This window comes from Chlorocebus sabaeus, chromosome X (genome assembly GCF_047675955.1).
Source record: "Chlorocebus sabaeus isolate Y175 chromosome X, mChlSab1.0.hap1, whole genome shotgun sequence".
Lineage (NCBI taxonomy): Eukaryota > Metazoa > Chordata > Mammalia > Primates > Cercopithecidae > Chlorocebus > Chlorocebus sabaeus.
In genome coordinates this window covers 67,761,634-68,049,991 of record NC_132933.1, presented here as the reverse complement: position 1 = coordinate 68,049,991, position 288,358 = coordinate 67,761,634, and the positions used below count along the sequence as shown (strand labels likewise).

The 288,358-nt window shown below is 38.3% G+C and overlaps 3 protein-coding genes across 8 annotated transcripts; 2 read left to right on the top strand and 1 right to left on the bottom strand.

The window, feature by feature from the left end:
• Nucleotides 1-83,573: 83,573 nt before the first annotated feature.
• On the top strand, nucleotides 83,574-84,313 carry LOC119621110 (uncharacterized). The gene has a single exon (XM_037989454.2). It carries the CDS (start codon nucleotides 83,608-83,610, stop codon nucleotides 84,064-84,066), a length of 459 nt encoding a protein of 152 aa, XP_037845382.1. The 5' UTR covers nucleotides 83,574-83,607; the 3' UTR covers nucleotides 84,067-84,313.
• A 52,550-nt stretch (nucleotides 84,314-136,863) lies between these two features.
• Nucleotides 136,864-224,581, top strand: APOOL (apolipoprotein O like). Of its 5 annotated transcripts, XM_073013541.1 has the most exons (11): nucleotides 136,893-136,970; nucleotides 143,501-143,582; nucleotides 183,523-183,550; nucleotides 186,908-187,012; nucleotides 192,178-192,297; nucleotides 195,186-195,240; nucleotides 196,651-196,749; nucleotides 204,307-204,398; nucleotides 210,838-210,951; nucleotides 211,111-211,228; nucleotides 224,000-224,581. In XM_073013541.1, exons 4-11 carry the CDS (start codon nucleotides 186,908-186,910, stop codon nucleotides 224,086-224,088), a joined length of 792 nt encoding a protein of 263 aa, XP_072869642.1. In that variant the 5' UTR covers nucleotides 136,893-136,970; nucleotides 143,501-143,582; nucleotides 183,523-183,550; the 3' UTR covers nucleotides 224,089-224,581. The 5 variants fall into 5 exon arrangements, with proteins under 5 accessions (XP_007990370.1, XP_072869644.1, XP_072869642.1 ...); XM_037989481.2 differs by lacking the exon at nucleotides 183,523-183,550; XM_007992179.3 differs by lacking the exons at nucleotides 143,501-143,582; nucleotides 183,523-183,550 and having other exon boundaries at nucleotides 136,864-136,970.
• A 4,491-nt stretch (nucleotides 224,582-229,072) lies between these two features.
• Nucleotides 229,073-255,864, bottom strand: SATL1 (spermidine/spermine N1-acetyl transferase like 1). 2 transcript variants are annotated; one of them, XM_007992190.3, is made up of 6 exons: nucleotides 253,813-255,864; nucleotides 250,338-250,389; nucleotides 241,993-242,073; nucleotides 241,184-241,285; nucleotides 229,930-229,970; nucleotides 229,073-229,306 (listed from the first exon to the last, which is right to left on the bottom strand). In XM_007992190.3, exons 1-6 carry the CDS (start codon nucleotides 255,475-255,477, stop codon nucleotides 229,136-229,138), a joined length of 2,112 nt encoding a protein of 703 aa, XP_007990381.3. In that variant the 5' UTR covers nucleotides 255,478-255,864; the 3' UTR covers nucleotides 229,073-229,135. The 2 variants fall into 2 exon arrangements, with proteins under 2 accessions (XP_007990381.3, XP_037845407.2); XM_037989479.2 differs by having other exon boundaries at nucleotides 229,073-229,249.
• Nucleotides 255,865-288,358: the final 32,494 nt, after the last annotated feature.

Here is a 288,358-nt window from a genome sequence, read left to right as displayed (position 1 = left end):
TGATAAATAATTAGGACTGCTTGATGTGTATCAGTCATCCAGGTGTGGATCAAATTTGTGAGAAAATATGCAAATATTTTAACATATTTGTAAAATTTCTATTTTGGTATTTTTAAAATTATAAATGATAAAGAAGGCATGCGACTATTCAAAACCATGGATTAAAGATACCATCTGACATTTTTCAAGCATATGTAAATCAAATCCACTGGAGCTTTACTGTCCTTAGAATCCATGTCCCGAGTTGACAAAAATAGAGGAGACTGCTTCATAATAAGATCCTTTTGATAACTTTATTACCTAAGTTCCTCAAAATGGCATTCCTGATGGCCTAGAATATAGAGAATACCAGTAAACAATGCTTACAGTGAGATTCTAATATGTAAATATGATCTATTCTATGACTATTTTGGAGTCTAAAAAGCTTTTTGAAATACCAAATTATCCATGGAAACACTCAAATACTTTTCACTGACATAAAATTACTCATTGCATCTTATTGAATATCTCTAAAATGTAACATTTTGGAGGTCTTTTCCCCTCCATTTAGTTTCTTTTGTGTTTGCAGTTGAAATCTACACAATTTCTTCCATTCTCTCTCTCTCTATATATATATACACACACACGCACACGTATATATACACACATATGTATATTTGCTTTCTGAGATACAAACTAATCGAAGGCATTTATCTCTTGAAAAAACAGATTAAGAGTAGCAATAGCAGACAAAAATTCAAATAATCACTGGTTACTCAAGTTTTCTCATAATCCTGAAAGCACTGGACAGAGTATTGTTTGTGAAGCTATTCTGAATGCTAAGTTAGTGCACTATTTGGGTTAAAGTAGAAAAAATTTTAAAAACCACAGCATTATCTAGGAATCTAAAGAAATTGGAGGAAGTTTCAGGCCTTGCTCAGATTATCTCTGACCCTACAAACATAGACTCTTTCTCTCTCATATTACAGTAATTCTAACACACATGTGTGTAATTAAAATATAAAAATTTACTCAAGATTCTTTTCAATACATATTTAGCTTATAGGCTGGAGATTGATTTTAAAGAAACCGGATATTATTTCTGTGTGTTGGAGCAATTTGAGAAAATATTGAATTCACTTTATAAGGTTTTAATGCTTTTATATATGACTCAGAATTGGACGGCAAGGTTCCTAGCATTTAAAATTTTCTGTTCTCCTTTGTTTATGCTCCAGTTATTGAAATATTCTTAATTTAGGTTATTTTATATTTCTACTCTCCTTTGTTTATGTTCCAATTATTGAAATATTCTTAATTTATGCCATTTTATATTTAACATTTCCACACTTATATTGCTTTATTGTCACTAATGTGGATGAAAAGAGGCAAAGTGTAAACTATTTGAAGAGATTTATTCTGAACCAAATAAGAGTGACCATGGCCCATGACACAGCCCTCAGGAGGTCCTGAGAACACGTGCCCAAGGTGGTCAGGGTGAAGCTTGGTTTTATACATTTTAGGGAGGCATGAGATGTCAAGCAAGTACATTTAAGAAATACATTGGTTTAGTCCAGAAAGGCAGGACAGCTCAAAGCAGGGGGGCTTCCAGGCTATAGATAAATTTAAACATTTTCTGGTTGACAATTGGCTGAGTTTGTCTAAAGACTTGGTATCAACAGGAAGAAAATATCTTGGTTAAGATAAAAGGTTGTGGAGACCAAAGTTTTGTCGTGCAGATGAAGTGTCTAGGTACCAGGCTTTAGAGAGAATAGGCTGTAAAATGATTTTTATCAGACTTAAAATCTCTGTTGACTTTAATGCCAGAGAGGCATAATAAGGCATGTTCGACCCCTACTTCCCATTATGGCCTAAAACAGTCCCTCAGATTAAATTTTAAGAGTCCTGGTGAGGAGGAAGTCCATTAACATGGTTGGGGGTGGGGGTGGGGGTGGGGGCTTAGAATTTTATTTTTGGTTTACGTCTTCCTCTTTCTGGCCAAGATTTGCTAGAGACAGTATCAAAGGCCAGCAAATTGTTATTGTGTCTCATAGCATTTCCAGGGTGGCATGGCTGCCTGCTCTGAGTCTATCCTGTCCTTTGGTGAGGCTCCCTGTGGCAAAGGGCCTTAAGAGTCAAAAGATTTATTATAGCCAATTAATTGTTCTAGGCCAGATAGGAACAGATGTGGACAGGCATTCATTACCTCTTAAAGTTATTAGTTTAAGTAAAAAGCCAACAACCAAAACAAAAAGGCAAATTTATAAGATTGATTTATTTTTAATTTCCACATGTTGAGATACTGTAAGCTTGGTTTTTGTTACAGGCTTATAGCAATTAGCTATACAAAACAAAAGCATGTGTGGCTCCCTTGCTTGGCTGCCTCATATTCAAACTTTTCATGGGAGGAGAAGCACACAGACAGGCAGGTGCAGGAGCCAGGGCAAGTGCGTTTGGGTCCTGGCAGAAACAAACTCCATGAAGGCCCCATGGCAGCATCTGGGGTGGGGGGGCACCTGCGACTCCCAAAGCCTCAGTGGGCATGTTATAGTGCCCCTTTAACTCTGCTGTCTGTGGATGGCTGAGTGTTAAACCAGCTCAGTGGAGAGTCAATGTGGCAGCCTTGTACTCCTTGCCCTTTTGGTACCCAGGTTCTTGTTTGGCATCCAGGAAGAATCAGGTCACTTGGACATGAAGAGTGCTGAATGTAGGGATTTTATTGAGTGATGGAAAGGGCTCTCAGTGTAATAGATGGAGAACTGGAAAGGGGATGGAGGGGGAAGATGATCCTCCCCTGGAGTTTGGCTGTCCTGCAACCAATCTCCTCCCGAAAGTCCCCAGCTGAACTACTCTCAATGTTCAGATGCTCATTCTCTTCTCTCTTTCTCTGTCACACTGCTCTGCCACGCTGACACTATGCCACTCTTCTGCTCTTCTGCTTGTGGAGCCTTGGGTTTGGGGTTTATATGGGTACAGGATAGGGGGGTGTGGCAGACCAAAAGGCAACATTTGGGCGCTAAAACAGGAATGCCTGTTCCCATTTAGAGTCATAGGCTTTCAGGCTTGAAGGTGTGGCCTTGTCAGGGAACTGTAGTCTTCTACCCAATATTTCCTTGCCTCCTGTCTGTGTCAGTACCTGGGTAATTTCCAATTTAAAAATTATAGAAAAACATTTTTTTAAAAAGAAGTTCTTATTAAAAGGTAAAATATCTTTGTCTAATTCAAAGCTTTTTTTAAGCTGATATATAAAACATGGTAAAGGAATCAGGAAATAAGAGATGTAAAGAAAGTTAAAGATATAAAGAGGTACTTTTGGTAAAGAAGATAGAAAGGAAAGCAGTTTTACATAAGAAAGAATCTTGTGTGGTGAATTTTTGTCCTAAAACAAAATGACTAGGTTATTCAAGAAAGAGGGATATTTAGGACAAAACAGAAATTCTATGCATCTTGCTAATGGTCTATGTAAGTCATAATAAAGATCGTAAAAAGGAATTTTTAAAACAGTTGTATAATTCAGGTGGCTAAGATTAAGAATAAATAAGAGTCTTACTAAAGACGGTTCTTTGATAGTAAAACAATACACTAATACAAAACCAAATAATTGGTTAAAACAATATTTTATTACAAATATTGACTTACTTTTAATACAAGAAGTTTTAAGTTTTTTAAATTCTATAATCTGTTTCTTTAACATTCATCAGATTGGTATCTCAGAGGTTCAACTCTTTCTCTTGAAAAGGTCTTAAAGGACAGGTCTGTCCTTCACCTTTTTTTGGCTCCTGTAAATTTTATTAATTATGTAAAGTAAGGGATATTTTTTTTTTTTCTGAAAACAGGCAAATAAAATATCTTTTCGGCCTGCCTTTTTATTCTGTATGCCTGTTACATCTCTATCTTTATATATGTCATGTGAAACTGATATTTCACCACTAAACTATATGACAGAACTCTAATCAAGTAACTTACTTAAGAAGGTGCTAATCAGATTGGTAGAAGCTAGCTTGGATGCCTTTTAATTCACATGACCTTGGTAATCTTTGGTAAATTTAATTTGGCAAATTTAATCTGGCAAATTTAATCTCAATACTATACAGTAATTTAAAATCTGAAAGTTATGTTAACCCCTAAGGTTTTTTTTTCACTGGAAATTTGGGTTACTTTTGATAACTGGCTTTATGACAACTGGAATCTCCTCCCATCAAATATGCCTGTTACCCAGGTCATGGTACATTTGGGGGCTAAGGGAGTCCCTAACAGATGAGTGCCCCTCCCACAGAATCATAGGACATTTTCAGAAGCCTTACCAAATTTGCTGTTCCTCATAGATCTTACAGATGAAACTCCCTGCTGCGAACCCAAACACTTTTCACCAGAAAAGATAAAATGCTCTGGGGGTAAGAAAGGGTTCCTGGGACTAGAACATATAAACATGCAGGTTAATAGAATTATAGAATGTAAGATGTTGAAACAAGCTTTATGGAAGGCAGTTGTAACTCCTTTACCTAAATATCTTATGAAAATAGGTACTGCATCTGACTGGGGATGTTTCCTCTTTCTAGTACTATGAAACTGAAGGCATGCAAGTCTGCTCTTTCAGGAAATGTTAATTGCACATGCTAAATGGGAACTAGTAAAATCGCCTCAGCCCACAAAGTATAGGGTAGAAGCTGGAGTGCTAATCAGGACAGATTCTCCACTGCACAGTCCTTTGTGTGGAGCATTTATCAGGGTTAATGGCAAAAAAAAACTGTGAGTACTTTTCAATGACAATGACTGAACTGGAGAATTTCCACTACAAGGAGCATTTACTGCCTTGTGATGGAATGTGAATGGAAACTACCCCTAGGCTAATGAAAGAATGTTTCCCAAAAGAGTTTCAAGATAAAATAAAAACGGTTTACATAAAATCTTGCTACCTAATAACTAGAGAGCCTCTTTTCTAGGACTAATTATGAGGAGCTTCTAAATTCTACAATACCTGCTAGTGCTCAGGAGCTGTTTAGTTTGTAAATGGTATTTCCAAGGTAAACAAACATCTTGTTTAATAGCCACTGGTCTGGTTAAAGAAGGGTCAAGAATATCTTTTTCTTAAGTTTTTTTTGGGTAAAGCTTGTCCTTGTAAGCAAATTTGCCTTTCTGAGTTCTCCAAAATTCAGATAGTAATTTTTTGACAATATAACTGTTGGCATAAGTTCAGTAAGAGTTTTAAAACAAACAATTGGAGGCCCTAGTTGTTTTAACAAGATATAGTCTAAAATAGTGTATTTTTAGGTAAATTTCCAGCAAAGCCAACTTAAAAGAAGTCTATGTGACCAATCGATTCTTGCTGCATTTTATGCAAATAATCAGACTTGCCATAATTTCTCTTTAATAGAAAAAAAAAAAAAAAAGCAGCTAGAGAGATTATTTCAAAGGAAAAGTGTGGCACTTAATACTAGATTTCAGCCCTAACTTTTTTTTCTTTGAGTGCAGATTGGATCATTATTTTTTGGCTCCAGTAATCCTCTGGAGAGTACCAGATTATGCTTTTTCATCATATTTTTAGTTGATGCCCTGATGGAATAAGTTTCTTTTTCTGTTCTGACACAAAAATTCCTCCTATGATTGCCAAATAATTGTCAAACATTTGTTATTTATCTCTCCTTGTTTTACTTCCAAGGAAACAAGAATCATGGCATTCTGAAGACCAGAGATATGAATCTCCTTCATCTGGCATCCCACTGGGCTGGAATCTGTTTCACTGTGAAAGCTGGGCTTCTAAAACTATACAAGCACCCTCCCTCTAGGCTCAGGAACTGTTGCAGAAAAGGCAGGCACATAAGATAAGAAGGACCAGTTATGAGGGATAAAATTAGGTCAAGGTCAAAGCCTCCAAATCAAGAAGGGCTACAAAGATGCCTAAACAACTGGTAAAGCACCTTCAGTTGCCTTCTAAATGATTATGTGTCACTTTTGCATCCACCCCAACTATAGCGTGTTTTCTGCTTACTATAGAATTCAAGGAAAATATTTACTAACAGAATATAAATATCTTGTAACAAAACCTCCTGTATATAATACTCCCAGTCATGAGTGGTGAAGATAAATATAGATATATAGATATATATACACATATTTTAAATTATTTTTATAACAATGCTTTTGTTTTGTATAGCTAATTGCTATAAGCCTGTAACAAAAACCAAGCTCAACACGTAGAAGTTAAAAAAAAATCAGTCTTATAAATTTGCCTTTTTGTTTTGGTTGTTGGCTTTTTACTTAAAATAATAACTTTAAGAGGTAATGAATGCCTGTCCACATCTATTGCTATCTGGCCTAGAACAATTAATTGACTATAAGTCTCTCGACTCTTAAGGCCCTTTGCCACAGGGAGCCTCACCAAAGGACAGGATAGACTTAGAGCAGGCAGCCATGCCACCCTGGAAATGCTATGAGACACAATAACAATTTGCTGGCCTTTGATACTGTCTCTAGCAAATCTTGGCCAGAAAGAGGAAGACGTAAACCAAAAATAAAATTCTAAGCCCCCACCCCCACCCCCACCCCCAACCATGTTAATGGACTTCCTCCTCACCAGGACTTTTTTTTTTTTTTTTTTTTTTTGTTTTGAGACGGAGTCTCACTCTGTCACCCAGGCTGGAGTGCAGTGGCCAGATCTCAGCTCACTGCAAGCTCCGCCTCCCGGGTTCACGCCATTCTCCTGCCTCAGCCTCCCGAGTAGCTGGGACTACAGGCGCCCGCCACCTCGCCGGGCTAGTTTTTTTGTATTTTTTTAGTAGAGACGGGGGTTTCACCGTGTTAGCCAGGATGGTCTCGATCTCCTGACCTCGTGATCCGCCCGTCTCGGCCTCCCAAAGTGCTGGGATTACAGGCGTGAGCCACCGCGCCCGGCCTACCAGGACTCTTAAAATTTAATCTGAGGGACTATTTTAGGCCATAATGGGAAGTGGGGGTCGAACATGCCTCGTTATGCCTCTCTGGCATTAAAGTCAACACAGACTATAAGTCTGATAAGAATCATTTTACAGCCTATTCTCTCTAAAGCCTGGTACCTGGACACTTCATCTGCACGACAAAACTTTGGTCTCCACAACCTTTTATCTTAACCAAGACATTTTCTTCTTACTGATACCAGGTCTTTAGACAAACTCAGCCAATTGTCAACCAGAAAATGTTTAAATTTATCTATAGCCTGGAAGCCCCCCTGCTTTGAGCTGTCCTGCCTTTCTGGACTAAACCAATGTATTTCTTAAATGTACTTGCTTGACATCTCATGCCTCCCTAAAATGTATAAAACCAAGCTTCACCCTGACCACCTTGGGCACGTGTTCTCAGGACCTCCTGAGGGCTGTGTCATGGGCCATGGTCACTCTTATTTGGTTCAGAATAAATCTCTTCAAATATTTTACACTTTGCCTCTTTTCATCCACATTAGTGACAATAAAGCAATATAAACATGGAAATGTTAAATATAAAATGACACAAATCAAGAATATTTCAATAAGTGGAACATAAACAAAGGAGAATAGAAATTTTTAAACACTAGGAACCTTGGTGTCCAATTCTGAGTCATATACACAAGCATTAAAGTCTTATAAAATAAACTCAATATTTTCTCAAATTGCTCTAAAATGCAAAAATAATGTCCAGTTTATTTAAAATCAATCTCCAGCCTATAAGCTGAATATAAGTTGAAAAGAATCTTGAGGAAATGTTTATTTTTTAATTATACACATGTGTGTTAGAATTACTGTTTCAATATGTTGGAAAGACTCATTTTAGAACTGGAAAACTGTGCACTTTTTCTTCCCGATACCCCACACCCTACTGGCGTTTCCACTTTATCAGAGTTAATGTCCTCTTTGTCTCCAAGATATGTACGTTCAGGAAGCAATTAGAACTTTCTCTTCTGGCACAGAATTAGCACATTTTTTAACTCCCAATTTCTTCAGTTCCATCCCTAATATACCAGACCATTCATCTGCTTACCATGACTTGGGCAACAAACACCATCCCTTACACTTTGATTCTAGCATTCACACTGCACACCCAGACATTGTCTCAATTTCCTCTTTCTATATTTTCAGTGGAAGTGTATGACATCATTGAAGTGAAAAAAATATTACTTATTTGCCTGAAATTTCTTCCAAAACTTTCCTTAGTTGTGGAAATTTTCAGTCTTAGTTTCAGGGAATGAAGTGATTTGTGAGAGACAATAAACTACTCATAATCATTTATTAAAATTATTTTTATGCTTTACCATCTGCAAATTTGCCTAATTCCGTTAAAAACAAATGAAGACAAAGCTGGGAAGCAAAAACAGAGGAAAAGAGTTTTCGTATGCAAGTTTGTGTCATAGATACACTAGGTTACTTGTGGCCTTGCCTTGCTGGCAAAATAAAATGATCGTTGTTTTATTCACATTGACTTTAGGCTCTTACTGTGCTGCATTAACTTGAATAACCCAGGTAGTCTTCAAAGGAGGGATAATTAGGGTAAAATACATACCATTGGCGATTAGAGTAATACATCTTTAATATTTGCAAGAATCCCTCTAATATTGCTTAGAAATTTTGAATTTTGCATATTAGGGAAATTGATAGCTGGGAATACTTCCAGAAGTGCCTTTTGGTTCTCAGCTATTTCTGTTCTGAATACAACATAAAACCCAATATGTTTTCTTGGTGATATCACATTCTACTTAATGCAACACATCTACCCTGCCAAAAGAACAACCTTGCCAGAGTTAATCATAAGCCAGCACATCACTGATCACTTTTCTACATTTATAAGAGGATCAGAATGGCTCTCCCAAACCAGTGTTATATTGCACTTCTGTTTGAGGGCAAACAATCAACTTTCTTCTGGTAAAGTGACTCTCTTATATGCATTGTGCTAACATTGTTTCTTCAGCATCTATGGATTTCAGTTAACAGTTTATGAGAAATGCTAAAGGGATCCATCTCAAAGAACGTTGAAAATATTTAAAAAAACAAATGTCTTCTGGTGGAAGAGCATTTAATTTTATCTGTTAGAACAAGTTTTAAACTAGTCCTGATGTTTTCTAGACAAGAGACCAGAGTTGGGAGGTTTGGAAATGAACATAGGCATTTTTGTTTGTCTGTTTTTTGCTGTCATCTAGCTTGGAATGGGTATTCATGAATATTCAAAAAATTTAATCAAGATTTCCAGAGAACAGCTGTTTTCAAATGACAGTGTACATAAGAATCACCTGGGATGCTTCTTTAAAATACTCATTGCCAGGCCTTCCCATAGAAATGTGAATGCAGCTGGGCTTGAGTGATGCTTGGTCATCTGTACTTTTTTGTTGTTGTTGTTCGGCGAGGGTGGCGGGTGGTGGGATAGAGTCTCACTCTGTCACCCAGGCTGGAGTGCAGTGGCACGGTCTAGGCTCACTGCAACCTTTACCTCCAGGGTTCAAGCAATTCTCCTGTCTCAGTCTCCCGAGTAACTGGGATTGCAAGCGCACCACCATGCCCGGCTAATTTTTGTATTTTTAGTAGAGACGGGGTTTCACCATGTTGGCCAGGCTGGTCTGGAACTGCTGACTTCAGGTGATCCACCCGCCTCCGCCTCCCAAAGTGCTGGGATTACAGGCGTGAGCCACCATGGCCCAGCCTGTCATTTGTACTTTTTAAGCTTCTTAGTCGATCATCATTTATATAACCAGTTAAAAATCTTGGCTCTAAAATATCTATGTAACAGGGTTGTAGAAAGAAATGAAGACCACCGAAATGACAAGCAAAGGCTATTTTTATTCAGAGCTTGCTATAGCAAGGGAGTCAGCCACTGTCACTTACATTTAGGAGAGAGGCAGAAGAGCAGAAAAACTTTATAGTGAAAAAGTGGAGTGACAAAGTATGCTATGAGTGTAGGTTGAAGGCATGGGGAAGCTAGAGGCAGGCTAGCTAGAAGCAGGACATTCTATGTGATTGGTTTGAGAAACATATTTGGCTCTCTAAGGTTAGTTCTGAGTTGGAAAAGGGGACAAATATTAGAGAAGTTGGCAGTTATTGACTAAGTCTTGACTCATCTGGACTGATTGCTTCAGAGAATGTGATTTGTCTTCCTGGACACGTTGCTGCAGAGGGTGCGGATCAGAGTTCTCTTTTCATATATTGTCTGGCCACTGTTTGTTGGCATATTCAGTCTTTCATGTTTCCAAACTAAAAATGACTGACTTTGTATAGAGGCCGCCCAAAATACCTTCCATATCGGTTTATTGATGCCAAGCTTCTGATTTTGAATTCAAAATTCGTTTCCTTGGTATGAAATTTTGTCTTTCAAGGAAATGCAAATCCCACTGGCAAATGGAATATACTAAATTTTGCCAGTATGTGTGGTAAACCTATAATATTCACTCCTAGGATCTGGTTTTAACCGGTGCAAGAATGTATCATGAGTACTCTCAGTGTACATGAAGAGTGTGGGGAGATAAAGTTTCACCAAGGAATAAAATATTCCAATGCTTAAATTCTAAATATAACCTTACCAACTTCCAAATTTCACTGAGAAAGGACCTGTATCAGAAAAAGCCAAGAAATAAAGGTTTTTCTCTTTAGTAAAACTTCTTAATTTTATTAGTAATTTTTTTTTGAACTTTTATTTTAAGTTCGGGGTACATGTGAAAGTTTATTACACAGGTAAAACCATGTCACAAGGAATTGTTGTACAGATTATTTCATCACCCAGGAATTAAGCCCAATGATTATCTATTCTGTTTCTCTCCCTCTCATTTTCCACCCTCAAGCAGATGCCAATGTACGTTTTTTCCTTCTTTGTGTTCATAAGTTCTTATCATTTAGCTCCCACTTATAAGTGAGAACATGCTGCATTTAGTTTTCTGTTTCTGTGTTAGTTTGCTGAGGACAATAGCCTCCAGCTCCATCCATGTTCCTGCAAAAGACATTATCTTGTTTATAATATTACATGGTGTATATGTACTACATTTTCTTTATCCAATCTGTCATTGATGGGCATTTAGGTCCATTCCATGTCTTTCCTATTGAGAGTAGTGCTGCAGTGAACATTCACACGCATGTATCTTTATGGTAGAATGATTTATATTCCTCTAGGTATATACCCAGTAATATGAATGCTGGGTCAACTGATAGTTCTGATTTTAGCTTTTTGAGGACTCTCCATACTGCTTTTCTCAATGGTTGAACTAATTTACATTTTCACCAAGGGTGTATAAGTGTTCCCTTTTCTCCACAACCTCACCAGCATCTGCTATTTTTTGACTTTTTTATAATAGCCATTTGAGCAGGTGTGAGATGTTATCTCACTGTGGTTTTGATTTGTATTTCTCTAATTTTCAGGATATTGAGCTTTCTCAAACACTTGTTGGCCACTTGAATGTCTTCTTTAGACAAGTTTCTGTTCATGTCTGTCACCCACTTTTTTATAGGGTCACTTTTTTTTTCTTATACATTTGTTTAAGTTCCTTATAGATGCTGGAAATTAGACCTTTATCAGATGCATAGTTTGCAAAAATCTTCCATCACTCTAAAGGTTGTCTGTTTATTCTGTTGACAGTTTCCTTTGCTTTAGAGAAGTTTTTACATTTAATTAGATCAAACTTGTCAATTTTTGCTTTTGTTGTGATTGCTTTTGTTGTCTTTGTTATGAAAAATGTGCCTTTTCCTATGTCGGGGATGGTATTCCCTAGGTTTTCTTTTAAGACTTTTATAGTTTTGGGTTTTACACTTAAGTCTTTAATCCATCTTGAGTTGATTTTTGTGTATGGTGTAAGGAAGGGGTCCAAATTCATTCTTCTGCATGTGGTTAGCCAGTGATCCAAGCACCATTTATTGAATAGGGAGTCTTTTCCTCATTGCTTGATTTTGTCAGCTTTGGCAAAGATTAGGTGGTTGTAGGTGTGCAGCCTTATTTCTGGTCCCTGTATTCTGTTCTGTTGGTCTATGTGCCTGTTTTTGTGCTAGTGCCATGCTGCCTTGGTTACTGTAGCCTTGTAGTATAGTTTGAAGTCAGGTAGTATGATGCCTCCAGCTTTGTTTTCTTTTTCTTAGGATTGCCTTGGCTATTTGGGCTCTTTTTGGTTCCAGATGAATTTTAAATTAGTTTTTTATAGCTCTGTGAAGAGTGTCATTGGTAGTTTGATGGGAATAGCATTGAATCTTTAAATTGCTTTTGGCAGTATATGGCCATTTCTTTGGGCAGTGTTTTGTAATTTTCATTATAGAGATCATTCATCACCTTGGTTAGCTGTATTGTTAAGTATTTTATTCTTTTTGTGGCAATTGTGAATAGGATTCCCTTTCTAATTTGGCCCTTGACTTGGTTGTTGTTGGTGTATAGGACTGCTAGTGATTTTTGTACATTGTGTTTGCATTCTAGAAACTTTGCTGAAGTTGCTTATCAGCTAGAGAAGCTTTTGGGCCAAGACTTTGGGGTTTTCTAGATATAGAATCATGTCATCTGCAAAGAGAGACAGTTTGACTTCTTCCTTTCCTGTTTGGATACCCATTATTTCTTTCTCCTGCCTGATTGCTCTGGCTAGGACTTCCAATACTATGCTGAAAAGGAGTGGCAACAGAAGGCTTCCCTGTCTATTGGTAATTTATCATTCTAACAGTCTTTTAGCAGTTTTTCAAATATTATCCAACAGATGGCTCAAATTCTGCTCCTATTTTAATGTCTTTCAAGAAAAACTCCACACAAATAATCATCTTTATATTCATTTGATATAAAAGAAAAAATGTTCAACCTAATGAGTTTAATATTTGCAGAAATGTTTAGGTAATTCACTTTTTAAACAAAAAACCCCCACAGAATCAAAATAAATACAGTTGCTTTGAAGTCAATTGTGTTGGATGTGTTTGGCTGTCCATAAGTTGTTTTCACATTAGCCTATTCACTTTTTCCTCTCAGCAGTAAAGGGGCCTACAGTGATAGGCCAGAAAGCCTAAAGAAGAACGAAGTCAGTCAATATGTAAAGAAATTTCAAAAGCCAGAAATGAAATTATAAACTTAAAAAAACTAAATACTTGGTATTTTCCACTCAAGTATATAGAAATCCATCTATTTATCATGCAGAATCTTACTAATGACTCTAGAAAATTTAGTCTTATTTTGACTACGGTAAATGATCTGACGTCATTTTTCTTAAAACCTGATTGAATTTGTATAAGGCAACAAAAATAAACTGCAATATATGAAGCTATTGTGAGTTAGAAAGTGTTTGTTCTTTTTATATCAGTTGTCACCTTGATTCCTAGGCAACTTAAGAAACATCTTAGACAACTGGAAAATGTTCAAATATTTTCATTTTTAATTATTAGGAATACATAATAGTTGCATACATTTATGAGGTTGACAAAAGATGGAAGTATATGTACAATATTTTTCAAGAGTGTAGTTGCATAAAAACTGACACATTTTCTTTTTTTTTTTTTCAGGGAAAACTTGCATGCATTTATTTTTTTAAGAATTCCCATTAAGGGTGGTGAAATTCAACATCTTTAAAAGTGTGTTTATTTTTCTAAAAATCACTTGTGTACAAAAATATTTCGTAGTTTTTAATTCTCAAGACAAATACCCCAACCCTCCATCCTCAGCCCACCCTGCTTCAATGGTATTTCCAGTAACCCACCCATTTTCCCCTTACAGGAAGTTAACGGCTCAGAATAGACCCTTCTACAGAATCACTAACAGATTGCTTAAAATAGAGATCTAGAGAAACTAACAAGCAAGGTTCCCTATAGTGGCAGTAGACTTCCAGCAGACACCAAAACAAAGCACCATGAATTACTGAAAGCTAAAACATAGATAGTATTTTCAATAATATTTCATTTTCTATTGGAAACCTTTTTAAAATTACATTAAATAAGTTTCTTTCCCCCCAAAGAAATAGTCTAGCTTTTATTATGATGCCTGTAAAAAGTAGGTAACAGCAAGCAGACAAGGATCATTAACAGCACAGTGTAATGATTTCTATCCACAAATACCTAGAATCAAACTGACAAACTGTGCCACACCTGATTATATATAGCAGCATGGTTGAAATAACCAAGCAAAAGGTGACACATTCAAAACTTCCATTTAGGTGATTGCAAGTTCATGAGGGTAGATCAGTCCAATAAAGCAGTAACAGAACAAATGGGACAAGGGAGATGCTAACACTCCCCTACCCCTATGCCACAAGATATTTGATCTATATTGCAGCAGTGCCAATAGAACATGTGACATAATATGTAGACACTGAAGAAAAGTCACACTTGGGAATAAAGGCAATTTAAATATCTGACAAGCTTTCTAGATCACAGACCATAGACCTCATATATTAACTGAGACATCATTCTGAACAAAAATGAAGGGTAGAAACCAGAAATAAGTCAGTCATGTGTCCATCTTTCATGTTTACCCAACTGCCCCTGAGTATGTGTTTTTTGTTTTTTGTTTTTTTCAATTTATTATTATTATTATACTTTAAGTTCTAGGGTACATGTGCATAACGTGCAGGTTTGTTACATATGTATACTTGTGCCATGTTGCTGTGCTGCACCCATCAACTCGTCAGCACCCATCAACTCGTCATTTACATCAGGTATAACTCCCAATGCCATCCCTCCCCCCTCCCCCCTCCCCATGATAGACCCCAGTGTGTGATGTTCCCCTTCCCGAGTCCAAGTGATCTCATTGTTCATTTCCCACCTATGAGTGAGAACATGCGGTGTTTGGTTTTCTGTTCTTGTGATAGTTTGCTAAGAATGATGGTTTCCAGCTGCATCCATGTCCCTACAAAGGACACAAACTCATCCTTTTTTATGGCTGCATAGTATTCCATGGTGTATATGTGCCACATTTTCTTAATCCAGTTTGTCACTGATGGACATTTGGGTTGATTCCAAGTCTTTGCTATTGTGAATAGTGCCACAATGAACATATGTGTGCATGTGTCTTTATAGCAGCATGATTTGTAATCCTTTGGGTATATACCCAGTAATGGGATGGCTGGGTTATATGGTACATCTAGTTCCAGATCCTTGAGGAATCGCCATACTGTTTTCCATAATGGTTGAACTAGTTTACAGTCCCACCAACAGTGTAAAAGTGTTCCTATTTCTCCACATCCTCTCCAGCACCTGTTGTTTCCTGACTTTTTAATGATTGCCATTCTAACCATTCCTTCTGAAACTATTCCAATCAATAGAAAAAGAGGGAATCCTCCCTAACTCATTTTATGAGGCCAACATCATCCTGATACCAAAGCCTGGCAGAGACACAACAAAAAAAGAGAATTTTAGACCAATATCCCTGATGAACATTGATGCAAAAATCCTCAATAAAATACTGGCAAACTGGATTCAGCAGCACATCAAAAAGCTTATCCACCATGATCAAGTGGGCTTCATCCCTGGGATGCAAGGCTGGTTCAACATTTGCAAATCAATAAACGTAATCCAGCGTATAAACAGAACCAAAGACAAGAACCACATGATTATCTCAATAGATGCAGAAAAGGCTTTTGACAAAATTCAACAGCCCTTCATGCTAAAAACGCTCAATAAATTCGGTATTGATGGAACGTACCTCAAAATAATAAGAGCTATTTATGAGTATGTGGTTTTTAAGGTGTGGATTTTGTATGTGCTCCAAGGTGAGCAAGAGATAAAATGAAGGATGAGGGAAAGGAGAGAAAAAGCACTTGCAGTATTTACTCCTTTGTGGTTAAGGCACTAGATACTTTAAAATGTTTAATTCTGGAAGAGGTAACATACAAAACTATTACCCACCATCAATAATGGAATGTGAATTAGTAGGTTATATTTTCTTTAATGGGCAATTGTGAGAGCAGAATTTGGGAAAATGCCTGCACATGGTACTTCTGATGGAATAGCATTTTGAGTGTTGGTTATGAAGGAGTGAAGATATCCCAGATAGTTTTAATCAGACTATTCCTTACCATTAGAAAGTTCTTTACCATTTTCAATTTGAAGGCTGTTAGCACCAGAGTGTCTAATCTAGGAAGCAGAACATCAGATTAAAACAGTACACATCACTCCCTGAAATCACATATTTATTTATATGCTGATTTTATCTTTATCTTTGTATCTTTATCATTATATCTTTAAATATAAGTAATTGCTTATTGTATCGTTCCTCCTTTATTTTTATTTTATTTTATTTTATTTTATTTATTTATATTTTTGAGACGGAGTCTCGCTCTGTCACCAAGGCTGAGTGCAGTGGCGTGATCTCAGCTCACTGAGAACTTTGCCTCCCGAGTTCACGCCATTCTCCTGCCTCAGTCTCCCGAATAGCTGGGACTACAGGTGCCTGCCACAGCGCCCGGCTAATTTTTTGTATTTTTAGTAGAGACGGGGTTCCACCGTGGTCTCGATCTCCTGACCTCGTGATCTGTCCGCCTCAGCCTCCCAAAGTGCTGGGATTACAGGCGTGAGCCATTGCGCTCAGCTTTCCTCCTTTCAAACTTAAATCTGAGAGCGTAAGATCAGGGACTTTGTCTTGTTTGCTTCTGTGTTTCCAGCACCTAGAGGAGTGTCTGCTACACATATGAATTTGAAAAATATTTTTTGAGTGAATGAATTAAGTCAAATTATGGATCGATTACTCTTTTAATGCAAACTGCTTATAATGATATGGACAATGAAATCCAGGCTGAGATAGTCTCAGGTGGAGAAGAGGAACTTGTTGGTAACTGGAGCAAAGGTGACTCTCATTATGTTTTAGCAAAGAGACTAGCAGCATTTTGCCCTTGCCCTAAAGATTTGTGGAACTTTGAACTTGAGAGAGATGATTCAGGGTATCTGAGGGAAGAAACTTCTAAGCATTAAAGCATTCAAGAGGTGACTTGAGTGCTGTTAAAGGCATTCAATTTTACAAGGGAAGCAGAGCATAATAGTTTGGAAAATTTGCAGCCTGACAATGCCATAGAAAAGAAAATCCCATTTTCTGAGGAGAAATTCAAGTGGGCTACAGAAATCTGCATAAGTAACAAGGAACCAAATAGTAATCCTCAAGACAACGGACAAAATGTCTCCAGGGCATGTCAGAGGTCTTCACAGCAGCCCCTCCCATTACAGGCCTGGAGGCCTAGGAAGAAAAAGTGGTTTCCTGGGCTTGGCCCAGGGACACCATGCTTGCACAGCCTAGGGACTTGGTGCCATGCATCACAGCTGCTCCAGCTGTGGCTGAAAGGAGCAAATGTAGAGCTTGGGTCATGGCTTCACAGGGTGCCAAGCCTTGGCAGCTTCCATGTGTTGTTGAGCCTGCGAGTGCACAGAAGTCAAGAATTGGGGTTTGGGAACCTCTGTCTAGATTTCAGAAGATGTATGGAAATGCCTGGATGACCAGGCAGAAGATTGCTGCAGGGGCAGGCCCTCATGGAGAACCTCTGCTAGGGCAGTGTGGAAGGGAAATATGGGGTTGGAGTCCCTACACAGAGTCTCTATTGGAGTACTGCCTAGTGGAGCTGTGAGAAGAGGACCACCATCCTCCACACCCCAGAATGGTAGATCCACTGACAGCTTGCACCGTGCACCTGGAAAAGCCGCACTCTATGCCAGCCATGAAGGCAGCTGGAGGGAGGCTGTACCCTGCAAAGCTATGCGGACAGAGCTGCCCAAGACCATGGGAACCCACCTCTTGCATCAGCCTGAGAATGGACTAATATAAGAATAATAATTCGTAAATGTAAGATAGCAGGTACTTACATAATTAATCCAGTTTTTACACGTTTAAAATAAAGTATTAAAATTAGAAGACAATAAGAACTAAACAAGCAATTATCCCTTTAAAAAAAAAAAAAAACTTCTTAGCAGTATAGATGGAATGAAAGCAAATCCAAATAACCATTCGGAGCCCAGATCACATTTAGGAACTCTTAGAATTCTTGTTCTGTTGAGTGAAACCCACTCTGTCCATACAGAAGCTGCATTGTATTTTGTTTCACAGTGCATAAAAGATATAATTTGACACCTTAAATGAGGCATTGTTTGACCTTCCTCAAGAGTACTAATAATTTCTTTTAAAATTCAATGCATGCAATAATCGTTGTTGTCCTTTTAGTGTTACTCTCTTGGGTAAGTAGTTACATTGTGCCAGTTCTAAAGCAGTCTTTCAAATAACTCACATGTATTTCTGAAATGTTAAATGGTCATTTCACTTTATAAATAAGAAATTCCAGTACAGATTTATTTAATGATTATCTCTCTTTCATCCAATCATCAATGATACAAGCGTCCCCAATATCATATATATTTTTTAGCAGAGATATAACTATGATGAGTTTGAATAGTTATCAGATGAGCTTTTCTGAAAGCAGTTCTAACAAGCCTATCTAGATGATAATTATTCTGTCAACTGATAAGACTCAAAGTCCATTAAGATATCCCCTGAAAAAATTTATTAAAGGCTGGCTGCAGTGGCTCACTCCTGTAATCCCAGAACTTTGGAAGGCTGAGGTAGAAGGATCTCTTGGACCAGGAGTTCAAGACCAGCCTGGACAAGATGACAAGACCCCATCTCTACAACAATTTTCTTTTTTTAATTGGCCAAATGTTGTGGTGACATGCACCTGTGGTCCCAGCTACTGAAGAGGCTGAGGTGGGAAGATCACCTGCGCCTGAGGAGGTCAAGGCTGCAGTGAGCTATGATTGCGCCACTCCACTCCAGCCTTGGTGACAAAGTGAGACTGTCTCAAAAAGAAAAGGTATTAAAGACTTAAATACCTTTAAAAATGTGGTGAAACTCAGGTGATACAATGATAAACGTTATAAATAAAAAGTGATCTTAGTGATGATATCCATAACTACATTTTCACCATGCTCTGTCCACAATCACTAAATGTGCTGCCTCCCATTAGGTTTGTCAATGTGACTTTGATGAAGATGTACAAAAAAGATGAAAAACAGACATGAAAACACAGACTGTAAGTTTGTATATTCTCTTCTCAACCATGGTGGTCTTTTGTACTGTTCATATTTAGGTGTTTTACAAATACCACTTGTTTTAAATTATTAAACTAAAGACATCTTACTCTGTTGAGACATTTTTCCATAGACTGGGAGGAGGTAGAACATTGCGGGTGGATTCAGACACATTCACATATTTTACATAAACCTTGCATAAGCCCTCCTATAAACGCTCCTATGAATTTTAACTCAAGTAAGCTACTGAATGACAGCTTGATACTTAATAGGTCTTTAGATAAGGTGTAAAATAACCAGGGAAAATAAGTCAGAGATACATGTCTACTTTGTTATATCTAAGCCTAATATCAGGCAGTAGCATGCAAAAGAAAGAAGACCAGCCAGGGTTCAACGGTCACTGGTTCTAGACCTGGTTTTGTTGCTACTGATGTGTATTACTTTGGACATGGTATTGAATCTCTCTGAACCTCAATTTCCAAACAAATGAAATGAGGTGATAAAACTAAATTGTCTTAGACTTCCAAATATCTCAGACTTGGTGAATCTCAGTATAGATATTGGTCAGGTATTTTACAAGCCTTATAAGAGTCAGGATTTTGCCTTATTGGTCTTTGTAACCATTACATGACTTGGCTATAGACAACCAATAACTATTAGTTGACAACTATTGAAGTGATCCTTTAGAAATTAACACTGTTTTCTTTTTAAATTGATACATAATAATTGTACATATTTATGAGGTACATATGGTACTTTAATACACGCATACAATGTATACTGATCAAATCAAGGTACTTAGGATACCTATCACCTCAATCACACATCGTTCCTTTGTAACATAATCTAGCCTTTCATGACTATAAATCTTCTCTCAAATAAATTCAATGCAAGAAACATTGAGTGCCTATTATGTGCATTGAGAAAAAAATGTGTTTACTACACTGTCCATGGGAGAGCCATTAGTGGGAGACAGGAGTGGAGATTGTCAAGAAACCACTAATTGATGTTTAAAATCACACTAATCTCGTTTATATGAAATGGATTCCTATTAAATATCCATTTATTTAGGTAACAGAGCCATAACCTAGGTACTGCCATCCACTTATTGGCATAACAGAAAGAAACCTTCTCCAAGAGTTATATACTTAGAAATCCAGACCTAGGCTGGGTGCAGTGGCTCACGCCTGTAATCCCAGCACTTTGGGAGGCTGAGGCAGGCAGATCACCTAAGGTTGGGAGTTTGAGACCAGCCTGACCAACACGGAGAAACCCCGTCTCTACTAAAAATACAAAATTAGCTGGGCGTGATGGCGCATGCCTGTAATCCCAGCTACTGGGGAGGCTGAGGCAGGAGAATTGCTTAAACCTGGGAGGTGGAGGTCGTGGTGACCCGAGATTGCACCATTGCGCTCCAGCCTGGGCGACAAGGTGAAACTCCATCTAAAAAAAAAAAAAGAGAAAAAAAAAAAAAAAGAAAAAAGAAATCCAGGCCTAAGGTGAAAGTAGATGCTACAGATACCCATATAGATCTGATGCTGAAAAAGGCAAAAAAACAAACAAAATAATAACAGATTTAATTGATTGGGGTAAGAGGCAGTGGCTAGAAGGTTGACTCACTGCATTATAATCAGGGATCTAAGGATGCACAGAAGTAGAAACAAGCATGCTGTAATAGTGTTGGTGACAATAAGTAAACTCACATGATGAGACAGCTAGTTTTCCAATGGGATTTAAAGGAAGCCAGGACTGGCTGGAGAAAGGCAAGATTATAGACGCTTAAGTATGACAGACTGAGGAAAACGGAGGCATAACACAAATTTTAGATACTGTAGCATTTAACTTTTTCAAAGCACTTTAAAATCAATTGAATCTCATTCTTATTGCCATGTGCAATCTATGAAGTAAAAAAATTAATTATCCTTAAAGCAGATGTCTGTTTATGTAGTAGAATTCTAGGGGTGCCAAGAAGTCATCATGCCCTGACCTTAAAATACTATCACCAGAATTTGGGGGTGACTGAAATTTCACAATTGGAGTTTGCAAAATGTCCCAACGTCTACCCCCAAGTCAAGAATAGGGTTTAGAAAAGAGACGACTCCTAGGTCAGACGTAATTGAGTCATGTTAGCTTTGGAAAAATGCCAGGGGAAACTATTACTCTGTGAGAAAGAACATGGATCAAAGGCACAGTGGTACTGCAAACATGATGAAATTTGAAGAGATAGAAAAATAAAGATGTGAGACCATCAACAATGCAAATACAAGAAAGCGTGCTTGGAAGTGGAAGGGAAGCAAAGAATGGAAAGCTGCTTCATGTTTTACGTAGAACTAACACTGGGGGTACGTAAAGCTACTGTTTTCTGTCCTATTTTAGCAATTTTTCTTCAACATTGCTTCAACAAACAATCTACTTTATCAGACATAATTCTAGGTCTAGATACAATGATAAATAGAACTCACTCCTTACAAATGAGCAAACTGCATGCAGCCTAAGAAGGTTATTAGACATATTGAAGCTCAAACAGCAAGTTACAAATAGTACTAGTACTAAAATCAGGATCTCCTATTTCCTGATGAAGCATATTTTCTAAACTGTTGCTCTTAATATTACTATATTAGCAACATTCAAAATATGATTTCTTACTTCTTTGAACCTGGGCTTTTATGGTACTGACGATTGTAGTCACAGAAACTGTAATCTTCCTCAAATTATTTCTTTTTTATCCTAATTGAGATTGTTGTAGAAATGTCATGTATCTGATGAAGGATGAATATCCAAAGTGAAAATTTCAATGAAATTCTGAATCTTTTGGCTCTAAAAAGATAGTTCTTTAGTTTGTCACTGCCTTAGCATAATATATCTAGCCAGTTATAATTTTAAAAAATATACTGAAATGTGAATATAACTCACATTAAATGTGAATTTAATTAAATAATTTTTTTGACCAGGTTCATCTCGAACTCCTGAGCCCAAGCCATCCTCCCACCTTCACCTCCCAAAATGCTGGGATTACAGGCCTGAGTCACCACACCTGGCCTATATCATGTTTCGGTTAAACCATTTTAAAAACATGTTTATAAAATGTCAGTGTGTTCCATTTTAATCTTTAACAGGAAAGTAAAACTCTCTGACTGTCTTCTGAGGAAATTATTTTAAAATAAATGAAACGTTTTGATAAAATAAATGACTTACAGCTCTAAATGAGATTTCTCCATATTTCCTTTTTTTCTGTAATATTTCAGTAGGAATTTCTGCATTCTAAATGTAGAAACTAAGATCAGTATTTCACTCTTGCCTCTGAGGTATTTTGTCATTTCTCAATTCTTTCCTGTCTCTATAATATGTCAAAACAATCAACTCGTATAATAAAAAATTAAATCAACCAATTGTTTTGATATATCTTAGACACAGTCTACAATTTTGAGAGAGAAATATCCATTTTTTATGTATATATATCTTTTATTATACTTTAAGTTCTAAGGTACATATGGACAACATGCAGGTTTGTTACATATGTATACATGTGTCATGTTGGTGTGCTGCACCCATTAACTCGTCATTTACATTAGGTATATCTCTTAATGCTCTCTCTCTCCACTTCCCCCACTCCACAACAGGCCCCGGTGTGTGATGGTCCCCACCCTGTGTCCAAGTGTTTTTATTGTTAAATTCCCACCTATGAGTGAGAACATGCAGTATTTGGTTTTCTGTCCTTGCGACAGTTTGCTCAGAATGATGGTTTCCAGCTTCATCCATGTCCCTGTGAAGGACATGAATTCATCATTTTTTATGGCTGCATAGTATTCCATGGTGTATATGTGCCACATTTTCTTAATCCAGTCTACCATTGATGAACATCTGAGTTGGTTCCAAGTCTTTGCTATTGTGAATAGTGCCACAATAAACATACATGTGCATGTGTCTTTGTAGCAGCATGATTTATAATCTTTTGGGTATACACCCAGTAATGGGATGGCTGAGTCAAATGGTATTTTTAGTTCTAGATCCTTGAGAAATCACCACACTGTCTTCCACAATGGTTGAACTAGTTTACAATCCCACCAACAGTGTAAAAGTGTTCCTATTTCTCCACATCCTGTTGTTTCCTGACTTTTTAATGATCACCATTCTAACTGGTATGACATGGCATCCCATTGTGGTTTTGATTTGCATTTCTCTGATGACCAATGATGATGAGCATTTTTTCATGTGTCTATTGGCTGTATGAATGTCTTCTTTTGAGAAGTGTCTGTTCATATCCTTTGTCCACTTTTTGATGGGGTTGTTTTTTTCTTGTAAATTTGTTTGAGTTCTTTGTAGGTTCTGGATATTAGCCCTTTGTCAGATGAGTAGATTGCAAAAATTTTCTCCCATTCTGTAAGTTGCCTGTTCACTCTGATGGTAGTTTCTTTTGCTGTGCAGAAGCTCTTTAGTTTAATTAGATTCCATTTGTCTATTTTGGCTTTTGTTACTATTGCTTTTGGTGTTTTAGTCATGAAGTCCTTGCCCATGCCTATGTCCTGAATGGTATTGCCTCGGCTTTCTTCTAGGGTTTTTACGGTTTTAGGTCTAACATTTAAGTCTTTAATCCATCTTGAATTAATTTTTGTATATGGTGTAAGGAAGGGATCCAGTTTCAGCTTTCTACATATGGCTAACCAGTTTTCCCAGCACCATGTATTAAATAGGGAATCCTTTCCCCATTTCTTGTTTTTGTCAGGTTTGTCAAAGATCAGATGGTTGTAGATGTGTGACATTATTTCTGAGGGCTCTGTTCTGTTCCATTGGTCTATATCTCTGCTTTGGTACCAGTATCATGCTTTTTTTGGTTACCACAGCCTTGTAGTATAGTTTGAAGTCAAGTAGCGTGATGCCTCCAGCTTTGTTCTTTTGGCTTAGGATTTTCTTGACAATGCAGGCTGTTTTTTGGCTCCATATGAACTTTAAAGTAGTTTTTTCCAATTCTGTGAAGAAAGTCATTGGTAGCTTGATGGGAATGGCATTGAATCTATAAATTACCTTGGGCAGTATGGTCATTTCACAATATTGATTCTTCCTATCCATGAGCATGGAATGTTCTTCCATTTATTTGTTTCCTTTCTTATTTCCTTGAGCAGTGGTTTGTAGTTCTCCTTGAAGAGGTCCTTCACATCCCTTGTAAGTTGGATTCCTAGGTATTTTATTCTATTTGAAGAAATTGTGAATGGAAGTTCATTCATGATTTTGCTCTCTGTTTGTCTGTTACTGGTGTATAAGAATGCTTGTGATTTTTGCACATTTATTTTGTATCCTGAGACTGTGCTGAAGTTGCTCATCAGCTTAAGATTTGGGGCTGAGACAATGGGGTTTTCTGAATATACAATCATGTCATCTGCAAACAGGGAGAATTTGACTTCCTTTTTTCCTAATTGAATACTCTTTATTTCTTTCTCCTGCCTGACTGCCCTGGCCAGAACTTCCAACACTATGTTGAATAGGAGTGGTGAGAGAGGGCATCCCTGTCTTGTGCCAGTTTTCAAAGGGAATGCTTCCAGTTTTTGCCCATTTAGTATGATATTGGCTGTGGGTTTGTCATAAATAGCTCTTATTATTTTGAGATGTGTCCCATCAATAGCTACTTTACTGAGAGTTTTTAGCATGAAGGACTGTTGAATTTTGCCAAAGGCCTTTTCTGCGTCTATTGAGATAATCATGTGGTTTTTGTCATTGGTTCTGTTTATATGCTGAATTATGTTTATTGATTTGTGTATGTTGAACCTGCCTTGCATCCCAGGGATGAAGCCAACTTGATCGTGGTGGATAAGCTTTTTCATGTGCTGCTGGATTCGGTTTGCCAGTATTTTATCGAGGATTACTGCATCGATGTCCATTAGGGATATTGGTCTAAAATTCTCTTTTTTTGTTGTGTCTCTGCAAGGCTTAGGTATCCGGATGATGCTGGCCTCGTAAAATGAGTCAGGAAGGATTCCCTCTTTTTCTGTTGATTGGAATAGTTTCAGAAGGAATGGTACCAGCTCCTCTTTGTACCTCTGGTAGAATTCAGCTGTGAATCCATCTGGTCCTGGACCTTTTTAGGCTGGTAGACTATTAATTATGGCTTCAATTTCAGAGCCTGTTATTGGTCTATTCAGGGATTCAACTTCTTCCTGGTTTAGTCTTGGGAGGGTGTATGTGTTCAGGAATTTATCCTTTTCTTCTAGATTTTCTAATTTATTTGCATAGAGGTGTTTATAGTATTCTCTGATGGTAGTTTATATTTCTGTAGGATCAGTGGTGATAGCCCATTATTATTTTTTATTGCATCTATTTGATTCTTCTCTCTTTTCTTCTTTATTAGTCTTGCTAGGGGTCTATCAATTTTGTTGATCTTTTAAGAAAATCAGCTCCTGGATTCATTGATTTTTTGAAGGTTTTTTTTGTGTCTCTATCTCCTTCAGTTCTGCTCTGCTCTTAGTTATTTCTTGCCTTCTGCTAGCTTTTGAATGTGTTTGCTCTTGCTTCTCTAGTTCTTTTAATTGTGATGTTAGGGTGTTGATTTTAGATCTTTCCTGCTTTCTCTTGTGGGCATTTAGTGCTATAAATTTCCCTCTACACACTGCTTTAAATGTATCCCAGAGATTCTGGTATGTTGTGCCTTTGTTCTCATTGGTTTCCAGGAACATCTTTATTTCTGCCTTCATTTTGTTATTTACCCAGTAGTCATTCAGGAGCAGGTTGTTCAGTTCCCATGTAGTTGAGCAGTTTTGAGTGAGTTTCTTATTCACGAATTCTAGTTTGATTGCACTGTGGTGTGACAGACAGTTTGTTATAATTTCTGTTCTTGTACATTTGCTGAGGAGTGCTTTACTTCCAACTACATGGTCAATTTTGGAATAAGTGTGATGTGGTGCTGAGAAGAATGTATATTCTGTTGATTTGGGTTGGAGAGTTCTCTAGATGTCTATTAGGTCTGCTTGGTGCAAAGCTGAGTTCAATTCCTGAATGTCCTTGTTAATTTTCTGTCTCATTGATCTGTCTAAAGTTGACAGTGGGATGTTAAAGTCCCCATTATTATTGTGTGGGAGTCTAAGTCTCTTTGTAGGTCTCTAAGGACTTTCTTTATGAATCTGGGTGCTCCTCTATTGGGTGCATATATATTGAGGATAGTTAGTTCTTCTTGTTGAATTGATCCCTTTGCCATTATGTAATGGCCTTCTTTGTCTCTTTTGATCTTTGTTGGTTTAAAGTCTGTTTTATCAGAGACTAGGATTGCAATCCCTGCTTTTTTTGTTTGTTTGTTTTCCATTTGCTTGGTAGATCTTCCTCCATCCCTTTATTTTGAGCCTGTGTGTGTCTCTGCATGTGAGATAGTCTCCTGAATACAGCACACTGATTGGTCTTGACTCTTTATCCAATTTGCCCGTCTGTGTCTTTTAATTGGAGCATTTAGCTCATTTATATTTAAGGTTAAAATTGTTATGTTATGGGGCTCAAGGACCCACTTGAGGAAGCAGTCTGTCCGTTCTCAGATCTCAAACTCCCTGCTGGGAGAACCACTACTCTCTTCAAAGCTGTCAGACAGGGATGTTTAAGTCTGCAGAAGTTTCTGTTGCCTTTTGTTCAGCTACGCCCTGCCCCAAGAGGTGGAGTCTACAGAGGCAGGCAGGCCTCCTTGAGCTGCGGTGGGCTCCACCCAGTTCGAGCTTCTTGGCTACTTTGTTTACCTACTCAAGCCTCAGCAATGGCAGATGCCCTTCCCCCAGCCTCACTGCCAACTTGCAGTTTGATCTCAGACTGCTGTGCCAGCAGTGAGTGAGGCTCCGTGGGAGTGGAACCCTCCAAGCCAGGTGAGGGATATAATCTCCTGGTGTGCCATTTGCTAAGACCATTGGAAAAATGCAGTATTAGGGTGGGAGTGTTCCGATTTCCCAGGTACCGTCTGCCACAGCTTCCCTTGGCTAGGAACGGGAATTTCTTGACCCCTTGCACTTACCAGGTGAGGCAATGCCCTGCCCTGCTTTGGCTCATGCTCCGTGGGCTGCACCCACTGTCTGACAAGCTCCAGTGAGATGAACCTGGTACCTCAGTTTGAAATGCAGAAATCACCCGTCTTCTGCATCATTCATGCTAGGAGCTGTAGACTGGAGCTGCTCCTATTCAGCCATCTTGGAACTCCTGCATGATACTTTTTAATCAAGTAAATTCTACACATTCAAAACAGATTAATTGATTAAAATAGAGTACTGGACTTCTCACAGAATAGGGAGAAGAAATAAATGTCTTTATTTTAAACTAATTTTAAAATGGAAAATGGCTATCATTTAGGGTTTGGGTATGGTTTGGCAGCTCTACCAATTCTGGTTTTTTCCTTGACAGTCCTTGACTGTTAGATTTTTCAACCTCAGCACTATTGACATTTCAGACCAGATAATTATTTTTTGTTGGAGGTGTTGTCCTGTGCATTGTAGAGTGTCTTAGTTGCATCCTTGACCTTTATCTATCTGCGAGTAGTATATCCCCAAATTATGACAACCAAACATGTCTTTAGACATTGCCAAATGTCTCCTGGGTGGGCAAAATTACCCCCACTGAGAACTGCTGGACCAAAGAAGATCGATGTACAGAAAAGAAAACTCAAGTTACTTCATTAATAATGGGCAAGTCCTTAAAACATCTCCAACTTCATATCTCTGTTCTCGCTGGTAAACTGTGCTAGAGTACTTGGCTTAGGAAAGGAGGCCTAAATGAGGTTTTTCAGTTCCCTCTTCATGAAATGCTTACTGCACTGGAACCAGAGGATAAAAGAGGTAAGTTGTAAACTTACCCAAAGAATCTAAGACCTCTTTCAGCACCAATCTGATAGTAAAGAGGATGTAGAAGAAAGGAAAGACAGCATGGGTATTTCACTTTAAATCCTTTCAATTGTTCAGCAATCATGTTTTTTTATTTCCAAGAGTTCTTTCTTGATCCCTGGTTGTTTTTTCCATAACAGGAGAAAAATTGTTTAATGTTCTGCATTCCCTGAATATGGCTCTTTTCTCTGAGTCAATTTTTCTCTTTATCTTGTTCTGTCTCTTCCATGTCATTTGTTTTGGCAGGTATGCCTTCTCCTAAAAATTAAAACAAAAAAACAGGTGAGGAAAAAAGCAGGGGCATTTTCTATTTAAAACCAAGAAAATAGAAATAGGAATATTTACTTTGACTGTTGTGTCAATGGGTGGTTCTTGATAACTGGCAGGCTTTGTTTCAGGGCAAGAGTTCACAAACTGGGGTCCACAGATGCTCAAACATGCTATCATGAATACAATTCAGGGGATCTTGTGACCTTGGACAGTTAGAAAATGCATCATATATTCTTTTATCTCTACCTGAAATTTAGTGTTTCTTTCCATTGTGAATGAATAAAGTAATAAACCAAAATAATATTACCAATACTTGTGACTTTTTCTTACCAAAGTTACCAATATTTTCATATTACATTACAGTTATTGAAAATGCTTTAAAATATCATTTAGATTAACAGCTATTTCAAAATTACAGTTATTAGGTTTGCTGGTAGATTTTGTTATTTGATTGCAATTTTTTTGCATTTTGATAGCTATTTCAAGATAAATTATTTCCTTTGTAATCCCACGTATTTTATTTCATGGATTTAAAAATATTATTCTGAAAATGAGTTCATAAACTTTGCTAGACTGTGTGAAGAGTTTCATGGTCCAAAAACCTTGATTTAAGGCATTCAGGGAGAGATGAGGAGCTTCAACATAGTTTGCGAGCTCTCAAAATGTCAGAATAATGGCATAATGAAATATTGCATGTATGTTGTTTAAAAACTTAATCATTTGAAGTAAATATTGTAGTTTTCTAATCATTTGACATATAAATTATATCATTGGGTTTTCCATCTCGATATATTTCTGTTTTGGCTTTTTTTTTTAACATTATCAACTGCTATAATTTTGAGTAATAATATTACTTGACATTATTTATTGAGTACCTTCTATGTGCCAGGCATAATATTAAGTGCATTGAATACTGTTTCCTATACTATGTTAACATGGAAAAGTCACTGGACTAGAGATCAAAACATATTGATAAAATAGCTTTTTCTGTTCTGCCACTGTGATCTTAATTAATTATTAATTAATTAATTTAATTAATTAATATAGACTATGAAACAATGTAAAACAAACTGGTAATGTAATGTAAAAATCTAGTAATGTAAAATAAACTGGTAATGGCCACCGAGCTGAATATCAGTTTCTATAAGTGTTTAATGGTGGTTCATATAATTTTTAATCATCAGCTTGTCCATATATATATATTTACATATGAATATATAAACATGCACAAACACACTACTAGGAAGCAACTCAGAAATTTTATTGTATTTACTATATGACATTGGGAAAAGTGTCTCACTATCCTCAAGTGGTTAAAATTTGTCATAGATTTGGTCTCTAATAATTCCATATTTCTTTTTTCTTTTTTCCTTTTTTTTTTTTTGTGATGGAGTCTTACTCTATCACCCAGGCTGGAGTGCAATGGTGTGATCTTGGCTCACTGCAAGCTCCGCCTCCCGGGTTCATTCTCCTACCTCAGCCTCCGAAGTAGCTGGAACTACAGGCATGTGCCACCATGCCTGGCTAATTTTTGTATTTTTAGTAAAGACAGGGTTTCATCATGCTGGCCAGGCTTGTCTTGAACTCCTGACCTTAAGTGATCTGCCTGCCTCAGCCTCCCAAAGTGCTGGGAGTACAGGCGTGAGCCACTGTGCCCTGCCTATAATTCCATATTTCTTGAGGGTTTTGTTTACTCTGTTTCATTCTTTTTGTCTATTCTTGCCTGCCTGTCTTATTTCAGAAAGTCAGTCTTCAAGCTCTGATATTCTTTCCTCTTTGGTCTACTCTGCTATTAATACTTGTGAATTTATTACGATAGTCTTTTATTCTGTTTTACAGCTCTATCAGGTTGACTACATTCTTCCTTATACTATTTTTTCTCTCAGTTCCTGCAATGCTTTTTCATAACTTTTGCTTCCTTGAATTGTGTTACAATGTGCTCCTTTAGCTCAGTGAACTTTGTTCCTGTCCATATTCTGAATTCTACTTCTGCCCTGTCAACCATCTCCACTTCAGCCCAGTTCCAAACCCTTGCTGGAGAGGTTATGTGGTCATTTCAAGGAAAAAGGGAGCCCTGGCTTTTTGAGATTTTAGCATTCTTGAGCTGATTCTTTCTCATTTTTGTGGGCTTATCTACCTTCAATCTTTGAGGTTGCTGGTCTATAAATCTTTTTTTTTTTTTTTTCTTCTAACATTCTGGTCAATTTTCTGTAGTGCTGCTGCAGTATGTTGGGAGTCCACTCCAGTCCCTAGTTGCCTTATATTTCCCAGTACCTGTAGGTATCACCACTGAAGGCTGCAAAACCACGAAGATGGCAGCTTGCCCCTTCCTCTGGAAGCTCTGTCTCAAGGTGGTACGGACCAGTTTCTGGCCTGAATGCCCCTGTAGGAGGTGGCTGGGGACCCAGGATGGGAGCTCTCATCCAGTTAGGAGAAATAGGATCAGGGACCTGCTTTAAAAAGCAGTCTGGCCACGTTTTCCTAGAGCAGCTGTGCTGTGCTAGTAGTCTACTTCAGCTCCTGATTGCCTCAGATACTCCAAAGCCCAAAAGCTGGAACAGCTAAATTTTCCAAACAGCAAAGATGGCGGTCCACCCTTCTTCCTGAGAGCTCCCTCCCAAAGAGGCCTGAAACCTCTTTCAGCCAGAGAACACCAGTGGGGTAGCCAGAAACCCTGCTTTGGAGGCACTACCTGGTGATGAGGAATAGGGTTGGGTACTAACTTGAAAAAGCAGTCTGGTCATGTTTTCATGGGGCTGCTGTGCTGTGTGGCATACTGCTTCCACCCCAGGTCCACTTAGGCTCTCCAAAGCCTGAAGGAAGGCTGGAACTGCTAAGTCAGGCAAACAGCAAAGATGATGGTTTGCCCCTCCCTCTGGGAGTTCCATCCTAGGGAGTTTTTGAATATCTGTAGGCAGTACAACACTACTGGGTGTGGTTAGAGGCCCCAGTTGGGAGATTCCACTCAGTGAGGAGGAACGGGGGTCAGAGACCTGCGTAAAATTGCAGTGTGTCCGTGCATGCTTTCACAGAGTAGCTGTGCTCTGCTGGGGTACTGCTTCCACCCCAGTTGGTTTGGGCTCTTCAAAGCCCACTGGCTGGAAGGGCTAAGTCACCCAAACAGCGAAGATGGTGGCCTGCCCCTCCCTGTGGGAGCTATGTTCCTGGGAGTTTTCAAATGGCTGTCTTCTGGAGAACATTGGTGGGGGATGACTGGAAGCCCCACTTGGGAGGTTTCACCCAGTGAGGAGGAATAGGAGTGGGGAGCTGCTTAAAGAAGCAGTCTGGCCATGCTTTAATAGAGTAGCTGTGCTGTGCTGGTATACCACTTCTGCTTCAGTCAGCCTGGGCTCTCCAAAACCTGCAGGCTGGAATGGCTAATTTACCCTAACAGGAAATATGGCAGCCCATCCCTCCCTTTGGAAGCTCTGTCACAGGGAATTTTCAAATTACTGTTGGCCAGAAAACATTGGTGGCAGTGGCTGGAGGCCCCACTTGGGAGGTCCAGCCCAGTGAGGAGGAATGGATTGGGGACTCACTTAAAGAACCAGTCTGGCAACGTTTTGGTAGAGTAGCTGTGCTGCGCCGGGGAATCCCGTCTTCCCTCGGTCAGTTTGGACTCTCCAAAGCCCACAGGCTAGAATAGTTAAGTTGCCCAAACAGCAAAGATGGCAGTTCACCACTCCCCCTAGGAGTTCTGTGCCAGGGAAGTGCAACACTTCTACTGGTGGCTGGCTGGAATTCCAAGCCTGTGGGTGTTATCCTGTGAGGTGCCATGAAAGTGGGGCCCCTAGACCATCACTGCTTGACTTGTGGGCTCAGCCTTTTTCCTAGGGGTATGTACATGAGTTTAATCTCCTACCATTGTATTCTCAACGCACCAAGATGTAGCAGTCTCTCATTGTCTGAGATGATACCGAGTTCTTTGTCTCACGTCCAAGATAATAAAGGAACACAGAGACAAGGCTGATTTAGTAAGTGAAAGCAGAAAGCCCTCTGCCAGCAGAGAGGGGAGGCCGAATGAGTTGCCCACTCTGAGGCTGGGGTCCAGTGTTTTATGGACAGGGAAAAGGAAGGAATGTGCTGAGTTTGAAGGCTGTCTTGGAGAATACGTGACTCAGGTTGGTCCGGGGACTTGGCCTGGAACCAATTGGAAAACTTGGCCTGGGGCTAGATGGAGAGACTCACACCTGTAATCCCAGAACTTTGGGAGGCCGAGGCAGATCACGAGGTCAAAAGATCCAGACCATCCTGGCCAACATGATGAAACCCCGTCTCTACTAAAAATACAAAAATTAGCTGGGCGTGGTGGCGTGTGCCTGTAGTCCCAGCTACTCGTGAGGCTGAGACAGAGGTTGCAGTGAGTCGATATTACGCCACTGCACTCCAGCCTGGCGACCGAGCAAGACTCTGTCTCAAAAAATAAAGAAAACTTGGCCCGGGACCAACCAGGGGCTGAAGGGATTATTCATAGAGGCTGCTCAGCTTGGCCCGGCACCTATCAGGAGCTGAAGTGAAAGCTTTGCCCGGGACCTTGACCCAGGACCAATCAGGAACTGAAGTGATGATTCATAGAGGCTGGCCTCACAATCCAAAAAGGAAATGAAAGTGCCCACCAGAACCCACTGGAGCCCACTGTATTCATGCCCACAAAAGGAGAAAAAACATTTTCCTGTGAGCCCACTGATTATACAAGGGACAAAGGCATTTCTATGTCAGGTCTTGTTCCCTTATGTGAGTGAGCTGGAGGTTGGTGCAAGATTTTACCTGAATGGGCTGGAGGTTCTCCTATCTGTGCAGCTGTGAGCATGTCTCCAGGCACAACCCCTTGTGCTAGTTTCCTTATCAGTGCCTGCAGCTTGATTTTTTTCTCAGGCTACTTTTTATGTTATGTGGGGATGAGGCACTGACCTGTGGGTCAGGGGCTCTCCAGGGACCCTTACCTTGTCTATCTAAGGCAAGCTAGCTAAGTCCTGTCACCACTTTGCCAGAGTGGCAGTTACTTTTGCTGGGATGCCCCGAAAGCTGGGGAATCTAAAGCTCCCATGATTACATGTGTGCCTGAGCAACTGCTTGTCTGAGACCCCAGGTAGCTCTGTGTGTCAGACTGAAGGTCCTGATGGAGTGGATTCACGAGGCTATCTCTGGACCTGAGGCTTGCAAAGATCCATAGAAGAAGCATGGTTTCCCAAGGTTGTACATTTATTCACCACTTCCCTGGGTTGTGGAGGTTCCCTTAACTCCATGTCACTCCCAGGTGGGCCATCATCCTGCCTTGCTTTTATCTGTTCTGGGTGGGTCCAGTTGTTTCCTTGATTAGTACCAATGTGAGTACCTGGATGTTTCTGTTGAAGGTATGTATTTACTCACCCCTTCCATTCCTCTCTGTGGAGAGCCATGCACCCCAGCTACTTCTGTTTGACCATCTTTACCACTCACCCTCCAGTAGTGTATTACAAGAACAAGAAAGCATGCCTAAGTAGGATTTACTCCAGAAACTGAAGGTTAATTTAGAAGAAAGCTTATTAGTCTAATTCATTGCATTAAGACTAAAAAAGGAAATCCATGTATTAACAACTCAATAGATACAGAAAAGTTATTTGATACTTTTAATAACAATTCTTGATATAAATAAAAATCTCTTCTATGCACTGTTTAGTTTTTTTTTACTGTGTTTATATATTGCTTCTATAATTTCAAATGAAAGTTAAAGTACTATTACCTAGTCTAACTGGAAAACTAAAGCAAAACATCGACATTTGACTCTCCATCTCAAAAATGTTACAGAATATTTGAAGAGTGATCAGATAAGCAGGTAGTTATTTATATGTGTATATGTCAAATGAAAATTTTCTGATAGCCATAGTTAATCCAAAAGAATGCACACACTCGGGGTCTAAGAATTGAACGTGACTCAAACTTTACTTGAGTGTATATATTTTCCTTTTGTCAGTCATTTTACAAACTACCCCAGTTTCATAAGGTAATTTTATTGGAATTAAAGTTGAACATTTTAAAAATGTATAAGCAGTTACTATCAGCTACAGCTATTAATTTATCCATATCTGCTATTATGGTGTTGCCTAGGTTTTCTTCTAGAGTTTTTATGGTTTTGGGTTTTACATTTAAGTCTTTAATTCATCTTGAGTTAATTTTTGTATAAAGTGTAAGGTAGGGGTCCAGTTTCAGTTTTCTGCATATGGCTAGCCATTTTCCCAGCACCACTTATTAAATAGGAGATTCCTTCCCAGTTGCTCGTTTTGGTCAGGTTTGTTGACAATCAGATGGTTGTAGATGTGTGGTGTTATTTCTGAGGCTGAGACTAAATTTTCATGTCTATTACACTGAGATGCTCTGAAGAGATAAAAAAGCCAATGTCTGATTTCAATCATGTTCTTAATGTTGTTTACCTTGGCACAGTTAAGTGTTTATTTGTGCCAAATAACAGTTATTTTTGCTTAAACGATAACTTATTTAAATTTTGGTTAGAGCTTTACAGTTTTAGGTTCTCTATCTACACATAGAAAATGATATCACAAATTGTTGGAATTAAAACCATTTGTGGCATCCATTATGTAACAATAAAATAATAGCCAGGAAATATACTTTTTTTTCTAAAATAGGAAATACATATTTTTTTTCTAAAATAGCAACAAAAATGATAAAATACACAAGAATAAACAATATAAAATGTGTAAGACAGGTGTGAGAATAAAATGTAAAATTTTCATAGAGGAAATGATAGATAAATGTTCAGTTATATGGCCACATTTCTGGCTTAGAACAGTCAATATAGTTAATATGACAAATCTCGAATATTTCAAATTAACTTTAAATGCAATGCTACTTTAATCAAAATTTTGATGGGATTTTTTTGGAAGTTGACTCTAACTAAAAGTTCATCTGGGAGAATAAAAACTGTGAGAGAAATCCAAGATAAAAATACTAAGGTTAATGAGAAGGTAATCTAACCCCCCCAAAAAATACTAAAATATATTCTAAATATATAATAATTAATACACTGGCAAAATCAAAAGTATATGAATATTTTAATGAAATGAATAAGAAAATGCAGAGACTAAATATGTGAAAAATTCAGTATATACTAAAGGTAATATTTCATATCAATCAGGCAAAGATGGATTGTTCAATGGATAGTTTTGGTTAACTTTCAAAACATTTGGAAAAGAGAAATATACCTAGATCACTATATTATATAAATGATATGATTTGGCTGTGTCCCCATCCAAAATCTCATCTTGCATTGTAATAATCACCACGTGTCAAGGGTGGGACCAGGTGGAGATAACTAAATCATAGGTGTGGTTTCCCCCATACTGTTCTCATGATAGTGAGTTTTCACGAGATCTCATTTTTGTTTGTTTGTTTGTTTGTTTTTTGAGACAGAGCCTTTCTGTCACCCAAGCTGGAGTGCAACAGTGGAACCTTGGGTAACTGTAACCTCTGCCTCCCCCAGATTCAAGCGATTCTCCTGCCTCAGCCTCCTGAGTAGTTGGGATTACAGGTGCCCACCACCATGCTCTGCTAATTTTTGTATTTTTAGTAGAGACGGGGTTTCCACACGTTGGTCAGGCTAGTCTCGAACTCCTGACCTCAAGTGATCTGCCCGCCTTGGCCTCCCAAAGTGCTGGGATTACAGGCGTGAGTCACTGTGCCCAGCCCATCCAATAGTTTTATAAGGGACTTCCCCCCTTACTCAGCTCTCATTCTCTTTCCTTCCACTATGTGAAGAAGGATGTGTTTGCTTCCCCTTCCGCCATGATTGTAAGATTCCTGAGGTCTCTTAGCCATGTGAATCTGTGAATCAATTAAACCTGTTTTCTTTATAAATTACCCAATCTTTGGTATGTCTTTATTAGCAGTGTGAGAACAGACTAATACAATAATGTACACAAAATAACTCTAGATGTATTAATGACTGAATGTAAAAAAAATTACGCACTTCTAAGCATGACACTAAAACAGAAAATAGAAACAATTTATATCTGTAACTACTCAAAAATTGCATACATACAAAATGCCATAAATAAAAGTCAAAGACAAGACATATTGAGGAAAATATTTGCAATGCATATGACAGACAAAAAGTTAATATTCTTAATATATCCATCAGCAAGATAAAGATTAACAGATCAATAAGTAACAAACAAATGGCTAGAGTACAGTTAACAAAATAAGAAATAAAAATGGACTTAAGTAAATAAAAGATAATGTTGCCATTTGTAGTGAGAAAAATTTTTTTTCCAATATTGATGAATTGTGTATTGTAAACTTGTGAAAAAGTTATAATTTAAAATCTACGTTGTTATGGTATCCAAATTAACATTTATTAATATGTTTGTTTTTGCAGTGTCTTGGTTTGGATGGACCTTGCCCTCATATTTATTTGAGGAAGATTAATATTTTTGGTCTAGATGTCGATTTTACACAATGGCCTGTACTGAATTGGGCCATGGGAAATGCAAGAGATGGCTCTGGAAGAAAAGACAGTCTAGAGGAATCCTCCTTTTTAAATGGAAAAGATACTGGTTTATTGTGAAACAGTCAACTCTCTACTAGTTCCCTCACAATGTAAGTGCACCAGGAAGGAAAGAAAGTCTATCTGTTGTCACTGAATTAGAATAGTCCTTAATCTTTGCATTAGTATTAAGGAATTGAATTTCTGACAAATAAAGTAATGCACACAATACCTAATGTTAGGCAATAATCCACTGATGTTACTTCTTGCTAAAAAAAAAAAAATGATTTATAGGAAAGGCATTGTAATTAATGGTTTTGAAAACAAAAATGCCTGGTTTATAATCCCAGCTCTTTTTCTTATTCGTTTCAAGACATTGAACATGTTACATAACTTCTCTGAGACTCATTTTCTTCATTTTCTCAGGGCGAGTAACAATACTTGCCAAGAATTTTCATCCTCTCGTTATTATATGTTGATCCTCTCCCTCTCAACCAGATCCATCTCATAGACTGTTAAAAACTGCTAAAATCTTTCCATTTAAATAAAAGTGAGATGAATGAGGTGCCCCTCACTGATTATAAAAATGCTCAAAGACGACCAGAATTTTTATGTCAGAAGGGACAAGATCACAAGTTTGGTTTTGGACATATTGAGTGTGCAAGGTGCCATTAAAGTTATCCCAGTGGGGAGAGCAAGTCTGGAGCCCGGAAGAAATCTCCAGCTTTTACCTTAACTTTGTCTTTTACAGCCAGAATTATTGATAGTGTTCTTTATACTTACTGTCTTCATTATCTCACTTCTAAGTACTCCTCAATCTCTCTTCCACCCACTTTATTCCATTAGAATGACTTTGATAAGCTTACAATGAGCCCACATGTGGCTAAATCCAACAGACGTTGTCAGACCTTATTTTACTTGACCACTCCTTTTCTCCTACACTTCCTGCCTGCCACTCCTCCTCTGTTACTTTTGCAGGATAATTCTACTCTCCCAGATCATTAAAAGTTGGAGCTCCTCAGGGATCCATTTTAAGCTTTTTTCTTATTCTATATTTTCTAGATTGTTTTATCCATGTCTATTGCTTCAATTTACTATCTATATTCAGAAGTCACATATATTTATATCTACATACCAAAATCCTCTTCTAAGATTGTAGACTCATAAGTTCAAGTGATGGTTCTGCTGGGATATCTCAAGAGCACCACCTATTCAATATATTCAAAACAAAATGTATGATCTCACTATCCTCCAAATGGTATCTCCTTCCTGTGATTGTCCTCTAAGGAGTTACCCTGAAACTTGTCACTCTTTCACCTGCTATAGTTATCCATATCAATGCTGGTCAATATTTTCTCCTAAATATCTTTCAAATTTATCAATTTATCTCCCTTGCCTGTGCCTATACCCTAGTTCAAGCTACCATCATCTTAAACCTGAACAGTTTTTTTTTCAATTTTTTAAAAAACTTTTTTGTAGAAACAGGGTCTTACCATGTTGCCCAGGCTGGTCTCAAACTCCTGGCCTCAATCTATCTTTCAAGCTCCACCTCCCAAAGCACTAAAATTACAGGCCTGAGCCACTGTGCCCAGCCTGAACAATTTCAATAGCCTCTGACCTGTCTCCCCACTTTCACTTTGGCCTCCCTCTAATCTGTTCTACCATTCTAATCGGAGAAACATTTTCTTAAAATATAAATGTGATCATATCACCACTCCTTAACTTCACTCCACTTTTCCATCCATCCCCTTTATTTAAAGCTATCAATAACTTTTCATTATTTTTAGACTAAAAAAAAATCCATAAAAAGAATTACCAGGCAATGCATGGATTATATACCTTTCCAGTCACATCTTATACAAAGCACCACTGTGGTTTTAACATTCCAGCCATGCTGGCCTTCTTTTAGTTTCTCTAATGTATTATGTCCCATCCACCTATGGAACCTCTGCATATGCTTTTCATTTTTCCTATAATACTCCATGACCTGGGTAACTCCTAGTCTTCCTTCAGAGTTCACTTTAGTATATGATTCTTTTAGGAAAGTCTTCCCTAATCCCTCCCTGCCCACCAACTTGATCACTTATTAGCTCTTATAGCATTATGTACCTCTACTTCACAGCATTTAGCACACTAGTAATTTTACTTTTGTTTTGTGACTCTTGTATTAATGTCTGTCTTCCGCTTTCACAAGTACTACCTCTCTGTTCCCATAACTTCTAACCCCAACAGTTCACATGCCTCAATATGTGGCACGATTTATGTGCTCAATTGATATTAATTAAATTAATGAACAGTTGTGATGATTCAATGAATTAATGCATGTAAATTATCTTTGCATAGTGTCTATCACGTAATAAGTCATCAGTAAATATCACCTCTCATCATATTATTCTATACCTTCTCCAACCAATGTGAAAAATCTTCTATTTCAAATGTGAAAATTTTTAAGACTAATTATGAAACATCAAATCATTTTATATTGTATTAATAACCTCACCTGATGAATATCATTCATCTTATTCTTTTCCATATTAAACAGAAAAAATACTAAATTGTACTCACCGTGTTTTCATTTCACTGACAGAGCATTCTTATAATTAATTATCTTAATACAAGCTAAATCAAAGTTCCAGTGCCTTTTTTAATGGATCCGGCTTTGTGAGCGTTTTTCTACATGTAGCCTTTTGTCAGATTATTATTAAATGTATGAGATTTTGATTTTTTAATTCAGTGATTGCTAGGTTTATATTTTTATATAACTTTAATAGGATTTTTCCCTTGGGAATTATAATGCATGCTACAAACATCACAGCATATCAATAATTGGTTCCCCTTTTTTATTCTTGAAGAAATTGTGACTCAGAAAGAATAAGTGACTTGGTAAGCATTGGTATAATTATAACAACCAGATCTTAGTAACCTCTATAAATAAGTTGAGTAATGTCCAATCTTTTGTCATTTCATGACAATTTCTTAGAAAAATTATGGGTTGCTTGTAATACCAGAGAGAGGGAGAGAAAATGGCATGTTAAAAAGACCACATTTCAAATACTGCTCTGTGATGCCCATATGCTAAACAATTTCATGCTTGGCAACTTCTTTTTCGATATTTTTAAAGGGCTTTCAAACTAAAAATAATTGATGTACGTAATAACCATCCTATAATAGGAAACTTAAGGTTTAGAAATATGTTAAATGGTACTATTACCACTCTTTTCTGGCCTTTTGGGATATATTTTTTTCTTCTTTGAATGCCCTATTGACATTGAGAACTATTTGTGTATTTTGAAGTAACTCTGTGTAGTCATTAACTACATGTAACAGTATGCTGTTACCATAGCTGGTTTACTAAATTCATGGCCCATTCACTTTGCAGAAAGCTATTAATATTAGGTTGATGCAAAAGTAATAGTGGTTTTTGCCATTACTTTTTCACCAACCTAATATCTCGAATGCATGGTAAGCAAACTGCATTATTAAATAAACAGTTGTTCATTATTACCCTGGTGACCTGGCTCTTGGCTCTTCCTTTGAAGGGCTAACTCACTCTATTCAGTCTTTTCTTTACATCCTTTTATTCTCTCCCTTTTCCATTTCTTTTGTAGAATATCAAGGCTGAGACAGTTTTATATATCTACCTGAATTCCAAATTGACTTGGCTTCATGTTGCAGAAGAAAGCAGTAAATAGATCCTTAAGTTCAAAGTCCAGATCAGCACTGTACAATAGAAATATAATGTAAGGTACATATATAATTTTAAATTTTCAAATAGATTGTTCAGAGTACCAGTGTTCCAGCATTATGCTGTGATTGGAGTTTATGAATAATAGATTCTATAAGATTAACACAATAGTTTTATTACTTTCAAATTAGCTTACCACTCTAGTTCATTTTTCACCTTTCTTCTTTTTATCTGCAAAATATTAAAATTAACAATTACCTTTCTTTGGGGGAAGAATCATAGAATTTACATATTTTTATCAAGTCTTTTTCTAACTTACTATATTACAATACCTACTAATTTACAATGTTCTTCAAATGATACATTGCTTATCCTATAGCCAGATTACTATAATTAAAGAATGTGTGCATAGAATCATCAGCAAGCTTGGGAGAAGAATCAATCAGCATCAAGTTGTTCTTTTTCCTTTTGTTGACTTAATAAAGTCACATACATTAACTTAGTTCTACAACCAAAGACCTACAGGAAATCAGGCAATGGATCAAAAAGAAATAGAATGACTTCTGCTTCTGCTCTGGGCTAATATTCCAGAATATGTATGATAAATTATGTTAATGGTTGTAACGATTTTTGAAGAAACTCAGTCTAAGAACTTGGAAAAAATCCACCACCATCAAAATAGCAGAAAAAACTTTGGAAGCCACAGCCATTCAGTTTATTATATAAGCACTAAAATTAAGATGTTTGAAGAATGCCGGTATAATACTAGGAGATATTGAAGAGATAAGTATCTATAAGTTACTAGATGTCATACTTTCTGTATTAGGTTATATTCTTACTATTATATATCTTAGTATATAATATATAATTATATTTAATATATAAGAAATATAATAATATATGATATACATTACATATAAGTTATATCATATAGTTTATATATCTTCAGAACAGATGAAATGAAACTTGAGATGATTCAGGGAATAGAAATAAATGCCAATCACAGGGATATAAAAATAGATTCCATGAAGAAAATTTAAATAAATCGGTTAGTTTTAGTGGTAGAGAGAGTTATATAATTATTACAACTTAGTATTTTAAAAAATTATACAAAAAGACAGTCAAAAATTAAAAATAAAATTCTAAAAATACGTGTTTAGTTGAAGCAGGAGAGCTTGAATTATCTATAAAATAAAATATATTACCAGAATTGGCTACTGAGGAAAGTGACATAGTTTCCACCTTTTAATACCTTAAATTGTGTCCTGGAGGCTTTAGGTACTCAAGCCTGAAGTAAGAAGTAGAAACAAATTGCTCTCTTTAAGTAGCTTTCCAACTGTAAGGTTGCATAATTTTTCATTATTGTGGACTAGAGAGTATGTCTAGACAGTACTTACTTGTGTGTAAGATATTGCCCTGGAAGAGCTTGTAACTTCCACATTTGTCCTGTGATGTAGAGGAGTGATTTATCTACCAGTGAAGGAGATGAGAAAGGGCAAAATAAATCCATTCTTATTTTCAAAGTGGAAGAGATTTAGCTACTCAAAAGCCCAGGTCATTTGCCACTAGGGGTAATTCACTAAATAAAAAGAATAAACAGTCACATTAATCGCATCTCTAACTATTTACCCTCAAATTTGTGCATGTTGTTAATAGATAGCTCCCTGAACTGAAAACTTTGGGTTTTCTAGAATGGAAATTCCTAAGAATAAAAGTTGGCCCCTGCCATCTAGTGGACACCATAAGATTAATTTCTTTCTAGTATTTACCTACTATTTTGGTTTTGGAAAACAGAAACCAAATTAATACAGGACTTGGTGAATCATTTTCAGTACTATATTTCTTTATTTTGCTCAGAACGATACCTTTCCTTTTTAATCAGTGTTTCATATGTTGGTCACGCCCCAGGGGTGAAATGAATCCCCCATCCTCAATCTCAACTTTGGTTTAGAGGTCAGGACACCACATACACACCAGGACACTACGAAAATGTTTATTATTTACATTATGATGCTTTCCTGGGAGAGCAAGACAGGCATTCCTGCTGACCCAAATATAACTTCAGATCAGGGTGTGGTGGCTCAGGCCTGTAAACCCAGCACTTCGGGAGGCTCAGACAGGAGGATCTCTTGACCCCAGGAGTTCGAGACCAGTCTGCACAACATAGGGAGAACCTGTCTGCACAAAATCTAAAAAATTAGTAGGACATGGTGGCAGGCACTTGTGGTCCCAGCTGCTTGGTAGGCTGAGGTAGGAGGATCGCTTGAGCCCAGGAGGTTGAAGCTTCAGTGAGCTGTGATTGCACCACTGCACTCCAGCCTGGGTGACAGAATGAGACTCTGTCTCAAAAAAACAAACAAATAAACAAAACAAAAACAAACAAACAAAAAAAGCTTAGTTGTTCTAGTATTAAGGAGTTAAGACTGGAATTAAGGTTCCAGCGTACGAGGGAAAGGGAGGAGGGTAGCGCTTGAAAATTATCAGCAATCAAATATCTAAAGTGGAGTCAGACTCTTTATTACCCTTCTTAAGGGATATTTTGTCCTATTAGATCAAATTTAAGTCTATATAAGGAAAATGAACTACTTAATTTACATTGACTATCCTAATAGACTAAGTGGGTTATTCTGCTGGATTATATAAAGATACTATTGCTGATTCTGTGATACCAATATTATGGAATTGCAGAGAAGAAATATTTCTATTCAAGTTTATAATGTTTTCTAATGTATAAATACTTAACACACTGAAAATTTCAATTTTAAAGCAGATAAATTAAGAATAATTGATAACTCACATTATAAAATAATCACATTACAAAATAATCTTTACTTAATATCTGACTTTTTTTTAAGTAGTGAGATTTTTTTTAGACAAATGATACTTTGCCTATATTATAAAGTAACCATTTTTCAGTGAGAATATATGATTTAGAAACAAATAGGATTGGCACGCATCTCTTGTGAATACATTTATTGCAAGGATCGTGGTATATTTTTAGTTTACTACTTGCACAAACAGTGAGGAACATCCCCATTTTTTATTGTTGCTGCTATTATGTTAGACTTCAATTCTTTTTTTAGGTATAACTTACAGTTTTAACTTAGAATATGTTGAATTATTTATTTTTTAACATCATAATTCCCTTTGCCTTTTGGAAACAACCTGAGTGCCTTAAGCTATAAGAGTAACTTTGAATTTCCACTGCTGGATTATCACTCAATTGTTGAATTTCTTAATTTTAATAGGAACTGTGTTTGGATAAACCTTTTCTCAATTGCAGTAGATTTATACTCACTATAAAAAACAATAGAACAGAAACATAGTGGCTTTAAAATACGCAAAATTAGGGAACGGGAACACTGACACATTGAAGGATCTGACTATGAAAAATGTTGAAACATTGATATATAGGGAAAGAACATTCATTGAATTTGATTTAGATACAGAGTAAAAACAAAAGACTTGAAACCTGAGCAGGGCATATCCTTACTTGAGTCTTATTATTTTAGTTTCAGTAGTAGTATACTCAAACAGAATCATACCAAAGATAATGAATATTGTGCATCAAACGTTGACTTACCGGCAGAGATTGCATATCAAGAAAATTAATGAGTAATAAAAGTCAGCTGTTGTTGATGCAGCAAATCTTTTTTTAAAAAAATTCCAGATCTAGGTAAATTATGGGAGAACGTGTTTATATAGTGACCCAATACATTAGAAGCAAGATTGTTGAGGACATTATTGTTTAATTGTACATTTGCACATAAGATAGCCTTTTATAATATTAATGATATTGTTGTGTTCTATATAAATCTTTTTTTGTGTTTTATGCTGTTTTTAATGGATATCACACAGCTTTAATTGAAAGTGTTTGGTCCTTAGGATAAGGCACATTTTAGAAAAGAAAATTTTAAGTTGTGGGAAATGGGCACTTACTTATTTTTCTTCTCATTTAGATTAAACATGTACATAAGAGCCTGTTAGAGGCTAGAACGGTGGGAATGAAACAAAACAAGTGGATATATACAAGATACCTTTAGGAGGTAAAATCAACAACCTAGCTATAGGAGTTGAGGGAGATTATGCGTCAAGGATGACTTCTAGGCTTCTGGCATATATAACAAGATGGATTTCATTGTGATTTTCAATGAGATATGGAACACTGGAAGAGGACCCGAATTTTAAGGACAAGACTATGAGTTTGGTCTGTGGACATGTAGAACTAGAGCTTTCTGTGAGACATCCTATGGAGTTTCACATAGTTTTCTCTTAGCCTGGAGCTCAGAGAAAAGGACTAAACTGGAGATAATTTGTGATTGATATGGTATTTGAAGCCATAGGCATAGGTGAGAACAGCTAGGAGAGTGGTTCTCAAACATGAACATACATCAAAATAAACTGGAGGGATTATTAAAACACAGATTGCTGGGGCCCATTCCTGAAGTTTCTGATTTAATAAGTCTAGTGTGCGGGCTGAGAATTCACCTATCTAACAAGCTCCTGGGTAATGATGATGCTGGTGATCCTAGGTCTCTAAGAACCACTGACCTAAGGAAAGAGTTTAAAAGTGATAAGAAGACCCTGCAGAATTCCAACATTTAATGGTTGAGTGGATCCTGCAAAGCAAACTGAAAGAATGTCCATAAAGGTGAGCAGAATTGCACTAACATTATAGCATCATTATTTAATATGTTCCTAGGATTCTATAGCAGAGATCTATAAGCGCAGTCAACACACAGTCCTTTGTTCTTAAGGAACAAAAGATGTTGAACTTTCTAAATCAGGGGTTGTTGTTACGCATACAGTTTAGTTGTATATAAGGTGTTTGCTTCAGAGGTAAGAATATTTGTAGAGGTAAGAATATGTGTTGACTAATGTCATCAATGAATCTTTGACTATAACAGGTTCTTATGTTCATGTTTAATCTAAATGAGAAGAAAAATAAATAAGTGCCCATTTCCCATAACTTAAAATTTTCTTTTCTAAAATGTGCCTTTTCCTAAAGACCAAACAATTTTTTTTTTTTTTTAAGACAGAGTCTCACTCTGTCACCCAACCTGGAGTGCAGTGATGCAATCTCTGCTCACTGCAACCTCTGTCTACCGGGTTTAAGCAATTCTTCTGCCTCAGCCTCCCGAGTAGCTGGCACTACAGGTGCGTGCCACCACACCCAGCTAATTTTTTGTATTTTTAGTAAAGACAGGGTTTCACGATGTTGACCAGGCTGGTCTCTATCTCCTGACCTCGTGATCCACCCGCCTTGGCCTCCCAAAGTGCTGGGATTACAGGCCTGAGCCACCACACCAAGTCATGGACCACTTTCAATTAAGGCTATGTAATATCCATTTTATTGTGTTTCTTAAAGTAAAACTAAGAACCGGGATAACTTTGAAACCTGACACAGTGTATCTACTCAGCATTCATCTATAACCACTATGCTTTCACTGATATTTAAGACTATAGAATGAACAAGAATATATTCTATATACCAGTGTTCTGTGTTGTTGGAAAGCATAGGAAATGATTGAAACTAACTGCCTTGATTGAAGTGAATGGTGAACTGTTTTTTACAGGCTGACATTGCTTAGCATGATGATTCAACATATTTTGTTTGATTAGTTTCATGTACATTTACTTGAACTTTAAAAGAACGTGCAATAAAACTTACAAATTGTTTCTTGCTTATCTTGATTATTCTACTGTCCATAAGCTGACTATGGCACAATGCCACAAGTTAGTTTAAAGCTTATCATTCTTTCAAATAGATCATGCTTGATCTGCTTGTATATTAAGCATGATCCCTATGGAAGTTGATAGATGGAGTTCTCCTTTTGTAACAAAAATACCCCATGTGAGTAAAATATGCCCTATAAGGCATTAATTCCAATTAGAGAAAACAACACATTACTGATATTTTAAACTACATCCTACAGATTTTAAAGTGTGTTCACTAATGTCGTCAATGAACCTTTGACCGTAACAGGCTATTACATTCATGTTTAAACTAAATGAAAAGAAAAATAAATTATCTATAATTTCAAAAGGAAAATTGTTTACATTTGTAGTAAACATGCCAGAAGGAAGGGTTGTTCTTCCCTTAGTGAGTTTATAGAGCCCACTCTCAATTTTAATCATGTTGAATTTAATCCTTTCACATTGCTAGTGGCTATAATTTATGCTGCTGAGACCCAAGCACAACAATATTCTGTCTTGAGAAAAAAATAATTTCTATCTTGACAACACTTAAGTAATAACTCATTATAAAAAGAAAAAAATCTGACGATATCAGAGAGGTTGTCAGACTGTTCCCAGAAAAGGGCATAGTGATAAGTGTAGCTAAAAGTCCCCTGGAAAGACTCTGAAGAATATCCTGACATGGAAACAATGTTTTCTATTCTGTCAAGAAGTGTAGTAGGAAGATTGTTTGGCATCTGGGAGAAAAATCAAGATTAAAGGTAGAGTATTGTTTTAAATAAAGAAAAATATATGAAATGTATTTATATCCTAAAAGGAAGGAATCTATTTTACAAAGGATGAGATGAAAGATATAGCAATAAAAGAAATGGTTGAGGAAGCAAATGAGGAAAGAGAGGATGAGATCAAAGACATATATGGGGAATTAGGTTATAAAAATGAATAAATAACTGAGGATAGGTAGGTATGCAGGCAAGGGTGAAATGTGTCATTACACACAAAGTAAATAATACACTAAGCCTGAGACATTGGACTGTTTGCACTAAATAACATCAAAACAGTGTGAATGTTTTAAAGCAAAAGTGATTTAGCCCAGACTCTTCATAGAGATACCTCCTTCTCCTTAACTTTCAAATTGTCAGCAAACCCTAAGGGAATGCATTCCATAGTCAGCAAAGCAGTAGTAAAACTATGATAGATTCAAAGAATCTTAATGTCTGCTTTGTTCTCTCCATCAACATTATTTTTTAATCAGAGAAATGTTAGAATTTTTCTATGATAAACCTTTGTTCGTTGAACTTGAAATATTTAAGTTATTATATTAAAATATAAATGAAGACCTAAAACATTTCTTACCCTTTTCCAGTAATTTTATGTAATTTTAAAGTTTATCAGGTATCATCTAGTTAGAAACAGGTAACTATAGTCTATCATTGTTTTTCTCTGAAAAAGTTGCATGTCTAGTGATGATTTCATTAGAAAAATGAAAGAAGAGGAATATATAATTGTTTTAACTAACATAAACCTTTGTCTACATAGAAATATCATAATTGATTATAAACATACAACTGGAAATGAAAAGAAAATCATTGAGAATAGATTGCTTTATGTTACATGATGTTACATGCTGTTTTTTTCTTTTGAAACTGAGTGAAGGATATTGAATAATTTGAAAACAGTAATAATTGATAAATAAAACTATAGTGAATTTAAAAGATTATTACTAAAATGGCATCTAAATGCAGTTTCTATGATTTAAGTTGTTATGCGATAATATCTAATAGGAAAATTTGTATAAATTTGATTTTACTTTAATTTTAAATTACATACAATATAATTTTCTCTTAAAGAAAATTTAACATATATTTAGATAAAACTTTTCAAAGACTATGCTCCTCTTCATTTTAACAAATGTGAAATCTGAGACACTGATTGAATTCAATTTTGTGCCCCGGATCTGGAAATATCTATTAGAATAGTTAAGACTTTGTATAACCCTGATTCTCCACTCTATGTATATAAGTATTTCTTAATAAAGTGATGCATAATATTTCGGCAAAATATTGTTTCTTACCTTAAAATTATGTAATTCAAAATTATTTCTCTTAACATATTTATACAAGGCCATTTACTCTTAAACTGAAGAAGTAATGCTTGCATACAGTTGACAGGGTTATAGGTTTGTTTCTTTTTTTAATTCCATTAGCTATATAGAAAAGAAAAGAGATCCACACATATAACCACATGGATTGTCATGTTCACATGTTAAGGGTTAGGATGTCTGAAGAAACTTCGTTATTTATCTCACAAATCTAAGTAAATGTTGCTTAAAAAGAGAACAACAGAATTACTTTGTATAATCAGATCAGAAGTACTTGATCTTCTGTATAGCTTTACTTATGAAGACTCAGCAATTGTAGCAGCCCTGTTCAGTCATTACAGAAAGCATGCATGCCCTTTGTGTCTGTTTGAAAAGTCAATCATCATTTTCCTCTCAGTAAAACAGAAAATAGAAAGATATGGATCTCCAAGTACAAGCTACTTTTGCCTGTGAGCAAAGCTTGTTTGGCCAGTGAGACACCCTAAAAACAACTCAGAAAATTCTTCTTACAGGTTTGTAAGAAAGGAAGTGGAAGATAATAGAAACTTCTTTGATCTTTGGTTATTAACACAGGATTATAAATATTCTGGGCAGTAAAATAAAAAGCCAGATATGGTAGAGCAAAATCGTTTAAAACTTAAAGTACTTGCTTCACCTACTAACTAGAATATAAAACAGAGTGCCAAAGTTAAGGAGATAGAGTATCTCAAGGTACAAAATCACAAAATAAACACCATGGATATTTATCTAAAGAAAAACATGAATGCGCAGCCACTAACATTTATGTTTCAGAATTAAATAAAATCTTTGATATACTAAGTACGTCTGTATTAGAACCAAAAATATTTATCTTGGTCTCTATCAATATGTTGTCCAATTTATTTAAATGCACATATCCATTAAAAGTTTATCCGTATGTATTTATATTTCTTAAGTAGGTCTCATTCAACTGTAATCCTTATGAACTTCAACGACTTAACTTTCCCCTGACTTTAAAATTTCAGTTCCTATATTTATATAGAAACTTTTCAAGTTTAGCCTATTTTGATCTCATTTTACATCCTATCTCCGTAAGTATTATATCTGTAACTAAGGCAATATGAACAATTTCAAAGATATTTTTGCTTGATTTCTATATAAAAAGTGAATAGATATGAGTTTCACTTCTAACTAGTATAGAATAATAAATATGATTTACCATCTTAAAATGTTTTAAAATCTGAACAAAATATATGAAAAAAGGACTTTCAAGACAGTGAAGATCAATCAATGAAGGACACTCTGGAAGTAAAGGAGTTGGATCATTACGCCAACTTATATTTTTCAGCACACAGAAAAGGGAAGGAGAACCCTGGTGGAGCAAGGCAGACTCCCTAAGTTGAGGAAACAAAGTTAAGCATTTGCAGAGACCAAGGGGGCTAAAGCTCATAGAGAAAAATCCCAGAGAGTGAAAGACTATGCAAAGAGTGAGCTCTGTAGATCTGTACAGGTTCCCATCCAGTATTCAGTAGAGCACTGTTTAGGTCCTGTCTGGAAGAAAAGTCCTCAATGCTGGTAAAAGAACCACATGAAATGATTAGAGAAAATATATCCAGAGCTCACAATAAGCTTGAAATAGTTCCTGTTCCCACAAACCATGCTGAAAAACTGTGTAATTTATGGAACATTGATAAGAGGGTCTTGCTTCTGTAGAAGGTAATAATTTAGAAAATATTATTCTTGATATTTTGAGACAGAGTCACACTCTGTTGCCCAAGATGAAGTGCAGTGGCAGGCAGGATCTCCCTTTTTTTGCCCAGGCTGGTCTCAAATTCCTGGGCCCAAGCAACCTTCCCACCACAGCCTCCCAATGTGCTGGGATTACAGGAATGAGACACCAGGCCCAGCCAACAAATATTATTCTGATCTCACCTAACAAATATTTTTAAAAAGACCCCAAAAGATCAAGTCATTTCAAAGTAACTTAATTGTGTCCCACAAAAAGGTCAAGAATATTTATAGAAAACAAAATATCTACCACCCAAATGAAGTAAAATGCACAATATCTGGCAACCCATCAAAAATTACAAAGCATGCAAAGAAACAGTAAAATGTGACTTTTACTAAAGAGAAAAATCAATCAAACCCAACCCAGAATTCACACACTAGAATTAGTAGATCTAATTATATGCTGCCTATGAGAAATTCCCTTTAAAGATAAAGACACACTTGGTTTAAACATAAATCAATGGAGTAAGACATCATGCTCAAAAAATTAAAATAAAGTTCACATGGTCAATTTGTGGAAAATGGTCAGTTCATAAGAAGGACATAGCAGTCCCAAACCCTTATGACCATAATAACAAAACTTCAAAACACACAATATATACATTTTTTTCATGAGCACATGGAACTTTTACAAAGATAGATGATATGTTGTGTAACAAAACTAAATTCAATACATTTAAAACAATTCAACTCAGACAAATGTTTATTCACAGTGGAATTAAATTAGAAATCAATAACAAAAAGATATCTGGAAAATATCCAAATATTCAAAAACTGAATAACTTACTTGTAAATAGCCCATAGGCCAAAGGAAAAAAAAGAAAGAAATTGGAAGGTATTTTGAAATAAATGAAATAAAAACAATGTATCAAAATTTATAGGATGCCATTAAAGCAGTACTTAGGCAGAAACTGATAAATTCTTATATTAGAAAAGAAGAAAGGTCTCAAATTAATAACTTCAGCTTCCACATAAAAAAAGAAAAACTAAAAGGGTAAGAGCAAATAAAAACCCAAATTATGCAGAAGAGAGAAAATAATAAAGATAAGAAGAATAAACAATGAAATAAAAACCAAAACAAAACAAAAACACACAATCAATGAAACAAAAACCTGGATCTTTGAGAAGATCAGCAAAATTAATCATCTTCTACACCAAATGATCAGGAAAAAAAACAGTGATGAAATCTCCCAAGATTGAATCAAGAAGAATTAAAACTCTGAACAGACCAATATCTAGTTATGAAATTGAATCAATAATTAACCTACCAACCAAAAAAAAAAATACCCTAACAAGATAAATTCACAGTTGAATTCTACCAGATATTCGAAGAGCTGGTACCAACACTACTGAAACCATTGCAAAAAATAGAGGAGGGACTCCTCCCTAATTCATTATATGAAGGCAACATCACCCTGATACCAAAACCTAAAAAAGAGACAATGGAAAGAAAAAAAAAAAAAAAAAAAAAAAAAACTGGCCAATATCCCTGATGAACAAAGACACAAAAATCCTCATAAAAATGCTAGCAAACCAAATCCAACAGCATATCAAAAAGTTAATTCATCACTTCAAGTAGGCTTTATTCCTGGATGCAGGGTTGGTTCAACATATGCACATCAATAAATGTGATTCACCACATAAACAGAATTAAAAACAAACACCATATGATGATCTCAATAGGTGCAGAAAAAAAAAAACAACTTTCAATAAATCCAACACTTTTCTTTAAAAACTCTCAACAAACTAGGCATTGAAGAAACATACCTCAATATAATAAAAATCATCTATGACACACCCACAGAAAACATCACACTGAATGAGCAAAAGCTGGAAACATTCCCCTTGATAACTGGAAGACAATAAGGATGCCCACTCCCATCATTACTATTCAACATAGTACTGGAAGCCCTAACGAGAGCAATCAGCCAAGAAAAAGAAATAAAAGGCAATCAAATAGAAAAAGAAGTCAAACTGTCTGTCTTCACTGACTATATTATTCTCTACCCAGAAAACCCTAAAGATTCCACCAAAAGCCAAATGGAATGGATAAATAACTTCAGTAAAGTTTCAAGATACAAAATCAATGTACAAAAATCAGTAGCATTTCTATACACCAATAATGTTCAGGCTGAAAGACAAATCAAGAATGAAATCTCATTTAAAATAACTGCAAAAAAGTAAAAGTCCTACAAATACAGTAAACCAAGGAGGTGAAAGATCTCTACAAAAACAACAACAACAAAAAAACACTACAGGCTGGGTGCAATGGCTAACACCTGTAATCCCAGCACTTTGGGAGGCTGAGGTGGGTGTATCACCTGAGGTCAGGAGTTTGAGACCAGCCTGACCAACATGGTGAAACCCCGTCTCTACCAAAAATACAAAACAATAGCTGGGCATGGTGGTATGCACCTATAATTCTAGCTACTCAGGAGGCCGAGGCAGGAGAATTGCTTGGACCCGGGAGATGGAGGTTTCAGTGAACCGCGATCACGCCATCACACTCCAACCTGGGCAACAAGAGTGAAACTTTGTTTGAGAAATAAAAAAACAAAAAACAAAAAAAAAAAAAAAAAAAAAAACTACAAAATACTGCTAACAGAAGTCACAGATGACACAACAAATTAGAAAAACATTCCATGCTCATGGATTGGAAGAATCAATATCACTAAATGACCATACTGCCCAAACCAATCTACATATTTTACACTATTCATATAAAACTACCGGCATCCTTTTTCACAGAATTGGACAAAAGTATTCTACCATTCACACGGAACCAAAAGAGAGCCTGAATAGCCAAAGCAGTTTTAAACAAAAAGAACAAAACTGGAGACATTACATTACCAGACTTCAAACTGTACTGTAAGGCTACACATTAACCAAAACAGTATGTACTGGTACAAAAACACACACATAGACCAAAGGAAGAGAATAGAGAACCCCCAAATAAAGTTGCATACCTACAACCATGTGATCTTTGAAAAAGTTGAAAAAATTTAGCAATAGAGGAAAGGATTCCTTATTCAATAATTGGTGCTGGGATAGCTGGCTAGTCATATGCGGAAGAATAAAACTGGACTCCAACCTTTCACCATATAAAAAAATTAACTGAAGATGAATTAGAGATTAAAATGTAAAACCTCAAACTGTATGAATCCTAGAAGAAAACCTAGAATACACCATTCTGGATATTGGCCTTAAGAAAAAATGTATGACGCCGGGCGCGGTGGCTCAAGCCTGTAATCTCAGCACTTTGGGAGGCCGAGATGGGCGGATCACGAGGTCAGGAGATCGAGACCATCCTGGCTAACCCGGTGAAACCCCGTCTCTACTAAAAAATACAAAAAACTAGCCGGGCGAGGTGGTGGGCGCCTGTAGTCCCAGCTACTCGGGAAGCTGAGGCAGGAGAATGGTGTAACCCGGGAGGCAGAGCTTGCAGTGAGCTAAGATCCGGCCACTGCACTCCAGCCTGGGTGACAGAGCGAGACCCCTTCTCAAAAAAAAAAAAAAGAAAAGAAAAAGAAAAAATATATGACTAAGTCTTCAAAAGTAATTGCAACCAAAAAAAAAAAAAATTGACAAGTAGGACTTAAAGAGCTTCCACACAGAGAAAAAAAAAAAAAAAAAAAAAACTATCAACAAAGTAAACAGACAACCGAAAGAGAAAATATTTGTCAAATATGCATCTGCCAAAGGTCTAATTTGCAGAATCTTTAAGGAACTTAATTGAACAAGCAAAACTGAATTACCGCATTAAAAATGGGCAAAGAACATGAACAGATGTTTCTCAAAAGATGACATACAAGTAGCCAACCAACATATGAAAAAATGATCAACATCACTAATTTTCAGAGGAATGAAAATCAAAACCACAATGAGATACCATCTCACACCAGTCGAAATGGTGATTTTTGAAAAGAAAAAAAAAGATGCTGGTGAGGCTTCAGAGAAAAAGGAATGCTTATACACTGATGGTGAGAAAGTAAATTAATTCAGTCACTGTGGAAAGCAGTTCAGTGATTTCTCAAAGGACTACCATTTGATCCAGCAATTTCTTCCTGGGTATATATGCAAAAGAAAATAAATCGTTCTACTAAAAAGACACATGCACTTGTATGTTTATTGCTGTGCTAGTTACAATAACAAAGATATGGCATCATCATGGTGCCCATCAATGGTGGATTGGATAAAGGAAATTTGGTTTATATATATCATGGAACACTATGCAGCCATAAAAAGAATAAAATCATATCCTTTGCAGCAATGTAGATGCAGCTGAAAGCCATTATTCTAAGCAAAATTATGCAGGAACAGAAAACCAAATATTGCATGTTCTCACTTGTAAATGGGAGCTCAGCATTGGATGCACATGAACATAAAGACAGCAACAATAGAGACTGGAGACTATTAGAAGAGGGAGAGAGGTGCAAATGTCAAAAAACTAACTATTGTGTACTATGTTTAGTACCTGGGTTATGGGATCAATAATACCCCAAACTTCAGCATTACTCAATATACTCAAGTAACAAACCTGCACATGTACCCTCTGAATCTAAAATAAATGTCAAAATTAAAAAATAAAAACTGAGATGGCACTAATTACCAATATAAAAAATGAAGGTTGATGCATGTTCTAAAGATATTTAGAACATAATAATCAATATTTAAAACAACCTATGCTCACAAATTTGAAAACTTAAATGAAATGAAACACTTATTTGAAATATACAAACTACCAAAGGTAATTCAAGAAGAAAGAGAAAATCTGAATAAACTTACATGTATTAAATAATTGGAATTTGTAGCAAAAAACTTTACCAGAATCAAGACGGCAAGTTTAGGTGGCTTCACTAGTGACTTCTACCAAACACTTAAATTAAAAAAAAAAAAAAAAAAATTACCCATTCTAAAGAAACTCTTCAAGAAAATGTTATGAGGTCAATATTTGCTTGATACCAAAACCACACAAAGTCATTACAAAAATTAAAACATGAGACCAATATTCATTATAAATAAAGATGCCAAAATCCTTTTTTAACTTTTATTTTAAGGTCGGGGTACATGTGCAGTTTTGTTATATGTAAACATGTGTCATGGGGGTTTGTTGTACTGATTATTTGATCACCCAGATATTAAGCCTACTATTCATTATTATTTTTCCTGATCCTCTCCCTCCTTCTACCCTCCACCCTTCAATAGGCCCCAGTGTGTATTGTTCCCTGACATGTGTCCATGTGTTCTCATCATTCAGCTCCCACTTATAAGTGAGAATATGCAGTATTTAGTTTTCTGTTCCTGCATTACTTTACTAAGGATAATGCCCTCCATCTCTGTACATGTCCCTGCAAAGGACCTGATGTCTGTATTATTCCATTTTCACACTGCTATAAAGATACTATCAGAGACTGGGTAATTTATAAACAAAGGTTTAATTGACTCAGTTTCACATGGCTGTGGAGGCCTCAGGAAACTCACAATCATGATGGAAAGCAAAGAAGAAGCAAGCATGTTTTACATGGCAGATGGCAAGAGAGTGAAGAAAGCAAAGGGGGAAGAGCACCTTATAAAACCATCAGATTTCCTCAGAACTCACTCAGTATTATGAAACAGCATGGGGGCAACTGCCTTCATGATCCAATCACCTCCTACCAGGTCTCTCCCTCAATACTTGGGAATTGCAATTCAAGATGAGATTTAGGTGAGAACACAAAGCCTAACCATATCAATGTCATTCTGTGTGTGTGTGTGTGTGTGTGTGTGTGTGTGTGTGTGTGTGTGTGTGTGTTTTGAAACAGAGTTTCACTCTTGTTGCCCAGGCTGTAGGGCAATGGCATGATCTCAGCTCACTGCAACCTCCGCCTCCCAGGTTCAAGGTATTCTCCTGTCCTCAGCCTCCCAAGTAGCTGGGATTACAGGGATGCACCACCATGCCCGGCTAGTTTTGTATTTTTAGTAGAGACAGGGTTTTTCCATGTTGCTCAGGCTGGTCTTAAACTCCTGACCTCAGGTGATCCACCTGCCTTGGCCTCCCAAAGTGCTGGGATAACAGGCATGAGCCACTGTGCCCAGCCAATACCATTTTTTTAATTGTTGCATAGTATTCCATGGGGGTATATATATCACATTTTCTTTATGCAGTCTGTCACTGATGGGCATTTGAGTAGATTCCACGTCTTTTCTATTGTGAATAGTGCTGCAATGAACATATGCATCGTTATAATAGAATGATTTACACTCCTTTTGGTATATCAGCAGTAGTGGGATTGCTGTGTGAAATTGGATTTCTGTCTTTAGTTCTTCAAAGAATTGACACAGCCTTCCACAATGGTTGAACTAATGTACATTCCCACCAACAGTGTATAAGCATTCCTTTCTCTCCACAACTTCACTAGCATCTGTTATTTTATGACTTTAATAATAGCCATTCTGACTAGTGTGAGTTGGTAACTCATTGTGATTTTCATTTACATTTCTCTGATGATCAATGATGTTGAGCTTTTTTCATATGCTTATTGGCTGCATATATGTCTCCTTTGAGAAGTGTCCATTCATGTCCTTTGCTCACTTTTTTATGGGGCTGTTTTTTCTTATAAATTTAATTCCTTGTAGATGTTGGATATCAGACCTTTGTCAGATGTGTAGTTTGCAAAAATTTTCTCCCATTCTGTAAGTTGTCTGTGTAATCTGCTGATAGTTTCTTTTGTTGTGCAGAAGCTCTTTAGTTTAATTAAATCCAACTTGTCAATTTTTGCTTTTGTTGCAATTGCCTTTTGCATCTTCATCATGAAATAATTGCCTATTACTTAGTTCAGAATGGTATTGCTTAGGTTGTCTTCCAGGGATTTCATAGGTTTGGATTTTACATTTAAGTCTTTAATCTATCTTGAGTTAATTTGTGTGTGTGGTCTAAGGAAGCGGTTCAACTTGTATCTTCTGCATATAGCTAACCAGTTATCCCAGGACCATTTATTGAATAGTTAGTCTTTTCCCCATTGTTGTTTTGTCAGCTTTGTTGAAGATAAGATGGTCATAGATGTGTGGTCTTATTTCTGGGCTTTCTCTTCTATTTCATTGGTCTATGTGCCAAATTTTTGTACTACTACCATGCTGTTTGGGTTACTGTAGCCATGTAGTGTAGTTTGAAGTTGGGTAATGTGATGTTTCCAGCTTTATTCTTTTTGCTTAGGATTGCCTTGGCTATTCAGGCTACTTTTTGGTTTCACATAAATTTTACAATAGTTCATTATAGTTCTGTGAAGAATGTCATTGATATAATAGTTGGATAGAAATAGCATTGAACCTGTAAATTGCTTTGGACAGTATAACCATTTTAATACTGTTGATTCTTCCTATCCATAAGCATTGGATGTTTTTCTGTTTATTTGTTTCTTCTCTGATTTCTTTGAGCAATATTTTGTAATTCTAATTTTAGAGATCTTACACCTCCCTGGTTATCTGTACTGCTAGGTATTTTATTCTTTTGTGGCAATTGTGAATGGAACTGCCTGTCTGATTTGGCTCTCAGTTTGGCTTTTGTTGGTGTCTAGGAATGCTAGTGATTTTTGTATATTTATTTTTCATCCTGCAACTTTACTGAAGTTGTTTATCAGCTGGAGGAACTTTTGTGCACAGACCATGTTTTTTTGTAAATATAGAATCATGTCATCTGCAAACAGGGAGAGTTTGACTTTCTCTCTTCCTATTTGGATGTACTTTATTTATTTCTCTTGCCTGATTCTACTGTCTAGAACTTCCAATACTATATTGAATAGAAGTGGTGAGAGAGGGCATCATCAGAAGTGCCAGTTTTCAAGTGCCGAGACCAGCTCGGCTGGGGACACTCTAACCCAGCGGCGCTAGAAGAATTAAAGACACATACACAGAAATACAGAGGTGTGAAGTGGGAAATCAGGTGTCTCACAGCCTTCAGAGCTGAGAGCCCCAAACAGAGATTTACCCACATATTTAGTAACAGCAAACCAGTCATTAGCATTGTTTCCATAGATATTAAATTAACTAAAAGTATTCCTTATGGGAAAAGAAGGGATGGGCCGAATTAAAGGAATAGGTTGGGCCAGTTAACTGCAGCAGGAACATGCCCTTAAAGACACAGATTGCTCATGCTTTTGTTTGTGGCTTAAGAATGCCTTTAAGCAGTTTTCCACCCTGGGCCGGCCAGGTGTTCCTTGCCCTCATTCCCGTAAACCCACAACCTTCCAGTTTGGGTGTTAGGGCCATTATGAATATGTTACAGTGCTGCAGAGATTTTGTTTATGGCCAGTTTTGGGGCCAGTTTATGGCCAGATTTTGGGGCACTTGCTCCCAACATGTCTCCCTTCTTTGATTTGCAAAGAGATAAAAGCAAGGGCAGCTTTCTCACAGTGAGGTACTTCTCGCAGGAATCGGAATCCTCATCTGCAGACTGTACAAAGACAAACAACATAGATTAAAAGCACCATGATACTTGAAATCACAGAACTTCCAAGTGTTTTTATCCATTTTAATGGGTTACTAGCTGCTAATTTGTCTGCAACTCCTTTAAGCACTCCAGTTCCTGGCATTAAAGTCAGGTGTGCCTGTGATGCTTTAAATATTTGTTCTTTTAATTTTGCTGTATCCAAAAACAAGTTTGTAGAGTGTCCTTCTAGATGCTTTTTTATTCTTTCCCAAATTTTGATCTTATTAAGAGCATTTAATAGTTTCCACAAATCCTTATGTTTAGCTCCTAGAGTGGGCCATATCATTTGAGGTTGAGGTGCCACTTACCGCCATGGTTCCAGATAATAGGAACTTTTGTTGTACTTCTTATCATTTCTACTATCTGACTGTTTTGTTCAGATCATCTGAACATAGTGTGGCCCTGGCATGCAGACTGAGAGGTGCAATTCAAGCTAAACATCCCCTTAGGGGACCAATTAATAATGATTCCATGGGAATCATTGTGCAGCACCTCTGCCTGTCCTGTAAGGCAATCTTCCTAAACAAGTATGTTCATTTTTTCTAACTGGGTTCAATCCTGTTTACAAAATAGGTTTTTAAGTGCGGTATGTTGGGCATCGCTGGATAATAGCATTAGCTTCTTTCCAGGTAATGCTGTATCTGCGTTTGAGACCAGAGGCATTATTATGGTTTAAATTGTGAAGAGGTGTATGAACCCTAATGTGAGTGATGTAAAAAGGGTACATTCTACTCCTAACTGCTGTTTGCAATTGAGTAAATGAAGTCATCAGTTGTTCATCTGTATGAAATCATAACTGAGCATTTTCAATTAAATGTGTGGAATGAACCACGTATGAAGAATCAGAAATCACATTAATAGGCATATCAAAAGCAATCAATACCTCAATTACAGGTACAAGCTCTGCTTTTTGAGTTGAAGTATAGGACATCTGGACAACTTTACTTTTTGAGCCAGAATAAAAAGCTTTACCATTACTAGACCCCTCTGTAAAAACATTCGCACCACCTTCAATTGGTTTAAATTTAGTTATTTTAGGGAAAATCCAATTAGTTAATTTCAAAAATCGAAACAACTTTGTTTTAGGAAAATGATTATTGAGAATACCCACAAAGTCAGCTAAATGGGTTTGCCAAGTAAGACTATTTATAAAAGCTTGCTATATTTGTGCCTTTGTGAGAGGGACAACATTTTTCCAGGATCATATCCATGTAATTTAACAATCTGTGTTCTCCCAATCCCTATCATAGTAGTGATTTGATCTAAATAAGGAGTTAGAGTCCATGAATTAGTATGTGGAAGAAAAAGTCACTCTACTGAGTCCTGTTCTTGGACAATAACACCAGTAGGTGAATGCTGAGTTGAAAAGATTAGCAAATCTAGAGTCTTCTCTGGATCTATTCTATTTATCTGAGCTTTATGGATTTGCTTCTCAATCAGTTGTAACTGTGCCTCCGCCTCCTTTGTTAATTCTCGAGGGCTAGTGAGACTAGGATTTCCTCTAAGGATAGAAAACAGATTACTCATGGCATAGGTAGGAATGCCTAGAGCAGGTCGTATCCAATTAATATCCCCTAGGAATTTTTGAAAATCATTTAATGTTTTTAATTTATCCCTATGTTTGGTTACTTTCTGTGGCACATTGGTAGTGTCATTTACTAAGGTCCCCAAGTAGGAGTAAGGAGTAAGTAATCTGGAGCTATAATTAAACCAGCACAAGAAATTGAATTTTGCAAGTGACCATAACATTGGAATAATATTTCTCGAGTGGAAACACCACAAAGTGTATTATAATAAGGTTACACTGTGAAAAATTTTTATGAGTAGGTTCAATTGCTTGCCCCACATACATCTGACAAATAGTCGGACTGTTTAACATGCCCTGTGGCAATGCCCTGTGGCAACACTATCCAATGATAATGCTTAGCAGGCTGCAGGTTGTTTACTGCAGGAATTGTAAATGCAAACCCTTCACAGTCTTGCTCAGCTAAAGGGATAGTAAAGAAACAATCTTTTAAATCTATGACTATTAAAGGCCAATTTTTTGGAATTATAGCAGGAGAAGGCAATCCTGGCTGTAATGCTCCCATAGGTTGTATAACTGAATTGATGACTCTTAAGTCAGTTAACATTCTCCGTTTACCTGATTTTTTCTTAATTATGAAAACTGGAGAATTCCAAGGAGAAAATGTTGGAGCTATGTGCCCATTTTCTAATTGTTCAGCAACTAATTTCTCAAAGCCTCCAGTTTCTCTTTACTTAGCGGCCATTGTTCTATCCAAATTGACTTACCTGTTAACCATTTTAAAGGTATAGGTTCTGGAGGCTTAATAATGGCCGCCATCAAAAATTATTTCTTAATCTTTGGTGGGAACTTTGTATTTCCACTTGTTCTGGAATTAGAACTTGTGCTCCCCATTGTTGTAATAAATATCTTCCCCATAAATTTGTAGGTACAGAAGTTATAATTGATTGAATAGTCCCAGGTTGTCCGTCGGGCGCCTCACAATGCAAAATATAACTACTTTGATATACTTCAGCGGTTTTACCAACTCCAACTATATTCAATTGAGGAGGTTGAATTGGCCATGCAGATGGCCAGTGCTGTAGAGAAATGATTGAAATGTCCGCTCCTGTATCTACCAAACCTTTAAATTTCTTTCCTTGAATAGTTATTTCACAGGTAGGACGTTTATCAGTAATTTGATTTATCCAATAAGCTGCTTTGCCTTGTTTATTTGTGCTTCCAAATCCTCCTGTTCATTTAATTTCACTTTTTCCCACTCTCACATATGGTACAATCAGGAGCTGTGCTATGCGCTCTCCTGGTTCTGCTTTCCAGGGAACAGAAGTAGATATAACAATTTGAATTTCCCCGTTGTAATCTGAATCAATGACTCCTGTATGTATCTGTATGCCTTTTAAACCTAAACTAGACCTTCCTAAAATTAATCCTATTGTCCCTGCTGGCAAGGGTCCACAGACTCCTGTTGGGACCTTTTGCAGGGGTTCCCCAGGCAGAAGACTCACAGCTTTTGTGCAGCATAAATCTACTGTGGCACTAGCAGCTGTGGCAGGGGACAGACATTGTACAGGGGTGAGGGAATGGCCTGAGTTGGAAATGCCCTGGTTTAGAATGGGGCTCAGGACAGGCCCCTCATGGCGTTTCCCAAAATTGGGTTCCCATCTTTATCAAACTTAGAGTGACACTGACTAGCCCAGTGTTTTCCTTTTTTACATTTTGGACATATTTCAGGCTCAACAGTTTTCTGTTTTCCCCTATCTGGTGACCTGACTCAATGATTTATTCTACATTCTTTCTTAGTATGACCATGCTTCCCACAGTTAAAACAAGCTCCAGGAAATGGAGTATTTCCTTTATCCAGTCTCAGTCCTGCCATTGCCTGTGCCAACAAGGTTGCTTTATGCAGATTACCTCTGATACCATCACAGACCTTGATATAATCAACTAAATGTGCTTTCCCTCTAATAGGTCACAGAGCAGCCTGACAATCAGTATTAGCATTGTCGAAAGCTAATAACTGCAACACTATATCCTGAGCAGCTGAATCTGCAATCATCTTTTTAAGAGACTCCTGTAACCAAGCTATAAAATCAACATATTGTTCTCCGTGTCCCTGTTTTTTAGCACTAAAGGAAGAGTATTGTTCTCTACCTGAAGTCATTTTTTGCCAAGCTCTAATGCACACTCCTCTAAGCTGTTATATGGTATCATCCTGCATGATCAGTGTGCATATAAACCAGCCCAGTTGCCAACCCCCAAAAGTTGGTCTGCGGTTACATTAATTTGAGTTTGGGCCTGGGCATTGCAAGCAGCCTAAATGGAAGCTTCATCTGCCCATCAAGTTTTAAATTGTAAGAACTGAGCAGGATTTAGACAAGCTCAAGTAAGAGCATCCCAGTCAGTAGGAATCATCTGACTGGAAATAGTAACTTTCTTTAACAGTCCCATTACAAAAGGAGAACTTGGTCCATACTGATTTATTGTTGTTTTAATTCTTTGAGTAATTTAAAAGGAAAAGGCTCAAATGTAGCTATAATATGTCCCTCTTGATCTGGGGAGTGTATTCTAACAGGGAACTGCCAAGCCTCTAAATCACCCTCTCATCTAGCTTGCTGAATTCCTGCTTGAATAGAACTAAGAGCAGTCACTTAAGGTGCTGCTCGAACAGTCACTGGGGCAACTACTTTTTGCCTAGTGTCCTCTGGAAAAGAAAGATCTGGGGGGTCATTTTCTTCAAAATAATAAGGAAGGGGTGCAGAAGGGTAGTGGTGAACCTCTTCCTCCTTTGCTGCTTTAGCTTCAGCTGACAAATAAACATGCTCTGTAACCTCTTCTGTTACTTCGCTATAGTCTTGTTCCTCTTCATTATCAGTGTGAAAAAGTTCCAAGGTGAAACGAACCAGACCCCACACTTGTCCCACTGTTACCCTGATGCTTCTGAGCTCCCCTTCTTACTCACCATGGGGATTGCTTTAAGAGTACGTGGGTGTCCCCCAGCTAGTTTTCTGTTCCAACTGTCGCGCTGGGGACCCTTTGACTGGATTTGAATCCCCACAAATGGATGTCACTTGCTGAGACCAGCTCGGTTGGGGAGACCTTAACCCAGGAGTTCTAGAGGAATTAAAGACACACACACAGAAATATAGAGGTGTGAAGTGGGAAATCAGGGGTCTTCCAGCCTTCAGAGCTGAGAGTCCCGAACAGAAATTTATCCACATATTTAGTAACAGCAAACTAGTCATTAGCATTGCTTCTATAGATGTTAAATTAACTAAAAGTATCCCTTATGGGAAACGAATGGATGGGCCGAATTAAAGGAATAGGTTGGGCTAGTTAACTGCAGCAGGAACATGCCCTTCAAGACACAGATCACTCATGCTTTTGTTTGTGACTTAAGAATATCTTTAAGTGGTTTTCTGCTCTGGGAGGCCAGTTTATGGCTGGATTTGGGGACGCTTGCTCCCAACATCAAGGGGAATGCTTCCAGCCTTTGCCCATTTAGTATAATGTTGGTTGTGAGTTTTTTACATATGATTCTTATAATTTTGAGGTATATTCCTTCAATACTTACTTTTTTGAGAGTTTTTAACATGAAGCACTGTTCAACTTTATCAAAAGTCTTTTCTGCATCTATTGAGATAATTATGTGGTTTTTGTCTTTACTTCTGTTAATGTGATGAATCACATTTATAGATTTGCCTATATTGAACCATCATTGAATCTTGAGGATGAAGCCTACTTAACCATTTCAGGTTAACTTTTTGATGTGCTGCTGGATTTGATTGGCAAGTATTTTGCTAAGGTTTTTTGTATTGTGATTCATCAAGAATACTGACCTGAAGTTTTCTTTTTTTGTTGTGCCTCTGCCACGTTTTTGTATCAAGATTATTCAGGGAAGAGACTCTCTGTTTCAGTTTTTTTTTTTTTTTTGAATAGTTTATGTAGGAATGGTACCAGCTGTTCTTTGTATATCTGGAAGAATTCGGCATGAGTGCATCATGTCCCAAGCTTTGTTTTGGTTCATAGGCTGTTTATTACCGATACAATCTCAGAGGTCATTATGGGTCTGTTTAGGGAATCAATTTCTTTCTGGCTCACTCTTGGGAAGATGTATGTTTCCAAGAATTTATCCTTTTATCTAGGTTTTCTAGCTTGTGTCCATAGTAGTGTTTTTAGTGGTTTCTGCTGGTTTTTTTTTTTTTTTTTTTTTTTTTTTCTGTGGGGTCAGTGGTAACATTCCTTTCAGCATTTCTAATTGTGTTTATTAGTATCTTCTCTCTTTTCTTCATTAGTCTAGGTAGCGGCCTATTTTATTAATTTTTTTGGAAAAAAAACCTCCTGGATTCATCAATCTTTTGAATGATTTTTCATGTCTGAATTTCCTTCAGTTCAGCTCTGATTTTTGTTATTTCTCATCTTCTGCTAGCTTTACGATTGATTTGTTCTTGCTGCTTTATTTCTGTCAGTTGTGAAGTTAGGTTGTTAACTTGAGGTCTTTCTAAGTTTTTGACGTGGGCATTTAGTGTTATAATTTTTTTTTTTTTTTTTTTTTGAGAGAGAGTTTTGCTCTTGTCGCCCAGGCTGGAGTGCAATGGCGCAATCTTGGCTCACTGCAACCTCTGCCTCCCGGGTTCAAGCGATTCTCCTGCCTCAGCCTCCCAAGTAGCTGGAACTACAGGCACACACCACCACGTCTGGCTAATGTTTGTATTTTTACCTCCTGACCTCAAGCGATCTGCCCACCTCTGCCTCCCAAAGTGCTGGGATAACAGGCATGAGCCATCATATCTAGCCTGACTTTTCCTCTTAACACTGCCTTAGCTGTGTCTCAGAGATTCTGGTATATTGTACCTTGGTTTTCATTAGTTTTACAGAACTTCTTGATGTCTGTCTTAATTTCATAATTTACCCAAAAGTCATTCAGGAGAATGTTGTTTAATTTCCATATAATCGCATGATCTTAGGCAATTTTCATAATCTTGACTTCTATTTGTATTGGGCTGTGACCAAAAGTGTGTTTGGTTTGATTTTGGTTATTTTGCATTTGTTGAGCATTGTTTTATGTCTAATTATGTGATCAATGTTGGAGTATGTGCCATATGGCAAAGAGAAGAATGTATATTCTGTTGTTTGGATGTGTAGAATTCTATAAAGGTCTAAAATCCATTTGGTCCAATGTTGAGATTAGGCTCAAAATCTCTTTAATAATTTTCTTCTGCTTGGTGATCTTTTCAGTACTGTCAGTGGAGTGTTGAAGTCTCCCACTATTATTGTGTTGGAGTCTATGTCTCTTTGTAGATCTCTAAGAACTTGATTAGTGAATCTGGGTGCTCCTGTATTGGGTGCATATATATCTAGGATAGATAGGTGTTATTGTTTAATTGAACACTTTTTCATTAGGTAATGTCCTTCTTTGTCTCTTTTGATCTCTGTTGGCTTGAAATCTCCTCTGTCTGAAATTAGAATTTCAACCCATGCCGGGCGCGGTGGCTCAAGCCTGTAATCCCAGCACTTTGGGAGGCCGAGACGGGCGGATCACTAGGTCAGGAGATTGAGACCATCCTGGCTAACACAGTGAAACCCCGTCTCTACTAAAAAATACAAAAAAATAGCCGGGCGAGGTGGCGGGTGCCTGTAGTCCCAGCTACTCGGGAGGCTGAGGCAGGAGAATGGCGCAAACCCGGGAGGTGGAGCTTGCAGTGAGCTGAGATCTGGCCACTGCACTCCAGCCTGGGCGACAGCACGAGACTCCGTCTCAAAAAAAAAAAAAAAAAAGAATTGCAACCCATGCCTTTTTGCTTTCCATTTGCTTGGTTGATTTTCCTCCATCCTTTTATTTTGAGCCCATGATTGTCATTATGTGTGAGATGGGTCTCTCAAAGACAATATAACATTGGGTCTTGCTTTTGTTATCCAGCTTACCACTGTATGCCTTTTAAGTGAGGCATTTAGCCCATTTACATTCAAGGTTACTTTGATATGTGTGGATTTGATCCTGTCATTGTGATGTTAGCTGGTTATAATGTTGGCTTGTTTGTGTAGTTGCTTTACAGTGACACTGGTCTGTGTGTTAGTGTGTTTTTGTATTAGCTGGCAGCAGTCTTTCCTTTTGATATTTAGTGCTCCTTTCAAGATCTCTTTCAAGGCAGGTCTGGTGGTAAGAAATTTTCTCAACATTTGCTTATCTTAAAGGATCTTATTTTTCCTTCACTTAGAAAGTTTATTTTGGCTGGATATAAAATTATTGGTTGAAGATTTTTTTTTTCTCTAAGAATGTTGAATATAGGCCCCCAATCTCTTCTGGCTCGTAGGGTTTTAGCTAAGAGGTGTGCCGTTAGCCTAATGGTGTTCCTTTTGTAATTAACCTGCCCTTTCTCTCCAGCTGCCTTTAATATTCTTTCTTTTTTGACCTTATGAAATGGACAATTATGTGTCTTGAGGATGATCTTCTTGTGTAGAATCTTGCAGGAGTGTTCTGTATTTCCTAAATTTGACTATTGGCCTCTCTAGCAAAGTTGGGGAACTTTTCACGGATGGTATCCTGAAATATATTTCCCAAGTTGTGTGCTTTCTCTGCCTCCATTTCAGGGATGCCAATGATTTGTGGATTTGGCCTCTTCACATAATCTCATACTTTTCAGAGGTTTTGTCCATTCCTTTTTATACTTTGTTCTTTATTTTTGTCTGTGTTATTTCAGAGAACCAGTTCTGAAATTATTTCCTTATCTTGGTTTATTCTGCTGTTAATAACTGTGACTGCATTTTGAAATTCTTGTATTGTGTAATTCAGCTCTGCCAGATTTGTTAGTTTTATTATTTGTTTTGTTTTTTTAACTGGCTATTTCGACCTTCAGTTCCAGTATTACTTTATTGTGATTCTTATTTTCCTTGGATTGGGTTTTGCCAATCAAAGATCTTGATGATCTTTCTTTCTATCCATATTCTGAATTCTGTTATGTAATTCCAGCCAGTTCAGCCTGGTTAAGAACTTTTGTTTGAGAACTGGTGCAGTTGTTTGGATGACATAAGACACTCTGGCCATTTGAGTTACCAGATTTTTTGTGTCGGTTTTTTCTCATCTATATGTGGGTGTTCCATTAATTGCACTGTAGATTGAGTACACTCAATAGACTTCTTTCCTGGATGTTTTCACCAGGCCAAGGCATTGTGTCGGGTCTTTACTTGAGGCTTACTTCTCATCTCTGGTTTTAGATGGGTGTGTATTAGTGAAATATTTTTGGTGTTCGCTCTATGCTGTGTGATCCAGCAGGTGGCACTTAGGCTTATTGGTCAGTTGGTAGACTCTTGAATGGCTGTGTTGCTTCCTTATGTGTCTACACAGTTGCAGCTCTGTTCCCTTTCAACGCTCTGAAAGTGTGAGTTCATCTCCTCTTTGAGTGCTGGCTATAGATCTTGACTTGGCACTCCTGGGCTACCCACTGCAGCTCTGGGGAAATTTCATTGTTTATGTTTCTTCTCCAACTTGGAGGCAGCGGAGGAAGGGATCTAGTAGTCACTGTGGCCAAGGGTCATTTATTTGTCTCCTGAGGGCTCCACCCCAGAGAGATGCAGATCAGCAATTGCTCAGTGCAATCATCCCAGGATGGAGAGTCCATGCTGTGGGCCCAAGCCAAGGGTTCCCTGTCTGATGTGTGTGGGATCCATGGGAGATGGACTGGCCTCTTTATGGGTCAGCTGCAGCTTCTTGGAGGCACTTAGGGTCTTTGCTCCTTTGTTAGTCTAATGATGGCAAGGACAGCTCCACTGCAGAGACAGTGGCAGAGAGGCCTTCAGTTGCTCCTGGAGGCTCTGCACAGGGAGTTACCAAGTTGCTACTGTCTCGATAGTTCTGGTGGAGGATGGCTGGAATCCGAAGCCTGGAGCACCTGCCTGGTGAGGAGATACGGGAATGGGTACCCACATAAGAGTATGACCACTTGTCCATAGGGCTACTGTGGTATGCTTGGGGCCCACTCTAGTCCCTAGTTGCCTTGGATTTTCCAACACCTAGAGGTATCAGCCATGATGTCTATAAAACAGCAAAGTTGCCAACCTGCCCCTCCCTCTGGAAGCTTCATCTCAAGGAGTTAGGGGCCTATTTCTAGCCAAAAGGCATCTGTAGAAGGTGTCTGGAGACTCCGGTTTGGAGGTCCCACCCAGTGAAGAGGAACTGTATCAAGGACATGCTTAAAAAATCAACCTGGCCATGTTTTGGTAGAGCAGTTGTGCTGTGGTAAGGGTCCACTTTAGCCCCTTGTTGCCTCAAACACTCCAAAGCCTGAAGGCTGAAATGGCTAAGTGGCCCAAACAGCAAAGATGGTGACCTGCCCCTCCCTTTAAGAGCTCTGTCCCAGGGAGTTTACAAATCTCTGTTGGCCAAAGGACATGAACAGGGGTAGTTGGAAGCCCAGTTTGGGAGGTCTCATCCAGTGAGTAGGAACGGGAACGGTGACCCACTTAAAGTAGTCTGGCCATGTTTTGGTAGGGCAGTTGTGCTGTGCTGGGAGATCCTTTCCGCCTCAGTTGGCTCAGACTCTCCAATGCCCAAAGGCTGAAACAGCTAAGTTGACCAAACAGCAAAGATGGTAGCCCACCCCTTCTTTGGGAGCACTGTCCCAGGAAGAATTCAACTCTCTCTTGCCTGGAGAACACCAGTGGTGGTGGCTGGAGCTCCTGGTTGGGAGGTCCCACCCAGTGAAGAGAAGTGGGATAAGCAACCTGCTTAAAGAAGTAGTCTGTCTGAAGGCTCTACTTTCACGGCACCTCATAAGACAAGACCCACTGGCTTGCTTAAAGAAGTAGTCTGGCTATGTTTTGGTAGAGCATCTGTGCTGTGCTGAGGGAACCCTCCCACCCCTGGTCAGCTCAGACTCTCCAAAGCCTGAAGGCTGGATCAGCTAAGTTGCCAAAACAGCAAAGATGGTGGCCTACCCCTCCCTCTATGAGCACTGACCAAGGGGGGGATTCAAATCTCTGTCAGCTGCAGAACATGGTGGAGGTGGCTAGAGGCCCCAATTGGGGGGGTCCTGCCCAGTGAGGAAGAATGGAATCAGGCACCTGCTTAAAGAAGTCTGGACATGCTTTGGTAGAGCAACTGTGCTGTGCTGCGGGATCCTTTATGCTCCCTGGTTGGCTTGGACTCTCCATAGCCTGAAGGGTGGAATGGCTAAGGTGCCCAAACAGCAAAGATGGTGGCCCACCCTTCCCCACTAGGAAACTCCTTCTTAGGGAGGTACAATGCCACTACCAGTGACTGGTTGGAATTCCATGCCAGTGGGTCTTACCTTATGAAGTGCCGTGGAAGTAGAGCCTTCAGGCTGTCACTGCTCAGCCCTCTGGATTCAGCCTCTTTCCTAGGGGTATGTATGGGGGTCTACCCTCCTATTTTGCTGGAGCTGCAGCTACGTTTGCCAGAAATCCCTAGTATCTAAGGTTCCAGGGTTTCCACGCATGCCTGAGCAGCTGCTCTGCCAAGACTCCACATAGTTCTGTGTGTCAGACTGAAGGCCTTAGTGGAGTGAGTTCACAAGGCTATCTCCTGACCCAAGGGTTGCAAAGATCCATGGGATAAGCATAGTGTTTCACTGTGGCACATTCACTCACTGTTTACCCAGGCAGGGAAGTTCTCCTGGCTCTGTGTTGCTCCTGGGTGCATTACTGTCCTGTCTTGCTTTTCTTCATTCTTTGTGGGTCAAGTTGTTTCATTGATTAGCTCCAATGTGAGTACCTAAAGGTTTCAGTTGACGGTGTTGTGTTTACTCACCCCTTCCATTCCTCTCCTTGAGAGCCATGCATGCTAGCTGCTTCTAGTCGGCCATCTTGGTCACTCTCTCCATATACAAATGTTAACTCAAAATGGATCCCAGACAAAAATTTAAAACCTAAAAGTATAAAACTCCTAAAACAAAATATAGGAGAAACATTGTGACCTTAGGTTAAGCAAAGATTTAATAGGTAAGATACCAAAATCCCAATCCACAAAAGAAAATATCAACAAATTGGGACTTCATCAAAATCAAATTTTCTGTTCTTTGAATGATAATGTTAAGAGAATGAAAAGACAAGCAACAGAGGAGGAAAAAATATTTGCAAGTCATATATATGATAATGGACTTGCATTCATGATAAAGAACTCTCGAAATTGAATAATTAAAAAATAGTCCCAAAAATCTTTTTGACACAACAACCTCATTAAACTTATATTGATTTTTTATTATTTTTGTGATAGAAACCAAAGACAATTCTGTAATTGTGTCAACTCCTGTTAAGGGCAAAGAGAGGAAAATCAGACATGGGAGATTAAAGAATCAGTTGCTGAGTTTCTATTTGTCTTAGATAACTAGAAGGGACATTTTAGCTATACAGGGTGATGAAAAGTGAAAAACAGGTAATAGTTAATAATTTATTCCACTCCACACATTTTAAGTGAAATGCTAAAGTTTTGACCAGGCGTGGTGGCTCATGCTTATAATTCCAGCTACTCGTGAGGCTGAGGCAGGAGAATCACTTAAACCTGGGAGGCGGAGGTTGCAGTGAGCCGAGATTGTGCCACTGCACTCTAGCCTGGGTGACAGAGCAAGACCCTGTCTCAAGGAAAAAAAAAAAAAAAGTTAAAGTGGCTTTGAACTGTTGTTGAGGGCTTGTCAAATGAAGAAAAATGCAATGTATTCTCACTATATTGCTTTTTATTTTTATTGTGTTATAACATCTTGTGGCCTGTAATGTTTCTGACTTAAATCTTAGGTTAGGTGGAGAAATTTTATATCAATGACTGTGTACAAGTTATATCATTCCTTTTTTTTTTTTTCTTTTTTTTTTTTTTTTTTACAGAGTCTTGCTCTGTCACTGAGGCTGGAGTGCAATGGCATAATCTCGGCTCACTGCAACCTCTCCCTCCCAGGTTCAAGTGATTCTCCTGCCTCAGCCTCCCAAGTAGCTGGGACTACAGGCACATGCCACCACACCTGGCTAATGTTTGTATTTTTAGTAGAGATGGGGTTTCACCATGTTGGCCAGGCTGGTCTCAAACTCCTGACCTCAGGTGACCTGGCCGCCTCGGCCTCCCAAAGTACTGGGATTACAGGCGTGAGCCACTGCACCCAGCCATCATTCATCTTTAATGAATGCATGCACTTATCCAGAAAGTACTGAGTACCTAATATATACTGGGCAGTAAGAGACAAAAATGATCAAGGCCAATCTTCACATCAAAGAGCTATCAGACTGGTTAAGAGGATGAACATTTAAAAAGATAGTGACAATGCAGTATAATACATGCTGTATTAGAGACACACAAAAGATTCTGCGTAGCCTAACAGAGAGAAGTTTAATTCTCCCTGGGGATGACTTAATTGGGCAGCCCTGAAGTTTAGAATTTACCCTTTAGGTGATGGATGGCTATTGAAAGCTTTAAGTATGGATTACGATAGGAATTAATTTATGCTTTAGGGAGATAATTCTACATGGCAGTGTTGAAGGTGGATTTGAGAGTGGCAAGATTAGCAGCACAGATACTTATTAAAAATATATTATTGTAGTCTAGTGATAAATGATTACATCCTAAATTAAGACAGCCACACTGAAGATGAAGTGCAGATGAATGTAAAAGGTATATTCCACAGGATTTTACCACAGAACAGATGTGGGGATCATGACTACACTTTTTCCCAACAGGGAACTTACACAAGATTACATGATCCTTATTCCCAACTCAATCAAAAAGGTTGATGTTAATGGCATCTGGTCTTGCAAAATAATTTTCAAGTCTCATCCCAATGGAAAAAGAAAACTCTGGAAGCTTACTATATAACATTTTGCAATAATATGCTTCCTAAATAAATAATTAGCCCTGGTTTTCTTTTCGAATTTTCTTACAAAATGCTATTATAATTGAAGACTTTAAAGTTTGATATTTCATAATCAGTAGAGTAAACAGATAACCGACAGAATGGAAGAAAATATCTGCACAATAAGTATCCAACAAAGGACTAGTATCCAGAATCTACAAGTAACTCAAATCACCAAGAAAACAATAATAATCACATTAGAAAGTGGGCAAAGGACATGAATAGACATTTCTCAAAAGAAGATACACAAGGCCAGGCACGGTGGCTCACGCCTGTAATCCCAAGAGGCTGAGGCAGGAGAATTGGTTGAACCCGGGAGGTGGAGGTTGCAGTGAGCAGAGATCGCTCCACTGCACTCCAGCCTGGGGACAGTGTGAGACTCTGTCTCAAAACAAAACCAAAAAACAACAACAAAAAAAGATATACAAATGGCCAATAAACATATAAAAAGAGGTTCAACATCACTAATCATCAGGGATATGCAAATTAAAACCACAGTGAGATATCACCCTATCCCAGCCAGAATGGCCATTATTTAACAAGTCAAAAACAATAGTTTTTGGCATGGATGTGGAGAGAAGGGAACCCTTAAGCACTGCTAGTAGAAATGTAAATTAGTACAACCTCTATGGAAACTATTATGGAGATTCCTTAAAGAACTGAAAGTAGATCTATTCAATCCAACAATCACACTACTGGGTATCTACTCAAAGGAAAATAAGTCACATCAAAAAGATACCTGCACTTGCATATTTATTCCACCATAATTTGCAATTACAAAGATGTGGAATAATCCTAAGTGCCCATCAATTAATCAGTGGATAAGGAAAATGTGGCCTATAGACAGCATGGAATACTATCAGCCATTAAAAGGAATGAAATAATGCAACTTGTAGCAACTTGGATAGAGCTGGAGACCACTGTTCTAAGTGATGTAACACAGGATTGGAAAACCAAAAACGGTATGTTCTCACTCATAAGTGGGAGCTAAGATATGAATGTGCAAAGATATACAGAGTGATATAATAAACTTTCAAGGTTCAAAAGTGGGAATATGAGAGAGGGCCCAGTGATAAAAAAAAAAAAAACTACACATCAGGTACAACGTATATTACTCAGGTAATGGATGCACTAAAACCTCAGAATTCACTTATATAATTCTTCCACGCAACAAAATACCACTTGTACACCAAAAGCTATTGAAATAAAAAATATAAACTAAAACCACTAAAAATATAATATGAAATACAAGCACACATGAAGTTGCAGAGACTGTTTTTAATTGATCTCTACCCCTTGTTATTCTCATTGGTCTCCCAGGAAGAATAAACTGTCACACAAGAAAAATAAATAAACAAAAATAAAATTTGATATTTCACCACAGTAACAGCAATAACTCATTTGTTCAGAAGCACACAAACCCTGTTCTTCTGCAGTAATATATAACACAACAGATTGGGGAAAGTTCCTTTCAATTAGTTTGACATTTTAACCTACTATTAGAAGATCCACTCTTCTATATCTACATTCTCACCTTTGTAAAGTACTGTCAAATAATTATCTGGCCTTCACAAGTTAGTTGAATAGGTATGTTAGTTAACTAATTTTGCAGCAAAAAATTTTCATAACTGAAGGATATCCAGTATCTTATAAATGAAACTATGACCTAGTTTATATACTACAATTTCTTACCAAAATTTAAGAACTCCTCATTGAATTATTACTTAATTCATGGAAAGGAACTGATACGGCTGACAGGCCAACCTATTTTGAAGGTACTTATTTGGCTTTACATTCCCACATATAAGTAAGTGAAGGTTTCATGTGAATCAGGATTAGTGCTGGAAAGCCTCAAGAATGAGACATTCTGTTCTGCAGTTATGCTTGTTATTGGAACCATTATTTAAAAAAAAAAAGGATCGTTTTTATAAACAACAACTGAAGTGTTTATATATGCCACATGGACTACTGGTTTCCTTTCTTCCCTCCCTCCCTTTCTTCTTATTGTCAGGAGTTCCTCAACAACTGAAGTGGTTTTAGCTCCAAATTGAATTTTTTGAAGGCCTTAAATCTTCATAAAAAAATAAATTTACCAAAAGATTATCAAAAGTTACTTTAAAAAGTATTATATTGATAGTAAATCTACTAAAGTTATTTATAAAAGAGAATGTCTCTGGAAATACACAAGTGGTGAGAGAAGGGAGGGGAGGAGAAGGCCTCTGAGGTAAACCGTGAAGGAAAGGTGACTGTGGGTAATGGGCAGAGAGGCATTCACTGAACTACTCCTATTTCTTGAGGTCACTCTGGGCGAAGGGCAGTGCCTGGGGTCCTACTTGCCCGCCCAGGCACAGGCACGGAGTGAGACCGTCCTGCCCCGCCCCTCCCCCCAACCTTTCACCTTCCTTTCCAGCCCCACCCCGCTCCCGTGGCCCCAGCCCTTGGCAACGCTGCGCAGCGCGTCAGTCAGCGTCAGAGGGCGTGGAGTGGCTAGAGGCCCCCGTGGCCTCTGATCTCACAGAGCGGTTTTTGGTTCTCTATTATTAATATTACTAGACGCAAAGACTAAATATCAATACAGGCCAAAACGAGCGAAGAAAGTGGCAGCCCTTTTATTTGCAAATATGCACGCACTCTCCGACGAGGTTCACTGGTCCGCGAGAAAGGGCCAGGGAAGTCGCGCCGGCGCTCTCGGGTGATGTTCTCCGGTCCACGAATGCAGGGGGCCGAAGAAGTCACGCCGGCTCCTGCTGGCAGCGGACTTTTATGCCTGGGAGCTGGAAGGGGAGGAGTTTGGGGCGTGTGTGTAGGAGTGGCTTCTTGAATTTCGGTGTCCCCGGCTGGACGTCATTCTGCGCATGCTCAGTTGATTTGGTTCTTTTCCCGGGCGTGGGAAAATCTGTGATGAAGAACCCGGAAACAGTAGGGACTGCTCCATCTTGTTCACCTTCCTCCATCTTGTCCCTTTTCCCTCACCCAAACAGTCCAACCTCTTATTGATTATAAGAATTTAGGGCGCCATGGTCTGTCTGGCTGCTTCCTGCTGTTAAGGGGCGTAGTTAGGGTCTGAGGTTGGCAGTTGGGTGTAGGGATGCAGGAGCATTTGGTTGAAGGTGACTCGGGTGATCTCTTGGACCCTGGCTCGGAGAAATTTTATTAGAATGGGAGCAAGACATAACATAAGACAGAGGATTAGTATGGGAATTAGGAATGGAAGCATCTGCTGTACTACAGGCAGCAGCCATACCGGTGGTCTGGGGTTTAAGGGGGTGTTAAATTGTTGAAGCTCCTTTTTGATTTTGTTTAATGTTTTGACATTGGTGTCAACCAGGCCTGATTCATTTACATAGTAGCAACACTCCTCTCCTAGGAAAAGGCACGTTCCTCCTTTTTCAGCAGTAAGAAGATCTAATGCCCGTCTATTTTCATCTATTTTGTGCTGCTACCTGGGCCACTGAGGTGATTTGACATTGTAAAGAGGCTAAGCTTTCAGCTGAAGCCTCTATGGCTGCCTGAACCTGAGTGGAGAGGGTCTGTGTGGATTGAATCGAGTGGGTGAGGGCCCCTGTTCCAAGTCCTGAGGCTACTAGGGACGATGCTAGGGAAACCCCGATGATTAAGGGAAGAAAAACAGCCCGCTTTTGGATGTTATTGCTGGAGCTGAGCTGGGAAGCTAGTTCAGATAATTCTCCTTCACTATATAGGGTTAAGCTAGGCACTAAAGATACCGGAACACAAAGGGACTGGGTGATGGAGGCATGGTTAAGAGTTTTAGATAGAGTTTGGTTACACCAAAAGTAGCCACCAACGGGGGCCGTCTGGGTCCTGCTGGGAGCTTGTGTGCGATCACACCACGAAGAGTTTGGAGTAGAATAGCAAAAAGGAAGGGTTTGACTCTGTGGATTACGGTATAATGGGACTTGAGGCAAGGATGTTGCTTGAGAAGAGCTGGTAGAGTCAGTGGTGATGTTGAAAGCGGTTGGTAGTGGGACTGCCACTAAGGGAGCTTTTCCGAGTGCAGCACAAAGGAAGCAGTGGGAGAGGTTCCTTACTCCAGCAGCCTGGGTTAAGTTAAGTCCCTGGCGAATAAGTGTTAGCCATGAGAATGGGTCCTCATTGTTAGGGGAGTTTGGGGGGCTTAACAGCTTCTGTATTTTCTGTTCATGAGATTTTACAACTGAGGTTAAATTTTGTAGGGCCTGTACACTCTTAGGAGGATATACTTGTTTACTCTTAGAGGCGGGTACTTGTTGTACGTATACTCTCTTTATTTGGAGGGTTGCGGTGGGATATGAGGACCAAGATGTTGCATATAGTCCACCTTTAACTCCCTGAGCCCACCAGGGATCCCAGGGATCCTTAATAGTAAGAATATATCCTCCTGATGTTCTATTTCTTACAAAAGGTTGATCATTGGGGGTGCAAATGCCATTTGCACACATTAAACCTATCTCATGCATGTTGCAATAGTTGTATGGACACCCCAGGTTGGTTTCTTGCCAGTAGTTCTTACAGTTATACTCTGTTTGGTCGTACAAGAAACATATGACTGAGTGGTCATAGTCGCCGACAGAACTCAGGTGAAAGTTAAGGAGGAGGGCATCTTGACAGCCCTGGGGGGAGCAATCTGCAGTACCTTGCATTTGTGAGTGAGCCTGGTTGCCAGTAGACCAGGTTTCAGTTATAGAAAATCTCCATACAAATTTAGGATTAGTAAGGCTAGCAGGAATAATTAGAGTGAACCATAATAGTGGTAACAAAGGTGTAGAGGGTAGGTCTAACATTGCTGAAATCATAAAGGGCACCTTACCAAGCTAGGTCTTCTATGAGAGTAAAAAGTTGGGAAACCTACTGGTCAGGGGAAGGGTCGGGAAGGAAGGTTTCTAGAGGGTCTATGAGGGGAAATTCAGTTAAGTTGAGATGGAGAATAGTGAGAAAGCGTGAGAATTTCAGAAGAGCGTAGCTCATTTAGTTTGTATTAAGTCTGGTTATTCTCAGACAGGTGGGTGACAGTTCGGTGGACTGCCACTGAGTCTGAGGGGGCGGGGCTCTTTTTAGTTGAGTAAGGTGGACCCAAGAACTGTGGCCTAAGAGTTTGGCTGCTGTGGAAGTGGTAAGGATTACTGTGTATGGACCTTTCCACTTAGGGGTAAGGCCTTTTGCGTGCAGGTCCTTGAGTAAAACCTGGTCGCCTGGTGAAAGGGCTGAGGGGGCTTCCGAATTTCCTTGTGTAGGGTGGGGAAGTGACCTCTCAGCGTGTTCTCTAAGTAATTGTCTTAAGAGAGAAAGGTATGGAAGGTAGGGTGCCAATGGCATGGGGAGGCTAGGGAGTTCTTGTAGTGCGAGGGGGCGCCCGTATACTAGTTCAAAAGGACTGAGGCCTGTGGGGCCTCTAGGTGTAGCTCGTAGCCGGGTAAGTGCAAGGGGAAGCAAGGTTACCCACGATTGACGTGTCTCTATGGAAAGTTTGGTCAGTTGTTGCTTGATGAGTCCATTTGCCCGTTCAACCTTTCCAGATGACTGGGGATGGTATGGAATATGTAGCTTCCAAGTAATGTTGAGAGAATCTGTCACTAGCTGGATCACTCTGGAAATAAAAGCCGGGCCGTTATCAGATTGGATTGACCGGGGAAGCCCAAAACGAGGAATGATTTGTTCTATGAGAACGGAGGCTACAATGGATGCACTTTCTCCTGTGGTGGGGTAGGCTTCTATCCATCCTGAAAAGGTATCTACCAGGGTGAGTAGGTAACGAAGCTTTTTGTGCCTAGGCATGTGGGTGAAATCAATCTGCCAATCCTCTCCGGGTTGATGTCCTCTAAGCTGATGACTTGGATGGGCGTTGCGTATTCCCCCTTGAGCATTTGCTTTTAGGCAGATTAAACACTGTTGGCTAATTCTCTTGAGGTGAGAAAGAAGGGATGGACACTCAATGATGGGGTTTAGAAAGTTGTATAGGGCCCGGTGTCCAATGTGTAAAGAGTTGCGAATATCTCTTAAAATGTGTTGTGTTTGAGCTTCAGGGAGGACGACACGGTTATGGATAAAGATCCATTGGTCGGGGGTAACAGTTGCATGTGGGTTCTGTAAAAGCTTGTTTTTTTCTTCTGAGGAATAAGAAGGGGTGTATTGAGGCGTTAAGAAACATAGGGATTGAGGTTTTTCTGTAGATAGTGCTATGGATTTTGCAGTGGTATCGGCCAAGTTGTTGCCTTGGGCAATGGGGTTGGTAGGTTTTTGATGTCCTCTACAATGAACTATAGCTACCTCTTTAGGGGAGGTTAGAGCTTCTAGCAACCGTTGAATATGTTTCCCATTTATGATAGGGGTTCCTTTTGTGGTAAAAAACCCACGTTCTTGCCAAAGGACGGAGTGTGTGTGTGCTATCATGTATGCATACTTGGAATCAGTATATATATTAACTGTTTTTCCCTCAGAGAGATGGAGTGCCCGGGTTAAGGCAGTGAGTTCTGCCTTTTGTGAGGTGGTGCCTAATGGGAGAGGCTTAGCTTCTATCACCTGTGTGTTGGTGAATACTGCATATCCCGCGTGTCTGTTTCCATGGGGGTCAACGAATGAACTCCCGTCCACAAAGAATGTCAGTTGTGGGTCTGGGAGGGGTTGATCCCGTAAGTGGAGATGGGTTGGGAGAGCTAACTGGATAATCTCTGGGCATGAATGTTCTGGGGTGTGTGAGGTATTTGGAGTAGGCAGGAGAGTAGCAGGATTGAGAGAAGAACAGGTGGCTATTTTAATGTCAGGATTTTCTAAAAATAGGACATGGAATAACTGTATGCGGGAAGGAGTGAGATGACTGATGCATTTGTGGGTGATTAAGTCTTGAAGGCGATGTGTGGAATGGACTGTAAGTGGGCCTCCTAAGGTAAATTTTAAAGCTTCTTTGGTTAGTTCTGCCGCTGCGGCAAGAGCGCGTAGGCAGGGCTGCCATCCCTGTACTGTGGTGTCTAGTTGTTTGGAGAGATAAGCGACCGGTCTGAAGGTTGTGCCTATCGGCTGGGCCAGGAGACCTGTAGCTATCTTATGACGTTCATCAACGAAGAGGTAGAATGGGTACAGGGGGTTGGGTAAGGAGAGAGTGGGGGCAGACAGGAGACATGATTTAAGGCATGTGAAGTGTGTAGCTATTAATTTTGGGTCTGATAGGGGTCCTGTTGGGGATTCCTTGGCAGCTTGGTAGAGGGGTTTGGCCAAGACCCCAAAATTTGGGATCCAATGTCGGAAGAATCCTACAAGGCCTAAGAAAGATAGGATTTCGTCTCCGTTAGATGGGGGGGTGAGACTCTGAATGAGACTTAATCTATCTGTAGTCAGCGATTTGGACACTGAGGTAAGTTCTATGCCTAGGTATATAACCTTGGGAAGGCAAAGTTGGGCCTTTTGTTTGGTAATCCTATAGCCCAGCCTACCTAAGAAGTTAAGTAGGGTGGCAGTATCCTGTAAGGAAATGTCATGTGAGGGGCTGCATAGAAGTAAATCATCAACATACTGGATAATAGTGCTGGAGTGGAATGGGCACTGGGCTAGGTCTTTGGCCAATGCCTGCCCAAAGAAGTGGGGGCTGTCTCGGAAACCTTGGGGAAGAACCGTCCAAGTGAGTTGAGTAGAGACATGGGTTTCGGGATCTTCCCAAGTGAAAGCAAAGATAAAGTAGCAATCGGGATGTAAAGGAATAGAAAAGAATGCATCTTTTAGATCAAGGACAGTGAAGTGGGAGGTCTCAGGAGGTATGCGTGAGAGAAGGGTATAGGGGTTAGGGACTACTGGGTGTGTTGGGATTACTGCCTCATTAATGATACGTAAGTCTTGAACTAGTCTGTAAGCTCCTGAGGGTTTCTTAACAGGGAGGATGGGGGTGTTGCATGGAGAATGGGTGGGGATTAAAATCTGCTGTTGAAGTAAGCGGTCGATGATGGGTTTGATTCCTTGCCGGTGACGCAGTGGGAGAGAGAACTGAGGGCGAGACGGGAAGTGGGTGGAGTCCTTCAGGTGGATAAGGATTGGTAAGTGATGTCGAGCAACAACTGGGGTAGATGTATCCCACACCTGAGGGTCAACCGGCACCGGGAACACCGGGGAAGGTGGATTGGGGCCCTGATTATGGGTACACAAAGGCATTATTAGGGTAATGTTGGAGCTGGGAAGGGGATGAGAGGGCAGATTAATGGAAGCCTTGAGCTTGGTTAAGATGTCTCGTCCTAAGAGGGGGGTGGGACAGGAGGGCATGATGAGGAAAGAGTGGGCAAAATATGCATAATCCAGGCAACAGTTTAACATTGGGGTCTGGCGAGGGTTAGATGGCTTACCATCTACCCCCACTACTGAAATAGTGGAGGGTTGGCTAGGTCCACCATAGGATGGCAAAACTGAGTAGGTAGCCCCCGTATTGATGAGAAAAGAAATTGGCTTACCCGCTACCTGTAGCGTTACCCTGGGCTCGGTGAGGGTGACTGGGGTCTCCGAGTGAGGGCACCGTCAATCGTCGTCGAGGTGTAGGAGCTGGAAGGAGCCTTCCGACCTTTGAGGAGAGGCACCACGTTGAGGCGCAGGGCCCGTCCTGACAGCGGGGCAATCAGACTTCCAATGCCCTTCCTGATGGCATACCGGACATGGCGCGGTAGGCGAGCGAGGATTTGGGCACTTACTGGCCCAATGCCCAGTTGTGCCACACTTGAAACAAGGATTGGACGGTAGACTCCCCTTTGCCTGAGGGCACTTATTAGCCCAATGCTTGGAGTCTCCGCATCTGAAGCAAGCGCCCTTAGGAGACTTGCCCTGTGTCTTCCCTGCCGGCAGAGTGGGCAACGCTGGTTGGAGGGCAGCCACTAGAGCTTGTGCCTGAAGCACAGCCCTTCTTTTCTCCTTGTCTAGCTCTGCGGCCTCAGCTGCTTCTTCTCTGGAGTTAAAAACTTTAAAGGCCAATTTTACTAAGTCCTGTATGGGGGTTTGAGGCCCATCTTCAACCTTTTTTAGCTTTTTTCGAATATCTGAGGCTGACTGGGAGATAAAATAGGAGGCTAGGACAGCTGCTTCGGCTGGGGAGGTGGGGTCTAGCCGAGTAAATTGGGCTAGTGCCTCTGTAAGGCGATTTAGGAAGGAAGCCGGATTCTCATCTGGGTGCTGGATGATTTCCTTTAGTTTATCAAAATTGACCACTTTGTTAGAGGCTGCCTGCATACCGGCCAAGAGACATTGAACCATAATGTCTCTCCTATGGCGGCCGGGCTGCTGTGGTTGGTAATCCCAATCTGGTTCTATGGACGGGACAGCCATCTCTCCTAATGGGACAGTGGCGTCAGTTAAATGCCATTGATCTGCATGTTGCCTGGCGGCTGCAAGAATACGCTCTCTTTCCTCTGGGTTAAGGGAGGAGGACAAAATGACCTGTAAGTCATGCCAGGTTAGATCATATGCCTGACATAGGTATCGAAACTCCTTGGAATATAGGGTGGGGTTAGCAGAGAAATCGCCGAGCCGTTTTTCAATCTTGGAAAGGTCTGTCAAGGAAAAAGGGACATGGACTCTAACTAGTCCTTCAGCTCCGGCGACCTCTCGGAGGGGGGCCAACAAACTAACAGGGGAGGTTGAAACAGACTGACCAGTCGGGTAGGTTGAGGCAGGCTGACTGGTAGAGGGGGTTGGGGCAGGCTAACTGGTAGAGGGCTGACTAGTGGGGGTCGCTACGCGGTCTTGGAGCGAGTGTGGGCGGAAATGGGAGAGGTAAGAGGAGTGGCTGAGGGAGGGGCGGTAGGAGGAGCATAGGGAGGGGATTTGGTAGGTTGGGAGGGAGGTGCCCCGCCGTCAGCCTCGTCTGAGATGGAAGTAGAATCTTCCTCTGCTTGTGGTGTGGAGGCTGAGGGCTGGGTTTTAACTAACAAGACCTGGGCCATTGAACACTGGGCGCACAGGTCTGGGCGAGGGCGCAAGTCCCAAAAGCCTTGGACATAGATAATCTCTGACCACTTTCCACGCCTTTGGCAGAAATTAGAGAGATCTAATAGAATGTTATAGTTAAGTGTGCCATGTGGTGGCCATTGAGATTGGTTGTCTAATTTATACTGCGGCCATGCCACAGTGGAAAGGAAAATTAGCCGCTTTCGTTTTAAATCTTGGGCTAAATGTAAGGCTTCCAAGTTTTGGAGGAGACACCATAAGGGGGTGTTCCTAGGGATTTTGGATTGTGAGGTTCCCATTGTTTAACCACCAGAAATGGAAACCGACCTCACGCAGTGGTAAAGCGTCCTTTGCCACTGTTAGAGACCGGGGGCTCCTGGAGCCACTAACGGAGAATTGAGGGACTTCAAGACGGACGTCTCCGGGTTGAAGGCCTCACTGCGCCACAGGGTGGCTACGTCCTTGGGCGTGCGCACGACTCTAGGCCAAGGACATGGAAACGGATGGAGATGGTTAACAAAGGGGAGTACTCACCGAAGAAGAAATTCTCAGAGCGGCACCAGTGGAAAGCCGGAACACTTGTTCGGTGTTGGTGGCTGGTTGGGTTGGGAGCCGGTTTGCTGGGGAGGAGGTTCCTCAGACCCCTAGGGGATGTTGAGGAAGGGTGTCCTCCCAGGTCGGGTTTCGGCACCAGCTGTTTTGTTTCGTTTTTGGTTCTCTATTATTAATATTACTAGACTCAAAGACTAAATATCAATACAGGCCAAAACGAGCGAAGAAAGTGGCAGCCCTTTTATTTGCAAATATGCACGCACTCTCCGACGAGGTTCACTGGTCCGTGAGAAAGGGCCAGGGAAGTCGCGCCGGCGCTCTCGGGTGATGTTCTCCGGTCCACGAATGCAGGGGGCCGAAGAAGTCACGCCGGCTCCTGCCGGCAGCGGACTTTTATGCCTGGGAGCTGGAAGGGGAGGAGTTTGGGGCGTGTGTGTAGGAGTGGCTTCTTGAATTTCGGTGTCCCCGGCTGGACGTCATTCTGCGCATGCTCAGTTGATTTGGTTCTTTTCCCGGGCGCCGGAAAATCTGTGATGAAGAACCCGGAAACAGTAGGGACTGCTCCATCTTGTTCACCTTCCTCCATCTTGTCCCTTTTCCCTCACCCAAACAATTTTGCAGCAAAAAATTTTCATAACTGAAGGATATCCAGTATCTTATAAATGAAACTATGACCTAGTTTATATACTACAATTTCTTACCAAAATTTAAGAACTCCTCATTGAATTATTACTTAATTCATGGAAAGGAACTGATACGGCTGACAGGCCAACCTATTTTGAAGGTACTTATTTGGCTTTACATTCCCACATATAAGTAAGTGAAGGTTTCATGTGAATCAGGATTAGTGCTGGAAAGCCTCAAGAATGAGACATTCTGTTCTGCAGTTATGCTTGTTATTGGAACCATTATTTAAAAAAAAAAGGATCGTTTTTATAAACAACAACTGAAGTGTTTATATATGCCACATGGACTACTGGTTTCCTTTCTTCCCTCCCTCCCTTTCTTCTTATTGTCAGGAGTTCCTCAACAACTGAAGTGGTTTTAGCTCCAAATTGAATTTTTTGAAGGCCTTAAATCTTCATAAAAAAATAAATTTACCAAAAGATTATCAAAAGTTACTTTAAAAAGTATTATATTGATAGTAAATCTACTAAAGTTATTTATAAAAGAGAATGTCTCTGGAAATACACAAGTGGTGAGAGAAGGGAGGGGAGGAGAAGGCCTCTGAGGTAAACCGTGAAGGAAAGGTGACTGTGGGTAATGGGCAGAGAGGCATTCATCGAACTACTCCTATTTCTTGAGGTCACTCTGGGCGAAGGGCAGTGCCTGGGGTCCTACTTGCCCGCCCAGGCACAGGCACGGAGTGAGACCGTCCTGCCCCACCCCTCCCCCCAACCTTTCACCTTCCTTTCCAGCCCCACCCCGCTCCCGTGGCCCCAGCCCTTGGCAACGCTGCGCAGCGCGTCAGTCAGCGTCAGTCAGTGTCAGAGGGCATGGAGTGGCTAGAGGCCCCCCGTGGCCTCTGATCTCACAGAGCGGATCCGCGCAGGTGTCCAGGGCCCCGATGTGGGCAGTAGGGGCTAGCCGCTGGGGCAGGCTGCCCCCAGCAAGAGGAGCGGCGGCTCCAAACCACAGAATCTCCAACACTGGAAAGCGTGGCCTCGGTCACCCTAAGCCACAGGTATCCTGCCGATCATCGCTTGTGGTGGAGCGCCCGGCGCCAATTGTGGTCAGTCCCCCTCTACGCCACCGTCCGATTCCGCCGGCGCCCCCGCCGACCCCGGAGCCGGCCCACAGCCCCTTCGTCAGCCGAGGCATACCCTTGCTGCCCATCCCAGCCAGGGATCACCACCGCTGCCCTCTACCAAGCATCGGGCCGGGTACCGAGGACTGCCCACCAAGTTTTGCGGACTATGGCCCTAAAGCTCATCCACAAGGAGTTCCTCCACCTGGCCGGCGACTCCTAGCCCCACTGTTCAGCAGGGCCAGTGTGGGACGATATGCTCCACTGGCAGGCCACTGAAACGAGGCCCGAAGACAGCCCCTACCTGGGAGGGGTCTTCTTCCTAAGAATCCAGTTTCCCTCCGACTGCCTATTCAAACCACCCAAGATCAAATTTACCAACGGAATTTACCATCAACATCAACGGAAATACAGGATAGGAGGAAGTATGGCAGAATAACTAGAGACTGGACTCAGTAGTGTACCATGTAATTTCAAAATATAATTCCATCGCCTTAATAATAAAGATGCAGAAAGTGACAGTTCACTTAATTGGCTGTTTTGATTACTTTCTATGAAGGGGAGTCTCCTCATTCTTCTACGCTTTTCTTAGCAGGCAATGGGTGGAGGGCATAGAAGTGGTGGGGTTCTGGGGGTTGGGGACAGGGGCGTGCACGGTTGGTGGAGGGTGTGGCCGAGTGGGAAGTCAGGGTGTGTGGAGAGTGTAAGACAAACAGTTCAGTTTTCATTTAGTTTTGACAAAAAGATTTATTTGTTGATTTAGGATTGTAAAACAATGCAAGAACAACGGGGCGGGGGGTGGCTTTAAGATTGAGAACAGTTCCACTGACTAGTGGGAATTTTATTTATTTATTTATTTATTTATTTATTTATTTATTTAAGACAGGAGTCTCGCCCTCTCGCCCAGGCTGGAGTGCAAGGGCATGATCTCGGCTCACTGCAACCTCCACCTCCCCAGATGAAATGATTCTCCTGCTTCAGCCTCCGGAGTAGCTGGAATTACATGCGTGAGTCACCACGTCCAGCTAATTTTTGTGTTTTTAGTAGAGACGGGGTTTCACCATGTTGGCCAGGCTGCTCTTGGAACTCCTGACCTCGTGATCTGCCCACCTCAGTCTTCCAAAGTGCTAGGATTACAGGCGTGAACCACCGCTCCCCGCCAGGAAAATTTTTAGTGCGCAGTCTGTTTTGAACTGACATCAGTTGGGAAAAGCAAGATGAAGATTAATAAAGCTCGTATTCATTTTATTCTGAAGAACTATTCATCCATCCTCTACTTTGAGATTCAGATTTAACTGGCCCAAAATGAAATCAATTAGTTGTTACAATAAAAAATGTGTTTTGTTCCCAGTTTCCGACAGCTCCCACATCTTCATCTCCCACCTTTTTGCCCACTCTGCCTCTCTCCCACGCCCAGGGTTGGGTTGTCTGTGACTTCTCAGGCCATACCTACTAGCTCTTATTTCTCATGTTTTCTCGAGAACCATGTATGGTCTGAGATTCTACCCAGCCTGCAGCTACAAGTTAGCTTGTCACAGTTTGGTGGAGGCTGGCGAAATGACAGAGTCCTGGGTTAGAGGCAGGAGTCATACACAGCACAGCAGGCAGTGTGAGCTTCACTGACATCAGTTTCCCTTGCTCCCTCAAGTCCCAAGGAGGAGAGGTGGATCAGACCAGGTGAGTGCTGCACACATAGTGGGTTTGGGTCACAGCTAAGAGAACTTAAATTTAGGAACCCCCAGTCTTTGAAAGGGGACTACTAGCAAGCCTGCCCACCCTTTGCCTAGAGAGAGATGTTCTTATTAAGCTGATCAGGAAACAGGCAAATCTACCCTCTCCCCTGGAGGGGTTTCTAACTTCCAAGGCTGTTATATACAAGTATATGTCAATAAAAATATTTGAAAAAAAAAAAATACTTTCAATATGAAACTGAGTTTTCAATAATCCCCTTTTATTCACTTAAACACAATTTTTGCGTTTCTTTTTAGTTTTTGTTTACATTCTTACAAGGAAAATCAACTATTAAGTAAAATTAGTATATCTGTAAGAAAATTTATATTTTTCTAAATATAAAAAAAAATTTGAAATGATAGTCCAGGACAAATGTTGTCACAAGGTGACTAGAATTATCATGAAGAATTGCACCCTGACAGTTTTAACTGGACTATCTGGTTGTACAGGTAAAAATTAATTTTATGAAAATACTTGTGTGTAAGGAAAAGCCCAATTCCTCCATTAGAACTTGTATATTCAGGGATGGCCAATCAGTGTAATAAGCAGATTACTACCATCATCACATTTAATACATTTTGTAATTTAATCAATTACTTCATCTAATCTTAGTAGGCTAAAAAAGTTTTAATTTTCTGAAAGTAAGTTTATTCCTTAACACTTCAAATAAAAGAGAACAAGAACTACTCAGCAGGAAAAATATGTGCTTAATGTCTTACTGCTTTCATGCATGTTTAAAATAATTTATTTGGATGCTGACAATGTTATTGACATTACATTTTCAATACATGCCAAATTTTCTCTTACCTGGAGCACAGAAGAAAAAGAGATGTAGAGAAACTTCTTTGGGCCTGGCGCAGTTGCTCATGCCTCTAATCCCAGCACATTGGGAGGTCAAGGAGGGCAGATTGCTTGAGCTCAGGAGTTCAAGACCAGTTTTGGCAACATGGCAAAACCCCATCTCTACAAAAAACCAATTAAAAAAAAAAAAAGCCATACATAATAGCGTGCACCTGTAGTCTCAGCTACTTGGGAGACTGAGGTGGGAAGATCTGCAGTGAGCTGTGATTGAGTTACTGCAATTCAGCCTGGGTGTCAGAGTAAGATCCTGTTTTAAAAAAAAAAAAAAAAAAAAAAAAAGTCTTTGCATTTAAATTTGTTATTTTGTAAATTACACTAAATCTCACTTGAGAAAATTTTGTTTCTAAATGAGACTTTATAAACTCTTTTTTGAAGTGTAAAAGTTAACTTTAGTTTATTACCTGTGATCTACTCTTTTTAAAGGGGAGATGGAGGGATGAAGGCAATACTGTCTAATAAAACTTTCTGCAATGACGGAAACATCCTATATCTACACAATCCAAATACAGTAGCCTCTAGCCATGCATGGCTATTGAACATCTGAAACAGAGAGAGAGAGGGAGAATTTTGTTTTTACCTAGTTTTTAGTAAAAGCTTTATTGCAAGGTTTGCAAACTACTTTTTTTTTTTTGGAGACGGAGCCTCCTTCTTTCGCCCAGGCTGGAGTGCAGTGGCACGATCTCAGCTCACTGCAAACTCTGCCTTCTGGGTTCACACCATTCTCCTAATTCTCCTGCCTCAGCCTCCCGAGTAGCTGGGACTACAGGCACCTGCCACCACGCCCGGCTAATTTTTGTGTTTTTAGTAGAGACGGGGTTTCACCTTGTTAGCCAGGATGGTCTCGATCTCCTGACCTCCTGATCTGCCCGCCTCGGCCTCCCAAAGTACTAGGAGGACAGGCGTGAGCCACCGCACCCGGCCTGCAAACCACTTTTTAACCTTTGTATTTTAGATTTTACATGCCACCAAGAGATCTTTACAAAATGTTTACATTATGATATGTAACTATAAAAAAAGAATAAAATTTATCTCCATGTCACTAGAGATCATTGATTTAGTAGAGAGCTATGCTATGAATATGTTTGATATTTGTAGACTGTTGAAACATTACCACTTAAGAAATTTCTAACCAAGAAATTCAAAATGTGAGTCTGTTCCTAAGAAGCTAATAGAAATTTTTATTGTAGAGATTATGTATGTAGGTCATCAATAATGATAGCCAGAATTTTCAGAATATTAATACAATGATCTCACACTATTATGATCTTTTCCTATTATGGTCCAATTCACAGTTACTAATTATATTGCCTTTATTATTTTGCTTCAAATACCATATTTTCACCATCAAAATCAAACCCACATAATAGTAAATATTTGGGGATAAACAATAAAATCTAAGCAGGACATTATGAGACAGTCAAAACGGCCATAGTAGGATGGCAATTCTATTTCTGATTAGAATATTTAACGTTCTTTTTTATTCAAAATGGTTACTCCCATCTTGCTCTGTTAGTCTCTACCCACCAGTTCCTCGATTTCAGTGAAATCAATTATGAAATGTTAAAATTTGTATTTGGATTAGGGGAGGGAAAGATGATTGTATTCTATTGTCAGTATTTTCAGAAGCAGAATGACTGAGCCGATTTGGGGAAAAGGTTCTATCCTAGGTATCAAAAAACGTAGCTTTTCCCTCGTAGAAACTGCTAACAGATACTCTACACGTAAAATTGAGTACTTTCAACGTATTAAATGTTTGGCATGCTTTTTAATATCACGTTTTATGTGTATTAGGGGTAAGAAATTATGACTGTGTCTTGCCTCTATAGATACTGTTATGCCTAGACCGTTTGTTCCCCAAAGAAGACCACCAGAGTCCAATGTCAAAGCCAAGCGGCAAGGATCTTTATTACAAGTTCGAACCTGGACCCTCCATTCTACAGCATACAAGAGAGGGCCCCGAACAATGCGAGCGTTTGCTTTTTATAGCCCGAAAGTTACAGGGGAACAAAGAAATTCTTTTGGCTCCCGCGCTTTCAGTGGAACCTTGAACGGCTGTCTCCTTATCGGAGGCTTTCCAGGTGGTGTTTATACTGGGCTCAGGGAGTTTGAGAGATATATGGCGATATGTGGTGGGATGGGAGGATGGAATGTGTTTGTACTAGGCTCAGGGAGTCTTGAGCCCGGGGCTAGAGGAATGCGCCCAGCTCCTTTCAATACCATCAGGGCAAGTGAATTCAGTTTGAAAGTTAGACCCTGAACAAGGATAATCCAGCTTATATTATTAGCATATATAAAAATATTTAGCTAAAAATATTTAGCTTTCTCATGTTAGGTATATGAAAAGCATAGCAAATATCCAGCCATCCGTGGTATAGCTTTCTTTCATCTCATGATTAGAAAAGAGTTTCTCATATAATTTACACTGGCCTCAAATCATGATCTTCACTTGTTTTGCGTTTATACTGTGAACAAAAAGAATCAAGCTCTGTAAAATATTTGAAGAGGTTTATTCTGAGCCAGATATGAGTGACCATGGCCTGTGACACAGCCCTCAGGAGGTCGGTCCTGAGAACATGTGTCCCAGGTGGTCAAGTTGCAGCTCGGTTTCATGTATTTTTATAGAGGCATGAGATACCAATCAAATGCATTTAAGAAATACGTTGATTTGGTTCAGAAAGGTGGGACAGTTCAAAGTGGGGGCTTCCAGACAATAGGTAAATTTAAACATTTCCTGGTTGACAATTTGTCGAGTTTGTCTAAAGACCTGGGATCAATAGAAAGGAAATGTTCATATTAAGATAAAACATTGTGGAGACCAAGGTTCTTTTAAAATCTTACAGTGGCTGCCCTTAGAGACAATAGATGACAGATGTTTCCTATTCCGATTTTAAAAGGTGGTGGTAGACTCTTGGTTAATCTCTTTAGGATTGGAAGGGCCTGGAAGAAAAAGATCTGGCTATGTTAATAGAGATTCTTTACAAATGCAGATTTTCCCCCACAAAGGACAGCTTTTCAGGGCTGTTTCAAGATACGGCAAAGAAACATGTTTCGAGGTGAGATATTTTGCCTTTCTTATTTGTCACATGTTATGCCAGAATCAGATTGGAAAGTAAGTCACAGTAAAATAAATAAAACCCATCTGATGAGAATTTGTGGTTTGCAGGGCATGACTCTCCAGACCCCTCAGATAGGAATTTGGGGAGGATTAAGAAAAAAAAAAAAAAATCAGAGCTTAGTCCTCAGTCCCCTCTCTTGGACAAATGTTCAGGCCAACAAACAGCAGCAGGTCCCACAGTGCTAGGAAGGCTCATTCCTAGAGTTGTCTGGTTTGGCCATCTGACAAGGTGTCCTGGCACTAGGAAGGCTCATTCCTAGAGCTCTCTGATTTGATGGTAATACTTTTAAATATTAAGCTGGGTGCAGTGGGTTACGCCTGTAATCCTAGCACTTTGGGAGGCCAAGGTGGATGGATCACAAGGTCAGGAGTTCAAGACCAGCCTGGCCAAGATGGTGAAACCCTGTCTCTACTAAAAAAAAAAAAAAAAAAAAAAAAAAAAAAAGACAACAAAAAAATTAGCGGGGTGTGGAGGCATGCGCCTGTAATCTCAGCTACTCTGGAGGCTGAGGCAGGAGAATCGCTTGAACCCGGAAGGCGGAGGTTGCAGTGAGCCAAGATGGCACCACTGCACTCCAGCCTGGGCAACAGAGTGAGACTCTGTATCAATCAATCAATCAATATTAGCTATTTGGACCATGGGGAGGACGTGGTCTGACCCAGTATAATAGCCATTTGTTTAAGGGGTGAGATGGAGTCAGGCCTAGGGTTTAGTAAAAACAAACAAACAAAACTCCTGGGCCAGATGTATTTTGTGATCTATCATGATCCAGGTCCTTAATTGCGCCTTTTCCTTTTGCTGTATCTGGCATTACATTTATAAGAGTTGTATAATGCTAATATAGTAAGAAATATAACAAAGATAGTGAAGATTGAGTGTCCAAGGTTATAGGTAGAATCAGAGGGCAGTAAACAAGCCAATCTGCCAGAAAAGCCCCCGTATGCCTTATTATGTGCTTTGATCAAACTCACAATGTATTCAACCCCCTTATTAAGGGTTATTTGAACCTTATGATAAATCTTATTTGAGGATTCTAGGACTGACATTAAATCAGAATCCAATAAATTTAGTGTCTCTTCTAGGCAATTTGTCTCCATAGGTATAATAACCTGAGGAGGGTATTAATGAATTGCAAGAAACACCTGGTCCTCAGTGTCTAAATTGTTATAGACGTGCTAACAGTAGAAAAATCTATTTTTTCCTAACAGTAGAAAAATCTGTTTTTCACACCACTTTTGTATTGCACCATATACTATATACTGGTATTTGGGAGAGAAAAGAAGGCTTTGTCACAGAAGAAGTCATGTAGTTCTACAGTGGCATTTCTTTTTGTCCCTTGGCAGGACTCCCTATGGCTGAGAGCCTTGAGAGTCGAAAGACTTATAGCCAATTAATTGTTCCAGGCCAGCTAGGAATGGATGTGGACAGGCTTTTGTTACTTCTTAAAATTATTTTAAGTAAAAAAAGCCAACAACAAAACCAAAAGGCAAAGTTACAAGACTGACTTATTTTTAACTTCTATATGTTGAGCTACTATAAGCTTGGTTTTTGTTACAGACTTTTAGCAATTAGCTATATAAAACATAAGCGTTGCTCTGAAAAATAATTAAACATGTGTATATCCATATCTATATAGATATAGATATATTTATCTTCACAACTCATAATTGGGAGTGTTATATCGAGAAGGCTTTGTTACAAGGTATTTTTATTCTGTTATTTTACTAGTTAGTAAATATTTCCTTTTAATTCTATAGTAAGCAGAAAATTTTTATGGTTGTGGTGGATGCAAAAGTGACACATGATAGTTTAGAAGGCAATTAAACTTGTTTTATCAGATATTTAGGCATTTTTGTACTCCCTTTTAGATTTGGAGGGTTTGACCTTGACCTAGTTTTATCCCTCAAAACTGACCCTTACAGTCCTATGCACCCATCTCTTCCACCATAGTCCCTGGGCCTACAGGGAGGCAGCTTGTAAAGTTTCAGCAGCAGAGCATTAGCAGTGAAACAGATCTGGGCCCAGTGGGATGCCAAATGATGGTCTTCAGAATGGTCTTCAGAATACCGTGGCTTTGGTTTCCTTGGAAGTAAAACAAGGAGAGATAAACAACAATTATAGTTTGACAATTATAAGAGTAATTGAGGCCGGGCGTGGTGGCTCACACCTATAATCCCAGAACTTTGGGAGGCCGAGGCGGGTGGATCACCTGAGGTCAGGAGTTCTAGACGAGCCTGGCCAACATGGTGAAGCCCTGTCTCTACTAAAAATACAAAAATTAGCTGGAAGTGGTAGCAGGCACCTATAATCCCAGGTTCTAAGGGGGGCCGAGGCAGGAGAATCGCTTGAACCTGGGAGGTAGAGGTTGCCATGAGCCGAGATACCACCATCGCACTCCAGCCTGGGGGACAAGAGCAAGGCTTCATCTCAAAAAAAAAAAAAAAAAAAAAAAGAGTAATTGGTATGTCAGAACAGAAAAGAAAACTTATTCCATTAGGGCACCAATTAAAAATATGAAGAAAAATTATAATCTAATACATTCTAGAGGATTACTGTAGCCAAGAAATGACGATCTAATCTGTACTCGAAAAAGTTAGGGCTGAAATCTAGTATTAAGTGTTCCATTTTCCCCTTGAAAGTATTTTTTTAGCTGCCTTTATTTATTAAAGAGAAAATTATAGCAGGCCAATTCGTGTGCAAGGTAAGTTTTGGGCTTATTATGCTTGCCTGATTATTTGCATAAAATACATTGAGAATTGATTGGCCATATAGACTCGTCTTAAGTTGGCTTTTGCTGGAACTTTGCCTAAAAATAGGCTATTTTAGTTTAAGTCTTGGTAAAATAACCAGTGTCTCCAATTGCTTTTTTAGACAGAGTCTCGCTCTGTCGCCCGTGCTGGAGTGCAGTGGTGCCATCTCGGCTCACTGCAACCTCTGTCTCCCGGGTTCAAGAGATTCTCCTGCCTCAGCCTCCCGAGTAGCTGGGACTACAGGTGCATGCCACCACGCCCAGCTAATTTTTTGTATTTTTAGTAGAGACATGGTTTCACTGTGTTAGCCAGGATGGTCTCAATCTCCTGACCTCATGATCTGTCCGCCTTGGCCTCCCAAAGTGCTGGGATTACAGGTGTGAACCACCGCTTTCAGCCTGTCTTTGTTTTTTTTGTTTTTTGTTTGTTTTTACTATTTCTGAACTTATGCAGACAACTATAATGTAATAAAATTTCAATCTAAATTTTGGAGAGCTCAGAAAGGTAAATTTTCTTACAAAGACATACTGTACCGCAATAACTTAAAAGAAAAAGATTCTCTTGAGCTTTCTTTAACTAGAGTAGCAGCTCTTAAAACAAGATGTTTGTATACCTTTGAAATGCCATTTACAAACCAAACAGCTCCTGAAAGCTATTAGGCACTGTAGAATTTAGCAGCTCCTCACAATTAGCCCTAGGAAAGAGTCTCTCTGCTTGTTAGGTAGCAAGATTTTATATAAACCATTTTTATTTTATCATGGCACTCTTTTGGGAAACATTATTTTCATTAGCATAGGGATAGCTTCAGTTAATATTTCATAGCAAGGCAGTAAATGCCCCATTAAGTAGAAATTCTCTAGTTCAGTAATTGTCATTGAAAGGTACTCACAGTTTTTGCCATCAGCCTCCATAAAAGCTTCACATAAAGGGCTATACAGTGGAGGATTTGTCCCAACTAGCACTCCAGCTCTTACCCTATATTTTGTGAACTTGGGCAACTTACTAGTTTTCACTTAGCGTGTGCAATTAAACATTTCTTAAAAAAACAGATTTATATGCCTTCGGTTTACACTGCTAGATGGGGAAACATCTAACAGTATAAGTTAGATATAGTACCCAATTTTTTTTTGGAAGTTACTTTTCTTTTATTTATTTATTTATTTATTTTAATTTTTTTATTATTATACTTTAAGCTCAAGGGTACATGTGCGTAATGTGCAGGTTTGTTACATATGTATACTTGTGCCATGTTGGTGTGCTGCACCCATCAACTCGTCAGCACCCATCAACTCGTCATTTACATCAGGTATAACTCCCAATGCAATCCCTCCTCCCTCCCCCCTCACCATAATAGGCCCCGGTGTGTGATGTTCCCCTTCCCGAGTCCAAGTGATCTCATTGTTTAGTTCCTACCTATGAGTGAGAACATGCGGTGTTTGGTTTTCTGTTCTTGCGATAGTTTGCTGAGAATGATGGTTTCCAGCTGCATCCATGTCCCTATAAAGGACACAAACTCATCCTTTTTTATGGCTACATAGTATTCCATGGTGTATATGTGCCACATTTTCTTAATCCAGTCTGTCACTGATGGACATTTGGGTTGATTCCAAGTCTTTGCTATTGTGAATAGTGCCACAATGAACATATGTGTGCATGTGTCTTTATAGCAGCATGATTTATAATCCTTTGGGTATATAAACAGTAATGGGATGGGTGGGTCATATGGTACTTCTAGTTCTAGATCCTTAAGGAATCGCCATACTGTTTTCCATAATGGTTGAACTAGTTTATAATCCCACCAACAGTATAAAAGGATATTTCTCCACATCCTCTCCAGCACCTGTTGTTTCCTGACTTTTTAATGATTGCCATTCTAACTGGTGTGAGATGGTATCTTATTGTGGTTTTGATTTGCATTTCTCTGATGGCCAATGATGATGAGCATATTTTCATGTGTCTGTTGGCTGTATGCATGTCTTCTTTTGAGAAATGTCTGTTCATATCCTTTGCCCACTTTTTGATGGGTTTGTTTGTTTGTTTTCTTGTAAATTTGTTTGAGTTCTTTGTAGGTTCTGGATATTAGCCCTTTGTCAGATGTACCCATTTTATAAGACTTTTAGTAAAGGGTTTACAACTACCTTATATAAAGCTTGTTTAAACATCTTAAATGTTATAATTCTATGAGCCTGTATGTTTTTATGTTCCGGTCTCAGTAACCCTTTTTCACCTCCAGACCATTTTACATTTTCTGGTGAAAAAGGTTTGGGTTCCCGCAGGGAGTTGCATCTGTAATACTGAGGAGGGACAGCAAATTTGATAAGGATTCTTAAACAGTCTAAAGAGCTTCTGAACAGCAAAAGAAACTAACAGGTTAAACAGACAACCTACAATACGGGAGAAATTTTTACAAACTATGCATCTGACAAAGATCTAATATCTAGCATTTATAAGGAATGTAAACAAATTTATAAGAAAAAAACAAACAACCTTATTTAAAAAGTGGACAAAGGACATAAAGAGACACTTTTCTTTTTTCTTTCTGTTTTATTTATTTATTTATTTATTTATTTATTTATTTATTTATTTATTTTGAGACAGAGTTTCCTCTTGTCTCCCAGGCTGGAGTGCAGTAGTACGATCTTGGCTCACTGCAACCTCCGCCTCCCAGGTTCAAGTGATTCTTCTGCCTCAGCCTCCCAAGTAGCTGGGATTACAGGCGTCTGTCATCATGCTCGGCTAATTTTTGTACTTTTGTAGAGACGTGGTTTCACCATGTTTGCCAGGATGGTCTCGAACTCCTGACCTCAGATGATCCTCCCACTTCAGCCTCCCAAGGTGCTGGGATTATAGGCATGAGCCACTGCGCCCAGCCGAAGGGACACTTTTCAAAAGAAAACATATAAGTGGCCAATAAGCTTGTGAAAAAAGCTCAACATCACTGATCATCAGAGAAATGCAAATCAAAATGAGATACCATCTCACACCAGTCAGAATGTTAGAATGGCTATTTTTAAAAAGTCAAAAAACAGATACGGGTGAAGTTGTGGAGAAAAAGAAATGCTTATGCATCACTGGTGGTAGTATAAATTAGTTCAGTCATTGTGGGAGGCAGTGTGGTGATTCCTCAAAGACATAAAGACAGAAATACCATTCAATTCAGCAATCCCATTACTGGATGTATACCCAAAGGACTATAAATCTTTATATTACTGTATTTTTTTTTTTTTTTTTGAGATGGAGTTTCGCTCTGTCACCCAGGCTGGAGTGCAGTGGCGGGATCTTGGCTCACTGCAAGCTCCGCCTCCTGAGTTCACGCCATTCTCCTGCCTCAGCCTCCCGAGTAGCTGGGACTACAGGCGCCCACCACCACGCCCAGCTAATTTTTTGTACTTTTTAGTAGAGATGGGGTTTCACCGTGTTAGCCAGGATGGTCTCAATTTCCTGACCTTGTGATCCGCCCACCTCAGCCTCCCAAAGTGCTGGGATTACAGGTGTGAGCCACCAAGCCCAGCCCTATTACTCTATTGTTAATTAAAAATTTCTCACTAAATAAAATCGTTTATGCAACTCTTTTGCATTTGGTATCAAGGTTATATTCCTTTGAATTTTAAGATATCTCTAATGATAGCTGGAAGCCATATGTTATAGAGGTGAATATTGTGGGATTAAGAGCACCACTGCTTACTAGCTGTGCGAACTCAAGCATATTATTTAACATCTTGGAACCTTAGTTTTCTCATTGTTTATTAGGAATAACAATAGTTTGTACCTCTTATGGTTGACATGAGTATTCAGTGAGAAAGTCAGTACGGTGAGAAAGTCAATGATTATTGGCTGTTATTATTAACTGTTGCACTTTTTCTCCTTGGTGCTTTTTTCAGTTGGGTTGGGCAAATGTCACAATTAGGATATGCTTTTTTTCTTTGGAGATGCAGCTGCTAATACAGGTACGGACTTCAAACTTCCAAAGATTTGTGCAGTTTTAAAAACCCAAAAACACGATTTAAATACAAGCTCATCATTAACACATCTTTCCATTGATGGTATCATTTAAAGAGCACCAGAAGCTTTACTATAATAAATAATTTTTATATCTAATAAATACAAGATAATTACTTTTCAAATATACATTTCAGAATTCTTGAATTGCATCAAAAGTGTTTAATTGGGTTGAAACAGATAGAGAAGTAAACTATTTTTATGGAATCTTTTGGAGAGATTATTGATTTGTTACGTGAGGAAGCATGTATTTTACAGATGCAGTCCCTTTTGTATGCTTATTACTTTACTTCTTGACTCTCTCACCAGGTAATTCAAAACACAGACAATTTTCTGGCCTATTGATTAGAGACTACACAATCCTGAATATAGTAGATCATATAGCTATCTGCCCTTTTGTAATTCTGCATACAATAAATCTATTCTGTCTAGGTAGCAAATTCCTGAAGGGTAAAAGTCAGGATTAGCTTAGCCTAATTTAGTCTGTAGAATTACTTGGTACCTTTAAAAAGCAACAAATGTCAGTTGATAACTTCCACTGATAGGAGTATCATTTACAAAGCGATTTTGAAGCCAAGTAAATAAAAGTTTACTTGTCAAGAACATTCTCACAGATTCATTGTTATTACCAATAATATAAAAATCTTGCATGCAAGCTGATCTAGAAAGTAAAAAAAAAAAAAAAAAAAGACAATAAAGATTTTAAAAGCTTGTGTAGAAATATTACATATAAATTTTTACTAATTTGCAAATTCATCAAAAAGCAAGCACACTTATAATGACCAAACTCCAATATTTACTTAGAAACTGTCACAGTACAACTTTATTGCAGAGTTGGAGTATGTTACTGGGTTTGAATAAATAAATTAATAAACAAAATTACTTAAAAGGAGCTATTCCTGATAGCTAATTATTTACTGAAATATTCCACAAACACACAGAGGCATACACATATGCAATATGAAGAGTGGGAAAGTGTAGTCTCTGCATACTATACTAGCCATTATTTCCTTAGTTGAGCCCAATTTCAATTATCTTAAAATTGGTAATGGATTAAATTTCTTTGGCAGCAATATCTATATATGTTTGTTTAGTGAAATCGTAGATGCAGCAGTAGCACTAGCCACATAACCAAAATTTCCATGCTAGTGGAAAATAGCGGCTACCGTCATCACTGTTATGTGTTAGAAGGGAAGAAAGGGTTAAAAAAGGTTTCCCTTGTTTCTCTCATTTTCCCTTTGTTCAAGCTTTAGAATACATTTCAGGCTATCATGACGTTTTCCAACCTACAAGTTAACCTTGGGTAGATTCTTCAAACATAGATCCCTATATTTTCTTACCAAACACAGATATACAGATGCAATGATTTATGCAACTGTCTTTTGACCCTGAAGAGACAGTTTCCTGTGATTTGGTGTAACAACTGCCATGAAATGACCATTATAAATACTGTCATAATTTCAACATTGGTTAGCAGCAGCCAAATGTATGATAGAAAACTCAAATTTTCCATTGTTTAAAAGTGTATTCATGTCACAATGCAGTTTCTGTATGAAAATTCTTAGTATAAAATATGGATACCATTTTCAGAAGACAGAATAGTAGAATCCATAGAGAAAAGTAACAGAAGGAGGAGGATAGTAATTTTCCTTCCCATCCTTTTGCTGCTCTGTTGAAGAAGTGATCAAGACTGGTATGACAGGTAGATATTTAACACATGTAAATTTTTCTTTGAACATTGAAAGGGCGATATCAACATAAATTGGACTGAAAAAATATAATTTCAAGAAATGAAATTATTATTTATATACTTTAATTTGTAAAATCATCTCAGAAACTTATTTACAGCTTCAGGTAGGTTTTTAAAGTTCCCTCTATATTTTTAAAGGGCATAAAATAGAGTTTTTAAAAAAGCTATAGTAAAATTCAAAACATCTGCTAAGTATTGCTAGCATTTAATCATAAAGACTACCGTTTTTAATATTTTTCTCTAGTTTTTATGATATTATCCTTATATAACCAGAACCAAAGAAAGCATTACTAAAGCAACAGCATCACATTGAAAACTTCAGGCTAATATTTACCCATTATTTGCTGTGTTACCACGTGGAAGATGAGTTTAGATCCTGGCAGAACCATCTTCCAACTTTTTTGCCTTTTACTGTTGGACATTTTTCGGAGACAAAGTGTGCTATTTAGTAGTACCCTGTTTTTTTTTTTTTCTTTTTTTTCTTTTTTTTTTTTAGAATGAGAATGTGAGGAGGAGGTCCTTGTCTATTTGATTAGAATAGACTTTGCCACAGAATGTTCCCATAAAATGCCCATAAGTGGTCTTATAAAAATTGCTATATTAAACTACATTTTTAAAAAATGAAGTTAAATACAATTTTTAAAGACTTCTCAGGAATGTAAAATGGTACAACCTCTTTGGGAAATTGTCTGGCAATTCCTCAAATGGTTAATTATAGACTTACAATATGACCCAGTAGTTCCATTCTGAGGCACATACCCAAGAGAAATGTAAACATATATTCACATGAATCAACCTAAATACTCATCAACAGTAGACTGGATAAAGAAAATTTGGTACTTGTACGCCATGGAATACAACACAGCCATAAAAAATAACAAGATCATGTGCTTTGCGGGAACATGGATGGAGTTAAGGGGCATTATCCTAAGCAAACTAAACCAAGAATGGAAAATCATATACCACATATTCTCACTTATACATGGGAGCTAAGCATTGGATACACATAGACACAAGGAGGGCAACAAAAGACACTAGGACCTACTTGAGGGTGGATGATGGGAGGAGGGACAGGATTAAAAAACCTCCTATTGAGCACTATGCTAGTTACTTGGGTGAGGAAAAAATTTGTACACCAAATCCCCATGACACACAGTTTACCTGTAACAAACCTGCACATGTACCCTTGAACCTAAAATAAAAAATTTAAAAAAGAAAACGTATATCCATACAAAGACTTAGACAAGAATGTTCAGAGTGGCACTATTGCTAAGAGCAAAAAAGTGGAAACAACCTAAATGTCCTCAACCAATCAATGGATAAACAAAATGTGACATATGCATACACTGGAATATTATTTGATCATAAGAAGGAATGAAGTAGCAATGCATGCTCTAACATGGATAAATCTTTAAAACATTATGCCAAGTTAAAGAAACCAGGTAACATATTGTACAATTTTATTTATATGAAGTGTCCAGAACAGGCAAATCCATTGAGACAAAAATTAGATTAGGGTTTACCAGATAAGTTAATTAAATGACAATTCTGTGGGAATGAGTTTTTGAAGGATTTCCAACCCTATTCTGCCTCCTCTGATGTCTGTCCGGTCCCTGTTTGTCACCATGATTGCAGGATGTTGATTTTCAAGGCTATGTGGAAGTTCACAGGGGGATAATGGAAATAGGGCAAATTAAAATGCAACAAAGCTCACTGTTCTTTCCAATATTCACTTGATTTTCTTGAATAAGTGGCCACAAATTGCTGCAAGCGTGTGGTTAATTGCTAGAGTCTTTTTTTTTTTTTTTTTTTTTGGAGACAGAGTCCCACCCTGTCACCCAGGCTGGAGTGCAGTGCCGCAATCACGGCTCACTGCAATCTCCACCTCTCAAGTTCAAGCGATTCTCCTGCCTCAACCTCCAAAGTGGCTGGGATTACAGGTGACCACCACCACACCCAGCTAATTTTTTGTATTTTTAGTAGAGACGAGGTTTCATTATATCGGCCAGGCTGGTCTCAAACTCCTGACCTCAGGCAATCCACCTGCCTCGGCCTCCTAAAGTGCTGGGATTACAGGTGTAAACCACCGTGTCCAGCCTAGAGTTTTTAAAAAAGTTGATTCTGACACTCACTCCTAGTTTTCTCACTGCTTTTATGGAAGAAATATTTTTTTTCTTCATTTCTTCTAACAAACAAAAAACGGGATACATGTGCAAAATGTGCAGGTTTGTTACATAGGTATACGTGTCCAGTGGTGGTTTGCTGCACCTATTGACCCATCCGCTAAGTTCCCTCCCCTCATCCCCACCCCCCAACAGGCCCTGGTGTGTGTTGTTCCCCTCTCTGTGTTTATGGGCTCTCAATGTTCAACTCCCACTTATGAGTGAGAACATGCAGTGTTTCATTTTCTGTTCCTGTGTTAGTTTGCTGAGAATGATGGCTTCCAGCTTCAACCATGTCCCTGCAAATGACATGATCTCATTCCTTTTTATGACTGCATGGTATTCCAAGGTGTATTTGTACCACATTCTTTATCCAATATATCATTCATGGGAATTTGGGTTGGTTCTATGTCTTTGCTATTGTAAATAGTGCTGCAATAAACATACATGTACATGTGTCTTTATAGTAGAATGATTTGTAATCCTTTGGGTATATACCCAGTAATGGGGTTGCTAGGTCAAATGCTATTTCTGGTTCTATATCCTTGAGGAATCACCATACTGTCTTCCACAATGGTTGAACTAATTATATTCCCACCAACAGTGTGAAAGCATTCCCATTTCTCCACAGCCTCGTCAGCATCTATTGTAACCTGACTTTTTAATAATCGCCTTTCTGACTGGCAGGAGATGGTAGCTCATTTTGGTTTTGATTTGTATTTCTCTGATGATCAGTGATGTTGAGCTTTTTTTCACATTTGTTGGCCACATAAATGTCTTCTTTTGAGAAGTGTCTGTTCATACCCTTTGCCCACTTTTTAATGGAGTTGTCTTTTTCTTGTAAATGTGTTTAAGTTTCTTGTAAATTCTGGATATTGGACATTTGTCAGGTGGGTAGATTGCAAAAATTTTCTCCCATTCTGTAGGTTGTCTGTTCACTCTGATGATAGTTTTTTTGTGTGTGTTTTGTTTTGTTTTGTTTTGTTTCTGTGCAGAAGCTCTTTAGTTTAATTGGATCCCATTTGTCAATTTTTGTTTTTGTTGCAATTGCTTTTGGCATTTTCATCATGAAGTCTTTGCCATGCCTATGTCCTGAATGGTATTGCCTAGGTTTTCTTCTAGGGGTTTTTGGTTTTGGGTTTTACATTTAAGTCTTTAATCCATCTTTAGTTCATTTTTGTATAAAGTGTAAGGAAGGGGTCCAGTTTCAGTTGTCTGCCTATGGCTGGCCAGTTTTTCCAACACCATTTACTGAATAGGAGATCCTTTCCCCATTGCTTGTTTTTGTCAGGTTTGTCAAAGATCAGATGGTTGTAGATGTGTCGTGATATTTCTGAGGTCTCTGTTCTGCTCCATTGATCTGTATGTCTGTTTTGGTAGCAGTATCATGCTGTTTTGGTTACTGTAGACTTGTGGTATTGTTTGAAGTCACGTAGCATGATGCCTCCAGTTTTGTTTTGGCTTAGGATTATCTTGGCTATACGAGGTCTTCTTTGATTCTATATGAAATTTAAAACAGTTTTTTCTATTTCCGTGAAGAATATCAATGGTAGTTTGATGGGAATAGCATTGAATCTATAAATTACTTTGGGCAGTATGGCCATTTTCACAATATTAATTCTTCTATCCATGAGGATAGAATGTTTTTTCCATTTGTTTGTTTCCTCTCCGATTTCTTTGAGGAGTGGTTTGTAGTTCTCCTTGAAGAGGTCTCTCACATTCTTTGTTAGCTGTATTCCTAGGTATTTTATTTTCTTTGTAGCAGTTGTAAATGGGTGTTCCTTCATGATTTGACTCTCTGCTTGCCTACTGGTGCTGTAAAGAAACAGTTGTGATGTTTGCACATTGGTTTTGTATCCTGAGATGTTGGGAACAAGTCCCCCAAAATCTGGCCATAAACTGGCCCTAAAACTGGCCATGAGCAAAATCTGTGCAGCACTGTGACATGATGGGGTCATAACACCCATGCTGAAAGGTTGTGGGTTTAGGGGAATGAGGGCAAGGAACACCTGGCCCATCCAGGGCTGAAAACCGCTTAAAGGCATTCTTAAGTCACAAACAATAGCATGAGCGATCTGTGCCTTAAGGACATGCTCCTGCTGCAGTTAACTAGCCCAACCTATTCCTTTAATTCAGCCCATCCCTTAGTTTCCCATAAGGGATACTTTTATGTAACTTAATATCTATAGAAACAATGCTAATGATTGGCTTGCTGTTAATAAATACGTGGGTAAATCTCTGTTCGGGGGTCTCAGCTCTGAAGGCTGTGAGACCCCTGATTTCCCACTTCACACCTCTATATTTCTGTGTGTGTGTCTTTAATTCGTCTAGCACCACTGGGTTAGGGTCTCCCCGACCGAGCTGGTCTCAGCACTGAGACTTTGCTGAAGTTGCTCATCAGTTCAAGGAGTTTTGGGACTGAGATGATGGGGTTTTCTAAATATAAGATCATGTCTCTGCAAACAGATAACTTAACTTCCTCTCTTCCTATTGGAATACCCTTTATTTGTTTCTCTTGCCTCACCACCCTGGCTAGAACTTCTAATATTACGTTGAATAGGAGTGATGAGGGATCCTTGTGTTGTACTGGGTTTCAAAGGGAATGCTTCCAGCTTTTGCCCATTCAGTATGATATTGGCTGTGGATTTGTTAAAAATAGCTCTTATTATTTTGAGATACCTTCCATCAATATCTAGTTTATTGAGAGTTTTTAACATGAAGAGATGTTGAATTTTATTGAAGGTCTTTTCTGCATCTATCGAGGTAATCATGTGGTTTTTGTCTTTTTTTCTGTTTATGTGATGGATTACGTTTATTGATTTGCATATGTTGAACCAGCCTTGCATCACAGCGATGAAGCCAACTTGATCATGATGGATAAGTTTTTCATTGTGTTGCTGGATTTGGTTTGCCAGTATTTTATTGAGGATTTTTGCATCAATGTTCATCAGGGATATTGACCTGAAGTTTTCTTTTTCTGTTGTATTTCTGCCAGGTTTTGGTGTCAGGATGATGCTAGCTTCATAAAATGAGTTTGAGAAGAGTCACTCCTTTTCAATTGTTTGGAACAGTTTCAGAAGAAATGGTACCAGCTCTTCTTTATATTTCTGGTAGAATTCGACTGTGAATCTGTCTGTCCTGGACTTTTTTTTTTTTTTTTTTTTTGGCAAGCTATTAACTACTACCTCAATTTCAGGGCTTGTTATTGGTCTATTCAGGAATTCTTCTTCCTGGTATAGTCTTGGTAGGGTGTATGCATCCAGGAATTCATCCACGTCTTCTAGATTTTCTAGCTTATTTGCGTAAAGGTGTTTATAGTATTCTCTGATGGTAGTTTGTATTTCTTTGGGGTCAGTAGTGATATGCCTTTTATCATTTTTTATTACATCTATTTGATTTTTCTCTCTCTTCATTAGTCTAGCTAGCAGTCTATCTATTTTGTCAATTTTTTCAGAAAAACAGCTCTTGGATTTGTTGATTTTTTGAAGGGTTTTTCACGTCTCTATCTCCTTCAATTCTTCTCTGATCTTAGTTATTTCTTTTCCTCTGCTAGTTTTTGAATTAGTTTTCTCTCACCTCTCTAGTTCTTTTAATTGTGATGTTAGGGTGCTAATTTGAGATCATTCTAGCTATCTGATGTGGACATTTAGTGCTATAAATTTCCCTCTTAACACTGCTTTAGCCATGTCCCAGAGATTCTGGTATGTTGTCTCTTTGTTCTCATGGTTTTCAAAGAACTTCTTTTTTTCTGCCTTAATTTCATTATTTACCCATGAATCATTAAGGAGCAGGTTGTTCAATTTCATAAAATTGTGTAGTTTTAAGTTAGCTTTTTAATTCTGAGTTCTAATGTGATTGCACAGTGGTCTGAGAGACTGTTAAGATTCAGTTCTTTCGCATTTGCTGAAGAATGTTTTACTTCCAATTATATGGTCTATTTTCGAATAAGTGCCATATGGCACTGAGAAGAATGTATTTTCTGTTGATATGGGGTAGAGAGGTTTTTTTTTTCTTTTCTTTTTTCTTCTTCTTCTTTTTTTTTTTTTTTTTTTTGAGATGGAGTCTCACTCTGTCACCCAGGCTGGTGGCTTGATATTGGCTCACTGCAAACTCTGCCTCCTGAGTTTAAGTGATTCTCCTGCCTCAGCCTCCAGAGTAGCTGGGATTACAGGCATGCACCAATGTGCCCAACTACTTTTTGTACTTTTAGTAGAGACAGAGTTTCACCGTGTTGGTCAGGCTGGTCTTGAACTCCTGACTTCATGATCCACCTGCCTCAGCCTCCCAAGGAGCTGGGATTACAGGCATGAGCCACTGCACCTGGCTGGTAGAGAGTTCTTTAGATATTTCCTAGGTCATTTGATCCAGAGCTGAGTTCAAGTCCTGAATATCCTTGTTAATTTTCTGTTTGTTGATCTGTCTAATACTGACAGTGGGGTGTTAAAGTCTCCCATTATTACTGTGTGGGAGTCTAAGTGTCTTTGTAGGTCTCTAAGAACTTGTTTTATGAATCTGGGTACTCCTGAATTGGGTTCATATATATTCAGAATAGTTAGCTCTTCTTGTTGAATTGTTTCCTTTATCATTATGTAATGCTCTTCTTCGTCTTTTGTTGGTTTAAACTCTGTTTTATCAGAGACTAGGATTGCAACCCCTGCTTTTTTTCACTTTCCATTTGCTTGGTACATTTTCCTCCATCCCTTTATTTTGAGCCTGTGTGTGTCTTTGCAGGTAAGATGGGTCTCCTGAATACAGCACGCCAATGATTCTTGACTCCTTATCCAATTTTCTCATCTCTGTCTTTTAATTGGGGCATTTAACCCATTTACATTTAATGTTAGTATTGTTATGTGTGAATTTGATCCTGTTATCAAGACACTATTTGGTTATCTTGCACACTAGTTTATGGAGTTTGTTTGCAGTGTCATTGGTCTTTATATTTTGGTGTCTTTTTGCAGTGGCTGGTACCAGTTTTTCCTTTCCATATTTAGTGCTTCTTTCAGGATCTCTCACAGGGTAGGCCTGCTGGTAATGAAATCCCTTAGCATTTGCTTGTCTGGAAAGGATTTTATTTCTCCTTCACGTATGAAACTTAGTTTGGATGGATATGAAATTCTGGATTGAAAATTCTTTTCTTTAAGAATATTGAATATTTGCCTCCAATCTCTTCTGGCTTGTAGAGTTTCTGCTGAGAGGTCTGCTGTCAGTGTGATGTGCTTCCCTTTGTAAGTTACCTGGCTTTTCTCTCTGGCTGCCCTTAAGAGTTTTTCCTTCATTTCAACCTTGGAGAATCTGAGGATTATGTGTCTTGGGGTTGATCTTCTTGTGGAATACCTTAATTGTGTTCTCTGTATTTCCTGAATTTGTATGTTGCCCTGTCTTGCTAGGTTGGGGAAGTTCTCCTGAATAATATCCTGAAGTGTGTTTTCCAGCTTGTTTACATTCTCCCCATCTTTTTCTGGTACTTCAATCAATCATAGGTTCAGTCTTTTTATGAAATCCCATATTTCTAGGAGGCTTCGTTCATTCTTTTTAATTATTTTTTCTCTATTCTTGTCTGCATGTCTTATTTCAGTAACGTGGTCTTCAAACTCTGATATCCTTTCTTCTGCTTGGTCAATTCAGCTGTGGAACTTCACGAAGTTCTTGTTCTGTGTTTTTCAGCTCCATCAGGTTGTTTATGTTCCTTTCTAAACTGGTTATTCTAGTTAGCAATTCCTCTAACATTTCATCAAGGTTCTTAGCTTCTTTGCATTAGGTTACAAAATGCTCCTTTAGCTCATCGTAGTTTTTTATTACCCATCTTCTGAAGTCTACTTCTGTCAATTCGTCCATCTGATCCTCTGTCCAGTTCTGCACCCTTGATGGAGAGATGTTGTGATCATTTGGAGGACAAGAGGCACTCTGGCCTTTTGGGTTTTCATCATTTTTTCACTGATTCTTTCTCATCTTTGTGAGTTTGTTTAATTTCAGTCTTTGAGGATGCTGACCCTTGGATGGGGTTTTTGTGGGGGCATTTTTCGTTGTTGTTGTTGATGCTGTTGCTGTTGCTTTCCCCTTGTTTGTTTTTCTTTCAATAATCTGGTCCCTGTTCTGTAAGGTTGCTGCGGTTTGCTGGGGGTTCACTTCAGGCCCTATTCATCTGATTTGCTCCTGTGCCTGGAGATGTTATTCAAGGAGGCTGGAGAGCAGCAAAACTGGGTGCCTGCTCCTTTTTCTGGGACCTCTGACCTCAAGGGGCACCAACCCATTGCTAGCAGTATTGCTTCTTTATAGGGTGTCTGACAACCCCTCTCAGAGGGTCTCACCCAGTTGGGTGGCGTAGGGAGCAGGACCCATCTAATGAAGCACTTTGTCCCTTGGTGGAGAGGGTGTGTTTCATGGTGGGGGGGGGGGAAACCCACTGGTCTAGGCTGCCCAGATTCCTCAGAACTACCAGGAGGAGAGGTTAACTCTGCTAGTCTGCAGAGACTATGGCCACCCTTCCCCATAGGGGCTCAGGCCCAGGGAGATCTGAATTCTGTCCCTGAGCCTCTGGCTGGAGTTATTGGAGATCCTGCAGGGAAGCCCTGCCCACTGAGGAAGGATGGGTTGGGGTTAGGTCTGAAGGGGCACTCTGGCTGCAGACTGCCACAACTGGTGTGTTGGGCTGGGGGGACAAGTCTTGGGACAAAGCCGTCCAGCCTCCTTGGCTCCAGAAGGGCAAAAGCACAGCTTAGAGCTATAGAAATTGGTGCCACCCTTCCCCTGCCCAGGTAGCTTAGCATGTTAGGTAATTGAGAGTCCCAGTGCTGGCTGTTGACCCTCCCCAAAGGAGCTCAAATGGCTTAGACAGCAGGCTGCCACAGCGGGTGCTGGTCATCCCTCCCACCAGGAATTTGGTAGGCTTAAGCAGATTCCTGCTGGGAGGCTGTAAGCATCTGTGTGTTCTGGGGTTGGGACACTAGGCCCTGGTGATGTGGGTTGATGAATGGGATCTTCCGATCCATGGGTTGCACAGTTCTGTAGAAAAAGTACAGTTTCCCTGGCTGGGTAGTGCACTCACCACCTCCCTTGGCTGGGAAGTGGGGGTTCCCCTTCCCCATGTGGCTCTCAGGTGGGCCCCGCACCACACTGCTCTTCCTTCTCCCTGTGGGTCATACCAGTCTTGTAGTCAATATTGATAAGAGAATCTGGATACCTTGGTTGCTGGTGAAGGATTCACATGCTTATTATGTTTTTTTTTTGGTGGGAGCCTTGAAACACAGCTGCTTCTAGTTGGCCATCTTTGCCCCCTTCCATCAGGAAATAATTTTCATGGATCCTTACTGTGCTATTTTTGCTGGTGTCCTTGGGCTTCTTTTTGGGGTGATTTTCTGGAGTTAGATGGTAGTGATGGTTGTCAAACTCTGTAAATATGCTTAAAAATACTGAAGTACACATTTTAAAAGGATGACTATGGTATGTGAATGTTTTAATATGTTTTATTATTTATATTTGCTATTTACATATTATCATATATGTTAAGGCTAACAGACCAGGAGATGACTGTTATTGAGAAAAGTTTGTTATACTCACAGATCCAAATAGAAATGGGCATGCCATGTTACTGGAGGATAGAGTGTGGTACATGGAAAGCACTGAGGCAGGGCAAACAAGTTTTGGATTGGTTAGTCAGAATAATTTCAATGGGCTCTAGGGTTTAGGGGCTGTACCTAGTTGTCTGGTACCTGGTCCTGTGGTGATTAGGGCAGGCAGACAGTGGTCTGAAGTGTCAGAGCCAAATAAAGGAAGTAGTTTGGGTATTGGCTCTGGATTGGTTGATTTGCATTTGGAAGATAAACTCACAAGCAAGTTGTTTGCTATCTCAAGGAACTGTTTAACCCTAGGAGGGGTAGTGCCTCAAAGATTAGCAAGGTCCCAGATGTCAAAATATTAGAATACAGAAAATAAAAGACATGGTTAATATATTTAATTATATAGTTAATAATATAGTTAATTATACATCAATAAAAAAGACTTCTCAGAGCCTTTAATAGTATCCCATACTATGAAGCTCTAAGTAATAATTATATATCATTTTCTAAATTATTGGCCATGGAATCGTGTGTGAGGTGGGAGTGGAACCTTTCATGAGACTAAGATTCTAGGAAATACACTTTGAGAAACACTAGACTAGGTTAATTTGCCCCTTGAAGAAAGAAAGCAATTCTTTTGGGGATTCTTTACATTTATCAATGATTTGGAGGAATCTGAATATGTCTATAGTGTCTATTTTAGTGCTATCCTAGACCTACAGATCTAAGATAGAGTGTGTCAAACACAAGGCAAGGGAATTAAATGCGTTGATGTAATGTGATGAACAGTATCTTTGAACTTAAATTTTCTTTCAGATTGTTTCTGTAACTCCAAAGTTTCAATACAAATGTGCTCAAGATGTTTCTGAGGATTTCACCTATTTTTGTCCTATCAATGTGGAAGTTTGGGATAAGTCCAGAGGACAAAAACAACAGAAACCAAGTATAGCCCCCTGACAACACACTTGAAAATGTATCCATTAGAGGGCCGTGGGGATTATCAGTCCAGTGATGATGGTTACCATCTCCCCATTAACTAAGGAGTTAGAAGGAATAGTCCTTATAAAACCAAAAACATTTTAGGGTTTCTTCACCTAGAGAAAATGACACTTAAATCTCCAAGGATCCCAGAATCTCAACACATAGATGTTACAGAAATTGACAGTCCAGAGCAAAGGGGAAAAGATGCCACAATATTGTTGCTGTTGTACCTGGAAAGGAGGAGCTAGATAACACAGAAATTCCAACTTTGAAATTGACTGGGCTTATATACCTGGAGGCTTTAACAAATAATTGTTCAGCATCCTCTGAATACAATCACCCACAAACTCCAAAAAATCTGGAATCTCCAGAAAATGCAGAGTCCCCAGGAAGTGATGAACTGGAAGTACCAAGAAGCATGTATTCCCTTTTTTTTTTTCTTTGTTTTAAGACAGAGTCTCACTCTGTCACCCAGGCTGGAGTGCAGTGGTACAATCTCAGCTCACTGCAAGCTCCACCTCCCAGGTTCATGCCATTGTCCTGCCTCAGCCTCCCAAGTAGCTGGGACTACAGGCACCCACCACCACACCCAACCATTTTTTTTTTTTTTTTTTTGTATATTTAGTAGAGACGGGTTTCACCATGTTAGTCAGAATGGTCTCGGTCTCCTGACCTCGTGATCCCACTGACTCAGCCTCCCAAAGTGATGGGATTACAGGCATGAGCCACCACACCCAGTGGAAGCATGTATTCTATTAGAGAAAGACCATCTTTTGGCATTCCTGGGCAGAGCTCCTGGAAGCACCACTGATTGGTGAAGGGATCCACGTTCTCCAAACTATTCTGACAGAAGAGGAGAGAGAGATTGACTACCTCCAGCTACTACCAGAAGAGGAGAATCAAGCAACTACCATACTCAAGGGTGACCATCTCCATGCTTTGGAAGGCCCTTTTGATTGCTGCCCCCAGCATCCTTTTTTTTTTTTTTTTTTTAAATTATACTTTAAATTCTAGGGTACATGTGCACAACATGCAGGTTTGTTACATATGCATACATGTGCCATGTTGGTGTGCTGCACCCATTAATTCATCATTTCCATTAGGTATATCTCCTAATGCTATCCCTCCCCCCTCCCTCCAACCTATGACAGGCCCTGGTGTGTGATGTTCCCCTTCCTATGTCCAAGTGTTCTCATTGTTCAATTCCCACCTATGAGTGAGAACATGAGGTGTTCGGTTTTTCGTCCTTGCAATAGTTTGCTGAGAATGATGGTTTCCAGCTTCATCCATGTCCCTGCAAAGGACATGAACTCATCCTTTCTTATGGCTGCATAGTATTCCATGGTGTATATGTGCCACATTTTCTTAATCCAGTCTATTGTTGATGGACATTTGGGTTGGTTCCAAGTCTTTGCTATTGTGAATAGTGCCACAATAAGCATACATGTGCATGTGTCTTTATAGCAGCATGATTTATAATCCTTTGGGTATATACCCAGTTACGGGATGGCTGGGTCAAACGGTATTTCTAGTTCTAGATCCTTGAGGAATTGCCTCACTGTCTTCCACAATGGTTGAACTAGTTTCCAGTCCCACCACTGGGTACCCCTCTGAGACAAAGCTTCCAGAGGAACAACCAGGCAGCAACATTTGCTGTTCAGCAATATTCGCTTTATAGACAAGCAAATGCTGAGAGATTTTGTCACCACTAGGCCTGCCTTACAAGAGCTCCTGAAGGAAGCACTAAACATGGAAAGGATCAACCGGTACCAGTCACTGCAAAATCATGCCAAATTGTAATGCACTCAGCATCTTAAGTTCCATTGGTGGCACAGTCACAGACTGCCAGGATACAGTGATATCAGGAGCCGAAAACTAAATGCACCAAAGTTAACATCCAGAAAATAAATGCTGCTTCTTCTCAAATGATTATAATTTGTTCACAGAAGGTAAGATTTTCAAACTTGCTTCAACTACTTTTGTAAATTATGTATAATTTTCCAGACAAGCAGACTTTCATCAGTGAATTTATTTTCAAACTCACCACCTGGAAATGTTTCTTTATACCCCATAAGCTATCAGCTTTTTCTAAGAGAGTTGGTGAGTTCCCTACAATTGTAAGTCTTATATTTGGTGATTAGAGTATGACTTTAAGTTGGATACATTCAATCAGACCCCAGTTAATAATTATGAGAAAATAAAATATACAAACTAATTATGACTTTGGAGATTTGGAATAAATTTTCTGTTTTAAAAATAACTTTCAGTTAAGTGGGTAATCTTGAGAAAAAGACTAGTCCTCATTCTATCACAGATTTTAACTGATGTAATGGCAACATTTACCCCCAACACACCCATCCACCCAGTAACAACCCCATTGGTTAAAACACAAACACTCCACTCCATTTCCTCCTGTATGTGAGCACCATAGTGGCTAAAAAGTATTAATTGACAAATAAATGATTAATATTATAGCCTATACCTGAAGTAATATTAACAGAAGTACCATGATGTATTTATAATGTACATTAAAATCCTAGACTGAAATCTGCATTTAACTATAAAGTAACATTTTTGTTTTTATCATTAGAGCTATTTAAACATATATAAAAATAATACTATGAATACCAAATAGTATTAGGAATTTTTAATTTTAACTCATGTTAGAAACCGACCCCCATAACTTCATGAAAATTGTGTCATCAACTAGAAATCTTTCTTAGAAATAGCCCCACCAAACCACAGAGCTAGTTCCAGAGAAGAATCTGGAATCTAACACAAATTTTGTACGTAAACCATAATTTGGCCATTCTGTAATTTGTTTCTTTATCTACACACATTCAAGACTGATATATATCAGACACTGAAATGTAAGTATTCAAAATCAGTTTAGATCATTTCATCATTTGAAATATTTATAAAATTGGCTCAACCCCAAAATCACATCCAATACCCTCCTCAATATTTCTGCAAATTCCTAGAGGCTTCCATTTTCATGGTTATCCTTCTCTCTGATTTCATATTTCCACTGAACTCTTCATCTCATCCTCCATTTCTCACACCTCTGCAGCTCCTCTCTCACCACAATATTGTTCTTTCTCTCTCTGTTGTTCCTCCATTTTTCTAGTTTCCACTGTCCACAAATTCCTGGTCATTGTGTGAAATCATTTAGCCACAACTTTGGATTTTTTTCTGTTCACCTTTTATACCCAAAACAGATACTAAGATATTTTGCTAAACAGAAGGTTACATACCTTGATGATAGGTCCCATGTGATTTTGAATTGTTAGATGATTGGATTGGTATCACATTTGGATATACTTATCCGTCATTCTTACTCACAGTTTCTTCTCAAAACAGAAAATGCAAATGAAAGAGACAGCATTAAAGAAGCTTGGCAAAAGGCCATTTTGTCAGATTCTGCAGATTATTTTCCTATCAATTCAAGCTTTTAGAATTCTTCTGAAATTTGGGGTAAAATTAGAATTCCTGAAGATAGTACTGAACTTCCCAGGAACAATGTTAGAATTCCCAGAAATAATGTCAGTATCCCTATGGTTAATGTTGGAAATCCCGTGGATAATCCTGAAGTTCACGGAGGCAATGCTGGAGTTCCTCCCAAGTTTAATGTTAAGGATCCCATGAATAATGCTGGGGTTCCCAGAGGCAATGATGGAGTGCTCATGTGTAATCTTGAAGTTCCTAGAGGCAATGGTAGTGTTCCCAAGGGCAGTGGTGTTGGGGTTCCCATGGGTAATGTTGAAACTCTCAGGCATAATGTTGGAACTTCCAGACATACTGTATCGTCTCCACCTCCTGAGCTACCAAAGATAGGTGATCACCAATTATAAAAACTGACATTTTACAAAGTAGTCCTAATAGTTGAATAAACACATCACAACACTTAACATCTAAACCGAGATGTACCAAGTCTTACAACCCAAAATAGTAAATGTAATATTTAAATTCAAAATGAATAAATAAATATATAAATACACTGATTATGATTGTCTTTTTTGGCGTTAGGTTGGGTTTACTTGCTAGTTTATTCTGAATGGGAACCATCAATTATCTACGAGATAATTTGGTAAAGGTTGAGTTGTGAAGGAGTAAGATGGCTACCTCCTAAAGCCTAGATTTCTAGTTGCTAAAGAGATACAGTGTCTATATCACTAAACAAAATAGCAACTAACCTTCAAATAATATTGTATATCTCATATTCCCAAAAATGACAGGTCTTCTTGGATATTTTGATGGGCAAATGAAAGCAATCTCATAGTTATTAACAGTTATCTATATGAGTCTAGCTTAATACCCAAGAAATTTATTGACTGAAAGCTAAGGAAACATGAAATTTGGCAAAAGATGATTGAATACAGTGCTTCTCTGAAATGTCCAGATAGAACCTCTGAAAAAAGCTCATTAACAAGAGTATTTAAAACATGTATTTATTTTTGTGAAACATACCTGACAAAAGTATAAACATTTACTGGAATTCTTTCTCTCTTTTTTAATTTTTTTTGTGACGGAGTCTCGCTCTGTCACCCAGGCTGGAGTGCAATGGTGAGAACTTGGCTCACTGCAACCTCCGCCTCCTGGATTCAAGCGATTCTCCTGCCTCAGCCTCCTGAGTAGCTGGGATTACAGGCACCTGCCACCATGCCCGGCTAATTTTTGTATTTTTAGTAGAGACGGGATTTCACCATGTTGGTCAGGCTGGTCTCGAACTCCTGACTTCGTGATCTGTCCGTGCTTCGGCCTCCCAAAGTGCTGGGAGTCCAGGCATGAGCCACCGCGCTCAGCCCATTTACTGGAATTCTTAAAAATATTGGGAGAAAAACAACCCTAGAACTGTAAATATTATATGTAGTGTTAATGTAAATAATAAAAATAAGACAACACTAATGACACCACAGGATGCCTAAAATATTGCATGTCAAAACATTATTTTTGTTTTAAAAATTAATTTAGTTTATTCCTCTCAACTACTAAATTAATTTGGCATAAAAAGACACAGGGCATAAGGGGGAAATTATTGAAATATTTTACTAAATTACTGAGTAGAATGCCCGCTCAGAGAGAAGAGGACCACTGTTTAATGGCCAGATGATCAGCATGGTATTCAAATTACACAACCATAGTTACCTATAAAATTTGGTTTTAAAAAACATTTATTTCGGCCAGGCGTGGTGGCTTACACCTGTAATCCCAGCACTTTGGGAGGCCGAGGCAGGTGGACCACCTGAGGTTGGGAGTTCTATACCAGCCTGACCAACATGGAGAAACCCTGTCTCTAATAAAAATACAAAAAATTAGCCGGTCGTCGTGGCGCATACCTGCAAACCCAGCTACTCGGGAGGTTGAGGCAGGAGAATCGCTTGAACCCGGGAGGCAGAGGTTGCGGTGAGCCGAGATCGTGCCATTGTGCTCCAGCCTGGGCAAAAAGAGCGAAACTCCATCTCAAAACCAAAACAAAACAAAACAAAAAAGCAAAAAAAAAAAAAAAAAAAAAAAAAAAAAAAATTTCACAAAAACCTTTAAGATAGGTGAGATATGACTGGAAGGTAATGAGACTAGCTCATAAACTACAGGTGGAAAATAATCTCCTTATATTCATGCATAATATATTTTCTTCCAAAGTTTTGGGGCATATGGGCCATTATTCAAATTGTACATTTAAATTTTCAACTATCCTGAATAATGGTAACTGTTGTTTTTACAAAACCAAGGGCAATTTAATTTCTAGGTTACCACCTAACTCTTAATTATGTGTCTTACCACATGGTGCAAGGGGTGGTGATCTGTAGTCTAATGGCAAACTCCTGCCCACTCACAGGATCCATTTGGTCTTTGAGGAAGAAGGTCAAGAGGATAGCCCTCTCTTCACTACCCCCTGGTTCAGTATGTGCTTACTGAACCATGGCTTTGGCATCAGAAGAAAAGGACAAGTAGAGAGATTTCTTCCCCCTATTTCTTACCAGCCCAGAAGATAGGATACCATTTCAGACTTGAGCAACCTGAATTTTGTATATGGTGGCAAAACCACATAAGTAATGCAAGGATACAGGCTGCCTTACTTCAGTTACTGCCAATGTGTGACTCAGAAAAAAACAAACTGACAATTCACCCTGTTTAAAAGAGAGTCTATATATACACGATCTTGTCACATTGACTTTGTGAAACAGAACTATTACATTTCTAACCTTCAAAGGGAACCACCTTGTGGGTGCAAAAACAGTAAAATAAGATGGAAACTGAGAAATTGGTTACTAAGAACTAACATTTAGTACAAAGCAAGTAAAAAAAAAAGACAATCAAACAAAATTGTTCTCAACTATATATAATACTGACATATAATTGAAAAAGGTCACTAAAACACCACCATCATCAACAACAGCAGCAAAACCCTGCTATGTCAGTGTTATTTGTCATCCTTTATGATCAATATATTTTGAGAGTACTGTATTTAGTGACTTTAAATGTAGAAAAAAAAAATGTAAAGTGGCCAGGTGTTTCTTTGCAAAATTTTAGGAAATTGAATGAAACTAAGGTAAAGAATCAAATGTGAAGATGTTCTAAGAAGATAATTCTCAATCTTGTAAAGAAAATTACTTCCAAATATTGTTAGTTCAGACCTGAGCAATGCAAAAGTTTCAATGACACATCATTATATATCTTCCAAGATTGTCCCATGTCTTCTTAGGGCTCTCTATGTCAAGTAAATTATCTAAAGTCATCCAATAATCATCATAATTCTAGAGGAAAGAGAGAGTAAAGAACATGGAATATACTGAATAAGAAATTTTCATCACAAATTTCACATAAATTGAACCTGAGGCCTTCATGGAAAAAAATGTTAAAATTGAAAATCTAAAGGCATAGGATTGAAGAAAGAAAATCATGAGCCATTTCTAATTCTCTTGCTTTTTCCAAATAAATGACAGATTAAAATTACCTACATGTAATATATTTACATTTTAATATGTTCCTATAAAATAAGAAGAAAATTAGTTGCTAAAATTGATGATAGCATAGGATGGGAGAAAGAACTCTGAATGTTTCCTGCATATTTTACTATGCAAGAAGGAATATTTAATCAGAAAACAGCAATAAATAGTTATTGGTTAACCACCATAATTAGCCACATTGTTTCCTTCTAAGGCTCTAGAAAAATGTAAAGTGTGCACTGCTCAGTGTGAGTAAGAGATACATTCTTCTAATTTTACAGACGTTTTACATACATTCCCCTAATTATACTAAAATAATTTTAATTTGTAAATTAAATTGTATAATGTGCATTCAGACAAGTTGAAAGAATTTTTAATTCACAAGTTACTTAGCAGAAGAATGAAAGAGTTTTCTTTACTAAATAATATTTCTTTTTTGTCTGTTTAAGTCTTCAAAAATTAAGCAAATGAAAGAATATTTTCCTCAAAGGTTAATATGATGGAACTAAGGGGAAAAAATATTTGATACAAAAACACTTATCTAAGAACCAACAAAATGTAGTATTCAAATATCATAACTGCTACTTTCATTTCAATAAACACAGTGTTAGAAAAATATTTCTCAAAGCATTTAATTCAATTCAAAATATTTTCGAAGCATTCTGAATAGGGAAATCATTCATACATAACCACGACCTGTACATTAGAACAAAGGGACTTCAACTGTTTGTGACATTAAAAAATATATATTTCAAATGGTCTGTTTGTCTATAATTAGAAGGTAAAATGAAGAATTGAGGCTTTACACATGTAGTGAAATCTTAATTTATTTCAGAAAACCACAATATCAAGAATCATTATAAAATTACAACACACAACTATAGAAGAAATTTTATCCAAAAAATCAAGCAAGGGCATTAATTTTGAACATTAATCTCATGGTAACTGAATGTACAACAGTACTTCTTTTTAATAATGAGACAGTATAGACAGTGTGCATAATTTATATTAAAATCCATTAACTAGCAAGAAAGCTTCATTTATTGCATGTGGCATTTCCATCTAATGATTAAACTTTAAGTATGTTTTAGAAGTGGAAACTCAAAATATAGCAAATTGCTTTTAGTAGATCATAGGGTATAAAGTACATATGCCTGTTCAGCAAATCTTTTAAGAGCAAAGAGCCTCATTGATGTGTGATAATCTTGTAGAAAGTGAGGGGATAAAAGAGCAAAACAGAAATTAGAATAAAACTATAGCAAACCACCATGGCACACGTTTACCTATGTAACAAACCTACACATCCTGAATATGTACCCCTGAACTTAAAAGTTGAAAATCAAAAAAGAAACTTAGAAATTAATGATAAAATATTGTGAGCTGTCCCAGATCATATTTTAGCATTCTTTTCCCAAGTGAATGGAATGATTATGAAACAAATATCTCATTTGCCATTAGAAAAAGAATTCGTTGCATAATAATAGACTTGATTATACTGTTTGTCTCACTGTCTTCCCACTTTTCATTTGGGCAACATCTCATTTTTTTTTTTTTAATCCTTTGCTGGTATGCAAAATAGATCGATACATTAGTTTTAAAAAAGGAAAAAAATAAAATGATATATTTTGAAGGCTTTTAAAAATTTTTTTGCAGGTTTGAACTTGTCATTTTACTTTTTATTAATATGAACAAATAAGCCTTAAAATAATTAAACTTTAGCACTAACATCCCTAAAGTTTATGCTAACCCTGGCTGGGTGCAGTGGCTCATGCCTGTAATTCCAGCACTTTGGGAGGCTGAGATGGCTGGATCACGAGGTCAGGAGATGGAGATCATCCTGGCCAACATGGTGAAACCCTGTCTCTACTAAAAATACAAAAATTAGCCAGGTGTGGTGGTGTGCATCTGTAGTCCCAGCTACTCAGGAGGCTGAGGCAGGAGAATCGCTTGAATCTGGGAGGCGGAGGTTGCAGTGAGAGGAGATCACGCCACTGTACTCCGGCTTGGGTGACAGAGCGAGACTCCATCTCAAAAAAAAAAAAAAAAAAAAAAAAAAAAAAGTTTATGCTATCCCCGATTTCCTAATTCTTATGATGTACATCATCAATTTATGAATTTGCCTAGAGTATATTTTTACTATTGAAAAGTAATATTTAAGAGTTTATTTTAAAGCTGACTTACCTCCAGTAGATGTGATTATCTTATGCAACTAGTATTTATCTACAAACTAAGTTCTCTATTCTTACACATATACTAGAATAAAATAAGAGATCATCTTCAAAATAAAACTTCAGAAACGCAGTGACATTCAAAATTATAGCTAACACAGTATTAAATCGTGTTAGAATTATTATCAATTAATAATGCTGATTTTCCCCAAAGCCCAATACTGAAGATCATCATGAAAATACTAATTTTCATAATTCCTCCATAAGTGTATTGAGTCATTCAAAAACAAATACACATACATTTCAGAATTTTAAAGTAGCAGAATAATAATGGACAAAGTTCATTCCTGAAACTTAACATTTCATTACTATGTAATAAGTGCTAATGGCGACACGTGTGCAGTACTCAGACGGATTCAAAAGTCTGTGAAGAAGAAAAGATCACAAAGACGTAGTATTGACTTGGAAATACCCATTATTGTCAATATTCGGTAATAACACCTCTACACATTACACCTTCTTAAACCTTTAAGCCTGTCAAGTTCTCAAACCAAGTGTTTCAGTTTGTTGTATCTGTGTGCAGTATGTTTCACGTGACTCTATATTTCTCTTTTTCTACATTTATCACCAATGACTAGAGAACAAATCTGCCTTAACTTAAAAAAAAAAAAATACTCCTTTCTTGATTCAAGAAAATCAGCAAGAGCTGATGCAGTGCTTAAAATTTTCTATTCGTTATGAATTTAAACTTTTTACTTTTCAGAAATGAAAGACACAACTCGAATTTATTTTCAAAGAAAAAGACAGTGAGTAAAGTACACTGGTATTATGAAAAACCTTCCATTTTTACACTGATTCTGCATTCAATTTTTTAAAATGTGTATTGCCATTAACTGCTGGCCATTGTTTTCTTCTGTCTTATTTATGAAGTGTCTACTTGGATAGGTTTAAACAGTGTACCATTCAAGGTGATATTTTAATATATAGGTGGCATGTATACCTTGGCCTCTATTGTATCTTTAAATAAAATGTGGTATAGATTGATGTGACAGGTTTTTTTTTTTTTTTTTTTTTTTTTTTTTTTTTTTTTTTTTAAATTCTGGGGTTGAATTATCACAACACTAGGATATTAAACTGTTGGTGCTCAATCTGTACAATTATCCTAATCTTGCAAAGTTCACAACAGGTATTTTAATATCTTACTAAGTTAAAATTCCAATAAAGAAAATTGCAGAGGGGTTATAACCTTTTAAATGCAAAATTTTTACAAGATTAATCTTATTTCCGCAGCAAAATTTACCAATAATTTATTAGGACTGTTTGCAAAAATAAACAAAATTAGGCCGGGTGAGGTGGCTCACATCTGTAATCCCAGCACTTTGGGAGGCCGAGGTGGGAGGATTGCTTGAAGCCCAGGAGTTCAAGACCACCCTAGGAAACAAAGTGAGACCAGCCCACCCCCCGCCGTCTCTACAAAAAATAAAAAAATTAGCTGGGCACGCTTGCAGTCCCTGCTACAGGGAAGCTGAGACAGGAGAATCACTTGAGTCCAGGAGTTCGAGGTTACAGTAAGCCATGATCATGCTACTGCACACCAGCCAGGATGACAGAGTGAGACTCTATCTCAAAAAATAATAATAAAATCAAAATCACTTCTACACCTACTGATGCAGCTGTTACCATGGTCTTTTGTCCAAGTGTCATGCTATGATGTAGGCACTATAATTTTTGGATCCTTGTGAGTATGTATGTGCATGAATGCACATATATGTGAAACACAGAGAAAGGAGACTTGGAAATAAATATATACACCATCATTCGCACTTATGTTTAATCATTGACAGTTTTAACACAGTTACTTTCTTAAGCACCTTAAGATTATTTTATATTTTACTGTAGAAAGATTCCAGTATCATTTCATTTGTATTGGTAATATAAACCTGTGGTTCTTATGCTTTGCCTTGCTAAGCTGGCAAGCAGAGAAATAGATATTTTAAATGTTACCTTTGTGTCCTAAATTAGTAATTAAATATATAAAAGTAGAAAAAATGTTACGATTAATTCTATGTAATAGAAAGAAGAGCTAACCTACAAACTTATACACTGAAAATCTTGGCTTGTTCTGTTTCACATGTTTCATTTATATACAAAATCTAATTAAAAATTCAGTTTTTCTTTATTCAGAAAGTGAACTATTTTGTGAAATGCAAACTTGATTAAGAAACATGAAGTAAAAATGTTTGATGCTACAGAAATTAAAATTAACTCACTTCCATCTTATATCTTAAAACTAAATTTCAACTTGTGGATAATGTTGTTTCTCCTAAATATTTAAAATTTTATATTTGTAACATGTTGAGACTTGTACTCTAAGTTATGTAACCTATAATATTAGTTGTTTCTTTTCCTTCTTCTCATCAAGTAAATTATGAAACTTATTGTAATTGGTGCCATTTTGCTATCAGATTTCTGCCAGATACCTTGTTGATATTTAATGTCTGGTAAAATTTGTTGATGGTGAATGTTACTGTGCAGTCCTCATTAGGCATATATTTTCCAATACATTACAATGATATGCAAGGTCCACTGCAAACATGTTTTAGAATGGTCTTTTATCTTATATATTGACCTGCTGCAAATAATATACATTTGGCACAATAGTGAAGGGAACATGTTTCTTCCTAAATTCAATTTATTCCCACTTTTATTTTTTATTTATTTTTTATTTTTTATTTAAGTTTTGGGATACACGTGCTGAACGTGCAGGTTTGTTACATAGGTATACATGTGCCATGGTGGTTTGCTACACCTATCAACCTGTCATCTAGGTTTTAAGCCCCACATGCATTAGGTATTTGTCCTAATGCTCTCCCTTTCCTTTCCCCGATCCCCCGACAGTCCCCAGTGTGTGATGTTCCCCTCCTTGTGTCCACGTGTTCTCATTATTCAACTCCAGCTTATGAGTGAGAATATGCAGTGCTTGATTTTCTGTTCCTGTGTTAGTTTGCTGAGGACGATGGTTTCCAGTTTCATCTATGTCCCTGCAAAGGACATGATCTTATTCCTTTTTATCTTTGAATAGTATTCCATGGTGTATATGTACCACATTTTATTTATCCAGTCTATCATTGATGGGCATTTGGGTTGGTTCCAAGTCTTTGCTTTTGTAAACAGTGCTGCAAAAAACATATGTGTGCATGTGTCTTTATAGTAGAATGATTTATAATCCTTTGGTTATATACCCAGTAATGGGATTGCTAGGTCAAATGGTATTTCTGATTCTAGATCCTTGAGTAATTGCCACTCCACAATGGTTGAACTAATTTACACTCCCACCAACAGTGCGAAAGCGTTTCTATTTCTCCACAGCCTTGCCAGCATCTGTTGTTTCCAGACTTTTTAATGATTGCTATTCTAACTGATGTGAGATGGTATCTCATTGAGGTTTTGATTTGCATTTCTCTAATGACCAGTGATGATGAGCATTTTTTAAGAAAAAAAAAAAAAATCCCGTCGAAAAGTGGGTGAAGGATATGAACAGACACTTCTCAAAAGAAGACATTTCTGCGCCCTAAATTCAAATTTATCTTTAGCTTAAAAGCTTCATTTAAAAATTTAGATTTCAATAAATGGTGTCACCTGCTCTCAAGTATTGTATTTTCTCTTTTTATTTCTTTCAGATACAGTTTGCTTAGTGTTACAGTCATCCCTTGGTATTTGTGCAGGCTTGGTTCCAGGACCCCTTCAGATAACAAAATCCACAGATACTGAAGATTTTTATACAAAATGGTGTAGTATTTGTATATAACCTACACACATCCTCTCATATACTTTAAATCATCTCAAGATTACTTATAATACCTAATACAATGTAAATGCTATGTAGATAGTTGTTATACTGTATTGTTTAGGGAATAATGACAAAAAATCTGTGCATGTTTAGTGCAGACGCAATCACCCATTTTTTTCCCAAATATTTTTGATCCACAGGTAATTGAATCCATGGATGTGGAATCTGTGGATATGGAGGGCCAACTGTACAAACATCCCTAAGTCAGATATGTTGAATCTCAATCAAATAATAATAGAGCTAATTATTTGAATGCTTGAAACCTCAAGCCATATCCTATAAAATAGTCCAGTAATTTAAAAAGCATTTGATGGTGCTACTTTAAATCTTGAGTGACTTATAGTTGAACCCAGTTGTGTGTAAACAAAACCTATTAAGCAACATTAGAATTTGTGAGAAACACAAGCTTCCATCACATCCCAGGATTCTGACACGCATGGGTCTCCAGCTAGAACTTTGCTAAAGGCTTCTCTTCCCAATTCACCAATCTCTCAATAACGTTACTGATGTGCCTCAGGTGTAGATGGGGTGACTTTCCATTTTGGGGAACTTCAAGCATTTCAGAGGTCCGAACATGCTGAACATAGCTTCAGAAGAGCACTATTTACTCCTTTCCATTAGATAGATGTTGAGAAAATATTGATATGTTTAATGAGTATGTATATTCATTTATATATGTATATGCTAATATATATTGCACATATTAGAGTTTATTCTAACTACATTACATCGATGAGACAAAGATAATGAATAAGGCCAAACCAAATCAGCTATTTTTCTTTATTACCTGGTCTCAATTTTAATTTCTGGCTATTTTTATAACTTAAAAAGCTGGGGCCAGGCACAGTGGCTCACGCCTGTAATCCCAGCACTTTGGAAGGCTGAGGCGAGTGGATCATCTGAGGCCGGGAGTTTGAGACCAGCCTGGCCAATATGGCGAAACCCTGTCTCTGCTAAAATTACAAAAATCAGCTGGGCATTGTGGAGGGTGCCTGTAATCCCAGTTACTCAGGAGGCTGAGGCAGGAGAATCACTTGAATCTGTGAGGCGGAGGTTGCAGTGAGCTGAGATCATGCCACTGCGCTCCAGCCTGGGTGACAGAGCGAGACTCTATCTGAAAAAAAAAAAAAACAAAAAAAACTGAACATTTTATGTGGGATAAAATATTCTAACCAATGAATGAATGAACATCAGTATGCTAATAACAGTGTTTCATTGAAAAGCGAATTACTGCAGAAAACTTGAAAAGAGAGAGCTATGGCATCCATTACTTTTATTCAACATGCAGTTGAGCACCAACCTCTAACCTGTACTGAGCTAGGCACTAGGGAATATAATGGTGGAAAAAACAACCTCATTCATACATACACTCTGGAAACATACAAGCTCATTGGGGATACAGAGTAAATAGAGTGGTCATAAAAGGCCACTTTGGCAACAACTGGTAATTACTTTCACTTCATTTTTATAGGAAATAACTCTTAAAACCAGCTACAAATAAAGTATTCACACAGACAAAAAGGTCTGCTTCAGTCCTTACCACGTTTTTATAACATAAAATAGCCTTAGACAAATATTGAGTGGTATCCTATAAGAATTCCAGAAGAGTATTCTCTTTCTAAAAATCAGCAGTCTTAGGCATGAAATCCTATAATAACTCAACACAACAAGAGCAAAGAAATCAACTCACAATTATTGCTCCTGTTTATGTTGTTGATAAGTTTTCTCCAATGCAATGACTCAGATTTGATGTGCATCGAAATGTCTTGGAGAAGTAGTTATAAAGACAAATTTTGAAGACAGACTTTAATACTAAACAAGAATCTTTGAAGATAGGACATAGGAACCTACATTTTAATTTTTATTTTGAAACAATTGCATACTTGGAATAAAAGTATAAGTGCAGTAGAAAACATTTTTATTTCCGGACCATTTCAGACTAAGTTGCTCACCTGATGCACCTTCACCTTCAAATAATTTAGCATGTATTTCCTACAAGCAAGGACACCACTTATGTAACCACAATACAATCATCAAAACAAGACAATTAACAGACCCTATTGGAATTTTACCAAGAGTCTCAATAATGCACATTATGGCAAAAGAATCCAGTTCCGTATCACATGTTGTATTTAGATGCATGATTCTTTAGTCTTCTTCAACCTGGAGCAGTCCCTCAGTCTCTCCTTGAGTTTCATGACCTGGACTTTTTTTGAGGATTACAAGCTAGTAAGTTTTTGTGTGTTTATTTGTTTGTTTAGAATGTTTATGGATTGGGTTTGTCTCATGTTTCGTCATCACTAGATTCGGGTTATGTATCTTCAGCAGGAATATGACAGGATGTTGTGATCTTATTGTGTCCTATTAGATGGCACACAATTTCAATTTGTCTTATTTAGCTATTCTGATCTCCATCAAACTTTTAATTTGTCATTCATTTATTTATGTCTGCAAGGACACACTAGTTTCTGATTTATTCAATGATTTATAATCTACTATTAATATTATTTTTATGCCCCAAATATCCTCCACTTAGTCAATAGGATCTCCTTAAGACCTGACTTCTTATCCTTTCAACATGTCACCATTGTTCTTTTGTACTTCCTGGCTCTATGGCACAAGATGTCCCAGGTTCATCTAGTATTTTTCCTGTACCAGCCCAGGAATCACCATTTCTCCAAAGAACCATCATTCCTTTTAGTGGAGATTGGTATTTAGAGGCCTAAATCTAGGTATTAAGTGTTCAATACTATAGGAGTGTGGTGGCTTTTAGGGTTCATGGTTAAACAAAAACCACAGGGTGATTCTCATTTTCTCCTTTTCCAAATTTGTAATGTCCTTCTCTGGCAGTGAGAAATCTGGCTTTAATTATACTTAATATACTTACTTCTTTGATTAAGAAACCAATCTCCCATTTATGCATCCACAACCCTCCCCCTTACAGATACTGTCTTATCTCTGTTACCACTCTGAGTTCCCATTCTGAGCCAAACATATCCTTCAGCCCACATGAATGCCCTCCTCATGCTGCTTAAGCTATGACTTCCTGAGCCAGGCCACCCCTCTGTAGATATGCCATCCCTACCTTGCTAAGGCTTGGACTCAATATCTTTAGAACTGAATGGTTCAGGAATAGAATAAAAGAGAAGAGAGAGAAAAGGAAGGGAAGAGAAGGGGAAGGGGAAGAGGAAGGGGAAAGGGTGTTAGTCTGGAACCTCTGAGGAGTAAATCCTAAGATGCAGTTAAATGTACAAGATTTTTATTAGGGGAAACACCAGTGATGGAAAATGGGAAGGGAGCTGGGAAAGACTGGAAAAGTCATCAGACCTAAAGTGAAAGAGTGAGGGAAAGAAAGTTGGGTAGAAGTGTTCTAGACTACCTTGTGATTTCAGGAAGGTTTGTCAAGACTGTGGTGGAGTGCTCAAATCCATGACATTTGTCCAGAGGAGTTCTATGTCTCTTAGGAATGTGCCTGCTTTAATTTGCCTGCCATGCTCAATCATATGGCAGGAACAGTCCATGGGAGGCATGATTTTAGTCCAAATACAACAGTGAATTTTGGAGTACTGTACTTGAGGCCCTTGGTGAATTACACTTATTGTAGTTGGAGGCCTATAAGGAACTTTCTCAACGTGTCCACCTGAGAGAGAAAGGACGGGATTACAAAGGTAGAGAAATGTACCCAATAAAGCGTCTAGAAGTCATTGTGCTGTTTGTTGACTATTATAAAAAAAAGTATTTATGCGAGGAAAAGGACTTCCTGGAGGTGGAGCAAGATGGCAGAATAGAAGGCTTAACCGATCATCCACCCCAAAAAAGGACACCAATTTAACAACTATCTACATGAAATAAACAAACAAACAAACAAACAAAAACCTTCATAAGAACCAAAAATCAGGTGAGCCCTCATTGTACCCGGTTTTAACTCTGTATCATTGAAAGAGGCATTGAAGAGATAGAAAAATCATGCCCTTGGAAATATCAAAATAGTGTGTAGAGATTTACATTGTGAACTTCTATCCAAGAAGGAACATGGGAGCTCAGGATAAAAGCAAAAGAAACTTTGGATCCTCTGAAAAATATGACAGATGGCAGACTGCATGATGGGGGCAGCAGAAGACTGTGAGTAAAGTCTTAGTTCATGAGAGAGGTAGAGAAGGCTTGATTCCCACTGGGGAGTCAAGCAATCAAGACTACCTGGGGGTTCCCTGACCCCACCAAACACCGGATCTGATGTGGGGAGCAGTGGGGAGACCCTGGGAAAAAGTGTCAGCAGGAATTGCCCCATGCATGCTCCCGGTCCCTGGCAACAACAGAGGAAGCAGCAGTCACTGTTTTAAAGAGTGACTGCTGTCCATGATGTCACCAGAGTGGCCAGAAACACAGTTTCCTGACTGTGGTTGGCAATCTACTCTCAAGTGGAGTGGTGAGTGTGGCATGGGTTCCAGCCACCGGCCTGGGAGTTGGAAACCCCCTCACTTTGCAAGACCAGATTGGGAGAGGTATGGCCTGGGAGCCATGGTTTTTCACCTAGGCATGGAGTTCCTTAACTTGGGGTAGGTTTGCAATCTGAGGACAGACTGCCTGTGATGTGGCTGGCTGTTTTGGCTTGCTGTGGCCAGCTGTGGGCCACAGAAGGGAGTCCCAGTGGGCCAAGATCATAGGAGTGAGGTGGGTCCCACTGCAGCCTGCTAGTCTGTGGAGCCTTAGCCACCCCTCTTTCCTCATGCTGGCTCTTTGGTGTGGCAGTGGTTGCTCCAATCTTCCCTGGAGCATTGCCCTAGTTACCTGAGAACTGTCTTCTGACTCCCATCAGGGTAAGCCCTTGTGTTAGCTCTCAGGGATCCCAAACATGGGCTTTCCTGACTCAGCCCTGCTTGGCTTGCCCCCTACACCTGCCTCAGAAGCAGAGCATGGGACAAGGACCTCTGGGAGTTCCACAGTCAAATTCATTGCCTAAGACATCTGACATCTCCTGATTAAAAAAGTTGAAGCATACATGGAATACTATGCAGCCATAAAAAAGGATGAGTTCATATCCTTTGTAGGGACATGGATGAAGCTGGAATCCATCAACCTCAGCAAACTATCGCAAGGACAGAAAACCAAACACCACATGTTCTCACTCACAGGTGGGAATTGAACAATGATAACACTTGGACACAGGGTGGGGAACATCACACACCAGGGTCTGTCATGGGGTGGGGGCGAGGGTGGAGGGATAGCATTTGGAGATATACCTAATGTAAATGATGAGTTAACAGGTGCAGCACACCACCATGGCACATGTATACATATGTAACAAACCTTCGTGTTGTGCACATGTACCATATAACTTAAAGTACAATAATAATAAAAATGTTGAAGCATAAACTCTACTGTCACCACTGTGGCTGGCACTCACATGAAAGTACCACCTACTGGCTGGGCGGTCAACCTGCACAGACCATTACAACATCTGCTGATACAATTGCACAGTGCTCAGGAAGGAGACAAATTTGTGTAACTGCTGCTACCACCATTGTGCACACCACCCTAGCTACTCAGAAGGCCCTGAGTCCATTCACTTGCCCAATGCATTACTACTACAGCTGGCATTTGAGAAAGCCACCACATTTAGGCTATTTATGACCCAGGAAATCATACAGAGACTATGCTACTGAATGCACCCATAATCAAAGACAAATGACCCTACAAGCCATACATCATAAACACATCCTGAAGAAAAAAGTCCTACCCTAATAAAAGTAAACTCAAAAATGAGAAATGATTGTTACTTCAGATGCAAAGGAATCAGTGCAATAATACTAGACATTTTAAAAAAGAGCCAAGATGCAATGATACCCTTGAAGGAACACAGTAATTCTCTAGCAATGGATCTTAACCAAAGAGAAATCTTCAAAATGGCAGATAACGAATTAAAAATACAGATTGTAAAGAAGGTCAATGAGATACAAGAGAAATCTGAAAACCAATACAAAAAAAATAAGAAAATCAATTCAGGATATGAATGAGAAATACATCAAAGAGATAGATTTTTTTTTAAAGCCAATAGAACTTCTAGAAATGAAAAATTCATTGAAATAATTAAACATATAGTTGAAAGTTTCAACAATACACTTGACAAAGCAGAAGAAATCCTCTTAGAACTTGAAGACGGGTCTTTCAAATTAATCCAGTCAGACAAAAAGAAAAAAGAATTTAAAAAAATGAACAAAGCCTTTGAGAAGTATAGAATTATGCAAAATGACTTAACCTATGAATTAAAGATATTCACACAGAAGAAGAAAGAGCAAGAGCAAAAAGTTTGGAAAACTAATTTCAGGAAATAACTGAGGAAAACTTCCTAGTCTAGCAAAAGATATAGATATCCTGATACAAGAAGCTCAGTAAATACATTGCAAGAAGGACCTCACCATGACATACAGGCATCAGACTAAGATCATCAAGGAAACTAACCTAAAATCAGCTAAAGTGTCTAGTCATCTATAAGTGATACCCCACTAGACTAATAGCAGACTTCTTAACAGAAACTCTATGAGCCAGAATGGAGTGGGATTCTATCATCAAGAGTGGTTAAATTAAAAAAGAAAATGGCAAACTCAAATTTTGTATCCTCCGAGAAGAGCTTCATAAATTAAGGAAAAATAAAGTCTTTCCCAGTCAAGCAAACACTGACAGAATTTGACACCTTTAGACTAGTCCTAACAAAAATAGGCAAAGGAGTTCTAAACATGGAAACAAAAGATCGATATTCACCATCCTAAAATCCCATGAAAGTATAAAACTCACAGATTTTATAAAACAATCACACAAATAAGAATGAGAAAGAAAGAAAATGGCAACATGACGGAACTCCACCAAATCACAAAAAGACAGAGAAAAAAAGAAACAAAGAATTTACAAAGCAACTAGATAACAATATTATGACAGGAACAAAACCTCATATATCAATATTAACTTTTAACAGAAATGGATTAAATGCTCCATTCAAATGACACAGATTGCAGAATGGATAAAAAACATGGGTTAACTATACCCTACTTACAAGAAACTCACTCTTAAAGACACATAGACTGAAAGTAAAGAGGTGGAAAAATGATATTCCATGGAAACAGAAACCATAAAGCAAACAGGAGGCCAGGTGTTGTGGCTCATGCCTGTAATTCCAGCACTTTGGGAGGCTAGGGCAGGTGAATCACTTGAGATTAGGAGTTTGAACCCAGCCTGGCCAACATGGTGAAACCCCGTCTCTACTAAAAATACAAATATATATATGTATTCCAGGCATGGTGGCATGTGCCTATAATCCCAGCTACTCAGGAGGCTGAGGCAGGAGAATCACTTGAACTTGGGAGGCGAAGGCTGAGGTGAGCCAAGATTGTGCCACTGCACTCCAGTCTGGGTGACAGAGTGAGACTCCTTCTCAAAAAAAAAAAAAAAAAAAAAAAGAACACACACACACACACAAACAAGAGTAGCTATACTTATCTAAGATAAAACAGAATTTCAATCAACAGTAAAAAAGGTCAAAGAAAAGTGATTATATAATGATTGATGGATTCAACTAATAAGAAGATATAAAAATCCTGCATCTATCTGCACCCAATCCTGGAGCACCCAGATTCATAATACAAATATTACTAGACCTACTAATAAAGATGGAAAGCAAAATAAGAATAATGGGGGAATTGAGCACTCCACTGACAGCACTATATAGCTTATCAAGGCAGAAAATCAACAAGAAAACACTACTTAAATTGGACTTTAGACCAAAATTGATCTAATAGATATTTATACAACATTCTATCCAACAACAACAGAATATACATTCTTATCATCAGCACATAGACTGTGCTCCAAAACAAACTATGTATTAGGCCACAAAAGAAGTCTCAATACATTTTTAAAAATTGAAATCATATCTAGTATCTTCTTGGACAAAAGTAGAATAAAACTACAAATCAATTCCAAGAGGAATTCTTGAAAAAATACATAGAAATTAAACCACACACTACTGAATAATATTTGGATCAATGATGAAATTAAGATAATAACTTTAAACATTTTGGAAACAAATGAAAATGGAGACACAACATACTAAAATCCCTGGGATACAGTAAAAACACTGCTAAGAGAAAAGTTTGTAGTGCTAAATGCCTACATCAAAAAACTCAGAACACAATTTAACAACCTAATGTCACACCTCAAGGAACTAGAAAAGTAAGAACCAAACATAAAGCTAGCAAAAGAAAAGAAATAACAAAGATCTAAGAAGACCTAAATGAAATTGAGGACAAAAAATACAAATAATCAATTAAACAAAAAGTGCATTATTTCAAAAGATAACAGAATTGGAAAAATTTTGTAATCTATCCATCTGATGAAGGGCTAATATCCAGGATCTACAAAGAACTTAAACAAATTTAAAATTAAAAAAAAAAAACCAACAACCCAACAAAAAGTGGGTGAAGGATATGAACAGACACTTCTCAAAAGAAGACATTTATGTAGCCAACAAACATAAGAAAAAATGCTCATCATCACTGGTCATTAGAGAAATGCAAATCAAAACCACAATGTGATACCATCTCACACCAGTTAGAATGGCAATCATTAAAAAGTCAGGAAACAACGTATGCTGGAGAGGATGTGAAAAAATAGGAATGCTTTTTCACTGTTGGTGGGAGTGTAAATTAGTTCAACCATTGGGGAAGACAGTGTGGTGATTCCTCAAGGATCTGGAACTAGAAATACCATTTGACCCAGCAATCCCCTTTCTGGGTATATACCCAGTGGATTATAAATCATTCTACTATAAAGACACATGCACACGTATGTTTGTTGTGGCACTGTTCACAATAGCAAAGACTTGGAACCAACCCAAATGTCCATCAATGATAGACTGGATAAAGAAAATGTGGCACATAGACACCATGGAATACCATGCAGTCATAAAAAAGGATGAGTTATTGTCCTTTGCAGGGACATGGATGAAGCTGGAAACCATCATTCTCAGCAAACTAACACAAGAACGGAAAACCAAACACTGTAGGTTCTCGCTCATAAGTGGGAGTTGAACAACGAGAACACATAGACACAGGGAGGGGAACATCACACACTGGGGCCTGTTGGGGGTTGGCAGGCTAGGGGATGGATAGCATTAGGAGAAATACCTAATGTTGATGATAGGTTGATGGGTGCAGCAAACCACCACGGCACATGTATACCTATGTAACAAACCTGTACATTCTGCACATGTACTCCAGAAAATAAAGTATAATAAAAAATAAATATAAAATAAAGGCTGTTTATAAAAAAATACAAAGAATCTATTAAACAAAAAGTTGATTATTTCAAAAGATAAAAAAAATTAGGCCAAGTGCAGTGGCTCATGCTTATAGTCCCAGCACTTTGGGAGGCTGAAGTGGGCAGATACTAAGATACTAATCAGCCATAAAAAAGAACAAAATCATGTCTTTTGCAGTAACATGGATGGAACTGGAGGCCATTATCTTAAATGAAATAATTTAGAAACAGAAAGTCAAATATCACATGATCTCACTTATAAATAGGAGCTAAATAATGAGCACACATGGACGTAGAGTGTGGGATAATAAACATTGGAGACTCAGAGGTGTGGGAGGTGGGAGGGGTGTGAGGGATGAGAAAATACTTAATGGATACAACGTCTACTATTTGGGTAATAGTTACACCAAAAGCGCAGACTTCACCACTACACAATATATCCATGTATAAAAACTGTACTTGTACCCCCTAAATTTATACAAATAAAAAATAAAAAATAATAAAATAACATAGCCATGATAGAGAAGAGGAGATTTAGCTGCCTAAAGTCAGGTATATTTATACTCAATGTGGGGTTTTTTCAAAGAGTAAAATGAAACTTTTCCAGTGAGACTGGGTAGATGAGTTTATTGGCAAAGAAGCGGTTGAAGAGATGTACCACAAGGTCTAGGCTGGTGAGAAAATAAAATGAGGCCAGAAGGGACTAACAGATAGTGAAAAAGGAGATGTGATGGTGGCTTTAAAACATGTATTTAAAGTCTTTGGTATTCCTCCATTTAAAGCTAGAGCCTACTAGCTCTATGAGTTCTATGAGGACACTCACACAACCTTATGGAGTGATTCACATGGCATATCTGAAGGTTCCTGTCAACAACCACCAAAGCGAATGAGTCATTTTGGAAGTGGATCCTTAAACCCCAATCAAGCCTTCTGATAACTGCAGCTCTGGCTGATATCTTGACTACAACCTCATGAGAGATGAGTAAAATCATCCAGCTAAACCACTTCAGAACTCTTGACCCACAGAAACTGTGAGACAATACATGTGTTTTTTTGTTGTTGTTGTTATTGCTAAATTTGGGGTAAAGTGTTGTGTAGCCAAAGAGAGCTAATATAGACATTAAGGTCTAGAGAGCTCGAGGAAGCCAATAAAATGTGTGGGTCAAAGAGCTCAAGGGAAAATAGTCAAAGTCCGAAAAAATAATGTTTGAATTTAAAATTTCAGAGGTAATGTGGTTTTCTTAGCGATAACAGAGTCAAAATTATGGCCATTGTTGTGGATGGCTGAGGTAAAGTGAAAATAAAAGTCACTGGAGAGGAGGATTTCATGTGTCTACAAGAATACTGTTGTTGCCCAGGATCACCAAATACCATTACATAAGAGCCCTTACATGATCCTAGGATGTCAGAGCTAGAAATAACATACCATTGTAAGTTATGTAGTCCATATAAGTGGACTTGATTTGTTTCTCAATATGTGGCCCAGGTAATGCCCATATTACAAACACTTGGGGTACTCTTCAGACATGCCCCTACATCAGAACTAATAAATACCAATAGCCAAGGGTGAGATCCAGGAATTCTCATTTTATAAAATTATCCCAGTGATGCCCAAGTACACTAACTTTTGGAACATCTGGTCTAGCTCAACTCCTTCAAGCTTCTGCCTTTAGAGGCCAAGATCTTATTTCGATGCTAATACTCTCCATTATACAAAACTGCCTTTTGTGCCCAAAGCAATTAGTGGACAATTGGTAAACTTACAATAATAAATCAAATAATATTTAAGAATAAATAAGCTAAAAGAAAATCCAAATTCTTTATATAGATCTGGTTCCTGCCAGACTCTTGTATCACTTTCTGCCTTACTCATGGTGCTCCAGTAAGTTTATTCTCACCTAACAGTCTTTGCATTAGTTGTTCCTTCTGCTTGGAGTGCTCAGATATTAACATGAGTAGACCCACTTTTTACTCAAGACTCTGCTGAAACATCTGCTCCTTCAAGAGGTATTCCCAATCTAAAGTAACTTTCACCCCAAACCAGAGACTAAATACTATAGTTACTCTCTATAGTACTTATCAGCATTTAAAATACTCTTAATTTATTTACTGTCTTAGTCAAAATAAACTTAAGCTCCCTGGGACCAGGGATTGTGTCTGTGTTGTTCATTACCTCAAGCCCAATATGTATTTTTTCTGACTTTTTAAATATTTCTGCCACTAATTGTGACATCACATATACATATTCTGAGAATCATACTTCTTTTTATTCTCATACGCAATAGTTCCGTGTCCTATAGATCATTCTTATGTAAAGTCAAAGAATTTAGTTGAAAAAAACATGCCAATCATAAGCTTGCATATTTGTGGATAAGGTTATAAAAGCATTGAATGCATTCCACTGATTTATTCTTGATTGTTCATATAGGAAAAGATGAGTGTAAGGGAATTATGAATTTTTTTCTATTTTGGGGATTGAAAAAGTTAATATTGTTTTTATTTATTTATTTACTTTTTAAAAAAACTTTTAGGTTCTGAGGTACATGTGCAGATTTGTTATATAGGTAAAGTTGTGTTATATGGGTTTGTTGTACAGATTATTTCATCACCCAGGTACTAAGCCTAGCACCAAATAGTTATTTTTCTGAACTTCTCCTTCCTCTCACCCTCTACCCTCAAGTGGGCTCCAATGTCTGTTGTTCCCCTCTTTGTGTTCACATGCTCTCATCATTTAGCTCCCACTTACAAGTGAGAGCATGTGATATTTGGTTTTCTGTTCCTGCATTAGTTTAAGAATAAAGGCCTCCAGCTCCATCCTTGTTGCTTCAAAGGACATGATGTCATTCTTTTTTTGGCTGTGTAGTATTTCATGGCATATATGTATCATATTTTCTTTACCCAGTCCACAGTGATTGTACATTTAAGTTGATTCCATGTCTTTGTTATTGGGAATAGTGCTGCAATAAACATATGTGTGCATGTGTCTTCATGATAGAACAATTTATATTCTTTTGTGTTTTTACTCAGTAATGGGATTGCTGAGTTGAATGGCATTTCTGTTTCTAGCTCTTTAAGGAATTGCCACACTGCTTTCCATAATTGTTGAACTAATTTACACTCCCAGCAACAGTGTATTAGTGTACCCTTTTCTCTGCAACCTCACCAGCATCTGTTATTTTTTGACTTTTTAATAATAGCCATTCTGACTGGTGTGAGATGGTATCTCATTGTGGTTTTGATTTACATTTCTCTAATGATCACTGATATTGAGCTGTTTTTCATATGATTGTTGGCTGCATGTATATCTTCTTTTGAGAAGTGTCTGTTCATGTCCTTTGCCCACTTTTTAATGGGGTTGTTTGATTTTCTTATAAATTTGTTTAAGTTCCTTACAGAAGCTGGATATTATTTTCTCCCATTCTGTATGCTGTTTATTGATAGTTTCTTTTGCTGTGCAGAAGTTCTTTAGTTTTATTGGATCCCATTTGTCAGTTTTTGCTTTTGTTGCAATGGTTTTGGTATCTTCATCACGAAATCTTTGCTAGTTCCTATGTCCAGAATGGCATTGCCTAGGTTGTCTTAAAGGGTTTTTATAGTTTTGGGTTTTACATTTAAGTCTTTAATCCATCTTGAGTTAATCTTTTATTATGGTATAAGGAAGGGGTCCAGTTTCAGTCTTCTGCCTATGGCTTGCCAGTTTTCCCAGCACCATTTATTGAATAGGGAGTCCATTATTGGGTATGTACCCAAAGTAATATAAGTCATTCTACTATAAAGACACACGCATGGGTCTGTTCATCACAGCACTATTCTCACTAGCAAAGATATTGACTCAACCTAAACGACCATCAATAGTAGACTGGCTAAAGAAAATGTGATACATATACACCATGGAATACTACGCAGCCATAAAAAACATAAAAAAGAATGAGATCATATCCTTGGCAGCACCATGGGTGGAGCTGGAGGCCATCATCCTCAGGGAACTAATGCTGGAACAGAAAACCAAATACTGCAGGTTCTGACTTATAAGTGGGAACTAAATGATGAGTATGCATAGACACAAAGATGGAAACAATAGACACTGGTGCCTACTTAATGGTGGAAGGTGGAAGGAATTGAAAAACTACCTATCAAGTGCTATGCTTATTACCTGGCTGAGGAAATAATCTGTATGTCAAACCCACTTGACATGCAATTTTCCTGTATAACAAATCTGCACACGTACCCAAACCCAAAATAAAAGTTAAAGTTGGAAAAGAAGCAACAACAACTACAACAACAAAACATGGGTGTTATTGAAATTCCTAAAATTTTTGGGAAATAAAATTGTTATAAATTTATTCTAAGCTTATTCACAATTTTAAGACTTTTCCTATTTGCCTGTTGATTATTGTGAAATAAACCTGACATATTAAAATCAATAAAACGTGTGCATCAATCAGTTACGAACAAAGTTAGCTTGACAAATCTAGGTATACTATTTATTTAATATGCAGAAATGTTAAATTTGGATGAAGTTATTGACAAATATACAGAAGTTAAGGCTCAAAACCAGAAACTGTAATATTATTCCTGTGGTAGACCACCATGTAGATATAAGTTTTTTTCCTTTGAAAATGCAATTAAAACACCTTGATCCATTTTTTTTCCTTTTTGGTTCTGTACTATTTATTTTGCATTTTATTTTTATATTGGCATATATATGTATGTATATGTTTATATTAAGTTCAATAAAAGAAAATAGTCATTCAATGTTTCTTTTGCAGCCAGTATTATTAGTTTCATTTCATCATTATTTCTTAAAACAATTTTGTCATTTACAGGATAGTTCTGTTAAAAAAGGATCTGTTTTCGGTATGAAATGTGATAGGTATCAACTAATGCCTAGTATATAGTTTGTACTTAATAAATATTTGTTGACTGAATGAATGAATACATGAATTAATATTGGGACTGTTAATGGGCATATTATGAGCATCCTCTTTCCTCAGAATCCTTCATGCAGGCCTACGGAAGACCTTGCTCCTGTTGTGAATACGGCAATATACCCTTAGTATATTCTCCTGATAGTACCAAAATCATCCTTTAAAAATGTAAATTAGATCACATCACACCTTTGCTCAAAATCCTGCAATGATTTCCCATCTTATTCAGCATAAAATCCAAATTTATTTTGGCAGCACGAAAGCCCTTACGCTGCATTACTTCGCTACCTCTGAAATTATTGCTCCAGCCTCACTGGCCTTTTTCATTGCTGTTCCTTCCGTATGCAACCCTCTTCTCTAAATTCCTTCAGGACTTCTATCAAATGAGCTTATCAGAGAGTCTTTCTCTCATTTATATAAACCAGTGAACTCCCACCTCATTCCCACACTGTTTTATTTTCCTTCACAGCATTTGTCTCTTTTACTCCTGGAATCATAAGCTCTATGAGGAAGCCACTATGTTTTGTCTGTGCTCCGAACAACTGCCTGGCATAGAGTAAGCTCTCCGTGACATAGTTTTAGAATGAATGAACTTACTCATGTTTCGCAGAGGTAATAACTTCTTTTTCTGACTATATAATTAATTATTAAAGCAGCTACACGTGGGTATTAAGTCCTTATGTAGACATTATCACATATGCCTGAAACAAAATAATTAAAAGTTCTGCACCCAGGAAAATAACTCCCACCTAGACTATGGATAATATTCTGAAAGGCTTTATCTGGGACTGGGAGGGGCAACCACAAGGGTGAAGAGTTTCTCCGGAAGACAGCCGACCAAAACTGCAGCAGTTGCCAAGGCCGCTGGAGGAGGGCGGAGAAAAGGCGGTAACTGGCTGGCAACAGCAGTTGCCACGGCCGCCGGAGGAGGGCGGAGAAAAGGCGGTAACTGGCAGGCAACGGGCGTAACGGGGCGGGGCTGTCGGAAGGGGAGCCTAGTCGAACTGATTTGTCCCTCTCCGCTCTCCGTCTGAAAACCTTGGCGGAAAGGGTCGTGGACATGGCGGCCATCAGGGTAAGCGAAAACGAACTTGCTTAATTTCTGTGGTTGCCGATAGCATCCCGGTAACTGTAAAAGGGATCCTACTAACTTCTGAAGGAGCCCCGGAGCAAGGGGCGGGGTGGAGGTGGGTTTTGACATAATTACAATCTTTATTGTTTGAAGCCTCAAGACACCTGCCTTTCCCCATTCGGGTTTTATCAGCCTGGGACACTGCTTCCTCAATCCCCTTCGGTTGTCGATTTACACAGTGGCACAATACAAAACTGGGAAACGGCTGGGTGAAAATGGTTGGCCAGGCGACGAGCCGCAGTAGATGTTTCGGTCTTGAGCTGCAAAAAAGAGAGAGAAAAAAAAATCCTGGGCATTTGTCTCGGCGCACAGGGCAAGGCCTCATGACCCTATGGAAGGACTTTGTTGAAACATTTGGGGTGAAACTGACCAGGATAGAGAGGTCCCATAGTCTCTCAGCAGTGCGCTGGTTTACAAGTAGTGTTGTTGCTCTCTGTGCTCGAATAACCTGTTTCTTTCGAGTTTTACGCTTGGAAAAGATGCCTTTACTTGGGAATCCGTGTACAGTGAGTGACTCAGCTGGCTGCTTGCTGCAGTTCCCTAAGTAGTGTTTAATAATGGTAGTCTACAGGTATTTATGTAGCGGGTTTTAAGTGTAAAACATTCTGTTAGGCTTGCAGGAGATACAATATGAATAATTCAGTTTCGCTGAAGTTTAAGTCGGCAGCGTCTGCAGTTCTGTTTCTCATACTTATCTGAGTTCTTTCAACAACCTCCTACCTAACTTGCTGCCTCAAGCCTGGCTCTCATGTAATCCGTTTTCTGTGTTGCCAGAGTACATCTACCAAAATGCAAATTTGATTTTTTGCCTCCCCACCCCCACCCCCCCCCACCCCCCATTTACAAAACTGTATGGGCATGTCATCATCTCCCCTCTGGGGTCAGGTCATACTCTTATGTCTAGAACACCTGATTTTACCTAGACTTTCCAGCCTTATCTCTTGTCACTCAGGAACCCTCCTCCTGTCGATGCTGAGCTACTTGCTTCACCCCTCCTTGCTTTTTTACGTGCTCTCTCTGGGCCTAAAGTGCCTTTTCCCATGTTTATCTAGTTGCATTTATAGTTCATTCTTTAATTCAACAGATATTTGTATATAGCCTCCCCATAGGCAAAACACAAAAATGCCTGTCTAACAGTGTCCTTGATCTCCCCAGTCTATTTTATTTTATTTTTTATTTTTGAGACGGAGTCTTGCTCTGTCTCCCAGACTTAAGTGCAGTGGCGCGATCTCGGCTCACTGCAACCTCCCTGCCCCCCGCTCCCCCCGGGTTCAAGTGATTCCCTGCCACAGCCTCCTGAGTAGCTGGGACTACAGGCGCGCGCCACCATGCCCGGCTAATTTTTTTATTTTTTAGTAGAGATGGAGTTTCACCATGTTGGTCAGGCAGGTCTCGAACTCCCGACCTCATGATACACCCTCCTGGGCCTCTTAAAGTACTGGGATTACAGGCGTGAGCCACCGCGCCCGGTCCTCGCCAGTCTATTTTAAATAACACTTGTTTGTGCTCCCAGAGGACTCTGGGCACACTCTTAACCAAGCATTTATTTCACTGCACATACAGACTACTTACTTGTCTGTTCTAGCTACCTAAACTTTAAGTTCCTTGAAGACAGTAATTATATTTTGTATCCGTAGTACCTGGCACAAGTCTGATGTGTATTAGGTAGTCAACATGTTCTACATGAATAAAGTGCCAGGCAATGAGGACAAAAGAGATTAAGTGGTGGAGATATAACACATATAACACAAATGACTGTGATTAAGAGTAAGGGGAGTTTCTTACCTCAAGAGAAGTACAGAGTGCTCTGAGGCTCAAAAAGAGAGAGAGCTCACACTTGGTTTGAAGAGAGTAAAGAAAGGCTTCGTGGAGAAGGTCCACAGACAGAAGGAATGGTCAGTGGCAAAAAGCAAACCAGAATAGTGTGTTGTCATTGAAACTTAGAGAAGAGAGTTGAACAGTCCTTTGATTTCACCGTTAATAAGTTGCTGCAGTTATCATTTATTAAGTGCTTACTCCAGGCCAGGCACTATGCTAAAACACGTTACATGTGTTAATTCACTAATTCTCAAGACAGCTTTATGTGGTGGGTATTATTACCATTTTACAGATGAAAATTAAGGTTTAGAGGAGTCAGATTATTCAAAACCATGCTAATAAGAGCTGAAGTGAGCTAAAGAGATAAATAGAGTGGTAGAGGAACAACCAAGATTGTAAGGGGTTAAGAAAAGAATAAGGAATGGAGAACTGGCATTCATTTAGCACCTACTTTGGCCAGATGATTTACATATATTATTTTAGTTTAATCCTCTTGATGACCCTAAGAAATGGGTAATATATCCATTTTACAGATGAAAAAACGGAGGGTTAGAAAAGCTGCTTGCTCCAGGCCATACAACCACTAAGTGGAAGAACTAGGTTCAAACAGTATATTTATCCCCAAAGTCTTTCCACTCCTCCATGCTTCCTCTGGAAAGGAGTTATACATTACTCTTTGGTGGTGAAAGAAAGGAACGAAATCTTGGAATGAGGGTAGCAAATTCCAGAAAAGGTGTCTTTTAATTAAAAAAAAAAAAAACAAAACTAAAAACAAAACAGGAGACAGAAGACTTGAGCTACTTTGGAGACAAGGGAAAATGTACCAGGAGGTATCTAGAGGGAAAGGTAATAGTATTTACAGCTATTATGTTATTGAATATTGACTACGTGCTAGGAATTTTGCTAAGCACTTTATGTGGATTCTCTCATTTATGTTTCACATTGGCCTTATGAGTAGGAACTGTTATTAATCACTTTTTGCAGGTAGGGAAACAGAAGCTTAAAAAGGTTGAGTAACTCCGAGGTCATACAGGAGTAAAGTGGTAGAGCTGGATCTGAAATCACATGGTTTAAGTCCTGAACCTGGACTCTTAACCATACTTTGTAAGACAGTGGTAAAATCAAGAGAACAAGTGGAGGGATTAACCTTGGCAAAGAGGAGACACACTTTGCTTCAAAGGCCAGAGTTGGTCAAGATAGAAGGTGAAGATACAAAGTGATTTTGAAGAACGAAGGAGGTCAAGGAGGGAGCTCACATTGGAGGTCTGTATCTTCTGGGTGTAAGGTCATCTGCTGAGAGAGTAAAATGCGCCTTTAGGAGTTTAAGAATGGGATAGGCTTGGAAAAGGTGTTGTAGGAATTCAGTAAAGTATCAGTAGACATTGAATAAAATATTAATAATTGCTGAGAAGTGAGGGCCCGGCTAATGTTGGCTCTAGTAGTGATTTTCTCCAGCAGTGCTCACAGCATAGGGGAAGAGGAGACAGTGGGTTGCTCAAGTGCTGAGTGTTGTCAAGGTGAGAATGTTAGAAGATCTAGGGAATTTATCCAAATAATAGTCATCTACTCTGGATAAGGAGACAAACAAAGAAGATTGAAGTGATGGACTAGGGTACTAGAAGATTTATGGCCATAGTGAGAAAGAAGATCTAGTTCAAAAAGAGTAGGAGAATTGAAAGAGCATTCTATTTTAATGAGGGAAATTTCAAGCATTTAGGATCTCGAAGGTGAAACAATTTCTAATAATTGCAAGGTAGGGTAATTGTGTTAGAAATGGCTAAGATTTGTGGAGATCATGGTGCTTGAGAAGCAAGGACTATGCTGATCTCTCAGATCTTCTGAAATCAGGGGGAATTGCTGGAGGTCTGGCCTTCAATTAAGTGGATTGGGAGGAATATATAATAGTAGTGTCAAGTAAAAGCCAAGTTTCATTTAATGCCAGAGGTTGAGAGTGAGTTTGAGGACAATTTGGATATTGGCAGATAATTTGTTTGTAATAGAATACTTAAAATCAAAATTTGTAGGCCGGGCGCGGTGGCTCAAGCCTGTAATCCCAGCACTTTGGGAGGCCGAGACGGGCGGATCACGAGGTCAGGAGATCGAGACCATCCTGGCTAACACGGTGAAACCCCGTCTCTACTAAAAAATACAAAAAACTAGCCGGGCGTGGTGGCGGCGCCTGTAGTCCCAGCTACTCGGGAGGCTGAGGTAGGAGAATGGCGTAAACCCGGGAGGCGGAGCTTGTGGTGAGCTGAGATCCGGCCACTGCACTCCAGCCTGGGCGACAGAGCCAGACTCCGTCTCAAAAAAAAAAAAAACAAAAACAAACAAACAAAAAAAACAAAATTTGTCTATGATTTCTTGAGGACTTACTGTGTATCAGGTACTGTGCTAAGCTGTTGATACACATTATTTCATTTAATTCTCACTAAACGTCTTCTAAGGTAGGTAACTTTACCTGTAAGAACTGAAGTAGATCAGTAAGGAAATTGAAACTGTAATTATAGGAGGTTGTACTCAGAAAAAAACTTGCTGAATTTATGATTTTAGCTATTAAGAAGTTCTAGGGAACGGTAAATTCAAGATGTACCTGGGGAACAGGTAGCTATAAGACCCTCTGGGTTTATGTATTTTTTTTTTCTTTTTTTCCCCAGCTTTATTGAGGTATAACTGACAAATAAAATTGTTTGATTTTAAGGTGTACAGTGTGATGATTTGATATACATATATTTTGTGGAATGATTACCAGAATCAAATTAGTTTATATGTATCACTTCACCATGCTGTGTATTGTATCCCTTGAACTTACCTATCTTATCATTGAAAGTTTGTGCCCTTTGGCCAACCTCCCAACCTCTCCCCTTTCCTTCACCTTTGCCCCTGGTAACTGCCATTCTGTTCTCTAGTTCAGTAAGTTCAACTTCTTAAGATTCCACGTACAGATAAAATCATACAGAGTTTGTCTTTCTTTGTCTGACTTACTTTACTTAGCATAATACCCTTGAGGGTTATCCATGTTGTTGCAAATAACAGGATTTTTTTCTTTTTTTATGGTTGAATAATAACCCGTTGTGTGTGTGTGTGTGTGTGTGTGTGTGTGTATACACCACAATTTCTTCATCCATTGATCTGTTGGCAGACACTTAGGTTAGACACTTAGGTTGTTTTCATGTTTTGGCTATTGTGAATAAATCCTGCAATGAACATGGGAGTGCAGGTATCTTTGCAATTGCTGATTTCATTTGCTTTGGTTGTACACCTACTTTGGCTATTCAGAGTCTTTTGTGATTCCATACAAATTTTGCAATTGTTTATTTTTTCTGTGTCTGTGAAAAATGCCATTAGAATTGAATCTGTGGATTGCTTTGGGTAGTATGGATATTTTAACAACATTAATTCTTCCAATTCATGAACACAGGATATCTTGACATTTGTATCTTCATTTTTGTTCATTATGGTTTGATAGTTTTCAATATACAGCTCTTTCACCTCTTCGGTTAAGTTTATTCTTAAGTGTTTTATTCTTTCTGATGTTGTTTTAAATGGGATTGCTTTCTTTCTTTTTTGGGTAGATCATCTTCAATAGTGTATCGAAATATAACTGCTTTTTTGTATGTTGACTTTGTGTGCTGCAATTCCCTGAGTTTATTTATTAGTTCTAACAACTTTTTGGTGGCATATTTAAGATCTTCTATGTATAATATCATGTAATCTGGGAAAAGAGACAATTTTACTTCTTCTTTTCCAATTTGTATGCCTTTCATTTCTTTCTCTTGCCTAATTGCTTTGACTAGAACTTCCAGTGCTATGTTAAATAGAAGTGGCAAGAGTCTTGTTCCTGATCTTAGAGGAAATGCTTTTAACTTTTCGCCATTGGGTATATTAGTTGTGGCCTTATCATATATGGCTTTTATTATGTTGCGGTACATACCTTGTATAATTAATTTGTTGAGAGTTTTTATCACAAAAGGATGTTGAAGTTTGTCAGATGCTTTTTCTGCATTCATTAAAATGATCGTGTTGTTTTTGTCTTTCATTCTATTAATGTGGTGTATCATGTTTATTGATTTGGATATGTTGAACCGTCCTTGCATCTCTGGGATAAATCTTACTGATCATGGTGAATGAGCCTTTTACTTTTATTTATTTATTGACTTCTTTGTTCAACTTCTGTTTTAGGTTCAGGTGTACATGTGAAGGTTCGTTACGCAGGTAGACTCATATCATGGGCATTTATTGTGCAGATTATTTCATCACCCAGCTATTAAGCTCATTACCCAATAGTTATCTTTTCTGCTCCCCTCTTTGCTCCCACCCACTACCCTCAAGGAGACCCCGGTGTCTGTGGTTTCTTTGTGTTTGTAAGTTCTCATCATTTAGCTCCCACTTATAAGTGAGAACATGCAATATTTGGTTTTCTGTTCCTGCGTTTACTTGCTAAGGATAATAGCCTACAGCTCCATCCATATTCGTGCAAAAGACATGATCTCATTCCTTTTTACGGCTGCATAGTATTCCATGGTGTATATGTACCATTTTTTTTAAATCCAATCTGTTATTGGTGAACATTTGGGTTGATTCTGTATCTTTGCTATTGTGAATAGTGCTGTCAAGCTACCCTTCTAAGTGGTTGTACCATTTTGCATTCCTACTAGCAATGAATGAGACTTCCTGTTGCTCCATGTTCTCCCCAGCATTTACCATCATCAATGTTTCGGATTTTCACCCTGCTAGTAGGTATGTAGTGATATCTTATTATTGTTTTAATTTGTAATTCTCCAGTGACATGATGTGAAGCATCTTTTCATATGCTTATTTGCCATCTGTGTATCTTTGATGAAGTATCTGTTGAGATATTTTGCCCATTTTAAAACATTTTAATAGTTTTTCAGGAACAGGTGGTTTTAGGTTAAATGGATGAGTTCTTTAGTAGTGATTTCTGAGATTTTGGTGCACCTGTCACCTGAGCAGTTTACACTGTCTCCAACGTGCAGTATTTTGTCCCTTACCCCTCCCAGTGTTCCCAAGTCCTCAATGTGCATTGTCTTATTTTTATGCCTTTGAATTATCATAGCTTAGCCCCCACTTATTAGTAAAACCATACGATAGTTGGTTTTCAATACCTGAGTTACTTCACTTGGGATAATGTTCTCCAACTTCATCTGGGTTGCTGCAAATACCCTTATTTTGTTCCTTTTTATGTCTGAATAGTATTCCGGGTTGTATATATACCACATTTTCTTGATCCACTCATTGGTTGATGGGCATTTAGGTTGGTTACATATTTTCACAATTGCAAATTGTGCTGCTGTAAACATGCATGTGCAAGTGACTTTTTTATATAATGACTTTTTTTCTGTGGGTAAATACCCAGTAGTGGGATTGCTGGATTGAATAGTAGTTCTACTTTCAGTTCTTTAAGGAATCTCCATACTGTTTTCCATAGTGGTTGTACGAGCTTACATTCCCATCAGCAGCCACCACATCCACACCAACATCTGTTATTTTTTGATTTTTAATTATGGCCATTCTTGCAGGAGTAAGATGGTATCGCATTGTGGTTTTAATTTCCATTTCTCTGATAATTAGTGATGTTAAGCATTTTTTCATGTTTGTTGGACATTTGCATATTGTAAGAATTGTCTCTTCATGGTCTTTGCCTACTTTCTGATGCCATTATTTGTTCTTCTTTTTTTTGCTGATTTGTTTGAGTTTCTTGTAGATGCTGGATATTAGTTCTTTGTCAGATGCATAGTTTGTGAGTATTTTCTCCCACTGTCAGTTGTCTGTTTTCTCTGCTATTTTGTTTGCTGTGTAGGAGCTTTTTAGTTTAATTAGGTCCCATCTATTTATTTTTGTTTTTGTTGCATTTGCTTTTGGATTCTTGGTCATGAACTACTCTTTGCCTAAGCCAATGTCTAGAAGAGTTTTTCTGATGTTATCTTCTGGGATTTTCATGGTTTCAGGTCTTAGATTTAAGTCTTTGATCCATCTTGAGTTGATTTTTGTGTAGGTGAGAGATGAGGATCCAGTTTCATTCTTCTACATGTGGCTTGCCAGTTATTCCAACATGATTTGTTGAACAGGGTGTGTGTGCTTTTCCCATTCTGTTTTTATTTGCTTTACCTAAGATCAATTGGCTGTAAGTATTTGGCTTTATTTCTTGGTTCTCTACTGTGTTCCATTGGTCTACGTGCCTACTTTTATACCAATACCATGTTTTGGTAACTGTAGCCTAGTTTGCAGTGTAGTTTGAAGTTGGGTAATATGATGCCTTCAGATTTGTTCTTCTTGCTTAGTATTACTTCAGCTACGTGGGCTCTTTTTTGGTTCCATATGAATTTAAGGATTGTTTTCTTCTAGTTCTGTGGAGAACGATGATGATATTTTGATGTGAATTGTATTGAATCCGTAGATCACTTTTGGCAGTATGGTCATTTTGACAATATTGATTGTATCCATCCATGAGCATGGGACATGTTTCTATTTGTTTGTGTCATCTATAATTTCTTTCAGCAGTGTTGTATAGTTTTCTTGTAGAGATCTTCCACCTCCTGAGGTTTTTTTGTTTGTTTATTTTTTGTTTCTGTTTTGTAGCTGTCGTAAAAGGGATTGAATTATTGATTTGATTCTCAGCTTGGTCATTGTTGGTGTATAGCAGTCCTACTGATTTGTGTACATTGATTTTGTATCCTGGGACTTTACTGAATTATTTGTTAGATCTAGGAGCTTCTTGGATGAGTTCTTAGAATTTTCTAGGTATACTGTCATATCATTGGTGAACAGCACTGGTTTGACTTCCTCTTTTCCGATTTGAGTGTCCTTTCTTTCTTTCTTTTGTATGATTTCTTTGGCTAAGACTTCCAATATGTTGAATAGAAGTGGTGAAAGTGATTATCCTTGTCTTGTTTCAGTTCTCATTGGGAATGCTCTCAATTTTTCCCCATTTAGTATGATATTGGCTGTGGGCTTGTCATAAATGGCTTTTATTACCTTGAGGTCTGTTCCTTCTATGCCAATTTTGCAGAAGGTTTTTGTCACTAAGGGAGCCAGGATTTTTTTAAAATGCTTTTGCTGCTTCTATTGAGATGATCTTATGATTTTTAGTTTTAATTCCGTTTATGTGATATATCACATTTACTGACCTGTGTATGTTAAACCATCCCTGCATCACTGGTATGAAACCCACTTGCTTGTGATGTATTATCTTTTTGATATGCTGTTGGGATTCAGCTAGCTAGTATTTTGTTGAGGATTTTTGCATCTGTGTTCATCAGGGATATTGGTCTGTAGTTTTCTTTTTTTTTGTTATGTGCTTTCCTGGTTTTGGTATTTGGGTGATACTGGCTTCATAGAGTGATCTAGGGAGGACTCCCTCTTTCTTTCTTTCTTTTTTTTTTTGTAATAGTTTTAGTAGGATTGGTACCAATTCCTCTTTGAGTGTCTGATACAGTTTAGCTGTGAATCCATCTGGTCCTGGAATCTGTTTTTGTTGGCAATTTGTAAACTACTGTTTCGATTTCGCTACTGGTCTGTTCAGTTTCTACTTCTTCCTTACTTAATCTAGGAGGGTTGTTTATTTCCAGGAATGTATCCATCTCTTCTAGGTTTTCTAGTTTGTGTGCACAAAAGTGTTCATAGTAGCCTTCAATGATCTTTTGCATTTCTGTGGTGTCAGTTGTAATATCTCTCTTTTCATTTCTACTTGAGCTGATTTGGATATTCTCTCTTCTTTTCTTTTGTTTAATCTCTCTAATGGTCAATCAATTTTCTTAATTTTTTCAAATAAACAGATCTTTGTTTTATTTATCTCTTGTATTTTTTTTGTTTCAATTTTATTTAGTCCTGGTCTGATTTTGTTATTTCTTTTCTTCTAGCTTTAGGTTTAGTTTGACCTTGTTTCTCCAGTTCCTAGAGGTGTGATATTTGATTGTCAATATTTGGGCTCTTTCACACTTCTTGATGTAGGCATTTAATGCCATGAACTTTCCTCTTAGCACTATTTTTGCTGTATCCCAGAGGTTTTGATAAGTTGTGTTACTATTATTCAGGTCAAAGACTTTTTAAATTTCCATCTTGATTTCATTGTTGGCCCAAAGATCATTCAATGGGAGATTATTTAATTTACATGTATTTGTATAGTTTTGAGGATTCCCTTTGGAGTTGATTTCAGTTTTATTCTACAGTGGTCTGAAAGGATGCTTAATATGATTTTGATTTTCTTAAATTTATTCAGAAGTGTTTTTTGGCCTATCATGTGGTCTGTCTTGAAGAATGTTCCATGTCCTGATGAAAAGAGTGCATATTCTGCAGTTTTGGGGTAGTAAGTTCTATAAATATCTAAGTCCATTTGTTCTAGGATGTAGTTTAAATCCACTGGTTCTTTGTTGACTTTCTGTCTTGATGACCTGTCTAGTGCTGTCAGTGGAGTATTGAAGTCCCCTACTATTATTGTGTTGCTGTCTATCTCATTTCTTAGGTCTAGTAGTAATTGTTTTATGAATTGTGGAGCTCCTGTGTTAGGTACGTATGTGTTTAGGACTGTGATATTTTCCTGTTGGAGTAGTCCTCTTATCACTATATAATATCCCTCTTTGTCTTTTTAAACTGTTGTTATTTTAAAGTAGCTACTCCTGCTCACTTTTGGTGTCCGTTTGCATGGACTATCTTTTTCCACCCCTTTGCCTTAAGTATATGTGAGTCCTTATGTGTTAAGTGAGTCTCAGCAATTACTTGGTTGGTAGATTTTTATTCATTCTGCCATTCTTTATCTTTGAAGTGGAGCATTTAGGCCATTTACTATCAGTGTTAGTATTGAGATATGAGGTACTGTTTTATTTATCATGCTGGTTGTTGCCTGAATACCTTTTTTTAAATTGTGTTATTGTTTTATAGGTCTTGTGAGATTAATGCTTTCAGTTGGTTGTATTTTGGGCGTATTTCGAGGTTTTCTTTCAAGATTTAGAACTGCTTTTAGCAGTTCTTGTAGTGCTGGCTTGGTAGTGGCGAATTCTCAGCATATTTTTTTTTTGTCTGAAAACAACTTTATCTCTCCTTTATTTATGAAGTTTAGGTTTGCTGGAAATAAAATTACTGGCTGACAATTATTTTATTTAAGGAGGTTAAAGATAGGACCCCCAATTCCTTCTGGCTGTAAAGTTTCTGCTAGGAAATTTGCTGCTAGTCTGATAGGTTTTTCTTTATAGTTTACCTGATGCTTTTGTCTCACAGCTCTTAAGATTTTTTCCTTCGCCTTGAGTTTAGATAACCTGATGACTGTGTGTCTAGGTGATTATCTTTTTTGTGATGAATTTCCCAGAAGTTCTTTGAGCTTCTTATAGTTGGATGTCTAGATCTCTAGCAAGACCAGGAAATTTTTTCTCAATTATTCCTTCAAATGAGTCTTCCTAACTTTTTGATTTCTCTTCTTCCTCAGGAAGACCAGTTATTCTTAGATTTGGCCATTTAACATAATCCTCAGTTTACTGGAAGTTTTGTTCATTTTTTAAGATTATTTTATCCTTGTCTTTTTCTGATTGGGTTAATTTGAAAACCTTGTCTTGGAGCTCTGAAATTCTTTCTTCTACTGGTTCTAGTCTATTTTTGAAAATTTCCACTGCATTTTGTTTTTCACTAAGCGTGTCTTTTATTTCCAGAAGTTGTGATTGGTTTTTCTTTATGATACCTATTTCTATGGAAAATGTTTCATTCATATCCTGTATTTTTTTAAAAAAGTTCTCTAAGGTCTTTTTCACCTTTCTGTGGTATCTCCTTGAGTAGTTTCATAATCAGCCTTCTAAATTCTTTATCTGGCAATTCAGAGATTTCTTCTTGGTTTGGATCCACTGCTGGGGAGCTGGTGTGATTATTTGGGGGTGTTATAGAACCCTGTATTGTCATTACCAGAGTTACTTTTCTGGTTTCTTCTCATTTATGTAGACTGTTTCTTAAAATTGTTCTTGAATCTTTTTTTGATTGGACTGCTTTTTTATTTTAAATTTCTTCTTTTCCTTCTTAAGTATCAGACTTTAATATTTATTTATTTATGAGATGGAGTTTCACTCTTGTGGCCCAGGCTGGAGTGCAATGACATGGTCTGTGCTTACTGCAACCTCTGCCTCCTGGGTTTAAGTGATTCTCCTGCCTCCGCCTCCTGAGTAGCTGGGATTATAGGTGTGCGCCACCAAACACGGCTAATTTTGTATTTTTATTAGAGATGGGGCTTCGCCATGTTGGCCAGGCTGGTCTCAAACTCGTGACCTTCTTTGTGCTTGTAGGGATGAAGACTGTGTATGAGATAGTTAGTTATAAAGAGAACCTTTGTGTGCTGGCTTTCCCTGATGCTGGTTGTAGTAGTTATATTCGTGGTGTGTGGGTGAGTTCACTGTCTCCTATGGAGTTGGAATGGCAGGGATCTTTTGAAGGTTATCTCCTTCTCTCATGGCATACAATTTATTTATTTACTTAATTTTTTCCATTGTTTTATTTACTAAATTGATGATTCAGTCTTCAGTCCAGTAGGGAAAGTATCCCTGGATAGTCACCAGTTGTGGCTAAGATAGGGCTGGTGCAAAGGTAATTGAGGTTTTTCCCATCAACGGCAAAAACCTCAATTACTTTTGTATCAACCTAATAATGCCCAACTGTGGGCCAAGATCCCAACCTTGATGAGGGTTGCTGGGGGAGCTCTCAGTGAAATCTGCTGAGGTTTTATCAGGGTGAAGAGTGAGAGCTACCTCAGCCCCCCTGCCAGGTCAGCAGGAAAGTTATTCACCTCATAGCTTCACTCCTGTCTTTGTGTTTCAGCTACTTGGGTCATACAGACACATCTTTTCATGTATAGGAATGTTGATCTTCCAGGTAGGGAGGAATTGTGACTCTGCCTGTCTGCTGGCCTGAACCTGGAGTATGCTCCTGTTATGGGGATACACTCACCCTGGATTGTTCCAGCAAGGCTGTCTATACATTCTTCTAGGCTGCATTCCTGTGGGGGAAGTCCACTGTGTCTTCAGTGGAGTGCTGGGGGGGCACAAGGTCTCCTTCTCCAAGACCTTTTATGATCACAGAGGCTGCCTGCCTGTTGGGGTATAGGTGTAGACTTTCCCTACTGTACCCAGCATTGCCATTGTGTCTCTGTTGTGAGAAACTACCCACTAGCAGAAAGATCTAGAACTCAAGTCCTGCTGTTCAGATTCTTTTATCCCATGGGGTGATTGCCTGACGTGGGGCTCTCCCCCTTCTTAGGAGCAGGGTTATTCTGTCATGAGTTGCTGTAATGGCATAAGATAATTGCCCTCCAGTCAGGAGGTAACACATTCAAGATAACACCAGCTGTGTTAGCAGTAGTGGGATATAAGCTTGCCCTAAGTTGGCAGAGGAAGTATTCTGTTTTCTCAGGTAATGGGCAGGGCCATAAAGCTCCCAAGAGTTCATGTCTTTTGTATTTGGTTACCAGGCAGGTTGGGAAATACCACCACGTTGGGGCAGGGTATTAGGTGGATCTGAACTTAGTCTCTTCTTGCATGGGGCTTGCAAAGGCTTCCGTGGAGGTTGAGGGGGATGGTTCTCAGGCCAATGGGGTTATGTTCAAGGGGATTATGGCTGCCTCTGCTGTGCAGTATAGTTCTCCAGGGATTTAGGGTATAGCCATTAGTGAAAGGACTCACTCAGCTCCCATGCATTTGGTGAGGCCAATCTTGATTCTGCAGTGCCCTGCTAACAGTTTAGATCCAGGCAGCCTGTGCGCAGAGCTCAGACCTGCCCTGGGCCATAAGTTTCCTTGCTAAGAATGCAAGCACAGCTTTCAGGCCCTCCTCTCTCTTTGTGTTCACAATGTTGATGGTTCCTATGCTCATATTTGCAGCAGTTCCCATTCACCCCCTATATTCTGCTCAAGAATGTTTGTGCCCAGTCAAAATTATTACAAAATTCAGTTGGAAACTTCTTTCACCCTTTGACCCCTCCCTAATTCTCCTGGCTGTCTTCCCTGAGAGCCCCTGTGAGGTCTTAGCAGTTAGGGATGGCTTCCCTGGGCTTGAGCTGGAGACTCTGAGTGCCTACAAGGTCCTTCCCCACTGCTGCTTTTACCTTTATATTTCTTGCGGTTCCTGAAATCTGTTCCAGCACTAGGCAGGGTTAAATCCTTCTCCCATGATCTGGATTTTTAGATTCCCCAGTGGAATGTGTGTTTGGAGGCAGGTTTTCACCCTCTCTCACTTTGGAAACTCACCCATCTCATGGAATTTGCAGCAGCGCTCTGCTACCATCAAAGGATCTGTGAATTCTTTTGGTTTTCCTGGTATGTTCCTGCAGTGGTTCTTGGAACAAAAGTTCATGGTATGAGTCTCCACACACTGTTTTGTCTGTTCAAGTGGGAGATGCATGTTAGCCCTGCTTCCTGTTTGCTATTTTCCTCCCATCCATGAATGAGTCTTTTAATGTGCTGTAGAATTTAGTTTGCTAGTATTTTGTTGAGGACTTTAGCATCTATGTTGTATTAGACCATTTTTGCATTGCTATAAAGGAATACCTGAGGCTAACTACTTTGTGAAAAGAGGTTTTATTTTTGGCTTACAGTACTTCAGGCTGTACAGGAAGCATGGTGCTGACATGTTTCTGGTGCGGGCCTCAGGAAGCTAACTATCATGCCAGAAGGCAATGAGGAACCAGCATGTCATATGGTGAGAGTGGGAGCAAGAAAGCAAGTGGGGAGGTGCCACAAAATTTTAAACAACCAGATCTTGCAAAAACTCACTCACTATTATGAGGATAGCACCAAGTTATTTATGAGGGACTGCTCTCATGATCCAGTAACCTCCCACCAGGCCCCAACTTCAAATTTGAGATGACATTTCAACATGAGATTTGGAGGGAACAAACATCCAAATGTGATCAGTGATTCAGTTGATAGTGTCCTGTAAGTTCTTTGGGTTTTCTTCACTATTTTTTATTTTTTAAAAAATCTTCTCACTGGATAATTTCATAAGGTCTGCCTTCAAGTTTGCAGATTCTTTCTTCTATTTCATCATGTCTCCTGTTTGAAGCTCTCTTTTACATTTGTATTTCATTCATTATATTCTGCAGTTCTAAAATTTTTGTTGGATCTTTTTGATAATTTCTGTTTCTTTGTTGATCTTGTTTTGTTTATTACTTTCCTGAGTTCATTGAGCTGTATGTGTTCTCTTGTATCTCACTGATCTTCCTTAAAATAATTATTTTTAATTCTTTTTCAGATAACATAGATCTCCGTTTCTTTGAGATCACTTACTGCATAGTTACTGTGTTTCTTTAGTGGTATCATATTTCCTTGATGTTTTCATTTTTCTGGCAGCCTTATGTTTATATGTGTGCAGTCTGTGGTGGCTATAGTGGCTAGGGCTCTTATGGTCCTTGGTAGTAGTGGCTGCTGGGTTCCTCTTGCACTCCTTTTCTCTCATGGGGGGATATTCTAGCCAAGGTTATTCCTCTTGGCACCGATTGTGGCATGCTGGCATTCACACAACCGCAGCTGTGGTGATGCTGGGATTGGGGCAAGTGCATGATCAGTGGCTGCTATGGTTTGAATGTGGGTGTTCCCTTCAAATTTATAAGTTGGAAACTAATACTGTATGTGACAGTTTTAATAAGTGGGGCCTATCTGAAAGATATTAAGTTATGAGGGCTCTGCCCTCACAAATGGGACTAATGCCCCCATAACAGAGATTGAAGGGAATGGACTTACTCCTTCTGCCATGTAAGGATGCTAGAAGAAGTTAACATCTTTGAAGCACAGATCAAGCCCTCATTAGAGACTATATCTTCTGTTGCCTTGATATGTGACTTTCCAGCCTCCAGAACTGTAAGCAATACATTTCTATAATTTATAAATAATCCAGCTTAAGGCATTTTGTTATAGAAGTCCAAAGAGGCTAAGACAGTGATGGTGGTGCCCGTGCTTAGGGCACAGGTATTTGGAGTAGCAACAGATCTGAGGATCTGTGGTTAGGTGTGCACAGAACTTTTGTGGCATCTGGGAACTGGAGCACAGACATACTTGCTGGGATAGTGGTGCCAGTGATTAAGACATGGTCTTGTGCATATCATCTACAGAGTTTACGGTGGGTCTCTAGGACATTCCACAATGACTTGACCTCATGGGGAAGGGATATAACAGTAACACAGATCCAGCAATGACAGGACCAAGAAGAGGCCTGGGCTGTGGGTCTGTGATGCAACAGTGGGTAGTGTGGCCCAAGGGATGGCTGGTTGTAGCCACAACTCAGGCCCCAGGGAATGGAGCAAACAGCAGTGATATCTGTGACTTAAGCCCAGAGTGTAGAGTCTAGAGCAGTGGCAGCCTAACCCCAGGGATGGTTAATCAAAGCCCTGGCTCAAGACCCAGGGGCTGGGGCACAGAGTAGCAGGAGTGCAGCCTCAGTAAGGACATGTGAAAGCCCTGATTCAGGACCTGGGGGTGGGTGCTGAACAGAGGCAGTGTCAGCAAGATTGGTGATGATGATATGATTGGTCAAAACCCTGACTCAGAGACAAGCATCAGCAAAATGGCAGAATAGGATGCTCCAGCACTCTTTCCCTTGCAGAAACATCAATTCGAAGATCCCTCCATATATGAAATGACCTTTATAGGAGCTAAGGAAACCAAGTGAGAAATTACAGCTCCCGGGTGTAGCACAGAATTATGAAAAGATGCATTGATGAGGGCAGGAGAGACAGTCAGTTTTACATTGCCCATGTCACCCCTCCCCCAACACCAGGCAGTGTAGCGTGGAGAGAAAAGTGGGCAATAGACACCAGACTTTGCCTTGGACACCAGCAATAGACTTGTCTTAGTAAAACACAATGCAGGGTAGGCCTCCACAGCTCTAGACTCCAGGTCAGTATCTATGGACTAAGCCTCCAAACCCACCTGTTCCAGCACCAGGCTGCATCCCACAGCCCCAGGCTCCAGACCTATGCAGCAGACTTGGTCTCCAGGCTTCTTTAATGTCAGGACAACCTCAGGATCCTCAGGTTCTGGACTGTCCTCAATGTTCAGCTGACCTCAGTGGTCCTAAGCTCTCGGCTATCCCCAGCATCAGGCTGGCTCTTGTAGCCTTAGTCATCAGGCTGACATATGTGGATACAGGTTCCACGTCTGCTCAGTACCAGGCTAGCCCCTTTACCCCAGGTTCAAGTTAATACCTGCAGATACAGTCTGAAAGCCCACCCTGGTATCAGGCAGAACCCTCTAGCCCCAGGCTCCAGGCCTCCCTAGTGCTAGGCCAACACCAGCAGCTCCAGGCTCTAGACTATCCCCAGTCTCAGACAGGTCCTTGCAGTTTTAGGATCCAGAGCCACCCCAGGGCAAGGCCACCCCTAGTGATACTAGCATCAGGATCGTCCCCAGGAATGGGCCAGTTCTCATGGCCATAGGCTTGAGATCCACTCCTGTGCTGGATTAGCACCCTTAGCCTCTGACACTAGGCAGGAACTCAGAGACACAGGCTTTAGGCCTGCCCGGTGTTAAGCCAGTCCCTGTGGCCCCATGCCCCAGCAGACCTAGGGTACATGCCTGTCCCAGTAGACACTGCTAGTGGATTGGTCTCCATGGACTCAGGCTCCAGGGCCACCCATGTATACCCAGGACCCAGGCTGGCCCCAGAACCAAGGCCAGTCCTTGCAGACTTAGCCTCTAGACAAGCACCTATATACTCAGCCTCCAGCCAGCACCAGCAGACACAAGCTCCAGGACTGTCTCCACAGCTCTAGGATTCTGGCCATTTCTAGTGGCTCCAGGTACTAGGCCAGTGCCATAATCCTAGGCTTCATACCAGCCCCTACAGAACCGAGCTCCATGCTGGCCCCAGGCTCTAGAGAACCCAGAGTTCAGGCCTGCTCCAGCAGACCCAGGGTCCATTCTCACCCCAATACTGGGACAGACCCTATAGATTGAGGTGCTAAGACAACCCAGACCCAGGTTCCAGGCCCATCCCAGTGGTCCCAGGTGCCAAGCCTCTCTCGGTGCCAGGCCAGTTCCTGTGGATTCAGGCTCCAGGTCCCAAGTATAAAACCTAATGTTACACCTCAAGAAGCTAGGAAAAAACAAAACAAAACAAACAAAAAAAACTAAGCCCAAAGTTAGCATAAAGAAGGAAATAATAAAGATCAGAACACAAATAAATGAAATAGAAAGGAGAAAAACAATATAAAAGATCAGTGAAACTAAGAGTTGGTTTTTGTGAAAAGGTAACATTGATAAACCTTTAGCTAGACTCAGTTCTAAAAAAGAGATAAGACAGATCAGAAATGAAAGAGGAGACATTACAAATGATACCACAGAAATACTAAAAATCATGAGACTACTGTGAACAATTATATGCCAACAAACTGGATAACCTAGAAAAAAATTGGTAAATTGCTAGACACGTACAACTTACCAAGACTGAATTACAAAGAAATAGAAAATCCGAACAGAGTGCTAATGAATAAGGAGATTGAGTCACTAGTAAAAACTCTATCAAAGAAAAGCTGGGGACATGATGGCTTCACCGCTGAATTCTACCAAACATTTAAAGAAGGAATAATAACAGTCCTCAAACTCTTCAAAAACTGAACAACAGGCATTACTTTCAAATGCATTTTACAAGGCCAGCATTACCGTGATACAAAAGCCAGACAAGGACACAACAAGGGAAGAAAATTACAGGTCAGTATTCCTGATGAACTTAGATGCAAAAGTCTTCAACAAAATACTAGCAAACTGAACTCAACAGCACATTAAAATAATCATTTACCCTGATCAGTGGGATTTATCCAAGGGATGGAAAGATGGTTCAAAATATCCAGATCAATAAGTGTGACATATGGCATTAACAAAAGGAAGGACAAAAGCCATATAATCATGTCAATAGATGCAGAAAAGGCATTTGACAAAATTCAACATCCTTTTATGATAAAAACTTCAAGAAATTGGTTATACAAGGAATGTACCTAAACATGGTAAAGGCCATATATGAGAATCCTACATTTAACATCATATTCAATGGTGAAAAGCTGAAAGCTTTTCCTCTAAGACCAAGCACAAGACAAGGATGCCCACTCTTGCCATTTCTATTTAACATAGTACTGGAAGTCGTACCCAGAGCAATTAGGCAAGAGAAAGAAATAAAAGGTATCTCAATTGAGAAGGAAGAAGTTAATTTGTCCTTATGCTATAATCTCGATGTTTTTTCCCCAAACCTCATATTGAAATTTGTTTCCCATTGTTGGAGGTGGGTCCTCATGGTAAATGTTTGGGTCACAGGGCCAGATCCCCCATGAATGGTTTGGTGCAGTCCTTACTATAATAAGTGAGTTTGTGCTCCATTATTTCCTGCAAGAGCTGGTGGTTACAAAGAGCCTGGTACCTCCACTCTCTCTCTTGCTTCCTCTCTTGCTATGTATCTAGCCTTCTAGCCAGCTGAATCGTGAGCCAAATAAACCTTTTTTCTTTACAAATTACCCAGTCTCAGATATTCCTTCCTAACAACACAAAAGGACTAAGACTCTGTTTGAAACAGCATGATCCTTGTATACAGAAAACCCTAAAGACTACAGAAAAATCTTTTAAAAGTAATAAATAAATTTAGTAAAGTTGGGAATACAAAATCAGCATACAAAATCAGTGTTTCTATACAGTAACAGTGAACTATCCAAAAAATAAATCAAGAAAATTATTTCATTTAAATTAGCTACTATAAAAAATACTTAGAAATAAATTTAGCCAAGTAAGTGAAAGATCTGTACACTGAAAACTTTAAAACACTGATGAAATAGAAGACAGAAGCAAATTGAAAGCTATCCCCTGGTTATGAATTGAGAGAATTCATATTATTAAAATGTCCATGCTACCCAAAACAGTCTACATATTCAGTGCAATCCCTATCAAAATTTCAATGACACTTTCCCCAGAAACAGAAAAACAATCCTAAAATCCATATGCAACCAGAAGAGACTCCAAACAGCCAGAACAATATTGGCAAAAAGAAGAAAGCCAGAGGTATCACATTGCATGATTTGAAAATCTATTCCAATGCTATAGTAATAAAAAAGCTTGACACTGACATAAATACATACACACAGATTAAGGGAATAGAGTAGCATCTAGAGTAACTCCACCAGACAAAATAGCTTTCAAGACAAAAATATAAGAAGAAAGAGAATATCACTGCATCCATCTGGATTTTCTCTAGGACAATTTCTATTGGGTCAAAACTTCCTGTTTATTTGCATGTTTTATATTTTTGTGTTGTAAACGGTACATTTTAGATAATATATTGTAGCAACTCTGGTTTCCAACAACACCCTTCATCCTACCCCAGGCTTCTTTTTGTTGTCGTTTGTTCACTTACTTGTTTAGTGACTTTCTTGGACTTACTCTGTGATGTCTATTTGTAACATGCTATGAAGTCTCAGATATCCCTGCCTAGATACTTCTTTTCTGTTTTTATATTTAGGCCTAGATTTCTAGGGATTGCCTCTGTGTCAGCATGCTTAGTGATGTGTGGTTGGCCAGAGGTTGTAATTAAGCATTTTAAACCAGCAAGGTGTTTACTCTTTACTGTTGATTCTGTTTGTGACTTGGAGAGTGCTTTCACAGTCCAAGGAGCTTGAGGTTGCCTCATATTCAGCCAAAGACTAGATAATCATTATGTTCCTCTTCAGCCATTCCTCGGAGTATGCAGCCTTGGGTATGTGCCTAGTATTCTGGGCCACTAGCGATGACTGGTATTTGTGGAATTATCTTTGTGTCTTTCTGATCTCCCCAATAATGGCTCTTGGCTTCTATTTATATCATACCAAACTTTTAGTCTCCACTGATTGCTGTTAGTTCTGTTGTTTTTGATTACAATCCAGAGCATAAATTGCCCTGCAGTTTGATCCGGATAAAGTCTAGTTGCTTGGCAAAGTTAGGGTGTTGCCAGTTTTCACGCTTGATCCGGTTTTCCCCTGGGAAGAACCCCTGCCAAATCTAACTGGGATACCACTTTTGCACTATAAAGTTGGGAGATATGCAATATTCCACAGGGCTGTTTTGACTCCTAGACCAGCTCTTCAGTCACACAGAGCTATGAGGGACTAGGGGACTGGACTTTTCACCAGCAGCCATCCTTTCTGAATCCTTCGTATGGGGCAGAAGCTTTGGCTGAGAAAGCAGCATATTTCCTAGTTTTCACCATCTGCCAAATTCATCTGGAATATCTCTTTTAGCTCAGGGAATTGGGAAAGATGGGAGTTGCCACTCTGCTGGAGAGCTCTTTGGAATAGCTCTTTCAGAACAGAGCTCTGAATGGGTATAGGTACAGGCCATTGTTGTAAACTGGACTGTGTTAGGCCATTTGTGCATTGCCTAAATGCCTAGATGTTTGGGTCACAGGGTCACAGGTTTGGTGCAGTCCTTACTATGATAAGTGAGTTCGCACTCCATTATTTCCTGCAAGAGCTGGTGGTTACAAAGAGCCTGGTACCTCCACTCTCTCTCTTGCTTCGTCTCTTGCCATGTATCTAGCCTTCTAGCCAGCTGAATTGTGAGCACTAAAGAAATACTTGAGACGGGGTAATTTATAAGCAAAAGAGGTTTGATTAGCTCACAATTGTTTAGGCTTTACATGAAGCTTGGTGGCATCTGCTTCTGGGGAGGCCTCACGAAGCCTCCAATCATGGCAGACTACAAAATGGGGAGCAGGCATCTCCCATGACAAGAGCAAGGGCAAGAGAGAGAGATAGAGAGTATGTGGGGAGGGGAGGTTCCACACAGTTTTAAATGAGCAGATCTCGCAACAGCTCATTCACTGTCATGAAGACAACACCAAGCCATGAGGGGTCTGCCCCCATAATGCAAACACCTCCCACTAGGACTCACCTTCAGCACTGGGGATTATAATTCAACATGAGATTTGGGCAGGGACAAATATCCAAATTATATCATTCCACCTCTGGCCCCTCCTAAATCTCATGTCCTTTCCACATTGCAAAATGCAATTGTACCTTCCCAAAACTCCCCAAAAGTCTTAACTCCTTCCAGTGTTAACTCAAAATTGCCAAGTCCAAAGTCTCATCTGAGACAAGGCAAGTCCCTTCTACCTATGAGCCTGTCAAATAAAAAACAGGTTTTTTATTTGTTGGGTATAGGCATTAGGTAAACATTCTCATTCTAAAAGGGAGAAATCAGCTAAAAGAAATGGGCTACAGGCCCCATGTACGTTCAACACCCAGCAGGGCAGTCATTAAATCTTAAAGCTCCAAAATAATCTCCTTTGACTCTGTGTTCCATATCCAGGACACACTGCTGCAAAGGATGGGCTTCCAAGGCCTTGGACAGCTCTGCCCCTGTGTCTTTGCGGGATTCATCCCCCAAGGCTGCTCTTATGGATTGGATTTAAATGATTGTAGCTTTTCTAGGTGCAGGGTGCAAGCAGCTGGTGAATCTATCATTCTGGGGTGTGGAGGTTGATATCCCCTTTCTCACAGCTCCACTAAGCAGTGCTCTATTGGGGACCCTCTGTGGGGGCTCCAACACTTGGCACTGCCATAGTAGAGGTTCTCTGCGAGGGCTCCTCCTCTGCAGTAGGCTCCTGCCTCAGTCCCAAGGCTTTCTCATATATCCACAAATCAGGGAAGAGGCTGCCAAGTATTCATCACTCTTGGATTCTGTACCCCTACAGGCTGAACACTACATAGAAGCTACCAAGGCTTATGTCTTGCATTCTCCAGAGTGGTAGCCTGAACTCTACCAGGGCCAGTTTGGGCCATAGCTGGAGCTAGAGTGGCTGAGATATGGGAAACAGTGTTCTGAGGCTGTGCAGGGCTGTAGGCCCCTGGGCCTGGCCTACAAAACCCTTCTATCCTCCTAGGCCCCTGGGCCTATGATGGGAGGGGCTGCCGCAAAGGTGTCTGAAATACCTTCAAGGCCTTTTCCACAGTGTCTTGGATATTAGCCCTTGACTCCCTTTTAGTTATGCAACTATCTCTAGCAGGTGGTTGCTCAGCAGCCTGTTTGAAAGAGCTTTCTTTTTGTCTGCCACGTGGCCAGGCTGCAAATATTTCAAAGTTTTATGCTCTGCTTTCTGTTTAAATATAATTTCTAACTTTAAGTCATTTATTTGTTCTTGCATCTCAGTGTAGGCTGTTATAAGCAGCCACATCACTTCTTGAACACTTTGCTACTTACAATTTTTTTTTTCTGTCAGATATGCTAGGTCATCCCTCTCAAATTCAAACCTCCACAGATCCTAGGGCATGGACACAATGTAGCCAAGTTCTTTGCTAAGGCATAGCAAGGTTGACCTTCGCTCCAATTCCCAAAATATCCTCATTTCCATCTCAGACCTCAGCAGCCTAGAGTTCGTTGTCCATATCGCTGTCAGCATTTTGGTCAAAACCATTTAAACAGTCTCTAAGAAGTTCCAGACTTTCCCTCATCTTCCTATATTCTGAGCCCTCCACACTTTTCCAACCTCTGTCCATTACCCAGTTGCAGAGTCACTTTCAAATTTTCAGGTATCTTTATAGCAATGCCCCACTCCTGATACCAATTTTCTGTGTTAGGCATTCTGGAATTGCTATAAGGAAATACCTGACACTGGGTAATTTATAAAGAAAAGAGGTTTAATTGACTCACAGTTTTGCAGGCTTTACAGGAAACGTGGTAGCATCTGCTTCTGTGAAGATTCTCAGGAAGCTTCTAATTACGGTGGAAAGTGAAGCTGGAGCAAGCATCTCACATGGCAGAAGCAAGAGAAGTGGAAGGAGGGAAGGAGGAAGGGAGAAGGGAAGGTACCACAGACTTCAAAACAACAAAATTTCATGAACTCACTGTTGTGAAGACAGCACCAAGCCATGAGGGATCTGCCACCATTACCCAAATACCTGCCACCACCAGCCCCCACTTCCATTATTGGGGATTAATATTCAACATGTGATATGGGCAGGGACAAATATCCAAACTATATCATGGACGTTTTAGATAATATATTGGAGCAACTCTGGTTTCTGATAACACTTCACAACCCCACCTCAGGCTTGTTATTGGTGTTGCATGTTTGTTCACTTACTTGTTTAGTGACTTTCCTAGACTAACTCTGTGATGTCTCTTTCCTGTATAGCATGAAGTCTCAGATATCTGATATACATTCTGGATACTAATGCTCTGTTAAATAAATAGTTTGGGTCACTATTTTTCATCCCCTCTGCCAACATCTGCCTTAATTAGTATATTTAAACAATTTACATGTAATTCAGTTATTGGTATGTTAGGGTTTAAGTCGCCATGAATGCCATTGCCTCTCAATCTTCTTACCAGATTCTATAGATTTTGTTGAATAAATGCATCTCAATTTGTTGTGAGTGATTTGATCAATATTCAGAGAATTTGCTAATTTTTACTAGTTTGATAGATGTCTCCCTGAGGGAGAAGTTTCATTAAGCTTTTCATACTGCCGTTAAATAACCAACTGGACGTTTCCAGTTTGGGCTGTTGCAAATAAAGCTGCTACCAACAATTGTGTACAGGATTTTTTGTGGATATAAATTTTATTTTACTGCTATAAATGCCCAGAAGTATGATTGCTGAGTCCTATGGTAATTACGTTTAGTTGTTTAAAGAAAGGATTCTTGGTGGATTGACACTTCTATTAATTTTTTATAGCTGCTGTAACAGATTACCACAGTCTCAGTGGCCAAAAACAACACAGATTTGTTTCCTCACAGTTCTGGGGGTCATAAGTCTAAAACTTAAGGTGTTGGCAGGCATGTGTTCCTTCTGGGAGTTTTAGGGGAGAATCCATTTCTTTGCCTTTTGTAGTTGCTAGAGACCATCAGCATTGCTTGTCTCATGATGACTTCTTCCATTTTGAAAGCCAGTAATGGCTGTGCAAATTCTACACATTCTGCCTTACTATGATACTCTTCTGTAATCAAATCTCTTTTTATTTTCATGTTTTTTAAAAGTTTTCTAGGTACATAGTATGTGCATATATTTATGGGATACATGAGATATTTTGATATAGGCATGCAATGTGAAATAAGTACATTATGGAGAATGGGGTATCCATTCTCTCAAGCATTTATCCTTTGAGTTACAAGCAGTCCAATTGCACTCTTTAAGTTCTTTAAAAATGAACAATTAAGTTATTGACTTTAGCCACACTGTTGTGCTACCAAATAGTAGGTCTGATTTTTTTTTTTTTTAATTTTTTATTTGGTAATGACTAACCATTCCCACCTCTCCCCTTACACCTATCACCATCCTTCCCAACCTCTGGTAATCATCCTTTTACTCCCTATGTCCATGAATTCAATTGTTTTGAATTTTAGATCTCACAGGTAAGTGAGAACATAGGATCTTTGTCTTTCTGTGCCTGGCTTATTTCACTTAACATAATGACCTCCGGTTTCATCCTTGTTGTTGAAAATTACTGGATCTCATACTTTTTTGTGGCTGAATAGTACTTCATTATGTATAGGTACCACATTTTATTTATTCATTGACCTGTTGATGGACACTTAGGTTGTTTCCAAATCTTAGCTATTGTGAACAGTGCTGCAACAAACACAGAGTGCAGATATCTGTTGGCTGTACTGATTTCCTTTCTGTTGGGTATATATCCAGCAGTGGGATTGCTTGATTATATAGTAGCTCAATTTTTAGTTTTTTGAGGAACCTCCAAAGTGTTCTCTATAGTAGTTGTACTAACTTACATTCCCAGAAACAATATACAAGGGTTCCCTTTTCTCCACATCCTTATCAGCATTTGTTACTGCCTGTCTTTTGGATATAAGCCATTTTAACTAGACTCACATGAGAATTTCCCTGCCCTATCATATAAAACCTGCATAACTTTGAGCAGATCACATAAATGATCTAAGTGTATTTTCTTATCTGAATAATTAAAATAAGAATTGTATTTGTTTCCCAGGGTTTTTATACTGGAAAATACTAAATTGGTAATAAGTAAAGTGCATAACACTATGCTAGGGCTATTTCAAATGTTCAATAATTGCTAGCTTCTGCTGTTATTCTGTTTTAGAAGAATTCCTTTTTTCCCAGTACCTAGTGTAGTGCAATATTTCTCCTGATCTTCAGATTTCAGTTTAATTCTCACCTCCTTCATGCCAGTGGACTAATAACCTGTTTCTCGTCACAGTGAACGTGAAAAGTCTCACGCAATTATAATTGAAATTTGTTGTGTAGTTTTATCAAACAGAATCTATAAGTAACTCAAATCACCAAGAAAAACAAATAATCCCATCAAAAAGTGGGCAAAGAACATAAATAGACATTTCTCAAAAGATATACAAACAGCCATCAAACATATTACAAAATTCTCAGCATCACTAATCATCAGGGAAATACAAATTAAAACCACAATGAGATACCACTTAACTCCTACAAGAATGGCCATGATTAAAAAGCCAAAAAACAGTAGCTGTTCATGTGGATGTGGCGAAAAGGAAACACTTTTATACTGCTGGAGTGTAAATTAGTACAACCACTATGGAAAACAGTATGGGAATTCCTTAAGTAACTAAAAGTATATCTACCACTCGATCCAGCAGTCCCACTACTGGGTGTCTACCCAAAGGAGAAGAAGTCATGATATGAAAAAGACACGGACATGCATGTTTATAGCAGCACAATTCACAATTGCAAAAACATGGAACCAACCTAAATGCCCGTCAACCAACAAGTAGATCAAGAAAATGTGGTATATACACAGCATGGAATACTATTCAGTCATGAAAAGGAATGAAATAATATTTTTCGTGGCATCTTGGATGGAGCTGGCAGTCATTATTTTAAGTGAAGTAACACAGGAGTGGAAAACCAAAAACCATATGTTCTCACTTATAAGTAGGAGCTAAGCTGTGAGTACACAAAGGCATACAGAGTGATATAATGGACTTCAGAGAGTCAGAATGGGTATACTGGGAGGTAGGTCAGGGATTAAAAAAAAAAGCTACACATTAGGTATAATGTTCACTGCTCAGGTGACAGGTACACTAAAATCTCTACTACATAATTCATCCATGTGACCAAAAACCACTTGTACCCCAAAAACTATTGAATTAAAAATAAATAAGTAGATAAATACAATAAAATGTTGTGTATACACCACGGAATACTACTCATCCATAAATAACAGTGAAATAATGTCTTTTGTAGCAACTTGGATGGGACTGGCAGCCATTCTAAATGAAGTAACTCAGGAATGGAAAACCAAATACCCTCCGTTCTCACTTAGAAGTGGGATTTAAGCTATAGGTATGCAAAGACATACAGAGTAGTGTGATGGAATTTGGAGACTCAGAAGGGGCAGAGTGGAAGGAGGACGAGAGATAAAAGAGTACATATTGGGTTAAAATGTATACTATTTGGGTTATGGGTGCACTAAAATCTCATAGTTTACCTCTATACAATTCACCTATGTACACAAAAACCACTTGCACTCCAAAAAGTATAAAATAGTAGATATAAGAAATTAAAAATAATAAAATGATTTTTCAGAGTTCACCAGAATTATATTTGATTCTTAGAGCACTCCTGAGGGAATTTTGTATCTGCATATCAGGATAAAATGTACTTGTGATGAATTTCATTTGTGTTAGAGCTGGATTAATTGAGTCCTCAAATGCCTCAGAGTGTGTTGGCCTGCAAGCCTATGCGAAAATTTCAGAGTAAGTACATTTTGAGCTAAGATAGTTAATAACTTTCATTAAATTTTCAAAAAGTTAAGATTGCTGAATCAGTCTTACAATTTCAGTTTCGCTTTAGGACCTTTAGTTGTTTGCTTCCACAAATGCTTGGTGGATAGGCATCTCATAAATGCTATTACATAAAATAACTTAGTAGATTCTCTGTGTGTACTGCCCTATTTAAACCTGTTTATCATTTTATTATTTAGTTGTAAGGTCCTTAGTCGTGCAAAGTCTTTTGGATATGAGAGGTGTAAGACTACTCACAGGAGTCTATCTTTAATAGAAAAATAGGCTGCATATATTTCAGAAAGATAAATAATAATGTGATATTTGTTAAACACCAGATTAGTGCCTCACAAAAATATGAACTGTATGAATTCAGAGATATGTCTTTGAGTGAACTAGTGGGAATTGAGCCAGGCCGTCAGTGAAGGGCAGGGTTTTGGTAAGTGTATTCATTCAATAATTATTTTTTGAGTGCCTGCTGTGTGCCAAGTACTGTTAGGTACTGGAGAGGAGAGGGCATTCTAGTACAACACATGGAGTGTGTGAAGGCACTGAGGGAGGAATGTGCTTGACATGTTTGGGGCCTAGGAAGATTAATGTGGCTAGGGCCAGAGGAAGGCGGTAAAGGTTGTAGAGCTGAGAGAACAAGCAATATTTTAGAAAGATCAGTTCAGCATTTCTGTATAGCTTATTTAATCCTGTTTTGAAATTTTGTAACATCTGAATTCTAAACTGACAACAGCCTTAAAATCATCTTTTATTGGAGTGCTACAATCTTTTCAAGTAAATAGAATGCTCTCAATATTCCTCTCCTACATTTCCACCAGGGAGATACAGCCTGATTTTTTCCCCAGATATAGCATATGTGTATATATGTGTGTGTCAAAGGAGGCTGTCAGATGTTTTTCAAAATCTTATTACTGAGTTTGACAATATTCAATATTTGTCAAAGTACTGATTAAAGTATCTAAAAAATACTCATAAAATACTTTAGCCTGATTAACAAACTGGCTAAAGTAAGTTTGGCTGATCTGTTGTGCCATTTCTGGAGGATTTTTAAGATGTTTAACTGTGGCTGGGCGCGGTGGCTCACGCCTGTAATCCCAGAACTTTGGGAGGCTGAGGCGGGCTGATCAACTGAGGTTGGGAGTTTGAGACTAGCCTGACCAACATGGAGAAACGCCGTCTCTACTAAAAATACAAAATTAGCTGGGCATGGTGGCACATGCCTGTAATCCCAGCTACTTAGGGGGCTGAGGCAGGAGAATCGCTTGGACCTGGGTGGTGGAGGTTGCAGTGAGCTGAGATCGCGCCATTGCACTCCAGCCTGGGCAACAAGAGCAAAACTCCTTCTCAAAAAAAAAAAAAAGAAAAAGTTTTAAAAAAGATGTTTGTATAAATATACTCCCGATGTATGTTTTTATTTTTAATTTTCTAGTTAGATTTTTATTTAAGATAAACTTTTGATACTTTCAAGTATTACCCAGTAATAATTGCACCACAGTTATTGAATGATTAATATGTTCAGAAATTTCAGAATAATCCTTTCATACATAGTAATTAAAGTAACTTAGTGCTTGAAATGCTTTACCATTAATGTTCTATAATTTTGTAATACAACCACACTGATCTAGACACTTATTTGTTGTAGGTAATTTAAGATTGGTCTTTGAAGTGCTAGAGCTTTAATTTTGATGAACGTTATATCTCAAATGTACTATGTAACTCCCATCTGTGTTAAACCAGACAGTTGAACGCTTTCTTCGTAACTCTGTATCTTTAGTTTTTAACTTTGCCAATTGTAATATATTGTATTTGTTGTGTAAGTGACTATATAGATAGTGGACCTGAATGGGTATTGAGCCCGGAAATAGTCTTAGAAAATACTGTCTTGAAAAAGTGGCTGGTATCATTTTCTTTTTCTTCCATAATTGTGAATTGAAATATATACAGCTTCTTGGCCCTGTGGGCAGGGTGACATGCTCAGTAAATCAAAGGCAGCCTTTTTCCAAGTGTTTTTTTGTTCTCCAAAGGCCACTGCTGGTATTTGTGGTGTTGTATCCAAATACTTTCTGGTGCATAGTAGGCGTTCAGCAAATGTTAGTTACCCCTTTTCCATTGCTATTATATTAGACCACAGGTGTTATTTTGTCAGCACATTCCTCTTCAGAGTATTTCACTTTTACAGCTGTGTTACAGGTCACTCCTTTCTCTTAGTGTTCCTTAATATTTAGTTTTCAAGAAAACACCAGATGCTATGTATCATTTTAAATGGCACTTTGAGATACCATCTCACACCAGTTAGAATGGTAATCATTAAAAAGTCAGGAAACAACAGGTGCTGGAAAGGATGTGGAGAAATAGGAACGCTTTTACAATGTTGGTGGGATTATAAACTAGTTCAACCACTGTGGAAAACAGTATGGCGATTCCTCAAGGATCTAGAACTAGAAATACCATATGACTCAGCCATCCCATTACTGGGTATATACCCAAAGGATTATAAATCATGCTGCTATAAAGACACATGCACACGTATGTTTATTGCGGCACGATTCACAATAGCAAAGACTTGGAATCAACCCAAATGTCCATCAGTGACAGACTGGATTAAGAAAATGTGGCACATATACACCATGGAATACTATGCAGCCATAAAAAAGGATGAGTACATGTCCTTTGTAGGGACATGGATGCAACTGGAAACTATCATTCTCAGCAAACTATCGCAAGAACAGAAAAGCAAACACCGCATGTTGTCACTCATAGGTGGGAATTGAACAATGAGATCACTTGGACTCGGGAAGGGGAACATCACCCACTGGGGCCTATTATGGGGAGGGGGGAGGGGGAAGGGGTGGCATTGGGAGTTATACCTGATGTAAATGACGAGTTGATGGGTGCTGACAAGTTGATGGGTGCAGCACAGCAACATGGCACAAGTATACATATGTAACAAACCTGCACGTTGTGCACATGTACCCTAGAACTTAAAGTATAATAATAAAAAAAAATACTTGGAATTTTGCTACATAGATCAAATAGAGTTTGAATATTATATATTCTCCTTTTTAATAAAAACAGACTAAAATACCTGGAGTAAAAAATAAATAAATAAATGGCACTTTGATGTGGGCAACAGAGAAAAATGGAAGAACCTGCATTCTCAGTAAGCTAGTGAATTAACCAATCCTTATGTCTGCCTGCTCCTAGACTTTGTTATATGGAGAATAAGTTTTTTTCATTGTTGAAACCAGTTTCAGTTGGAGATTCCAGAATTTTAGCCAAAAGCATCTTAAATAAGACCACTATATTGGATTATTGTGAAGATTAAAAATACTAGATATAGGTAAAGCACCTGGCACACAGTATGCACTCCTTAAAAACAGAACAGACACACTGTCATCAGAGATCTCTTTTCTTTTCAGAGACATGATAATGAGGTGTGGCACAGGTACCATAACACTACCAGGTTATAGAGCTTTTCCATCATGCATTTGTAGCTTTGTTGCTGGTTCTTTTCCTTTGCCAGCCATACTGTGCTTCTGCTACTTTTATTCTCTTTTTATTATTTAACTCTTCTATTCCTTGTTACTTCTCCTATTTTGTGACTTTTGGTATGTATAATCTTAACTTTTATAATCACAACTAGCCAACTGGAGTAACCTTACCTGTAATACTCAGCTCTTGATTTTTCTCCCTTTGTGTTGGTTGCTGGATGTTCCAGGACAGCTTTTTGGCCACAAGAGATTTTGAAAATGTCTTGTTTCTTTCCCCTCTTTGCTGGTTGAGGAACTCCTCTAGAAGCTGAAAAGTTCTAGATAGCTGAGTCACACAATGTATATTTTATAAATTAAAAAAAATACCATTAGTCAAGATAGGTGTTATTGGAGAAAAGTATATTTTCTTGCAGAATGACTTTTTTTCTCCTCTTTTATGTTAGAATCAAGTTGTATTTGATCATGTATCCCCATAATGTTAGACTAGAAGTAATAAAACAGATTATTGAAATGTTTTATAAATATTATTTTAGAAAAATGCTAGGTGGTAGGGAATAATTATAGAAATCAGCCTTATGTTTTTAGTAAAAGTAATAGGCTTCATAATTAAATTCTAGTTGACACCTTTTTGGGTTTTGTTTTTATTTTTTTTTAATAATGTCAACTTTTATTCTAGGTTTGGGGTACATGTACAGGTTTGTTACAAGAATATATTGAATGATGCTGACATATGGGGTTTGATTGATCCCATCACCCAGGTAGTGAGCATATTGCCCAATAGTTTTTCAATTATTTTCTCCCTCCCTCCCCCATCTACTAGTCCTCAGTGTCTATTGTTCCCATCTATATGTCCATGGGTACCAATTGTTTAGTTTCCACTTATAAGTGAGAACATGCAGTATTTGATTTTCTGTTTCTGCATTAATTCAGTTAGGATAATGGCTTCCAGCGGCATCCATGTTGCTGTAAAGGACATGATTTCTTCTTTTTTATGGATGCATAGTATTCCATGGTGTATATGTATCTCATTTTGTATATTTAGTACACCACTGGTGGGCACCTAGGTTGATTCCATTTATTTGGTATTGTGAATAGTGCTGCAGTGAACACATGATTGCATGTATATATGGTAAAATAATTTATATTCCTTTGGATATATACCCAGTAGTGGGATTGTTGAGTCAAATGATAGTTCTGTTTTAGGTTCTCTGAGAAATACCCAAATTGCTTTCCACAGTGGCTGAACTAATTTATATTTCCACCATCAGTGTATAATGTTCCCTTTTCTCTGCAGCCTCACCAGCATCTGTTGCTTTTTGATTTTTTAATAATGGCCATTCTGACTGGTGTGAGATGGTATCTTATTGTGGTTTTGATTTGCATTTGTCTCATAATTAGTGATGTTGAGCTTATTTTCATATATTTGTTGGCCACTTGTATGTCATCTTTTGACAAGTGTCTGTTCATGTCTTTTCCCCATTTTTTAATGGGGTAAATTGTTTACTGCTTGTTCGATTGTCTAAGTTTTGTGTAGATTCTGGATATGAGACCTTTGTTAGATGCATAGTTTGTGAATATTTCCTCATATTCAGTAAGTTATCTGTTTATTAGTTTCTTTTGCTGTGCAGATGCTCTTTAGTTTAATTAGGTTCTGTTTGTCAATGTTTGCTTTTGTTGCAATTGCTTTTGGTTTCTTTGCCAGGAAAACTTTGCCAAGGCCGATGTCCAGAATGGTATTTTCTAGCTTAGATAATTTCAGGGTTTTTATTTTTTTAGGCTTTACTTTTAAGTCTTTAATCCATCTTGAGTTGATTTTTGTGTATGGTGAAAGGCAGAAGTTTAGTTTTAATCTTCTGCATAGGGCTCACCAGTTATCCCAGCACCACTTGTTGAATAGGGAGTTCTTTACCCATTACTTGTTTTTGTTGAGTTTGTAAAAGATCAGTTGGTTATAGTTGTGTTATTTCTGGGTTCTCTAATGTCTAACCTGGGTTCTCTAACCTCTAACCTGTTACATTGGTCTATGTGTCTGTTTTCTTACCAGTACCATGCTGTGTTGGTTACTATTGCCTTGCACTATAGTTTGAAGTCAGGAAATGTGATGACACCAGCTTTGTTCTTTTTACTTAGGATAGTTTTGGCTATTTGGGCTTGTTTCTGGTTCCATATTGATTTTAGAATCGTTGTTTCTACTTCTGTGGGAAATGTTGTTGGTAGTTTGATAGGAATAACATTGTATCTGTAAATTGCTTTGGGCAGTGTGGCCATTTAAAAAATATTGATTCTTCCTACCCATGAGCATAGATTATTTCTCCATTTGTTTGTGTCATCGCTGATTTCTTTCAGCAGTGTTTTATAGTTCTCATTGTAGAGATCTTTCACTTCTGTGGTTAGCTGTATTCCTAGGTATTTTATTCTATTCATGGCTAATGTGAATGGTATCGTATTCTTAAGTTGGCTCTCAACTTGGATGTTGATAATTTATAGAAATGCTCCTGATTTTTCAAATTTTTATTTTGTATCCTAAAACTTTGCTGGAGTTGTTTATTAGAACCACAAACTATTGGACAGAGACTATGGGGTTTTCTACGTATAAGATCATATCTTCTTTGAAGAGACTTCGTCTTTTCATACTTGGATGGATTTTATGTCTTTCTTTTGCCTAACTCCTGGCTAGGACTTCCAGTACTATATTGACTAGGCATGAAAAGAGTGCATATCCTTGTCTTATTATAGTTCTCAAAGGGAATGCTTCCAGGTTTTGTCCATTCAGTTTGTTGTTGGCTGTGAGTTTGTCATAGATGGCTATTATTATTTTGAGGTATGTTCCTTTGATGCCTAATTTGTTGAGGGCTTTTTGAATGAAGGGTTGTTGAATTTTATTGTATTTTTAAAATTTTATTTCAATAGATTTTGGGGAGCAAGTGGTTTTTGGTTACATGGATAAGTTCTTTAATAGTGATTTCTGAGATTTGGTGTACACGTCACCTGAGCAGTGTACACTGTACCCAATATGTAGTCTTTTTTCCATCACATCCCTCTCATCCTTCCCGTTGAGTCCCCAAAGCCCATTATATTTTTATTATGTCTTGCATCCTTATGTATTAGCTCTCCTGAAGCTTAGCTCTCATGTGTAAGTGAAAACATACAATATTTGGTTTTCCATTCCTGAGTTACGTCACTTAGAATAATGGCCTCCAACTCCATCCAAGTTGCGGCAGAGGCCGTTATTTCATTCTGTTTTATGGCTGAGTAGTATTCCCTGGTGTATATATAACACATTTTCTTTATCCACTCCTTGGATGATGGTTGTTTAGGTTGGATTCATATTTTTGCAATTGCAGAAGGTACTGCTATAAACATGTATGTATGTGTCTTTTTCAAATCTGGAGGCATCACATTACCTGTTGATATGGGTTGGCTGTGTTCCTACCCAAATCACATCTTACATTGTAGCTCCCATAATTTGTTCATGTTGTGGGAGGGACCCAGTGGGAGACAATTGAATCATGGGGTGGTTTCCCCATACTGTTCTCATGGTAGTGAACAAGTATCATGAGATCTGATGGTTTTATAAGGGGAAACCCCTTTTGCTTGGCTCTCATTCTTCTTTTGCCTGCTGCCATATTAGATATGCCTTTAACCTTCTGCCATGATTTTGAGGCCTTCCTAGCCATGTGGAACTGTGAGTCCATTAAACCTCTTTCTTTTGTAAATTGCCCCGTCTCGGGTATGTCTTTATCAGCAGTGTGAAAACAGACTAGTACACCTGACTTCAAACTATACTATAAGGCTATAGTTACCAAAGCAGCATGGTACTGATGTAAAAATAGGCACATGGACCAATGGAACAGAATAGAGAACCCAGCAATAAAGCCAAATACAGCCAACTGATCTTCAATAAAGCATACAAAAACATAAAGTGGGGAAAGGACACCCTATTGAACAAGTGTTGCCAGGATAACTGGTAAGCCACACATAGAGGAATGAAAATGGATCCCTATCTGTCACCATATACAAACATCAACTCAAGATTGATCAAAGCCTTAAATGTAAGGCTTGAAACTTTAAAAATTCTAGAAGACAACATTGTCAAAACTCTTGTAGACATCAGTCTAGGCAAAGAGTTCATGACTAAGACCCCCAAAACAAATACAACAAAAGCAAAAATAAACAAATGGCACTTAATTAAACTAAACAGATTCTGCACAGAAAAAGAAATAATCAACAGAGAAAACAGACAACCTACAGAGTGGGAGAAAGTATTTGCAAACTATGCATTCGACAAAGGTTGTTGAATTTTACTGAAATCCCTTTCTGCATCTATTAAGAGGATCGTAGGGTCTTGTTTTTAGTTCTGTTTATGTGATTAATTACATTTATTATTTTGCATCTATTAAACCAGCCTTGCATCCCAGGTTTAAAGCCTGCTTAGTCATGATGGATTGGCTTTTTGATGTTTTCCTAGATTTGGCTTTCTAGTATTTTGTTTAGAATTTTTACATCTATGTTTATCAGAGTATTGGCCAGAAGTTTTCTTCTTTTGTTGTGTTTCTGTGGGGTTTTGGTATACAATGATGCTAGCCTCACAGAATGAGTTAGGGTGGAGTCCCTCCTCCTCAATTTTTGGAATACTTTAGTAGGATTGGTACCAGCTCTTCTTTATACATCTGGTAGAACTAAGCTGTGAATCTATCTGGTCCAAGTTTTTTTTTTTTTTTTTTTTTCCTGGTTGGTAGGCTTTTTATTACTGACTAAATTTCTGAACTCATTATTTCTCTGTTCCGAGTTTTAATTTCTTCATGGTTCAATCTTGGGTGGTATATATTTTTAGGAATTTATTTGTTTCTTCCAGGTTTTCTAGCTTGTGTTCATAGAGGATTTCATAATAGTTTCTGGGGGTTGTTTGTATTTCCATGTAGTTGGTGGTAATGTTCCATTTGTCATTTCTGATTGTGTTTATTTGGATCTTCATTTTTTCATTATTAGTCTAGCTAGTTGTCTCTCAATCTTATTTATTTCTTCGAAAAACCAACTTTTTAAAAAATCTTTATTTATTTATTTATTTTATTTTATTTATTTATTATTATTATTTTTGTTTTGTGGTTTTTTTTTTTAGAATTTTTTTTTTAAATTTATTTATTATTATTATACTTTAAGTTGTAGGGTACATGTGCACAACGTGCAGGTTTGTTACATATGTATACTTGTGCCATGTTGGTGTGCTGCACCCATCAACTCGTCATTTACATCAGGTATAACTCCCAATGCAATCCCTCCCCCCTCCCCCCTCCCCATGATAGGCCCCGGTGTGTGATGTTCCCCTTCCCGAGTCCAAGTGATCTCATTGTTCAGTTCCCACCTATGAGTGAGAACATGCGGTGTTTGGTTTTCTGTTCTTGTGATAGTTTGCTAAGAATGATGGTTTCCAGCTGCATCCATGTCCCTACAAAGGACACAAACTCATCCTTGTTTATGGCTGCATAGTATTCCATGGTGTATATGTGCCACTTTTTCTTAATCCAATCTGTCACTGATGGACATTTGGGTTGATTCCAAGTCTTTGCTATTGTGAATAGTGCTGCAATAAACATACGTGTGCATGTGTCTTTATAGCAGCATGATTTATAATCCTTTGGGTATATACCCAGTAATGGGATGGCTGGGTCATATGGTACATCTAGTTCTAGATCCTTGAGGAATCGCCATACTGTTTTCCATAATGGTTGAACTAGTTTACAATCCCACCAACAGTGTAAAAGTGTTCCTGTTTCTCCACATCCTCTCCAGCACCTGTTGTTTCCTGACTTTTGAATGATTGCCATTCTAACTGGTGTGAGATGGTATCTCATTGTGGTTTTGATTTGCATTTCTCTGATGGCCAGTGATGATGAGCATTTTTTCATGTGTCTGTTGGCTGTATGAATGTCGTCTTTTGAGAAATGTCTGTTCATATCCTTTGCCCACTTTTTGATGGGGTTGTTTGTTTTTTTCTTGTAAATTTGTTTCAGTTCTTTGTAGGTTCTGGATATTAGCCCTTTGTCAGATGAGTAGATTGCAAAAATTTTCTCCCATTCTGTAGGTTGCCTGTTCACTCTGATGGTAGTTTCTTTTGCTGTGCAGAAGCTCTTTAGTTTAATGTGATCCCATTTGTCAATTTTGGCTTTTGCTGCCATTGCTTTTGGTGTTTTAGACATGAAGTCTTTGCCCATGCCTATGTCCTGAATGGTACTACCTAGGTTTTCCTCTAGGATTTTTATGGTATTAGGTCTAACATTTAAGTCTCTAATCCATCTTGAATTAATTTTCGTATAAGGAGTAAGGAAAGGATCCAGTTTCAGCTTTCTACTTATGGCTAGCCAATTTTCCCAGCACCATTTATTAAATAGGGAATCCTTTCCCCATTTCTTGTTTCTCTCAGGTTTGTCAAAGATCAGATGGCTGTAGATGTGTGGTATTATTTCTGAGGACTCTGTTCTGTTCCATTGGTCTATATCTCTGTTTTGGTACCAGTACCATGCTGTTTTGGTTACTGTAGCCTTGTAGTATAGTTTGAAGTCAGGTAGCGTGATGCCTCCAGCTTTGTTCTTTTGACTTAGGATTGTCTTGGAGATGCGGGCTCTTTTTTGGTTCCATATGAACTTTAAAGCAGTTTTTTCCAATTCTGTGAAGAAGCTCATTGGTAGCTTGATGGGGATGGCATTGAATCTATAAATTACCTTTGGCAGTATGGCCATTTTCACGATATTGATTCTTCCTATCCATGAGCATGGTATGTTCTTCCATTTGTTTGTGTCCTCTTTGATTTCACTGAGCAGTGGTTTGTAGTTCTCCTTGAAGAGGTCCTTTACATCCCTTGTAAGTTGGATTCCTAGGTATTTTATTCTCTTAGAAGCAATTGTGAATGGAAGTTCATTCCTGATTTGGCTCTCTGTTTGACTGTCACTGGTGTATAAGAATGCTTGTGATTTTTGCACATTAATTTTGTATCCTGAGACTTTGCTGAAGTTGCTTATCAGCTTAAGGAGATTTTGGGCTGAGACAATGGGGTTTTCTAAATATACAATCATGTCGTCTGCAAACAGGGACAATTTGACTTCTTCTTTTCCTAACTGAATCCCCTTGATTTCTTTCTCTTGCCTGATTGCCCTAGCCAGAACTTCCAACACTATGTTGAATAGGAGTGGTGAGAGAGGGCATCCCTGTCTTGTGCCAGTTTTCAAAGGGAATTTTTCCAGTTTTTGCCCATTCAGTATGATATTGGCTGTGGGTTTGTCATAAATAGCTCTTATGATTTTGAGGTACGTTCCATCAATACCGAATTTATTGAGCGTTTTTAGCATGAAGGGCTGTTGAATTTTGTCAAAAGCCTTTTCTGCATCTATTGAGATAATGATGTGGTTCTTGTCTTTGGTTCTGTTTATATGCTGGATTATGTTTATTGATTTGCGAATGTTGAACCAGCCTTGCATCCCAGGGATGAAGCCCACTTGATCATGGTGGATAAGCTTTTTGATGTGCTGCTGAATCCGGTTTGCCAGTATTTTATTGAGGATTTTTGCATCGATGTTCATCAGGGATATTGGTCTAAAATTCTCTTTTTTTGTTGTGTCTCTGCCAGGCTTTGGTATCAGGATGATGTTGGCCTCATAAAATGAGTTAGGGAGGATTCCCTCTTTTTCTATTGATTGGAATAGTTTCAGAAGGAATGGTACCAGCTCCTCCTTGTACCTCTGGTAGAATTCAGCTGTGAATCCATCTGGTCCTGGACTTTTTTTGGTTGGTAGGCTATTAATTATTGCCTCAATTTCAGAGCCTACTATTGGTCTATTCAGGGATTCAACTTCTTCCTGGTTTAGTCTTGGAAGAGTGTAAGTGTCCAGGAAATTATCCATTTCTTCTAGATTTTCCAGTTTATTTGCGTAGAGGTGTTTATAGTATTCTCTGATGGTAGTTTGTATTTCTGTGGGGTCGGTGGTGATATCCCCTTTATCATTTTTAATTGCATCGATTTGATTCTTCTCTCTTTTCTTCTTTATTAGTCTTGCTAGTGGTCTGTCAATTTTGTTGATCTTTTCAAAAAACCAACTCCTGGATTCATTGATTTTTTGGAGGGTTTTTTGTGTCTCTATCTCCTTCAGTTCTGCTCTGATCTTAGTTATTTCTTGCCTTCTGCTAGCTTTCGAATGTGTTTGCTCTTGCTTCTCTAGTTCTTTTAATTGCGATGTTAGAGTGTCAATTTTATATCTTTCTAGCTTTCTCTTGTGGGCATTTAGTGCTATAAATTTCCCTCTACACACTGCTTTAAATGTGTCCCAGAGATTCTGGTATGTTGTATCTTTGTTCTCATTGGTTTCAAAGAACATCTTTATTTCTGCCTTCATTTCGTTATGTACCCAGTAGTCATTCAGGAGCAGGTTGTTCAGTTTCCATGTAGTTGAGCGGTTTTGATTGAGTTTCTTAGTCCTGAGTTCTAATTTGATTGCACTGTGGTCTGAGAGACAGTTTGTTATAATTTCTGTTCTTGTACATTTGCTGAGGAGTGCTTTACTTCCAATTACGTGGTCAATTTTGGAGTAAGTACGATGTGGTACTGAGAAGAATGTATATTCTGTTGATTTGGGGTGGAGAGTTCTATAGATGTCTATTAGGTCTGCTTGCTGCAGAGATGAGTTCAATTCCTGGATATCCTTGTTAACTTTCTGTCTCGTTGATCTGTCTAATGTTGACAGTGGAGTGTTGAAGTCTCCCATGATTATTGTATGGGAGTCTAAGTCTCTTTGTAAGTCTCTAAGGACTTGCTTTATGAATCTGGGTGCTCCTGTATTGGGTGCATATATATTTAGGATAGTTAGCTCTTCCTGTTGAATTGATCCCTTTACCATTATGTAATGGCCTTCTTTGTCTCTTTTGATCTTTGATGGTTTAAAGTCTGTTTTATCAGAGACTAGTATTGCAACCCCCGCTTTTTTTTGTTCTCCATTTGCTTGGTAAATCTTCCTCCATCCCTTTATTTTGAGCCTATGTATGTCTCTGCGTGTGAGATGGGTCTCCTGAATACAGCAGACTGATGGGTCTTGACTCTTTATCCAGTTTGCCAGTCTGTGTCTTTTAATTGGAGCATTTAGTCCATTTACATTTAAGGTTAAGATTGTTATGTGTGAACTTGATCCTGCCATTATGTTATTAACTGGTTATTTTGCTCGTTAGTTGATGCAATTTCTTCCTAGCCTTGATGGTCTTTACATTTTGGCATGTTTTTGCAATGGCTGGTACCAGTTGTTCCTTTCCATGTTTAGTGCTTCCTTCAGGGTCTCTTGTAAGGCAGGCCTAGTGGTGACAAAATCTCTAAGCATTTGCTTATCTGTAAGGGATTTTATTTCTCCTTCACTTATGAAACTTAGTTTGGCTGGATATAAAATTCTGGGTTGAAAATTCTTTTCTTTAAGAATGTTGAATATTGGCCCCCACTCTCTTCTGGCTTGAAGAGTTTCTGCCGAGAGATCTGCTGTTAGTCTGATGGGCTTCCCTTTGTGGGTAACCCGACCTTTCTCTCTGGCTGCCCTTAAGATTTTTTCCTTCATTTCAACTTTGGTGAATCTGGCAATTATGTGTCTTGGAGTTGCTCTTCTCGAGGAGTATCTTTGTGGCGTTCTCTGTATTTCCTGGATCTGAATGTTGGCCTGCCCTACTAGGTTGGGGAAGTTCTCCTGGATGATATCCTGAAGAGTGTTTTCCAACTTGGTTCCATTTTCCCCCTCACTTTCAGGCACCCCAATCAGACGTAGATTTGGTCTTTTTACATAATCCCATACTTCTTGCAGGCTTTGTTCATTTCTTTTTCTTCTTTTTTCTTTTGGTTTCTCTTCTCGCTTCATTTCATTCATTTGATCCTCCATCGCTGACATTCTTTCTTCCAGTTGATCGAGTCGGTTACTGAAGCTTGTGCATTTGTCACGTATTTCTCGTGTCATGGTTTTCGTCTCTTTCATTTCGTTTATGAGCTTCTCTGCATTAATTACTCTAGCCATCAATTCTTCCACTTTTTTTTCAAGATTTTTAGTTTCTTTGCGCTGGGTACGTAATTCCTCCTTTAGCTCTGAGAAATTTGATGGACTGAAGCCTTCTTCTCTCATCTCGTCGAAGTCATTCTCCGTCCAGCTTTGATCCGTTGCTGGCGATGAGCTGCGCTCCTTTGCCGGGGGAGATGCGCTCTTATTTTTTGAATTACCAGCTTTTCTGCCCTGCTTTTTCCCCATCTTTGTGGTTTTATCTGCCTCTGGTCTTTGATGATGGTGATGTACTGCTGGGGTTTTGGTGTAGGTGTCCTTCCTGTTTGATAGTTTTCCTTCTAACAGTCAGGACCCTCAGCTGTAGGTCTGTTGGAGATTGCTTGAGGTCCACTCCAGACCCTGTTTGCCTGGGTATCAGCAGCAGAGGTTGCAGAAGATAGAATATTTCTGAACAGCGAGTGTACCTGTCTGATTCTTGCTTTGGAAGCTTCCTCTCAGGGGTGTACTCCACCCTGTGAGGTGTGGTGTGTCAGACTGCCCCTAGTGGGGGATGTCTCCCAGTTAGGCTACTGAGGGGTCAGGGACCCACTTGAGCAGGGAGTCTGTCCCTTCTCAGATCTCAACCTCCGTGTTGGGAGATCCACTGCTCTCTTCAAAGCTGTCAGACAGAGTCGTTTGCGTCTGCAGAGCTTTCTGTTGTTATTGTTTACTGTGCCCTGTCCCCAGAGGTGGAGTCTACAGAGACAGGCAGGTTTCCTTGAGCTGCTGTGAGCTCCACCCAGTTCGAGCTTCCCAGCAGCTTTGTTTACCTACTTAAGCCTCAGCAATGGCGGGCGCCCCTCCCCCAGCCTCGCTGCTGCCTTGCCGGTAGATCACAGACTGCTGTGCTAGCAATGAGGGAGGCTCCGTGGGTGTGGGACCCTCCCGGCCAGGTGTAGGATATGATCTCCTGGTGTGCCTGTTTGCTTAAAGCGCAGTATTGGGGTGGGAGTTACCCGATTTTCCAGGTGTTGTGTGTCTCAGTTCCCCTGGCTAGGAAAAGGGATTCCCTTCCCCCTTGCGCTTTCCAGGTGAGGCAATGCCCTGCTTCAGCTCTCGCTGGTCGGGCTGCAGCAGCTGACCAGCACCGATCGTCTGGCACTCCCCAGTGAGATGAACCCAGTACCTCAGTTAAAAATGCAGAAATCACCGGTCTTCTGTGTCGCTCGCGCTGGGAGTTGGAGACTGGAGCTGTTCCTATTCGGCCATCTTGCTCCGCCTAAATCTTTTGTATCATTTTTCACATCTCTGTTATATTGAGTTGCTCTATGATTTTGGTTATTATTTTTCTTCTACCTTTTTGGTTGGTTGGTTCTTGTTTTTCAAGTTCCTCTAGTTGTGATGTAAGGTAATGTTAATTTGAGATCTGTCAGGCTTTTTGATGTGGATTTTCAGTGCTGTAAACTTTCCTCTTAATAGTGCTTTAGCTGTGTCCCAGGGGTTCTGGTATGTTGTATCTTTGTTTTCATTAGTTTCAAATAATTTTTTGGTTTCTGCCCTAATTTCATTGTGTACCCAAAAGTAATTCAGTAGCAGATTGTTTAATGTCCATGTGATTGTATGGTTTTGAGAGATTTTGGCATTGACTTCTTTTTTGTTTTTATTGCATTGCACTGTGGTCTGAGAATGTGATTGGTATGATTTCAGTTTGTTTGCGTGTGTATTTTTTGAGAACTGCTTTAGGGATGATTGTGTGGTCAGTTTTAGAGTATGTGCCATGTGCAGATGAGATTAATGTATATTCTGTTTTTGTTGGGTGGAGTGTTATGTAGAAGTCTGTTAGATCCATTTGGTCATGTGTCAAGTTCAGGTCCTGGTATCTTTGTTAGTTTTCTGTCTTGATGATATTTCTAGTACTGCCAACAGGGTGTTGAAGTTTCTTACTGTTATTGTGTATTTATGTAAGTCTCCTTGTAGGTCTCTAAGAACTAGAACTTGCTTTATGGATCTGGGTACTCCAGTATTGGGTGCATATATATTTAGGATTGTTAAGTCTTCTTGAATTGAACTCCTTATTATATAATGTCCCTCTTTGTCCTTTTTTGATCGTTGTTGGTTTAAAGTCTTTTTTGTGTGAAATTAGATTAGCACCCCTTGCCCTTTTTCATATTGTGTTTGCTTGGTGAATTGTTCTCCATCCGTTTAATTTGACCCTATGGATGTCACTGCATATCAGATGGGTCTCTTGAAGACAGCATACAATTGGGTTTTACTTCTTTATCTAACTTGGTACTGCGTGCCTTTCAAATGGGGCATTTAGCCTGTTTACATTCAAATTTAACACTGATATGTGCAGATTTGGTCCTGTCATCATGTTGTTAGCAGGTTAATATGCAGATTTGATTGTGTGGTTGCTTTATAGTATCAATAGTCTATGTACTTAAGGGGATTTTTATGGTGCCACTAACAGTCTTTGATTTCCATGTTTAGCACTCCTTTAAGGACCTCTTGTAAGGCAGATCTGGTGTTAACAAATTTCCTTAGCATTTGTTTGTCTGACAAGAATCTTATTTCTCATTAGCTTATGAAGCATGTTTTGGCTGGATATGATATTCTTGTTTGGAATTTGTTTTATTTAAGAATGCTGCATATAGGCCCCAAATCTCTTCTGGCTTATAGCATTTCTGCTGGAAGGCCACTCTTAGCCTAATGGAGTTCCCCTTACAGGTGACCTGCTTCTTCTCTCTAGCTGCCTTTAATATTTTTTCACATTGACCCTGAAGAATATGGTGAGTATGTGTCTTGGGAATGGTCATCTTATATTACTGTCTCATACGGCTTCTATTCATTTCTTGAATTTGAATGTCGACCTTTCTAGTGAGGTTGGGGACATTCTCATGGACAATATTCTCAAATATGTTTTCCAAGTTACTATCTCTTTCTCTCTGTGTTTTAGGGATGCCAGTGAGTTATTAGTTTGGTCTCTTTACATAATTCCACATTTCCAGAGGTTTTGTTCCTTTTTTTTATTCTCTTTGTTTTTGTCTAACCGAGTTGATTGGAAGAACTGATCTTCAAGCTCAGATTCTTCCCTCAGCTTGGTCTTTTCTGCTGTTAGTACTTCTGATTATATTATGAAATTTTTACAGTACGTTTTTTCAGCTCTTTCTATTGGTTTTGGTTCTTAAAATGGGAATTTTATCTTTCAACTCGTTTTATTTACTTCTTTAGATTTGGATTTGCTTCAACTTTCTTCTGAATCTTGATGTTCTTCATTCCTATCTATATTCTAAACCTTTTGTCTGTCATTTCCACCACTTTCGTCTGGTTAAGTACCATTGCTGTGGAGGTAGTGCGGTTGTTTGGAGGTAAGAAGACACTTTGGCTTTTCCAGTTGCCTGAGTTCTTGCACTCATTCTTTTTCATGTGTGGGCTGATGTTCCTTTAATGTTTGATGTTGCTGTCCTTTGGATTTGTTGTTGTTTGGTTTTGCTGCGGTAATTGTAAAAGTGATGTGTCTCTTGATTAATTCTGGGAGCTCCATCCCAGGGAAATGCAGAGCTGCTGCCAGCCCAAGTGCTCAGGTTGGGGTAGGGTGGCTGTACTGGGGACCCTGGTAGGGAAGCTCTGCCCAGTGAGGAGTAGCACTGGCAGAGACCTGCATGGAAAATAATCTGGCCACTTCTCTGTAAGGCTGCTGCTGTGTGCTGGAGGCCAGCAATATTTTGGGCTCTTCTCCCTTCTCAGCCTGAGTGTAGTAGAGGTGGGGGCTGAGGCATTGGCCAAAATGTCAGGCCTATCAGTTACCTCTGGGAGCTTTATCCCAGAAGAATTGCAGAGCTGCTATTGGCCTGAATTCTTAGGTGGGGTTGGTGTGATTGTGTTAGGATCGCAGGCCAGTGGTCTTTGCCTAGACAGGTGTAGCAGAGGCAAAGCCTGCAGTCCGTCCATTCCTCAGCACCATGAATATGGCCCCTATCCTGGGGGCATGTGAGAGAGTCTGGCCTCCCTTGTTGGTGGATCTATGGTAGCTAGTGCGAGAGTGCTCAGGAGTCCAAGGCCCTTGGGCATCCTTATGTGCCTGAGTGGCAACTCTGCCCACCCAGAAAACTCCAGGCAGCCTGCGTCAGTCTGGAGGCCTTGGGAATAGAGGGTCTGTGGGGGTCTCCTGTGTCCAGGATTGCAAAGGTTCATGGCATAAGTGTGAGCCTCTGGGGGCTTTTGCTGGCTTACCATTTCCCTGTGGTGGGGAACCCCCCTTGTCTTCCTGCCAGTCCTGGGTGGGCAGCTGTCCTGTCTTGCACTTCTCTGCTCTCTGTGCGTCATGGTGCTCCCTTGATGAATTCCAACATGTCTTCCTGGATGATTCAGTGGAAGAGCTTGTGTTTACTGGCTACTGTGTATCTTCTCCTTGAGAGCAGCATACACTGGCTGCTTCTAATCAACCATCTTCACACCTCCCCAAACAAAAATTCTTAATAACAAGAGCTAACCAAATACAAAATCAGTAGAAGAAAAGAAATAATAATGATCAGAGCAGAAATAAATCAAATTGAAATGAAGAAAATAATACAAAAGATCAATGAAACAAAAAGATGATTGTTTTAAAAGATGAAATTTACAAACCTTTAGCTAGACTAACAAAACAAAAGAGAGAGAACACCCAAATAAATAAAATAATAGATGAAAAAGACATTCAGCCAATACTGCAAAAATTCAAAGGATCATTAGTGGCTACTATGATCAATTATATGCCAATAAATTGGAAAATCTAGAAGAAATGGATAAATTCCCAGACACACGCAACCTACCAACATTGAACCATGAAGAAATCCAAAATCTGAGCAGGCAAATAACAGTGAGATGGAAGACGTAGTAAAAATCTCCCCAGAAGGAGAAGCCTGGGACTTGATGGCTTCACTGCTGGATTTTACCAAATATTTAAAGAAGAAATACCAGTTCTACTGAAACTCTTCTGACAAATAGAGAAGAGGGGAATACTTCCAAACTCATTCTACAAGGCTAATATTACCCTGATATTAAAACACATCAAACAAGAAAACTATAGACCAGTATCCCTGATGAATATTGATGCAAAAATCTTCAAAAATACCAGCAAACCAAATTCCAAAACACATTAAAAAGATCATTCATGATGACCAAGTAGGATTTATCCCAGAGATGCAAGGACGGTTCAGCATATGCAAATCAGTCAGTGTGCTACATCATATCAACAGAATGAAGGATCAAAATCGTATAATCATTTCAATTGATGCTGAAAAAGCATTTGATAAAATTCAACATCAGTTCATGATAAAAAACCTTCAAAAAACTTGCTATCACAGGAAGCTCACCCTGCATTTTTCCCTGGAGGAATGGTTCAGTATTCTGTAAATCAGTATTCACAGCTACTTTATAGAATAAAACTGCTGGAAATAACAAGAATCAGCTCTATTTTTATTGCAGGAACAGTTGGAGAGGGTGAGTCTTATGGGTAAGTTACCTCATACTCATCTTTTAGCCCTGCTGTTTGTAAATTTCCATGTGAGAGAATTCTGTTTTAGGACCTGTTATCTTTTGTGGAGAGCCAGTTTTCAATCTCTCATTGATTTTAAATAAGTTGTAATTTTGACTTGAGTTATTTTGAGTTAAAAATAGTTTTAAGTCAAGGTCTTTCCTCTTGTGAAAACTCAATTATCTCTGCTCAATTTTAATGCTGTTTGATTAATGACAGCCTCATGAGGCTGTAAGTTTTTTAATAACACCCCAAACTCTGATAACTTTTTGAATATCTTATTTGGTTTTCTAAATTGGAGGCTGGCACATTTTTTTTTGTAAATGGCCTCATGGTAAATGTTTTAGGCTTTGCAGGATGCATGAGATCTCTTGTCACATATTCTTGTTTTTACATATCTTTAAATATGTTTTTTAAAAACATTTTTAGCTTAGCGTCCAGGCCAGATTTAGCCCAGAATTGTAGCTTGCCAATCTTCGTTCAAACATTTTCAATGTGCTGTACCATTAGCTTTCCCTCTTTAAGACAGTGACATGTACTTCACCAGTATAACAGACTTGCAGATGCCCTAGTGTGCCAGTCTTCCTGATTTCTTTTGACAAAATTTGCGACCTTTTTTATTTGGAGGTAATAAATATGTTGAATAGATTTTATTGTTCTCACTGTTCTTACTAGAGCCTGATTAACATGCAATACGTGTGAAAAGAAAAATAAGGAATAAGCACAGCCACTTAATTTTTTTATTCAGCAAACAGAAGGAATGGGAAACTAAACTTAATTGCCTATGTACCAAATGTAAGCCGTTTTAATATAACTCCTTATTTAATCCTTGTGATAATCAACAGGATGGCATACACATTTTTTCAGATATTTAACCTAATAGTACTTAGTTAACCTAATTAAGAAATCACTGTCCACTGGAAATTTCTGCAATGATGAACTTGTTTTATATCTGTGGTCTACATTATGGCTATTGAGCACTTGAAATGAGACTAATGCAACTGAAGTTTTTATTTATTAATAATTTTAATTTTAATTTAAATGACCACATGTGGCTAGTAGTTACCATACTGGGCAGCATAACTTGAAGTACTTCAATAATTTGTTCAAGTTTAGACAGTAAGTTCTGTTTAACTCCTAAGCGCATATATATATATATATATATATATATATATATATATATAATTTTTTTTTTTTTTTTGAGACAGAGTTTTGCTCTTGTCGCCCGGGCTGGAGTGCAATGGTGCTATTTCGGCTCACTGTAACTTCTGCCTCCTGGTTTCAAGCGATTCTCCTGCCTCAGCCTCCCAAGTAGCTGGGATTACAGGCATGCACCACCACGCTCAGCTAATTTTGTATTTTTAGTAGAAACAAGGTATCACCATGTTGGTCATGCTGGTCTCGAACTCCTGACCTCAGGTGATCCACCAGCCTCGGCCTCTCAAAGTGCTGGGATTACAGGCATGAGCCACCACTCCCGACCCTAAGCTCATATTTTTTTTCGGTTGTGCCATACTGCCTCCTCAATAAAAGTCAAGGAATCTATGAAGACAGTAGGAAAGAATGGTAACTGTAAGGTAACCTATTACCTTACAGAGTAAAAAATGTGGAGAAAGTACTTAGGCAATGTTCAAGGTATATTAACTTTTAGGCTATGAGCTCAATGAGTAAATCCATAATCTGGAATACTAACTAGATCATAATTATCAAGCAATACCTATGAAATTATTTTATAGTCTACATATTATTATTGCATTATATGAAGTAACATGAGTATACTCTGTGATCATTAGTGTGTTGAAAAAATTCAGATATTAACATACTTTGAAAGTATTTGTCTTATATCCAGGGAGTAGTCTCTTAGGAAGAAGTAAAGTCTAGTCAGGTATTTCAAAAAAAGCTTTTAAATGTTATAAAATTTTACATCCTTCCTGTAGTATAGAGCTTTTATTAACAAAATTTCCCTGGTTCATGGGGACCATACTTGCTGGCATCAGTTTTAATATACATTTAAATTATACCTGACATAAGTATGGTGTGGAAATCTTGTTATTTCATTAATGAATACCAACTGGGGAAGCATGCATCGATAAATAATTCTGTGATACTGTGTTTCCTGTACTAGAAGGAGGCATGGGGGAGAAGAATAAACAAAACTTATCTTCTTAGTGTTGACTCTTAATTTTACCCTGTATTTTTACAGCCCCAATCTAAATCAGAGTCCTGCCCAGTTTAAACAGGAAATTACTTAACTGATTGATGCCTGAGTAGCTTCCCTTGCTCTTCTCAGAAAATATTAAAAACAGTGTCAGAAATGAAGTATAGGCACTATCACTGTCATTGGAGAACATTTAGAATCCTTTAGCCAATGATTCTTCCAGGTGTTGCACAGTTTTATTTGTGTGTAAAACAAGGAGACTGCTTCCCTCATGATGTCCTTTGTCAAAATTCAGCAAGCTTCTTTCCCTTCTAAAGAATCAGAGTGTTAAAATATTTGTACCTTGGAAAGCTTTACACTTGGCCTTGCTGAATGGATAATCTTTGGGAATTATTTTGGTACCTGAATAACACTAGAACACTTTATTCTTAGAGTCAGTACTTTTCCTGCATTTTTAATTCAAATCAAGTTATAGCTAAAACAAAGATCACTTTTTGCTTTAGGTTTAGCATGAAACAGGTAAAAGGGAATGCACTGGGAAAATTGGGGCAAAGGATTTATAATAGAAATAATTCATTTTTATGGATAATGTTAATATAAATTGTATTTCAAGATGCAGCCTGCATCACTCAGTACTCCAGACCACTCTTATCCTTTACATTCTCCAGAGCATTTATCAACTTGTAATATAACATATAGTTTATTGTGTTTATTGCCTGTCTCTTCTCTACTAGAATGTCATTTGTATGAGAGCAGGAATCTTTGTTTTGTTCACTGATATATTCTAAGCACTAAATCCAGAGTCTGGCACATAGTAGGTGTTCAACTGATGTTTGTAGACTGAATGAATACCAAGACCAATCCCACTCCATCCCTCAGATTTTAGTAATTATTACATTGCTATATTATTATGTAATAATATTCCAGATAAATATTATATTGCTATATTCCTTATGAAGTAGTTAACAAACAGGTAAAAATAGTACTCTGCCATCCAGTATGAGAAGATAATTTTATGAACTGTGTCTTAAAAATGTATGAAGTAATTTGGAGTGTTTGAATATTTAATATATTACAGTGAAACCAATAGATTACCTGAGATTCTTCCAGAATTTATTAGGAAATGGAAGATGGAAAGCTTTTCAACTAAAAAGGTATTTTTGATATATCTTTCTCAGATGGGAAAACTGACAACCATGCCTGCAGGTCTGATATATGCATCTGTAAGTGTACATGCAGTCAAAGAAGAGGAATCCAAAAAGCAGCTAGTGAAACCAGAGCAGGTAATTTGCCTACAAAGGTTTATGAACTTTGTATAATATCAAGATAACACAAAAGCTATATTTTTTAGAATTATCTTTACTCATCAAAAATGTCTTAGAAGTCTTTGTTAGGTAGGTTTTAAAAGTTGAGAGAAATAGTTATGAAGTATCTCAAAAGACAATATGTAACTCAAACATCTAAAATTCTAACTCCAATGAAAAACAACTGGTGGTTTTTCTTAATGAATAATCAATAAGTAGTAGAGGGTGTTAGACGTTCTAGGCAGTCTGATTTTTCTTTCTTGAAAAACGTATACAGGTACATTCAGTATTAGGAAACTTCAGTTTAAGAGATTCATTAAGATCTCAGTTTTGGAAGTGACCTTAGATGCTTTCTAGATCAACCTTCTGTATGGTACTGTAATTCCCTCTATAGCAGGCACATTTAGTGGCCATATATCTTCTACGTGAATGAAACTCTAGATAAAGGAGTCTAAGGAGCCCATTCCATTTTCTAAATACTCTCATTTAATGTAAGGTCCTTTCCTTATGTCAGACAGAAATTAGTCTCATAATCACTTCTACCTGTTGGTACTGTATCTCTTGCATTGGTGCCAAACAGAAAACTTCTCTCTTTCAAAAAACAAGCCTTTAAATATCAGTTATACTTTAAGTAATTTTGCTTCCAGGATAAACATTTTAAAGCATTTAGTTGCCTCAACCATTTCTCATACATCACAGCTCTGAGTTCCTCACTATCATGATCAGCCTCTGCCAAGCATGTTCAGGATAGTTTTCTTCAGGTGTAAGTACTTTGTTTTTGTTTTTAAAAAGCATTTTGGTTTTTGGTGCCATGACTTGGATGTATGAACCAAGGTGTTTTGACTGCTACAGGACAGAGTCAGTCTCTGACTTCTCCTCTTCTAGATGTTATATTTCTATTAATGCTGCCTAATATCGTGTTAGTTTTTATGTTTGAGCGCTCAAAATCAACCATGCTCATAAGCAGCCTTTGACCGTGATACAGTAAGCATGTGGTTCTCTAAAATTCATTAAGCCTTTTTACATGGACTACCAGTAAGGTATGCCTCATCCCAGTCTGTACTTAGGCATTTGAACTTTTTGGACTTGTTGAAGGTATATTTATACCTGTTTAAATTTTACCTTGTTGATCTGGCTTATCATGCCAGCCTGTTGAGCTGTAATTGTGGTTACTAATTCTATTCATCATTGTGCTTTTTATCTCTTCCCACTTTAAGTCATCCCTAAGGTTTATCTACACAATTAATAGTATGTTTTTGAATCAGGCCTGAATTTGAATCCTGCTTCCATGACTGACTAGTTAGATGACATTGGGCAGAACTCTTAATGGTGTCATAAGTATTCTGTTGTATGAATGTACTACCATCAAATAAATGTAAAATTTTCATAAATTTTTGGAAATGTAGACTATTTCCAGCTATTGCTATTGTATTCAGTACTTGTTGAACCACTTTGTGTTGAATCTATATATACGTCTATAACCATTTCCTTAGAATGAATTTCTAGAAGCAGAAGTGTAGGTCAAAAGGCACAAAAAAGTGATAATATTGCCAAACTAACATGCATAAAGGTAATATTCATAAATTCAACCAAAAATATTTTCTAAGCTCCTCTTATATATTTGTGAGGCACTGTTCTAATTACTAAAGTTTATTTTCATTAATGGTCTAGGGTAGAGCCATTTCCCTACCCGCTAACTGATTCTAAGTATTTTTTTAATTTTTTCTTTTTATTAATCTTAGGAGGATGTTGATTTTAAGGCTTCCTTGACACTCCCATATCTGGACAGCTCAAATCTAGGTAGGAAGATAAATCCCTAATGACTGAATTTAATTTTTGAAATTTTAAAATAAAGTAGTGCTGTTTATTATGGAATACACAGTATTCCTTGGTATTTATTGTATTCCCCAAGTACATTTTAAATATCATTTAATTGAATTACTCATTAAACAAAGCTGGTTGCCAACTACGTGCTAGGGACTATACACAAAGTCAGGATCCAATCCTTGAGGACTGTAGAATTTCTGAAGGGATTAAAATGTGATTTATGTGCAACATTTCTAGCTACTTTTATTGTGTAAAGTGAGCTGTACTTCTGTTTAAATCTATAATAATGCTTCTACTAAACCAGAATACTTTATGAATGAAGTGTTCTAGTTATTTGGTTATTTGAATCTTTTGGTAAACTTGTAGCTAAACAGAAAATCTGTTTTAGTTCAACTCTTCTCACTAAGCGTCTTTTTAAATATTCTCAATGTAATCCTGCCTTATATGCCATCTAGTGAACATAATTAAATCTCTCTTTAATAGGAAACTCTGTAGGACCATGAGACAATCATTTTTTTAACCATGAAATCTATAGTGTTCAGATCAGTAAAATGACTGGCAATTAGAATGCATGTAAATAGCCAGCCCTAGACATCCCTGAACATTTCTTTTTAAAATCCCTCTATGAGATGAATTGTACTTATTTTCTTGTCATTTGCTTGTTGTCACTGAGAAATAACGGAAAAAATACTGATTTGAGAGTTTTGATTACTTTGGTTCAATTTAATTTTAAATGTGGTTTTATAGCTTACTAAATGTAATCATAATTTCGAAATGAGAACAAACAATTTCTGTCTATACAATAAGTGGCATTTAACCCCTAGGCCTCCAAAATTTATAGTGAGAATGCTCTTCTCAGTGGAGACTATAGTAACATCCTACTGGCTAGCTCTTAAAATTCTTACAGTAGAGCTGAAATCCTGTCATCATAAACCTTTCAACTACGGCCGGGCGCGGTGGCTCAAGCCTGTAATCCCAGCACTTTGGGAGGCCGAGATGGGCGGATCACGAGGTCAGGAGATCGAAACCATCCTGGCTAACCCGGTGAAACCCCGTCTCTACTAAAAAAAAATACAAAAAACTAGCCGGGCGAGGTGGCGGGCGCCTGTAGTCCCAGCTACTCGGGAGGCTGAGGCAGGAGAATGGCTAGAACCCGGGAGGCGGAGCTTGCAGTGAGCTGAGATCTGGCCACTGCACTCCAGCCTGGGCGACAGAGCGAGACTCCGTCTCAAAAAAAAAAAAAAAAAAAAAAAAAAAAAAAAAAAAAACCTTTCAACTACGCCCATGCCTTAGAAGGAAAATACTTTAAAACACTGGTTCTTAACCATTTTGACCCCTTTGAGAGTCTGATAAGAACTTTGAATGCTGTTCCTAGAAAACTACATATACAAAATTTTGTTTACAATTGGCAACAGATAAAGATCCTGAATCCGTGAGACACGGTGCCTCATGCTTATAATCCCAGCACTTTAGGATGCCAAGGTGGGCGGATTGCTTGAGCTCAGGAATTGGAGACCAGTTTGGGCCACAGGGTGGAACCCCGTTTCTACAAAAAAATACAAAAATTAGCCAGGTTTGTTGGGGGTGTGCCTGTAGTCCCAGCTACTCAGGATGCTGAGGTGGGAGGATTGCTTGAGCCCGGAAGGTTGAGGCTGCAGTGAGCTGTGTTCATGCCACTGTTTCTAGCCTGGATGACAAAGCAAGACCCTTTCTCAAAAAAAAAAAAAAAAAAAAAAAGAAAACTTAATCAGCAGATTTTGATGGGGACAGAGGAGAGAATAAGAACAATGAGTGTAGTAAAGTTTGGAATTGGGATGTGTAAATAATAGAGAGGATAGAAACATGATGGACAAACATGTAAGTAAATAACATTGCCCACTCTAACACCAGTACATCCACATATATCTCTCCTTTCTAGGGGAGAGGGGAAACTTCTCTACTTGCAGTGCACCTGCTTTTTATATATAAAATGCATCTTTAATATAAAATATGCATCTCTCACCTTCCTAATTACACACAGTTGCCAATGTGGTGAATTTAAATCTAAGTATTAGTCTAGAAAGATAAACACTAACTCTTTAATCCTGGTATGGGAAGTAAAGAGCCATTTAATGGTAAAGCAAGACTTTTCTGACTTACTACTGGAAAAACTTTACCAAACTGACACTGTCTTATGGTTTATATGTCTTTTAAATTTTAATTTAAAAAGCTGACATAAAATTGTATGCATTTACCTTGTACAGCATAATGCTTTGAAATATATATACATTATGGAATGACTAACTCATTTTATATATGTATTACCTTAAATAGTTATCATTTTTGTGATGAGGACATTTTATACCCACTCTTAGCATTTTTCAAGAATACAATATAGTGTTAACTATAGTTTCATGTTTGTTGTTGATAGAGGACCAAATCCAAAGTCGTTAATCATCTAGTTCCCTTGCTGTTGATTTGTAAACTTGATTCTTTCCAGTTATATCTTCATGAAACACCAAGCTTCATAGCATGATTTATACCCTAAATATGAAAGCCAAAAAAAAAAAATGTTTTTTTTTAAAAGGAAGTAAGTCCCTACCTGGTTAAATTTTTCATTGTTCTTTTGTGTATGTTTGTTTTTATTAAATACTAATTAGAATAAAAAGGCTGTTCAAAATATGAAAGGTATGAATAATAATAATAATATGATGATGATGTACAGCTGTGTGCCTACTACCCAATTTAAAGGAAAACAAAATCCCCTGTGTTCCCATTTCATTCCATTCAGAGGTTATCATTACCCGGAATTTTTACTCTTATTCCCCTCCTTTACTTTTAAATTTTACCTTATATGTCTGTATTGCTAAGCAATATGTTTTTTGGGTTTTTTTATGTAAACTTATATTCCTGAAATTCATCCAAAGTTTTCCATGTTGCTGTAATTTTTATATTTACCCCCTAATTTCTAATATTTCTTTGTACGAATATGCCCCAATGTATCCATTTTACTGTGGATGGACATTGGGTTGGTTGTAATTAAAATGTTGCTGTGAACATTATTATACATAACTCTAGGTGTGCAAAAACAGTAGTTTCTCTAAATATACGTAAGAGTAGAACCACTATATTATACTATATTTGGCATCTTTTAATTTCTGGGTTTTAAATAGTCTACCACATCATTCCTGTATTTAAGATGGTTTTTTCAAAGTATTTTATCAGCATTTTTAGTTGTTTTTAGGAAGAAGGCTGATTAGGATTCCTGTTCTGCCATACTGCTGTTACGGACAGTCCAGCTATTTTATGTTTTTGACATGAACATTTTTTGCCTATAGCTCCCCATATATACTGCACCACCGCTTCAGTCTAAATATGTTGAAGAGCAGCCTGGTCATTTACAAATGGGCTTTGCTTCCATCCGGACTGCAACTGGTTGTTATATTGGCTGGTGCAAGGTAAGTCAATTCTGGTAGTGGTTTAATATCAGAGGTTTCTGATTTAATTGTTCCAGTTACCTATTGATGTGTAGAAAACTAATCCGAAACTTAGTGGCTTAAAACCACAACCATTATGTTACATCTTATGATTTTGTAAGTCACAAATTTGATCTGAGTTCAGACAGATGATTTGTCTGTTGCATGTGACATTGACAGAGGTGGCCCAGTGGTGTTCATCTGGCAAATGAGCTGATCTAGACAGTCCAAGACAGCTTTATTTGCATATCTGGCACCTTTTTAAAGATGGCTGGATGGCTGGGTTCAACTGGGATTATTGACTAGAACGCCTACACATGGCCTCTCAAGCATGGTGATCTCAAATAGGTCAGATATAACTTAACATGGGTAGTTCAGGGCTCCTAAAGACAATGTTACAAGTGGCCCTAGGCAGAATTTGTCAGGCTTTTTGCCTATCATCAGATGTCCATGAAAGTCACTTCTACAGCATTCTATTGTTAAGTCACTAAGGCCAGCTTCGTTTTAAAGGGAAGGGAATTAGATGCCAATTCTCAGTAGAAGTAGCAGCAAATAATTTGTGGCTGTATTGAACCTACTGTACCCCTACTGCATAAATTAAAGTAGTTCAGCAAGCATTTGTGTCACCTAGCATGTACACAGTATCCCTCACTTTTTATGTGAAGTTCTGAGATTACTTCTGAATATTTTCTTCTTTGGCTAAGCAAAGTGTTGTTTACTTGTTGGGGTTAGCCCATAAGACCATTCTAGCTGCAGTAAGCTATTGGGCAAGCTAGAATACACGTGACTTTAATGCTTAGCCTTCAATTAGTGATATCCATCAGTAGAGTGGTGGAGTAAGCTGATACAACACTAATGTTCCTTTATCATCACATAAACATAATTGTGTTAGCATTGGTATCTCCAGTGTCAGTGTCTTAATGTTGGTACCAGTGTTTTCATCATTCTGACCTAGTAACCATGTGACTTTTCCCCAACTATAGCCTGATGGTGAACCACTGTTCTTGTTTAGTTTCTTCTATCCATTATCTTTAAAAAGAAATCTAATGAGCTTATAAAAAATAATGTATGCTTAGGTGAAATACCAAATCAATGAACTCTGATAATTCCAGATGATATTTCATTCAAATATCTGATAAATATATGATGTTATTTTTGAAAACTTGTGTTTGTCATACAATTTTTATGGTACTAGTTGTACTACACACTACTAATAGTTTGCTCTAAGAGGGAAATACCTTAACCAATTATGGTCTGAATCATGTCCCTATGACTATATGCCAATAGCTAGATGATTCAGACTTAAGCTTCCTGAGACGTAATTTTCCATAATGTTCTCAAATTTTTCTTCAGTGAGATAAAATGTTCCTGAGAGGTCTTTAAATTGCTATTGTAACTATCATCCAATTTAAGACTCAAAAGAATGTTTTATTCCATTAATATGCTCAAACAAATAGGTTGAAAAAAGACAATTTCCAATGCATTTTGTCCTAAATGTAAACACTTTTTTTTTTCTAATTTTCCCCTAAAAATGTAATCTATTCTTTAAAAATTACGTCTGACTCAAATTTGTTCCACATTAAACCTTGAATCATGTAGAGCAAATTCAATTTCTACTACTGCTAGCTTAGTGTTTTGAAATTTAGATAGCACTGACCCCATGTGGTAAAAATGAATTCTTTAGCAGAGATAAGAAAAAAATTTTTTTGAAAGATGACTTAATGGTTAAATGATTCCCAATCGACTGGTCAATAGATATTTTAACTTTGAAGGTGAAATATTCTCAAGAGAGTCCCTACAGAAAAGTAGTTCAATAGCAGTTAGCATTTATGCTGATTTGTACAATTTTAAACCAAGATGAACCTCTGCATCTCTCTGATAACCATTAAAATATCTAAGATAAAATTACAAAACCAAGCTATCTTTATAACAAAAACTTATTTCTTCCCTGTCCAATATAATAATCTCTATTTTCTCTGCTTCGAAAGTCTTTTTTGTTCTGTTTTTATCCCATGGTTTCATAGCAGCTGGTTCAGAGAAGAAGACCATATATTTGGATTGTGTTTTCTGGTTCCATCAACAGAGTACAATATGACCATGAGTAAATCATTTTGTGACTTCCTTTTTTTTTTTTCTTATATAAGTGAGATAATACCTAGCACTCAATAAATATATTTAACACTCTTTTGCACTAAAATAAATCAGTTTAGAGACAGGTAAAGTTAAAGATTTGCTTTAAAACTTTAATTCCTCCGATGGATTAACATAGTTTTGATTTCTAGAGAATTTATGTTCCTGTTTAAAAACAGGAAAAACAGTAGTCTATGTAGGATGATTTCTGTCCTGAGGTAATTTAGATTTTTTTTTTTCCTCATTCTAATGCACAATAAGAAAAAGGAGGAAGATGAAGCCCTTTGCTTTAGACTTTTTGTTCTTTTTTTCCCTCCACAAATCATTATGTTATTGCTACTGCATCTTTATTAATCAGATGTTGCTTCTAAACTGAAATATACCTCCCTTCTTGTTTTATTTAAATTCCATTTATTTTTCTAGTTCATTATAACATAAAATGATAGATCTTTATTTTCTTCACTATCATTTCTGCTCTGATTATTTCATAGACATCCATTTATATGAGAAAAATGGTATAAATGTTATCCATGTTAAATAGAATGAAAAGCAGAAAATGAAAACAAGCTAAGTTAAATGAGTATTCTGATAGTAAATACACAGGAAAGCTGGATTTAGATTTGGGCATAATGCTAAGTCATCCTTTTAATATAATCTCGGAGGTGCAGGCAATTTTGTCTCATTATCAACAGCTTCAGAAATGCAGGTGTCTTCTCCCTCCCCTTTTTTTTTTTGCTTAGGGTGTTTATGTCTTTGTGAAAAATGGGATAATGGATACAGTACAATTTGGAAAAGGTAGGTGAGTAAATAATTAGAAATGTTGTATTGTGTTTTTAAATTGCTTTGTTTAAATATGAGAAAAATAAACTTGGTATGTTACCCATTATCATGCATTTGCCAACTCAGAAGATACTCTCTATAGCAATTTATTGGTAATAATAGCAAAGCAATAGTATTCATTATTCAGCAATTATTATTGGCTAAGGTGTTGTACTAAACATTTTACATAATTTTTGTCACAATTTTGTTAGTATTGGTATTATAATTATTCCCATTTTACAGATGAGGGCAACTGAGGTTTAGAAAGGTTAAGTAGGTTATTGAGGTTACATAACTACAAGTGGTAGTGCCAGGATACAAACTGAGGTCTGTTTTAACTACTAAGTCTATAATATATATCATAAAGCATAAATTAAAAACATGTCTCCATTGTTGCTAATTAGTTTAAGTGCTATTTGCTGTTAAAATACATTGTATTTTGCTGTCAACTGCTAGGAAATGTTATAGCAATCACTAACCCTGGAATATTTAAGCTAATGTTTAAAAAGCAATTTTATTTGACTCTAGCTTGTTAATGGTATTTAGCAACAGATACAGCTTTCTAATATTCTTGGCTTATGCCAGTTGTCATAGTAAATATGTATGGGAGATAGAAAGATGAGCTAAAATTTTGAATGTTTCCATGAAGTTGATGACTTGTTTTTGAATTATCATTATTTCATGTATTAGGAATAAATGCAAAATTATATTCCTCATCAATCATTAGGAATAGGATTAAATATGTGATTGCCATTAAATAATTAACTATGATAGAAAAGTATACTTTTGGAACTAGAAACAATTTAAATATATAGAAAGCCAAGAAATCTGGACTTTCACCTACTCTTCATCTACTTTTTGTCTAGGCCCAGTGATGATTAACCAACAGCAGTGGCTGTCTCGAGATTATTAGGGAGTAGTGGCAAGCAAGGTCTAGTAGCTGTGTATATCCTTAAACTATTATTCAAAACTCCTTTATAAAGTATCTATTTCGGTTCTCACTGGAGGCTACCAGTGTTTGAACAGATAAGGGCAGAAGCATGTTCGTTATAGAGATATAATACATACACTGTCAGAAATTCACCTTATGGTAACCCATATTAAGATGTGTCCTCTAGCATTACATTTCTTTATAGTAATAACCACTGGTATCATTAAGAAAAGAAATATTAAATCACCTATAGAAGGAAAATGTTATTTCGTAACAAGTAAATATATCTAGTTTTTTAGGTTGCTACTCATATCGTCATTATATATAGCTCTTTTGAAGAATGTTTAAACCTTATTATTATCTTAACGAATCTCTTTAACCTTCCTGCATCATAACTGTATAGAATGCCCAGTAGAATTCAGTTATTTATGTTAATTTTTAACTGATTTCTTGAGATGCTTATGTCTATCTGAAGAATCCTCCTCGAGACTTTCTTCCGAAAATGGGAGTTATTACAGTTTCAGGATTGGCGGGCTTGGTTTCAGCGAGAAAAGGTAGGGTTTTTAAGAGCATATTCTCTCTTAATGCCACGATATTAGTTTCTGAATTTTACGATCATAAGAAAACCTCATATGCTTTATTGAATATTATCTGGATAGGCTACTGTAAAGATTTTTAGATTCTGTATTACAGCATGCTTACTTTTATAAGGACTTTGTGTTTTCAAAACTATAGCTATTCCAAAGGCAGTTCAACGTCGTTAGTCATTAGGGAAATGCAGATAAAAACTAGAATGAGATACCATGTCAGTTCTAACAACATTGGTCAGGATGAGACCAAGAGAAAATAAAATTTTATCTCATATATCAGTATCTCTGTCTCAAATCTTTAAAGTAGCCCCCAGAATATGGGGGGTCATGATTGAGAAAATTAGTTTGAGTGATTAGTATATATTTTTACGTTAAGATAAAACTCTCAAGAAATTTTTTCGGTAGTTAGCGACTCTTAAGGTCTTAAAAAAAAGTTACCTGGAAAACAAAATGACAGATTATAATTTTAATAGGAACAGCTGTATATTCAAAAAAATTTTATTTCAAAATTATGACAGTAGATTCATACAATTCTATCAGTTTTAATATATACATAGAGTCATGTAACCATCACCACAACCAGGATACAGAACAGTTATATTATTCTCAAAAAGTACCTCATGCTATCTGTCTGTAGTCAGACCTTCTTCCCACTTCTAACTCCCAGAAACACTGATCTGTTCTCTGTCACTCTAGCTCTGCCTTTTTGAGAATGCCATCTAAATGGAATCATACATAGACTGGCTTCTTTCACTCAGATTATCAAGATTGTTGCATGTGTCAATAGCTTGTTCCTTTTTGTTACTAAGTAGTATTTCTTAATATGGATGTGCCACAGTTTACTTTATCACTTACCTGTTGGACATTTGGGTTGTTTCCAGCTTTTGGTCATTAGGAATAGAGCTGCTATGAAAATTTGTATACAGGGTTTTCATTTCTCCAAGCCCTTACTAAGCTAGTGTAGTTCTCTAGTCACTAGCCATTTTGGTCACCTTTCAGTCATCCTTTGTCCACACTCCAGTTGGCAAACATTGTCCCCAAACTAAATCGCTTATATTTGGAAGGCACAGCTCTGAGCCAGTCTGGAATCTGATGTCAGGTACTTTGTAGTTTGTTTTTCCAGCTATAGTCCTAAAAGCCTCAACTCAAGGCATAATTAGGTACAAAACTGCTGTGCAATTATAAGAACATTCTAGCATCCTAACTCTAACATATATATCTCTCTCTCTCTCTCTCATATATATAACATATATAACAGATATATGTATAACATATATATATAGCATATACATGAGAGGATGGTAGAATGTTCATAGATATAGATATAGATATAGATATCATCTGGATGGACATAACTCTCTCCCTATAGCTAATATGAATGCCTCCCTATATCCTATTTCTTATTATAGTAGGCAAGCAACTTCTAATTGAATAGGTATTATAAATTATTCAGTAAGAAATAATTAAAAACCAAGATCACAATATAAAACAATAAGACTCAAAGAATTAAATTTTGAAGGAAATTGTCCAAAACGTATTACTCCGTTTCTCAGTAAAATACTTATACCATTCTTGTAAGAGAAAATGTTCCGTAGGTCATTCACCGTGTTTCCAAATGTCAGAGCTAGAATAGTCTAACCCAGTGTTTTTCAAATTGGAGATCTCAACCTCTTAATAGATAGTGACATAAATATAATGAATCTCAGGAGACATTTTACCTTTGTTTTAAAAAATTATATTTTAAGTTCCAGGGTATATGTACAGCATGTTCAGATTTGTTACATAGGTAAACGTGTACCATGATGGTTTTCTGCACCTGTCAACCCATCAGCGAGGTATAAGCCCAGCATTCATCAGCTATTTTTCCTGATGCTGTCCTCCCGCCACCCTCCCATGACAGGCCCCAGTGTGTGTTGTTCCCCTCCGTCTGTCCATGTCTTCTCATTGCTCAGCTCCCACTTACAAGTGAGAACATGCAGTGTTTGGTTTTCTGTTCCTGTGTTAGTTTGCTGAGGATAATGGCTTTCCAGCTTCATCCATGTCCCTGCAAAGGACATGATCTCATTCCTTTTTATGGCAGCATAGTATTCCATGGTGTATATGTACCACATTTTCTTTATAAGTCTATCATTGATGGACATTTGGGTTGATTCCATGTCTTTGCTATTGTGGATAGTGCTGCAGTGAACATATGCATACATGTATCTTTATAATAGAATGATTTATATTCCTTTGGGTATATACCCAGTAATGGGATGGCTGGGTCAAATGGTATTTCCAGTTCTAAATCTTTAAGGAATCACCACATTATCTTCCACAATGTTTGAACTAATTTACATTCCCACCAACAATGTGAAAGCATTCATTTCTCTCCACAACTTCACCAACATCTGTTATTTTATGACTTTAGTAAAAGCTGTTCTGATTGGTGTGAGATATTATCTCATTGTGGTTTTGATTTGCATTTCTCTGATGATCAGTGATGTTGAGCTCTTTTTCATGTTTATTGGCCACATGTATGTCTTCTTTTGAGAAGTGTTTGTTCATGTCCTTTGCCCATTTTTAAATGGGGTTCTTAGTTTCTTTCTTATAAATTTGCTTAAGTTCCTTGTAGATTCTGGATATTAGACCTTTGTGAGATGGATAGATTGCAAAAATTTTCTCCCGTTCTATAGGTTGTCTGTTCACTCTGATGATGGTTTCTTTTGCTGTGCAGAAGCTCTTTAGTTTAAGTAGATCTCATTTGTCAATTTTTGCTTTTGTTGTGATTGCTTTTGGTGATTTCATCATAAAATTTTTGCCCATGCCTATGTCCTGAATGGTATTGCCTATATTTTCTTTGAGGGTTTTTATAGTTTTGTGTTTTATGTTTTAAGTCTTTAATCCATCTTGAGTTACTTTTTGTATGAGGTGTAAGGAAGGGGTCCAATTTCAGTTTTCTGCATATGGCTAGCCAGTTTTCCCAACACCATTTATTAAATATTGAATCATTTCCCCATTGCTTGTTTTTGTGAGGTTTGTCAAAGATCAGATGGTTGTAGATGTGTGGTTTTAGTTCTCTATTCTGTTCCATTGGTCTGTGTGCCCATTTTTGTACACATACCTTGCTGCTTTGGCTACTGTAGCCTTGTAGTATAGTTTGAAATCAGGTAGCATGATGGCTCCAGCTTTGTTCTTTTTTGCTTAGGGTTGTCCTGGCTATATGAGCTCTTTTTTGGTTCCATGTGAATTTTAAAATAGTTTTTTCTAATTCTGTGAAGAATGTCAATGATAACTGAATGGGAATAGCATTGAATCTGTAAATTCCTTTGGGCAGTATGGCCATTTTCACGATATTGTTTCTTCCTATCCATGAGCATGGAAAGTTTTTCCATTTGTTTTTGTCTTCTCTGATTTCCTTGAGCAATGGTTTGTAGTTCTCCTTGAAGAGGTCTGTCACTTCCCCTGTTAACTGTATTCCTAAGTATTTTATTCTTTTATGGCAATTGCGAATGGGAGTTAATTTGTGATTTGGCTCTCTGCTTACCTGTTGTTGGTGTATAGGAATGCTAGCAAATTTTGGACATTGATTTTTGTATCTTGAGGCTTAGCTGAAGTTGCTTATCAGCTTAAGAAGCTTTTGGGCTGAGTTGACGGGATTTTCTAGATACAGGGATCATATCATCTGCAATCAAAGATAATTTGACTTCTTCTCTTCCTATTTCAGTACCCTTTATTTTTTTCTCTTGCCTGATTGCCCTGGCGAGAACTTCCAGTACTATGTTGAATAAGAGTGGTGAAAGAGGGCATCCTTTTCTTGTGCCAGTTTTCAAGGGGAATGCTTCCAGCTTTGCCCATTCATTATGATATTGGCTATAGGTTTGTCATAAATGGCTCTTATTATTTTGAGGTGTGTTCCTTCAATATCTAGTTTATTGAGAGTTTTTAACATGAAGGGATGTTGAGTTTTATCAAAGGCCTTTTCTCCGTCTATTCAGATAATCATGTGATTTTTGTCTTTAGTTCTTTTTACATGATGAATTACATTTATTGATTCGCATATGTTGAACCAGCCTTGCATCCCAGGGATGAAGCCAACTTGATCATGGTGGATAAGCTTTTTGATGAGCTTCTGGATTTGGTTTGCCAGTATTTTATTGAGGATTTTTGCATTGATGTTCATAAGGAATATTGGCCTGAAGTTTTCTTTTTCTTTTTTTTGTTGTATCTCTGCCAGGTTTTGGTATCAGGATGATGCTGGCCTCATACAATTAGTTAGGGAGGAGTCCCTCCTTTTCAGTTGTTTGGAATAGTTTCAGAAGAAATGGTACCAGCTCCTCTTTGTACCTCTGATAGCATTCAGATGTAAATCCATCTGGTCCTGGGGTTTTTTTGGTTGGTAGAATATTTATTACTGCCTCAATTTCAGAACTTTTTGCTGGCCTATTCAGGGATTCAACTTCTTCCTGGTTCAGTCTTGGGAGGGTGTATGCGTCCAGAAATTTATCCATTTCTAGATTTTATAGTATATTTGCATAGATGTGGTTGTAGTATTCTCTGATGGTGTTTTGTATTTCTGTGGGATCAATGGTGGTATCCTCCTTATCATTTCAGATTGTGTTTATTTGAATATTCTCTCCTTTTTTCTTTATTAGTATAACTAGCAGTCTATTTTATTGATGTTTTTCAATAAAACCATCTCCTGGATTTGTTGATTTTTTTTTTTTTTTTTTTTGAAGGGATTTTTGTGCCTCTGTCACCTTCAGCTCTGAAGCTTGGTTATTTCTTGTCTTCTGCTAGCTCAGTGGTTTGTTGGCTCTTGGTTCTCTAGTTATTTTAGTTGTCATGTTAGGATGTCAATTTGAGATCTTTTTAGCTTTTTGATGTGGGCATTTAATGCTATAAATATCCCTCTTAACACTACTTTAGCGGCGTTGCAGATTCTGGCACGTTGTCTCTTTGTTCTCATTAGTTTAAAAGAACGTCTTGATTTCTGCCTTAATTTCATTATTTACCCAGAAGTCATTCAAGAACAGCTTGTTCAATTTCCATGTAGTTGTGCGATTTTGAGAGAGTTTCTTAATCTTGAGTTCTAATTCGATTGTGCTGTGGTCTGAGAGACGTTATGATTTCAGTTCTTTTACATTTGCTGAGGAGTGTTTTACTTCCGATTATGTGATCAATTTTAGAGTAAGTGCCACATGGCACTGAGAAAAATGTGTATTCTGTTTTTGTTTTTGTTTTTTTCCTGGAGTGGAGAGTTCTGTAGATGTCTATCAGGTCCACTTGATCTAGAGTTGAGTTCAAGTCCCGAATATCTTTGGTAATTTTCTGTCTCGATGATCTGTCTGATACTGACAGTGGAGTATTACAGTCTCCCACTATATTATGTGTGGGTCTGTATCTCTTTTTAGGTCTTTAAGTACTTGCTTTATGAATCTGGGTGCTCTTGTATTGGGTGCATATATATTTAGGATAGTTAGCTCTTCTTGTTGAATTGAACCCTTTACCATTATGTAATGTCCTTCTTTGTGTTTTTTGACATCTGTTGGTTTAAAGTCTGTTTTGTCAGACACTAGGATTGCAACCCCTGATTTTTATCTGCTTTCCATATGCTTGGTAAATTTTCCTCCATCCTTTTATTTTGAGTCTGTGTGTGTCTTTGCACATGAGATGTGTCTCTTGAATACAGCACACTGATGGGTCTTGTCTTTTTGTCCAGCTTGCCATCCTGTGTCTTTTAATTGGGGCATTTAGTCCATTTTCATTTAAGGTTAATATTGTTATGTGTGAATTTGATCCTGTCATAATGGTGCTGGCTGGTTAATTTTGCAGACTTGTTAATGTAGTTGCTTCATAGTGCCATTGGTCTGTGTACTTCAGTGTGTTTTTGTAGTGACTGGTAATGGTTTTTCCTTTCCATGTTTAGTGCTCCTTTGAGAGCTCTTGCAACGCTGGTGTGGTGGTGATGAAATCCCTTAGTATTTGCTTGTCAGGATGCATTTTATTTAAAAATAGAGGAGAACAGCAAATATCAGAGTAGTTTTTTCTTGCAGACTGGCCTCTCTTATCAGGTAAAGAGAGGATGACTGTAAGTCTTTTTAAAATATTTAAAATGACACATAAAGAAAAACTGCCACCTGCTATGTTTAGGAGCAGCACAATTAGGGGAATTTGGTTAAGTCAAGGGAACTTACATCAAGAGATATTAGAATTATAAAATAAGAAATTTAACTATAGGTAATGGAATAACAGCGAGCAGGACTAGAGTAAAGGAGCAACTTAGGACATTTTAATATACTTAAACCCTCTTTCTGCATACCACAAAAGTCTAAATCTAAAGAAAAGCTAAACTGGTTTGAATCAGCCTGGCCGCCCGCCACCCCCCACCTCAGTCCATTATAGACATGACTATAGAAAGCTTCCTTAATAATAGTTAAACCAGACCGATAGAGACCTCTAGTTTTTCTCTTACGTAAACTGCAAATTTGCCTGCAAACATTCATTTTCATTTGTATAATATACCAGATAGGCTGTTCCCTTTTTAGATTAGGGATTGTATAAGCTGCTTCAGATCATGAAAGTACTTATCCCAATTTAAAAATCCATCATCCAATTACCCAGATCATATATACAGTCTAAGATACTCAGAGAAGCATTTAACGTACATATTATTTTGAATCAACAGTTACTTGGAACTAAGCTATGGCTTAAAGTGGTGGATTTCAAACTATTCTGTAGAACCCTTAGTTTCATGGAAGTGTTTAGTGGTGGTATCAGGATAAAGGAAAAGCCACACAGCCAGGGTTTGATACAGAGCTTCCTACCCCAAAGTTAGTCACAGCAGCATCAAGTTTATAGGTTTTATATATTGAATTTCCTAGGGAGATTCTATTTGAAAGATATTTTGAAAGGATTTTGTTACCAAAAAAAGATATGAAAATAACTCTTAAATGATGCATAGTTAAGGCACTTTTTGATATGCATTAATTATGTCAAGTTACTTGCAATTATTATTCAGTATTCTAAGTCAGTGACATGAAGGAGTTATGCACCTGTTAAAGTCCTTAGCTGATTATTTAGTTGAGTAACTAACCTTCCTAAATACTTAATCAAAAAGGAGACGTAAGAGAGAGTCCATTTCACTTTGATATGGTGTCACAAACACAGTAGTTAATTAATTCTCTATATTATCATGCTTTATTAGATACTTGCAAAATTGTGGTTATAAATTTGGGTTTCGTAGGACATGAAAAATACCTAGCTTTCAAGCAGCAGAAAATCATCCATTCCTTTTGTGTAGGTAATTGTCAGTATTAGATTGAGAATACTTTTGTTAAATTGGACATGACAGCTAAGGGGTAATTGACTTGAGATCCTTAAGGGCATTTTGGCTTCCATCTTGATTGGTATAATTACATAAAAAGTAATTTAACAGAGTGTGATGGCTTACCAGGGGAGCAAAGAAAGCATTACAGTATAAGAACATCAAGTCTCTGGTGGCATGTATTTGGAGTTTAATAATTTATTTGCATTTTATAGGTTCCAAGTTTAAGAAAATTACTTATCCTCTGGGACTGGCCACTTTAGGAGCAACTGTTTGCTACCCAGTTCAGTCCATTATAATTGCTAAGGTAAGTTCTTTTTAAATAATAGCAACATTTCAGTATTTGTTTAAACTCTCAGTGTGACAATATTTAAATGTTACACAGCACCTTCAACATTTAATTTTAAGAGATGTAGTTGGTGTCAACTCTCATGTTGGCCAAATCACATTAGCATCTCAGCATGGTAAATGCCATTCTTAATAGGATGAATTTGTTTAAATATAATTCAACAATGTAAAGGCAGATTTGAGGATTATGTTCAGAGACACTGAATTAGAATTTATGGGGAGAAATACTGCTCCATTATTAAGGTATATAAACTTTAATTTTTATTTAAAAGAAGATTAAAATACTAGCAGCTGTTTGGTTCAGCAGATTAACCTGACATGAGAAACAACCAGTTGATAGATTGGCTGCAGTGGTTTTTGAACGTAAAACACACACACACACACACACACACACACACACACACACACAAACTCAATATTGAAACCACTTAGAATTAAGAAACACCTGTATAAATGCTTATTATAGTTGTTTTGTCTTTTTCTTGTGAGCTTAAGTACAAATCCAGATTCTTTTAATGATTTGAACAGTTTTTGTCAGTATTTTATTTTTAACACATGTTCAGATAGAGAAGGAAAACTTTGGGTTATGCATTTTTCTCCCTCTTTTCCTTCTCCTCTTAATTACCAACAGTTAACATATCCCCCTCATGCTTGAAACAATGTGTGGTGTTACCAGAAGGACTTTCTGTACTTGTATTCCCATTGCTTCATCTCTTTAACTATTGATGTAGAGAAAGTTGCCTATCAATATTTTGAGAGTGTCAAGGATATGGTATACTATGTAGTTTGTAATGTGATCAAACTATAGAAGCTCATAACAGAGGAAGAGAACATTATTCATTAAGTCTACTTATACCTGAAATAATTGATAACATGGTAAACTTATTTTTAAAACTTTCTTAATAATTTACATAGGAATTAACCACTGAAATCAATAAAATGCTAGTATTAGAAGAAAACGTTAAGCTCATTTAATTCAACTTTGATCTTTTCTCATTTATCTATAGGGAAACTGTGGCTCAGAGGAGTTTCATAGTGACTGATTTGCCCAACATTATACTGAGCTTCAGATTTTTTGGCCTCCATGTTCATTACTCCCCCCAGTGGATGATGCTTCCTCTGATTCTTCTTTTTTTTTTTTTTCTGTTTTTTTGAGATGGAGTCTTGCTTTGTCACCCAGGCTGGAGTGCAATGGCGCAATCTTGGCTCACTGCAGCCTCCGCCTCCTGGATTCAAGTAATTCTCCTGCCTCAGCCTCCCGAGTAGCTGGGATTATAGGCGCCCACCACCATGTCCAGCTAATTTTTGTAATTTTAGTAGAGACGGAGTTTCACCAGGTTGGCCAGGCTGGTCTCGAACTCCTGACTTCAGGTGATCCATCTGCCTCAGCCTCCCAAAGTGCTGGGATTACCGGCGTGAGCCACTGTGCCCAGCCCTGATTCTTCTTTTTTCTAAGAGTAATGACATCATGGTTGTTTTTAAAAATTGTGCCTGCTTATCTTTAGATAATCTAAATATTTCAGAAAGTTTAGGGAAAAAAAATCGCCCAAAATGCATCTATCCATACAAATATCCATGTCCACATTTGGATGGAATATTCTTCTAGACATCTTAACATACATACACAGAGATAGAAAAACAAATGTATGAATAGACAGGTAAGAATGAGATCATAGTATGTGTCTTATTTTTATTTTTTAAAATAAAGTATTGAATTTTACTTTTACAAAAGGAAAGAAAAGAATTGCTGAACTTCAAATAGCAATTTTTCTAATATAAGAGATTAACTTGTAAATGTTCTTCTGGGGTAAATAATTGTTACTTTAATTCTTAGGGTTGAAATCCTTGCTTTTCTTTTGACTATAATAATATCATATTTAATATTTTAAAAATTCAAATATATAATTTTTTAAACCTGAGATTCATGATGAACTTTAGAGAGTCTGTAGCACACCCTCCTCTCCAGAACTTTATGAAAAGTCATGTGTGTACAAGAAAAACCTTATTTGACATAATCAGGACTAGTAGTTAACAATTAATCAAAAGTGTTAAAGCAGCAAGTTGTAAAAATATATATAAAAATATATACCCACAATTTTACTTCAAATTAAAACATAAGTGTCTTTCTTCAGCCTGGCCAATATGGTGAAACCCCATCTCTAGTAAAAATACAAAAATTAGCCAGGCCTGGTGGCGGGCGCCTGTAATTCCATCTGCTCGGGAGGCTGAGGCACGAGAATCACATGAACCCAGACAGCAGAGGTCGCAGTGAGCCGAGATTGCGCCATTGCACTCCATCCAGCCTGGGAGACAGATTGAGACTCCATCTCAAAAAAAAAAAAAAAAAAAAAAGTCTTTCCTTTTCTCTGTTTTGAAGTAGGGCTTTTCTTTGAGTATTAGTCTACTGGTTAAAGATCTATAACATCTTTCCAACGGTATGCCATGTTTGTAGTATGTCTTCTACAATTTCCAGATTAGGTTCCTTTAAAATAGAATGAACAATTAAAAACATTAAAAAAAAGATGAGTGCAGAATCCTTTTAGGTGTTTATTACTTCTCCCAGCTGTTATAATTGTCTTGCTCACCTCTAATTTCATAGCAGTTATTTTTTTAGCCATTCACATTTGTGTCTTTATGAAGCATTTAACTTAATTTTCCTAGAAACAATAATTATTTTTATAATTGTATTTTATCATATTATGTTACATTTAGACTGTTTAATTATAAGTAAAACTGATGTAGCAACTTGGGGAAAAAGGGAACTTACTCTTGATAAGCATACTAATCAACTTCCGAAAGATAGTACCTTAGCATTTTGGAGAGCACCTGATAGGAATGAATGTTCAGCATTCTACAAACATCATTTATAATAAATTTAAAAAACATTTTATTAATCAGTCACGTCTCCTAAAAGGATGTCAGGTGAGAGCTTTTTACTGTATCTGTATTTTTCTGAAGGAAAGGGCCTATAGCTTTCAAGAGCTTCTCCAAGGTGTCTATGATACTAAAAAGTTTAAGAAATGATAGTCTAGAAGGTCCTTTGAACAATGAAAGACTCACTCCAGTTATTCATCATTTTGAAAATACTCTTCAAGATGGAATTACTCTTTGCTCTTTATAATTTTCCTCACAATATTTTTATTATTAACTTATGTAATGAGTAACAAGTAGTCTGTCTTTGAAAGCTGTAAAATATAAGAATAGACTTACCAAATAATGTTTTAATGCCTGTTTAAAAGAAAAATAAACTATCAAACTTTACTGAAGGGTATTTTTAAATTTTCACAATATTTAATTGATGAATAAAGATTAAATATATTCAAGGTGTACAACATGATGATTTGACATACATATATAGTGTAATGATTATTACAATCAAATTAACACATCCATCACCACCCATGCAGCACATTATATACCCAGAACTTGTTCATCTTATGACTGAAAGTTTGTTCCCTTTGACCAACATCTCATTTACCTCACTCCTATCCCCTGGCAACCTCCATTCTACTCTCTGCTTCTATTCTGCATATATATCCAAAAAAAAAAAAAAAAAAATTAAATCAGTATCTTGAAGAAATATATGCACCTCCATGTTCATTGCAGCATTATTCACAATAGTCAAGATTAGAAACAACCTAAGTGTCTCTCAATAGATAAACGGATAAAGATAATTCGGTACATATATACAACAGAGTGCTATTTAGCCATTAAAAATGGAAATTCTGCCATTTGCAACAGCATGGATAACCCAGAGGACATTCTACTCAGTGAAATAAGATAGACACAGAAAGACAAATACTGTTTGATCTCACTTATATGTAAAGAATGTTTAACAAAAAATCTTGAATATCTTTGGAGATATATCCTGTTTCTGGATGAAAGACTAAATGTTGAAATACGGCAGATGTTTCAAAATCTAGAAATTTAATTCAGTTCCTACAAAAGCCCTGGATTTGAATGGAGTGTGACATTCATTCACCTAATATTTGTTGTCTGTCTACTGTGTATTGGTTACTATAGCATACATAATAAAATAGATCAAGAAGACAAAAGAGAATATTCAATCAATTATATTGAGTATATCTTTGTACACATGAGGGTAGGGATGGATATGTGGTACAGGTGGCATTTCAAATCAGTGTGTAATGGAAATGATAGATTTTTTTTTTTTTTCCGAGAAATGTGTTGGAATAATTGGCTGTTTGGAAAATTACTCAGACCTTTACCAACTATCGTGGGAAAACTAATTCTAGGTGGAATAAACATCTAACCATAAACTAGAATACTATAAAAGGTATGAGAAGAAATAAGAGGAATACCTGTTTAATCTTGAGATAGGAAAGGCTTTCTTAAGCAAATTACAATCTAGAAGCCATCAAAGAAAAAGTTGACATATTTGACAACATCAAAATTAATACATTTCTGTAGATTACAATATTACCATACACAATGTTAATGGATACATGAAAAACTAGGAAAACTATTTGTAACATATGTGACAAAGTACTAATATCCTTCATGTATTAAGAACTCCTATAGATCAATGAGCAAAAGATGAATGTGCCCTCTGGGAAAATGAAAAAATACCTGAACAAGCGGTCTACAAAATAAGAAACAAAAATGGCCTAATGTACGTAAGATACTTGATTTCATCAACAAATAAATGCAAATTTGAAAAATCATTTAGATATTGGTTTTTAGCCTTTAAATTTGACAAAGATTTAAAAGACTTATAATATCACTGTTGGTAAATAGGGTAGGAAAACAGACATATACTCTTGGTGGGAATGTAAATTGCTGCAGTATATTGCTGACTTTCTGGAGAGCAACATGGTAATACTGTCAAAAATTAAAATGTGTGTACTCTTCAGTGCAGAAATTTCAGCTCTAGGAATTTATTTTGAGGAAATACTATAAGGGTTATGGTCCCAGTTGTATGTATAAGGATACTAATTTCATCATTGCTTATACTTGCCATCTCCCTACCCCCAAAAAGGAAAACAGTCCATATGCTCACCAACAGGGGATTTGTTAAATCGTCGTGCCTCAATAGGGAATTTGTTCAACAAATTGTGTTGCATCCATTATAGAATACTAAACTAAGAAGCAAATTTAAAAAGTAGACCTATGGTATATAAAGTAATATAGAACCATGCCTTTGAAATATTGTCAGGCTTTTAAAAAAATAATATCTCAGAATAACATGTTTACTGTGATCCCAAGTATTTGAAAAGGAAAACAAACTAAATAAATGTGTAATTTATTTTAAAATTTAATTGAAAAATTAATTGAGATTGTATAATCTGTTCTGTAACTTTTTCAAATTAGTGGTTCATCATGGACTTTCATTCATGCCAGTACATATAGATTTACCTCATCTTTTTTGAAAGATCTATAAATATTAACATTACATTCGTTTTAAAATCTGTGTATGTATAATGTATATATGAGTGAAAATTCAGGAAGAATATATGTATAACTGTTAACGAAGGTTATATTTGGGGAGGAGGAGGAATTTCTTTATATTAGTTTATTACTTAACTTTTCAAGTGTAGATATATACTTAGTTAAAACAATAAATATTTCTATTTGAGGATGGAAACATAATTTTTAAAAAATTTATGTTTGTAGAAATTGTAATCCTGGAAAACCCCTCAAAACATCTTCAAAACTTGAAAAATCAATGGCTGTTGAAATTACTTTAACTATAATAAACAAAAGGATTGGAGAAGAATAGGAAAAAGAAGAAATCAGAAGTAGATTTTCAAAGAGAAATAGAGATTAATGAAAATAACAGTAACTTTAGGAATTCAGCCAGCATCCCATTCTCTTCTTGAGTGTATTTATCAGTCATTGTTTATTTTACCTTTCTACCGCAAAAGAATATTATTCTTTGGAGGAGTTAGTTGATGCTTTTTATTTCTTTATGAATGGAGAAAGCACCATCAAATTTTAAGCAAAAGCATTAACTTTGTAACATGTTAAAAATCTTATTTTCTCAGTCAGCAGTTTATTATCTCGAACTATATTCCCCAAACTTCTGTTAATACAGTTTTCACTTACATCAAATCACCATGTTATATACCTTAAATAGATACAATTTTATATATGTCAGTCTAATCTCACTAAAGCTGAAAAAAATTTTTTAAAAGACATAGTTTTAAATTTATATGTTACAGTGTGAATGCGGATTATACATTATAACCCTTTGCATGACATAACAATTTTTTCATATAAAATTTTAGAAATGGTGCTTTGTGTTATATGATTTAGAGATTTATATCTTTATTGATTCTGATCTGAGTGTTCACATAAAATACCTGACAAATCTAAAATACATTTTTAATTTTAACTTTTAAAAATATGTTATTTGACTTACTTTTTGTTTTAATTAGGTAACAGGGAAAAAGATATATGCTACAAGCCAGCAAATTTTTGGAGCACTTAAATCACTGTGGACAAAAAGCAGCAAAGAAGAGTCACTCCCTAAATATAAAGAAAAAACTAAGGTAGAGTTTACATGGAGCAAGGCGGTCAACATTGAGTTTTGTTTGGGTGGGTGTTGGCTTGTAATGAGGGTACTGGACAGAGGTCGAGGATAAAATGAGAAAGTAGATGAAGGAATTACAACGATTTACTTATGAAGGAAAAATCTGTTTGGTAAACAGCTAGGATCCTCTGTCGAAATAGAAGTACCTGCAAAAACAACTGACGTCTTGAAACACTCAGTGCCCTTGCCAACAGAACTCAGCTCTGAAGCGAAGACCAAATCAGAATCCACTTCAGGTTTGTTGGGTATAAGTTAATTTTGTTTTCATTCTTTTCTTAAATAATTTGATTGCATTATCATTAGTGGTTTGAACTTAAGATGTGTTCTCCCCATAAATATTTTTGTCTTTTTCAATCTGTGGTTTGTGTTTCTTTATAGGTTATGAGGTACTTAGGTACCTGCAATTGCTTTAAATTACCACATAGTTCATAATATAGATCTTTGTATGTGAGTATATAGAGTAGCACCAACACGTTGATTGGGTGAAGCATTTAATATAACTTTATAAATTTGAGCTATTTTATCAGGTGGGGGAAATGGGCCTTTCTAGATTCTGTAATTTTAAAGGGATGAGTCACACCTACATAAAGAAATGTCAGCTTCCATTTTTTGTGCTATTTACCTATCAGTCTCCCTGTCAATCTTAAGACTGTTTTATTTTTATTAAGTTTAGTTTTATTAAGTTTAGGCACCAAAAGAACTTTCAGCATCGAATAGTAGAAATATCATCAATTATAATACTTATAATGTTGCTGGTATTCCATACTGGTAATAAATACTTTGTGAAACCAAACAGTGACAATTATACTTTCTAAACAAATACTGCCATGATTTTACTGTGATCACAAAGAAGGTGACAGAGTGTTTAATACCATTTTGACAATGTATTCATATGGATTTGCATAGGTTTATCTATATGTACAATGTGAATTGTAAAACCCGTTGTCTTATTGCAAAGGAAAGGTGACTAACTCAGAGGTTGGGGAATAATAATATCCACCCTTTATCAAACACATACTGTGATGCAGAGAGCTAGAAGTATATTATGTCATTCAGCCCTTACCCACAAAGCAAAACAAAAACCTCTGCTGGATCGGTAATTATTCCCATTTTATGATGAAGAGACTGAGACTCAGGGAGCTAAAATAACTTGCCCCAGATCATATAGCTTGTGAGTAGCAGAGTTGTGTTTATGGCCTAGATCTTCTTGACATCAGAGTCTAAGCTCTTTCCATTGTGTATAGGTTATCTAATTTAAAACCTGAATTTAGTCTCTAATTTCAGCCCCCTCCTCTCACTTAATCTTCATAAAAACTGTCATTGAATAACAAACCTGATTTGAGTTTTACTATTTTCCTCTGTCCTCTCTCCTAACTAATCAAGACAAGTTTTACAGTTTTTAGACTCTGAATAATCTGCAGGTGACCATATTCTCACAAGAATATAATGTATGGTCATTTTTCCAAATGCCTGTTAATTCCAGAGTATCTTTGTGAAGATGAGACATACTACACCTTAACAGTGGGACCAAAACCTTCCAAAGCTAATGTCTTTTTGTTCACACATCTAGATTCTGGAACCCTTTATTTGCCTGTCTTGGGTGACGTGGTATATGAAAAGCATTCTATCGAGATGATGCAGAGGGAGAAAGAGATGCCAGTGCTACTCATTCTTATCATATATGTCTTGGTCAGTTTGAGCTGCTGTAAAAAATACCATAGACTGGGTGACTTATAAACAACAGATATTTATTTCTTACAGTTCTAGAGACTGAAATTCTGAGATCAGGGAGCCAGCATGGTCAGGTTCTGGTGAAGGCCCTTTTCTGGCTTGTAGACAGCCTACTTCTCATTGTGTTCTCACATGGCAGAGAGCAGAGGGAAGCAAGTTCTCCCAAGATTCATAAGGGCACTACTGATCCCATTCACGAACGTTCCACCGTCATCACCTCCTCTAATTCTAATCACTTCCCAAAGCTCCCCACCTCCTAATACCATCACAGTGGGGGAGATAGGGTCTCAACATGTGACCTTTTGGGGCATACCAACACCCAGTACATAACAATATATCATTTGGAGTTTATTATACAGTATAACCTTGGGATTCACCATTTCCACATTTCATATGTAGAATAAAACAATTTTTTTTCACCATGGGAAACAGTAGTGATTGTGAGCACAGGTTATAGAATAACACTTGAATCGAAATCCCAGATCCAGCATTTACTAGTTCTGTTACCTGGGACAGGTTATCAAACACTTCAAGCCACAGTCTCCTCATTCAACAAAAAAGGGACAATAACAGTTCTCACATGGTTGTGAGGATTACATGAGATATTGCATGTAAAGCACTAACTACAATGCCAGGGACATACTAAAGGGTATCAGTGGGTATTAAAATATATCATGATTATCATTTGCCTAGAGTAATTAGCCATTTTGATGAGAAACAGATTTTCACTGAGCATACTTAAGGAGCAAGTCACTTACCTAGTGAGCCTAGCTATGGCTACCACTTATCACCATACAGAAGAGATAGGGTGTACTGTCCAACTATATGTTGTGGCTCTGAATATGAGTTTGGTTGTTCTCTACCATCTCATGTACATTAATGGAGAAAATTGTTATTTTGGGAATCACAAATTTAGAAATTTGGTGTCATAGACCTCTTCAAGAATCTGATGAAAGCAGAATGAAATCTCTCACAGTCTTACAAAATTAATGTCCCTCTAAAGCAGAAGTTGAGAAACTATGGCTCATATGCCAATTCTGACTCGACTCACTATTTTTTTTTAGGTGATAAATATGCAAAACCTATATTCTTTATTTTTTTAAAAAATTCTACTTTAAGTTCTAGGGTACATGTGCACAACGTGCAGGTTTGTTGCATAGGTATACACGTGCCATGTTGGTGTGCTGCACCCATTAACTCATCATTTACATTAGGTATTTCTCCTAATGCTGTCCCTCCCCCATCTCCCCCACCGCAAAATAGGCCCCTGTGTGTGATGTTCCCCACGCTGTGTCCAAGTATTCTCATTATTCAATTCCCACCTGTGAGTGAGAACATGCGGTGTTTGGTTTTCTGTCCTTGTGACAGTCTGCTTAGAATGATGGTTTCCAGCTTCATCCATGTCGCTACAAAGGACATGAACTCATCCTTTTTTATGGCTGCATAGTATTCCATGGTGAGTATTTGCCACATTTTCTTAATCCAGTCTATCATTGATAGACATGTGGGTTGGTTCCATGTTTTTGCTATTGTGAATAGTGCCACAATAAACACATACCCAGTAATGGGATGTCTGGGTCAAATGGTATTTCTAGTTCTAGATCCTTGAGGAATCGCCACACTGTCTTTCACAATGGTTGAACTAGTTTACACTCCCACCAACAATGTAAAAGCGTTCCTATTTCTCCACATCCTCTCTAGCACCTGTTGTTTCCTGACTTTTTAATGATCACCATTCTAACTGGTGTGAGATGGTATCTCATTGTGGTTTTGATTTGCATTTCTCTGATGACCAGTGATGATGAGCATTTTTTCATGTGTCTGTTGACTGCACAGATGTCTTCTTTGGAGAAGTGTCTGTTCATATCCTTCACCCACTTTTTGATGGGGTTGTTTGTTTTTTTCTTGTAAATATGTTTAAGTTCTTTGTAGATTCTAGGTATTAGCCCTTTGTCAGATGGGTAGATTGCAAAGATTTTCTCCCATTCTGTAGGTTACCTGTTCACTTTGATGGTAGTTTCTTTTGCTGTGCAGAAACTCTTTAGTTTAATTAGATTCCATTTGTCTATTTTGTCTTTTGTTGCCATTGCTTTTGGGGTTTTAGTCATGAAGTCCTTTCCCATGCCTATGTCCTGAATGGTATTGCCTAGGTTATCTTCTAAGGTAAAAGGTTTTAGGTCTAACATTTAAGTCCTTATTCCATCTTGAATTAATTTTTGTATAAGGTGTAAGGAAGGGATCCAGTTTCAGCTTTCTACATATGGCCAGCCAATTTTCCCAGCACCATTTATTAAAAAGGGAATCCTTTCCCCATTTCTTGTTTTTGTCAGGTTTGTCAAAGGTCAGATGGTTGTAGATGTGTGGTGTTCTTTCTGAGGCCTCTGTTCTGTTCCATTGGTCTATATCTCTGGTTTGGTACTAGTACCATGCTGTTTTGGTTACTGTAGCCTTGTAGTATAGTTTGAAGTCAGGTAGCATGATGCCCCCAGCTTTGTTCGTTTGGCTTAGGATTGTCTTGGCAATGCGGGCTCTTTTTTGGTTCCATATGAACTTTAAAGTAGTTTTTTCCAATTCTGTGAAGAAAGTCATTGGTAGCTTGATGGGGATGTCATTGAATCTGTAAATTACCTTGGGCAGTATGGCCATTTTCATGATATTGATTCTTCCTGTCCGTAAACATGGAATATTCTTCCATTTGTTTGTGTCCTCTTTTGTTTCATTGAACAGTGGTTTGTAGTTCTCCTTGAAGAGGTCCTTCACATCCCTTGTAAGTTGGATTCCTAGGTATTTTATTCTCTTTGTAGCAATTGTGAATGGGAGTTCACTCATGCTTTGGCTGTCTGATTGTCTGTTATTTGTGTATGGGAATGCTTGTGATTTTTGCACATTGATTTTGTATCCTGAGACTTTGCTGAAGTTGCTTATCAGCTTAAGGAGATTTGGGGCTGAGACGATGGGGTTTTCTAAATATACAATCATGTCATCTGCAAACAGGGACAATTTGATTTCCTCTTTCCCTAGTTGAATACCCTTTATTTCTTTCTCTTGCCTGATTGCCCTGGCCAGAACTTCCAACACTATGTTGAATAGGAGTGGTGAGAGAGGGCATCCCTGTCTTGTGCCAGTTTTCAAAGGGAATGCTTCCAGTTTTTGCACATCTAGTATGATATTGGCTGTGGGTTTGTAAGAAATAGCTCTTATTATTTTGAGATACGTTCCATCAGTACCTAGTTTATTGAGAGTTTTTAGCATGAAGGGCTGTTGAATTTTGTCAAAGGTCTTTTCTGCATCTATTGAGATAATCATGTGGTTTTTGTCATTGGTTCTGTTTATGTGATGGATTGCGTTTATTGATTCGTGTATGTTGAACCAGCCTTGCATCCCAGGGATGAAGCCTACTTGATCGTGGTGGATAAGCTTTTTGATGTGCTGCTGGATTCGTTTTGCCAGTATTTTATGGAGGATTTTCACATCGATGTTCATCAGGGTATTGGTCTAAAATTCTCTTTTGTTTTTGTGTCTCTGCCAGGCTTTGGTATCAGGATAATGCTAGCCTCATAAAATGAATTAGGGAGGATTCCCTCTTTTTCTATTGATTGGAATAGTTTCAGAAGGAATGGTACCAGCTCCTCCTTGTACCTCTGGTAGAATTTGACTGTGAATCTGTCTTGTCCTGGACTTTTTTTGGTTGGTAGGCTGTTAATTGTTGCATCAATTTCAGAGCCTTTTATTGGTCTATTCAGACATTCAACTTCTTTCTGGTTTAGTCTAGGGAGGTTTTATGTGTCCAGGAATACATCCATTTCTTCTAGATTTTCAAGTTTATTTACGTAGAGGTGTTTATAGTATTCTCTGATGGTAATTTGTATTTCTGTGGGGTTGGTGGTGATATCCCCTTTATCATTTTTTTTTATTGCATCTATTTGATTCTTCTCGCTTTCCTTATTTATTAGTTTTGCTAGTGGTCTATCAGTTTTGTTGATCTTTTCAAATAACCAACTCCTGGATTCATTGATTTTTTTTTGAAGGATTTTTTTGTGTCTCTATCTCCTTCAATTCTGCTCTTATCTTAGTTATTTCTTGCCATCTGGTAGCTTTTGAATTTGTTTGCTCTTGCTTCTCTAGTTCTTTTAATTGTGATGTTAGGATGTTGATTTTAGATATTTCCTACTTTCTCTTGTGGGCATTTAGTGCTATAAATTTCCCTGTACACACTGTTTTAAATGTGTCTCAGAGATTCTGGTACATTGTGTCTTTGTTCTCGTTGGTTTCAAAGAACATCTTTATTTCTTCCTTCGTTTCGTTATGTACCCAGTAGTGCTTCAGGAGCAGGTTGTTCAGTTTCCATGTAGTTGTGCAGTTTTGAGTGTGTTTATTAATCCTGAATTCTAATTTGATTGCACTGTGGTCTGAGAGACAATTTGTTGTGATTTCTCTTCTTTTACATTTGCTGAGGAGTGCTTTTCTTCCAACTATGTGGTCAATTTTGTAATAAGTGCGATGTGGTGCTGAGAAGAATGTATATTCTGTTGTGTTGAGGTGGAGAGTTCTGTAGATATCTCTTAGGTCTGCTTGATGCAGAGTTGAGTTCAAGTCCTGGGTATCCTTTTTAACCTTCTGTCTCATTGATCTGTCTAATATTGACAGTGGGTGGTTAAAGTCTCCCATTATTATTGTGTGGGGATCTAAGTCTCTTTGTAGGTCTCTAAGGACTTGTTTTATGAATCTGGGTGCTCCTGTATTGGGTACATATATATTTAGGATAGTTAGCTCTTCTTGTTGAATTTTTCCTTTACCATTATATAATGGCCTCCTTTGTCTCTTTTGATCTTTGTTGGTTTAAAGCCTGTTTTATCAGAGACTAGGATTGCAACCCCTGCTTTTTTTTTTTTGGTTTCCATTTGCTTGTTAGATCTTCCTCCATCCCTTTATTTTGAGCCTATGTGTGTCTCTGCACGTGAGATGGGTCTCCTGAATACAGCACACTATTGGGTCTTGACTCTCTTCAATTTGTCAGTCTGTGTCTTTTAATTGGAATATTCAGCCCATTTACATTTAAGGTTAATATTGTTATGTGTGAATTTGATCCTGTCATTATGATGTTAGCTGGTTATTTTGCCCGTTAGTTGTTGGAGTTTCTTCCTGGCATCGGTGGTCTTTACAGTTTGACGTGTTTTTGCAGTGGCTGGTTTCGGTTGTTCCTTTCCATGTTTAATGCTTCCTTCAGGAGCTCTTGTAAAATAGGCCTGGTGGTGCCGAAATCTCTCAGCATTTGCTTGTCTGTAAAGGATTTTTATTTTTCCTTCACTTATAAAGCTTAGTTTGGCTGGATATGAAATTTTGGGTTGAAAATTCTTTTCTTTAAGAGTATTGAATATTGGCCCCCACTCTCTTCTGGCTTGTAGAGTTTCTGCCAAGAGATCTGCTGTTAGTCTGATGGGCTTCCCTTTGTGGGTAACCCGACCTTTCTCTCTGGCTGCCCTTTACATTTTTCCCTTCATTTCAACCTTGCTGAATCTGACAATTATGTGTCTTGTGTTTGCTCTTCTCGAGGAGTATCTTTGTGGTGTTCTCTGTATTTCCTGAATTTGAATGTTGGCCTGCCTTGCTAGGTTGGGGACGTTCTCCTGGATAATATCCTGAAGAGTGTTTTCCAAGTTGTTTCCATTCTCCCCATCACTTTGAGGTACACCAATCAAACATAGATTTGGCCTTTTCACATAGTCCCATATTTCTTGGAGGTTTTGTTCATTTCTTTTTCCTCTTTTGTTTCTAAACTTCTCTTCTTGCTTTCTTTCGTTAATTTTTCATTAATTCAATCACTGTTACCCTTTCCTCCACTTGATTGAATCGGCTATTGAAGCTTGTGCATGTGTCACATAGTTCTTGTGCCATGGTTTTCAGCTCCATCAGGTCATTTAAGGTCTTCTCTACACTGTTTATTCTAGTTAGCCATTCATCTAATCTTTTTTCAAGGTTTTTAGCTTCCTTGCGATGGGTTCGGACATCTTCCTTTAGCTCGGAGAAGTTTGTTATTAACGACTTTCTGAAGCCTACTTCTGTCAGCTCGTCAAAGTCATTCTCCGTCCAGCTTTGTTCCATTGATGGGGAGGAGCTGCGATTCTTCGGAGGAGAAGAGGTGCTCCGGTTTTTAGAATTTTCAGGTTTTCTGCTCTGGTTTCTCCCCATCTTTGTGGTTTTATCCACGTTTGGTCTTTGATGCTGGTGACCTACAGATGGAGTTTTTGTATGGATGTCCTTTTTGTTTATGTTGATGCTCTTCCTTTCTGTTTGTTAGTTTTCCTTCTAACAGTCAGGACCCTCAGCTGCAGGTCTGTTGGAATTTGCTAGAGGTCCACTCTAGACCCTGTTTGCCTGGGTATCACCAGCGGAGATTGCAGAACAGCAAATATTGCTGCCTGATCCTTCCTCTTGAAGCTGTGTCCCAGAGGGGCATCCGCCTGTATGAGGTGTCCTGACTCAGTATTTTTGTATATTCTGCAAGCTAACCATAATGGTTGAAAAAAATCAAAAGAATATTTCATAGCAAGTGAAAATTACATGAAATTTGGATCTCAATGTCCAGAAATGACATTTTAATTGAACATACCCACACACATTGATCTATGTATTGTCTATGGCTGCTCTTACACTACAGTGGCAGAGTCGAGCACTTGTGACAGAGACCATATGGTTCACAAAGTCAAAAATATTTACTACTAACCTTTTGCAGAAAAGGTTGCCAATTCCTCTTCTAGAGAGAGGGGATGTGCCACATATGCATGAGTCATGTCTCCCTCATAGTAGTTGCCAGATTTTTTGTGGATTCAGAGACTAAATAGCCAAACTCAAAACCTCTTAAGGGCAAAACCAGATTTCCTACAGTTTTTTGGTGCTGTGGAGACAGAAACTAGTCAAACTGTCAGTCAGAAGCTTGGGAGTGCCATACCTGAACTGGGAGGAACCAGAGGTTAACTGACTCTTACTAAAATTAGAATGCAGCCCAGACCCAGCTTAATGCCTGACTATATTGAGATAGTAAGTGTTTTGCCCTTTCTAAAGAGATAAAGGGCACCCCTGTCTGGTGCCCTTTATCTTCTGGAGCTTCTACCTTTCTTTTATACAAAATGTCCACTATACAAACAAACAAAATACTAGTTATGCAAAAAGGCAAGAAGATGTGACTGACAGTCAAAAGAAAAAATAAATAAATATAACAATAGCAGCAGACCCACAGATGACCTAAATATTGAAGTTAACTGAAAAGGACTTTAAAATAACTATAATTAATACATGAAATAGAAAAAAGAAATGATGGACAAAATGGATGAAAAGATGGAGAATGTCACAGGGACTTGGAATCTGTTAAAAAAAATTCTAGTGGACATTCTAGAAGTGAAAAATACAGTACCCAAAATTAAGAACTCATTGGATGGGTTTAACAGATGACTATATACCAGAAAGCACAGAATTAATGAATTCAAAGACAAATCAATAAAAAATAGCCAAACTGAAGCACACAGAGAAAAAAGGAATGGAAAAGTTTGAGAAAGTACTTTATAGTGACTAGTGTCTTTAAGTATTTGAGTTGCTAAGAAGCTGTATGCTGAATGTTACCCTGATTTTATACACAAGAAACCAAAAGAGAATTTGTAACAATCCTAATTTCACTCTGCAATTTATTAGTTATCTGTCCCCTTTTTGTGTACCTAACTTGCTTAAAATATCAATGAGATAACGTGTGAACTAAATTATCAGTTATGTGATATTATCAAATATCACATAACGGCTATTTGAGACTATAATTCAGTGATGTCTTATAACTTTAAACATATTTTTTTCCTATTTGTTATAACACCAACTTTTTGAAAAGTCTTCTAAAAAGCTTTAAGCAGAAATGGTTCTTACTAGAGAGTAAACATAAAATTGCGAAGGAATGCATTATGATTAGGGCATTCAGATTCAAGAAGAGTTTTATGACAGCTTATTCTTTGGGAGGGTAAGAGAGCCCTTAATCCACTCAAGAAATGAAGAAATTTCTAAGAAAGACACAATTCTTAGTTGCTTATAAGAGCATGAGATGAAATGTGTTTTGTGTGTGTGTGTGTGGTTTTTTTTTTGTTTTTTGTTTGTTTTTTTTTTGAGATGGAGTCTCACTCTGTTGCCCAGGCTGGAGTGCAGTGGTGTGATCTCGGCTCACTGTAACCTCCGCCTCCCGGGTTCAAGCAATTCTCCTGTCTCAGCCTCCCAAGTAACTGAGACTACAGGCACCTGCCACCATGCCCAGCTAATTTTTTGTATTTTTAGTAGAGACGGGGTTTCACCATGTTAGCCAGGATGGTCTTGATCTCCTGACCTTGTGATCCGCCCGCCTCGGCCTCCCAAAGTGCTAGGATTACATACTTGAGCTACCACGCCTGGCCTTTGAGATGAAGCTTTTTAAAAAGATAGAAATCAAATGACAGGCTAAGTGGTTCTAAACCAGAGGGATCCATATCACAATTACTTGAGGGTTTTGCGCTGTTTTTCAAAATTCATAGGTCTAGACTCTATGAAGAATTATAAATCTGAATCTCCAGAGGTGAGGCCTCTAAGCAGGTGGATTTTAGGAGGAGCTTTACAGAGGATTCTTTTACATACTACTCTCGCTAAGAATCTGTCTTAAGTTGTGAATAAATTAAAATCTTGAAGCCTTTTAAGAAATTTTGAGGAGTGATCTAAAGGCAAAAAAATCTTTCTAATTCAGGAAATTGGTGTAAGGTAGATCTTTCACCAAACTTTGAACAAGAATATAAATTAAGGAAGTATTTAGAAGTGCTAAATAACTTAGTTGATGAACACTGTTAAGCAAATTTGACACATTGAGATTTACATAAAATAATTATTTGTCACATGCCTACTATATAGTGTTTTCTGCTTGATAAAAAAACTTGTTGCACCATTCTTTTCACTTGTACTGAGCAATGGTACCCACCAGATGGCAGTAGAGATACAGCAGAACCACCAGTGGATTCCTAACCCTTTTTTTTGCTACAAACTCTTCTCAGAATAATATTTTCAAATGCAGAAAGTAAAACACGTAGTAATGTATGAACTTCCTTAAGTGTATTAAACAACAGCATCTAACAATAGGTCTAATGACTTTCAATTTTTAAGTAGCGGTGAGTGTGAATATTTTGAGATAATCTGCAACTATAATGTAATAAGATACCTGTGATTTCTGTTGGTGACAAAGAAATCTGAGGCACGGCTGTTACTATTGTGTTTTGTTGCCTGTATTCATTATTGAAGAAAATGTCCATTTAAGTCAGAGGTAAGTGAAAATAATGACAAATTTTCCTCATCCAAGTTAATAGATTACATGAGTTCTATAACATACCCCCAAAGAGACAAGAGGTTAAGAATTTATTCTGTGGAGAGCTGCATTACCTGTACCATCATGAATACTAATTACTTATGAATCTGGTTGTTTGGTTAATATATTTGGTGATGAAGTTACACATAGGTGTGTCACACTGTAAAATACATTTTAGAAAAGATAGGTGTAAGATAAATCATTGTATTCCAATTTCTCTCCTTTGTTTTCATTATAAAACTGGAAACTAAATTCTTTTATGCAGAAAAGGTATGGTTCCCAAATGTAATAAAATGAATCCTATTTTGAACGTATTTAAAATAAAAACAAATTTCTGAAAAAATATTTGTAGTATTATGTCATAAAGTAAATATAGTTGTCTCTTGCCTACTTACCATGCACAAGGTATTATATGCAGCAGTTTGTGTGCATTATCTTGTTTAGTACTAAAACTAGTTGTATGAGATTTTTACTGCTACAAACATCATTTTAAAGAAGAGCCTGGGTTGTTATGTTGGGGTCAGACAAACGTGGATTCATTCCTGGCTCCACCACTTATCAGCCAAATGACTTTGGTCAAGTTACTTAACCTCTCCAAATTAAAATTTTCTTATCTGTAAAATAAGGACAATGTAAAAATAGTATCTACTTCATGGTGGGATTATGAGATAATGCATGAAAATAACTTAGCTGCTTGCCGGGGACACAGGAAGCCTGTCAAGTTCACCAGTGATCCACATTTTGCCAAATCCAGGAGTTGATTCTCAATCTCCATCTTATGCAATCCATCAGTAACCTTTGACACAGGTTAAATTCCTTCCTCCTTCAAACAATATCTTCACTTGGCCTGTGGGATATCTCTTGCTCTTGGTTCTCTTACCTCATTCACTGGCTTTCCACCTTAGTCTTCTTTCCTACATTCTCCTAACCTTTTCAACATCTCCTAATCTTAACCCAAAAGACTCATTTGTACTCAGATGTTAAGTAAGCAATGCAAATTTAACACATCCAACACTTAACAATTCATTTGTTTTCCCCTAAACCTGCTTCTCCCACATTTTCCTCTATCTCAGTAAATGTCACCTCCATTCTTCCAGTTTCTCAAGTTGAAGAGTTTCACTCATAAGACATAGTCAATCCATTTAGGAAATCTTGTCCATTCTACCTTCAACATTATCCAGAATCTGGTACCTTTTCACCAATTCTATGGCTACCATTGTAACTAAAGCCCTCAGATGTCTTTTGGAGTACTGTAATTACTTTCTGACTGGTCTCCCTGCTTCTATCCTTTGTTTCCCTGTAGTTTCTTTTCCCCGTAGCCAAGAGTGATCTTTTTAAAAAACATAGCATCATTCACTCCTCTACTCAAAATTGTCCAGTAGCTTCTCATCTCACTTAAAGCCAAAATCTTTACCATGGCCCTATGTGACCTAGCTTTCCATTGTCTTTTTGATGACATCTCCTATCATTCTCTCTCTCACTGCCTTGCCGCCACCCCTACATACACCACATTTGCCTACTCTGTTCCAGCCATATTGGTTCCTCAGATATACCTCAGGTCCATTACACTTGCTGTCTGCTCATCCTGGAAGGCATTGCCTGCTGGTATCTTTAGGGTGCACACCCTCACCTCCTTCAGTTCTCAGCTCATATATCACCTTTTCGGAAGGCTTTCCCTGGCTGCCCTATTTAAAATTACAAATCACCTAAGCACTCCATATATCCCTCCTTGTTTCATTTTTTCACATAACACTTAACCACCATCTGATATATATTTAATTAGTTTGTCTCACCTAACTCAAATGTTAGGTCTATGTCACCAGAGATTTTTATCTGGTTTGTTCACTGCTGTCTTCCCAGTATCAAAAATAAATTTGTTAAGTGACTAATTTTTTTTTTTTTCATTTTAATACTTTATCAGGTGCAACACAGTTTATGCCTGACCCCAAGCTCATGGATCACGGGCAGTCCCACCCAGAAGATATAGATATGTACAGCACTAGAAGCTGAAGTAGACTGCATACAGAGACTACATAGAAAACTACAAGATGTGTGACGTTGCAAATAATGATGAAAAAAATCATGTAATGGGTAACTGATACATAGAGTATTACTTAAACCAAGTTTTTCCCTTACATATCCAAATGTACAATTTGATAAATTACATAAGTGGTTAACAGACAAACTGAATGCAATGCAAACAATGTTAAATGATTGATGAGGAGACTTAGGTAGAAGTATTAGCTTGCATTTGATGACCTTTAAGGGCATTTAAAAAAAAAAATGAAGACATGAACTCCAGTGAGATTAAAATCTGAAAATACATATATGTATGTATAAAGACATACATATTTATACATATAAACATATATTTCTGCTCTAGCTTTCCCAGACTAATGTCAGTTAAATTAGAATGGTGTGTGGAAAGATGTGTTTCCCTCTGTTTTTTTTTTTTCCCATTTCCTAGAGCTGGAATAAAATATCTATGTTTTATGGGACTTAAGCTTGGCTTTGTCTCTTGGTTTTGTTAATGTTAATTCCTCTTAAATATCTGAAAACATCTCTAACTATTTGAGAGGGCCATATTGCTACACAGGCTTCCTAATACTGCTTGACAATCCTTCTACTGGTTCCTGAGTGGTTTACTATTGTTTTCCCTAGAAGAGGTATTACAAACCTTTTATTCTCCTCAAACCTCTTATAACTGTCAAAGTTGACTGTGCCTCCTGTTTCATAGAGAAGAAAGTAAATTATTAGACATGACCATTCCCAACTTCTTCCCATCTACCTTCAAGACTTAGCTCTTTTCAGCCATGCATCCCCCTTTCCTAAGACATACTTCTCTTTGTGGTCTTGATCTCATTCGTTCCCATCTAAGACCATATTCTACCCCGTTTAATCTCCAGTCTTTGGTTTCTCTTTTTACTAGTTTCTTTTCCTCCACTTCTACATAGCTGCAGGTGTTCTCTGTCTTAAATCAACAATAACAAAACAAGACAAAAACCTTTCCTTAACTTGACCTCTCCCCTTGAACTATTTTTTCTCTCTCCTTCCTATAATTGTTATACTTCTTTAAAAAGTAATTGTTACTTTTTGACAAAAGTAAATATTATCCCTTTTTTCCCTACTTTCAAGTCCTCTCTGCCTTGTGACATTCTGACCTCCATACCTGCTTAAATTTTTTTGAGATGGAGTCTTGCTCTGTTGCCCAAGCTGGAGTGCAGTGGCACAAACACAGCTCACCGCAACCTCCACCTTCCAGGATCAAGCAATCCTCCCATCTTACCCTCCCGAGTAACTGGGACTAAGGCACCCGCCACCTTGCCTAATTTTTTGTATTTTTGGTAGAAACAGGACTTCACCATGTTGTCCAGGCTGGTCTCGAACTCCTGAGCTCAAGCCTGTGCCTGACTCAGCCTCCCACAGTGTTGGGATTACAGGCGTGAGCCACCGCACCCAGCCCCTACCTGAATTTTTATGTCATTTTTGACTCTTCACCACTCTCTCCATGAAACTCACTTATCCCTTTGCTTTCTATTTTTCCTGCTTTTGTTATTCTTCATTTTTTTCTCTTGCTCTGAATTCCTTAAATGCTGAGGCTGCTCAAGTTTCATCCCTAGTCCTATTTTCTCATTCTATATGCGCTCTCATTTTCATTTAACAGACCTCACTGGCTTTAGCCACCATTTGTTTTATTATTCATATCTTCAACCCCCATAGCTCTCTAGTGCTGTAGACCTTTATTTCTACTTATTAGTTATATTCATCTAACATCCCATAGATATGCCAGTGTCAATATGCCTAAAACAAAATTGTCTCTACCTCCCACTCCTTCAAATCTATTCTACCTTCTCTAATCCTAAAATTACTCTCCCTCAAGCCATCATCATCACTTTTCTGGGTTACTGTAGTAGCCTTCAGGCTAATTTGCTCACTGTCAATCTTGCTTTCTCTCATTTCAGAATATGTTCTGCTTGCAGGTGACAGTAAACTAGTTAAGTACTTAATATTAGCTTAAGCAAAAAAAAAAAAAGCCCTATTTATAGCCTAGAATTAGGCAGTATAGGGTTGGGACAGTGGCTCATGGGTGCTATTAAGGACATAGACTTTTTCTCTTTCCACTATGTCCTCTACAGCATGCTGGTTTGTCACCTCATGGTCACAAGATGTCTGCGGTACCTCCAGGGAGCAGCTACACATTCAGAGTAGGAAATAGCAGATAAAAATGTACACAAGATGCTTCTGACTCCCTTTTATCAGAAAAGTAAATGCTTTCTTAGAATCTCCTCAGAAGACCTCTGTGTATATCTCAACCAGTACTTGTCATATAGCCACACACTTAGCCTAAGGAAGATAGGGAGTAGGGAAATCGTGTTTATTTTCCCGTGATGAGGAAGGCAAGGGGTAAGGGGTTGGGAACAGGTCATACAGTGTCTGCTACCCTATTCTAACCTATTTGTCTATTATGACATAGTTGTCTTCCTGACAACTATAATGAATAGTTATCTTTCTGAAATCTTTAGTGGCTCATCATTGCTTGCAGAATCAAAGCTCCTTAGTTTGATATACAAGGCCCTTCATATCTGATTCCAGCTTACCTTCTAATCCTATCTTCCCTCTCCTTACCCACCCTACTGCTAATGTGTATTATACTGTCTTTATGATATACCATTTGTTTCTTGAACATGCCTTGCTCATTATTGCCTCTTTCTCTGCGTGTGCTAGTGTGTCCTCTTAGAATGTTCTTCCATCTTATCCTGCTCCATATTCTAACTTCTACCCATCCTACAAGTCCAATTCCGGTGTTGTGTTCCCTCTCTCAATCCTCTAGGGTACAATTTAGATGTTCTCTCTTCTAGAGATAGGATCTTGCTATGTTGCTCAGGCTGGTCTCAAACTCCTGGCCCCAAGCGATCCTCCTACCTCAGCCAACCAGACATAAGCGACTGTGCTCGCCTTTTTTTAAAAATTGAGGGTATATGATATGGTCGGGTATGGTGGCTCACACCTATAATCCCAGCACTTTGGGAGGGCAAGGTGGGTGAATCACCTGAGGTCAGGAGTTCGAGACCAGCCTAACCAACATAGTGAAACCCTGTCTCTACTAAAAACACACAAAAAAAGTACAAAATTAGCTAGGCATGGTGGCGCATGCCTGTAATTCCAGCTACTTGGGAGGCTGAGACAGGAGAATCACTTGAACCCGGGAGGTGGAGGCTGCAGTGAGCCTAGATCATGCCATTGCACTTCAGCCTGGGCAACAAGAAGAAAACTCAGTCTCAAAAAATAAACAAATAAAAAATAAAGGTATATAATATGTCTTAGATTTGATGAAATATGAGTGTGTTTGAGATCTGATCCAAGGTTTTAAAAAAATCATTTCAAATACTGGAGATAAATTCTGAGGAGCTTACTTATGAAAAACTAGCAAGTGATAGGTGGTATTTAGAGATACGGTACTTACACAATTTATGTAATTAACATTTTCTCACAGACAAGGTTCCTTGTGGTATCATTGAATAATTTTTGTGTAGTTTCTATGCCCATGAAGTGCCTGGTAGGTAGTAGGAATTCACATGTTCTGCTATGCTGGTTGCAGCACAGGACACAAAAGTTAGAATTATTTCAAAGGACTTATACTCTACTAGGAAAAAGGGAAACAGAAATACAGTGTTGTATGTGGTATCTTCCCTAAGATAAGCACAACCAAAGAGCTATGGATGTTCAGAGGTAGAATGTAGTACTGGGATGATGTCAAGGAGGCAGTGGTACTTAAGCTGCTCAAGGTAGGGAAGCAGTTTACTTGCTAGTTTTTCATAAGTAAGCTCTTCAGAATTTATCTCCAGTATTTGAAATGAATTTTTTTTTTTTTTTTTTTTTTTTTGAGACGGAGTCCCGCTCTGTTGCCCAGGCTGGAGTGCAGCAGCTCGATCTCGGCTCACTGCAAGCTCCACCTCCCGTGTTCACCCCATTCTCCTGCCTCAGCCTCCTGAGTAGCTGGTACTACAGGCACCTGCCACCACGCCCGGCTAATTTTTTTTTTTTTTGTACTTTTAGTAGAGATGGGGTTTCACCATGTTAGCCAGGATGGTCTTGATCTCCTGACCTCATGATCTGCCCGCCTCGGCCTCCCCAGAGTGCTGGGATTACAGACGTGACCCACTGTGCCGAGCCTGAAATGAATTTTTTAAAACCTCAGATCTGAATATATTCAAACACCAATATTTCATCAAATCTAAGGCATATCATATACCTTTAATTAAAAAAAAAAATGCTGAGCAGAGTTGCTTATGTCTGGGAGGCTGAAGTGGAAGGATTGCTTGAGGCCAAAAGTTTGAGACCAGCCTGAGCAAATAGCAAGATCCTGCCTCTAAAAACAAACAAACAAACAAATGCTGCTAGTTACGTTTATTCCAACATCAGATACGTCAGACTGTGAAAGAAGAAGCATCTTAAATCTGATGAAATATGGTAGGTAAAAAATAGCGCAAGGCTAAATATAAGTGACTTTTAAGTTATCTGCTCTTTTCGATTATCACTACTGCTACTAGCCATTAGAATATTGGTTTGGATAGGCCAAGTGCGGTGGCTCACACCTGTAATCCCAGCACTTTGGGAGGCCGAGGCGAGTGGATCACAAGGTCAGGACATCAAGACCATCCTGGCTAACACGGTGAAACTCCATCTCTACTAAAAATACAAAAAAAAATTTAGCTGGGCATGGTGGCGGGTGTCTGTACCCCAGCTACTCAGGAGGCTGAGGCAGGAGAATGGCATGAACCCAGGAGACAGAGGTTTCAGTGAGCAGAGATCACGCCACTGCACTCCAGCCCGGGTGAAAGAGCGTAACTCCGTCTCAAAAAAAAAAAAAAGAATATTGGTTTGGATAATGGAAAGTTGACTAGAGCTACAAAATCTGTCTCAAAATAAAAGATCTGCTCAAACAAGAATGTGATGATCACTTGCTGTATTGTACAACAAAGTCAAACTGCTGGTAGACTCAGGTGACAGTCAAATGTTGGAGGCTATGTTGGGATGAGTTGTTTCAAGGCCTCTTTCATTCTTCCCATGCCATGTCCAGGAGTTCTTCTCTGTTAAAACTGAAGAGATGCCAGCCCTCCACAGAGGAAAGGTCTAAAGCCCCTCGACTAGTGTAGTAGTCGACAGAAGCCTGGTTCCAAATAACGACAAGAAAGTGCATGCGGTTACATTGAGTTCTGATGGCTATCTGTTTAAAAACAAACCAGCAAATATTAGTTTCATTTGAAAGTATAATCTTCATTAACATATATTTTTTATTGAAGGTCTACTCTATGCAAGACACTATGTGTGAATAATACTTCCAAATATGGTAGTTATCTTTTGAACTTTTCTATAGCTGTAAAAAGAAAAAAACCTCACTGTTCTGAGCTTCAAAGCCCTCTTTGAAAGCTCAAAACTGATTTGCAAAGCCTTTATCATATAGAAAAGATGTACCTATAAGAACACATGTTCTGATATGTTTCCAAAATACAAGAAGATCCTCCTTTTATAGTCTTGTAATATTATACTGTGGGCCTGTTTTTTTGAATAAAAATGCTTTCTAATCTCCCTCCTCTTTACTTTCACTTGATAGCAAAAAGGGTGTATAGTGTGGTTGTGGATTATATATAAATCAATTTTAATTGACTGTAACTCATATGCTGTATATGATCATCTGATTTGAAAATCCAGTTTAATTTGGGTAGAAATTTGAAGTATATGTTGGGGTTATGTTCAAATGGTGAGATTAATGATTTAATTTATGCCCTGTGAATATTTATTGAAGAAAAAGTTAGTGAATAGAATATCAGTACTAACTGTAATACATACCTGACTTAGCCTCTTCAGCATTTCAGCTCCAATACCTAGACCTTTTAAATAGACAATGCAAAATGAAAACTGCAAATTTCACTTAACTAGTCATTTGCTTTAGTTTAAAATAAGTAATATCTAAAACTCTGTATCTTTTTTTAATATTATTAATAGCTTGTGGAAACACAACTCATGAATGCTTTCATATCCCTTTTTCCTAATTGGAATGAAGTATAGAAGGTCAGAGAAGAGTTTGGGTTTATTTTAAAGATCCGTGAAGAAGTGAGTCTCTGCCACTATTGTCTTATAATGGTATATTTCTTATCTATTTTTACTGAAAACCACCTAAAATGTAAAAGCATTTTTAAAGATAAAAGTATATCTGTGTGACCAGGCACAATGGCTCACACCTCTTATCCCAGCATTTTGGGAGGCCAGGGCAGGAGGATCACTTGAGCCCAGGAGTTCGAGACCAGCCTGGGCAACACAGACTCTCTTTCTACAAAACATAAAGAATTAGCTGAGTGCTGTGGCACCTGCCTGTAGCCCCAGCTACTTGGGAGGCTGAGGTAGGAGGATTGCCTGAGTGTAGGAGGTCGAGGTTGCAATGAGACGTGATCACACCACTGCTCTCTAGCCTGGGTGACAGAAAACCCTGTCTCAAAAACAAAATTAAAAAAAAAAAAAACATATAGCCATGTGATAGCTTGGCTTATTCAAACCTTGAGAGGAAGTAATAAAACGTTTTTCTAATCTGTGACTGAGTGTTCACTGCATGAAAGAATATCTAGGATAGTGATCAAACTCATTAAGTAGCAATAAGTTACATTAACTAAAACACCATATGTATAGTAAAATCTTGTCTCCTTAAAATATGTCATTTTAATTTTTAAAGTATTTAAAAGTATCGTTACAGGAAGTCAGGGATCCCGAACGGAGGGACCGGCTGAAGCTGTGGCAGAAGAACATAAATTGTGAAGATTTCATGGATGTTTATTAGTTCCCCAAATTAATACTTTTATAATTTCTTATGCCTGTCTTTATTGCAATCTCTGAACATAAATTGTGAAGATTTCATGGACTCTTATCACTTCCCCAGTCAATACTCTTGTGATTTCCTATGCCTGTCTTTAATCTCTTAATCCCATCATCTTCATAAGCTGAGGATGAATGTCACCTCAGGACCCTGTGATGATTGCGTTAACTGCACAAATTGTTTAAACAATATGAAATCTGGGCACCTTGAAAAAAGAACAGGATAACTGCGATGTTCAGAGAACAAGGGAGATAACCTTAAAGTCTGGCTGCCTGTGGGCCGGGTGGAACAGAGCCGTATTTCTCTTCTTTCAAAAGCAAATAGGAGAAATATCGCTGAGTTCTTTTTCTCAGCAAGGAACATCCCTGAGAAAGAGAATGCGTTCCTAAGGGGAGGCCTCTGAAATGGCCGCTTTGGGAACGTCTGTCTTTTATGGTTGCAGATAAGGGATGAAATAAGCCCTGGTCTCCTGTAGCGCTCCCAGGCCTATTAGGACAAGGAAATTCTCGTCTAATAAATTTTGGTCAGACTGGTTGTCTGCTCTCAAACCCTGTCTCCTGATAAGATGTTATCAATGACAATGCGTGCCGAAACTTCATTAGCTATTTAAATTTTGCCCCGGTCCTGTGATCTCGCCCTGCCTCCATTTGCCTTGTGATATTTTATTACCTTGTGAAGCATGTGATCTCTGTGACCCACACCCTATTCGTACACTCCTTTCCCTTTTGAAAATCATTAATAAAAACTTGCTGGTTTTGCGGCTTGGGGGGCATCACAGAACCTGCCTACATGTGATGTCTCCCCCGGACACCCACCTCTAAAATTTCTCTCTTTTGTACCCTTTCCCTTTATTTCTCAGAACAGCCAACACTTAGGGAAAATAGAAAAGGACCCACGTGAAATATTGGGGGCTGAATTTCCCCAGATATCTGGCGCCCACGTGGTCTTTCTTTTTTCCCAAGTGCATGTGGGAACCCGAGTCCCTTTGGTAGGTGCGGAGAAACGTCATCAATTTGGTCCACAGATATGTATGTTCAACTCCCTGATGACTGGTGAGTAGTCTGTATATGGTCCGGGTTAGCTGTGGGTCATGTGGAGTCTAAACATCATGTGTATCTCTGCTATATTAAACTCTTATTAAAACAGGGTGGTGTTCTAGTGCCTATGGAAAATATAGTCACTCTAGTCAGGGCAGTGGAAGAATACTGTCCTTGGTTTCCTGAAAAAGGAACCTTAGATGTAGAAATATGGGATTGTGTTGATGCAACATTCTGGGAACTGGTCTCCACAGGAAATTATGTTCCTGTCACTGTTTGGGGTGATTGGGCCTTGGTACATGCTGTCCTGATGACATGCCAATCTCGTGACCCCCTACAGTTACCACAGTTTTCTGAATCTGACGACCCTCCACCTCTTCCTCAACCTTCCTCTCCCGCACAGCCTTCATTATCTGATCAGCCTCTCCCTTCGTCTACTCCTCCCCCACCTGACGATGTTGAGAATTCAGTGTCTAACTCCGGTGACTTTGGATTACAGTCACCCCCGACGATCTTTTCTTTTCATGAAGAGCTGGTACTTGTAGCTCCTGCGCCCCGACTCACACAGCCCAGGACCATATATATGCTAATTCTTCTCTTTTCAAATCTCTGGAGTCACCTAATGGCTCTGGGACCAAACTACAACTTACCTATAATTCTGCAGGCCCTCCCCTGTCCACTTCAGCCCCTCACCCTCCTGTCGTTTTGGTACCTCAACCGGTCACTTTGCCATCCACTTAGCCTGCTTCCTGTACCCTTCTTCACACATGAACGCCAGTAATCACCAGTATACTTCTGCTCCTTCTGCTCCCCAATGCCCTTTGCTCACACTCTCATTCCAGTCCAACCCTCTCACCCTCAGTTTGCCTTATCTACACATGCTTTTCCTGTCACTTATATGCCAACTCCATCTCAGATGCCTACTCTTGAAACTTCAATGCAAAGCTTATTACGCCAAAACAAAGAAACAAGTGGATTAGACGCGTGGACTTATCTGGTCGCTCTAGACCTGTAGCAGGACGAGCCGCAGACAAAACTCCTCAGACACTGGATTAAAGAAGGAAGAGGTTTTTTATTGGGCCAGGAGCGTCGGCAGACTCGCGTCTTAAGAGCCGAGCCCCCCGAGAAAGAGATATTTAGCCTTTTTAAAGGCTTACAACTTTAAGGGGTCCACGTGAAAGGGTCATGATAAATCGAGCAAGCGTGGGAAACGTGACTGGGGGCTACATGCATCAGCTAACAGAACAAAAAGTTTTATAATGCTTTTTTCATACAGTGTCTGGAATTTACAGATAACACAAGTAGTTTAGGCCAGGGGTTGATGTTGTTATTATTATTACTTTGTTTAGCTCCTAGGGCCGGGTGGTGGTGCCAAGGTTGTCTGGCTATTTATCTTACTTTTGTTTCTCTCTACTCCTGTCTTGTGAACTAGGCAAGGTGGGGGGAGGAGGGCAGCATGAGTAATAGTGGTCTCCTTCCTTAGACCCACCTAACTTCCAAGGGGTACAAATGCGTTATTATGTACCTCTTAATCTTACTTTTTTAAAAGAATTTAAGGATGCTTGTACTCAGTATGGTCCTATTTCTCCTTATGTTAAAATGGTATTACACACTTTTTGTACAGAGGTCATTTTGCTTCCTTTAGACTGGCAAAAGCTGTTCTGACCCCATCTCAGCATTTACAATTTTGCACTTGGTGGTCAGAAGAGGCACGTTTGCAGGCTCAGCTAAATTGAACTAAATTGAACTAGTTACTCAGGCTCAGCTCACAGGCTCTGATAGTTTCTCTGATTCTTATGCCCAATTAAACTTTGATGCTCTTACCACAGAACAAGTAACAAAGGTGTGTATGAGAGCTTGGGATAAATTACCTGCTCCAGACCAAGCTCCTGTTTCTTTTACCATGGTTAAACAAGGTCACTCTGAATTATACCCTGATTTTTTAGCTAAATTACAAGATGCTTTTGAAAAATCTGTCTTTGATGAGCGTGCTCAAGGTATTCTTTGTATGTTAGCTTTTGAAAATGCAAACCATGAGTGTAAAATGGCCATGCATTCTGTCCAACAACAAAATTTACCTGATCACGAGGTGTTGCCTGCATATATTAAAGCTTGTGAAGGCATTGGATCAGACACCTACAAAGCTATTCTGTGGGCACGGGCATGAAGGACACCAACCAAACTGGTCCCACTAATTCTTTTATTGGAACCTGCTATAATTGCAGTCAATTTGGTCATACTCAAAAAAATTGCACTGTTAAAAACTTAAAAGCAGCCAAGCCAGCTCAACAAACACGACCAAATGCTGCTGCTACTGTTTGCCCACGTTATCGCAAAGGTAAACATTGGACCAGTAATTGCCACTCTAAAGATGATGTAGATGGAAATCCCCTGCCACAACACCAGGGAAACGGGGAGTGGGGCCAGTCCCAGGCCCCAATATCAAATGAGACGCTTCAGACTCAGACCAATGTTGCTTTTCTGCTTCAGTTGGTCCCAATGCAACCCTCAGCACAAACAAATTTACCTACAGCCAAACCAAATGGGTCACAGCCTCTCCTGTCTCAGTACAATGCTTGTCCACCTCCGCAGTAGGGGGCGGGGTGGTCGATCTCTGTACTACTCTTCCTCTAAATTTACTACCTAACTCTTTGCCTTTAATTGTCCCCACGGGGGTCACTGGCCCTTTACCTCAAGGTTCGGTGGGTCTGGTGTTAGGTAGGGCATCCACCTCTGCTAAAGGTATCATCATTTATACTGGTCTCATTAATTCTGATTCTGTTGATGAGATTAAATTAATCGTGTCTGCCAAGGTTCCTGTTTCCATTCCAGATGGTGAGTCAATTGCTCAATTGCTTTTACTACCTAATACCATTTTAAACAAAGGAGATAAGACACGTAGCCCTGAGATGGGCTCTGGCAGTGAAAAAGCCGCTTATTGAATTAATGTAATTTCTAAACAACGGCCCACCTGCACCATACACGTTCAAGGAAGAAAGTTTGAGGGCCTAGTAGATACTGGAGCTGATGTTTCTGTTATTTCCTCTAGTTTATGGCCTTCCTCCTGGCTTAAACATCCCGCTAACATGGGACAAGTAGGTATTGGAAAAGCTGAGGAAGTTTATGACAACACATTTGTCTTGCCTTATACTGGCCCTGATGGTCAAAAGGGTACAATGCAGCCTTATATCACGCCAATTCCCATTAATTTTGGGGGTAGAGATTTACTGGCACAATGGGGGGCTGAAATTAATGTTCCACATAACTGTTACAGTGCTCCCAGTCAGCATATGATAGAAAACATGGGGTTTGTTCCTGGGCTCCATCTCAGTCCAAAGCATGAAGGGATTACTAAACCCCTCCCAGTTACTATATAAGAAAACAGGGCTGGTTTAGGTTATCCTTTTTACTGGCAGCAGCTGCCACGCCTCCTGATCCTATCCCTTTCCAATGGAAATCTGACACACCCGTTTGGATTCAGCAGTGGCTGCTTTCTAAAGAAAAACTGGAAGCTTTAACTCAATTGGTTTCTGAACAGTTACAACTTGGAAATGTGGAACCTTCTCTTTCCCCCTGGAATTCTCCTGTGTTTCTAGTAAAAAAAGAAATCAGGCAAGTGGCGGATGGTAACCGATTTAAGAGCCATTATAATGCTGTAATTAAACCTATGGGTACTGTCCAACCCGGCATGCGTGCTCCTGCTTTAATACCTAAAAATCGGCTTCTCATAGTTATTGATCTTAAAGATTTTTTTTATATTGCTTTACATAAATCGGATTGTGAAAAATTTGCTTTTACTATACCATCTATCAATAATCAGGAGGCTGCAGCTCATTATCAATGGAAAGTACTTCCTCAGGGAATGCTGACTAGCCCTACAATCTCCCAGGTTTATGTTGGACAAGTGCTTTCACCAGCTCAAGTCCAATTTCCCCAGGCTTGTATTCTTCATTTTATTGATGATATTTTAATTGCTGCCCCCACTGAGACAGAATTAATTGACTGTTACAAAATTTCGAGCCACCATGTTACAGAGGCTGGGTTACACGTCGCTCAGGATAAAATTCAACAGACCCCTCCTGTTCAATATTTAGGAATGGTGGTCGATAAACAACATATTCAACTTCAGAAAGTTCAAATTAGGAGAGATTCTTTGAAAACATTAAATGACTTCCAAAAACTTTTGGGTAACATTAATTATTTAAGACCTGCTTTAGGTATTCCGACCTATGAGCTGTCTAACTTGTTTTCTACACTGCGGGGAGATTCCGGTCTCCGCAGTCCCAGGACTTTGACCCCTGAGGCTTTACTAGAACTGGAATTCGTAGAGGAAAGAAACCAGACCGCCCAGTTATCTAGAGTACAGCCGTTTCAGCCTTTTCAACTTCTGGTTTTTGCTTCATTACACTCCCCTACTGGACTAATAGTTCAACATAATGATTTAGTGGAATGGTGTTTTCTTCCTCATTCTGTGTCAAAAACTTTGTCTGTTTATCTGGACCAAATAGCCATATTAATTGGACAGGCTCGGTGTAGAATACTTCAAATTTCTGGATTTGATCTGAATTTAATTGTAGTTCCTTTAAATTGACTCAAAGTTCAAACCGCCTTTCAACATTCCATACTGTGGCAAATTCACTTGACTGATTTCATTGGCGTTGACAATCATTATCCAAAGAACAAATTGTTTGATTTTATAAAGATGACGTCTTGGGTGGTCCCTTGATTAACCAAAGATCAGCTCATTCCTGAGGCCGTTACAGTGTTCACTGATGGCTCCAGTAATGGCAATGCTGGTCACGTAGGCCCTACAGACAAGCTTATTTCTACCTCTTATACTTCTGCTCAAAAGGCAGAGTTAATTGCTGTGATTACTGCCTTACAGGATTTCCCCAAACCTTTAAATATTGTCTCTGATTCTGCTTATGTTGTACATGCCACTAAAAATATAGAAACTGCTACTATCAAACATATTGATAATTCTGAATTGGCTTCTTTATTTTCAAGGTTACAACAGGTGTTTCGGCAACTAGACACCCTTTCTATATTACACATGATCTCATACCACTTTACCAGGACCCATGTCTGCCGGTAACCATAAGGTCGACTGTTTGATCTTTTGCAACCCAAGAAGCTCAGGAGTTCCATAATCTCACTCATGTCAGTGCTGCTGGATTAAAAGATAAATTTGCTCTTACCTGGAAACAGGCTTAGTTTATTGTTCACAGCTGTCCTCAGTGCCAAGTTTTTATACTTCCAAATCAGGAACCTGGTGTTAATCCCAGAGGCCTAACTCCTAATGCTTTATGGCCAATGGATGTAACTCATGTTAGCTCCTTTGGCAGACTGTCATATGTACATGTTTCTGTAGATACCTTCTCAGGTTTTATCTGGGCTACTTGCCAAACAGGGGAAGGCACGGCCCATGTTAAAAAACATCTGTATTCTTGCTTTGCAGTTATGGGGCTTCCATATCAAATAAAGACAGACAACACCCCCGGATCTGTTAGTAAGGCTTTTGATTTATTTATGCAACAGTGGGGATTTCCCATATTACTGGAATCCCTTACAATCCTCAGGGACAGGCTGTGGCGGAACGGGCCAATCACACTTTAAAAACCCAATTGTCCAAAGAGTCTGAACAGCAAAAACATGATTTAACTACCCCCCACTCGCAGTTATATTTGGCATTGTTTACATTTTTTAAATGTTCCTAAAGATAATAATCTAACTGCAGCCGAATGCCATTATACAGGCAAAAAATTCTCCCTAAACGAAGGCAAGCCAGTGTTATGGAAAAACTCCCAAATTAATACCTGGGAACCTGGCACAATTATAATATGGGGAAGAGGATATACTTGTGTTTCACCAGGAGATCATCAATCCCCTGTCTGGGTACCCACCAGGAGACTCAAGCTTCGGGTGAATACTGACAACGAAAACCACATGGAAAAGACGTCCATGTCAGAGACCGCCCTCAGATGTGGTGAGATCTGTGCCAACTCCTCAGAAGCTGGCACACCAAATCACAATGGGTCTGATTCAGTCCTCCCTGATGGCAATGGAGACCCATCTAACTAATCCCACTTCTCCTGATTACCTTTCTTTTTCTCCTTACAAACCTAAAAATCTCACCATTTCTATTAGCCTGAAAATAACATCCCTCTGTTCTCTTCCTCCTTCAGCCCTCAATCTCACTTACACTAGGTTTTATTTAATGATTCTCCTCCTTATACTTTCTGTCTCACCAGTTTCCTCTCACACTGATTTACCTGCTACACAAAATTATTCTTACTGGACTTATGAGCCTTTTCCTCCATTTATTCGACCTCTCACCTGGATTGATGCTTCTGCAGAAATCTACACTAACAATAGTGTGTGGATGCCTGGAGCTACAGATGACCATTGCCCTGCTCAACTAGGAGAAGAAGGCACTGCATTTAATGTTATCATGGGTTATAAATACCCACCTCTGTGCCTCGGACATGCACCTGGTTGTATCTATCTAGAAACTCAAGTCTGGGCTGCTTATCTTCCGGAGAGATCAGTTACAGAGGAACCGGGACATTTGATCTCTGGCCTCTCCCTTTCTACTTTAAAACAAATGAAAGGGGGAGTAATGGGAGATATCCCATACTTTCAATATAAATCTGCAGGAAAACCATGCCCTAAAAATTTTGAGGGCCCATCTAAAACTTTAATTTGGGAAGACTGTTAACTCACATGCAGTCATATTAAAAAATGACTCATATGGTTTAGTAATAGACTGGGCACCCAAGGGCTATTTAAAAAACAATTGCTCCTCTGGCGGAAAGGAATGCCTGGAGGCTACTTATTTTATTTCTTTCTTTTTTTTTTTTTAATTTATTTATTATTATTAAACTTCAAGTTGTAGGAGAACAAGAATCATCATTCTACTTTGCATAGGAGGTTCAGCTCATTCTTTCCCTTAAAATGGGAAGATAAAGGCATTACCCGCCCACCCCCCCCCCCCCCCCCCCCCGCCCAGGCCTCGTATGATACTCCCCATTCTGAGCCCAGAACACCCAGAACTTTGGAAATTGGCTATTGCTATGTCTGGACTGCGAGTATGGGAAGGGGAAACTATTCTGTTTGTTTTTCCCGCTACCGCCCCCATCTCTCAGTATCAACGTAGATCTGGACATTCTGCTTTACTTACTTCCAACCTGACTGTTCCCATACAGAGTTGTGTTAAGCCTCCTTACATGCTGTTAGTGGGAAATAACAAAATTTGGACGAATAATCAAACTGTCCAATGCATTAATTGTCAGTTATACACTTGTATTAACTCCCATTTTGACTCTAGGAAGAGTATAGTGTTGGTTTGAGCTCAAGAAGGAATCTGGATTCTGGTAACTTTGCCCAGACCTTGGGAATCCTCCCCCCAATACATTTAATTAATGAAGTGTTACAGCAAATTCTAAAAAGATCTAAGAGATTTGTTTTCACTTCAATCGCTGTGATCATGGGCCTAATTACAGTTGCTGCACTGGCCAGCACTACCGGAATGACATTACATCAATCTATTCAAAAGGCTCATTTTGTTAATAATTGGCAAGCCAATTCCACCCAAATGTGGAATTCTTAACAAGGCATTGATCAAAAATTGGCTAATCAAATTAATGATTTAAGACCGTCTATTAATTTGGCTTGGAGATCGGGCAGTGAGTCTCGAACATCACATGCAAATGCAGTGCGGTTGGAATACCTCTGCTTTCTGTATCACCCTGTATTCCTGTAACAAGATTGATCATTCATGGGAAATGGCCAAAGGACACCTTCTGGGTAGGGAAGATAATTTATCATTGGACATAACTAAATTAAAGAAACAAATTTTTGAAGCCTTTCAAGCTCACTTATCCATTGTGCCTGGAGCTGAGGCCTTAGATCAGGTGGCAGAAAATCTTTATGGACTAAACCCCACGACTTGGGTTAAGTCTATTGGGGGCTCAACTGTAGTAAATTTTGGAATTATGTTTCTCTGTTTAATCGGCTTGTCTTTAGTGTGCCAGACCAGTCAAAGAATCCTGCGTCAAAATTGAGAGAATGAACAAGCCTTCATCGCCATGGCACATTTATATAAAAAGAAAAGGAGAGATGTTGTGGGAAGTCAGGGACCCTGAACGGAAGGACCAGCTGAAGCCGCAGCAGAAGAACATAAATTGTGAAGATATCATGGACATTTATTAGTTCCCCATATTAATACTTTTATAATTTCTTATTCCTGTCTTTACTGCAATCTCTGAACATAAATTATGAAGATTTCATGGACTCTTATCAATTCCCCAATCAATACTCTTGTGATTTCCTATGTCTGTCTTTAATCTCTTATTCCCATCATCTTCATAAGCTGAGGATGAATGTCACCTCAGGACCCTATGATGATTGCGTTAACTGCACAAATTGTTTAAACAATATGAAATCTGGGCACCTTGAAAAAAGAACAGGATAACTGCGATGTTCAGAGAACAAGGGAGATAACCTTAAAGTCTGGCTGCCTGAGGGCCGGGTGGAACAGAGCCTTATTTCTCTTCTTTCAAAAGCAAATAGGAGAAATATCGCTGAGTTCTTTTTCTCAGCAAGGAACATCCCTGAGAAAGAGAATGCGTTCCTAAGGGGAGGCCTCTAAAATGGCTGCTTGGGGAACGTCTGTCTTTTATGGTTGCAGATAAGGGATGAAATAAGCCCTGATCTCCTGTAGCACTCCCAGGCCTATTAGGACAAGGAAATTCTTGTCTAATAAATTTTGGTCAGACTGGTTGTCTGCTCTCAAACCCTGTCTCCTGGTAAGATGTTATCAGTGACAATGCGTGCCCAAAACTTCATTAGCAATTTTAATTTCACCCCGGTCCTGTAATCTCACCCTGCCCCCATTTGCTTTGTGATATTTTATTACCTTGTGAAGCATGTGATCTCTGTAACCCACACACTATTCGTACACTCCTTCCCCTTTTGAAAATCACTAATAAAACTTGCTGGTTTTGCAACTTAGGGGGCCATCATGGAACCTGCCTACATGTGATGTCTCCCCCGGACACCCAACTTTAAAATTTCTCTCTTTTGTACTCTTTCCCTTTATTTCTCAGACCAGTCAACACTTAGGGAACATAGAAAAGGACCCACGTGAAATATCGGGGGCTGAATTTCACCCAATAAATATCATAAATTTTAGTTTTACCTTGGTAAGCTCGTGTGACATAAAAGTCCTCTAGGTAAAGTACCTTGCCAATCCATGAGTCATATGTAAAGTAGTACATGGCAAATCCAACAGTCAATTTGCCTAGGAAGGGAGTAGAAAGGGTGTAGAAAGGTTGTGTTGAATCTTAGCCAGTTCTTTACCCCCAAATTGAATGTCTTTTGGTGTTTGTTTAACTATTAAAGTAATAAATGCTCATTGGAAAAAAAATAACAGTACAAAAACTTATAGTGTAGAGGACTTAAGTCCTTTAAAATATAACCTTTAAGATATAAGCCTTCTTTTTATAGTGTGGTGTACGATCTTCCAAAAAATTTTAGCTGGGCGCAGTGGCTCATGACTGTAATCCCTGTGCTTTGGGAGGCCAAGGCAGGAGGGCCAGTTGAGCTCAGGAATTTGAGACCAGCCTGGGCAACACTGTGATACCCTGTCTCTACAAAAAATAATTTTAAACTAGTTGGACATAGTGGCACATATGTGTAGTCCCAGCTACTTGGGAGGCTGAGACACTTGTGCACAGGAGTTTAGTTGGAGGCTGCAGTGAGTCATGATCATGCCACTGCACTCCAGCCTGGGTGACAGAGCAAAACCCCATCTCTTAAAAATTTATAATAATAATAATGCTTATACAAACATAAGTACATATCATGCATATTCTTTACCAAAAACTGGGTTTATACACATTCTTTTCTCTTCTGCTTAATAGTAATTATATGCTGCAAAACTGTACTATTTTTCAGCATGGAAAAAATATATTCCAGATTAAACTGGAGAAGAAAGATTTACTCTACCTGATGGTTTTTGTTGCTCATTTACTTCTGCAATCAGGCAGTAGAAAAGGGGATTGTCCCCAAAGCCATCTCTGAGTAAATCTGAAATATCAATTCATATATAGTATGTCAGAAAGTTTACAGCAGAGAAGGAGATGGTGGATAGGAAGTACTAGGAATTTATCCACCTGGATAGCAATTGTATTGGCAGAAACTAAAGTGAGTATTTTGGAACTCTGGAGTTTATCTGAACATTTGCAACTTACAGGAGACAGCCTGACTGGTCAACTGCAGTTAATTTGGATCAAATTCAGCCATCAGTGAGGTGGCAGCTACCCAGCAATCAACACCATCTACTCCATGGGAACAGCAACCTGTATTTCTGTAGTAGTTTGCTGGAACCAGGGTGATCAATAAACGTCTTGTCCTCAAAATACTGAAGTTCTGTGTTTTGACTGTGTATTGTTACTCTGATCACTGAGGTGAGGACTTGGAAACCCCCACAAGCTGAAGTGGCTTCCAGGAGATTTAAAGGAGCTGCCTTGTTTTGTGAGAGATTTGGGAATTAAAAACATATATACAGGGGAATTTAGAAAGTTACCATGTGTGACTAGATAAAGACACAGAGGGGACCTGAGAACACATTAAGCTTTCAACTCAGGCTGATTTGTGACACAGAGACACCCTGTAATGCTTTAAAATAAACTCCATCAAATCCTGAGGGAAAAGGATAATCTGATTTCCAAAGTTACCATAGTATTAGTTTCAAAGTCTAGCTTTCAACAAAGATCACAAGAAACGATGGTCATTCAAAGGAATAAAATACATTAACAAAAAACATACCTGAAGAAAGCCAGATGTTTGACTTACTAAATAACCTAAAACATCTGTCTTAAAGATGCCCAAAGAGATAAAAGAAGACATGCACACAGGAAAAAAAATATATAAACAAAATAACATAGATATAAATTTACAAAAATCCTCCCCCTAACATTCTGAAGCTTAAAAGTACAATAACTGAAATGGAAAACAAACAACAACAAAAAAACCATACTGGAGGGGTTCAAAGACACATTTGAATAAGTTGAAGAAAGAATCCGTGAACTTGAAACTAGGCCAGGTGAAATTATTGAGTCTGAAAAACAGAAAAGGGATGAGGAAAAGTGAACAAAGCCAAAAGTGTCTGTGGGACATCATCACCATTAAGTGGAACAGGATATATCTTGTGGGACAGGAGAGAGAGAGAGAGACAGAGAGAGAATGAGAATGAATGAGAATTTGAAAAAACTGCTGAAAACAAAATTTGACGTAAAACATGAATCTACAATTACAAGAAGCTTAACAAACTCTAAGTAGGATACACCCAAAGAAATCCACACCAAGACACATTATAATGAAAGTCTCAAAAACCAGACAGAGAATACACAGCAAGAGAAGCAATTTGTCATATATGAGGGTCCTCAATTAGATTACCATCTGATTTCCTGTCAGAAACCTTGGAAGCCAAAAAGCAGTGGATTGATATTTAAAGTCTGAGGAGCGGGAGGAGTTGGGACTGTCAGCTAAGAATTTTATATCCACCAAAACTGTCCTTCAAAATGACGGAGAAATTAAGACATTCCCAGACACCCCTTCCCTGCCCCCGCAAAAAAAAGAAACTGGAGGAATTCATTACCATTAGACCTGCCCAAAAAGAAATGCCAAAAGGAGTCTTTCAGGTTGAAATGAAAGTAATCTAGACAGTAACTGAAAGTTGTATGAATAAAGATTTCTGGTAAAGACAGATATATGAGCAATTATAAGAGGTAGTATTGTAATTATGTTTATACAGTTGACCCTTGAACAACATGGGTTGGAACTATGCAAGTACACTTACACATGGATTTTTTTCAAACACAAATCAAAAACAATATTCATTGGAGGAGAAACCCACATATACAGAGGACTGACTTTTCATATATGTGAGTTCAGTAGGACTCACTGTGGGACTTGAGTATGCATGGATTTGGGCATATGCAGTGGGTCCTGGAACCAATCTCCTGCATATACTGAGAGATGACCCTAACTCCGTGTTTTGTTTTCTACATTATCTAAAAGACAAATGGATAAAAATAATTATTATTTTTTTTTATTTTTTTGAGACAAGTCTTGCTCACCCAGGCTGGAGTGCAGTGGCATGATCTCAGCTCACTGCAATCTCTGCCTCCTGGGTTCAGGCAGTTCCGGTGCTTCAGCCTCCCATGTAGCTGGGACTACAGGCACCTGCCACCATGCGCAGCTAATTTTTTTTAAGTATTTTTAGTAGAGATGGGATTTTGCCATGTTGGCCAGGCTAGTCTCAAACTCCTGGCCTCAAGTGATCCACCCACCTCAGCCTTCTAAAGTGCTGAGGTTACAGGCGTGAGCCACCATGCCCAGCCTAATGTATGTTATTGGGCACACAATGTGTAAAGATGTAATCCCTGACATCAATAACAGAAGATGGGGACAGAGATATATATAAGAAGAATTTTTGTATGCTATTGAAGTTAAGTTGGTTTAAATCAAAATTAGATTGTTGTAACCATCAAATATCCCCATGGTAAACAAAAAAAGTCTATAAAATATACACATAAGGAAATGAGAAGGAATCAAAATGTTTCACTACAAAAATAAAACACAAAAAAAGGACTAATGGAGGAAAGTAGGGACTACCAAAAGCTTTAAGGCATATGGAAAACAGTTAAATAGTACAGGCGAGTCCTTCCTCATCAGTAATTAAATGTAAATGGATTAAACACTCCTGCCAAAACACAGAGATAGCCAGAATAGATTAAGGACAACAAACAAACAAAAAAATGATCCAATATATACTGTCTACAAGAGACATACTGTAGATCCAAAGTCACAAATACGTTGAAAATGAAATGATGGAAAAATATATTTCATGCAAATAGTAACTAAAAGAGAGCTAGGGTGGCTATACTAGTATCAGACAAAATAGGCTTTAAGTCAAAAACAGTTACAAGAGACAAAGTACATTATGAAATGATAGAGGGGTTAATTCACCAAGAACATATAACATTTATAAATATACATGCATTGAACATCACAGCTCCAAAATATATGAAGCAAACACTGACAGAACTGAGAGAAGTACACAGCAAGACAATAATAGGAGATTCAATACCCCACTTTCAGTAATATATAGGACAACCAGACAGAAAAGTAGATGACTTGAACACTATAGACCAATTGTACCTAACAGACATATACATAAAGTTCTATCCAACTACAACAGAGTACACATTTTTTTCCCTCAAGTACACATGGAACTTTCTTTAGGATAGATACATTAGGTCACATACCAAGTCTTAATAAATTTTAAAATATGAAAATCACACACAATATTTTTTCTAATGACAGTACAATGATACTAGAAATCAGCGGGAAAAAAATTTGAGAAATTTACAAATATGTGGAAATTAAACAACACACTGTACACAACCAATGGGTCAAAGAGGAAAGTATAAGGGAAATAGGAAAACATTTAGATGGATGAAAATGAAAACACAACAAACACGCTTATGAGATGTAGTGAAAGTAGTGCTCAGAGGGAAAATTATAGCTGTAAATGCCATTTTAAAAAATGATCTAAAACAATAATCTAACTTTATGCCTTAAGGAACTAGACAAAGAAGAGCAAACTAAGCCCAAAGCTTGCAGAAAGAAGATAATAATAAAAATTGGATAGAGATAAAACAGAGGATGGAAAAACATGGAGAAAATCAATGAAGGTTGATTATTTGAAAAGATCAACAAAATTGACAGCTAGACTGACAAAGAGGATGCAAATAATTAAAATCAGAAAAGAAAATAAGGACATTACTGCCAACACTACAACATTAAAAGGGAGTATAAAAATATTATGATTTATATAACAACAAATTAGAAAACTTAGAAGAAATGGACACATTCCTTCAAACATGCAAATTACCTAGACCTACTTAAGAAGAAACAGAAAATCTCAACAGACCTGCAAGACTTTGAATCAGTAATCAAAGATCTCCCAACAAAAAAAAGTAAGGAACCAAATGGCCTCATCAGTGGTGAATTCTACCAAACATTTACGGAAGAATTAATACCAGTCTTCCTCTAACTCTTCCCAAAAATTTAAGAGACGGAAGCACTTTATAATTAATTCTGTGAGGTCAGCATTACTCTGATTCCAAAGGCAGTCAAAGATATTAGAAGAAAGTTACAGGCCAATATTCCTTAATAATATAGTTTAAAAACTTCTCCACAAAATTGGAAATTGAACCCAACAGCATATTAAAGGGATTATTCACCATAATCAAGTGTGATTTATCCTAGGAATGTAAGGGTGCAGCAACATAAGAATATCAATTTAATACATCATTTTAATGAAACAAAGGGGGAAAACCCACAAAATCAAATCAATGAATGCCAAAAAAGCATTTGACTAAAGCACAACACTTTCAAGATAAAAGCTTTTATAAAACTAGGAATAGAGGGACATTCCTCAACATGATACTGTGTACTTATGAAAACGACATTACATTTAATGGTGAATGACTGAAAACACTCCCCCTTAAGATTAGGAAGAAGGCAAAGATGCCCACTTTCACCACTGGTATTCAACATTGTACTGGAAGTTATGGCCAGAGCTATTAGACAAGAAAAATAAATAAAAACCATTCATAGGCAAGGCCCAGTGGCTCACGCCTGTAATCCCAACACTTTGGGAGGCCAAGGCAGGTGGATCACCTGAGGTCAGGAGTTCGTGACCAGTCTGGCCAACATGGTGAAACTCCATCTCTACTAAAAATACAAAAATTAGCCAGGCGTGGTGGCATGCGCCTCTAATCCCAGCTACTCGGGAGGCTAAGGCAGGAGAATCACTTGAACCTGGGAGACGGAGGTTGCAGTGAGCTGAGATTGTGCCAGTGCACTCCAGTCTGGTCAAGAGAGCAAGACTCTGTCTCAAAAAAAAAAAAAAAAAAAAAAAAAAAATCCATAGTAGAAAGGAAAAGCTAAAACTATCTCTATTTGCAGATCACATGATTCTATATAGAGAAAATTCCAAAGAATCTAAGAGAAATCTTCTAGAGCTATAAACAAATTCAGCAAAATTGCAGGGTACAAGATCAACAAACAAAAATAAGTTGTGTTTCTACATAGCAGCAAAAAACAAACCAAAAAATAAATTAGGAAAGTAGTACCACTTACAATAACCCCTAAAAGAATTGAATACCTAGGAATAAATCTAATCAAGGAGGTTAAAAACTTGTATACTGAAAGCTATAAAACATTGCTGAAAGAAACTGGAAAAGATCCACAGAAATTTAAAAAAAAAAAAAAACACCTATATATGCATAGGAAGACAACATTGGTAGGATACCAATACTATTCAAAATGATCTACATATTTAATGCAGTCCCTATTAAAATTCTGACAGCCTTTTTCACAGAAACAGAAAAGCTGATCCTCAAATTCATATGGAATTCCAGGGGGCCCCGAAGAGCCAAAACAATCTTGAAAACAAAAAATAATATTGGAGGACTCACACTTCCTGACTTTGAAACTTATTACAAAGCTACAGCAATTAATACTGTAGGGTAGTGACAAAAGGATAGACATATAGACCAATGGAACAGAATGGAGACCTCAGAATCAAACCCTCACATATCTGATCCATTGATTTTTGACAAGGGTGCTATGACCATTCATGGGGAAAAGGACTGTCTTTTCAACAAACAGTACTAGAGAAACTGAGTATCTATATGCAAATAATGAAGTTGGACCCTTAACTTCACAGCATGTACAAAATGTAACTCAAAATAGATCAAATACCTCAACATAAGTGCTCAATCTATAAAACTCTTAGAAGACACATGGAAAATCTTCAAGACATTGGATTTGGCAATTATTTCTTGGATATAACACCAAAAGCACAAATGACAAATGGATAAATTGGACTTTATCAAAAACAAAATACTTTGTATGTGAAAGGACAATATCAAGAACAAAAAGGCAACCCATGGAATGGGAGAAAGTATTTGGAAATAACATCCGATAAGGGGTTAATATCCAGACTATATAAAGGACTCCTACAATTCAACAACAACAAAAAACCAACTCAATTCCAAAATGTGGAAATATCATAAATAGACACTTCTCAAAGAAGATATACAAAGGGTCAATAAGCACATGAAAAGGTGTTCAACATCACTAATCATTAGTGCAATGCACATGAAAACATAGTGAGATAGCACTTCATACAGACTAGGATGGGTATTACAAAAAAACAAAAATAAGTGTTGATGAGGATGTGGAGAAATTAGAACTCTTGTGCTTTGCTAATGAGAATGTAAAATGATGCAGCTGTTGTAGAAAACAGTATGGAGACTCCTCAAAAAAAAAAAAAAATTGTCATATGATCCAGAAATCCACTTCTAGGTATGTGCCAAAATAATGAAAGCAGCAACTCAGACAGATATTTGTACACCAATGTTTCACAGCAGCATTATTCACAATAGCCAAAATTTGGAAACAGCCAAAATGTATAAAAGGATAAACAAAGTTATATATATATAATCACATTTTATATATACACAATGGAATGTTATTCAGCTTTGAAAAGGAAAGAAATTCAGATACAGGCTACCACTTGGATGAAACTTGAAACATTATGCTAAGTGAAATAAGGTAGACACACAAGGACAAATATTCCATGTTTCCAGTCATACGAGGTACCTAGAATAGGCAAATTGGTAGAGATGGAAAGTAGAATAGTAGTTATGAGAGCCTAGGGGGAGGTCGGCCGGCAATGGGGAGTTATTGTTTAATGATTACAGAGTTTCAGTTGGGTGATGGAAAGGTCTGGAGATGGATAGTGGTGCTGGTTGCACAACAATGGATGTATTGAATGTCACTGAATTATACAGTTACAAATAGTTAAAATGATATGTGTATTTAATCACATTTTTTAGAAGTTTGCAATAATAGGTAAGAGTAAACAAAAATCAAATCTCTCACTGGCCTCTATACAAGTACATAAGGACATTTTAAGATAAAAACAGGACTGAGGACATTATGAAATTACTGCAATTTAAATATATACTGAAATCCTAAGGCAGGATGCTGGAGTATACAAAGTATTTTAGTTGTGACTGTTACATATTACCCTGAGCAGTATTTTTCTAACTACAACGAATAGTGTAGGGGCATTATCTTAACATAGTACAGATTGAGTATTCCTTATCCAAAATTCTTGAGACCAGAAGTGTTTTGAATGTCTGATATGTTTTTGATTTTTAAAATATGTCATTATATACTCAACAGTTGAGCATCCCTAATCTGAAATCTGAAATGCTCCAATGAACACTTCCTTTGAGTGTAATGCGAGTGCTCAAAACGTTTCTGATTTTGGAGCATTTCAGATTTCAGATTCTCAGGTTAGGGATGCTCAATTTGTTATGCTGCTTCAGTTTGAGTACTGCTTTCATAGAGTGTGCATTACTTTCAACTTTGTATTTCTTACTATTTCTTTTAAGCCAACAAAATTACTATTTAGTTAACATTCTAGTGGTGTTAATTGTCAAGTATAAGAACATAAGTATCATCACATAAGACGACTGATCCATGATCTATGCGGTTCAGGGTTCTATTTCTGACCAAGGCACTAAGACTCATTTGTTAGGGCATGGCGCAAAAGACTCCACAAACATCCCAGAACTTCCTTCTGAATCTGTCACCCAGTATTATAGTGAAACTATTTATCTCCTTGGTAGAATGTTCTCAGTTTATTACATGCATTCTGAAGTATTCAACTTCAGGGAGTTATCCTTCATCAATTCTTCTAGATTTTGATAACTGTCTTCACCTAGTCTTTGCCATTTGTAATTTTATATACATTAATAATCTTTTCATCTTCATATTTACTCCCTAAAATGTTCTAATTCTTCACAAATCACTGGCCTATCCTATTAATCTTGCTATCGATATGTAGTAAATACTTTGAAAATATTTTAAATCATTTTGCTTTTATCGATTTCATTGTATCAAGCTACTACCAACATACTGGGTGTTAAATTATACTTTTTTGACCAGTAACGCTCCTCATTTTACATTCTGAAACCCAGCTGGTCTATTGCAGCTGTAAAGGTGTAAGAGCTCTTAAGTATCAATGTTGTACTAAAAATAAGGAAAATAAAATAGTGGAGCTCTGACAAAGCTATCAAATGTATGTCCTGTACATGCTAGTAATGGTGTCATCTTTGAGTACCAAGAGCAATAGCTTCCACATATCTAAGTAGTACTGTGTGTTTTTTTTCTTGCTCTGAAAATACCACAAAGTATCTTACCAGCTGCTGTTAACTCCATTGCATCTAGCATGCTTTCACAGGCAGCCAATTCCTGTCAAAGTAGATAAAACCTTCAGTTTATGATTTAACAATAAATTATTAAGATGATAATCATCATAAAATTTGTGTTAAACATTTATTGGCATGTGATATCCTGGGCAGTGTTAAAAGTTAGTCAGACTTAATCCCAGTCATCTAGAAACAAAATCTAAAACAGTAATGCAACGAAAGGATGTATAAATATTATTAGAGAGATTAACTATGTTGATACCTCACACATATGAATGTCAATTATCCAGATTAGTAACCTTGAATGCAGCCAGAAACTGGGAAGTAAAGCAAAAAATGTTACTGAGCATTCAAGGCAGCTGTCATAAAGTTTATGTATTATGAAGCTCATAGGCTTTACAGAGAAGTCTCTCAGGTGTTTGCCTGTGAGATGTTTTTGCCATTTTAACTTGAGGCTTTTTTATTGTGGCTTTTTACTATATCATGGTTTTTTTTTTTTTTTTTTTTTTTTTAACATATTCAGGTTCTTTTCCTTCACGGTTTATATCTCATGCTTGGAAAGCAAAAGGTATTCACTCATTTTCTTTTTAAGATCATAATATTAATAATTTATTTGTTCAACTTTTTTTGGTGTAAGACGTTAGGTAGAATTTCACCTTTATCTTTTCCTCCCAATTATCCCAACAGCACTTACTGAATAACCCATCCTGGATGACTCGACATGTCCCTTTTATCATATATTACATCCTCATTTACAGTCATCCCTTTGTATCCATGGGAGATTAGTTTCAAAACCTGCTCCCTCAGCCCCAGGATACCAAAATCTGAGAGTGTTCAAGCCCCTTATATAGCAGAGTATTTGCAATACCCTATGTATATCCTCTCATATACCTTAAATCATCTCTGGATTACTTATAATATCTAATACAATGTAAATATTATGTAAATAGTTATACTGTATTGTATAGGGAATAATGACAAGAAAAAAGTCTGTACATGTTCAGTACAGTTGCAATTTTTACAAATATTTTCAATCCATGGTTGTTTGAATCTACAGATGTAGAAGCCATGGATACAGAAGGCTGACTGCATACTTAAGAGAACTTCTGGACTCTCCTTTCTGTCCCATTGATCTATCTATCCACTAGTTACCATAGTATTTTAATTACTTACAGTTTTATAATGTCTGGTATAGATCATCTCCCCTCATTACTCTTCTTTTTTGGATTTTTAAAATGTGTCTATGTGAAAATTTGGAGATTTTGACTGGAATTGCATTAAACTTTTAATGGAAATAAGCTTTTAAAATACAGGAGAACAGCAAGGACCAGATTACACAGAGCATTAGTAAAAAGTTTGGATTTTATTCTCAAGACAACCAGAATCTCAATGGAATTTTAAGCAGTTTGACTGCTGTGTAAAGAATGGATTGATCAGGGAGGACAATATTTATGTTGATACCTCCCCTAAGACGCTGTAAGCTCCTTGAGGGTAGAGACTGTAATCCAAGAATCCTTATATCTTTTATACTACTTGGTGTATAATCTTCCCCTAATATGCATTCAATGTTTGTACAATGAACAAAAATAAAATATTAATACTACTCAGCACCATCTGTGGTTCACCAATGGTCCAAAACCACACTTTAGGGACCACCACAATATAAAGCTTTAGAAATTCTGGTAAGCAAGAAGTTATGGCTGCCTGGCAATGAAATGACTAGGCTCCCAAATAATGCTGTGATGTGGTGATTGAGAACAGTATAAAATGAGTTCATACAGAGGATACTTGGAATGGAACAGTCAATAAAACCTGCAATATATTCAGCTAAGCAATTACTGTGGTTCAAACTCTAATAAACTCCTCTGCAAAGAGAGACTGTTTTGCAAACTTAGCAATGAACAGGAGTTAGGACAAATGGACATAAAATATTAAGAAGAACATAAAACTCAAAGCCAATTAATCATTATATACATGTATGTGAGACAGTAAGTAATTTAGCTTTTCTATTATTTTTCCACAATGAATACTCATTAAAATTACTCCCAATAAACATCTTACGTATTATCAGATACATGTGACGAATTAAAAAGTAAAAGTGGCCAGAAACCCTACAGATAGTTTCACTGAAATGGGGTAATCTAGTGATGTATTATTCCCTTGGTGATGACAATGGGCATTGCTTGGAAAGCTAGGAAAAGTACATTTGTCCAGGTAAAGAGATCATCATTCAATAATAAATTTATTAATTGCCAACCAGGTGTCAGATGCTAGAACTACAAAAAACTCTTTTAAAAATGTTTTCTACCACCTGGAAGAATGTGAATCTGTAATAATCTGTTGGGCATAGTATTTTGATAGGTTATCTAATCATTCAGATTAATGCCAGTTAGAGAAATGATGTAAGAATTTGTGGAAATGGAATAGAATGTAAGCCATAAAACGACAGATAACCCAGTTCTTACAGATCTGTAACCAGGCCTAGAATCACTTCAACAGGTGGATTTCACTAGAAAACTATGGGTATTTTATTTTGGCCATTAAAACACACTCTCCAAAGGGAACACAAACTTGGCCTGATTTAGACAAGATTTAAATATATTAGTGAGGATATTAAAACATTTTCATTACAAAACACTTATGAGGTCTGCATATCTATAATCTGTGCCTTGCTCCAGCCACATATTTACTCCATAAAGAACTTAATCTACCGCTTTATATGGAATTGTGTAGGTTGTCCATCACATAAACGAGTGCTTTTAGCACCACAGAACTTCAGCACAGTAACTGTGAACTACTAGATATTTTATCCCCTTTAATCAACTGGAATGATTTCCAAGGAAGCCATTCAAATAAACATTTAAATGAGAAATATGTAACCCAGCTGCTTGGCTCCTGAGGGCTGTCTGTGGATGGGCTTCAGTGATCAATGAACTGTCTGAGAATGTATGGAAAATTTGTTGCATGTGACTATTGTTTTTTGGGTTAGCTGATCATCAGTTTCAACAAGTAGGTGTGGCCTTAGAAGCAATGAGACTCCTACCCCAAAATCTTAGCCACTAAAATATGAAATTCTATCATTGGTGGGTCATTTGTTTAAGGTAAGCATTTCTTTTCTCTACGATACTCTTTTAAAGTTAAAATTTTCCCAGGAAACAGAACACATTCAGTCCCTAAAATTTCCAGGAATTGGTTCCCCTATAACTTTTTGAGCCCCTTACTATATGCCAAGCAATTTATGTGTAATCATTTTATGTTACTGTCTCATAACAACAGTCTTTTGAGATATATATTGTTATAGTCTTAATTTTAGATGCAGAAAATGAAGAGTAAAGAGGTTAAGTAACTACCAGAGGTTATGTACACATAACTAGCAGAGGCAGAATTCGAACCCCAACTATGCCTCTCTTACTCTTTCAGCCCTACACTAATGCCGTGAGGCTCCATGTAATAAAAATGGGCTTACTTTAATCAGTCGCAAAATTTCTGGGCAGTCTCCAGCCTCTGCAGGTCTTATTTGAAAATAATCCATGCTTGTCTGCCTCATGCCCATTTGGCTCACACTTGGCTGGCTCCTACCTGGTTGACTCAGGCCTGGTTGGCTCAGTACTAATTGGTCCAGCTCTTGTTGGCTCCCGCCTGGGTGACTCGGCCCCGGTTCCCATATGCCTGGATGACCCCTGCCTGGATGGCTCATGCCTGTTTGGTTCTTTCTTGATTGGCTAGTGCCTGGTTGTCTCATGCCTAGTTGGCTGGGGACTTGCTGGCTCATGCCTGGTTGCCACATGCCTGGTGAACTCATGTTTGGTCGGCTCCGGGCCAGTTGGCTCAGGCCTGTTTGCCATGTGACTCGTTGGCTTGTGCCTGATTGACTGGTGCCTACTTGTCTCATGCTTGGTTGGCTCCTACCTGACTGTCGCCTGTCTAGTTGCCACGTCACTGTTTGGCTTATACCTGATCGGTTCGTGCCTGCTTGGCTCGTACTTGATTGGCTGGGGCCTGATTGGCTTGTGCCTGGTTGAGATGGGCCTGGTTGGCTTGTGCTTGCTTTGCTCAGGAATAGTTGGTTCAGGCTTTGTGGCCACATGCCTGGTTGGCTCCTGCCTGGTTGGCTCCTACCTAATTGCCACGTGCCTGGTTGTTTCATGCCAGGTTGGTTTATGTCTGGTAGGCTTGTACCTGATTGCCTTATGCCAGCTTGGCTCATGCTTGGTTGTTTCATATCCACTTGGTTCATTTCATATAGGCTTGCACTCAGCTGGTTCATGTTCAATTGGTTCACACCATGTAAGCTTGGGCTTGGCTGGTTTATACCTGTTTGGTTGGAATCTGATAAACTTGATTGGTTTGCACCTGGTTGGCCCATGTCTGTTTGGTTCTTACATGATTGGCTAGTGCCTGGTTGCCTCATGCCTGGTTGGCTGGGGACTTGCTGACTCATGCCTGGTTGACTTGTGTCTGGGTGGCTTGGGTGGCTTGGGACTTGCTGACTCATGCCTGGTTGACTCATGTCTGGGTGGCTTGGGACTTGCTGGCTTATGCCTGGTTGCCACATGCCTGGTGGACTCATGTTTGGTTGGTTCAGGACTGGTTGGCTCAGTCCTGTTTGCCATGTGCCTGGTTGGCTCAGGCTTATTTGGCTTGTGCCTGATTGGCTGGTGCCTACTTGTCTCGTGGTTGGTTGGCTCCTACCGGACTGGCTGTCTAGTTGCCCCACCACTGGTTGGCTCATACCTGATTGGTTCGTGTCTACTTGCCTCATGCTTGATTGGCTGGGGCCTGATTGGCTTGGGCCTGGTTGCGATGGGCCTAGTTGGCTTATGTCTGCTTTGCTCAGGACTAGTTGGCTCAGTTCTTGTTGCAGCATATCTGGTTGGCTCCTACCTAATTGCCACGTGCCTGGTTGTTTCATGCCAGGTTGGTTTATGTCTGGTAGGCTTGTACTTGATTGCCTCATGCCAGCTTGGCTCATGCTTGGTTGTTTCGTGTCCACTTGGTTCATTTCATGTAGGCTTGCACTCTGTTGGTTCATGTCCATTTGGTTCATACCAAGTGAGCTTGTGCTTGGCTGGTTTATGCCGGTTTGGTTCGAATCTGATAAACTTGATTGATTCGTGCCTGATTGGTTCATGCCCTGTTGATTCCTGCTTGGTTGACTAAGGATGGGGTGGCAGATGATGGGTTGGCAGACAACTGATTGGCTGATGGCTATCTTGATGGAACAGGATCCCTTAACTGTAGTGCTGTGGTGGGAGGTTGTTGGCTGTGGCTGTTTCCAGTTCTTCTCAACTTGATTCGCCCACTTTGAGATACCCCTCTATCAAGGTGGGAATTGGAAAAAGAGAGGACCACCTCAGGAAGGTTATTAATGCCTCCGATTTGCTGGAGTTGACTTCACCAGCGACCACAGCTGCAATCTTGGCTGAGTTTCAGGTTGTCATCTGGCCTTTCCCTGCCGAAAGCGGGGAAGTAAAGGGAAGAAGAAAGTGATCTTGGAGGAGTATAACCACCAGCCTGCCCTTGCATGGTCACTGCATCATAGTGCCGAAGTCACAATGCCGGTATCAAAGTGCCTACGTGCTCCCCCGCGTGGTGAGGGAGGGGCAAAGCAGGGCTCGCTTGACCACTTTATTTCATCCTCTCTTAAGAGCTTAAAATGGTGAAACAAGAGGCTGGAAAAAGTCTCAGAACTTATGCTTGGCACTCCCAAGAGTCCCTGCTGTTTTAGCCAATTCAAAGAAACTTGCCCCAACTCCCCTCCCTTTCCCTACATCCCATTCCTCAAATAATTCAATTCCTATTTCCGTCCTGATTTTTCACTTACACTGGAAACTAGTCCCAGTGAAGTGCTCAAGTCTGGAATGCAGATAATACGTCTTTAAAAATAATAATAGCTGGGCTGGACGTGGTGACTCACGCCTGTAATCCTAGCACTTTGGAAAGCCGTGGCGGGTGGATAGCCTTGGGTCAGGAGTTCGAGACCAGCCTGGCCAATATAATGAAACCCCACGTCTACTAAAAATACAAAAAATTAGCTGGACATGGTGGCAGACACCTGTAATCCCAGCTACTCGGGAGGCTGAGGCAGGAGAATTGCTTGAACCCAGGAGGTGGAGATTGCAGTGAGCCGAGCCGAGATCGCACCATTGCACTCCAGCCTGGGCAACAAGAGTGAAACTCTGTCTCAAAAATAATAGTAATAATAATAGCTACAGCTAACATTTACTAAGTTCTTTTATGGCCTAGGCTTAGTGGAATGTACGATTCATTTTCTTATGCAATCCATATCAACACTATTATCCCCAATTCTGAGGAAACTGACTCAAAAGATTTGGTTACCTCCCCAAGGCTTCGTAAAAGTTGGTGGAGAGCCTGAATTCAGACCCAGATCTATCTTTCCAGGCTTTTTATTATTACTCTGTCCTGCCTCTTAAAACACATTCTACTCATTCTCCATCCTCATATCGGTGAGGTCAGGTATTTTGTCCTTTTACCTCTTCCCTCTGCAGGATTCATTCTCCCATCATTTTAACTGCTGGCTTACTTCCTGAATAATGTATATTATATAACTGGTTCTAATATTGTTTCAGATGGAATATTGTTTATTTTTTAAATATACCAGAGAACTTTGATTGAGGCTGTTCTAAGTCTCAGCTGTGCTAAGGGCTTTACATATGTATTATCTCATTTAATCATCACAATAACCCCATGATGTATGTACTGTTGTTCCCCATTTTATCAATAAACTGGAATTGAAGTTAACTCAGTTCCCCACGTGTAGTAAACAGAGGAATGGGGATGGGTATCCAAGGCCCATCCCATAGATAGAAACGTTCAATTTAAACTAGAGAGCCCAATCACTATTAGGCCTATGCTAGCTATAAATTGTACCTAGAGAGCCCATCTTCTTAGCATGACAAGCAAATCAAATCACATCGCAGAATTATGTCAAGCTTAATACAAATTAGATGTAGGTATGTTGCTGCTTTTCATCTACCTTATAATAAAAACAAGAGCTAATATTTAGTGAATTATTTCTGCAGTGTTAGGCATGGTTCTAAGGAATACTTGTATTAACCCAATCCTCAAAACAATCCAGTGGGGTAGGAGATAGTCTTATCCCCATTTTTCAAGTAAAGAAACAGATCAAGAGAGGTTAAGTCAGTTGACATAGGTCACACAGCTAAAAGTCCAGACAAAACAAGGAAAACCCAGTTATTTTGTTTTCTTCTGAAATTCAGGCAAAGAGATGAGGTAATTTTGCTGTTTACTTTACAAAATCAAACAATTTGCATAATTTATTGTGAGATTGGATGAAGTTTGTCTTTTGCTTTCTTAGAGGAAGAGGCAAGTAATAGGTTTCTGGTTGATGTCTTTAATAAGTAAAGTTAGAAAAATGCAATTTCATAACCTAGAATTGGTTAACGAGTTTATTTTGCATTTTCTTTACATGCGTTGAAGACTATTTAGATATTTGTTTTTTGTTATTTTAAAATAATATTTGGTTTGAACATTTGTGTTTTTAACATTTGTGTTTTTAAGGGAACATACACAAAATATATTTTTGCTTAAAATTACTTATTAGAACAATTTGTCCCATCTTGGAAACTCAGAATAAGACTGGCTCCATCAAACATTCAAAAATCCACTTTAATTGATACACCATTAGGGAAAATACAGTTTTTAAAACGATTTTTTAAAAAGCTTCAGTAGTCTGTCATTGCCACAAGGCGGCAGTATTATCCAGTGTAGGAACCAAAAATCTAAGTAATATTGTAAGCTTGTTTATATTTCATAAAAGTATACATGTTATTTGAATTTGAAGGGTTTTTTTTCCAGATATTAACAGAAAAATTTTAAAAGCCTAATTTTAGTTTTAACATACTATTTTATTAAAGATCTAGTTTAGGTAGTGAGTTTTGTAGGCCAAGACTTCTGAAATTCTTTTTCTAAAACTTCAAAATGTACATGCATTGTCTGCTCTACCAAAATGTTTTGAATTAATATAATATATGAAGCCACCCCTCAGAGATCCATAATATGTACAATCTCCTTTTTCTGTAGGTGCTAAGTAAAATCCAGACACTGTTAGTAGCAGAATGTATCCAAATCATGAGACAACAAAGCATGTTACCTGCAGCAAATTTGTAAGGGTCTGCAACAACCTCAATTCTTGCTTCCCCAGAGGAAAGAATTAGACTGAGGGGCATAAGGCAGAAGAAGAGACCGAGACAAGTTTTAGAACAGGAGTGAAAGTTTATTAAAAAGCTTTAGAGGCCAGGTGCGGTGGCTCAGGCCTGTAATCCCAGCACTTTGGGAGGCCAAAGAGGGTAGATCAATAGAGGTCAGGAGTTTGAGACCAGCCTGGCCAACACGGTGAAACCCTGTCTGTATTAAAAATACAAAAAATTAGCCAGGCGTGGTGGTGGGTGCCTGTAATCCCAGCTACTCAGGAGATTGAGGCAAGAGAATTGCTTAAACCTGGGAGGTGCAGGTTGCAATGAGCTGAGATCGTGCCACTGCACTCCAGCCTGGGTAACAGAGTGAGACTCTGTCTCAAAAAAAGAGCTTTAGAGTGAGAAGAAAAGGAAGTAAAGTACACTTGGAAGAGGGCCAAGCAGGTGACTTGCGGGGTGAAGTGCACTGTTTGACCTTTGACTTAGGGTTTTATATGTTGGCTTACTTCTGGGATCTTATGTCCCTTTTCCACCGATTCTTCCATTGGGCGGGGCTGTCTACATGCACAGTGGTCTGCTACCGCTTGGGAGGGGCTGAATGTGCAGTGTGTTTACTGGAGTTGTACGCATGCTCACTTGAGGCATTCTTCCCTTACCAGCCAAATATTCCTAGAGGGTCATATACCAGTTAGACTCTGCCATTTTACTTTTAATGTGCATGCTTGAGCCCACTCACCCAACTCCTGAGATCTTATTGGGAAGATGCTGATCACCAGTTTCAGGTTTTTCTGTCTATAGGGAGACTGCCTTTCCTGGTGCCAACTGTGACTAATTATTATGTCAGCAAAACAGTTAACAACTGCCTGACCATCACCTGATGGTGTCCTGACATTCCTGGTCAGGGGGGCTCTCCTGCCCTGCTCATGTCTGCCTGACTACCTACTATAACATTTCCCCCATCAAGAGTTCAAGACCCTAATTCTTTGGGGAAAATGAATGAAAATAAGTCTTCTGTAACTGCTTCCTTTTTCCTTCTGATTGTGCGGGGCTGGTGGTGGTGGTTCTGTGGGTCTTGGACTCTTGCTACCTGTCAGGGCAGGATGGCTCCATAGGTTAGTGAAAGTGGTATCTAGCTAGGTCCAAGGGAGACAGGGCCAGAATTGTGCCTCTGTCGTGTCCCACTGATAGGTAGTCTAGGGTTTTTCTGTAAAAGGGTGACTCTTGAATATTGAGAGGACGATATCCCTCACTGAGAATCATTTGGAGCATGATGGCCTGAAGGCAAGAGGAGACAAATCAGGTTATTATTTGGAAGAATGTCAAACCAAAATAATAGGCTGCAGATAGCTCCAAAAAATCCTAAGGCTACCAACATGCTGTAGTCATGCCTGCTAAGAGTTAGGTGCATGGGATTGCTAGCTGATTTCAATATGTGCCCAGAATTAGAGTGTTGATCCACATTTTTGCGTTATCCGTCCCTTTTGTTTCTTCTGAGCTGCAGGCAGAGATCACTAGTTGATTCAGAAGAATAAGCAGGATTAGTCTAAATTGCAGACAAAAACTCAAAAACAACTGGATGAATCTAGAGTCTAATAATAGGTATACTATATTTTTTAAACATAATTTTTCTGTCTCCTGTCCTCATTTGTATTAAAAACAAATCATGATAAGACTGATTTGTTTTGCAAAATAAGCTTAAGTTTTATTATACTTGGCTTATTTGCATAAAGCACAGCAAGAATATTTGCCATATAAGCTCCTTTTAAAATTGGCTTTGATGGAACTTTGTTCCATAAGAAATCTCAGATAAGACTTTTTAAAACCTTAAGTCCAGCCATAGGTGGATGCCATCAAATATCATATGAGTTGGGTAAATTCCTCTCCTCTTGAGATCTCAAGATAACTTGGGGTCCCTGGGCCTGTCAGAAAGTGACATTCTTTACTTACCACAGGTTAGTAACCATGTACAGGGACTGTGTATACAAGGTATGAGGCCAGTTTTCACAAGCGACTTTTATTGGCTCTCTAAGTTACATTTGATTCCTTAAAAGAAAGCATGCTGTTCCAGTCAAAGATTTGGTAAAATAACTAGTGGCTCTAATTGAGTCCTATTACAAAAGAAAACAGATTTTTATTGCACTTATAAAAATAATTGTATTGTTATAAGTTAAGAATATTCACGAATAGTTTCCAAATTACTGAGAAACCAGGTAGAGAGGAACTAATATGCTCCAAATTTTATTTATAAGAGTATACTGTACTCAATTGTTAAAAGCTCTAAATAGCTCAAAAGAAATGTTTTCTTGACTCTGAAAAAAAGGATCAGCAACATTTTAAGCAAAAAGTCATTAAAGGATTATTTCAGTCTTCTGTTTGTTCACTGCATGCAGTCCTGTTCTGCTTGATATTCATGAACATTTTAGCTCTCCATGAGAGTTCTGAAAGTGTTTTCCTCTATTCTAATGTCACAATCTCCAAAGTTATCAGAAACCTGCATTTGAGAGCAACTGTTAAAGTTCTATAGCTGATTATAAAACCACATTTTAAAGAGGATTAAAACAAGACAACAATTGTCTGTGGATAACAAAAAGTCTTAGGGCAGCAAGAGTCAAAGACAAAATTGAAAAGGAAATGTGTTACCTCTATGGGACACAATAATTTAACATAACATATACTAAGTTATATCAGAATTACAGGAGGTTTGTGTAACTTTGAAATGCATACTAATAACACATTTATAGAAATACAGTCTAAACAAAGCCAGATTTTACCTTTTCATTAGTGTACTATTGATGTCAAACCCAGTTCTTAATAAAATCTTATAGACACATCTATACAGTCTTAATCAGTTTGACCATAAGGTAGGATTCTTATAAAACTTTTATAACCCTTTACAATTTTCTGTCAAATAGCAGAACAGTGCTCTAAGAAATTCATCTTGTGCTTTTGTTCCAATGTTCATTTTACAGATGAACTGAATAATACCCCTTTAATTTTAGCTAATATGTTCACATACAGAATTTCTTTTACAACGTTAATCTTTCACAAACCTTCCACAACTTTGCCAAATCTTTAGCTTTATCCTATCTAGCTTAAAACAATTCTTTAACCCTTTAAATTAGGCCAAAAAAAAAATCCACATTCCCATGCCTTCTTACAATCTTTTACCAAAAGCACATTCTACATTCCTTACACACCTTGCATCCTTGCATGTAAAACTGTTTTTCCAGTAGTTGTAAATATATGTTACACTGTTAACTCTTAGACAATTTTACTTTTGGTGAAAAACCTGGTAAGTAAGTGATTCTAATTATGTGCTAAGTGTGAAGCCTAGGACACCAGAAAGAAGTGCAAATAAGGCTTGACTCCTTCCAGCATAGCTAGGGGGCATGGCTAACTTTACATTTCCCCAGGCCTTACCTAGAACTTAAAGGCTTTAAAAAGCAGGAAAGTTGTAAAGTTATTAAGAATCACAGTAGACTGCTGACTAGAAGCTGACGTTTGGGGGCTCCTATTTAAAACAAAGCATAATAAGCATGTGACTCTTTCACCGACAATTAAGGTATCCAAGTTCTCTCATCAAAACTGCTCAGAAGGCTGGTGTGACCTACAGAGAGAAGGAAGAGCAGTGTGGTGCAGTGGTCCACCTGAGAGTCACACGGGGAAGGGGAACCCCCACTTCCCAGCCAAGGGAGGCGATGAGTGAGTGCACTACTCAGCCAGGGAAATTGTGCTTTTTCTATGGAACTGTGCAATCCATGGATCAGAAGATCCCACTTGCAAACCCACACCACTGGGGCTTAGTGTTCCAACCCCAGAACATGCAGATTCTTACAGGCTCTCAGCAGGAATCTGCTTAAGCCTACTGAACTCCTGGGGGGTGGGGTAAGCAGCACCAGCTGCAGCTGCCTGCTGTCTAAGCCATTTGAACTTCTTAGGGGAGGGACAGCAGCCAGCACTGGGAATTGCAACTGCCTAACACACTAAGGTCCCTGGGCAGGGAAAGGCAACACCCACTTCTATAGCTCGGGGCTGTGCTTTTCCCCTGTTGGAGCCAGGGAGGCTTGATGACTTGGTCCTAATACTTGTCCCCACAGCCCAACACGCCAACTGTGGCAATCTGCAACCAGAGTGCCTCTTCAGGCCTAACCCCAAACCATCCTTCTTCAGTGGGCAGGGCTTCCCTCCAGAATCTCCAATTACTCCAGTCAGAGGCTCAGGGACAGACTTCAGATGGCCCTGGGCCTGACCCCCTAGGGGGAAGGATGGCTGCTGTCTCTGCAGACCAGCAGACTTAGCCTCTCCTCCTTGTAAGTTCTGAGGAATTTGGGCAGTGTAGACGAGTCAGTTTCCTCCTAGCAAAACGCACTCTTTCCATCAAGGGACAAAGTACTTCGTTAAATGGGTCCTGCTCCTCATGCCACCCAACTGAGTGAGACCCTCCAACAAGGGTTGTCAGACATCATATACAGAAGCAATCCTAGTGGCCTCAGGTTGGTGCCCCTTGAGGTCAGAAGTCCCAGAAGAAGGAGCAGGCACTCATCTTTAATGCTCTCCAGCCTCCTTGAATGACATCTCCCAGCAAAGGAACAAATCAGATGAATAGGGTCTTAAGTGAACCCCCAGCAAACCACAACAGCCCTATAGAAGAGCGACCAGACTACTGAAAGAAAAACAAACAAGAAGAAAGCGACAACAAGAGCATCATCATCAACAACAACAACAACAAAAAGGCCCCCAGAAAAACCCCATCCAAGTGTCAGCAGCCTCAAAGAACAAAACTAGACAAACTCATGAAGATGAGAAAGAGTCAATGAAAAACTGCTGAAAACCCAAAAGGCCAGAGTGCCTCTTCTCCTCCAAATGATCGCAATGTCTCTCTATCAAGGGCACAGAAATGGATGGAGGATCAGATGAATGAATTGATAAAAGTAGGCTTCAGAAGAAAAACTACAATGAGCTAAAGGAGCATGTTCTAACCCAATGCAAAGAAGCTAAGAACCTTGATAAAACATTAGAGGAATTGCTAACTAGAATAACCAGTTTAGAGAGGATACTAGAGAAAGGACACAGAGGGGATACTAGAGTGAACAGTGGGCACCCTGTTCACCCTTGGGGTTCTGGAATAACCAGTCTTATTGTATACCCCTAACCTTTCATCTTTATTTTAATTGTAATTTGTTAGTTTGGGACCAACCTTCATCTCTGTTCTAAGAGTCTCTTGTGCCCACAGTATTGGGCCAGCCTATATGCTCATCTCCATAACCTTATAGTGAGTCTTGCTCAGAGCATTCTAGCAACAGTATTATTCTCTATTTTGTCTGATTCCCATATCTTATGATCTTTAAGGAGATAAGAAGCCTAGTTTTTAAATCACTGCCACAAGGGGGCTGGACTTCCCTCCCTTTGAATATGAACTTGAAGGTCTTGATGCATTTTGAGAAGGACTTGGAAGTGATTAGAGAAATGGAGGCTACAGGAGGAAGTTGAAGGAAGTGAGAGGAATATTCATGGAAAGCCTTCAAATGCTTGAAAAAACAGCAGCCCTTGGATTCCAGAGGGTAAAGTTTATTTGCCCTGTTGACCTAATGGAGGGAAATTTGCAGTACTTGGGGCTTGAGGTAAGAACTTGCAAATGGCAAAGGAAGGATTTCTCCTCCTCCCAAAGGGCTTTTTTCGAGGGCTAACTCGAAAAAAGCAAATAGGTGAGTTCCTCAAAGGGTAACAGAATGAGGCCCTATGCAGGCAGACAAACTGCTTCAAAAGCCACTGGAATACTTGGCCCTGTGGCATAACAGCAATGAAAAGTGTATGGTAAGTCATAAGGAGCTGGTACAGCTGGGGTTCCAATTGGTATCTGTCCTGGCAATGTGCCAAAAGACAGGAGAAGGGTTGGAGGTCATCTGAGTTTTTAGGTTAAAAACAAGTATAAATCTCAGGGGATCTCCACAGAGGAGACCATGTTTTTGCTGCCAAGAAAACGTGGCAAGAGCTCTGGGTGCAAAAATAACAGGGAATGTGTGTTTAAGAAGTCACATGGCATGTGAAGTGTAACTAGAGAAAAGGCAGACTTGCCTCCAAGGTGTACATTCTGGCAGGTGCACAAGGCCATTTCAAAACACACACACAGAGAACAGGAAAATAGGCAGCGTGGGTTCTTTAGAAAGAGCCAATTTTAGTTGAATAAGCTGAAGAAACCTCAGACATTGCACAGTTTTAGGCTTTAGCGCTACCACTCTCATGAGCCTCCTGTCCAGGAGCGCCTTTAATGTTTCAGTTCTAATCAGTGTGGACCCCAGGAATCTTCCCACCACCCCTGAAAGACACCCATCAGGGTGAGCTGAGAGATCAGCCAGGGGGAGCAGAGCCATTTGTGGCTGAGAGGAATCATTCTAGGGGTTGGTTAGTAAGCAGGAGAGTGGAAAGGGAGAAGAAAACTGCATATGCGGGTTGAACACCTTTAGCCAAAGAACAGAAAGTGTAGAGGTTACATGCCTCTGACCAAATAAAGTGAAGTGGAGAGGTGTCTTATCACTGGGAAATGTATTTAAGTCACATGGCACCAAAGTATGTTAACAGCAGATTATATCCCAGTCACATGGCATCAAAGTATGTTACTGGCGGTGAATCCATGTGGGTCTGCAGAACAAAGAATTTGATTGAGAGGCATAAGGCAGAAGGAGAGACTGAGGCAAATTTTAGAGCAGGAATGAAAGTTTACTAAAAAGCTTTAGCACAGGAACAAAAGGAGTTAATGTACACTTGGAAGAGGGCCAAGCAGGCAACTTGAGAGATCAAGTACAGGGTTTGACCTTTGACTTGGGGTTTTATATGTTGGCATACTTCTGGGGTCTTGTGACCCTTCTCCCATGACTCTTCCCTTAGGGTGGGCTCTTTGCATGTACAGTGGCCTGTTACCACTTGGGAGGGGCCGCATGTGCAGTGGAGTCCTATGCATGCTCACTTGAGGCATTTCTTCCTTTACAAGCCAAATGTTATTAGAAGGTCATATAGCAGTTAGACTCCACCATTTTGCCTCATAATGTGCATGCTTGAGCCCGCTCACCCAACTTCTGAGAGCCAGGAGAGACAGTATTTCAGATAAACAGTTAACAACCAACTGATCATCGCCTGATGGTCGCCTGACATTCCTGATGGGCTGGGGGGTCTCTACTGCCCTGCTCATGTCTGTCTACTTACCTACTCCAATAGTAGGTAGTCTCTAAAACAATAATTGGTCACAGCCAGAACCAGGGAAAGGCAGTCTCCCAATAGATAGAAAAACCCAAAACTGATCATCAGCAGCTTCCCAATATGATCTCAGGAGTTGGGCATGTGGGCTCAAGCATGTGCACTAAGAGGCAAAATAGTAGAGTCTAACTGGCATATGACCTTCCAGGAACATTTGGTTGGTAAGGGAAGAATGCCTCAAGTGATCATGCGTATAACTTTAGTAAACATACTGCACGTGCTCCCTTCCCAACTGCTAGCAGGCCACTACACATGCGGGCAGCCCACCCCAAGGGTAGAATCAGGGGATAAGGGACACAAGGCCCCAGAAGTATGCCAACATATAAAACCCTAAGTCAAAGGTCAAACCATGTGCTTGATCTTTCAAGTCGCCCACTTGGCCATCTTCTATGTGTACTTTCTTTCATTCTCACGTTAAAGCTTTATAATAAATTTTCCTTCCTGTTCTAAAACTTGCCTCAGTCTCTCCTTCTGCCTTATTTCCCTCAGTCAAATTATTTCTTCTGAGGAGGCAAGACTTGAGGTTGTTGCAGACCCACATGGATTTGCCGCTGGTAACAACTCCAGCTTAGTTTCATCTAAATAAAAACTTGTGATTAAGAAAGGCATTTGTATAATCTTGGTCTACAGCAAGCAGAGTTTAAATTGGTGAGAATCTCCTTACCTCAGAGCCAATATTGTCTTTTCTCTCCCTTTTAAGTTCATATGCTTTTTTGGTACCTCTGTAAGATTCAAACAGGAAGCAAGAGAGCGAGAAAGGGAGAGAAAAGGAAAGGTTAGGGGAAGGAGACCTTAAAGCAAGGAGCCAGACTGGAACAGAACTGACAAATGGGGTAGGTTCTGAAATAAGAACTTGAGGCCGGGCGCGGTGGCTCAAGCCTGTAATCCCAGCACTTTGGGAGGCCGAGACGGGCGGATCACGAGGTCAGGAGATCAAGACCATCCTGGCTAACCCGGTGAAACCCCATCTCTACTAAAAAATACAAAAATCTAGCCGGGCGAGGTGGCGGGCGCCTGTAGTCCCAGCTACTCGGGAGGCTGAGGCAGGAGAATGGCGTGAACCCGGGAGGCGGAGCTTGCAGTGAGCTGAGATCCGGCCACTGCACTCCAGCCTGGGCGACAGAGCGAAACTCCGCCTCAGAAAAAAAAAAAAAAAAAAAAAAAAAGAACTTGAAGCACTTTGGAGACATTCATCCATAAGCAACACTTACTTTTTAAAGTAATATTTACTGTATTATATTTTATTAAAGAATGCATGTTCGTTGTAGAAGATTTCTATGACAGGTTGACAGAAAGTTACCTCTAGAGTTTGTTGTAATTGGAAAAAATCACACTCAAGAATTTGAGTCTTCTTCTTTTCCAGATGTCATCAGCGAATTTCCAATTAAGGGAAAATCTATCTCTCTGTTTTTGCTGTCTCTTTGCTTAGCTAAGGGTGGAGATCAGGGACAAAAGACTTTTTTGTTTATAAAAGTTATCCAACAGTAACCTTTTGTGAAAGGCAAGATGGATCTGGGGGCTACTCTGGAATAAGGGCTGAGAATGAAACTGCTTTGCAAATAAAAAGAAGAACTTAACTTTTTTTTTTTTTTCTCCAGAGTGCAGTCTAGAGAAAGAGGCTGAGGATCCCAGGAACCAAGAGAAGAGGGGTTAAATATAAGGTCAGAGCTCTTGGCATGAGGAGCAGAACCTGGCAAAACTGGTAGTAGGCTGAGGCCTAGGGCACAAAACAGCCAGTAAAAGTTATCTTTAAGAAGTCAATATTCAGTTTTAAATGGTTTCCTGTTTGGTGCTACATGGAAATATGTCTATCTTTTCCCCAATACTTTAAAGTTGCTTACCACACACCAGTCTTGTATTTGCGGTAGTGCATTTGGGGGCATGAAAGTGAAGGGATGAGGAGCACATGTGAGCAGAGGTGCTGAAAGAGGATAACGGCCACAGGAGCTGAACCCAGGGACTGTAGCCTGGACTGACTCATGAACAGGCTTATAAGAAGGTAGCCCTGGAGAAGGAAGGCTGAGTAAAGAGAATAAATCCTGTTACCTGGGATGGAAACTCAAGACATTTTGTTATTACAAAAATAAGTGACTCCAGAAGATTGGAAGACATTTAGGTCACTTGTAAAACACATAAAATAGAAATGAAAAATTGCTTAGAATCATATCTGGAGATAACCACTATTTACTTTTCAGTGACTATCCTTCTACTCTTTTTTTTTAAAATATATAGAATGAATTTTTAAATAAAATTGGAGTCATAGTTACTATCTTTTTTTCACTGAAAAATATATTGTATTCTTAAAAATCACTGGGAGTAGATTTTAAGTGCTCTTATCACAAAAATGATAAGAATCTGAGGTAATACATGTTGATTAGCTTGATCTAGCTATTTCACAATGGATACATACTTCAAAACAGCATGTTGTACACGATAAATATATACAAATTTTGTCAACTGAAGTTAATTAAACAAATTTTTATAAGCAAATATACACATATATATATCATTAGTCTTCCACAGATCCATAGCATTACCTATAATATTTCAAAAACTATTATCATTCAACAAATACTTATTAAACATTAACTATGTGCCAAGCTGTTTGAGGCAATGCTGAACATTAATCAAGTGCCAGGTACTATGGCAAATGCTTTTTATACATAATCCCATTTATTCATCAAAATGAATTAGGCATAAGGACCCCAATTTCACAGGTAAGTAAACTGAGGCTTGGAGAAGCTACAGTGCGTGGGTTCAGCTCCTGTCACTGTTGTCCTCTTTCAGCACCTCTGCTCACATGTGATCCTGATCCCTTCACTTTCATGCCCCCAAACACGCTACCGTAAATACAAAGCTGGTGTGTGGTAAGGAACTTTAACTGAAGTATTGGGGAAAAAGGTAGACATCGTGTGCCCATGATTACAAACCTTCAAAATGATTGAGCCAGATTCCAGATCCAGAACTAGTGTGACTCCAGAGTCCACTGCTCTGAATCAGATGCTGTCAATTCACTGCTTAAGTATATGTTTTCATTTATTTAACCAAGCTCATATTTGATGTGCATTTTAATTATTTCCCATTTTGTGGCATTAAACAATGTTCCAGGAAACATATTTGTATAATACATTTTAAAATAAATATCGCTTTAAATATCTCTTGGAAACTCTAGAGACTTTTTGTAAAAATATCAATTGACAATGCCTAGAAAAAGGCCCTATTTAAGATGCTTTAAATACCTTGCATTTGATATATAAGTCAGGGAACGCCAAGTTAGAGCATACTTTTTATGTTTAAAAAGTCTGGTTTTACTTTAGCTCCTCAAATATTTTAAGGAGAATCAGAGGAAATTGGTGGAGAAAGCTATCCTTAAAAAGGATTTTGGATACCATTAGTAACAATTAATGAAACTTAAAATATCTAAGTATTTTTATTTTATTTTGTTAACCAAGAGTAATGAAGTTTAGTGTATTTTTAAATTAAGCAAATAAAAGGCTAAAGTAAAAAAAAGTTCAAGTACTAGAATAGGATAATTCAAGATGTATTTATGAAGTAATTTGTTCTCACTTTGAGTCTTAACCATTAAGAACTTTAATTTAAATCCTTCTTTTTCTCCTTCAAATAGTCCTCCTTTTAAACTGCCTAGTAACCCAACTAAATATTACTATAATCTTGTTGTTTCAGTCTCTTCAAATATCCCTGTTCCTGTGCTAGTACTTTGAGAAAGCTTGTCTCTCCAGGGTATGGTTGAGGTGAAATGGGGCAGATACTACAGATGTGACCCCAGAGAAATGTTAATATTCCCTTTATTTGTACTCACAAATCTTACTAACCTTTGACTATTTACGTATTGTCTTTCTGGAATGTCCCCAGTTTAGAAGGAAATCCCAGGTCCAAAAGAGGAATAATGCCAGTCTTTCCTACTTCCAATGAAGAAGTGATATTTGTGGAGAAATTGAGAGGTAAATTTAAAAACTTTTCAGAGGAACATAATTTTGGGATGAAAGGGACCAAAAAGAGCTAACAAATTTGATGAAATTGAGAAATTGGTTTACTTTGGGATTATTAGGAAACATCCAACATAGCGGGAAACAAAGTTAGAGGAACCGCATTTCCAGAAACTGAGTTTATGTTAATGGTGGTTGGTGAGAGAATCCTGCTTCATTTAAACTTTGGAACTTGAAAAATCATAGCCATAAACTATCTTGTGAAATATCTTGAAACATTATCGAGAAGGTTTTTACTGTAAATATTGTGCTTAGTTAATAAGTACTCATTAGATGCTAGTGATTTAGCAACGTATACTTGAAGACATTCCTTTTCGTATATGAGCCTTTCTATTACAAAAAAATATTTAGAGTTGTCTGTCATAGCGAGGGTTGAAGACAAATGGGGTCCTGCTTAAATTGACCTGAGACCTTTTGAATTGTCACCTATGGTGATGATACTCCCAACATTGTAATGGCCTTCAGTTGGCTGGAGTATATAAAATCTTGGAGGATAATCTCAGAATTCAAGATGCTGTCAAATATGGAAAGAGGTAGTAGAACAATGAACTGGGCAAAAGCAAAATAAAAAGCAAAACATAACAAACATAAAAAATTATAAAGAATTATCTCTGTGCTTCTTAGTAACTTTGAGACCTTAAGAACCTTAACTTACATGAACTTCGGATGTTTTATCTGTAAAATGGAAATGATAACACTTGCCCAACCTACCTCATAGATTTTTTGTGGGGATCCATTCAGATGAAAAAATGTATAAGAAAGTGCAAAAGTAAGGGATTGTTATATTATTTATTTTATTTTTATTTGTTTGTGGGTACACAGTAGATGAATTATATTTAGAGAGAGAATAATATGTATATATAAATATATATGTATGTATATAAATATATAAATATATATGTATTAACAAGAAATAGGTAATTGACCAAGAATATGACAGAAAATGATTGAATGGTTCTTCTTAATCTTCTTGACCTCCTTCTCCTGCACACCTCCCTTAAGTCTTAAAGGTCCCTATGGTACCAGTGTTGGTTACCATCTTGAACTACCTTCTCCATGGGGGGCGTCTTGTCGACCACTCTCTTGCCCCCTGCCCACCTTAAATTCTATGTGCGGGTGGGGAATGGGGAGTTGCTTAAAGGGTAAAATGTTTTGGTTAGACAGGAAGAATAAGTTCTGGTGATCTATTGTACAGCATGCTAACTATAAATAATAACCATGTTACTTAGTACTTGAAAATTACTAAGAGAGTAGATTTTAAATGCCCTCACCACAAAAAATGAGAAGGATGTGAGGTGATGGATATGTTAATTACCATAATTTAATCATTCCAATATATACATATATCAAAATATCGTGTTGTACACCATAGACACATACAAACTGTCATTTGACAGTTTAAAAATAACTAAATAAGTTTAAAAAAAAATCCTCAACTCTTTAGACATATTGAACTTCTTTCAATTTCTGAGTGCAGGCACTCTCTCTCTCTCTCATATTCAGGCAAGTTTTTCTTCTTGTTATGCTCTTATTTACCTCCCAACCCCCAACTTTCAACTGTCTAGTTAATTCTTACTCATTGTTCATCTCAATTTAGATGTAACTTTTTGCAGATGTCTTCCCCGACGTCCTTTAAACAAAGCTGTCCACCATACACTTTCCTTTGCACCCTGTTCTTCTATAAACTGCCAAAAGAAAACATCCACATTAGAACCACCTGTGGAACTTATTAAAATGTAGATTCTTGGGATCCACCCTCCAGGTATTCTGATTCAGTGGATTTGGTGTAGGGCCATTCTGCAAATTTAACATGCATCCCAACACTCTGAAGTTTAAGAATCACATTCTGTCATACTATTCATCACCATGAGTTAAAATTGTACACTTCTGTCTTCCCTCTAACTTATAATGAGAGTTGGGACCCTGCCTGTGTTGCTCACCACTGTATTCCTAGTGCCTGGCATATTGTAAGCACTAGATTCATATTGGAACAAATAAATAAATATACAAAAAAAAAAAAAAAAAGAATAGAAGAAGAAATAAAGTTTTCTTTTTCCCTACAACTTTTATTTTAGGTTTGTGGGGGTACCTGTGCAGGTTTGTTACATGGGTAAACTGTATGTTGCAGGAGTTGGGTGTACAAATTATTTTGTTGCCCGGGTGATAAGCATAGTACTTGATAGGTAGTTTTTTAATCCTCACCCACTCACCACACTTTGCCCTCAAGTAGGCCCCGGTGTCTATTGTTTTCTTGTTTGTGCTTGTGTGTAGTCAATGTTTTAGCCCCCACTAATAAATGAGAACATGAGGTATTTGGTTTTCTGTTCCTGAATTAATTTGCTTAGGATAATGGCCTCCAGCTCCATCCATGTTGCTGCAGCAGGCATGATTCCACTGTTTTTTATGAATGCATAGAATTCCATGGTGCGTATATATCACATTTTCTTTATCCAGCCCACCATTGATGGGCATTTAGGTTGATTCCATGCCTTTGTTATTGTGAATAGTGCTACAATGAACATATGCATGCACATGTCTTTATGGTAGAATAAGTTATATTATTTTGGGTATATACCCAATAATGGGATTGCTGGATCAAATGGATATTCTGTTTTAAAATCTTTGAGAAATCTCAACACTGCTTTCTACAGTGGCTAAACTAACTTACATTCTCACCAGGAGTGTATGTTTCCTTTCCCTGACAACCTCACCAGTATCTGTTATTTTGTGACTTTTAAATTATAGCCATTCTGACTGGTGTGAGATGGTATCTCATTGTGGTTTTGATTTGTATTTTTCTAATGATCAGTGATATCAAGCATATTTTCATATGCTTGTTGCCCATATGTATGTCTTCTTTTGAAAAGTGTCTGTTACACATGAAAAACATGCTCATCATCACTGGCCGTCAGAGAAATGCAAATCAAAACCACAATGAGAAACCATCTCACACCAGTTAGAATAGCGATCATTAAAAAGTCAGGAAACAACAGGTGCTAGAGAGGATGTGGAGAAATCGGAACACTTTTACACTGTTGGTGGGAGTGTAAACTAGTTCAACCATTGTGAAAGACAGTGTGGCGATTCCTCAAGGATCTAGAACTAGAAATACCATTTGACCCAACCATCCCATTACTGGGCATATACCCAAAGGATTGTAAATCATGCTGCTATAAAGACACATGCACACATATGTTTACTGTGGCACTATTCACAATAGCAAAGACTTGGAACCAACCTAAATGTCTATCAATGATAGACTGGATTAAGAAAATGTGGCACGTATACACCATGGAATACTATGCAGCCATAAAAAAGGATGAGTACATGTCCTTTGTAGCAACATGGATGAAGCTGGAAACCATCATTCTGAGCAAACTATTGCAAGGACAGAAAACCAAACACCACATGTTCTCACTCATAGGTGAGAATTGAACAATGAGAACACTTGGACACAAGGTGGGGAACCTCACACACTGGGGCCCGTTGTGGGGTGGGGGAGGGGGGAGGGATAGCATTAGGAGATATACCTAATGTAAACAAAGAGTTAACGGGTGCAACACACCAACAAGGCACATGTATACATATGTAACAAACCTGCATGTTGTGTGCATGTACCCTAGAACTTAAAGTCTAATAATAAAAATTAAAAAATAAAAGTGTCAGTTCATGTCCTTTGCCCACTTTTTAACGGGGGTGTTGTTTGTTTTTCACTTGTTAATTTGTTTAAGTTCCTTGTGGAGTCTGAATCTTAGACCTTTGCTGGATGCATAGTTTGCAAATATTTTCTCCCATTCTGTAGGTTGTCTGTTTACTCTGTTGATAGTTTCTTTTGCTGTGCAGATACTCTTTAAGAAACAGTCTTCTAAATTTGGAGGGATCACATGAACTCTGCATGACCCTTTGAACCCTGAATCAATGATTACAAAGAAACATCCTCTAAGAACACAAGCACTAAATGAAAACATTTACCTATTCCTGGTTTCCCTGTCATAGTAACTGCCAACTGATTTCATATCAGTCTTTTAATAAAAATAGCTGATGATTTTTCAGAAACAATAAAAGCATGGACACAGCACAGCAAACTGTTAACTCTGGTTACCACTGAAGAGTAGGATGGTGGGAGGGTAAATGATTTGGGGTTTTACTTTTTATACTTCTGCATTTTTTATGTTAGAAGTATATATTACATTAACATTTTTTAAATTATGGAAAATAAAATAATTATTTTAAAAAGTCAAGGGCTGTGTTATTGACTCCATGATTTATAAATATGCTAGCCTACAAAAATACATTTGGATAGTTGTTTACAGTCCAATTTCTTTGTGATAATTAGATATTAGAAATTGATGTGGAGCTATTTAAGCTTTGAATACTTGCTTCATTCCTTTGTTTTGTCACTTTTTAGTATTACCCCCAGGCATATTTTTACGTCACAGATTCAATGGAGAAGTTACATTAAGCAGATATTGAAACTATGGAGTAGAGTGAAGAGCATTATCTTTGAAGTCAAACAGTCGTCAGTTTGAATTCTGGCATTGCCATTTAATAATTCTGTGACATTAGAAAAGTTACTTAATCTTTCTGAACTTCAGTTTTCTCGTCTTTAAAATGATGGTAATAATACCTTCCTCACAGAACTATCGTGAAGAACAAATGCTAGTTTACATATAAAGTATTTAGCATGGTGCTAGGTGATCAATAAATGCTAGCTTTCCTCTCCATTTTGTTCATTAAACAAATATGTGCTTAGCACCTATGTGTTGTGAAGCAGGCTCACTAATAAGTAACCCAAAGAGGAGACTCCCTCTGTGTGGAGGGTAGCAAAGATCATCACTATGCCAACCATCAGGAATAGGAGTCCAAATCTTTCTGCCCACTGCATTTTGGGCTTCAGCTTTATTTATTGCCTGAGTTCAATGAGAGAACACACATGGAACAAGTTATATGAAGTAGATTTATTACTTATAGATAGTAAGCAAGGGACAGGAGAAGCCTTTGGATCCATTGTGAGCTGGTGCCCCAAGGCTCAATAAATCTACCCAAGGTGGATGGAGTCTTGACTGCACATGCCCCATTTGTACCACAGCTGAGGGACCCCTAAAGAATGTCTACCCTGGGTCTTATACCTCAGGAGTAACATGAATAATTGAGAAAAGTTTTTAATGACATCCTGCTTCCAGACGTGAAAGGAACCAAGACCAGACTGTACAGGGAAGTTTCTCCCTAACTCAAGGAGAGACAGGAATAAGACCCAGGCTGTTTCAGGCAGTTCTTCCCTATCTTAGGATATTGCATACCCAATGTACTTTATAGTTATTTTGAGAACTATAGGCAAGAAAAAGAAGAAGAGATTGGGTTGGCCAAGGCTATCTAGGTACCATCCAGCTCATGCCAGACATCATTTTATGCATTGGAGATACATGGTACACAGACATTAAATTATATATACCTGTCTATTTAGTGAAAAGGTACAATAAGTACCATGAAGAAGAACCACAGGATGGTATGAGAGAGTATAACAAAGATATCTAATTTATTTTTGTTTTAGTTTTAATGTGGAAATGTGGGTACCTTCCTTGGGAAATGACAATTACACTGAGTAGTACTGGGCCAGGCAAAATGTGCAATCAAAAGCAAAAAGAACACTGTATTGCTTTAATCTTAAGTATGCCCTTTTTTTTCTTCCACTTGAAGGTTAAAAACACATGGGAAAGTGTGTGTGTGCTCGTGTGTGTGTGTGTGTGTAAGAGACAGAGAAGAGTGATAGACTTGTCCATTGCCTTATGTAAATGGTGTAAATGGTAGATACAACTTATAAACTCTGAACACATGAGAACTTATCTCAAGTCAATCTATGATGAGCCCATAGGAATTTGCTTAAACAAACATCTATAGCACCATACCATTCACTGTATAGATTTCAGATGAAAAACAAATTTTAAATATATATACACAATCCATTGTTGAATCATTCAATTAAAATCCTTACCAAATATGTGATCCATTGCTAAGCAGTATCTGAAATTTCCACGTTTAATTATTTATGAATTATGATCTGTCTTCTAAGAGTACTTAGTCAATCTCAGGGTAAAGAATTCCCCAGCCAGTGACGGATCCCAGGGAATGCAAATTATGCTTTACTCATTGTAATCCTGTGTTACCCTTGATCCAGAAGATCTCTTTAGGGCCTAAAAGGATTTCAGGTCTTTTTCAGTACAGGCCCAGCAAACCCTAAATGATCTTGAAGGTCCCAGAATTGACCTACCCTCACAAGAGTTCATCTGAGGATAAATGCAGACCACAATACATTTCAGGCTCTTCCTCCTCTTCTGTATCTGCAATCCACCTCCAAAGGAGCCCATCTTTCCTTTGAGCTTTTTATCTGTTACATCTTCCTTATCTTCCATCACCTCAGCCTAGATTACTGCAACAGCTTCTCATTTGGTCTCTCTAGCTTCAGCCTTTCCTACTTTTGTCAGTCCTTCCTGTGGATCCAGATTATTAATTATTTTATTTATGTTTTACTCCCATATAAAGCATTGGGAACCAGGAATTTTTCTAAACATTATAAACATATTAATTCATTTAATCCTACCAATAATCCTATAATATTGGTGAGGAACCTGGGGCACAGGAGAGGTTAAAATAACTTGCCTAAGGCCACACAGTAAGTAGTAAAAATCAAATTGAAATTAAAAAATCTAGCACCAGAGTTTGTGCATTTCACCACTACCTATACTGCCACTTTCAGTGTAATGAGACAATCTCTAGCTACTCTAGCCCTACTGATCTTCTTTTCTATGGATTATAAACTACACCACTTTAGTATTTTTTGTATAATGTTTTATGTCTATTGATTTTGATAGTCCAACCAGGGTGTAAAATTCTCAAGGAGTAGCAACCACATATTATCAAAATTTTGTAGCCCTCAGAACCCCTAGCACAAATTAGGTACCTAGTAAATTGCCCAGGACTTGAACCAGCCTCCAGGGATTGACGTACCAAATGATGGCCTTTATTCCTTTCATCACAAATTTTACCCTCCCACCACGCCCCTCCCACCCCATTTTGGGTAAGCTGACATATACCATTATAGGAAATGTATTCACTGTAGGTAGAATGACTCGTGTATCAAAATTGAAAGTTACTTTGAAACACTGGAAAACTGACTCAGGGAATATTTTAATTTATCAACTCAACTTCCTTGAAGTCGGCCATCACATAATTTTAATGTATTATTTTGCAAAAAGGAAAGAATAAAAATAAACAGTTAAATTCTTGTCACTAACTTGCAGTTAATTCAGAGTCCTATGCAATATACTGTGATCTAGTGTATAATTTATAGATAAAAGATTTGAATCCTCTTCCCTACTCAATACTTTACTAGTTATGTGTTTTTAGGAGGTTACTTAATATCTTTGAGCCTGATCCTCTACCACCTCACTTCACCCCACTCCTGTTTTCTCATCTGTAAATCAGGGATAATATTTGCCTTACCTCAAAGATGACTTTGAAGATCAAAGAAGATAATGTATCTGAAAGTCCTTTTTAAACTCTAAAGCACTATATAAATGTAGGTTGTATTATTATTCATAGTATCAGGTCCAAGAACCAAGGAATGTTAGTTTAGCTTTAGTTTTGTCTCTATTCTAAGCCATGTGATCTGGATGAAGGCATTAACTTTTCTGTACCTCATTCTTTCCATTTGTAAAATGAAACAGCTTACAATTTTAACCCTTTGTGATCTAATTCTCTTAACTTGCTCCATATCCTGTTGGCAAATAACACAAAATCTGTTTTGTTACTGGACTTTTTCAACCCAAAAGACTACCAATGCATGAAGTGAATTATTATTATTTTTTATTATACTTTAAGTTCTAGGGTACATGGGCACAACATGAAAGTTTGTTACGTATGTATACATGTGCCATGTTGGTGTGCTGCACCCATTAACTCATTATTTACATTAGATATTTCTCCTAATGCTATCCCTTTCCCACCCCAGATCTCACGACAAGCCCCAGTGTGTGATGTTCCCTGCCCTGTGTCCAAGTGTTCTCATTGTTCAATTCCGACCCATGAGTGAGAATATGCAGTGTTTGGTTTTCTGTCCTTGTGATAGTCTGCTCAGAATGATGGTTTCCAGCTTCATCCATGTTGCTACAAAGGACATGAACTCATCCTGTTTTATAGCTGCATAATATTCCATGGTGTATATGTGCCACGTTTTCGTAATACAGTGTATCATTGAGGGACATTTGCATTGGTTCCAAGTCTTTGCTATTCTGAATAGTGCTGCAATAAACATCCGTGTGCATGTGTCTTTATAGTAGCATGATTTATAATCCTTTGGGTATATACCCAGTAATGGGATGGCTGGGTCAAATGGTATTTCTAGTTCTAGATCCTTGAGGAATCGCCACACTGTCTTCCACAATGGTTGAACTAGTTTACACTCCCACCAATGGTGTAAAAGTGTTCCTATTTCTCCACATCCTCTCTAGCATCTGTTGTTTCCTGACTTTTTAATGATCACCATTCTAACTGGTGTGAGATGGTTTCTCATTGTGGTTTTGATTTGCATTTCTCTGATGACCAGTGATGATGAGCATTTTTTCATGTGTCTGTTGGCTGCATAAGGATCTTCTTTTGAAAAGTATCTGTTCATATACTTTGCCCACTTTTCAATGGGGTTATTTGATTTTTCTTTTGTAAATTTGTTTAAGTTCTTTGTAGATTCTGTATATTAGCCTTTTGTCAGATGGGTAGATTGCAAAAATTTTCTCCCATTCTGTAGGTTGCCTGTTCACTCTGAAGGTAGTTTCTTTTGCTGTGCAGAAGCTCTTCAGTTTAATTAGATCTCATTTGTGAATTTTGGCTTTTGTTGCTATTGCTTTTGGGGTTTTAATCATGAAGTCCTTGCCCATGCCTATGTCCTGAATGGTATTGCCTAGGTTTTCTTCTAGGGTTTTTATGGTTTTAGGTCTAACATTTAAGTCCTTAATCCATCTTGAATTAATTTTTGTATAAGGTGTAAGGAAGGGATCCAGTTTCAGCTTTCTACACATGGCTAGCCAGTTTTCCCAGAACGATTTATTAAAAAGGGGATCCTTTCCCCATTTCTCGTTTTTGTCAGGTTTGTCAAAGATCAGATGGTTGTAGATGTGTGGTGTTATTTCTGAGGCCTCTGCTCTGTTCCATTGGTCTATATCTCCATTTTGGTTCCAGTGTCATGCTGTTTTGGTTACTGTAGCCTTGTAGTATAGTTTGAAGTCAAATAGCGTGATGCCTCCAGCTTTGTTCTTTTTGCTTAGGATTGTCTTGGCAATGTGGGCCCTTTTTTGTTCCATAGGAACTTTAAAGTAGTTTTTTCAAAGTCTGTGAAGAAAATTATTGGTAGCTTGATGGGGATGGCATTGAATCTATAAATTACCTTGCGCAGAATGGCCATTTTCACAATATTGATTCTTGCTATCCATGGACATGGAATGTTCTTCCATTTGTTTGTGTCCTCTTTTATTTTGTTGAGCAGTGGTTTGTAGTTCTCCTTGAAGAGATCCTTCACATCCCTTGTAAGTTGGATTCCTAAGTGTTTCATTCTCTTTGTGGCAATTGTGAATGGGAGTTCACTCATGATTTGGCTCTCTGTTTGTCTGTTCTTGGTGTATTGGAATGCTTGTAATTTTTGCACATTGATTTTGTATCCTGAGACTTTGCTAAAGTTGCTTATCAGCTGAAGGAGATTTTGGGCTGAGATGATGGGGTTTCTAAATATACAATCATGTCATCTGCAAACAGGGACAATTTGACCTCCTTATTTCCTAATTGAGTACCCTTTATTTCTTTCTCTTCCCCGATTGCCCTGGCCAGAACTTCCAACACTATGTTGAATAGGAGTGGTGAGAGAGGGCCTCCTTGTCTTGTGCCAGTTTTCAAAGGGAATGCTTCCAGTTTGTGCCCATTCAGTATGATATTGGTGATGGGTTTGTCATAAATAGCTCTTATTATTTTGAGATACGTTCCATCAGTACCTAGTTTATTGAGAGATTTTACCATGAAGTGCTGTTGAATTTTCTCAAAGGTCTTTTCTGCATCTATTGAGATAATCATGTGGTTCTTGTCTTTGGTTCTGTTTATGTGATGGATTATGTTTATTGATTTGTGTGTGTTGAACCAGCCTTGCATCCCAGGGATGAAGCTAACTTGATCGTGGTGGATAAGCTTTTTGATGTACTGCTGGATTCGTTTTGCCAGTATTTTATTGAGGATTTTCATATCAATGTTCATCAGGGATATTGATCTAATATTCTCTTTTTTTGTTGTGTCTCTGCTAGGCTTTGGTATCAGGATGATGCTGGCCTCATAAAATGAGTTAGGGAGCATTCCCTCTTTTTCTATTGATTGGAATAATTTCAGAAGGAATGATACCAGCTCCTCCTTGTACCTCTGGTAGAATTTGGCTGTGAATCCGTCTGGTCCTGGACTTTTTTTGGTTGATAGGCTATTAATTACTGCCTCAATTTCAGAGCCTGTTATTTGTCTATTCAGAGATTCAACTTCTTCCTGGTTTAGTCTAGGGAGGTGGTATGTGTTTAGAAATTTATCCATTTCTTTTAGATTTTCAAGTTTATCTGCGTAGAGGTGTTTATAGTATTCTCTGATGGTAGTTTGTATTTCTATGGGGTTGGTGGAGATATCCCCTTTATCATTTTTGATTGCATCTATTTGATTATTCTCTCTTTTCATATTTATTAGTTTTGCTAGTGATCTATCAATTTTGTTGATCTTTTAAAAAAACCAGCTCCTGGATTCATTGATTTTTTTTTTTGAAGGGTTTTTTTGTGTTTCTATCTCCTTCAGTTCTGCTCTGATCTTAGTTATTTCTTACCTTGTGCTAGCTTTTGAATTTGTTTGCTCTTGCTTCTCTAGTTCTTTTAATTGTGATGTTAGGGTGTCGATTTTAGATCTTTCTTGCTTTCTCTTGTGGGCATTTAGTGTTATAAATTTTCCTCTACACACTGCTTTAAATGTGTCCCAGAGATTCTGGTATGTTGTGTCTTTGTTGTCATTGGTTTCAAAGAACATCTTTTTCTCTGCCTTCATTTTGTTATTTACTCAGTAGTCATTCAGGAGCAGGTTGTTCAATTTCCATGCAGTTGTGCAGTTTTGAGTGTGTTTATTAATCCTGAGTTCTAATTTGATTGTACTGTGGTCTCAGAGACAATTTGTTGTGATTTCTGTTCTTTTACATTTGCTGAGGAGTGCTTTACTTCCAACTGTGTGGTCAGTTTTGGAATAAGTGTGATGTGGTGCTGAGAAGAATGTATATTTTGTTCATTTCGGGTGGAGAGTTCCGTAGATATCTATTAGGTCAGTTTGGTGCAAAGCTGAGTTCAAGTCCTGGATATCCTTTTTAACCTTCTGTCTCGTTGATCTGTCTAATGTTGACAGTGGGGTGTTAAAGTCTACCGTTATTATTGTGTGGGGCTCTAAGTCTCTTTGTAGGTCTCTAAGGACTTGCTTTATGAATCTGGGTACTCCTATATTGGGTGCATATATCTTTAGGATAGTTAGCTCTTCTTGTTGAATTGATCCCCTTACCATCATGTAATGGCCTTCTTTGTCTCTTTTGAGCTTTGTTGGTTTAAAGTGTGTTTTATCAGAGACTAAGATTGCAACCCCCGCTTTTTTTTTTTTTTTTTTTTTTTTGCTTTCCATTTGCTGGGTAGATCTTCCTCCATTCCTTTATTTTGAGCCTATGTGTGTCTCTGCATGTGAGATGTGTCTCCTGAATACAGCAAACTGATGGGTTTTGACTGTATCCAATTTGCCAGTCTGTGTCTTTTACTCGGACTATTTAGTCCATTTACATTTAAGGTTAATATTTTTATGGGTGAATTTCATCCTGTCATTATGATGTTAGCTGATTATTTTGCCCATTAGTTGATGCAGTTTTTTCCTAGCTTCGATGGTCTTTACAATTTGGTGTGCTTTTGCAGTGGCTGGTACCAGTTCTCCCTTTCCATGTTTAGCGCTTCCTTCAGGAGCTCTTGTAAGGCAGGCCTGGTGGTGACAAAATCTCTCATCATTTGCTTGTCTGTAAAGGATTTTATTTCTCCTTCACTTATGAAGCCTATTTTGGCTGGATATGAAATTCTGGGTTGAAAATTCTTTAAGAATATTGAATATTGGCCCCCACTCTCTTCTGGCTTATAGAGTTTCTGCTGAGAGATCCACTGTTAGTCGGATGGGCTTCCCTTTGTGGGTAACCCGAGCTTCTCTCTGGCTGCCCTTAACATTTTTTCCTTCATTTCAACCTTGGTGGATCTGACAATTATATGTCTTGGGGTTGCTCTTCTCGAGGAGTATCTTTGTGGCATTCTCTGTATTTCCTGAATTTGAATGTTAGCAGGCCTTGCTAGGTTGGGGAAGTTCTCCTGGATAACATCCTGAAGAGTGTTTTCCATCTTGGTTCCATTGTCCCTCTCACTTTCAGTACACCAATCAAATGTAGATTTGGTCTTTTCACCTAGTCCCATATTTCTTGGAGGCTTTGTTCATTTCTTTTTACTCTTTTTTCTCTAAACTTCTCTTCTCACTTCATTTCATTAATTTGATCTTCAGTCACTGATACCCTTTCTTCCACTTGATCAAATCGGATATTGAAGCTTGTTCATGCATCACATAGTTCTCATGCCATGGTTTTCAGCTCCATCAGATCATTTAAGGTCTTCTCTATGCTGCTTATTCTAGTTAGTCCTTCATCTAATCTTTTTTCAAGGTTTTTAGCTTCCTTGCAATGGGTTCGAACATCCTCCTTTAGCTCGGAGAAGTTTGTTATTACCGACTTTCTGAAGCCTACTTCTGTCAACTCATCAAAGTCTTTCTCCCTCCAGCTTTGTTCTGTTGCTGGCGAGGAGCTGCAATCCTTTGGAGGAGAAGGGGTGCTCTGGTTTTTAGAATTTTCAGCTTTTCTACTCTGGTTTCTCCCCATCTTTCTGGTTTTATCTACGTTTGGTCTTTGATGATGGTGACCTGCAGATGGAGTTTTGGTGTGGATATCCTTTTTCTTGATGTTGATGCTATTCCTTTCTGTTTGTTAGTTTTCCTTCTAACAGTCAGATCCTTCAGCTACAGGTCTGTTGGAGTTTGCTGGATGTCCACTCCAGATGCTGTTTGCCTGGGTATCACCAGCGGAGGCTGCAAAACAGCAAATATTGCAGCCTGATCTTTTCTCTGGAAGCTTTGTCTCAGAGGGGCACCCAGCTGTATGAAGTGTCAGTCGGCCTCTACTGGGAGTTGTCTCCAAGTTAGGCTACATGAGGGTCAGGACCCACATGAGGAGGCAGTCTGTCCATTCTCAGAGCTCAAACACCATGCTGGGAGAACCACTGCTCTCTTCAGAGCTGTCAGACAGGGACATTTAAGTTGGCAGAAGTTTCTGCTGCCATTTGTTCAGCTATGCCCTGTCCCTAGAGGTGGAGTCTACAGAGGCAGGTAGACCTCGTTGAGCTGCGGTTGGCTCCACCCAGTTCGAGCTTCCTGGCCTCTTTGTATACCTACTCAAGCCTCAGCAATGGCGGACACCCCTCCCTCAGCCAGGCTTGCCACCTCACAGTTTGATCTCAGACTAGCAGTGACCAAGGCTCCATGGGTATGGGACCCGCTGAGCTAGGTGCGGGATATAGTCTCCTGGTGTGCCATTTGCTAAGACCGTTGGAAAAGCACAGTGTTTAGGTGGCAGTGTCCCAATTTTCCCAGTACAGTCTGTCATGGCTTCCCTTGGCTAGGAAAGGTAAACCCTCCAACCTCTTGCACTTCCCGGGTGAGGGGATGCCCCACCCTGCTTTGGCTCACCCTCTGTGGGCTGCACCCGCTGTCTGACCAGTTCCAAGGAGATGAACCAGGTATGTCAGTTGGAAATGCAGAAATCACCTGTCTTCTGCGTCAATCACGCTGGGAACTGCAGACTGGAGCTATTCCTATTTGGCCATCTTGGACCAATCTTCTGAAGTGAATTATTTTATATTATTGCTTTATATTGCCACTTAGAATTTACATAAATCTTTTGCATGAATAAATTATTTTAATGTCTCCTGTTTTATATAATTATCAATTATGATATAGAAAATGTTATATTCACATTGTTTTACATAGAAAAGATTAAATTTCTGTCTTTGCATTGTTCAAAAATAAACTGAAAGAAATACACATTTTAGAGTGCTCTTGAAGGAAATAAGTGAATTTTCCACCAAAAAGAAGAACATTTCTTCCCTGCTCAGAATTAAAGCTTCAAAAGCATATGTGAACTCTTAATGAGTGTTTCAATAACATAAAGCATCTACAAATATATATGTATGTGTGTAAGTATATATATATTTGTGTGTGTGTGTGTATAGTGTGTGTGTGTTTGTGTGTGTGTATAGTTTTAAGTTTATTGTTAATGGAAACCTTCAAGATGTAAGTCTTTAAAAAGAGACATTAAACCTAAAATGAGAAATGTCTGACTCATGAGAAAGGGAAGGTATGAAAGGAGGAGATTTATAACTTTGCAGATTAAATTGAAGGTAGGAGTGAAGCTCTCATTTACTTAACCATTCATTCAAAAAATTTGATTACCTTCTATGTACCAGGTAGATATAATGCTAGGCACTAGGGAGACAATAAAATGAATAGACAAATCTCTGTTTTCTAGGGTTTCAGTATTGTTGGAGAGGCAGTCATATATATAGATATAAGTCAGTGTAAGTGCTGTGCTAGAGATATGCAGAGGGTGGCAAAGGAGCAACAGAAAGAACATCTATCCCAAAGTAAAGGATCAAGTAAAGCTTCCTGGAAGAAGCTTTCTGTGCTGAGTTTTAAGTGGGAAATATAAGTTATTCATGTTAAATGAGAATGATATGTATTCCAAGTAGTAAAAGAAGCTTTTATGAAGGTCTGGAGATAACAAAAAGCTAGGAGGATGCCAGGGGTCTGTAAGGTTTTCAATGCTTAGAGTATGAAGGAAGAGTAGCAGCAGATAAAGCTGAAGAGGTAGGCGGTAGCTAGATCTTGAAAGGACTTGGTATGCCATGCTAAAATGTTTGGATTTATCCTGAAGGCAACTGAGAATAATCAAAAGAATTTAAAAATAACAGTGACATGATACTTTTTATGTTTTAGAGAGATAGCCCATGGAATACTATGCAGCCATAAAAAGGAACAAGATCGTGTCCTTTGCAGGGACATGGATGGAGCTGGGAGCTGTTATACTCAGCAAACTAATGCAGGAAGAGAAAACCAAAGGCTACATGTTCTCACTTATAAGTGGGAGCTGAACAATGAGAGCACATGGACACATGGCAAGGAACAACACACACTGGGGCCTGTCAGTGGGGGACAGGGGTAGGGAGAGCACCAGAAAGAATAGCTAATGAATGCTGGGCTTAACTCCTGGCTGATGTGTTGATCTGTGAAGCAAATAACCATGACACACGTTTACCTATGTAACAAACCTGCACAGCCTGCACATGTACCCCAGAACTTAAAAATTGAAGGAAAAAAAACTTCAAATATGTTCTAAGTGATAGTCTTGTGCTGCAGAAGTGAAATGTGAAATGATGGGTGTATTATACTGCCTTACAATTTTTTTGGGAAAATTACAACAAAAACCAATACTTGATTCACTCTCCTTGATTCTGAGAAGTACTGCATTTAATTATAAGTTATATTTTGTTACTTACAAAATAAAATGCATTCGCTTTCATTAAAAAAAGAGCAAGATAAATCTTTTGTGTGTGTGTGAGACAGGGACTCACTTTGTCACCCAGGCTGGAGTGCAGTGGCATGATCTCTGCTCACTACAGCCTTGACCTCCCAGGCTCAAGCAATCCTCCCACCTCAGTCCCCTCACCTGAAGTAGCTGAGACTGTAGGCACTTACCATCGTGCCTGGGTAATTTTTTGTAATTTTCATAGAGATGGGTTTTCACCATGTTGCTCAGGCTGTTCTCAAACTCCTGAGCTCAAGCGTTCCATCTGCCTTGGCCTCACAAAGTGCTAGGATTACAGGCATGAGCTACTGCGCCCAGTCTAGAGAGATAAATCTAATGAAAAAGGGAAAGAGCCAAAACCAGTTAGGAGTTGTTGTTTTTATCTAGGTAAATTATAATGATAATGATGAGTTTCTGAAATAAAGCAGTGGAGGTAGGGAAGAAAAAGGACACAATTCAAGAGTTACTTAGGAGGTAGAAGTGAGGAGAGTTGGTGACCAACTATTAATACATGTGAGGATGAGGGGGATCATAGGGCAGAGGAAGACCTCTGGATTTTGGGCTTTCATGAATAGTTAAGAGTGCAATTTAATGAAACATGGCATATAGGAGAAAGAATAGCTGGGGAGGCAAGATTATTAGTTCAGTTTCAGTCATATAAAATTTTAGGTGTCTTTGAAATTTCCAAGCAGAGATGTTCATTAAGCAGTTGGATATCTACACTGGAGATAGATTTAAGAATATTTTTATAGAGAGTATAGATGAAGACATAATCACAGTGAGATTACTCAACAAAAAGTACAAAAACTTAGGTCAGAACCCAAATGATAGGGTCCTAAGAAGTCCCAATGTTTACGGACTAAATGGAAGAAGAAGTGTACCTGAAAAAGACTGAAAATATTGTCTATAGAGGTATGGGGAAAGTCTGGAAGACAGTAATGTCACAGAATCTAAGGGAGCAGAGAGTTTCCAGAAGGGAGTTGTCACCAATGTCAAAGGCTGCAAATGTTCACAGAAGATCAGGTTGGAAAAGTGCCTGCTGGATTTAGCAACTAGTAAGTTATACATAACCTTGATGTATACAGTTTCCATTTCAGTGGCCTGAAGGGAATGAAATAAAAATGCAGTAGGCTGAGGAGTAGTAAGAAGTGAAGCAGCCCAAGGACATTTTCTTTGGCAGCCCCACAAATATTTTCTTTTGGGAGCTCATAGCAAATAGTAAAGTGTACCTGCATCCTTGTTACATGTAATTTCTCCCTGTAGCATTTATTTAAAGATTTTCAGCAAAAATAAGTGAGTGTAAGCAATGAGTGATTATTACTCTTCCAACTGACTGTGCTATAAAGAAGAGGAGATAAATAGTGATAACTCTCCCCTCTCCCTGTCTCTGTCTGTCTCTCTGTCACTGAAAATACTTGAACATGTTTAAATACTGATGGAAAGGAGCCAACGGAAAAGAAGAGGTTGAGGATTTAGAAAAGAGGGGAATAATCAATGGAAAAGGAACCACAAAGAGGCAGAAAAGGGTGGCATCAGGAACACATATGGAAGAATGGGATTTGTTAGGATTGGGAAACACCTCTTCCATTGAGATGGGAATGGAAGAGTGAAGGATGAACACCAATGCAGAGAAGTTTATAGGTGGGGGCTGAATGGTAAAGACCAGGGAGTGGAACAGTTCTTATATCATAACCCCAGTTTTACACCATGAAAATTTTTATATGGAGTAGTGAAAGTCTGAAATAGCAGGTGAAAGTAAAAATTGAAAGAAATGACTAAGATAAAGAATTCCTCATGAGACTGATGCTAGGGGGCAATTAATATTTCATGCTCTTCATCTCTATTCTTATATCTCATTTCCAATACATCAGGAAATTCTACAACTTTATCTTCAAAATATACCCCAAGTCCAACCACTTTTCTCCACCTACACTGCCACCACCCTAGTTTGAACCATCACCATCTCTCTTTGATTACTGTAATAGCTTTTCCCACTCCATTCCACCCCACCCTTACCCCACTCTGGCTTCTTTCAAGATTTTCTGTCATTGGTTTTCAGCAGTTTAAATTATATACCTAAGTATAGAGTTTTTGGTATTTATCCTACTTAGTGTTCTCTGAGATTCCTGGATCTGTGGTTTGGTGTCTGCTATTAACTTCAGAAAATTATCAGCCATTATCACTTCAAATATTTATTCTGTTCTTTTCTCTCTTTCTTCTCCTTCTGGTATTCCCATTATGCATATGTCATAGCTTCTTAATTGTCCGACAGTTCTTGGGTATTCTACTTCTTTTAATTCTTTTTTTCTCTTTGCATTTCAGTTTGAGAAGTTTCTACTGAGATATTTTTCAGCTCAGATTCTTTCCTCAGCCATGTTCAGTCTACTAATAAGCGCATCAAGGACATTCTTCACTCTTGTCACAGTGTTTTGATTTATAGCATTTCATTTTGATTCTTTCTTAGGGTTTTCACCTCTCTGCTAACATTACCTATCTATTCTTGTATATTGTCCACTGTTTCCATTAAAATCTTTAGCATATTAATCATGCTTATTTTAAATTTCCTGTCAGAATTCCAAAGTCTCTGCCACATTTGAGTCTGGTTCTGGTGCTTTGTCTCTTCAGACTGTATTTTCCCTGCCTTTTAGCATGCTTTATAATTTTTTACATGATGTATCAGATAAAAGGAGTGTGAGGTTTTATGTTTATCTGGCTAGGAGTTAGGTGCTTAGTGTTTACTGTAGTTGTGGTGCCAACAGCTATAATTTTCCCTAGTGACCTTGGTTTTGTTCCCTTGTTGGGAGTTTTCCTGGAGCCTCCTTA

What these genes read in the sequence shown, in the direction of transcription:
- APOOL (XM_007992179.3), top strand. An exon ending in GTTATATTGGCTGGTGCAAG is followed by an intron (nt 192,298 to 195,185) that starts GTAAGTCAATTC and finishes TTTTTTGCTTAG; the next exon opens with GGTGTTTATGTCTTTGTGAA. An exon ending in AGTCCATTATAATTGCTAAG is followed by an intron (nt 204,399 to 210,837) that starts GTAAGTTCTTTT and finishes TGTTTTAATTAG; the next exon opens with GTAACAGGGAAAAAGATATA.
- SATL1 (XM_007992190.3), bottom strand. Translation starts at nt 255,477, where the DNA reads ATGAACCAATCAGGCACGAATCAATCAAGTTTATCAGATTCGAACCAA. An exon ending in AATGGAGTTAACAGCAGCTG is followed by an intron (nt 242,074 to 250,337) that starts GTAAGATACTTT and finishes TTGATATTTCAG; the next exon opens with ATTTACTCAGAGATGGCTTT. An exon ending in TGTCACACGAGCTTACCAAG is followed by an intron (nt 229,971 to 241,183) that starts GTAAAACTAAAA and finishes TCTATTTAAAAG; the next exon opens with GTCTAGGTATTGGAGCTGAA.
- LOC119621110 (XM_037989454.2), top strand. Translation starts at nt 83,608, where the DNA reads ATGTGGGCAGTAGGGGCTAGCCGCTGGGGCAGGCTGCCCCCAGCAAGA.